The sequence below is a fragment of the Pholis gunnellus genome, assembly GCF_910591455.1.
Source record: "Pholis gunnellus genome assembly, chromosome: 22".
Taxonomy (NCBI): Eukaryota; Metazoa; Chordata; class Actinopteri; order Perciformes; family Pholidae; genus Pholis; species Pholis gunnellus.
In genome coordinates this window covers 3120618-3408975 of record NC_136549.1, presented here as the reverse complement: position 1 = coordinate 3408975, position 288358 = coordinate 3120618, and the positions used below count along the sequence as shown (strand labels likewise).

The window sequence follows — 288358 nt, the reverse complement described above, 5'->3', positions numbered from 1 at the left end:
TGGGCCAGCGTGACTTTTGTCAAACAGAAAGCTAGCTAGCAGATTTTAGTGTTTAGTAAGAGTTCAGGTTGAAACATATAAGAGAAGTTATGACATTTTTAGCGTTTTGCTTGGTGTAGATTCTTTTTTTTGTAAAGCCTTTCTCGAGGAGGACTGCGGTGCCAGTGCCCCAAAGAGGATCTCAGCCTTGCTGCGTCAACTTTACGCACTGGCATGTTTGATAAATGTGACTGGTTCTTGTGAGTTGGTTCTTGTCATTGTGTTAATTACATTAATTTTACGATATGCATTGCCCGTTAATGACGAAGCATCCCGTCATGCTTATATTCATGTATCTGCACTCTGCAGTTAGTATATTTGTAGGTGTTGAGCTTCATGTAACATTTTATTTCACTTGTCAAATGTTGCAGTGTTATGTGAATATGAGGTGTTTACATGAAACAAACAATAACACGTAGCTGTGGTGGTTCAGCTGTAGTAAGACGGAACAGAAGGCCCAGGTAGAAAATGCACGGCCCGCCACTGCTGTACACCAACAGCTGCACCTCCAGTCACCAGTCCGTCAAGCTCCTGAAGTTTGCGGATGACACCACCCTCATTGGACTCATCTCTGGTGGAGATGAGTCCGCCTACAGGTGGGAGACTGACCATCTGGTGACGTGATGCAGTCTGAACAACCTAGAGCTCAACGATCCAAAGACAGTGGAGATGGTTGTGGATTTCCGGAAGAACGTAGCCTCACCAGCCCCCATCCCCCTGTGTGACTCCGACGCTGTGAAGTCCTTCCGCTTCCTGGGTTCCACCATAACCCAGGACCTGAAGTAGGAGCTGCCGTCCCTCCAGGACTTGTTCGCTTCAAGGACCCTGAAGCGAGCAAGAAAGATTGTAGCCGACCCCTCTCAGCCTGGACATAAACTGTTCGTGCACCTTCCATCTGACAGGAGGCTGAGGTCCATCAGGACCAAGACCTCACGCCACATGAACAGTTTCTTCCTGTCTTCAGTCGGGCTCATCAACAAAGCCCGGGACCCCCACTGACTCTGTCATCCACAGGACAAATTCCTACCGGTCACTCCCCTGCACATCCCTTCTAGGTTTCTTATTAAAATACACTCAACACTTTTACATTACACTTACATCTCACTTATTTATAGTCCTGTTATCTGTTCGTTTGTGCACGTCATTTTATATTTTACTGTACATTTTACTGTTTCTACTTCTTGCACTGTGTTGATTGTTGTTGTTTGTTGGATGCTATGCATTTCCCGTCATGTCAAAGCTCTGTCGGAGGTCTATGGAAGCTTTCTGCAGAAGTATAAACCCTCACAAATCCCTGTCATAGGTAGTTGGCGACTGAATGACTGACTTTACAGCATCTCCACATAAAACATGTTCACTGTTAAATTTTGATTACAAATGATGATTTGAGCCTGTAAAACCCAAAGCCCACCACATGTCTGCTACACTAAATCCTACTGGCTGTCTTTGCATCTGCTTTGAACAAAGCAGATATCTTATAAACTTGTGTAAAGTCATACTTGGACCAAGAAATAATGACTAGAAATGCCCTACATATTAACTTACCTCGTGTAAAATTCATTAATATCAATATTTACTGAACAACTTGCTAAATATTTTATCTTGTATCCATCAAAAAGGACTATGATGAGCATGTCATGAAGATATTTGTCTTCACGACAAATATCTCTGTGAAAGTGCAGCCCGTGAAGGCCCCGCCCCCACCGATGTGTCAGTCATCACTGAGGGATATGAAGTTGTGTTTCTACTCGCAGGAGCATGCACAGAGGCGTTAATGCTCAATGCGCTGTCAGTATTCTCCCAAACAGCAGAGGGTGTACAAACAAAATGTACAGTGAAGAAGCAATAGACGAGTGTAGCCGACAAAAAAGCGACAAGTGAAAGGTTAGCAGTTGACGTGTATTATGACAGATGGTGCGTTAATGAGGAAGACAAATGATTTGCCGCTTGAACTCGACGGGGAGATTTGTGATCGAGTTAATAGTGTATCAGTGAATATTTGTGACACTCACGTCTGAAAAAGCTCTGGTCACACGTGCAGCCCACGCATAGCAACAAGCGCCTCTCCAATGATGTTTCAACAAAATACTTTTAGCAGCTCCGATTAATTAAGGTGCAGTTTTGTGTCACATGTGAGAGCAATTATAAACTGTTGCTTAATCCTTACAACACTGTAGGGATACATAATGAAGCTGCTGTTTAAAAGCATCCGTTTCATGTTTTGGAGTAGATTTTGATTGCAAGGTGTTAATGAAATGTTATATTAATATTACAGAAGTATTTTTCAAATGAAGGCAAATAGAACCTGAAAAGCCAAGCATTTTAAATGCTTTTGTAATTAGATATGAATGTGGTCTACTGTGGAATAGCTTTTAAGAAGAAACAAGCCTTCAATAGAGATTACTTGAGAAGATCCTGCATCAAATTAACAAAAAATTATTGTGTGGAAACTGTTGACTAGCCTTGTAAGGACATGTCCCTGGATGAGCAAATCAAAGGTGGACAATGAACTTTTTGAAGAACAGCTACTGTGGATCTTTCTTTGACAGATTTAGTTTTGTCAGTAAGCAGAGAATAATGGAGCTGCAGAGCTGGTTTTCTGACCTGATCTTAGCCATCTGAGAGTAGATGTGGCATACAGGCCTGTGAACTGCAGTAGACTGGGACTGTGTTCGCTGCATACATACTGTATGCTGCTCCAGTTTCTAGCTTGGCTGTATAGTTTCTGTCCCACAGGACAGCAACACTCCTCCTTTCTCTCCCTGGAATGTTTGAAGACAATGGCTGCCTCTTCCTTAAAGGTTTGCAGCAAGACTCTCAAACACAAACCAGGCACGAGCAGAAAACAAACCTCAATGACAAAAAGGCAAAGTTACATTTTCTAGCACAGCTTAAACATTCTTTCCAGCATCGCATTCCAGCTACTTTCTGCATATTGAGAGCATGAGTTGCATGACTTGAGTCACTTGGTGAGTACCAAGTAAGTTGCATTATAATATTAATATTAGCAATAATAACAATGGTACAGTAAATAAACAAACACTATAACGATGAATAATATTATACTAATATAACTAAGAAATAATAAACAAAACCAAACAGACACAAAAAGAATTTGTCAGCTTACATATAACAAGAAGGCTCTAAATACATAAAGAAATAATTATAAATACATGAATTAATTAACGAACATATCAACTAGTTAGTAAAATGTAATGTCAATAGTATGTCGTGTTGTGTAGTAGTGTAATAGATTTGTTTTCTCTTCTGATAAAAAAAACTGGAAAAATGGAACTAAAGGAATAGTGATTACAATAAGAACAGTAATATTAATCATAACATTAGAGAAAATAGTATTAATAGTTTTAACAATGATGATTAAAAAGACATATTGATAGCTGAGCTGGTGAACATAGCAACAACAAGAAGGCAATAAATAAAGAAATAATAGCTAAATTAGTAGTAACAAAAGGAGCAATAGTAGAGGTGAGCAGTAGTGTGATACTATTATAGTTTTGATGGGATAGATTGATCCGTTTGAATGGCCTAACGGTCTGTTTTAGATAACTTGTTTAATCTGGGTGGGTTAAAATAGGGGGTGACCATTTTAATCATAGCTTTTAAGGTTTTGGTAATATTTTTTAGATTTGTATTGATTAACAAAATTGGACGATAACTTGAAGGGTGGGTTGGGTCTTTGTTCAGTAGGAGTGAAATAGCGGCTCTATTCATGTATGTAGGGATTGTGGCGGTTATTTCTTAGGTAACTGCCAGATATCCGTCCGGTTCAGGGTTCTTCCGGGTGATCGGTGCATCTAAGCAGTCAGTCGGTTCTTTGGATAGTGTGGGTAGGTCCTAGTTATTTAGGAAGGATTCTATTTTGGCTGGAGTAGGTTAATAACTGGAGGAGTATCGGCTGTATTTACTGGCGTGGATCTCTTATCTCTGAGCTGTAAAGTAGATTGAAAACTGTTAAACAATATTTGTGAGTTGTAACTGAAGACAGAGTCCGTCCCAATACCAACCCAGGTGTAACCCACACTTGATGCACACTTATTCTAAAATGCCAATCCCCCAAATCTATTTAAAAGTGTTTTTGACATATGTCACTCGTGCGTCTCTCACGCAACAGATGCACTTTTATTTAATTCATCAATCCAAACTGACTCGGTGAGATACACGTCTGACGGGTACCCCAGGGTTTCTATCCTTCAAGCCTCGTTTTGTTGCGTTTAGTGAAGCCTAATCTGCATTTGACAGCTGTTTAAATCACACAAATACACTTCTGTATATGTGTTTTGAACGTATTGTTGTGGCAGAATGAAGTGGAGACGCAGTAGTTGGAGTTTGCAACCCAGCAGGAAATGTTTAATGCACACAAGGCAATTCACAACAAATCTGATGTCTTAGTTCTTACGTCTTACTCTGACAGTCTAAATTCAGCCCCTTATGTCATTTTCCACCAATCAAATCCTGTCGATTGAACCACAAACAAAGCACATCTGGTCTTCTCATTATGTCACACTCTCTTGTCCTTGTCTGGGTTAAGATAACATTTTGGCAGGACAAATGATGCTTCTGTTACAGTGACCACAGGATTGCATCTCTTATGATGTAGTTCTGCTGGCTTCATCAGACCGTGACCTTGACAATTGTGTAAAGCAGCTGGGTTGAGAGTCAGCACCTCCAAGTCTAAAGACATGTTACTCTGCTGGCAAGCGAAGGAGTTCAAGCATTCTGGGAATAATGGCAATAATGTGGACATTGTACCAGACTCATGGTGAAGAGGGCGCTGTGCTGGAAGGCGAATCTTTCAATTTACCAGTTGATCTACGTTTCACATATGATCATGGGCTTTGGTGAATGACCAAAAGAATCAGACTATGGATACAAGCAGGCAGAATGAGTTTCTTTCACAAGATGAGAAGCTCAGAGATCCAGAGGAAGCTCGGAGTAAAACCGCTGCTCCTTCACATTTAAAGAAATATGTTGACGGTGGTTTGGGCATTTGATTGTATGCACGAGGGGTGTAACGTTTCACAAAATTCTCGGTTCGGTTCAATACGACACAGTGGTGCTACGGTTTGGTACGTATCAAAAAAGCATAAATGCCTAATCCCCGCTGGCGAGACTCTCAAGGACATGGCTCTTCATCTCCATTCAGCAGTGAGGTAATGTGTCGTACAGTCAGCTAGCCTTGTGTAGTCCGTGACGTCCGGCCGTCTGTTGTCAGAGCAGCAGCGGGTGCTTCGGACATTTGATTCTCTGTTTCGGCTTTTGTTTTCTTTTACAAAGGAGGAATTATGGTCTGGAGAAATGGGCTCGTGAATGAGTAGTGTCACGGGGCTCAATAACATTAAGCATCTTCATACAGCCTGCGTGTTCCACTCCAGATTAGGGTCTCATAGCCGCAGCTATAAATAGACCAATCGATGTGGCGATTGCTTTAGCCCTGTTAGAATCAGTAGGGAATAGCTGCCTAAATGCTGCGGGGATGGTTTGTAGCGTTTGTGCTGCTGTTAGCTAGTTTAGCATAGCATGCCTCTCCAGAGTAGAATGTTTTTCTTCTGTGGTGGGAGTGTCAGACAGCACGTTGCCTGTTACGTTGGGTGGTTTACCTTGTTAAGCGCAGTGGCTCCACTGAGAGAACATTATATTTCCCACAGTTTAAGCTTCTGCATTTTCCAAATGCAATAGTATTATTCAAACGAATTGTTCGGATTGTAATGCGTACCAAACCAAAAGCCTCATACCGAACGGTTCAATACAAATACGTGTATTGTTACACACCTAGTATGCACCCTGGAGACCTTCCATTAGGCACATCAAACTGGGAAGAGACCCCAGGTCTGACCCAGAACACAATGGAGGGTTTACACATGCAATGTGGCCTGGAAATATCTTAGAGTCCAACAGCAAGAACTGGAAGATGTGGCTGGGAAGAGAGACATCTGGACTATAGTGCTGTGCCTGCTGCCGGTTCCACCAGCACCAAGATTGGTGGCAGAAAATGGATAGTTTTATGAATGTTTTTTATAATCATGCAGTACGATAGCATCAGATTGAAATCCTTTTTGATGCTGAGAAAAAGAAGGCTTCGAAGAAATAACTCGTTAGTTTTCTCCTAAGATATTAGCTTTTGTAAAATCATTACACTTGGAATGGAGACTTCAGAAGACTGACTGCTTGCTCTTGGCAATTGTCTATGTGTGTGTGTTTCAGTATAGTGATACAAGATATTCTTCTAAATTGATCACTAATATAGAGGAAACAATGCCTTGGTAATCTTCAGCACAAGCAGGCGGTCTGTGTTGAATGTCATAATCGCAGCAAGCTGACTTTGATTTCATGGCCCATTAAGTGCTGAATGTGCACATGGCGCTGTTTGGACAGCCGCCACAGCACAGTGGGCGATAAGGCTTGGCTTTGCTTCCTGCCACATGGCAAAGCAACAGGGTACAATTAGAGGGAAGACATTCAAATCCAGCCTGTGATACATCACTTTTTTTTGTGATCGAGGAGGTGGGCCAAATCATCCCACATCACCTGTGTGTGTGCGGCAACATATATACAAATGGTTGCATGCTGTTTTATGTGCACTTTCATCGTCAACTGGTCATATTAGCAAAGGCTTCTCATCAGCAAATTTAGATTTTAGGAGAATTTGCACTCCCCTGTGGTTATAACCCAATGAGGGAATGCAGTCAACCTCTTGTCTCTGACTGTCTTCTATAGCTCCATCCTCATACACAAAGTGTGAACATTTTTTAAAAGAATGGGGAAGAAGTTTAGCGTGAAAGGTGAAAAATGTTGACTGTTGAAGTGTTGCATGTGGATTATTAGCCAGGAGGGCGTGATGAACAGAATGAGAGGAGAGCCACTTGCTGGCTTTACTAACTGATTTCTCTTAGAGAGGTAATTTCCCATTGCTTTCTGTGCCAGGGGGCCTTTCGAGCCCAATCCCTCCACTTTCTGGTGCAAACTTATACTCACACACATTGTGGCTCTGCAGTGCATCATTGGAAGTATTGGAAACTTTTAATTTAATTTAGTCAGTTTCTGATTTAATGTAGAAGTTACATCTACTTCAGAATTAAATTAAAAAGTTACATCATTGAAGGATAAAACATCTCTATCTATTATCTGCCAATTCCATGGATGATTTTAACAGAATGGCATTTTTTTAACAGGAAAATAGAGAAAAAGTTAGAGCTCTAAAATATCAGGATTATGTGCTGCTTCATAAGTCTCAAAAAATGTGTCCCTTATAAAGGTTCAATAGCCAACCAATGGTATGTTAGCATTAAAAACTTGTTAAAACGGAATAAGTGACAAAATTGGGAGAAATATCTTGAGTGGCTGCTACGCATTCAGATATAAAAGTTACTGTGTGGATATACAGGAAGTGGGCACAAGATTATGAAAACTTTTTAATATCATGTAGTCATGAATTTATGCAGTATTTTTCTTGTCTGTAGAAGCAATTTTAGCCATTATATTGTATTCTTCCAAAACCCTTATGTCTTGAAAAAATGTGTAACATTCTTGCTGGTATTTCAGACCACTTTTGTGGGCTGAAATTGCTTGAAAACCGTTGTGTTTGATTCCATTGTACCAAAGTGTTTTTTTAAGTTACATTTGTGATTTCCTGTGACGTTTTCTTCTGTACATATTGTAGTTACTGAACATACGAACATACTTATTTTAACCATGTTTTTGGTGTAACAGCATCACTTGTGAGCTAATGAAACTTGGAATTAACTAAACCAAACTGGTAAGTGAAACTTTTAACAATGTATTAACAACGAAATGTATCTAGTGAAGGGGCGTGTCTTTCGGTTGCTTTGTAAAACAAACAGCACTTCTTCACTATGTTCTCACTTGCTGTAGACCCAGACCCAGCTCCTGACCTGAGGCCGTTCGGCAGACAGCCATGCCAGGTGAAATCAAGACGTAAGGTTCTTTATGTGAGAATAACTAATTTAAATTTAGGTTTTAACCAGGATGGTCTTCATAACCAAGGTTCTTGCTAAGTGTGTATTGGTAATGTCCTGCTAAACCAGGGGGGGTCGCCATAAGTCATGTTAGAATCTGACCCGTCCCCACAGTCCATTAGGATGTCAGGTCTTCAAATCTAAAGACTCTTTTACTAGAATTGAATTCTGAATAGTGAGATTTTTCCCTATATCATAAGGACCTTTTTAATAGTTATTATCTCTCTCTCTGACAAAAGGAAAGGTGGGTCCCCATATACCAGGGTTTGAACTAGTACAGGAAAAAAGGTTCTGATAAACCACCCGTGCCCGTATAGGTGTGTGTGTGCGTGTGTCTGTAGGAGATGGTTTTGATGATTGGTTTACCAGGTGCTCCCTTTAGTCAGCTACATAAGACAAACATGACAAAATACAAAAACAGTAGTGCAATCCCGTAGCGCATTTTTTAAAATCCTGCCCCTGAATTGTCCAATTGACCGTAAAAGCCATAACTAAAAATAAAAAATAAATAAATCACAAAACAAAACTGATGGAACAGAGTTAAGAAAATCAGTACAGGGTCATGATTCGAGGAGGAATTTTTAAGAAAGGACGGACAAAGTTTGTATGTATTCTTATAGTATGTGTTCAGATTTTTTTTGTATGATTTGTAAGTTAAGGATCTTCAAATGTGAAAATGATGATTATTGAGATACGATGTGAATTGATAGAGGCAATGTAACAGTACAAACTATGGCTAAAGTGCTGACAGAGCTAATGGTATTTACCACCATTAGGTAGAACAGGAGGGTGGGGGCTTCATTTCCACGACGTCGCTGTCAGTCAGTGTGTTTGTTCAATGGAAAGCTGGAAGAACAAGTTGATGTTATGGGATGGTGTAGAAGGCAGACCCAAACTCACACTCACACAGCAGGTTGAATCCAGCAAAGGATTTTATTTCTCATATGCAGGATTATACAGATACACAAGCAAAACAACGGCACCGTGTCCAGAGGACCATATCCTCTCCTTCACTTCCCCGGAGTTGGGAGGGAAACTCCACCAAACTCTCACCTGGAAACGGTCCTGACAGGAACAGTCAAGGCCGCGGATACGGCAGGCAATCGGCGCCGGGACCCTCCAAGGGTCAGGAAGGCACGGCTGTGTGGATACCTGAGGTCCGAAACTGGATCACTAGGACGTCGACTGGTGTACTCCGTGGTACTACGCAGGACGGCCTCTTCGCACAGGTGATTCCCGGGGATCGACTCTAAGCGGCAGGAATGCTGAGGACAGCCAGAAAGTAAGGACAGATCTTCACTGAAACAAAATTCAGACTTACGTGGCCTGGAACCAGACTGGTAACCGGACGGACTGACAATGCGCTGGAGGAAAGCCGGGGTATTTAAGCCAGCCGGAGACAATCACCAGAATGCACCACAGCTGAGCCTAAGGAGTGGTAGTGGGCAGAACTCGGGGGTGGAAACTGCAGGCTGACACAAAAACAAAACACAAGCACATGGCCCTCAATAACAAACCAGACAGGGGAAAAACAGAGGAGCAGACAGGAATCCTAGCAGTACCCCCCCTCAACGGGAGCCTCTTGGCGAACCGCCCGGTTTGCCGGGGTTCTGTCGTGGTAATCACGTACGAGATCCGGATCAAAGATCCGGGATCATGGTACCCAGCACCGCTCCTCTGGTCCATACCCCTCCCAGTCAACCAGGTATTGAAACCCCCTACTTCGTCGGCAGACATCCAGGAGGCGATTGACCGTGTAGATGGGGCCCCCCTCGATAAGTTGGGGGGGGGGGGGGGGGTTCTGGCGGAGGGTTTAGGGAGCTGGAGACTACGGGCTTGAGGAGGGAGACATGAAATACCAGATGAATCCTCATGGAACGAGGTAACTGTAGTTTGACCATGACCGGGTTGATGGTGGAGATGATGGGGAACGGACCGATATATCTGGGGGAAAGCTTCCTAGACTTGGTGCGTAGGGGGATGTCCTTGGTCGAGAGCCAAACCGGTTGTCTGGTACGGTAGACAGGAGCTGGAACACGATGCCGATCCACCACTCTCTTATTCTGCTCTGCCGTGCAAAGCAAAGCAACCCGAGTCTCTCTCCACACCCGCCTACAACGACGGGCATTGCTCTGGACTGATGAAACTGTAACTTCGACCTCCTGGCTAGGGAACAGGGGAGGCTAATAGCCCAAGGAGACCTCAAATGGGGATAGTCCGGTGGCAGTAGACGTGTGGGAATTGTGGGTGTACTTGTCCCACGGGAGGTGACGGCTCCATGAGGAAGGATTGGTGGCGGTCACACACCTGAGGATGGCCTTGAGCTCCTGGTTCAGCCTCTCTGTTTGGCCATTAGTTTGTGGATGGAATCCTGAGGAGAGGCTGGCCGTGGCGCCGAGGGTGTGACAGAATGCCTTCCATAACTGGGATGAGAACTGTGAGCCACGGTCCAAAACTATGTCCGCAGGGATGTCATGAAGCCTAACGACATGTTGGATTAGTAAATCGGCGGTCTCACGGGCTGATGGAAGCTTGTGCAGGGGAATGAAGTGAGCCGCCTTCGAGAACCGGTCTACCACAGTCAGAATGACGGTGTTGCTGACTGATGGGGAGGAACCAGTGACAAAATCCACTGCGATATGGGACCACAGACGTTGGGGAACAGGGAGTGGTCGTAGTAACCCCATGGGGGGTCGGTGCGAGGCCTTGTTGCAGGCGCACGTAGTGCAGTCCAGCACATATGTACGGGTGTCTTCTTCGAGAGACGGCCACCAAAAGGAGCGGCGAAGCCAGTTTATAGTCTGTTGGAGAGGCTAGGACCGGTGTCAGGTCGGCTGGGGGGAATTGTTTGACATCAGACCGCAGATCTGAGGCAGCAGGAGTGACAGGCCGACCTCCAGCTGGTGATTCTACCCCCAGCCCAATTGATTTCCCACCTTCTGCACTAATATCCCAAATCCATTGTCATTGTGTTGCTCTATATGCTCATATATATATTTATATTGTACATAGTATTTAAATGTTAAATGTGTATGCTTAGTTTCTCTGTTCTACTTGTTGTATTTAATGTCCTTGTTTTTATATTTCTCTTGTTTATTGTATATATTTCATGTGTGTGTATGTACAATGAGAGTAATGTGTAATCGGAGTCAAATTCCATGTATGCGCACAAGCATCTGAAAGTCATTACTATTTGTACAGTAATACTGCACCTACAAGACTAAAGACAGCTACAGGACTGTATGAATACATGTGGTGCTGATGCATGCACACACAGTTTACCCATGAATGAACAATTAGTCTGGATCTTGTGGAGTTGTGTGGCTACTGTACATATCCCTTTACTTAACATATCTGCCTTTTTGATCTTTCACTGAGAATTTAAAATCGTAAGTAAATACTGCACTGCACAGTAAAGTATGCATGACAGATGATTTCATTCGTCATGTATTTCTAAACTTGTCTTCTCATGATCATAGTAGTAGTGTTTTTTTATTCAGCCATCACACACAATTCAATAAATATAGCCTACATACAATATGACTGAAAAGGCATAGGCAGAAGCCTAATGCTTATATATGCCTATTCTATATTCATATTAATTAAGCTACACCTATTAAATAAGAACATGTCAAATTCTGCTTTGGTGATCATCTATATTTTGCAGATATAATTAGATGTTCTCTGCCTGTCCCAGTATGCTGACACTCACATTAAAATTAGCAGATATGAGTTATTACATTGTACTGCAGCTACAGCTCAATGAGAAATCCCTGTAATATCTGTGTTATATTACCGTAGGGTCAATAGCGTACCTGTGAGTTGTTGGGTGGGGCTCATTGGGTAGAGCAGTCCTTTAACCACAAGGCTGGTTGTCTGATCCTTGTCTCCTATTGACTATGGTGAAGTGTCCTTGAGTGAGACACTGAATCCCAAGTTCCCAGCAACCGATTCCAATTTCCCAAAAGTCTGATCTTCCGATTCTGATTTTTGACGAACTGGATTTTCTCCCTAAGAACTATAATTGTCAGCAAGGCTCCAGACTTCCTCAGAGCACTGTTTCCTGTGACTACTCCCTGTCACTAACCCCCTCAGCTGCAGTTATCCTCATTCAGACTATTTTGACAGACGACACTTTTAAAGCCATGAACAAAAACAACTCCTACATCAGCCCAGTTATGGTCATATTGGCTCCTGATGCAATTTTTTTTATTTACAACTCCAATTTTGTTAACTCTCAGCCTGACTACCATCCACCCTCCATCCTCATTTCAACACTTAACATTCAAACTCTCCAGTCCTAAAGCTCTACTCCATCTCACCAGCCATCCTACTGTGATTTCAGCATCCACATCAAATCTACAGACTGTAAAATAGCCTCAGCATTTCTGGAAATGCTTAAATGCTTCAACTTCACTCAACACATCACCTTCCCCGCCCATAACCGTGGTCACACACTTAACCTGGTCTGTTCACCATCAAGCACCTCTCCGACCTCACCAACTCCAAAGACTCAGCCATCATCATCACATTGACATCCGACTCGCCTCAGTCACACCTATCCTCAAAAAGCCTGGCCTTGAACCTGACATCCCAAACAACTACAGAACCATCTCCAATCTCCCTTTTCTGTCTAAAATACTGGAACGCATTGTCACCTACCAACTCAAAACCCACCTGAACTCCAACCAACTCTTTGAACCTTTTCAATCCGGATTCGGATCCCTTTACAGCACAGAAACCACTGATCACCAAAAACCTCCTCTCCTCGGATGACCAACATCCTAATCCTACTTGACCTCAGTGGAGCCTTTGTAACCATCAACCTCTCTGTCTTCAGTCCTCCCCCCATATCACTGGCACAGCCTCTCCTGGTTCAAATCATACCTCTCCGACCACCACCAGTTCATTAGTATCAATAAATTCAAGTCTGACACAGCCCCAGTCTCTCAAGGTGTCCCCCAAGGTTCGGTACTCGGTCGTCTCCTCTTCATCCTCTACCTGCTCCCCCTTGGCGACATCATACGCCACCATGGTCTCCATTTCTACTGCTATGCTGACGACACCCAGCTCTACATCTCCACCAAATCCATGACCCCCACCACCCACTCCACCCTCACAAACTCTCTCACAGATATAAAGAATTGAATGCAAGCTCACTTTCCCAAACTGCCATATCCAAATACTGCCATAATTTCTCTCTCTACATCGAAGCCTCCACTGATCAAACTCTTTCGAGCCTCACTGCAAACTCCTTATTTCATCTAAAAAACATTGCCCATCTACGCTCCTCCCTCTTTTCCTCAGCTGCTGAATCCCTCATTTAAAATCACACATAATAACTTATAACCACGACCAATAGTGAAAGACCTATTTACAATAAAACCATCCATGAAATGACAACATTTTACAGACTTATCTCATCAAGACTCCACCATAACCGTCCCAAACCCAGACCGGGACTTTCTTTTTTGTTTGGTTTCGGTCTATTTGGATTTGTGTTTACTTTGTTTTTTCTGGAGGCTACACCTTGTTTGTAAATGCATAAATGGAATTAAAATAAAGAAGAAAGGAAGAACCACAGTTATTTTACGTAACAAAAATACTTATTTTCAGCCAAAACTATGATCGTACCTCAATCCTAACTAAGTGGTGTTGTTGCATACATGTAACCATAGTTTTGTTGCACACGTAAACTTAAAATCAGAGTAAACCTACTTGCGAAGTTTATTTTGAAAAGAGACTATGACTGTAACAAGCAGAAACTGTATGCTAGAGAGTTTACCTAGCGCGTGTAACCTTCCTCCTTTGTGTTCTCTAACAAAGTCTCCTATGAGGTTAGAACAGAGCTGCATGAGTCCCAGGGAAACATCAAGAGAGTGGTTGCGGGTGTGCCCCCCCTTCCTCATTTGCTGTGTTCTTCTCCTCTCTTCCACAGAGACGTTCTACACCTGACAGCGGACAGGAAATTAAAATTGTGCCTGGGAAAAAGATTGGATATCCAGTAGACACAAAGCTGAGGAGATAAAGAGTGAGAGAGGCAGAGGGCGCTAACGGCATGCAGGGAAAAGAGACAGAAATATGTTACGGAGCAGAAATACACCCCAGCTCAGTCGGCCCCGTAGAAAATATGATTCTCCTCCACAGTCTGTCAAAGAAACAGGGAGGTTATGGTCTCTCTAATCTTCCACCTCATGAGTGTTGGCTACTGGCCACAGATCAGTCAGGAAGTAGCTGCAACAAAATACAATCTATGACTTAATTATTCCCCTTGCAGCCATATGTGGTTAAATCATGGATGTGTATTGGCAATGTGTCATGTGGTAAAAACAAACTTACATACAACAGACCATAAAGAGAGATGCACAAAACCAATCAATATGTGAGTAATGCAAGTACTATTGAAAGTAAATTGGCTGATAAAGAAGATTTGTTTCCAAATCTGGTGTCATTTACTGTAAAAAATAGACTCAATGATTTTATTGTCATGACGACACAATCTGTTTCATTGTTGTACATCTCAGCAGTTCCTCACTTCCACCAGGCTCGTTCATTTCTTGAGAGCTATGCAGATCTGTAATTCACCACCTGTTCACCGGCCTCTCATGCTCGCATCAAGCCACACCTGGCCCCCTTATCACTTTAAGGTACGAGGTTACTTTATTTGTCTGAACTGTGAGTTGCAACTTGTAGCTCTTTCGTGCTAAACACACAGAATATATATTCAAATATTTAGAATTAAAGAAAATAAAGTATAACACTATAAAACTGTAACTTACAAATCCTTTTGGTTTAGAGTGGGAATGAGGATAGTGCAAAATGTAGTGTGGTATGGTAACAGAAAGAACAGAGAATGAGCACACAAGCTGTTCTGAAGTCTGCTGGTATGGCAGGTGATACTTCTGTATCTTTTGCCTGACAGCGGCAGGGTAAACAGTCTGTGGCTGGGTAGGTTTTGTCTTTTAATATTTGTTGGGCTCTGTACAGGCACCTCACCGATATCACTGATGCTCAGTAGATAATGTTGATGCTCCACTGCATATTCCTGTCCACAAACACAAATTCTCTTTGCTTTCCAGCCACTTGTACATGAACCCAAACCTAAACCTGGGGGGACGCAAGGGCTACACCTAGAAGCCTCAACAGCATCCAACAGTTGTTCTTTATTTCATAAGCATTCTTTATTAAAAGAACCAACCACTCAAAGCAAGAGAGAAAAAAAGATCAGACAAGGAACTTACGGACAGTGTCCCAATGGTCCTCCAGGTCCTTATCACAGTCGTTTAAAATACAGGCTGCCCATTCCATGATTAGCAGGTCCATGTATTCCTCAAGCCTCAAATCCCTAGAGAAGCAGGCTGGTTTACTCTATCTTTTAATAAATAATTAACACAATATTCAGAGCCGGTCAACAGTGACTCCAACATTATGGTCTAGTTTTTGGCCCAGCAGGCATGCTATAGGACAAGGGTCACTCATAGGCGGACCACGGTCCGGGTCCAGACCCAGACGCTATTGTACCCGGACCTGGAGCTAAAACCGATAGGTGATTGAGAATTATTACAATTTGTCGGAGCGCTTCTATTATAACTAGCGCAGCTTTTCCAGCCTTTACGGTACTCTTTCAGTGGTCCAGGAAACACACCGACCCATGACATGTGTTATAAATCACATCACGTGATGCTACTCAGCCAATCAAATGTGTGTATTCAGATGAGCTTCCCGACTTGAGTGAGATTTTCACACATGGGGGGGAGAGACCGAATAGTCAGAGAATAACGTGAGTCAGAAGTTATTTCACAAGATGGTCTCCAAAAAGAGAAAAGTGGTGAGAAAGATCACAGAGACCAGAGAGAGACCAGAGAGACCAGAGAGACCAGAGAGACCAGAGTCTTTAACAAGAATGTACAGACTTAAATATTCATTCTTCTCACGTGCAGTTAAAACCAGTGTGTCTCACATGTTCAGAGACCGTGACGATTATTAAAAGTCAATATGAAGCGTCACTACGAGACAAAGAACAACTCTTTTTATCAAACGTACCATCTCACATCTGAATAAATCACAGATCATAAACAACCTAAGAGCCCAATATGATCAGAATACTGACACATGAGTTCACTGAACAACAATGATGTTACCAGAGAGAATAGAGCAGAAACAAGTGGTTTAATAACATAAAGTCCTGAACACTAACTCCTCTTGTTAGACGATGAAGAATATAATATCGTGGCTTTTTTGGGGGACATCACTTCACACCTGAGTGAAGTGAATGTAAAGCTGCAGGGCAAAGACTAAAATGAAGTACTTTATTTTTAAGAGTTTTTCAAAAGCTTTCTGTAATGTTTTTTTTAATTTTTAAATCCAGCCCTTACTGTAATTGAAATGAGAGAACATTTATTTATTCAGGTGAATATGTGTAAAATAAACAAGAATACTCACTGTTGTTTGAAGCATTGTTGGATGTGGCTTTATAGATGTATTTTTTATTTCTTTATGCAAGATTATTGTAGATGTGCGACTGTAATTATTACTTTGGCATTTATTTTCCTCTCATTGATAATCTAATGTACTGAAACACACAACAAACAGAGGAACATTAACAAAATACAAATTACATTTTCGCACATTTCTTTTTAGACTTAACTTTCCATGTAACCAACGTGTCCACGGTATACATGTTCTTAGTTTTAGACTTTCGTGTAGCTAAAAGTGGTCTTACGTGGCCGCACTCTTCCATCAGAGCATCTCTTGGTCTTAATATGCTTTTTTGTCTCCATCCATGTTCTTGTTGTTCCCCTGGTTATTCTCATCCAGCTGCTTCTGATTCTCAAATGGGTTCAGCTGATAGTTGTGTATAATATACACAGCCATAACTACATAGTCCACATTTTCTGGCTTCATGGTGATTCTTATGTACAGCACCCTCCATCTCACAGCCAGAATCATGAATGCACACTCTCCAACTATTCTTGCCCAGAACAGTCAATTGAAGTAACTGAAGATCTTCCAACGATGTCTCTCCAGATTAAAATGGTTTTATGTGTTCGTAATGCATGTTTGTTGAAGACTGCAAGAGGATGAAGCAGTTACGGGACAGGAAAAGAGCCCTTGTTAACCTTTTGCTCCGAAGGCTACGATGGTGTTTCAGGTACCGATTGGTACCAAATAGACAGATGATAGTTTTTGCAAACAGGACAAATGAATGAGACAGGGCAACTTCACTCCTGTTTGTTTAGCCTCGCTCAGCAGAATGAGGAAAACAACGGCATCACGATGTTATGGTCGTAAATCACTCTCCTGTGGTAAAACCTGCCTAAAACAAAGTAAAGGGCACCCAGCCCCCTGCTGGCTACAGGCTTTACAGGCTGGGATTTACATAACATACATAGTGGAGGCACATCAGTCATTTATACAGCTAGAATGTACAAGTGTGCACACTGTAAAATGTTGGTTTCACATGAAAAGAAAAATACATTAACATACATGTGACAACACATTGGTGGGCGTCACAATGGCAGTGAAGAATGTCGTTCCACCCAATAAATCATAGAAGAAGAGAATATGGTGGGTTTCATCACGTTGTGTTCTCTTCTGACACTTTGGAGGTCTGAAGACACACTGGGGACACCAGCAATGAAAACGTGCATTTCTTCGTAATATGAGACATTTAAAATATTGCAAATACTTAAAGCACCTCCAACAGATAATGTGTTACAGAAATTAATTCACAAGTCTTATTTAAAATCATGTAACTTACAAAAATCCATTTCAAATAGCAAAACGTGTAATAATGTTTCCAATCGTGTACAGCATTAATCTCAGTTAATCACATAAGACACATTTGTAATTCAAACAGAGCTGTAGAATTATTTTTGGAGAAAAAGGTATCTTGACTTTGAATTATATATCTCTTAAGAGTACAAACAACTCACAAGAAGATACTGTTATTTAGCAACACTTTAACATCATAGAAAAAATTATTTAATTGGTAAAAAAACATAAATACACTAGATGTATTATAATTTGTTTTCCCATAATCTTATTTTCTCATTGCACAGCTCCTGTCTTCCTCTGTTGCTCTGCTTCCAGCACAACTTGTTTTAAGGAGAGCTTTTATTCAATCAGATTCATCCCCTATGTCTCTATGTAAGGAGAGAGACCCGATGCCCTCTAGGTAGCCTTTGCAGTTTAAGTAAATGGAGACGATATTGTTGATTGTCATAGTCTTCAACCAATCAGATCTTTAGTTTGACATGTTGGGCGTATTCTTTGACGTGCCAGTGGCAACGAGGTAGCCTGCTAAGTACGTCTGCATTAACGTGCTCCGGGATTGGTCAGAGGGCCAGCGTGACTTTTGTCAAACAGAAAGCTAGCTAGCAGATCTTAGTGTTTAGTAAGAGTTCAGGTTAAAACATATGTTAAAACACATTTGGGGTGACTGTGGCTGAATGGAGAGCAGGGCTGTCTTTCAATCAGAGGTTTGATGGTTCAAACCCCGGCTCTGGCACGTTGCATGTCAATGTGTCCTTGAGCAAGACACTTAACCCCAAAAATTGCTCCCTTACGGTATCATAGCATCTGAATGTAAGTCGCTTTGGATAAAAGCGTATGCTAAATGACTATGATGTAAGAGAAGTTATGACATTTTTAGCGTTTTGCTTGGTGTAGATTGTTTTTTTTACCTAGCTGTGTTTTTTTAACACTCAATGGCTGAAGGAGGAGAAACAGATTTCTGGAGAAGGACATTTCCAGAAAAACTGGACATCGTATCAAAGGGTCGGTCAACTCCACAGCTAGCAGCCCTGACCCAGCCAGGAAAAGGATTTGTACGAACGGTATTTCTGGCTGACAGTGGCGGAGAAGCGTTGCACATTTTATGGCTATGAATGCGTTTTATTTGCAACTGAGCTCTTGGTGTTTGGAGCTGTTTGGAGCTACGCTACGCTAACCAAGGCTTCTACAAGACAGGACACGCACAAGCTACGTGCTTTTGAAAACTTTTGGTGAGACCTGAGTGGATCTACAACTCAACAAACACGTTCGCAGGAGAACCTCTGGCTGGAACTGAACCGCACCGATCTTCTGTACAACCGCGTCATTGAACTCTTTGTTAACAAAGAAAGGAGGATGGACTTTGTCTTTAAGTGAACAGCAGCTGTGGTAAGTGAACTGCTTTAGCGTTTCTACTGTGTTCATTTGTCCATCGTGTCGTTTTTATGAATAATATGAATGGCTCATGATCTAGTGCTGCAGTGTTGAATTGATTTGTTGCTTTGTTGTCATATAAATATTAGTGCTGGGCAAGTTATTATCGCAATAACGCATTTATTAATTATATTCCCCGAAAGATACAAATTGCACTTTTAAGATACATTCTCTAAATGCTAAATACAAACCTGCCTCTTAGTAAGCTGTGGAGGTGAGCATGTGGGGGAGGGGGGCTCACTCCTCGCTTGACCTGGAAATTGTTCCAGTCTGTCATCATGAGGGCTGTTCCAATGTATTTTCCTGAATGAGTCAGAAAGCACACGAAATGGAAAATAAGTTAAGAATAACAAATGAAAGCCTTTAGTCTTATGAAGACTGAGATTGACTGCCAGAACTAGCTCTCAGGCTTTGCTCTATTAGGAGGAAAATCAAAGGCGAAAAATGTAATTTTTACCTAAACTATCTGTTTTAAACATGCATCAGAGGTCAAAGGTTCAACTTATCTGATCATGTCACTCAGAAAGAAAGCAAATAACCATATTTTTGTCAAACTATTTTGTTGTTATGACCATTTTTACAACCATATCAGATGTACAGTGAGGGTGTAATATAGCATTGCAGGCTGCACTGCTGGAAAGACACCTCGTGAATTGGAGATTTTAACACCTTGAAAGATGCTCCTGCCCAAAAGTGGGCCTCTCTGTAAGGCTCACAGCTCGTCAGTCAGTCTAAACCTCTAATATTGCAGATATCCTCTCAGATACCTTCCTGTGTTTACAAGCTGTGGGGATTCTACAGTCACAGTTTGCACAGTTGCCAGAAAGACTACAGCAGTGCCAACATTATGTTTATTGACACCCGGGCTATGGGTAGTTGCTTTCTCCAGTTACTTGAAGAAACAGTAAATTGTGTACATACTGAATATGTGTGCAAACAGGCAAGGATATGAAAAGGGTACAAAGAAGATATGCTCTATAGTCTACACTGTTTATGAGCAGGTGGCAATTCGGTGTCTGGTATATACAGTAGAGACAGACAGACAAAGACATAACCAAAATAAAACATAATTAAAATATTTAAACTATTTAGAATTACATTTTTGTTGTGATGGCGCTCTATTTGAATTCAATAGTAATGAATAGATCTTTCATGCTGTGTGAAGAACATTTACCATGTGTTACATATTTGGCCACTCCTTCAACATGTCAGCTTTTGTAGCTTTGGATGTCCATATCTCCGAGGACCTCTCTTGGACACTCAACAGTTCCACCTTGGTCAAGAAGGCAGTCTCCTCTTCTTCCTGAGACAATTGAAGAAAGTATATCTGTCTTCTCAGATTCTGGTGTACTAGTGCACCGTTGAGAGCATCCTTATGCTCCCCAATATACAGTCTCTGGCAAACAAAATGGATGAGCTGCAACTGCAGGTCTAACGGGCGCTACGTCCTCAGGGCGGATAGAGCTGCAGATTGCACAAAACCAGAGGTGAGGTGACTTTGTATTTGTGTTAACAAAGCTTGGTTTTAAAACATATAATCAACGCTATAATCCAGAGTCACTGCTCTGCTAACCAGTTACAAATGATGTGCTAGGATTCTGATCATATTGGGCTCTTAGATCGTTTATTTTCTGTGCATTCATTTCAGATGTGAGTGGGTGCGTTTGCTCAAAAGATTTATTCTTTGTCTCCCAGTAGCGCTTTACACTACCGCTTTTAATAATCGACACGTTCTCTGAACATGTGAGACATCCTGGTTTTAAACTGCTGTGTTAAGAGAAAATATATAAGAGTCTGTCCATTCTTGGTAAAAGGCTCTGTTTAAGCTGTCCACATTCCTCTTTTTGGAGAACGGCATGTGGAATAACTTCTCTGACTCACGTAATTCTTCCGTGTGTGTATAAATGCAACTGTAGTTACGATGCAAATTGGAATACAAATATTTGATTGGCTGAGCAGCATCACTTGACATGATAAGAACGCCTGTAATTGGTCGGTGTGTTTCCTGGAGCGCTTAACGAGTGCCGTAAAGGCTAGAAAAGCTGCGCCGGTTAAAATAGAAGCATTCTGTCAAAATGTAATGATTCTCAATTATCTATCGGTTTTAGGTCCAGGGTCCAGATACAACGCTGTCTGGGTCCGGACCCAGACCACGGTCCACCTATTAGTAACCCACGTTCTAAACCTTTGGGGGTATCCTGACAGGCTGCATCACCACCTGGTAATGTGGTTTTGCCGGCCTTTAAGCCTCTACAGAGGGCGGAGCTGCCATCATTGAAGGACCTCTTCACCCAGTTGTGTAGGAAGAAAGCCAACAGGATTAAAAGAGACTCCAATCACCCCAGCCACAAACTGTTCTGTCTGCTGTCGTCCAGTGGACAGTACCTCAGCATCCAGTCCAGCATCACCAGGCTCAGGGACGGCTTCCTCATGAAGGCCATCAGGACACTGAACTGTTGGAGCTAACAGTCAGCGCTCGACTCACAGCGGGAAGAGTGGAGAAGAAATGGCACAGCTTACAGATCAAAAAAGCACGTCATGCTTTAAAGATGGAAGAGTAAGAAGTCAACCTGCTGGAGGTTATGATTAATAATATGAAATGCATTTCGCTTCATCATAATTGCTGTAGCCGTTATGTTTTATATTACAAACCTCACTAACATTAGGCTACTTTATATTACAGGGAGGCTCCAAAACGAACTAGAACGTTAAACAGCTGTTTTACTATCGGTGAAAACTTTCAAGTCCCAGTGGAGAGAGAAAGAACGGCCGACAGAGTGAACAATGCACGCTCTATACTATATAATAAACTGTATCAGAAAGTAGTGTGTGAGTAAAAAAAACGTTACGTTTTTCAATTAGGGTTGCACAATACCAAGTAAAAGTACCTACATTTGAATACTTGCCGATACGGAGTACCGATACAAGTACTTAATAATACCTTTCGAACAGCTGTAACAATAACTTTGTTGCTGACATTTTAACATTCAAAATGATGTTTCCTGGTACAAACAGCATAATTCTTTGCAGTAGGGATGTTAATATATTAGCTGTTTAACAGTGCAATCAGTTCAACAGTTATAAGAAATATCAAAATAATAAAACTGAGCACAACTCAGAGGAGCAATTTTTCACATAAAGGAGAATAGCGCTAGTACATATATACATATATACTAGTACATATTCTAATCCCACACCTTTCCTTTGGGGAATTGGAACTAGACAAGATGTTTTCCACATTGCTGGAATTTTTGATGAAGACAGCTACACGGAAAATATTGAATGCAAGACTGAGCACAGCTGGTCAGCGGACCTTCAGGGTACGTGGATGGACACCATCAGGGCCTGCTGCCTTGTTAGCCTTAAGGCGCTTTAACTGCTGGGCTACAGTCCTCAGGACTACTCAGTGCAAGAGAAGAGAGGATGCTCCTGTGAGATTCAGAAAAATCCAATTCATCAAACCTTGCAAATAACTGATTTACCTAATTTATATTTATCCCAGCAACAAGGAAGCTGAATACTGGTCCCATAGCCAGTAATAGATTTCATGCCATTCCAGAAGCCCCTTGTGTTACTATGGGACATCCGTCCTTCAACCCTTTCCTCATATTTATGCTTAACCTGTTTAATTTGTGCTTTCATTTCTTTTTGAGCAGTGTTACTCATATCTTTGTCAGCGCTGAAGAATGCAGTTTTCATCCTATTGAAAGCAGAATTTAACCTCTCTTGTCAGCCAAAGTTTATTATGAAGGGAAGTTGTTATTTGTTTACCGGGAATGATAGACTGGACACAGTCATTATTATAAAAGCTCCCTTTGTCAGAGATACTGTTGAGATCATTTCCATCCTCTAAAAACACAGTCCATTATGTGCGATCGAAACACCCTCTTAACATTTCACTAGCGTCCTCCAACCACACACGAACGTAATCAGCTGTTCCCAAATCAAAGAAGAATGACTGGATGTCAAATAATTAAAAGTATGGTCCAACTGTCCAAGAGGGGGAAGCATCTTTGAAATAAAATTGTCCTTAATTTATACATAAAAAAACATCCATAGTTTTCTCACCCCTCGTAGGACATGACACCATTTGGTTAAAAGAGAGTAGGGTGGCAGAGAGAGAGCGGTAATTCAAATCCTCATTTATAGCCAACGTGTCTGCACAGGAGGGTTGTAAGTCAAGGGTGACTCTGGATATTCTCTCTGTCAAGTCAGTAGTATTCCAGTCAGAACAGCAATTACACCCTGACTTCAGCCCCAGACAGTACAGGCTAAACCTTGTCAGCTCCTTGAAATGTCGCTGCATCCACGCTTTCTTCTTGCTTCCATGGCGCTACCTATTCTTTGACTCTTTGTTCTGGCCTCCCCTAAGTATCTCTGCATTTTCTCTCTTTCACCCGGGTTGGATTGATGTTGCCAGCGAGACTCTTGCTTTCATCCAGGCCGTCTGAGGCTTCTTCCGCCCAGCTCAAAGCCTGACACGAAGCTCTCTCTCCTGCAGGAGTGGTAGACAGCGCCTGGGGAAATGCCGTCATGCAGAGAGAGAAGGTTTAAAGGTCCCGAGTACTGTTTAATGCGGATCATTAGGTGTGAATGTTGAGAACTCTAGAGACTCTAGAGATTATAAGTATGTTTGAGTGATAAGTAGCATAGGTGGGATTTACCAACCTACCAAAAATAGCCTTGCAACCGTTCCCTAAAGAAATAGTTTGTTTGCGTCTTGCAATAAATATTGATATGTTGTTGATCACTTTGTGTTTTGTCTATTTGCCTTTTCTGTTGAGAAGATAACTGAGACTTTTGTGGGTTTTGAGGCACTGCTGGCCTTTCAATGTCATTAATAAATGCTTTGTAAAGCATAGATAGTCCTCACTTTAGAGGAGGTCACACAAAATACTTAATAAACGACTAGTAACTACCTGAATTAATCATGAATTGCAGTATTAATATGCATTTATAAAGCATATATTATCATAGTCCCTAACCACCTAATGCACCTAGTGCATATATAAATCTAATCTAACCTAATGCACCTAGTGCATATATAAATCATCATATATATATAAATGCATGAATAAGGTTCATCTAAATAAGTTCCTAATCATTTACTTACACTTAATAAATGATGTTATTAATCATCTACAACTCCTTAATAATTGGTTTGTAATATATATAGTACTTCATTTACAAATGGGGAATCCATCATTTATAATGAAACTCATAATAGACGAGCTTATTAATGAAGAACAAAACATTTATAACTGTTGTTATGAATTGCATACTAATGAGTGTTATTGTAGGAACAATGGTTTATAAATATTTAAGTGTTTACTCATACTTAATGCTTCATAGCGTGTAGTTATTATAAAGTGTTACCCAATTTATTTTGAGCTAATAAAAGTTAAATAGTCATTAGCAGAACGCGGTGGGTTCCAAGAATGCGTTCTGCATCTTTTGCTCTCCATGCGAACTGTTTAGCTGCATGCAACAAAAGCCTGCACGTCTTATCTCGTTGCCTGCAGAATCTGCATTCATTAATCTCTGTTTACAGAGATTAGTGAACCATGCAAACATGCTAATAATTCCAATGCTAACATGCTGCTGTTTAGCAGATATTTGTACCATCTTAGAATAGCTTGTTCACATGCTAACATTGGCTAATTAGCAAATGTATGTGCACAAAGCTTTAGACACTTGTCATGAAGTGTACTGAATTCAGGGGATATCTATCTTTTTCTCTGATAACGCTATAAACTACCGGCATACAATTGACTACTAGTTGGACAGTAATTACCTGAACACTTCAAAGAAGTTACTAGCAGCTATGCATGATATCACCTTATCATATCACGAGCTCACTTATGCTGGCGCAGAAAAAACAACAACACTCGTCACTCACTGCCTGAGCCGTACATCTTGCCTGACTGGTACTGCATGTGTGGCATGCATGGAAATCAGTTGGATGTCGCAGCGTCACATTTCTAGTTGAACATGGATTTATGTCAAGATCCCGTTTTTGGTGATTTGGTGATTTTGTTAGATGTTTAATAAACAAAGTCTTGGCTTTTAGAATATTTAACTCCTATTGCCAATTTCCGACAATAAATACCTTTTTGAAGCGTGTAAAGGCATGATGACAAGCTGACTCTGAACCTGTCAACCACTCTCTGATCCTACGCAGCCACACCCCCTCCCTCCACTACATCTCCTCAGAATGATGAAAGGTAAAGAAGGCCGTGGGACTGTGGCTTTCAGAATATCAAACTCTTATCGCCAAATTCAGATGATGAATAAAACGTTGAAGTTTGCAAAGGCATGATGACATGGCATTACAATAGGCTTGTTGTGTTGTGTGTTTCCTCCCCCATGCACTGTATACACATAAGAAACAAACTCAATTTCATCTTCTCAACTTTCCTCACAGTGATTGGAGAAGAAAATAACGGTAGTCATCTACATACTGGCTTAGAGACGAGTTCTAAACGTTTCTAACCTGAGGGATGAATGAGATGACCAGTGGTAAGTATCGTTAGGCTTAAGGGTTCTTAGTGGGGCTGTTAACTCAAGACTTAACCAACATCCTGCTATTTTCTCATGTTCCCCCTTCCCATCCTCCCCCATCCTCCTCCCCCTTCTTCCTGTCTTCTTCTGGATTACAAGCCTCCTCAGCAGTGAGTAATAAATGTGTTGCTGCTGTGTTTCATCTCGACTGTCTTTCTGCTCTTTGTATTCCCAGCCCCAGCCCCAGCCCCAGCAATCATCACGACGGGAGGAAGGAAGCGATGGAAGGAGGCGAGGATGGCAGCAGTGGGGTTTGCTGATTTTGAGGGAGGAAGCAAAGGCAATATATACTGTAATTCAAATTGTATTGTGTAAATGTAGATTGATGTCATTGTGCATGCTTTGACACATGGTTTGTCATTTATACTGCTGAGAGGAATAAACTATATTGACTGTATTCATCATTATAAAATGTGTCACCAACTGCTACTGCATGTTTCTTTATGTGTTTTTAATAGATTGTAGTCAACAAAAGAGCTTTTAGGCTGGATCCATAAGCTTATAAGCTTTGGCTGTACTTGTCTGCACAGGGATCAATTCATTGTTGCTTTGGTGTCTTCAATGTCGTTATTGATAGAAACACAAAACAACAACCTTACTCTGCTGTCAAAGATGCCTTAAGGAAAAGGAAATGGAGAGAAAGAAAGAAGACTTAGAAATGAGGGATGGCGAGTTGAGTCATTGCATAACCTAAGGACAGGCTGACATGGATATTTGATCTGTATGGATTCTGAAACAACAGATGCAGAACATAATTTGAGGGCAGCATTTGAGACATGTAAGATCTACTACAGAGGAAGTGAGAGTGAAAGGATTCCATACAGAAGGGAAACATTGGATACTTAAAAGGAAACTTGAATGTGTTGTGGATTATTTGAACATTTTGAATATTAACTATTGAGGTGCAACTTCACCCAATACTGCTGTTAAAAAAGACAAAATTCTGGTTTGAGTCAAGTTCAAATGAGAGGGTCTCATTGTCACGACTGACACATAAAAAGAACAGCGATCTACCCTTGACATGATCCTATAGTATTAAAATAACATGATCCATAGTTTTAAAATGACATTATCGTATAGTATTAAAATAACATGATCCTATAGTATTAAAATAACATGATCCTATAGTATTAAAATAACATGATCCTATAGTATTAAAATAACATGATCCTATAGTATTAAAATGACATGATCCTATAGCATTAAAATGACATGATCCTATAGTATTAAAATAACATGATCCATAGTTTTAAAATGACATTATCGTATAGTATTAAAATAACATGATCCTATAGTATTAAAATAACATGATCCTATAGTATTAAAATGACATGATCCTATAGTATTAAAATAACATGATCCTATAGTATTAAAATAACATGATCCTATAGCATTAAAATGACATGACCCTATAGTATTAAAATGACATGATCCTATAGTATTAAAATGACATGATCCTATAGTATTAAAATGACATGATCCTATAGTATTAAAATAACATGATCCTATAGTATTAAAATAACATGATCCTATAGTATTAAAATAACATGATCCTATAGTATTAAAATAACATGATCCTATAGTATTAAAGCATTGGTTCAGATTGTTTCAAGCCACAGTGGAGGGACATGTTCTGGCAGTCGCATGCACATGTAGGGTTTGTTGTAGTCTTTCACAGATTGAGGTCTGTGGATTTTGTCCCCTATTTCTCACAATTTAGTCGCAGAAGGAATAAATCACATTGCGGTCAGAATCAAGTGGAGGAATGGTAACAGTGACCAATGACTCTTTACATGTGACGTGTTTGTATGTGTGTGTTTTACTTATGGTCTCAGCTAAATTCTCCTTCATGTCATTTGTATTTGAAATTGATTTAAACTTCTGAACGCCTGTGCGGAGTAGAGCGTCTCATGCTAGAGAAGTGCTGTGCATCCAGCAACAAGTGCGTCAAGTGAGCTACTTTTATACTAAAGACTGTCTCTCATCCCGACCGCTTCACACTTGCAAATGCCCCAGTGTGTGCCGTAGGTCACGTTCTGAAGGAGCCAACAGAACTGTATTTAAGTCCCAAAGGACCTGCAATGGTAAAGAGCTGGTCCACTGTTCCTCAACCAGGATGGAATCATTGCTCTTCCTGGATCTGAGGTCAACAGTTGGTAGGAGCTTCTTTTCCAGCACCCTGGAATATACTTTACCAGGGAGGCTGAGCAGTGTGATGCCCTGGCAATTGGAGCTCACTCTTGGGTCCTCCATTTTTAAAATGGGAACCACTACCCTGCCTCTCCACAGGCACTGTCTCTGAACACAACGAGGCCCTAAAGAGGCTTGTCAGCCAAGACAGCCCAACAATCTCATCTCTCAGTTTGCCGGGGGTGTATGAGAGATAAATCTACAAGAGATGAGTCCAATGATGGTGGTGTCTGTGATCCACCTGAAGGTGGATATGGGCACATGCAATTAATGAAACATTTTTAAAACGTTTTATGAATCTGCTCTTTTGTTTTACAAAATATGTGTGAATAATAATACAATTATTTAACTAAAGCAAGTTTAGTTTTTAAGTACGTTTTTTGAGCATTATCTAGATTATTTATAATGGTCCAAATGATGTTAAATTGTACAGAAAAAACTTGGGGGAGGGTCCCCCAAACCCAATTTCTGCAGGTATATTTTATTCACTGTATAAATTCAGAAAGTAGGCTAAAAGTGATTGCTGATATCGGCCAATACACATGGTAACATGTGACTTGTGGAGTACTGGCACTTATTTCTTTCCACTGGTATTAACCAAAGTACCCACATTTTTGAACTTCCGCAAATAGAAAAAAACCCAACATGCAGCACTCGCGCCTCGTCACACTACTGGCGTTCATAGCATAGTCAATATGATGCGCTCCCATTGCAAACAATGAAGGAAATGCGCTGGCTTCAGGACAAAAACACTTTGGTGGACACAGGGCCCTAGAGGAGAAAGGGTCACTTCACACGGATAACAAAACACATATTTACTTGTTTACTTCTATTGTACAGCCATGCATGTATCCGTGTGCAGCCTCTACACACGTACATTAGAGGGAAATGAAAACTAGTTTGTGGTACTAACATCATAGAAAAAATACATTTAAGGAAATTACAACATCTCTTCCAGAAACTCCGTCTCTGTAACGTATACCCCATACTTCACTGTCAGCAGTTTTCACAGGGACTATTTTTTTTCTGTTCACAGATTCACACTTCCATTGTGTTGGGATGGCAGCATTACTTTTGGGCTGGATTCAAATCAGAATGTATATCATCTGTTGTCCCACATTTATGTACACAGCACAGAGTGAGATTTAGCCTCTGCATTTAATCCATCCTAGAATTAGGAACAGTGGGCAGCTGCTATACAGCGACCAGGGAGCAGTTACGTGCCAAGTCATTACTATTTTGTTCGAGAGTGGTGTCAGAATGAAAATCTGAACATTTTAGCCAAATGGCCAGCAAGCTAACGCTAGCTAGCCATAAATCTACAGAGGGAGAGAGGGGCATTGTGTCTGTCTGTAGCATTGAGTAAATAAATGATGGACTGGGTTGGCAATGTAAATACAGGCCATCTTTCATCCCTCGTGGAATTTTTTTTTCATGGTCAAGGCCCTCCCTTTTGTTGATTGAATATCAACTCTGCGCCCTGATCCCAGGCTAGATTAACATAATATAATATTTTATTATTCCTATAATTTGATACCCCAGCAGATTGTAACAGCATGTGGGCACTAGCAAGCAATGTGACCTCAATCTACCCATATCTACCCATAGTACCTAAAGTTCTTTTCTGTGTTATTTGTAGCCTATAGGATCACTCCTTGATATATTATAGGATGTCTATAGCCTGGATTCAACACCAGAGAGACAGCTCAGGTAAATGGACTGTACTTGTATAGCGCTTTTCTAATCTTCTGACCATTTAAAGCACTTTAACACTACATGTCATCACCCATTCATACACTAATGGCAGGAGCTACCATGCAAGGTGCCACCAGAACTATCTAACATTTATGCCACATTCACACACTGTAGGCTCAGCTACAGGAGCAATTTGGGTTTAAGTCTTGCCCAAGGACACATGGACATGGACTAGTGGAGCCGGGGATCAAATCGCCGATCCTCTGATTGAAGGGCGACCCTGCTCTACCACTGAGCCACAGTCGACCCGGTGTGTGTGAGTTATAATGTCAGGTTGTACGGGCAGTGTCCCAGTCAGGATGCTTGTACATTGTAAGGGCCTGAGGGGCAGGGTAGTTGCTGGAATCTACATTCCAGCCAGAAGGCTCCACCCACTCCTTCAGGAGAGCATTGAGATCAGGTGTGGGAAGAGACACACCTGATCCTGATCTCCTCATCAGGAAGGTGAACAAAGGTCAAGGAGGGGAACTGAGCAGGGAGAACATGCGACGAGAGGAGAAGAATGGCTTCTCCTCTTAATGAAGAAGATTAAGCCAGTAAGTCGGCTAGCGGCCCGGCTGATATACTTTAGTTTGTGTAGTTGATTGATAGAGCTCTGGACTCTACGTTTTCTGTTGTTTTGTGTTTGTTGAAGTTTGTTTAATTAAAAACCTGCAGAACTGACTCATTTCTGTGTCCTCCGTACCGTCCTGTTACAACATATTATGCAGGAGGATGAAGAGACACAGTGAGTCTACAGTTTATACAGTGAGTAAAAGATACTCAGGATATTGGGTTTGGGGTCCTCTAAGACAATTTGAAGCATTTTGACCTATAACTATGCAATTTGTTATTGTTTTTGGACCCTTATTATTACTATAGATAACATCCCAAAAGCAAAACTTGCTTTTGTTAAATACTTATTTTATTATTAACAAATTTCACTGCCTTCGTCATTTAATTCTTCCGGAAATGTTTGCGTTGTAAAATCATATTCTGTAAATCAGAAGAGAAGATTCACACATTTTTGGAATAATATTTTATTAATAGATAACAAATAGATTACAGCACCCTTGTTCGCAAATGTTGGCTAGTCATTTTGTTTGCTCTGTAAGCAATTATTCTCTGCTATTGTAGATAACAAACCAGATGTTCACAAGCACCAGCATAGGGCGCGCATGAGTAGATGTGCTGTTTTGACTGTTGAAACAGTCTGAAGTTACACACAAAAATAGGACAAAGCAGGATGGACAAATGAGGCCCCAGATCCGTAAACCAGAGTACATGTTCAGTTGATTTCTTCCATCATTATAGTAAAATGTCTTGTGGCTCACAATGATGTGTGTTTGAAATTCCTGCTGCACACCAGCCCCGCAGGCATAAAAGACACAAGAGCTGATACCAGACGATCGCTTAAGAGTGAAAGAGATGGAGAGAGACAGAGTGGAGGTGATTAAACATCAGATGAGAAAAGGACATGCCCATGATGCTTCTGTTTGAAAAGTGTCTGACGGGGAATTGCAATGAGTTAGGATGTTATTGCAGGAACCAGGAGAGAGGACCACTAACACACACACACACACACACACACACACACACACACACACACACACACACACACACACACACACACACACACACACACACACACACACACACACACACACACACACACACACACACACACAACCATTCACCAAAGTCATATCAAAGTATGTAGTTTGTGCAAAACGCTATTAATTAGGACATACACTGGGTTTGTTCTGGTGTCATTTCATTTCAACAGCACTGACTTGGCGTAGACCTTTGACCTTTAGCAGGTTTCCACCGTAGAGACAAGTACAAGCATGTTGTACTCAGTGTTTGCTGCTTCTCTTTCTACTTCTTTAGAATGGAGAGGGGGCACAAGCGGATGTTCCTGACATGGCACTGGTACGGAGAGGTAAGCGTGTTTAGAGCTTACAGCAAACAAATACTGCTGCTGAAGCAAGATTTTTCTCCGAGCTGACATTTCTTGATTATGCATACACATTGTCACCAACAGCAGTGCAGGGGAAATGTTTAAATACAGTAATACAGTAGTCACTGCTTTGGATTAAACCAGTGGTTGTTAATCATTCTGGTATGCCATAACTAGAAACACAGCAATATTTAGTTTGTTCTATTTTCTGACTTTTCTATTCACTGGTAAAGCTTTAGTCCTCAAACTCACTCACGTGACAAAATGTGAACGTTACTAAAAAGCTGTTTGTAATGACCGAGGAGGGTCTAGTGGCGGTGGACAAAATAAAGCTTCTGCAGTTGTCCTGTAGCTTTACAGCCGGCTTGAATAAAATGTTGCTTATTGTGATTTGGTAAACTCTTGGCAGGAATTCATTGTATTGAAGAGGTCTTCAATGAAATGTGATAGAATCTGAAATGTAAGACCCCTAGGGGTCCGCGGAGGTACTTCAGGGGGGTCGTGACAGTTTTGGTTGATTAGATCATTTTTAATATTTTTTTTCATAAAATGTAAATGTCTTTAAATACACATTAACCTCTTCCACTCTCTCCCCCCCCCCCCCCCTCCTATTTTGGAGCAAAAACGCTTGAAATTACATACCCAAATTAAAATGGCTGTAGCTTCTGAACCACTCTGACTATATGCATCAATGAGGTCTTGCCAGAAAGAAAACCCCCTAAAGTTTTTTTGTGAAAGTGTCAGAAAACCTGTAAGTCATACAGAAACAGAGAAGTGGGCCTTTGAAGATTTTTGTCTGCCTAAAATAAAAAAGTATCTTTCAGTATGAATGCATCTGTAAAGGACAGTATAGGGCTGTAACTACACTATCAGTGAACACCTGCCTCAAATTTGAAGAAGATAGGACAAAGTATGACCATTCTACAGTGTTTCTTTCATGAAAAGATCCAGGCGGAACTCTAAAGGACATTTGGAGACTCCAAATGGACACATGGTAACCAAATGATATTCTGACATACTAAAGGTGTTTTTTCCTTTACATTTTGATATATTTCATCAATTGGAGCTAAAATACTCACTTTACAATTTCCAACTTTTCAATTGATTTTTGGTATTACCACAAACATGTGCATAACTGTGTAACAACCACTAAGAACAATGCAAAATATAACTTTGACTCCAAGTGGAGCAGATTTATTGAGAACAAATATAAACAACTTTTTATCACAATTAATCGCATGATTTTCTGCGATTAATCGTGGTTAATTGTATTGTTATGGCAAAGTTCAATAATTAATTCTAAAGTTGAAATTTTTGAAAACTTTTATTTTAAAAGTACTGCTATATGAACAAAAGTGCAATAACATTTGGTTTGCAAACACTTTAACCAGACACGTGCTGCTAAATAACCAGATTAGCCCGCTAGCTTAGTTAGCTAACGTGACCTAGCATAAAGCAGCTCTCCATTGAGAGTAAAATATGCGATGAGCGAACCTGTTGCTTCACAACTTTTAGACAGAACTACTTCTGTTAAATGCAAGAAATTATACCGTGCAAAAGCCTTGTGAAAGTTCCCGTTCATTTTAATATAAGCTAATTTACCACTCTCATGCTCAGGTAGCTAGTCTTAAGTGCTGAAACGCTGCATTTCAATGACATCATATCGGCTCAGTGTACATAAATAAACCGTAATGTAGTAACTACTTACCTTTTTATTAACACCAGTCTTATTGCCATTTAAAGAGACCAAAACTATGAAGGCAAATCACTGTCAAAATCCGAGAGCGCAAATGAGATCCATGCAGGCGCGTATTTTACTTTGACGAGCACTTTTATATCAGTCCGCCAGCAAAAGTCCGTCTCGCGCGAGCAAAATTCACTCTCGCGCGAGCAAAAGTCACTCGAGAAGTTTAAACCTGTTCGCTCGCGAAACTTTATTCTGCCCGCTCGCTTGCAGTTTTTCTTTTCGACAGTAAGTGGGCGGACCCAGTCTCCCCTGTATCGCTACATCTGATTGGTTACAATGCTCGTCTTTGGATAAACCGGATATCACTGACACAGACGTCAGGGGGAGATTTTCAGATTGCACTACAGGTCAGGGGCAAATAATGTACATTTTACTGCACGGATACTTTTACTTTCTGCACTTAAAGTACATTTTGCTGATAATAACATACTTGACGAAGGTTTTGAATGCAGGTATTTTACTCGTAGTGGATTATTGTTTCATCAGTATGGTATTAGTACGTTTACTGCAGTGAGGATCTGAATACTTTTTCATCCACTAACTACTTATCAGTGATTTAACAGTTAATATACAAACAGTGGTCCCTAATCTTGGCTCCAGATCTTTGAGCAGGTCCAAATTGTTGCTCATATTATATACAACTACATTATATCTCTTCTGTAAACACAACAGTATAATTAAATATGATCGCATCATGTTTTAATTAAGATCAAAGAGTGTCTTTGAGCTGTCTGTCACAGTTTGACTATCAAACACACATTGTCTGTAATAGAATGATGGAGTGAATTCAAAGCAAATGTAGTGGAGTAGTGTTTAGTGGCGGATTGATAACCACCTCTTACAGACCTGGCGTCTGTGTCAGTGACAGAGATGGGCAAAAATACATCAAAATGTATTTTGATACAAAATACAAAATACCCCCAAATAAATGTATTACAACAAAATACAAAATACAAAATCCTGGTGCCAGAAAATGTAACACAATACATGTATTTTGAATTTAAAATATAGGAAATACTTTTTTCTGGATTTTCTGTTTTCTCACAATTTGCTATAGCAGAGCATTCAGGTTTGGGCTATAATGTACACAAAGCTCTGGTGAACCCCACAAAAAGGAAGAACAGTCACGGAATGTCAGTGTAACTAAGCAAAGCTATTACAAGACAACAACTTGATTGATTATGTATATATATATTTTTATTAATGGGACTTAACAGCCCATAAACTTTGGCGTTGTATCAACAAGAAAATATTCATCACATATGACATACAAGCTCCCAATCTCCCTCTTCCTATACAGATATATACTGTAATACAAAATACAATGTCGGCAATGCCTACCCTGTGAACATTGGTTCTTTAAAGAAAGCTGATCTTATACTCGAGGGACTTAAGTCATCCATGCACAAAGATTTCACAATTAGCATCATTTATGTTACACATTCACTGACTGTAAATGGACAGACATACAGGACTGCATCTGCTGCCACTAAAAACACAGTATCATGGGAAGCACTTTATTTGGTCAGATAAATCATGTTCTACCCCAGGAGGAGAAGTTACTCTTTCTTATTAGAGTGAGATTTGAGCATTTCTATGATTCTAGATTTTTAAATAAAAACAGAGTCTCTGTTGCTATCGGGTGCATGACAACGGACGCGCATACGTCAGTAAATGTCATAGAAACGTCAACACCACGGCGGTATAGCGAGCGGAGCGGAGCCTTGAGCCTTGACTCGACGGCGGAGCGGAGCCTTGACTCGACGGCGGAGCGGAGCCTTGACTCGACGGCGGAGCGGAGCCCTGAGCCTTGACGGCGAAGCCTTGTGCCTTGACGCTGGAGCCTTGCCTTCATGGCGTGTAGACGGCGAAGCCAGATCCTTGACGGCGGAGCCTTGAGCCCCGACGCCGGAGCCTTGCCTTCATGGCTCCGCCGAGCCTGTCGCTCGGCGGAGCAGCTCCACCACTCCGACAGGTTCCGCCGAGTCAGGCTCGGCGGAGCGGCACCGCCGATCCGACAGTATCCGCCGAACGTCCGACAGGCTCCGCCGAGCGACAGGCTCGGCGGAGCGGCTCTGCCGATCCGACAGGTTCCGCCGAGCGTTAGCCTCGGCGGAGCAGCACCGCCGATCCGACAGTCTCCTGAAACTGACGCTATAAAAGGTCAGCGGACCTCAGATTGTCACTTTGCATCTGAACTTGGAGACTCGGCGGAGCGGAGCTTGTCGGCTCGGCATTTCACAGCATAATTTACAATAATGTAAACATTTCAACATTAAAATAGATGAGCATACTTTACTATACACGTGTAAACTATTTTAAAACACATGTAAAGTGTAGAATGCTCATCTATAATGCTGAATGTACAATGCTGAATACTTGTTCATTTTCTAACATATTGTTACATGTTATGTTGAACTGTATTACATTGTGAATACAATTCCTTTTAACTTTAAGTTGTTATTGTTGGTTTTATTATGGTCCATCCACCTGTATTTTCAGTCATTCTTTTTACATCAGTTAGAATTAGAACAAAGGTTTAAAAATAACTTAATTACAACCTGCTAACATAACTAACTACACTATTACATTTCAGAGCTATTCACATAACTGTTTTAAAACAACCGACTCCAGATTTGATACATTATAAAGGAAAATGTTGTTTACTGGTGGTGCATTGTAAATGTTATTTAATCTTGATCATTTTAAATGAACCAAACTAAATCCTGAAGAAAACACAAACTGACCCCTTCACCCATATATTACATACATATACATACGTACATATACATATACGTACATATACATACGTACATATACTTCATTTATTAGAAGATTATAATAATTAACATATCTATACATATCCACCCCAATAACAATTGACCAATGTGTTCAGGCTAAAACAATTACAACCCTAAATTAATCTCTGAATATCACTTTAAAATTTTAAAGGTGCACTTGAGAGCAACTCATATTTGTGGGATGATAATTTTCAAACATTTTTAAATATAGGAATCAAACATGCATTATAATATTTCCATGGATTCAGTGATTCAACTCTGATCTGACCTGCAAAGCATATTTTGGATGCTGTAAAATACATGTGATGTGCTTTGTATTCATATTTGCGGTGATGTAAACTAATATCTGGGGAAATGTATATATGGGGAAGAATGTGACCCATACAGGATGTAGTCACATTGTTGTTCACTTATTTATTTCATTTTGACTTGGGAGAGAGTTCTTCGAGATCGCCAAGATCCGTTATCACATCATGATGACTTCCTGTACGAGTGCTATCGATTCTGCCGACACGGAATCATTTATTTACAAGACCTTCTCGAGCCATACATTGAACACCACACGCCGCATATGAAGGCAAATCACTGTCAAAATCCGAGAGTGCGAATGAGATCCATGCGCGCGCGAAAATCAAACAGCCGCGAGCGCATTTTACTTTAACGAGCACTTTTATATCACTCCGCGAGCAAAAGTCCGTCTCGCGCGAATTATACCGTGCAAAAGCCTTGTGAAAGTTCCCGTTCATTTTAATATGAGCTAATTTACCACTCTCATGCTCAGGTAGCTAGTCTTAAGTGCTGAAACGCTGCATTTCAATGACATCATATCGGCTCAGTGTACATAAATAAACCGTAATGTAGTAACTACTTACCTTTTTATTAACACCAGTCTTATTGCCATTTAAAGAGACCAAAACTATGAAGGCAAATCACTGTCAAAATCCGAGAGCGCAAATGAGATCCATGCAGGCGCGTATTTTACTTTGACGAGCGCTTTTACATCAGTCCGCCAGCAAAAGTCCGTCTCGCGCGAGCAAAATTCACTCTCGCGCGAGCAAAAGTCGCTCGAGAAGTTTAAACCTGTTCGCTCGCGAAACTTTATTCTGCCCGCTCGTTTGCAGTTTTTCTTTTCGACAGTAAGTGGGCGGACCCAGTCTCCCCTGTATCGCTACATCTGATTGGTTACAATGCTCGTCTTTGGATAAACCGGATATCACTGACACAGACGTCAGGGGGAGATTTTCAGATTGCACTACAGGTCAGGGGCAAATAATGTACATTTTACTGCACGGATACTTTTACTTTCTGCACTTAAAGTACATTTTGCTGATAATAACATACTTGACGAAGGTTTTGAATGCAGGTATTTTACTCGTAGTGGATTATTGTTTCATCAGTATGGTATTAGTACGTTTACTGCAGTGAGGATCTGAATACTTTTTCATCCACTAACTACTTATCAGTGATTTAACAGTTAATATACAAACAGTGGTCCCTAATCTTGGCTCCAGATCTTTGAGCAGGTCCAAATTGTTGCTCATATTATATACAACTACATTATATCTCTTCTGTAAACACAACAGTATAATTAAATATGATCGCATCATGTTTTAATTAAGATCAAAGAGTGTCTTTGAGCTGTCTGTCACAGTTTGACTATCAAACACACATTGTCTGTAATAGAATGATGGAGTGAATTCAAAGCAAATGTAGTGGAGTAGTGTTTAGTGGCGGATTGATAACCACCTCTTACAGACCTGGCGTCTGTGTCAGTGACAGAGATGGGCAAAAATACATCAAAATGTATTTTGATACAAAATACAAAATACCCCCAAATAAATGTATTACAACAAAATACAAAATACAAAATCCTGGTGCCAGAAAATGTAACACAATACATGTATTTTGAATTTAAAATATAGGAAATACTTTTTTCTGGATTTTCTGTTTTCTCACAATTTGCTATAGCAGAGCATTCAGGTTTGGGCTATAATGTACACAAAGCTCTGGTGAACCCCACAAAAAGGAAGAACAGTCACGGAATGTCAGTGTAACTAAGCAAAGCTATTACAAGACAACAACTTGATTGATTATGTATATATATATTTTTATTAATGGGACTTAACAGCCCATAAACTTTGGCGTTGTATCAACAAGAAAATATTCATCACATATGACATACAAGCTCCCAATCTCCCTCTTCCTATACAGATATATACTGTAATACAAAATACAATGTCGGCAATGCCTACCCTGTGAACATTGGTTCTTTAAAGAAAGCTGATCTTATACTCGAGGGACTTAAGTCATCCATGCACAAAGATTTCACAATTAGCATCATTTATGTTACACATTCACTGACTGTAAATGGACAGACATACAGGACTGCATCTGCTGCCACTAAAAACACAGTATCATGGGAAGCACTTTATTTGGTCAGATAAATCATGTTCTACCCCAGGAGGAGAAGTTACTCTTTCTTATTAGAGTGAGATTTGAGCATTTCTATGATTCTAGATTTTTAAATAAAAACAGAGTCTCTGTTGCTATCGGGTGCATGACAACGGACGCGCATACGTCAGTAAATGTCATAGAAACGTCAACACCACGGCGGTATAGCGAGCGGAGCGGAGCCTTGAGCCTTGACTCGACGGCGGAGCGGAGCCTTGACTCGACGGCGGAGCGGAGCCCTGAGCCTTGACGGCGAAGCCTTGTGCCTTGACGCTGGAGCCTTGCCTTCATGGCGTGTAGACGGCGAAGCCAGATCCTTGACGGCGGAGCCTTGAGCCCCGACGCCGGAGCCTTGCCTTCATGGCTCCGCCGAGCCTGTCGCTCGGCGGAGCAGCTCCACCACTCCGACAGGTTCCGCCGAGTCAGGCTCGGCGGAGCGGCACCGCCGATCCGACAGTATCCGCCGAACGTCCGACAGGCTCCGCCGAGCGACAGGCTCGGCGGAGCGGCTCTGCCGATCCGACAGGTTCCGCCGAGCGTTAGCCTCGGCGGAGCAGCACCGCCGATCCGACAGTCTCCTGAAACTGTCGGCTCGGTGGAGCTTGTCGGCATTGGCGGAGCCTGTCGGCATCGGAGGAGACTGTCGGCATCGGCGGAGTTTGTCGGATTCGGCGGAGTTTGTTGGCATTGGCGGAGGTTGTCTGCTCGGTGCAGCCTGTGCTGGCGGAGCTTGTGGCTCGGCGGAGCTTGGCGGCTTTTCGCGTGCCTGTCGGCCCTAGACGGCGGAGCGGAGCCCGTCGAGTCTGTCTGCACTTGAAGGCGGGCCGAAGCGGGGCAGGGCGGGGCGGGACGGGGCGGGGCGGAGCTTGTCGGCAGTTGACGGCAGGAGCGGAGCGGAGCCTGGCAGTTGACGGCGGAACGGAGCGGAGCGGAGCCTGTCGGCAGTTGACGGCGGGGCGGAGCGGGGCGGAGCGGAGCCTGTCGGCAGTTGGCGGCGGAGCGGTGCGGAGCGGGGCGGCGCGGAGCGGAGCGGGGCGGAGCCTGTCGGCAGTTGACGGCAGGAGCGGAGCGGAGCCTGGCAGTTGACGGCGGAGCGTAGCAGAGCCGAGCCTGTCGGCAGTTGACGGCGGAGCGGAGCCTTGACTTGACGGCGAATGGTTTACACATTTGCTGTGCTTAAATTAACACATGAGTGCCTCAGTAAATGTCATGGAAACGACACCACCACGACGCTATAAAAGGTCAGCGGACCTCAGATTGTCACTTTGCATCTGAACTTGGAGACTCGGCGGAGCGGAGCTTGTCGGCTCGGCATTTCACAGCATAATTTACAATAATGTAAACATTTCAACATTAAAATAGATGAGCATACTTTACTATACACGTGTAAACTATTTTAAAACACATGTAAAGTGTAGAATGCTCATCTATAATGCTGAATGTACAATGCTGAATACTTGTTCATTTTCTAACATATTGTTACATGTTATGTTGAACTGTATTACATTGTGAATACAATTCCTTTTAACTTTAAGTTGTTATTGTTGGTTTTATTATGGTCCATCCACCTGTATTTTCAGTCATTCTTTTTACATCAGTTAGAATTAGAACAAAGGTTTAAAAATAACTTAATTACAACCTGCTAACATAACTAACTACACTATTACATTTCAGAGCTATTCACATAACTGTTTTAAAACAACCGACTCCAGATTTGATACATTATAAAGGAAAATGTTGTTTACTGGTGGTGCATTGTAAATGTTATTTAATCTTGATCATTTTAAATGAACCAAACTAAATCCTGAAGAAAACACAAACTGACCCCTTCACCCATATATTACATACATATACATACGTACATATACATATACGTACATATACATACGTACATATACTTCATTTATTAGAAGATTATAATAAATTAACATATCTATACATATCCACCCCAATAACAATTGACCAATGTGTTCAGGCTAAAACAATTACAACCCTAAATTAATCTCTGAATATCACTTTAAAATTTTAAAGGTGCACTTGAGAGCAACTCATATTTGTGGGATGATAATTTTCAAACATTTTTAAATATAGGAATCAAACATGCATTATAATATTTCCATGGATTCAGTGATTCAACTCTGATCTGACCTGCAAAGCATATTTTGGATGCTGTAAAATACATGTGATGTGCTTTGTATTCATATTTGCGGTGATGTAAACTAATATCTGGGGAAATGTATATATGGGGAAGAATGTGACCCATACAGGATGTAGTCACATTGTTGTTCACTTATTTATTTCATTTTGACTTGGGAGAGAGTTCTTCGAGATCGCCAAGATCCGTTATCACATCATGATGACTTCCTGTACGAGTGCTATCGATTCTGCCGACACGGAATCATTTATTTACAAGACCTTCTCGAGCCATACATTGAACACCACACGCCGCATATGAAGGCAAATCACTGTCAAAATCCGAGAGTGCGAATGAGATCCATGCGCGCGCGAAAATCAAAGAGCCGCGAGCGTATTTTACTTTGACGAGCACTTTTATATCACTCCGCGAGCAAAAGTCCGTCTCGCGGGTGAGGGGTGTGAATGTGGGTTTTTCAAACCTGCAGTAAAAATGATGTTGAAGGGGATGAAGGGGTTGTTAAAGCAGGATGTTTTGTCAACCCATGATAAAATGACATGGTTGTGGTGTGGTCCATGCAAGTGAAAGTACTAACTAAATGGAGGGGTGACACTGGTGCAAGGTGGACTTGGGGTTCAAGGCACTAATCACGTCAAAGGTCAAACAAAAGTCTAGCTGGAGACATTTCTCTTCCCTCATTTCCTGTCATCTCACGAATAAAGGCATACAATTACCCAAAAACTACTTTAAAAAAAAGAGGAAAGTCATTGCAGTTGACATAGTTTTTATAGCTCTTTTGAGCTACTTGAATAATTAACATGATGAAAGGAACTCATTGCTCGAGGAATAGAATAGAAAAAAACGAGCTAACTAATCAGAGTTGACTATGGAAAGGTTGACACTTGTAAGGACACACAATGGTAACACCACCTCAGCCAATGGCTGCTTGATTAGAGGAAAAATCAATCTAAAAACCTGATGGTATAATTTAGATCTGGTGCTGGATGACCTCAAGAACTGTAATGTCCATGGCTAAATCCTGGAATACAGCTCCATTCAAACATGACTCTGACAGGATTGCATTTCACTGGAATTGCAAAAGTTACCTCGATTAAATGATTGATTGATTAAATAAGTCATGTGCTCTAGTTTTTGAGTGATATTCTAATGTTGGTATTGTTTAATATACATGTTAGAATTGATATCAGGATTACAGTAAGTCGGCTAGTAACAGCTAACCTGTTAGCCTTAGCTAGCTTGGTAGCTTCAAGCTAGTTTGGCGTGTTTCAGCAACTAGGCTTCATTCAGCGTGCCTCAGATTCCTCCATCGCACCACCTCTTTGCCCATTTTTGAATTAGCCGGGAGTTAGGATGTATTGCCACTACCAAGATGACAACGGCCGAAGTCGCCAACTTTAAGCTTCATTTTGGCTCTTCAGAAACCTCCATGTTTTATAAAGTCTATGCATAACACAGCCTTTTACAGTACATTTCACCAGTCAACCACACACACACACACACAAACACACAAATACCCCTAGACCCTGAACATAACTGCTACCAGTCGGATCCTAATCCTTACCCTAACCTTAAGCCAAGTCTTCACCCTAAAATACGAGGATTTACATTATGGGAACGAAGCATTTTTAGGAAGACAAATCCCCACATTGTGCCAGAGATTTATGTCCCCACAAGATAGATAAAACACATCTACACGTCCACACACACACACACACACACACACACACCTATTCACCTGCACTTCTTGCTGTTGTCAATGGTTTAGAGTTGTATGTTGCCTTGTATTCTCCTCTCCATACGATCACGGATGAACTGCCCTGCATTCAACCTCTTTTCTCTTCTGCTCGCCACTGTTTCCTTGTAGGTTCCCAGTGTTCAGAATGTAGTGAAATGCAGTAATGTGCTTACGCTTGCACACTCTGGCTCTGCCCGCCGTGCTACCAGCTGTGATTGAGACATCAGTACATGAGTGCAGACACCGGGCATGTTCTCCTCAGAAATGATTTCTCTATGGAAAAAAAAATACGATTCCAGGCCGCATCAAACCCTCAGCAACGCATCAAAGGTTTGCAACCACTGCTGGCGTGTGTGAGATAAAAGTGAGAAGTTACATCACTTACATGAATAGACGCACTCATCCTGACCCTTAAACCTACTGAATGAAATAGATGCTGCTGTTGTCTGCCACTTTGAAAGCTGAATGAATAGGACAGGTGTATGATTTTTGTTTGCATGTATGTGTGAGACACAAAGAGAAGGATGCCACATATTTCTTCCACAACATGAAGAAAAAGTGTGTGTGTCTGTGTGTGTGAGAGACAGCAGCTAATAACACTGTATTCTTGTCTTAGCAGCGGAGGCAAAGAGGCTGATGCATTTCTGTCTGTTCTTTTCAAAGTCGCTTGTTTTGGGCTCATTAGCTTAAAAAAACTAATCCCAGTGGAGCGGGGGGAGGTTTCCATAACAAAGCAAACATTCTATAATAAAAGGTATAATGAACTGACGAGCCAAATTCCCTCATCGCACTCATTAAAAATATCATAGGCGACGTGTGAGCACAGACAATTCAGCATCAGAGCGGTTGAAAGAGGCTTAGATTCTGCCTCCGTTGTATATAACAAAATATATTGAAAAATGTAGACGCCAAATTACAAGTTGTGTTCATCAAAAGAAAGATCAGAAACATTCATTACTGAAGGTTGATGGAGAGCTCAAAGACCTGTGAATATTATATATCAGATTTGACAGGTGGTCAGAAACACAAGTCCAAAGTGATGCTCACATTGCTCTGTGGCTGCTGGATGTGTTCATCGGCACATCTTAGTCATAAGCACTTGCTAAATGGTATATCAGCACCAGTACATAAAGCTGCTCAGATAAAAGGTTTTGTCTTATGTGCTGTGTCTTATGCTGCCATAAAGTGACCATATCATTATTTACTTCCAATTATTGTTGGAGTTTTTGGTTTGTAATGGAACTGGGTATTGACTGCCTCAAGGAAATACCCATATACGTACTCCACTGTAAAGTCAGACACTGACAGAGGCCCTCACTGTCTGAGTGTTGAGGGTTGAGCTTGCACTCGTCACAGCCCTATATTTGCGGGATGAGCATAAATGCTACTAATGTGTTGAGATCCAAACCACAATTTGAGGCGGTTTGATTCGTCTCAGTTGGGACTGAGCAGAATCCATACTGCAACAGCAGAGCTTTATGGAGGACAATGTAGGATAAAGACAGTCCATGGACAGACGCTGGAATAAATTGTCCACTAGCATTTTCACTTTGACTCAGCTTTCCATTTCTGCTGCTCTCCCCACGTGATGTATACCAGCCTTCAGCGTCACAGAGTTTTGCTGGGGTAACCGAGGAATTCTGCACCACGACTTGAGAGCACAATTGTTTTGAGGGCAATACTCCCTCCTTGTTAGAAAGCGGCGTCACCTGTTTAGCTACATATTACTGATACCTACATTTAGTGCTGGGCGGTGTGACCAAAAGTTTTTATCACAGTGTTTCTTTTTTCCTTGTCTGTGTTTTTATATAGGTTTATAGTGGCTTACTCTACTGTCAGGAGTACATATAATATTAAAACATGTTAATGTCATCATGAATAAAGGCTTTGATTACTATGGGGTGTGCTCGTTTGTTCGTATAATGTTGGGATAGCAGTTTGGCTGAAGTGTTGTCTCCCCGGTCAGACGTACCTTGAATCCAGTGTTTTAATCGTTGCTCTGAGTCTTTCTCGACTGTCTGTAGTGGGACCATGTCCTTGCAGAGCTGGATCGTTATTGCGTTCGTAATGTCGCTCCACCGCTTGCTTTTCTTGTCGTATGCAGCGCTTCGAGCAAATGCCTCTTCAAGCGATGTGTGACCCTTCGGCTTCACTGTGTCACTAGCGTTAACGTTACTGGTTGACGACCGTAATCACACTCTTGGTATTCAAACATGTTTTCTGCTGAGGTGATGGAGTAAGTTACTTGTGTTACAACCAGCGGCAACAACAACAGTGGCTCGACAAACTTTGCAATATAAAGTCTTTTGGACGTCGGACTTTTTAAAATCAAAACACTTCCAATCAGCAGACACAGCTCCTCTCTTGGGCACAGACTCTATCAGTGCATCTCCGGTCTGTCTTTGTTCATCCTGCATCGCTCTGTTCTGTTCTTTAATGTAACGTTACTGTAGCGACGGAGCCTCTCTCCGCTGTTAGCAGACTTTTGTGCTACCGGGCTAGCTAGTGAGCTGTACCCAGCATGCCGTTCAGTGGTGAAATTTTATAAATGTACAATTATTAGTGTTACAAATTGTTTATGTGTCATAAACTGTTGTGTTGTGGTGTTTTGCCCTGTTAAAGAGTGTTAGTTGTGGGTTATTAATTGTTGTTATAGAGTTATAACCATGATTAGGGTCCCTCTCAATACTAGATCAGTGGTTCTCAACCTTTTTTCAGCGATGTACCCCCTGTGAAATATTTTTTGAGCCAAGTACCCCCTAACCAGCGCAAAGCATTTTTGGTTGAAAAAAAGATCATCAGTGTCTGATTTACTGTCAACACTGAAGATTGCATTGTTTAGTTCAGGGGTCGGCAATCTTTACTATCCAAATAGCCATTTTGCCCTATTTTTCACCAAATAAAATGTGTCTGGAGCTGCAGAAGCCATTTGGTATCACAGCTTATAAAGTTTTGTATATAGTTATATATACAAAAACTATAGTTTGTTGTATTTGTGAAATTATAGAACAAGAATAAAGACAATTCTTGACATTTTATTGCTACCTGTTTTGGATTTATCTATTGATAGTGTAGCCGAGGGATAATGTTGCACCAATACTTTATAATAATAATAATACGATAATAAACACGGGGCTCCGTAATCTGCGCCAAGACGGCAGCAACTTTATTCACTTCTCCCACACTCCAGAACCTCTTTTTTCTCTTTCTGTCTCATCCTCCACAATAAAAGCACCAAACACAGACACAGGAACACTGCTTCCTAGAGAGCTCTGAACGTGCTCAACATAATAGCTTACAATAGTTTACCGAGGGCGGAGGTCTGCAAATCATATATGATTAGCAGACTAATGTATTTGCACAAAGCACACCGTGACGACATGTCACTCGCGTGCTGTATAGACACACACACACACACACACACCTCGTTCATTGTGTTCATATCTTGTTAATTTTTGTAAATGTCTGTTTTTTAACACTATAAGTAAACCTAACTAAAGTTTACTTTCAATACAAATTCTTATGACTCATTTGGCTTGATTTTGAGTGAGCGGGTCAATATGACCCTGAACAGCAGAGGTGTCTCATCTCCATTTATCTACATCACCCCATGAAAAAAATAAAATTTCAAAATATAAAAATAATTTAGAGAAAAATACATGTTATGGTAGACAAAAGCAATTTACATCTAGGTTTTTCCAATGTACCTAAAAATAGTTTGAACATGGATTTTTCATTAAAACGAGTGAGTTACCCTCATTGAACTATGATCTATGGAGGGGTGAATTACTTCATTCCACTAAATACTGATTGAATTGTTAGTAAGGGTGTTGGTGATGAGGTACAAACTATATTTATTAGGATTTTTTGGTTTCTGACAACTTTTGGATGATTAAACATGCACCGGGTCATATTGACCCGCGAACATCATGGCTGTACCTAAAAAACGAACATAACAGGAGGGTTAAGGAATGTATTGAGATGGGGAGAATGTTGCTGGGAGCGGGGGATGGACGAAGGTGGCTGTGAGCAGAGGTGTCTTTAGTTTAACATTCTTAGACGTGCCAGAGCGGCTTGCAGGCCTACAACTACGTCAGCATTAGCAGCAGCAGCGCTGCATGAGCTTCAGCGTGTGATTGGTCAGTGGGCGAGCACGTGACTATAGTGAAACGAAATTTGCAGCAATGTCTTAGTCAGAGTAGTGAGAGTTCAAATTGAGTTGAAATTGAAAGATATGGTTGAAATGATGATATTTTTTGCATTTTGCTTGGTGTAGATTTTCACTTTTTTTACCTAGCTTTGTTTTTTAACACTCAATGGCTGAAGTTGGAAGAGAAACGGATTTGTGAGTTGGGATTTAACCGTGGGATTAAACTCTTTGTCAACAAAGAAAAGAGGATGTGATCAGCATTTGGTAAGTCAACTGGTTCATTTTTTTACATCTAATATCTGAAAGGCCTAGCCTCCCATAACACTTGCGGCGCCTCAGCTGTTTTTGTTCCGGTTCAGAAAACATTATATTTCCTACAATTTAAGCTTCTGCATTTTCCAAATGCACTAGTATTATTCAAATGTATTGTTCGGTTTGTAAGCTTTGTACCGAACGGTTTAATACGAATACGTAACATTATATAGTTACAGCCCAAGAAACGAATAATAACCCTAGCTGTGGCACCATCATGTGGTTATAAGGTGGTATTTCAGCAGTGAAGGCCCAGGTATAAAATGCACGGCCCGCCACTGGGTTTAGGATAATGAAATTGAATAGCCTACTGAATATAAAATTCCGAATATGAACTTACACTTATATTTTATTGAATATTTATTAAATAAAAAATGTTCAAGGATTTTTGAATGGATGCTAATTTTAAATCTATTAAAAGAAAATCTCACATACCCCCTGGAGTGCCTTCACCTACCCCCATTTGAGAACCACTGCCCTAGACAACTAGCTCCGACCATAGCCTTCTTAACGACGAATAATATATTCTGCTGCTTGTTGAAGAGTGACAGCAGTTGTTTCGGCGATGCACCAGTATGATGGTGTGTGAAAAATTGATAATTGTTTACATGTTAGCTATTTAATTAGGTTAAAAGAGCTCAATGTGGTCTTATGTATTATGAACTATATACAGTCCCTAATCACACTCCCCAAATGCACAGTCCTCCAGTGCATTATTCTACTTGGAATAAAGGCCCTCCTGTCTCAGGTATGTCTGGAGTAGGGAAGACTGGACCTCTGGTTCTTCCCTGGGGATATCAGATGACATAGTAGGGGTGGGGGAAAATATCGATACAGCATAGTATCGCAATATTTTGCGTGGCGATATTATATCGATACACGGAAGCTAAGTATCGATCTTTTATTATATAAACTATAAACAGTGTGTGAGCGAAACACTTCACATGCAGGAATCCCACTAACTGAACGGCAGCGCCCACGTTAGAACCATTGTCGGTTACAGCCACCAGGTTTTTGTCGGCAATCCCCCATTCTTGTGCTGCATTTTTTGTACATGTTGCATTGTTAATACCTGTAATAGCACAGCTGTCCTCACACGTTTGCATTCAGTTAAGTTGGACTATGTAGACTGTAATACAAACATAAAAATACAACATTTATGACAGTGTTGATCAGTCTGTCTGCTTGACAATCCTATTTTGCTGCAATAAAAATGATAAGACGTGAGACTGGGGGTCAGGAGGACAGAACTCGAGAGACTATGTGTATTGTTACACCCCTATAGCTGTGGCATCATAATGATGTTATTAGGAGGTGGTTCAACTGTAGTCGGGCACCACTGAAGGCCCAGGTATAAAACACACGGCCCGCCACTGATATATACTATATATTTTCAAACACACACACACAAGTTTAGGAGGGTGGGGGAGGGGCCAACTGAGGAGAGAACCCCAAAGAAGAAACCGAAGGGTGTCTACTCAGTTCGGGATCTCTGCTCAGAAGATTCTGAATTTTTTGTTTTGTTTTGTCATATGAATAAACGACAAACTTACCAAGCTCATCAAGCTTCTGAACCTGCCATCTCAGCCTAGTACATCCATGAATTATGTCTATTTTTGAAAATTCTTTGTTTAAAGTGCAAAGCCAACCTTCACTGTCAATGCATAAAGACGTTTGGTCTGTATGTTGTGAAGTGTGCAGTGTTAAACTTGGTATGCAAAGAAACATGTTCATTTTGCCCTAAAAAAACGTCATTGACCTTAATTTGGGGTTTTGCACAATCTCCCAATATCAACATCCTTGTCTCCATGTTTTGGCCACGTAGCGATTGGTACATGCTGTTTTATGCAATTACCAGTACATCACTTCACAATTACCTATAGTGCAACACTATATCACAGCTTGGTTGTTGCTACAGTTAATGAATTACTTAGTTAATTAGAGTTAGGAGGCAATAGACAACAAGGATTGATGGTATCTTTTTACTATATCCTGAACGTCTACACCTTTGAAACAATTTAGTTTTGCCACTGGAATCACCCATAACCAGAGTTGACATTTTTGATGGAAATACTGTCTTGGGGTTAGGAGTAGATCCAATAACAGCGAATTAAGAAGAATAACTCAGTCAATCAGTGTAACAGCCAACTACAGTATACCAGGAAGTGGACACTGGTTGTGATGACCACTTTCCTAGCAAGACCTACCGCCAAAGGTGGCAGTGGATGTGTGTGTTACCACATCGGTTGGAGAGTGAGTGTAGCCTTCTGCTGGCTTTGTTGACTACAGGCTATAGTGGAAAATATCCCCGCCCAAGCAATTTGTACGGATTAATGGTTTTTGTTCTCCCTTTTTTCAGCCACTCTGTCCAGTCAGCCTGATGGGAGATTTATTTTCTATTTCTCTCTTGCTTTGGATATAAGAGAAAAAGAAGTAGGGATGAATAGTAATAAGAAACAGTAAAATAAATCAGGAGAGTATAGTCTAAGAAAGAAAGAGACAAGACAACCATTAGTATTTATATGCAGCACCAAAGAAAAGCCACGTAAGAATGAGAGAGAAAGAAAGATTGAATTGTCAAAAAAGGTCAAATCAACAAGCAGATTGAGGTTAAACTTGGGGACGTAAGCAGGCTTTGCATCTTGGACCAGAGCAGTACTGAGAGAGAAATAAGCCTGACCTTTAATGTCTATGCAAATGCATTGGAAAAGAACAAGTTGTGTCTCAGTAAATTGTCTCCCTGACTACTGCAAGAAAGAAAAGCCTCCGCTGACTTCTGCCAAAGCAGAACAAAAGGCCCTCTGCAAGCAAAAAACACCTCAAACCTTTTTGGATAATAAAGACTGAAGAGTTAGACATTTCTGTGTAAGGTCAAATTTGATTCTTTCAAACAGATGAATTGGAAAAGAATGTTTTCTACGGCCTTTTTCTAAATGTTGACAGTTAAATGTATTCATCAAAGATGGTGCCAGAGCCCCCCTTTATCTTCCCCTTAAATAAACTTCTAAACTTCCTGCGCTTACATATACAGTCTCTTGAAGTTTGATCCTCAAAGGCACAAAACAGTCAGTCTTCCTATTAAAAGCACATTTCAACTAAAGAACAATTTCCTTGAGTGTGTTTTCTGGAGGAACTTTTGCGGTGTGAACAGAAAAAATAGTTATTTCCCAGATCAAATGAGCAGACAGTGCAACTAATGGGAAATGTTAAAAGAAGGTTATCTTGCAGTGGAGAGAACCAGAGTGGAGATATGCCCCAGGAGCAAGCATGACCATTTTATTCAGTGTCCTACGACCAGTTCAGAGTGTTATGAGTGAGGACTGAGCAGAGGATGACCTGCGGCCCAGGGATTCTAGTGTTGAAGTCGGTGGAGCTGCAGTAGTAAGTGTGCCACTTCTTAAAGAATGAGGGGAACAGTGTTCTGGGGGACAGAAATCACAGACAGAAATCACGCAGCTTGGAGGAAAACCAGGATCTCGTCAAGAACTTATAACTATATATATATATATATATATATATATATATATATATATATATATATATATATATAGTTTTATATATAGTTATAGTTTTTTATATATAGTTTTATTTGTATTGTTTACAACTTACAGAACACTTCTAAATGGAAGGTTTATTTCTTATTTTATTGTTGGTCATTGGTGCTTATAAATATATTCATAATGTTTATTTTTCACTACTTGTGCATATAACAGGCCAGTCTATTCTTTACCTGTATCTGTTCAGCCAAGCATGATATGTGTTTCTGATCACAAAGCACTTTTACGCTACCTATCCTACGCCGGGTATAGGATACAGCAAACCTACAGCGACCCCCCCCCCCCCCGTCTACATCAATGGAGCTGAGGTGGAACAGGTTAGCAGCTTTAAGGTCCTGGGAATCAGCATCACTAACAACTTGACATGATCCTCACACATCTCCATCCTGGTGAAGAAAGCTCACAAACAGCTGTATTTCTTAAGGAGGCAAAAACCACGTGCCACGTTCTTGTTAACTTTTACAGAGGAGCAATAGAAAGCATCCTGAGTGCAAACATTACAAACTGGGATGTGCACTGTCCAGGACAGGAAGAACATTTCTGAATACATTGTCCAACACTGAACAGACATTATTCCTTTAAATAAAGTATCACAGCCACTAGAGAAAGGCCTTGTAATAGTCACAGATAGCCTTAGTCTCAGTGAACTGAATTACACGTTATCTGACCGCTAGCACCTGAGGTAATCCCACCTAGCCAGAGCTAACCCTTTGATGCATTAGCACTCCACATCACTCAGCCCTATTAGCTTCAGTACGTGCAGCCTTACATGATCACAACCTCAGCTTATGAAAATCATTTAGGCATGCCACACCTCCACACGAACCTCCTGACTCCAAAGGATTTCAGTCAGCTAAATGTCTCAAACTGCATCTTCACTTTTCAGCATGAATTTGAGCATCCGTCAAGTTTGATCTGAAAAGAAAATGGATCCATGGAGTCACACAGGAACACGGTTGCAGAATTCTTGAGCAGGTTGTAAAATGTAAAGTGTTAATGGGGCCCTGTCTGCCTAATCAATCCGTCCCTCAGCATCCTCTGCAGAGTGAGAAGACTGCAGGCAGCACAAAGACTCTTCATTTAATGGAAAATAATATTCCCTTTTATCTTTTTGGCAACCAAGGACTTGAGGGTTTGTTTTGAGCCGTGTTTTGTGTTGTAGGAGCATGTGTGACTTTACTCAAATAGAGTGCACCTCATCTCAGAGTGAAGCTTCAAAATGAGACGTAATAGATTTGATGGAATGGATTAGATTTGAAACACACTAAACCCTCACCACAGTTGAGTCTAGGGTAGTACTACTACCCTGAGCCTTCCACTCAGCACCTGTTGTATTCATACTAGTTTGTTTCTGTACGTTTGCTCTGGTTTATGCTCTTAGATGCTTGTTTAAAAAAGGAGATGCACTGTTGAATACACTTATTGTAAGTCGCTTTGGATGAAAGCGTTTGCTCAATGACTGTAATGTAATGTAATGTAATCATTACATTACATTGCATTGTAATGTAATGTCTATGCTGCAGTGTTAAAACATTTAGTGCAGACCTAAACAACATCCTAACATATTCATTAAGACTTTATTACCTAACATAAATGAACAACTGTCACCAGATTTTGGTCCAAATAGTGCTAACCCCTGATTGGTCAAACTACCTGTCCACAATCCAGACCACGGTTCATACAGGACATGAACTAGTCAACTTCTGGTTCCCAAACCAAGTCCCTAAAGACCAGATAATATGTAATATAGATAATATCTATTTGAAGTGATCTTAAAGGTGCTGAAGTTACAAAACACATTTATAATCTCTCTTTCTGTGCATGCTTAACCTTCACGTTAATCTAAAGGAAACGTCTCACCGACAGCTTGTTTCACGTTGAAAGTGATAGATTGCTGTCAGGACTTTCACATGTTAAATTGCGACCAGATTAACATAAAGGGGTGCATGTCTAAAAGTGACAGATGTTTCTGCTCATATTTTCTTTTTGCCATTTAAACCTGTTTCTTCACCAGCAAAGCTACCCGTGTGTTCTACTTCTCCAGCTTCCTGTAGAAGGAGGCTGTTAGAGTTCCTAGGGGATGCTGTATGCACCTTTATTCATGTAGTAGTGTTGAAATAGCTCAAACAAGAGTATTATGTCTATTGAAGGGATAAGATCCATACATTCTATATTCTTCAACAAATCCCATGTGAGTCAAACCAACAATGAATATATCGTGTGTGTATCTAATCCTAATCGTATTTATCTGTGCCATAGAGCTCCACTGTTGTCCAATCAACCATCAATGAGCCACACTGTTGTTCTGGGTGATATGTTCCATCATTACATGAACACACACACACACACACAGTCCTGCTGCCACAAGTACTCACTATAGCAACACATTTGGATTAATCCGCTTCTGAAAATAGTCCTCAACAAATGCATTTTCCCATCTGTCTGAGATCACAGTGACCTGGAGTCTCATTTCTACCAGTCGCATACAACAATGTACTAAATCCCGTATCACGTGATTCTTAGGATACTGGGCTGTGTTATTGTTAGTCATTTCATGGGAATCGTTGACATTATGAAATGATCCTTTAGTAGAAGGTGGTCATTGGTAGGTTTGCTGTCTTTTTATCTCAAGATAACTATTTGCTATTACTATTATTTAAAAACAATAAATAATGTTTTTGTTGTTGTCGTGTGGGTTTTGTTTGTGAGTGAGAGTTAGATGGAGTGTATCATTCAAAGGAAACAGCTCTGTTAGGTTTCGGCAACAAAACTACTTAGGTAGGTTTAGGAAAAGATCAGGAAATACTTTTTTAGGTTTAGGTAAAGATGATTCGTTTAAAAAAAAATACAGAAATACCGTTACTGAAGAATGCAAGTTACGTGATAAATAAATCAACATTGACTTCCTGGAATGAACAGCTGTCTCCTGGCTGAGAGATTGCTGTTTGTGGGACCCATCCACCTGTATGTGCTTTTGCGGTCTTTATACTTTCTTGTCCATGATTACATGGATAACATACAAAACCATTTTCTGTGATGTCTATGACACACAGGGCATTATTTTCCTTAGGTATGACTACAAATGCTGGATGAGACCAGCCTGAAGTAAGTGAGTAAAAAAGACCAAAACCAACTAGTTGTCTCTCAGTACTGTATGACTTTCCTTCTCTGTTTCTGTCTGTGCTCTCAGCTCCAAGTCCTTTGGATCCTACTGAAGATGTAAATAATTACAAATGCATTTTTTAAAAAGGCTCAGTCATTTCCTAAAGCAGCTGATCATTGTAGTTTATATCAAACTTTTGGGGATAACAAGAGCTCCACTCTATGGCACAGGGAAATAACACATATTAAGCTAACTTGACATTGAGTTATTATTAGAACCCCGTAACAAAGAGAGGGGTATGCTCGTCATGTTTGTCCTCGACAACAACCTCACACCTGACTTGCACTCATCTGTCAAACACACACACATTTAGTGTAATTGTCATTTTTCTCATTCATTTCCATTGAAGGCCCATGGTGATGCCTTCCCTGCCTGTGCTCTGGCCCGACACAATTCCCACCCGTCCCTCGGCACCTGTTACGGCCCGCACTCTGTCTGCCTCTGGACCAAAAAATGTAGATAACAGAACCTTCACTTGTACTGTTTGTGATACAGCAGGAAGGTACTGACATGCTCCCCATTATTTATGACTCCAGATCTGAAATTGAAGGACCCACTGTAAACCCATTAAAGCAGCATGCTTCTCTAGAGGAAAGGTTTTCTCTCTTCCCATTACCACTACTACTAGATTTAAGTGACAGAGCCCTCTAGTGGCTGTAGTGGTTATGACAAAAGCAAAGGAGGAAGTCAGGTGATGGTATTAAAGCGCAGACAGTCCAATCAATGGAGGTAATGGCGTCCCAAACACCTCATCCAAATCATGATTGAGGTGACTGCTGGCCCTCACAAGCGTACCACCGCTACATCCGCTCAGATCTCAAAGATCTTCGATCTGCTCAATCCCATCTCAAGTAATTGGGGTTTTAAGGGTTCGTCGTGCACGGGCGCCACGGCGGATCATCCGACGAAGCTCCTCACAACTCATCCAAGTCACGTACAATCCTCGCTATCATTCATGTCTCACAAATAAATAGTTTGACGCATTCTGTTGATGGTGTGGTACTTGCTAGTGAACTGAGCTTTAAATTCAATTAATTGAGGGTGAAATGATGTCAATAAAAACAATATATATATATTATATTTCTCATCTTTAAAAAACAGAAAATTGTTTGCAACGACTTTATCTGTGGTTATTAAAAACACTTGTTTCAGCTCTACTCTGTTTCTGTTAACATCATTGTTGGGCAGTGAATTCATGTATTAGGATTCTGATCATATTGGGCTCTCATGTATATTTTCATTTTGGATGTGAGTGGGTGCGTTTGCTTAAAAGATTTGTGCTTTGTCTCATAGTGGCCCTTAACCTCGCTGCTTTGAATAATTGCTACGGTCTCTGGACATATGAGACACTGGTTTCAAACTGCCGTGGGAGGACTAAACATTTAATAGTCCGTCCATTATTGGTTAAAGGCTCTGGAATTTCAAGCTGTCCACATTCCTTTTTTTGGGGAACGCATGTGAAATAACTTTTCTTACTCATGTAATTCTCCTGTTGGGTCTCTCTCCCCATCTCTTTTCTGTGTGTATATTTAACTGGAGTTGCGATGCTAATCGTAATACACATATTTGATTGGTTGAGTAGCATCACGTGATATCATGTACAACGCATGTAATAGTTGGTGTGTTTCACGGAGCGCTTAACGAGTGCCGTAAAGGCTAGAAAAGCTGCGCCGGTTAAAAAAGAAGCGCTCTGTCAAAATTAAATAATTCTCAATTATCTATCGGTTTTAGGTCCAGGGTCCAGATACAATGGCGTCTGGGTCCGGACCTCGGTCCGCCTATAGTGACCTTTGTCATAGAGTATAAATGGCTCCATTCATGCTCAGAAATCATACGTGTCTACGGAGGCTCGCGTTACGACGCAAGCACAGATTAAACAAGCTTTACTCTCCCTCTTGGCCATCTCAATTTCGCCAGACTCGTCATCCCTTAGGGACACTCTTTCTTCTCCTGCTCGCTGGACCTAGCAATTCTGATAAATATAACTGGTGGTGGTGTCATTTTCACATGGTTTCTTGCATTATTGGCATATCATTTCATTTGACTCATACATGCAACATGTTCCTTATATTAGCAGCCACTTCTCACATTCTCTTGTTCAAGGGGCTATTCTCTCATCACAGTATAATAATACCATTGCACTCCATTCTGTTGAATTGACTTACACTATTCTTCAGTCTAACGTGACCATGTTCTCCATTTGCTGGTCTGACAGACCAGTTCTCAATCTCCCGGTCTAACGTGACCGTTTTCTCATTTCCTGGTGTATGTGACCTGATCTAAAATTGACCACTGTCTTATTTCTCTGGTCCAACGTGACCATTTTCCATTTCCCAAGAACAAAAAAGAAGGTCTCAGTTGACCCGGCCAAGATTGACCCAATTTCTAACTTGACCCCAACTATCCTGTGCTGCGGTCAACACGTGAACCCTGACTGTTCTGTTCTGCGGTCTATTGAGACCCCCATATCCTGTTCTGCAGTCCATCGAGACCCTACTCTATCCTTTGCTATGGTTAATTTGACCCTTCTTAACATCAACTCATACTCATACAAGCTCATCCTAACAAGTTCTACCCTTAAACTTTCTCTCATAGCTAATTTTCTATTTTGCTTAGGAATTCTCTGCGACAGTAGGTAAGGTATGTATTTTATTTATTCATATAAAGCAAATCTCTTTTCTTTATCTGACCTCAGCATCACTACACCTCTATTACCCTACTTCAGGATGGAGTCCAATCACCAAAGACTTCAAATTTTATTCATGCATAATAAATTATTGTTGAATTCTAAAGAAGTCTCTCCTGATTGAAATGTTGCTTCTTCTTGTGATTTCTTCTCATTGACAGGTCTAAAGTCTAGTCGAGCAGGCACAAGTACTGATATGCAAATGGTGATTAAGGGTCGTTTATAGCTAACTGTGTGAGTGAAAATCGAAAAACAGACCTATGCTTCCACAGGGAAAAGAATGTATGTACTTATTCATTTTAAGGCGTGAATCTACACAGGATGTTATGTGTCTGGGGCCAGCTTCTTGGATCTTGTGATGAGATGTTTTTTGTCACTCTGCTATATCTAATGTACTGATTGACAATATGCACTCAGCAACAGAAGTTTGGCTTTAAACTTGCAATAGCTGATATTTTGGGCCAGCTGGGGGAAGCAGAAACAGGTTGTGAACAAAACATATATGATGAACTTATTAGCAAACAGCTGCTATTTGTTTTTGGTCTCTACCAAATCCTGATAAGATATCTCAGCTTTAGCAGTTGGTAATTTCATACATTGTTAATATAGAAATATAAATTATAGCTGATTGAAGGAAGCACACCTTTATTTAAAAATGTCTTGTAAAATCGTTGCTCAACAGACAAAGGATTGTTTTCTGTTAATGCATGCGAAGGTTACCTTAATAAATACATATTTCACAGACTGAAGTGTGCAGCCGCTTCTCTTAAATTGCAGTTGTCGAAGATATTTCTAAAATTCCAGTTGATTTGGGAATGAAAGAATATATTTGCTGAACATATTAATACTGAAGGAAGAATAAACATTTTTGTCTTTGCTCTTTAAATGAATAAAGTTCTCCAGCAATTTGAAGATGAATCTGAGCTATAGCTCAGGATCACGTTTACTGTTGAGATGGATACCAGGACGTCCCACTGAGGGTCATATTGATCATTACACTGACACGGACACAAACACAAACAGCAGTGCACAATTGCAGGGAGAACAATAGAACAATACACACAAAAAGTTCAGCACACAAGCTGGTGTCTCTGGGTGATCAGCTGGTAGCAGTTATCGCTTCCCACAGAGCCACAGCGTTAATCACACATATGGATCGCTCTTTATCAAACACACACAAAGCCACCATACTCTACTTCAAAAAAGGCACCTATCCATTTTGACATGTCAGTTATGATGTCAGCGTCCTACTGTCTCCTGGATATTCAGAAGTGTCCTGGAAAGCTTATTATTTAGTTGATATGAGAACTTGAAATTCATTGTTGTCAGAGCAGCAAAATAGGTCCCTGTGTCCTTCTCTGAAGGTCAATTGGATGACAGAATCTTCAGCACGTGGGTGCATTTACAACTGCATTTTATTGTTCTGTTACAGCCTGATCGCTAAGGACTCATGAAGCCAAGGAGGTCAGAAAAGTTATTGTTACTCATAAAACTATATGTAGTTATGGAAAAAATGAAAGAAGTGAGTTAGAGGTCATTCACAAAGCCGAGGTTATTATTCCTGAAACTATTACAGCCGAGAGCAAAGAAGCCCTTAAATTATCACAGATAATGTGCTGTAGTGAACTGAATTACCTTTTGAAAATAACATGACCCGACAACCTCCAGAAAAACCAATCCCACCCAGTCAGATCAGGTGTGCAACACTTCATCAGTTCACCTCCACCTGGACCTATGGTGGAAATGTCTTCATTCGTGGAAAACATCAAATTCTGGCGTCAGGTGACATTTCAAAGTATATACACATAATGCTGTAAGGCTCTCGGGCATTCTGTATTGGTTTCACATATTTATTCTCCTATAGATCAACTTGTCTTATGTAACACGTCGGCATGGTTTTCTCTTCTCTCCTCTTTTGTGTCTTTTGTTTGGAGAAGCAACCTCTTCTACTAACCTTTTGAATTGTCAAATATAGCCAACTAGAATTTCAGCTCAGTATTTCATCATTGCTGTCTCACCATCACATTCCTCACAGAGCACAGAGGAGAAGAAAGCTCTGTCTGCGACTGATACTGAGCTGAGTCAGCTGTGAAGCAGCTGATGAAATCATCATCATTGGTTGTAGAACTCACCCAAAAACTCAAATAGCATTAAAGAATGGCTCAACAGAGTGTCAATAGTTTTCAATATTATCTTCAAATAATGTGCATATATCACCAAGTAGGATTTTAGTTTTCATATATTACATAATTCGTTTTTGTGCTAAATTGCTGCAGTGAACGCAACTGTGCTGTCAGGCTGTGCTGTCAGTCACCTCACCACCACAGAACGCTGTCTTAGTGATAGCTGTCAGTTTCAAGTCATTCAGATGCAGAGAGACAGTCAGCTGTTTAGGAGATTAATATCGAGGTTCGGACCTCAGTGACCTCATAGCTGGCTACGATGATCACACCAGAAGAGAAGAACTATTCTGCTCCTCTCTCTTAAAGTCACGATGTGAAGAATTTGATATGATTATAGCATCCTATAAAGTTTCTGTGAAGAAATTTAAACAGGTTATGACAGGCATGTCCAAAGTCCGGCCCGCGGGCCAATCACGGCCCGAGGTCAGGTTTTATACGGCCCGCGCCTTGTGTCTTAAAATGCATTATTTATGGCCCGCCAGCACAGTCAAAACGGAATGAATAAATCATACAAATTCAACATGCAATTCCTCTTTTCACCTCATGGTGGCAGCACCACTCTGTAACTGTCTGTCTTTTTTTAATTGTCTCTGACCCTTCAACTGTCATGGCTACGGCAAGTAAAATAAGGAAAGTCGATACCGAGGGCCGCTGCTTTCATATTTTTTCACCGAAAACCGAAACAACTGTGTCTGCCTAGTTTGTCATGAGACTGTTGCCTTGTTTAAGTGATATAATGTAAAGAGACACTACGAGACAAAACATGCTAAAACTTCAACAAGCTATCAGAGAGCGACCGTGCTCGAAAAGTGAAGCAACTCCAAGATAACTTGGCCACACAGCACCTTTTTCGCGGGCCCACGAGTCAAATGCATACCTGCAAACTTGTCGCTTTTCAGCGAAATTAGCCGTTTTGAATGAAAATATATCATCCACGTGATCCGTAGATGTTTTCTCTTTAGGGGGGGGGGGTCATCTGGCCAGCCAGCGTTTCTCAGATTGGATTGAGACGAGGAAAAAAGGTGATGACGTGATCTTCGCAATAAAACATCTTTGATGTGTCGAGTCTTGGCCAATCAGCGTTAAGATGTCTACACCGTCTTTCCCTCCGTTACAGTTCAGACTTGCTCGGTTAAGGATAACGTCCACTGCATGCGGAACTTTGTTTGTTAACATTCGTCATTATCGCGATTTAGGAGGAAAAAAAACGTAACGCGGTGAAACATGCCCGGTTCAGTTCACGCGGTCACTCGTTAACGTTAAACCGGAACACCGGAGGATCTGCTGGCAGGTTGTTTTTTTTAACTCAAAGTAGAATGAGGATGATTTCGTGGTGACAATAACTTTTAAGACCACGATGATGAGGCCCAGATACTGATGAAATGATGAGGTCAAAGAGCTTCAGGGAGAGGACGCTGTTTGTGTAGCGCAGCTTGATGCAGGGCTGAGATGTGAAGGAGCTGGGCCTGGATAAAGGTGGAGGTCTACTCTAAACAGACGTGAGTACAGCTTCCTGCTGTCGCAGTGTTTTCGAAATATTGATAAGGCAGGGTATGCTAAATGCTGCCTCTGCTCCAAGGAGATGAACTACAGTAACAAGGGCTCACGTGCCCTCTCATCACACTCCCAAACACTGTTCACTGTGATGACCACAGCCAGGGTACTTCCGGTCCCAACAGGGCCCTGAAGTAATGATAGAGAGGGTTAAGGTGCCTGTATCTTCATTTCAGCAGGTTGCTAATGCAGAGGTGTGTATAGATCACAGCTATTACTTTACTCTTCATTCTAATTTAAATAATTGAACTGGATTGAATGCATATTAATTGCAAATAGAAGATAGGCCACAATTCTAACAGCTTTACAGTAACAGTGGAAGTTAATACAGTAACGGGGTTCAATGAAAACTAATCACTTTATTTGTACAGGCGATGGTTCTCGCTACTCTTGCTATCTTTGTTTTTAAATGACAAACTTTTGAAAATGAGACCTCGTTCTCAATGGATTTTGTCTACATAAAAGGTTAATAATAATATTGATTGTAAAAAACTATCCAGCTGTTCAACCAGAGCTGAAATACTGATTAATAACTGAATAATAAATTAGTTTTTTGCTTAAAGTAAATGTCTTATCACTTAATTTTCTTCTCAGAGTACACCAGAATGCTACATTTTAAAGATCATATTTAAAATAAAATGATCCCTGCTGTGTCATTGAAAATATAATTATTAAATAATAGTGTATGTATAGGCAACTTGTATTGTTTAAAATAATGTCAGTAGGGACTGTTGGCCCTTGGGCATCTTCACATTATCAAATCTGGCCCTCTTTGAAAAACGTTTGGACACCCCTGGGTTATGAAACAGTCTCAATTTAACACTGATGCCTCATTATGACCTAGATAAGTGAACAAGGCCATGAGCGAGAACATTGGTTATTTCTATATAGTTATTCTTAATACTTGTCATCTGTGCCAACGAGTCAGAGCCTGTAACAACCAGATGAAAACATGCAGGTTCACCAGAAACTCCTTCAGCTCAGACTCCAGCAGGGCTTCCAGAAGAGACCGGTCCACTGTGAACAGACCCAGATCCGGCTTCACTGCATCCTTCAACATGCAGTTGGAGCTCCGCAGGAGCTGAGAACTCTGCACCCAGCAACAGCGGCTCCTCCTTAGGCCAGGAGCAGAGCTTCACCTCGCTGCTCAGCTGGGAGCCGACACCGACACCACGCTGCTGGAGGCCCAGGCCGGATAGCTGGGCCCACTGGAGGGAAGGGAGGCATGGGAGAACCAAGACAGTGAGGGGCGGACTGTCAGATCGCATTTGTCCACAGGACCTCCAAAATTCAACACAAAATGAAAGTAACTTATAGTAAGGTAGAATTCTTTTTTTTGTAAGATAATAAACAGTCCTGGTTTATATGTTTCCCTTTCAGCACAGGCAGGAACCCTTTTAGTAACCTTATCTGCATTTCCACTGCAGGAACTTCTATTTGAACCCAGGAACGTTTCCTTTGTTTTCACTGCAATCATTTTTCTGGGAACCCGGTCCGTTCTTTCAGAACAAACTTTTTGTGAACCCAGGAGCCTTTTTAGAAGTCAAGTGACATTTTTAAAGTGACTTACCATCACATACACTTTTCTAGAAACTCAGGAAGATTGTCTGTATTTCTGACAAAGGAAGCTGGGTCTAAAGTTTCTGTCAAGTCAAACAGGTTTTTCTTTTATGTAAATAGAAGAAATATAAAGAACTGAAAAAGATTTAACCTCTTGAACCCTAAATGTAAGTAAAGCAGTTTGTAAAGTAATTAATACTGACAATCGGGAAAGAAACAGGGCGGAACCAATCTGACTAGAAGTCTAGATAAGCAGACACGCAGTGACACACCGTGTCGCAATAAATACGGTCCGGAATCGGACAAACACCGCACCAAAAGAGATCGCATAGTGTTGAGATCTGCGATATGACTGCGCATGACTAACGAGTCTAAAAGTCCGGAGAGGCAGCTGGTAAGTATGGAAGCCCATTTCTAGATTTTTTTTAATTTTAGCCAAGTGGGGACTTGCATGTGTGTGAGTGTTTAAGTCCATGCGCAGCACTTATCCTACAGGCTGGGGCAGGGATTTTAACGATCCCATTCACACACGTCGTTTAAACACTCCTCCATTGTGTGAATGGCTTGCAGCCCCAAGCCTGTCTTTCAGACTGTGGAGGGGCTAACAGGCCACTTAGTGAAGACATCAGTCTCTTGAAACATGTTTGTTTTAGAAAAATGGTAACAAAATAATCAACTTTAGTGGATACCTTAAGTTTTATTTTTGGCACTGTATTAATTTAAATGGCTACCAAGAAGGCAGGAGAGCAACGTGTATTTTAGAATCTAAAAGAATGGAAGAAAATACAAAAACAACCAGGGTTAAATTAAGAATATAATACTTAAGTACCTAAATACTTAATAAGATTCTTTCTTTTCAGTTTTAGTTCACTAAAAACTGATTTGTCATCAGCCTTTCCAAAATACTTGCCTGACCGGTTTGCACAAGCACTGGATGTAAATCAACTTTTCAATATACTAGTGTGCTCAGTCTACACTTGGATTCACTTTACAGTAAAAAGGTCCACACTTGTACTGTAAGGAATGACAGAGGTCCACCGTTGGTTGGTAAATAATGACACAAGTTCCCTCTTGGATAGCATGGAGTGATATTAAAACTCCACGTATGAAAAGAAATAAGCTAAATTAATAGTACTTGTGAAACAAATTATCTAAACTAAATAATTCTATATTATTCTTTAAACATGTTGTGTTTTTGAAAAATATACATAAAGGCACAGCTGTAGTGGATGGCGTAACCATTTTCAATCTCAACACTATTAAAATGAAGTGTTACCCAGAAGGCAAGGAAGTAATGAGAACTTCAAAATCTAAAAAAAAAAAAAAACAGGATGAAATTAAGAATAAAATGGTCACATTTGGATCCTTTCTTTTCAATTTTTATTATGAGACTTTTCCCTTGGACAGTTTTTACAAGCACTGGATTTCAAACAATTTTACAATGCATCTCTGTCCTCAAGCTTTATTTATTGAAATTATTGTTGTTGATTCATAGTACAGGATGAAAAAGGTCAACACTTGTATTGTATGGAATGACAAGAGGTCCACAAAAAAAAATCTATATTGTATGTCAAAAACATTAAAGGTAAAGTATGTCGAAGAAAGTCACAAAGTCATTGTATAGTATGCTGAAAAATTATCAAAGTATAGTGTGTCGAAAAGGTCGTAAAACGTCACAGTATAGTTTGACGGATATAGTCACACTGCCACTGTCACAATAATATGTCATAGTTTAGTATACCATAAAGAAATCGCCCCAAAAATATCAGATACAATAAAAAAAAAGACATAAAGGTCTATGGTACCAAAGTGAGAAAATAAAAGTTACAACTGACTGCATTTGATAAAGGTTCCAAAAAATAGAAACACACACGGCTAATTTCACCCTTTTACAGGAAGCAGTCTCACAGGCAATATACATGTTAGCCCCATCGAAGCGTGTTGTCTCCACTTTTGTTTAGAGCTCTGCTGTATGTTAACATGTATTGGCGAAACAACCGTGTTCTTTTGACATTTACTTATTCTGAAAACCACTCTGTCCATATTCCCCACCTCTTAACTCCACAAGGAAGTAAAGAACGGTCATCAATGGCAGAAAGTGTGTGAACTGAATCACTTCTCTGTGCCCGCTTCACGCTCAGTGGGAAATATTGCATCTCATCATCGTGGTTAGCAAGACCAAACACTTTAGAAACACATTTCTCAAATCAAACACTATAGAAATGATCCCTGAAAATATAGTCTTAACAATCTTATGGCTGAAAACAGTAAGTCATTCACAGGACAATAATTCCCTCTGAGGGTTCCTCTCTGCCATCAACAAGCTCCTCCTCGTCCTGCATCTCATCCAGTCATGTGTGTTTATGTAAATTACACAATATTTCACAGCTAATCTCTGCATGACTCTGACAGCACAGCGGTGATACAAAGAGATATCAGGTACAATAAAAAAAAAAAGACATAAAGGTCTATGGTAACAAAGTGAGAAAATAAAAGTTACAACTGACTGCATTTGATAAAGGTTCCAAAAAATAGAAACACACAAGGCTAATTTCACCCTTTAACAGGAAGCATTCTCACAGGCCATATAAATGTTGATCCCATTCGAAGCATGCCAACTTTCAGAAAGCACAGCGGTGATACGAAGAGATCACAGTTCCGTTTTTCTCATACTGCACGCTCACTAAGATAGCAAGCCTGTAGTTTAAGTACTTCAGAGATCCTACAGCCTCGTCCTCCTTTACTGGGACCCCAAAAAGAGGAATTTTAGAAAGCTTTCAATTAAAAATGAATATTTGTACTAAGATGAGAGTCCACAATACCTTTTACATTTTAAACATTAAGCAGAACATCCTTTGTCGCAAAATATTATGGACCAAGTCAAAGAAAAGCCATATTACAGTATGTCTAAAAAGTTTAAGTATTGTATATTGAAAAAAGTCATATAAAGTATGTCCAAAAAGTTTTTGCCAAATCCATGCAGCATAGCTAAATTACAGCTAGCTGGCTAACCTTAGCTTGCTTGCTCGCTAACATTGTAGCTAGCAAAATATGAATTACTTCACAAGCTAAAAAAGTCATAGTTTAGCTTTAGCATGTCGAATAAAGTAATAAATAAGTCACAGTATAGCATATTGAATAAAGTCATAGTAGGCCTATATTATGTCAAAAAAAGTCATAGTAGTAAAATGTAAATTGGGTAATCTTTTCTTCCAATCAGAGCGGTGAAACGTGCCACGCAAACAAAAAATAATTAATAGAAAGACTTATTATTATTATTTGTCTTAATAACTATTAACCACCAAATACTTCAGTTCAAAACAGTTTTAAGGTCTTAAATCCATCAACTGACTAATTCCCAAACTCAGGAGCAGGTGAGATTGGATGTTGCTATAGTTACCATCAAGTACACGGGATGCAATATATTAGCATTTGAATATGAATTTGCAAACATAGACAGCTTATTAACTTAAAAGGAGAATTTGTTGAGTTACTTGCAACAGCTTAAACTTTTGTTCTGACTTGTGACTCTGCAAAGCAATAGACACATTTTATTTGTAATATACAGGGTTATTTCATTACTGCTAACGGGTCATAATGTGTGGAGTTTTGTGAAAACTGTGCCATGGAAAACATAGTGAACGCTGGACTAGCAAATAGTGAATCCCTAAAAGAAGACATTATCTGCCCTTGAGAATAGAATAGAATGCTGGATGGAACATGCACTGTTCTGTGACTCGAATAAATTAGAATGTTGACGTGTCATCTTATGTATGAAGCCAGGTGCTTGTGCAAATTAAACTCAGTATCTTCCAAAACATTACAGAGGACAGCCGGACAGCTCTGAGGCTCTGAGGCTCTGAGGTAGGCCGTGGGAAAACAACTGCTCATAATTTATAGTACAGTTTTATTTTATTTGACTGTGGTCAGGCTTCCTGGGGGGGCTCCCTGTTGACGTGAAGGTCTATCATCCGGTAGCTGGCTTCTCGGAGCCATGCTGACGGTGAGTGTTTGAACTGGGGGGAAGACTCAGTCGCGCTCTTGAGTCCTGCCAGTGTTAGCTCGCTGTGTGGGGCAAGCCGCAGGCTGCCGTCAGCAGAGTGTAAAGATGGTCGGCCAGTTTTCAGTGCTACCTGGGGGCAGGAAGTCTTTGTGCCAGTCTGCCTCAGAGCTCACTTCAAGCTTCCCGTGGGTCTGATGTAGGATGCTGTGGTAAGATACTTGCACCAAACTCCTGTCGTGTAAACCAGTAGCATATCTGACCTGTAACTTTGGATTCAGAATAGACTTTGAGTGCTACCACTTTTTGTTATTTGGCTCAGGATGTTTGGTGCAACCATACTGATTTTAGGATTACCAAATCCCTCCTTGAATATCAAATTGTTCACATTGATTATTTACTTAGTAGAATAAAAAAGAGCTTAGCTTACAGGACAGAAAGGGAAATGTAGACATCTTTATTTAAAAAATATAATGAAATTAAATGTATTATAGTCGTCATTATATACATATGAAATTCAAGCTCTGCATTTAACCAATCCCTAGCATATTGGGAGCAGTGGGCTGGGTTTAGTGTCTTGCTCAGGTATACTTCGGCACAGGACATGTAGCAGCCAAGGATGAAACCGCCGGCCTTGCGGTTACTGGACGACCCTCTCTACCCAATGAGCCACGGTATTTATAATCACACAGTTGTAGAAATGTTGTATAGTATGGAAAAAAAACAACTCCACACAGGACAGCTGGACAGCTCTGAGGTAGGCCGCAGCATATTTTCAGAACTGCCCCCCAGGTAGTAGCTGGCTTCTCGGAGCCATGCTGACGGTGAGTGTTTGAACTGGGGGGAAGACTCAGTCGCGCTCTTGAGTCCTGCCAGTGATAGGTCACTGTGTGGCTTAGCTCACTGTTAGGGGGCAAGCCGCAGGCTGCCGTCAGCAGAGTGTAAAGATGGTCGGCCAGTTTTCAGTGCTACCTGGGGGCAGGAAGTCTTTGTGCCAGTCTGCCTCAGAGCTCACTTCAAGCTTCCCGTGGGACTGATGTAGGATGCTGTGGTAAGATACTTGCACCAAACTCCTGTCGTGTAAAACAGTAACATATCTGACCTGTAACTTTGGATTCAGAATAGACTTTGAGTGCTACCACTTTTTGTTATTTGGCTCAGGATGTTTGGTGCCACCATACTGATTTTAGGATTACCAAATCCCTCCTTGAATATCAAATTGTTCACATTGATTATTTACTTAGTAGAATAAAAAAGAGCTTAGCTTACAGGACAGAAAGGGAAATGTAGACATCTTTATTTAAAAAATATAATGAAATTAAATGTATTATAGTCGTCAATATATACATATGAAATTCAAGCTCTGCATTTAACCAATCCCTAGCATATTGGGAGCAGTGGGCTGGGTTTAGTGTCTTGCTCAGATATACTTCAGCACAGGACATGTAGCAGCCAAGGATAAAACCGCCGGCCTTGCGGTTACTGGACGACCCTCTCTACCCAATGAGCCACGGTATTTATAATCACACAGTTGTAGAAATGTTGTATAGTATGGAAAAAAAATAACTCCATAGAGGACAGCTGGACAGCTCTGAGGTAGGCCGCAGCATATTTTCAGAACTGCCCCCAGGTTGTAGCTGGCTTCTCGGAGCCATGCTGACGGTGAGTGTTTGAACTGGGGGGAAGACTCAGTCGCGCTCTTGAGTCCTGCCAGTGATAGGTCACTGTGTGGCTTAGCTCACTGTTAGGGGGCAAGCCGCAGGCTGCCGTCAGCAGAGTGTAAAGATGGTCGGCCAGTTTTCAGTGCTACCTGGGGGCAGGAAGTCTTTGTGCCAGTCTGCCTCAGAGCTCACTTCAAGCTTCCCGTGGGTCTGATGTAGGATGCTGTGGTAAGATACTTGCACCAAACTCCTGTCGTGTAAACCAGTAGCATATCTGACCTGTAACTTTGGATTCAGAATAGACTTTGAGTGCTACCACTTTTTGTTATTTGGCTCAGGATGTTTGGTGCCACCATACTGATTTTAGGATTACCAAATCCCTCCTTGAATATCAAATTGTTCACATTGATTATTTACTTAGTAGAATAAAAAAGAGCTTAGCTTACAGGACAGAAAGGGAAATGTAGACATCTTTATTTAAAAAATATAATGAAATTAAATGTATTATAGTCGTCATTATATACATATGAAATTCAAGCTCTGCATTTAACCAATCCCTAGCATATTGGGAGCAGTGGGCTGGGTTTAGTGTCTTGCTCAGGTATACTTCGGCACAGGACATGTAGCAGCCAAGGATGAAACCGCCGGCCTTGCGGTTACTGGACGACCCTCTCTACCCAATGAGCCACGGTATTTATAATCACACAGTTGTAGAAATGTTGTATAGTATGGAAAAAAAACAACTCCACACAGGACAGCTGGACAGCTCTGAGGTAGGCCGCAGCATATTTTCAGAACTGCCCCCCAGGTAGTAGCTGGCTTCTCGGAGCCATGCTGACGGTGAGTGTTTGAACTGGGGGGAAGACTCAGTCGCGCTCTTGAGTCCTGCCAGTGATAGGTCACTGTGTGGCTTACTTCGCTGCGTGGGGCAAGCCGCAGGCTGCCGTCAGCAGAGTGTAAAGATGGTCGGCCAGTTTTCAGTGCTACCTGGCGGCAGGAAGTCTTTGTGCCAGTCTGCCTCAGAGCTCACTTCAAGCTTCCCGTGGGTCTGATGTAGGATGCTGTGGTAAGATACTTGCACCAAACTCCTGTCGTGTAAACCAGTAGCATATCTGACCTGTAACTTTGGATTCAGAATAGACTTTGACTGCTACCACTTTTTGTTATTTGGCTCAGGATGTTTGGTGCCACCATACTGATTTTAGGATTACCAAATCCCTCCTTGAATATCAAATTGTTCACATTGATTATTAACTTAGTAGAATAAAAAAGAGCTTAGCTTACAGGAGAGAACGGGAAATGTAGACATCTTTATTTAAAAAATATAGTGAAATTAAATGTATTATAGTCGTCATTATATACATATGAAATTCAAGCTCTGCATTTAACCAATCCCGAGCATATTGGGAGCAGTGGGCTGGGTTTAGTGTCTTGCTCAGGTATACTTCGGCACAGGACATGTAGCAGCCAAGGATGAAACCGCCGCCCTTGCGGTTATCGGACGACCCCCTCTACCCAATGAGCCACGGTATTTATAATCACACAGTTGTAGAAATGTTTTATAGTATGGGAAAAAAACAACTCCACAGAGGACAGCTGGATAGCTCTGAGGTAGGCCGCAGCATATTTTCAGAACTGCCCTCCAGGTAGTAGCTGGCTTCTCGGAGCCATGCTGACGGTGAGTGTTTGAACTGTGGGGAAGACTCTTGAGTCCTGCCAGTGATAGGTCGCTGTGTGGCTTACTTCGCTGCGTGGGGCAAGCCGCAGGCTGCCGTCAGCAGAGTGTAAAGATGGTCGGCCAGTTTTCAGTGCTACCTGGGGGCAGGAAGTCTTTGTGCCAGTCTGCCTCAGAGCTCACTTCAAGCTTCCCGTGGGTCTGATGTAGGATGCTGTGGTAAGATACTTGCACCAAACTCCTGTCGTGTAAACCAGTAGCATATCTGACCTGTAACTTTGGATTCAGAATAGACTTTGACTGCTACCACTTTTTGTTATTTGGCTCAGGATGCCTTGATTTTTGTACAATTACACTTGTTTTAACTTATATTCAGGAGGTTTTCATGTCACATAAACATGAGCAGCCTCCCCTCTCCAACCCAAACACATTAACCAATGTACCTGTAGTGTTACCTCAACAATTATGGATATAATAGAATAAAAATAAATACAATGAAATAAATGAAAGGAAATAAAGGAAAAAAGAGAGTTCTGTCATCGCCTGTATTAATAGAGAGCTGGCCAACCAGATTTTAACTTGAGTTTTGTTCAAAAGGCAAATTATTATTTCACTTTTGTTATGACTGCGAGTCATAATATAGGATTTTATATGCTGTGTGCCTCCCTGCCTGAGGTTGGGGCTGTGTAGTGTGACAGTTTTCTGTGTGTCCTGTAGGTGACCGGTGATTGGACGGGGGACTCATGAGGCGGGACATAAGAAGGCACCTGTGGAGGCCGGCCGTCTCTCTCTCTTCTCTCCGACTCCCAAACGGACCGTGCTGCATCGGATAGAGATCGGGGCGACCGCCCTAGTACATTCTATAAACAGTCCCTGTAGTGGTAGGGGTGAGCCGCTCTTTTGTTTACTCTGTTTTCTCCTGTTTTGGGTAGGGAGTTAGGGAAGCTGCCTGTCTTTTCTTTTGTTCAGTTTGGGTAGGTTAGATAGTTGATTAACGAAGCTTGTTTTGTTTATTATTTTGGGCCAGGCTCACCCTGACGTATGACCAATGGCGTCACTAATAAATATCATGGACTGAACATTGGGATAACTGGTCGTTCTTGGGAGTGGGAGAGAGAGAGGAAGTCCTTATACTGTGTTGCGTCCAGGTTCCCCTAGACCGGGCGTAACACTTTTCACAATAAAATGAACGAATGTGAAAAGCAAATTCCTTCTTTAAGCTGAAAAGGACAATTTGTCCGAAGAAGAATGTAATAGATTTCTTTTTTTCTGCATTGTAACATAAATGTACATTATTTTTGCTCTTGAGAAACATTTTAAGAACTCCAATATGTTGATACTCTTTGAAAAAAACCTGCTTTTTGTGTGCTGCCAACCTAAAGTCCTCACGTGAAGTCATTCGATCAGAGGAAACGCTTCGTCAGGCTTCACGTGACGAGTATGTTGTTTGAAATTCTGCCTCAAGTTAGTGTGAGTGAGTGAGTGTGAGTGTGTGTGTGTGTGTGTGTGTGTGTCTGTGTGTGTGTGTTTTCTTTTCTTTTTTCTTTCTTGAGTTAACGATCGACATCTATTAGTTGGAGTTAGTTTCAGTTTACTTGCCTGTTTGTGAACATCAGACTGGGATGTATTCTTCTCTTTGCCCTTTCCATTCCCTCTCTGACATATTCTTAAACTTGTCTGATCCCTTACACTGTGCTCTTTGACTTTTCTTTCTACATTTTTGTTTTAGCAAAAGCAAAAAGTACTACCAATAAAGTCTCCCAATCATAAAAAAGTGCAATTCCCGTTTACTTGAAGTAATCAGTTAGAGAAAGGAAGTAAAAAGATGAAGAAATAAAGAGGAGCTGGTGCTTTAAACTACATGTAACATTCACCTATTCACACACATTTATACAGAGGCTGCTAATCTAAAGACACATTCTATACACAATGTGTAGACACATATACATTCACACAGAAGAGAGGAGTCGGAGATGGGACTGCTAATGTTCTGATTTGTGGACGACCCGCTCTACCTCACATCTGAGCCACGGCTGCCCCCTTATTTGAACTTTGCCATCATTTCAGAATGACCAAAGGCTAAAGATATGGAGTGTCAGGGAGATTCAGGGTCCCTGAATCAGGGAGCAGAGGGATCTCTGATCAGCGCCATTCAGACTGGGCGGTGGAGCTGCAGCTATAAGGACACTTGGCACGGTTGTCAGGCAAAACCTTGTTACAATGCTCTTTTATTTGAATGGGAAATCTTCTGGCTACTTTAACATTGTTCTCAGGTGGTATCTAAGACTGGATCATTACATTTAACTAAAACTTTTGAGTTCATGATTTTATTTGGACACATGAGAAGATTCGGAATGGAATCGGAAATGTAAAGACATGTTTTCTGTGTGAGTTTATGACTCAACCCATTGTGCATTATTTATAATAAAGGACAAAAAACGGTTAAACTTGTGATCTGACTTCTCTGGTGATTTCAGCTAAACTGATCAAAGTAAACATCCAGTCAAAAGTATTCTTGTTTTACTCTATTTATTTATTTCAAAGTATATCAGCATTTAAAGAGCAGGTACTCGCTTCATGGTGGTGCATTTAGGGGTTCACTGAAATCAAATAACTGATAACTTGATAGAATGTTCTCCAACCTATACAACAAAAGAGCTCATTTGTAATTGCCTTTGAACATTTTCAATAACAAGAGGTAAAGGAATACAATTTGAAATTGTTCAGGGGAGAGACTGGTCTGGGTCCCCACAGCTACTGGAGGTAAGTGGGGGTGGTGAGCTGCTCCTAAAAGAGGAGAAATGTGACTGTCAGTAATTCTAAAATTGTTATTTACATGAAGTGAATTGTTATCAGGCTTGCTAACGGTAGCCATTGATAGGCCTACATTCTGGAACCTCATAGTTTAGTTTTTAGTTGGAGAGAGTGTAAGTGTGCAGCTCAGATCGGGACTTCTGGAGAGCCATGTGCCGTCACTGAGGCTAAGCTAACTGTCTGCTTGTTAAACCGCACTGTCTACTGTAGAGCTATATGTGTTAAATGCATTTGCTGTTGAGTAATTAGTTAAGTAACGTTACTTTTTTCAATCAGTAATGTGTAATGAGTGCCCACTTACAGTTTTTTTTTTACTTCTCCAGCACTGATTATTATTCAAGAAAACTAATGTTGATCGTTGGAAGGAGACGTTGGTTGGACATATTGTGTAGCTTCACCCCACCCTTCTTTCTGAGAGTCTTTGCAGCACAACTCACAAAGTCACACTGCCTTTCAGAGAGGCACAAATACAAGACTTCCCGTCGTAAATCTTATCACTATGTCTGCCATTTATCAGCTTACAGTGTTGGGCCGCCAGGGCCAGCAAAGCCTTCTCTGCTGGCCAAAACAGAATCACAAAGTTATAGCTATTTTATAATTTAATAATTTTTCTGAAATACATTTAATTTTTTCTTATATGTATTATAATTTATACAAATATTTTTCCCATTATCTTATTATCTCATTGCACAGCTACTGTGTTCCTCAGTTGCTCTGCTTCGAGTGCAGCTTGTTTTAAGTAGAGCTTTTATCCAATCAGATTTCACTAGAAGAGAGGCCCGAGGCCTGTAGACTCACCAGTGAATCCATGTGCAGTTTAAGTGAATGGGGACGATATTGTTGATTGTCATAGTCTTCAACCAATCAGATCTTTAGTTTAACATTTTTTGACACGCCAGAGCGGTTTGCAGGCCTACAACTACTCAGCATTACTGCAGCTCAGAATCCATTTGCAGCTCTGCCACAAGGTGCAGAGTGTGCTGTGATTGGTCAGTGGGCAAGCACGTGACTAAAGTGAAACTTATGCTTGCTAGCAGAATTTAGGTTGTAGCAGTCAAGTGGAACGATATGGAAGAAATTATGGCAAATTATGTTTTTTTTTTACCTAGCTTTGTTTTTTTAACATCAAATGGCGGAAGGAGGAGAAACGGATTTAGTGGCGGAGTTTCTGGGAACGCTTTTCTCAAGAAGGACATTTCCGTACAAACTGGACAGTAAGAAATGACCCCACAGCTAGCAGCCCTGACCCAGCCAGGAAAAGGATTTGTATGCAGCGTCGGAGAAGCATTGCACATGTTATGGCTGTGAATGTGTTTCATTTTAACTGAGCGTCGGTACTTTTGGAGAGACTCCAGTGGATCTACAACTCAACGACCACGTTTGCAGGGAAACAGTTCCACAACCGCGGCCCGCCCTTCGCCGGTCCACGGCCGAAGACGACCACCGAACGCCGGCAGAAGACGGACAACCGACCGGCAGCGGAAGACAACCGAACAACAGTCGAAGACGACGACCCAACGGCGGCGGAAGACGGACAACCGACCGACGGCGGAAGACCGACGACGACCGGCGAAATACAACTGGGGAGGCTCGACTGTCATCACTGGCTCCATGAATCGAGAAGGACTTCTTACTGGAACTAAAACGATGTACTGGGATACAACTCTTTGTCAACAAAGAAAGGAGGATGAACAGCATTTGGTAAGTGAAGTTTGTTTGTTTACCTCTACAGTTACTACTGTTAATTTGTCTATCGTGGCGTTTTTATGAATAATATTTGAACGTGTCGTGCTCTTGTGTGGTGGAATGCGTGGATCTGCTGCAGGTCTGCTGGATTGATTTGTTGCTTTGTTGTTATATGAATATATGCGACTGCTCTTGTGAGTTTGTCATTGTGTTAATTACATTAATTTGGACTCTATTGTCCGGTAATGACGCAGCGTCCCGTCATGCTCGTATTCATGTATCTGCACTCTGCATTTCGTGTTTTGTTGGTGTTGAGCTTCATGTAACATTTTATTTCATTTGTCAAATGTTGCAATGTGAATATGCGGCTTTTACACGAAACAAATAATAACCCGTAGCTGTGACGTCATAATGAGGTTATTAGAAGTGTAGAACAGCACTGAAGGCCCAGGTATAAAATCCACGGCCCGCCACTGTCATCTTATGAGGCTGACATGGAATACAGGTTAGCCAGTTGCCTATTAAACATCCAGCAGACATGGAGTAATAAAAGCACTCATTTTGAGTAGTGTCAACAAATCAAAGCAATGAACTGAAAGATGCTAAAAAGCTCCATTGACCTATAAAGGAAGGAGGTGGGTAATAGTTATATATATTTAGGTTCATTTTATTTTCAGTCACACACATTGTTAGGATAAAAAAATAAATTGTGCAGCTTTATTAATAAGATTCTTGGTCGTTGGTCTTCCCCTACCTCTCTTACATCCGCTCCAATCTGAATGACACCAGAAAAGATATGCCCACCGGCATCCGACTTCGGGATCTTTTTGGGGACTTTTTTGGGGGGGACCACCTGAGCTTCCAAAGAGACGGCCCCCACTCTAAAGTCTTCATTCCCCCAGTTCCTGCCAGCCATCAGGACACCAACAGTCCCCCATCGCTTGCCCAACCTTCGTTCCACAACCTTCTCTACCCTCATTGTTTCTTCTCCCCTACACTCTTACATCCCTTCTACCCCTACTCTACATCCCCCTACCCCTTCATCCCTCTACCTCGACCCCTTCATCCCTCTACCTCGACCCTTTCCGCTTCCTAAATCTAACAATCATTCCATCACGCAATAAACCTCTCAAAACTCATATTGTTATTGCCGTGGTCCTTGTTAGTGAAAGCAAAAATAGCTTACAAGATCACTTTGAACAACAGCCATGAGGTGCCAATTGCTCTAGCCTCATAAGGTTATGGAATCACAGACGCCTATACTGTTACTCATATACATAAATGTACTGAACCTAGAAGGTATATTATATTAGGCCTGTCTGTGCATGTGCGTCCGTGTGTGTGTGTGTGTGTGTGGGTGGGTGGATGGGTGGTTGAAGGTGTGTTTATGTGCGTGTTTGAGGCAAAGAGAGACAGGCAGAGGGAGAGGACGGTAAGTGGCAATGCACTACAACATAATTTATATCTCTCTAGCTGCACACAAACATATCAGTACACAAACACACACCATGTTTTCCAAAAACACACAAATCACTCTGACATCCATATGGTAAATGGACTGTACCTTTCTAGTCTTCTGACCACTCAAAGCGCTTTAACACTACATGTCATCATTCACCAATTCACACCCATTCATACACTGATAACAGGGGCTACCATGCAAGGTGCCACCTGCCCACCAGGACTATGTAATTATGTCGGCACAGCTACGGGACCAATTTGGGGTTAAGTGTCTTGCCCAAGGACACATTGACATGGACTAGCGGAGCCTGGGATCGAACCACCAGATCCACAGTCGCTCAACACAAATACATCATTTTAGTTTAATACATTTGCTAGAGAGTTCCATAATACCGCTACAATGCCCCTATTTGACATAGCACATATTTGCCCAATACATGAGAAAATAGCTCAATATGGTGGAAAATAGTAAAAACTACAATTTTTAAGCCTTGGCTCCAGATTGAAAGCCTGATATAATAGAATGTATGAATTTATACTGTGATGGCTGTGGGATCAAAAATGATGGTTTTAATGGATTTCAATGGGGACATTTTTGTCAGAGCTGAGAGTCTATATTTTGGCTCCAAGGTTTATTATTGACTTATTGTAGAAACTGAGGTTGAACTTCAAAAATACTGAAAAGAACTCACAACCATACCAGATTGAATGACATATGCATTAACACAGAAAAAAATAGGGTTAACAAAGGTTAACATATGCAAGAAAATCTTCATTGATTGAATAGTGTGAAGTAATATAATGATGATAATAATAATTAATGGGATGCTAATACAGTAATATCCTAAGCTGCTGCTATTGCACTTAAGTGACAGAAGACAGAGGAAGGTAGTGAGTAGAGTAGCACTTCCAATGAGCCTCAAAGAGGAAGAGAATCTGCTATGCGATGGGAATCACTCTTCACACAAACACACTCACCTACACACATTCTGTACAGCAAGTGATTTTGCAAATGAAATGTCACAGGTGCGTCAATCATCCTCTGAATACAGTTTGAGTGGGAGCTGGTGAGAACCTGTGAGCTGCAGGGCAGGTACCTGAGCAAGTCGTGGGCAACCAGAATGAAGTAGAGTTTTTTCTTAAGATGGAGGAAAAGAGAAGAGACTGGCTGACATTATGATGGATAGACAGATCAACTTGAATGAGAGAAGGGTGAAATGTAGAGGATGTAGTAAGTGGTGAGAATGCAGTAAGATGAAGAAAATGTAGCAGAAAATGTATTTTGGGGACAATCCTAAAGCCTTGCATATCTGTCCAGAGTAGATTATCAATATGAACACATCACACCAGTCCTGGTCACTTCTTACCAGTTACCATTAGTTTATTTTAGAATTTACTTGAAAGGTATTTGATTCTGTATTGTCTTTGTTATTGATAAATAAAAGCTTGTGTGTGTGACTCAGTATTTTCTGACTTCTCTAAAGCTCTCAGCTCCAAGTCCAAGTGGTTCCTACTAAAGACATGAATCCTAAAACACAAATATGTAGTTTAGTTTTTAAAAGAGCTCAGTAATTTCCCTACAATAGCTGGGGTGTCATTTATAAATCCATAGAAATGTAGAAATGCCTGAAACTAAGAATCGTGAAGCAGTTTAGCCAATTGCTGATTAAAGATATGAATGTATAACATACAATTACATTACATTACAGTCATTTAGCAGACGTTTTTATCCAAAGCGACTTACAATTCAGATTCTATTACATTTCTACACCGTAGGCACAGCTACGGGAACAATTTTTGGGGTTAAGTGTCTTGCTCAAGGACCTATCGACATGCAACTAGCGGAGCCGGGGATCGAACTGCCGCTGATTGAAAGACGGCCCTGCTATCCACTTAGCCACAGTCGGCAATTAAGCCAATCAGCGTCCTCAAAAACGGCAGGGGAACCAGTTGGAAAGACCCGGCAAGTCCAAACGTATAGTGAGGGTGAACTGGGAACGTCTGGCAGAGGACCCTGTCCGGGAGGTCTTTAACTCCCACCTCCGGAAGAACTTCTCACACATCCCTGAGGGAGGTTGGGGACATGGAATCCGAATGGACCATGTTCAAAGCCTCTATTGTGGACGCGGCCGCTCAGAGCTGTGGCCGGAAGGACATCGGTGCCTGTCGTGGCGGCAACCCAAGAACCTGGTGGTGGACACCGGAGGTGATGGAAGCCATCAAGCTGAAGAAGGAGGCCTTCAGGGCCTGGCTGGCCCAGGGGTCTCCTGAAGCAGCTGAGAGGTACCAGCAGGCCAGAAGGGCTGCAGCTGCGGTGGTCGCGGATGCTAAAACTCGGGCATGGAAGGAGTTAAGGGAGGCCATGGAGAAGGACTTTCGGTTGGCCTCAAGGAGCCAGCGCCTGAAGACCTGGGGGGCTCACCCATATCCCTGGCAGAGGTCGCTAAGGTAGTCAAAAAGCTCCTTGGTGGCAAGGCGCCGGGGGTGGATGAGATCCGCCCTGAGATGCTGAATGCGCTGGACACTGTTGGGCTGTCTTGGCTGACACACCTCTTCAGTGTCGCATGGGGGTCAGGATCAGTGCCCATGGACTGGCAGACAGGGGTGGTGGTTCCCATTTTCAAAAAGGGGGACTGGAGAGTGTGCTCGAATTATCGGGGTATCACACTACTCAGCCTCCCGGGGAAAGCTTATGCCAGGGTGCTGGAAAGGAGGCTCCGACCGTTTGTCAAACCTCGGATTCAAGAGGAGCAGTGCGGATTCTGTGCTGTTCTGATGTGAGGGTTCTGGGACAGAGGATGTCATATGTGTACAGATTGTAAAACCCTCTGAGGCAAAGTTGTGATTTGGGACTTTAGATAAATTGAATTGAATTTTAAGAGGCTTTCAGCGTATTGTGTAATGTTATTTACCAAGCTGCTGTCTTTGAAGACAGAAACCTGCTGAGATGGTTGTTGAGGAAAGGAAATGGGGAAATCACCAGGGAAATTATTTATATGAGGAGTTTCACTGTGAAGCCAGATATCCATTATTTGAAATCTGTGACACGTTTTCTAACGAATTGACTGCCAGCTTGAGGGAAAAACTCACTTCTGAATACATTTCCAGGAACTCTCTCTTTGAAAAACATTAACTGGGTGAAGAGTTTCCCTCCAACTCCTCTAAACTGCTTATCTTGTTCAGGTCTCAGGGCTCCATCCCCTCCCAGAATGCATTGGGCAAGAGGCTGACAGGCTCTATAACATCAACCCTGTCTCTAACAAAATACTAATAATTTGCTCACACTCACATTCACACTTGCAGGCACAGTGACTAATTAACCCGCATATCTTTGGCCTGTCCACCTCATGGAGATTTGGAATGAAGCTGCAACTAAATATCAGACAGACATCACTTGTTCCGTACAGTTAGTATATGTTTTACATATGTGTGTGCTCTTTGTGCTTAATTTAAAAGCTATGAGATGTGTTCAAGATTTGTAAGTGAAGGTTGTAAACATTCAAAGCAGTCAGTATGGTGCTTCGATCAACCCCTGACCTCCAGAGCATCTCAGCTGCTGAGAAATGCATCTTGACCAAAGTTATTGTTGTTACACTTTTCGCCATCAGTGGCTCTCCAGGCTCTGACCAAGCTGTGGTTAATAGCTGTGAGCCCAGTCAATACATTACACACTAATGCTGTTTGTCCCTCTTTGACCTCCACAGCCTGAATGAGGGTCTAACAAGCCCGTCTGCACTGACATGCTCTCTAATCGGCTAAGAACCTGCATTTAACACAGGGGCTTAGTAACGAGATGGCTTTATGCAGGGCTCCTGGGGGGCACACACACACACACACAAATCTCTTGTTCTGTCTGGGACTCTTTGTCAGGATACCTGTCTGACCCGTTGTGTGTTAACCTCTGTTTCCCTGATCTCCTCTCCTCATGTGTCTGTCATTCCCCTGTTTGTTATTGTGTGCCATGTGCTCGGTGTTTGTTTTGTCGGCCTCGTCAGACACCTCCCATGGCCACACCCCTGATTGGTGCACAGCTGCGGACAATCCAGCTCGTTACCACCTGCAGTTGGACACACTGGATCCTGATCCCACTGAGCACCGCCTGGCAGTATATCAACCCTGGTCCTGCAGGCCTGGGTTGTCAGTCTGCCTGCCCTCCGGTGTCGATCCACGGGAATCACACCGTCGATCTGCCTGCTCTCCGGTGTCGGACCATGGGTACCACACAGCCATACCTGTCATCTGTCCAGTAGAAAATAAATCTGTTTGTACCGGATTCTGTGTCCCGTGGTTGCTATTGGCTCCTGATCCTGAACTCCCGTGACACTCTTACTTGCATAAAAACACACTGTTAAATTATTGAATACAGACTTTTTGATTTGTAAGGCTATTTAATGGTCATATTAATACAGTGTATCAATTCTTCCTGGACAGCTTTTCAAAGCAAAAGCTCAAATAGAGTTATTACCATCATAAACCAGAATGATACCATGTTGGACTCATAGGGACTACACTATTCAATGTCTTATTGTACTATCATTCTTTGAGTGAACTACAGTCCTGTTTTATTGTATCATTCAGTTGTTACTGAATGTAGCAGGTGTGATCATTTGGATTAATAAGTAACTGGGTACCTTATCGTGAAATGTAAGTTTTTCTATCCACCCTTTATATTTTCAACTTGCAAATAAAAACAGTGGAAACTCTTTGAAATAAAAGTTGAAATATGTCAAAGGGGCTGAGGTTGGAAAGTGGATGTATCAATAAAAACATACTTAATAATTAAATCATGACGTACATGAAGCATGTGACTTAAACATCAGTCAGGCTCCCACTGAAGCGACTAAACCATCTGTGTGGAGTGATGAGGAGACTGTGACCTTCCTCACATTAATACATGAAACAAACAGGTCATATTTCCATCATGTTCCCCACATGGGTTTCCATTGTTTGAGCTTTGACTGGAGCTCTTTTTTTTGTTTTTAATGTGGAAATATTGGCAGAAGCAGAATACAGTAAACATGTACTTTGACTAATATATCCATTGTCTTTCAGCTTTTTGTTAACATATACAAACAAACAACAAACCCCCCCCCCCCCCCCCCCCCCCCACACACACACACACACACACACACACACACACACACACACACACACACACACACACTGTACATCTGTATGTAGACACGCCTGCATCACTCTACAAAGTAAATATACAATCATCACATCACACAAGCACAATATGCCCAAAAATCAAATGACAACAGGATTGGCCTGCAGGAAGAAAGCCCAAATTATTATTTGTCCAACAGAAAGAGAGTAAAATGTATAAATTAAATACAAATAAATTTAAAAAACAGTTATGTCTATTGTGCGCCTCATGATTTAGGGTCTAGACCAAGAAATACTGCTAGGGGGTATCAGGTGTGTCATAAACGCCATGATGTTTTATGTCTTTTTCTTATTGTAGAGTGTTGTCTATCTGTGACACCAAATATAGCTGATGCTGCATTGGGTTGGAGATCAATATTAAGAGCCTCAGAGAGTGTTGTAAAGATCACGGACCAATAAGATGCCAGAGCAGGGCATGACCACAACATGTGAGTTAAGTTGGCAGCGGTATTACGACATCTGTTACAACTAGCATCTGAATCAGGGTACATTTTAGCTCATCTTGCTTTTGAGAAATGAGCTCGATGCAGAACTTTGAATTGTATTATGCTGAGTTTTGCACAAGAGGAACTGACATTCACTCTTTGCAAAGCACCGTTCCACATGTCTTCTTCTATGTCACCTCCTAGCTCACCTTCCCAGTCCGCCCTTATCTTCTCCAGGGTTACGTTTTTAATTAAGAGAGGCTATACAGTCATGTATTCTTGAAATGAGCCTTTTTGAGTCGAATGGGAATTCTAGCATATCATCCAAGCCTGCCACTGAAGAGATGTTTTGGAAAGTTAGGGTCATGGCACTTAAGGAAGTGGCAGATTGTGAGACTCTTCTTCTGCTGTGCTTTAGTGATTCCTGACTGGAGAAATAACTGTTCACTCTATGTGCCCAACTTCTAACATTTATGTAACAGTCATGGATGGGATTTAATATTAAGTAACATTTGCCAGTACACCAGAAATGTGTTTAAATTTGCACTACATTTGGATGGAGACTTGACAATAACAGTAAAGGAGAATAATAGCAGATCCTGACTGAAGGTAAAGTGTTAATGGATGGATTAGTACTTATGTTTAAGTTAGAATGTTTCGTCTTGAAGTTTCAAATTGGAGCAATTAAATTATTTTCTTGAATTATAGCTCAATTTAAACTACATCAAGTCAGATAAATGTGTTTTACAAAAAAATAATTGAGTGAAATAAACACAGTGTTAACTAAATTTCAGCATTCAGTAGTGATTAAATGAGGTACTCAGCAGCTCATCCTTTTGGCCTTTCTTTGCTTCCATAGTGGGAGGCTGAGGACTGTGAGTGTGAGCAGGATGGAGGTGACAGGCTGTGAAACATTTACAGTATTTGGTCCGGACTTTGAGGGGGAGGCCATTTGACCTGTGTGTGTGTGTGTGTGTGTGTGTGTGTGTGTGTGTGTGTGTGTGTGTGTGTGTGTGTTCGTGTGAGCTATTCCTGACTCAACAACGTGTGTGCTTTTTTGTTAAGCATCATTAGGAAGATAGGGGGGGGGGGGGGATTTCCAGCCAGCTGAGCTTTAAGTGTGAACTCCCATGCGACTGATCCATATTTCATTACTGAACATTAGCACAGTCATGAGCTCCCATTAGAGCTTTGCTGCAGAAAAGTGGGATCTGAGGATTAAACCGGCGGTTCTTTTGAAGGATTTTGCTGATTGGCTGCTGAGAAGGGGTTTTGCAATTAGTCAGCTCTGACTGAAGATATGCTAAGTAGGAATACTGTTGAATTGAACAAGAACTGTGCTACAATTTCTTCATTAAGAAGAGCATAATATTGTGATCCCTTTTAAAGAGACACATCAGTACATGACTATACAGAGCTGTGAGAAATCAAATGAAGGACCTGAATAAATGTGATGCTTCTAATAATACAGTTAAACTCAGTGACATGTTTGAACAGGAGCAGGTGATTTTGATCACAAAGGCTCACTCAGTGGCGGGCCGTGCATTTTATACCTGGGCCGTCTGTGCTGTCCTACACTTGAGCCATCTCCTAATAAGCTCATTATGACGCCACAGCTACAGTTATTATTTGTTTCTAGGGGTGTAACAATACACATATTCATATTAAACCGTTTGGTACGAGGCTTACTAACCGAACAATACGTTTGAATAATACAGAAGCTTAAATTGTGGGAAATATAATGTTTTCGGTGGACTGCGCTCACGTAGGAGACAACGGGCTGTGTGACCTTTTGAACCCGGAACAATAACAAAAAACAGCTGAGGCCCCGCACTTGTCTTCAGGGAGGCTAAGCTAAACGAGTTTAGCTGGGAAACAACAGCAGCACACAATCTACGAACTCTACCAACAGCGTTTAGCTGTTCCTACTGATTCAAACAGGGCTAAACCAATCGCCACACAATCCCCATTTCTCCAGACCATAATTCTTGCTTTGTAAAAGAAAACAGCCCAAACAGAGAATCAAATGTCCAGACCCTAACCCTGCGATGACGGGATGCTTCGTCATTAACGGACAATGCATATAGTCAGATGCAATGTAATTAACGACAAGAGCAAACTCACAAGAACCAGTCACATATATTCATATGACAACAGAGCAACAAATCAATTCAGCAACACTGCAGCACTAGAGCATGGGCCATTCATATTATTCATAAAAACAACACCATAGACAAATGAACACAGTAGTAACGCTACTGCAGATGTAAAAACAAAAGCAGTTGACTTACCAAAGCTGCTGTTCACTTAAAGACAAAGTCCATCCTCCTTGCTTTGTTAACAAAGTCAGTAACAAATCCGTTTATCCTCCTCCTTCAGCCATTGAGTGTTAAAAAAACACAACTAGGTAAAAAAAAAAAAAAAGAATCTACACCAAGCAAAACACTAAAAATGTCATAACTTCTCTTACATATGTTTCAACCTGAACTCTTACTAAACACTAAGATCTGCTAGCTAGCTTTCTGTTTGACAAAAGTCACGCTGGCCCTCTGACCAATCACGGCGCACGTTAATGCAGACGTACTTAGCAGGCTACTACCACTGGCACGTCAAAGAATACGCCCAACATGTCAAACGAAAGATCTGATTGGTTGAAGACTATGACAATCAACAATATCGTCCCCATTCACTTAACTTAACAGCAAAGGCTCTCTATTGGGCATTGGGCCTCTCTCCTTACAGAGAGACATAGGGGCTGAATCTGATTGGATAAAAGCTATCCTTAAAACAAGCTGTGCTGGAAGCAGAGCAACTGAGGAAGACAGGAGCTGTGCAATGAGAAAATAAGATTATGGGGGAAAAAATTATTAAATTATAAAATAGCTATAACTTTGTGATTCTGTTTAGGCCAGCAGAGAAGGCTTAGCTGGCCCTAACGGCTCACCACTGATGTTTGATGAGTATGATAATGGCCTGATCATATGCTGTGGCCCTCTCAGTTACAGAGCTCATCCCAACTGAACACCTTTGGGACATTTTGGGGTGACACCTTCCGCATCTGCATAGCTGCAAGTGTCCGCAATTTTTCATCTGCCCATGTCTGCCAAGTTCCATACTCCTACACAAATACTCAATATGTACTATAGTCCAGTCCAGGAATTGACCCAAAGTGCTTACTAGGAGAGGTTGATGGTTTAGGATCTACTTCAACACAGGTATTTACAATTAAAGACAAAAGAGGTGCAGAAAAGTAAATAATACACAATTCAATAGCGCAAAAAATATAACAGAAAAGTAGGGATGAAACACCAACAGCATATTACAAACCAGTAAGAGGATGTTAGAAACTAGTTAAGAGGAGACTAGACAAAAGCAATGGAGCCTCCTTAGACTGAACTAACAGCAAGTGACAAAAGATGGGTCTTCATATTTGGTTTAAAATGGTCAATCAGGGAACAAGGCCCAATATGGGAAGGGTGTGAGAGACTGAGAGGGGTTGTTGTGAGGAGGACCTAGGTGACGTGGGTGTAGTATATGGACTTAGCAGGTCAGCAATGTATTGTGAAGCCAATCCATTTTAGGCCTTAAAAACAAATCCATTTAAAATCCATTCTGTATTTCACTGGTAACCCATTTAGAGCTGGAGAGCTCGATGGACAGAGCTGTGTGTGTATCTGCTGTCTGTATATCCGAGCACTCATATACTGAAAGTAGAATGAGTTCTGTTCTGATGATATTGGGTGTCTAGATTGTACGGCTGTCCCTTTTTGAAACAAATCAAGTCCAAAATGAGTTTGAATTGAATTTAAAGGAAACACCTAATCATAACTAAGATGTAGAATTGGTATTGTTCTGTTCATTTGCTGTGTTTCTCAGTTGAGTGACAACCTTAATGTCAGAGCAAGGCTTTTGCTCTTTTGCACTTTGTTCCTAGATTCACCTGCTTTTGTGAAGACGTCTCCTTGCAGCCCAGAATAGATGACAGCATGTTATATCTGTGTGGGTTGTTTGTGCTCACTGTATTGGTGAGCAGAAAAAAGAAATTTATCATATTAAAAAATGAATAAAATAATACAAAACAGTAAGAAAGACAGAACAAAAGCATGAGACAAGGGAACAGGGAAATGCCTGGAAATCCAGGTATGAGAGTTGGTGTGTATGATTGTAGTGATGGTTGTTTCTGTAAGTTAGTATTTGTCCCAAACAATACAATTATTATTATTTGGTATTGATGGTAAGATGAGAAAGCGCTTGTTAAAGCAAAGCAAAGGGGATATGATAATGAAGAGATTTATAATATATGGACAGCTGCTAATGGACCCTGAACCAACAATATTGTGAGTGAGTGCTGAGCCAAACGTGATCGGACTTGTCAGATGGGTTATTTGGGTAATACATGCATTTATCTGGTTCTATGTATGGATAAAAGCTCTACTTAAAACAAGCTGCACTGGAAGCAGAGCAACTGAGGAACACAGTAGCTGTGCAATGGGAAAATAAGATAATGGGAACAATATTATAATACATAGTGTATTTATGAAAAATTATTAAATTATAAAATAGCTATAACTTTGTGATTCTGTCTAGGCCAGCAGAGAAGGCCTTGTTGGCCCTGACGGCCAACCACTGCACTTAATTAATAGAACAAAATAAGACAGATATGGAAGGAGTCAGTGGGCATGTATGGATGAATGGCAGGACTCCGTCTCCCCCTCCACCCTGAAGCATTGTGCTGATCAGCTGTCTCCGGTGTTTACAGACATCTTCAACACCTCCCTGGAGACATGTCACATACCAGCCTGCTTTAAGGCCTCCACCATCATCCCTGTCCCCAAAAAACCAAGGATCACAGGACTTAATGACTACATGCCTGTCACCCTGAACTCTGTGGTCATGAAGTCTTTTGAGCGCCTAGTCCTGTCCCACTCAGCTCTGCCTTTAACACCATCATCCCGTCTCTGCTGCATGACAAGCTCTCTCAGCTGCACGTGCCCGACCCCCCCTGCAAGTGGATCACAGACTTCCTGTCTGACAGGAAGTAGCACGTGAAGCTGGGAAAACACGTCTCAGCCTCCCGGACCATCAGCACCGGTTCCCCCCAAGGCTGCGTTCTTTCTCCTCTGCTCTTCTCCCTGTACACCAACAGCTGCACCTCCAGTCACCAGTCCATCAAGCTCCTGAATTTCGCAGATGACACCACCCTCATTGGACTCATCTCTGGTGAGGATGAGTCCGCCTACAGGTGGGAGACTGACCATCTGGTGACCTGGTGCAGTCAACCTAGAGCTCAATGCTCCAAAGACAGTGGAGATGGTTGTGGATTTTAGGAAGAACGTAGCCCTACCAGCCCCCATCCCCCTGTGTGACTCCCCCTGTCGACGCTGTGGAGTCCTTCCGCTTCCTGGGCTCCATCATAACCCAGGACCTCAAGTGGGAGCTGAACATCAGCTCGATCACCAAGAAGGTTCAGCAGAGGATGTACTTCCTGAGTTTGCTAAAGAAATTCAACCTCTCAAAGACAATGATGGTGCACTTCTACACAGCCATCATTGAGTCCATCCTCTGCTCCGCCATCACGGTCTCGTACGCTGCAGCCACTGCCAAGGACAAGGGCAGGCTGCAGCGCATCATTCGCTCTGCTGAGAGGGTGATTGGCTGCAATCTGCCGTCCCTCCAGGGCTTCTTCACTTCAAGGACCCTGAAGCGAGCAAGAAAGATTGTAGCCGACCCCTCTCAGCCTGGACATAAACTGTTCGAGTCCCTTCCATCTGGCAGGAGGCTGCGGTCCATCAGGACCAAGACCTCACGCCACATGAACAGTTTCTTCCCATCGACAGTCGGGCTCATCAACAAAGCCCGGGACCCCCCACTGACTCGGTCGTCCCCAGGACAAATTCCTACCGGTCACTCCCCTGCACATCCCTTCTCTGTTTCTTCATTTAAACACACTTGACCTTTTACATTACACTTCATCATACTTGTTTAAAGTACTGTTATTGTGCACTTTATTTTACATTCTTTTATATTCTGTAAATTGTAATGTTTCTACTTGCACTGTTGATTGTTTAATGTTATGCACCACCCGCCATGACAAATTCCTTGTATGTGCAACATACCTTGGCAATAAACGGTTTCTGATTCTGATTCTTATTCTGATTCTGATGAGAGCATGTAAACCTCAACTACACTGCAAAGATGTGAAGGTCATGGGGAGATGTAGAGAGCTTAGTCTGTTTGTGCATTTTGTAACTCCCACCCAGCAACCAGAACCCAGACCTGGACCACGACTGCTGGGTTCTCAAGAAGAAGCCAGCAGAGCATATATATATATATATATATATATATATATATATATATATATATATATATATATATATATATATATATATATATATATATAAATATATACTGTATATACAGTGTATATATATAAGGAGAAGCCATGAGCAGCACGGGATAAACACACACACACACACACACACACACACGTATATATGTATATATATATATATACATATATATACACGTGTTAGGGCACGTTTATTATATAGTCACACACAACCATAAAACCGTCTGACAAAAAAAATGAGCCCACTGCCTGCCCTCACGTGGCAGAAAATCATTACTTGTGTCTTTATCCTCGAAGCGCGCTCCCATCTCTTGTAAGAGCGCGCAAGGGATTGTGCGTGCGCGCGCTTGGCACGGCACCGCGCACTCCAGCCCTGTGTGTAGTAACCCTGAGCAGTAGAGCTCTCAGCTAGACATGGCGGCGGATCCTAAGCCGGACTGGCTCTCCTGCCTCCCCTCTTCTTGGAGTTATGGGGTGACTCGGGATGGACGCATATTCTTCATCAAGTAAATATGACGCGGACACATGGATTTATGGATGCGCACTGCTTATGTCTCCGACGCATTTTTCCTGTTTGTCTTTTTTGGGTTCTCTGTTCACATTTTCCCCCGTTTTCTTCCACCAACAGCGAAGAAGCAAAGAGCACAACCTGGCTGCATCCTGTTACTGGAGAGGCTGTAATCACGGGGCACAGAAAGACTCCAGGTAAACGATCAGAGAATGTGTTGTTCACAAAACACGCGCACACGCGCGGCACCTGGGAAAGGGTGTCCACGCGTCACGGTGGAGAAAAAGGGGCGACAAGTTGCGGAGAGAGCCGCGGAAGACGATGAGGGGAGATTTGTTCTCTCTGCAGCAGAGCAACAGCCTCCTCTGCTCCGCTCCCTCTCTGCTCTCCTCTGGCGGACCATTACGCACGGGCCCCCCCCCCCCCCCCTTCCCCCCCACCTCCTGCTCGCTCCACCTGGACACTTTGCGACACACTTTTTAAAAGTTCCGTCACGTAGGCGTGAGCCGATTACGGAGCCGATTCCCTGCAGTGGCGTTTGACATATTTCCCAGTGAACGGCGCTCGGCTGCAGACACAGTGTTTGTGAACACGTACAGACACCGAGGCTGCTTCAACAACAGCGCAGTGTGTCTGTTCACAGCCGATATTCCAACATATAAGACACAGAGGGCTGACGGGTGGGGAGGCATCGTCACAGCAGTGTGTTCAAGCAGCTGGAGGCTGAGCAGTGCACGTATTGACTGAAGGATTGAGGAGCTACAGTATCTGCTCTGGTTATTGGGGAGGGGGCGCAGATGACGTTAAGGGCACAATCCAAACGAGCTATTTGTAGTCCAGACACTGCATTGCTGTGTGTGTGTGTGTGTGTGTGTGTGTGTGTGTGTGTGTGTGTGTGTGTGTGTGTGTATAATCAGCTTCATGTCTGCACAGCTGCTTATGTTTCTGTGTCTTGTGTTTTCTCATTCCCTCCCCTGTCCTCACAGATTTACCAACAGGATGGGAGGAAGGATACACATTCGAGGGAGCTCGCTGCTTCATCAAGTGAGTTGGAATGAGTGGTGATGGAAGAGAGAGAGAGAGAGAGAGAGAGAGAGAGAGAGAGAGAGAGAGAGAGAGGCAGTCTGAGTGTCCGTCTCAGGCGGTGAGGGGCTGCTTTGTTTGGTCGGCAGGCACAGAGATTTCCCTCAGCTCTCATCAACGCCCACCTCTCTGCTGCTCTGCCCTGCTGGAGGAATTCATTAATATCTCTGTTTGCTCGTTTTGTAACACACACATACACACGTATAAACACACACACACACACACAATGTGAATGGATAGCTCCATATACTTGACTTTTTCTCCCTGCTGTTGAGGCTTACTGCTTCAATCAGTCGTGCTCTTGCCCTTCACCTCTCTCTCTCTCTCTCTCTCCCCCTCCCCCCTCTCTTAGTCTCTCTCTCCTCGTCCTAACACACACACACACACACATACATTCCAGTAGAGGGATCTGCTCAGGAACAAGTCCTCGCTGTCAGTGGGACACAAGTTTGACAAGCGAGTGTGAGTCAGACGTTACTCTGCTGTGCTGAACAGGCTCTACTTGTTGGGGTTCTGCACGTGTGTGTGTGTGTGTGTGTGTGTGTGTGTGTGTGTGTGTGTGTGTTTAACCTCTCCAGTGCTATTAGCAACTCCAGTTCCATGTGCACATTTGGGTACATGTATATTTTGTGGACCTGTTAGACAACAAAAATGCCCTGCAGCTCCCAGCCTCTCTCTCTCTCTCTCTCTCTCTCTCTCTCTCTCTCTCTCTCTCTCTCTCTCTCTCTCTCTCTCTCTCTCTCTCTCTCTCTCTCTCTCTCTCTCTCTCTCTCTGAGCTTTCATTTGTTCTACCTACTTTCCCATCTTTTCCTGCTGTTACTCGTGCATTCTGAGGCCATTTTGAGAGCAGCAGCTGACACATACGGTGAGCTAATATAGCTGCTCTATAAATAGCGCAGAACCGCTGCTCATTGGTATGTATGAATGCATGCAGAATGTGCACATGCACACTCAGTGTGTATGCATGCACAGGGACATGTAAATATACAAGAACAGTTCCACGTGTTCAAACACAGACAGCCACCTGAATGAGAGGCTGACAGTGGACAGTGGACAGCTGTGAATGCAGCCAGGACACATTGAGGACACGCTGGGATCAGAACAGGGCCCGTTCAGAGGCAGTTAGGGAGGCATGACTTTGTCTACAGCAGTGGGGAATGACATGGCAGGATTAACAATTTCAGAGGGCCATGGGCAAATGTCAGCACTGACCCCCCCACAACCTTTGGCCCGAAGTTCTCATTAACTGCCGTGCAAACAGCAGTCATCGGCCTAGACAGCTTCATGATAGAGCCTGATAGACATGATGGTGGTCTGATTGAACATAACTTTGTTGAGGAGAATGTACCATGTGGGAACAAAGTAACGTAAAATAAAAGCAATATTAGTTTTCACACAGGGCCACATAGTTGCACAATAATGCAGGAATAATCATCTTAGTTAGTGTTTTACTTAACTGGTGCTAATTCCCTCATCAAGTTTGCAATCAATGAAATTACCAAAACTTATTTAACATGCAGTGAACCTGCTGCTTCAGACCTGAGCCCACTGAACCCAAACTGTAGTAGTGATTGTATGTTTTCCAGGATAATGCAACACATCAGCTCTCTTTTCACATTGGTCCAAGCCCGAAGCTTTATGCAACAACACAACCCCAATCTGGACTGGACCTGTGCTCCACAAGCAGACGCTGCTTGTTTTTATAGGGTTACAATCCAAAATACATGTCTGGCAGCTCTGGTGTCGAGTGAATGTAAATTATGCTTCTCTGACCAAATTGATGGACCATCTCATCAATGTTCCAGAAAACTACCACAAGCCTCCTCTCTAGTCGTTTGGTGGAACACAAATATGTTCTTATTCTCTGAACACAGTCGAACTACATGACTTGTGATTGGGGGGGGGGAGTGGTCAGAATTTGTCATTCGTGACACATTTTAGTAACAGAGTCTGCATTTAGTGACAGTGAGGAAAGACATTGTTAGAGGACATTAGGTGTGATCGGACAGCCACTGGTGTTCCTCTGGGATTGTCTGACTCACACTGCAGGCTAAGGATGCATGCTACCACATTCTCAGTCTTGAATACAATGAGCAGCATTTGACTGTGAACAATTGGTCCCAGTCTCATATTCCCTGACCAACATTGCATCATCATCACTTCTTCAAATCCTTCAAATTCCTCCCAAATTCCTGCTCAGTCACTTTTCTACCAGCCCATTATTGTAATCCTGGCTCTTCTACATCCAGGACACTGCTGCCCTCTGAATGGCCGTTGACAGGCGGTCACTCCCCAGGCTAAACCCTTCAGGGTGGGGGTCAAACTTCTCCTGTCTTTGTCTGATCTTCAAGCGTCCATTCCTCTTAACATGAGTTGCTGACATGTTGGTTTGCTGTTATTTACTTGCTGGAGTAAACTGAATCAGATGATGAAATGTCATCACTTGGCAACACTTTAGACTAAGCATTTGGTTTGGAACCACACTGATTCAACATTGACGCAATCCTGAGTTCAGAGCGTGCAAAGCTCCAGTGGAATATGAGGAAGAGACACTGCTGGCCTTTGGTTTCTGCTTTGTGAGCATCTTTAGCCCAAACCACTGCTGTTTCAGGGAGAACTGAAACATGGAGGATTTGGACATATTTTCAGTTGAGTGGTTGCACGTTTCTCAGTGTTTAAGGCTGCTGCCATGTCTTCCTAAGGCCTTTCAAAACATCTTTCTGTGATTACCAAAACCTGAAAGTCCTACTAAGGTGTGACGCTCTGTACGGCTAGTAATTGCTCCTGCACTCCCCCAAAGTATGTCAAAGACGTTTTGGCTTGGTATGAAACATGGCAGCTTCTCATTTGTCATTTTAGAATATTGCTCACTTTCACTTAGGTGAACAAGGCCCAGCATGTCTCAATGAAATGAAAACCTGTTTACAGCACAAAGGAACTACTGTAACCCATTTGTGCTTTACTGCTCAATGCTGCATTGCACAAAAGAGTGGCATTCATAGTGAGACACATGTCAATCAATGGATACACCCTCCTAAATGTAGCCTTTTTAAGGCTTGATGTCTTATTCATGGAACAACAGCTACCAGCCTTTTGGCTCGTTAGCTCTATTTAGAGGCTTGTAGCACAGTCACTACCTGGGCAGTACCGAATGTCCTTTTTTTCTTCTTTTTACATCCAAAGCTTCTATTTAGGTTTTCCAATAAAGCTTTGACATCATCCCTCTAAAAAATGATAAATCATCAACAGCAATATCCTCAATTTTCCAGAAGTAATCGATGAAGTGTTTTTTAGTCAATTCAATGTTCTTTAATGAATAGAACTCATCAGTGCGTGCGTAAACAGGCCTTAATGCTGTCAAAACTGTTGATTGTGTAAAAGAACAAAAGCTCAAATTCATGGCTCTTCATGCTCTTCAGGTCAATGAGCTGGTGGCGGCTATCAGCTTCTATTTGGTGACACTGTAGCAACTTGACTTTCGGTGATGCAGATTGGACTCTGATAAGAAGTACTGAAGGATTGCACATGGGGGTTTTCTCTTTGATTTCCATGTAGTCCGATTATTGTGGAACATCTATGAGCTATTAGAGGAACTGCAACTTCCACATTGTTTTCACCACTCAGCTGTTGTGGTTGCTTCTTGTGCTGTTAACATCAAATTCTACAAAATATGGAAATGATGAACATGTGACTCTCACTTCCACTTTGTTTGATCTAAAACAGTAGATCCAAAGAGCTACTGTTGTGTCGTATTAGTAGTATAATGTACTGTAGCTTTGGGTTGTTGTATGCTACTGTTGCTCAAATGGAAGAAGAAAACGTTGGATTGGTTTGATATGTCACCTCAGAAGGACTTAGTACAAAGGTTTGTCAAAGAGTGATCTCAAAAGTTCTACTTGTGTAGATCAGGTGTCAGCTCGGTTCTATCTACAACCCCTGACATGTGCTATGCTGCAGCTGTTGTTGCAGTAGCATGGAGACGCTGGAGAGCACTAAGGGATGTTATGGATGTGTAGTGTTGGATACAATACAGTAAATATTGGTAATGTCAGGCTGGATAAAAACATGGCTGACACCAGTCAGTGAGCTTTAGAATGTGTTCTGTTTCTCCATTCATTCGTTTGTCCTTTATTTGGTCTCCAGTCCGTCTAAAGTCTACCAGAGCTGTTGGATTCTCTGTCTGTCTCTGCATTACAGTCCCAGAGGGGCTACCAGTAGGACCACACATTTTCACACATTTCAGAGTACATATTGCTTCCATGAATGCACATAATAATTCATTATCATGGCAGTTTGTATGATATCACTATAAATCTTATTTTCTGTATTATATCTCGTGACATCACTGCGACTACGTTTGTGTCACATGGCTTTGAAATCAGAAGATGCATAACAATCCCTGGATTAAGACTCCCAAAACCTGATCCCATCCTGCCTCATGTAGACCTGGAAGAGTCTACATTCTGTGAGTTTTGGGAGCTTTAAATCCAGTGTTTTATATTCTCCATTTTCTTTCTCAAAGTCGGTTTTAAGTTTAGCCTTGACTTCTACTCAGCCTGTCTGTCACTGTCCTCTGTGGCTCGGAGTTCTGTCAAGTCTGAGGAAATGACTGAAGTGACATCACCTGAGTATCATCTTGGGAAGAGAAGCTACACATGTGTAACCAGTAACCTGCAGTTTGACAGATTTAAGGTCTTTTCAGACAGAACTCATCTTGAGACTAATTTTGGGAATAAATCGCACAATTTAAAATCTTTGATCCCATTCATCTCTACGAGCTTATCCACACCATATCTGAAACTTTCATATTTTGCAGTGCATTGTTTTTTTATTCTGCAGCTGCTTTTATTTTGCAAATTTTAGTTGATAATAAAAACAAGCCAAACAATAAAATAAGGACTTTTGCTCACACAATCAATAGATTTTCCCAGACATCAATGTCATAAATATTTTTTTATTATACCGTCACACAACAATATGGATATTGATCTTGCAAAATGGTGTCCTCTTTGACAAACAAAACAAAGAAAATAAAGACAACATCTGGGATATTTGAACTTGCTTGTGATGATGAGGATCCCTCCAGTGTGTAGAGTGGAGTGTGGGTTTATTGGTAACAACAACTTATTAATTGATGATCGTGTGACCTTGCTACATTTTTGGTGGGATGCACAGAACGTGAATATTCAAGTCGGCCTTGGTGTAAAAGTTTTGAATGCAAACAATTTGCAGCAAATATTGTGCATTTTCTGTTATTGTTGTTTTCATCCCCGGTGTGAAAAGGCTTTAAGGCAGGGCCGAGTATCACTCTACCATCATGTGCAATGGATGGTCGAGATGGGGAAGATTGCCATGTTCAAGACTTTGATGCATTTTCATGAGATCATTGTATGACTTCACAGTTTGTTGTGTGAGGAAAAGGCTGAGTCTCCCCGTCCTAATTACAACTTGGATGTTGAGGTGAAGCTCCCAGGTTCTGACATTGTCCCTAGTTCATGTGAGAAAAAAGCTTGTGTGTGTGTGTAGAGGCCCTCTCTCCTCTCAAGTCTCAAATCCCAGGAAAAATCTTTGTGCTGCTTCTCTTTTGACTTCTCTCTCTGTGTTTCTCTCTCTCTCTGTCTCTCTCTCTCTGTGTTTCTCTCTCTGTCTCTGTCTCTCTCTCTCTGTCTCTGTCTCTCTCTCTCTGTCTCTGTCTCTCTGTCTCTCTCTCTCTGTCTCTGTCTCTCTCTCTGTCTCTGTCTCTCTGTCTCTCTCTCTCTCCCCTGGCTGGAGCTGTTTGATGTTTGCTCCCTGCTTCACTGAGCACTCCCTAAAGCCTTTACCAGCTCCTCACGTGTGTGTGTGTGTGTGTGTGTATATGTGGGCACTGTAGCACTATAACAATCTACCCTCTCAATCTGAATGTTTGTGTGTTTCATGCCTGACCTCGCCTCTGAATTTGTGAGCCTGGCAGGTACTGTGTCTGTGTGTGTGTGTGTGTGTGTGTGTGTGTGTGTGTGTGTGTGTGTGTGTGTGTGTGTGTGTGTGTGTGTGTGTGTGTGTGTGTGTGTGTGTGTGTGTGTGCTCACTGATCCATAACACAGATCCATTTTGACTTCTGACTTTTCTTGACGATTGACATCCTCAAAATATGCGGGGTCTCGTTAGGAACCAATGATTAGTAGCGTGGATGCAGGCGACTGTGGGCACAGCTGATGGAGGTTAGTGAGGGTGAAAGATACTCGGAGAAAGGACGACCACATAGAGACACATTCAGTAGCCACAGGCAGCCATAGACACAGCTGACAAGCGTTTCACTGCAAACATGAATGATGGCAAGACGAGGGATTTTATTCTATAGGGAACCTGTAACTTCATATTTTGTTGTTGGCTGGTATGTCAGTCCATAAGTCTATGTATTAAAGGCTCACTATAAAAACAATGGCACTGGTCTTTACGTGAACACTAACTACTAAATGTTTGTTTGTGTCTTTGCTTACTTTTATTATTTAGCTCCATAAAGCTCTGAAGTTCTGACCCTGACCATGATGTTTCTCTAAATCTCCCCTGAAGATGTAACTCTTTAGATGTTGATTTATATCCGTCCTTTTCCGCGACAGGACCTTTAGGACCTTTATGACCTTTATGACATGAAAGCTGAAGCTTCCCATAACGTGTAGCTCGTAAAAACAGCTTCTAGGTTCTGCTTTGTTTTCCACATCAGAACATCTGATAAAAACTTGCTGACAGACGACCTAACCCAAACATAACAATTTGAGTTTAGCAATTTGTGTGTTACGTTCTAGACACAACCTTGATTTTAACCAAAAGGGCGGGGCCATTCTTCTTGATTGATGTTCCTTATGTTTTAAAATCCAAGCATTCAAATTTTGGATGAAGCACTTGTGTTTTGGTGTCGAAACACAATTTTTCCAAACCCTTCTAAAGACCTTTTCCCACGAGATGAGAGTGTTTCTGCGTGATGACATTAGTGCTGGGCGCTATACCGGTTCAACCAGTATACCGGTTTTAATTTCCCGTATGATATGAATTTTTCGCACACCGTCATAGCTGAAACAACTGCTGTCGCTCTTCAACAAGCAGCAGAATATATTGTTCACCGCTGAGTGTGCGGCGGTCGGAGCTAGTTGTCTAGAGTGTATTGAGAGGGACCCTAGTCATGGTTATAACTCTATAACAACAATTAATAACCCACAACTAACGCTCTTTAACAGGGCAAAACACCACAACACAACAGTTTGTGACACATAAACAATTTGTAACACTAATAATTGTACATTTATAAAATGTCACCACCGAACTGCATGCTGGGTACAGCTCACTAGCTAGCCCGCTAGCACAACAGTCTAACAGCTGGGAGAGTCTCCGTCGCTACAGTAACGTTATATTAAAGAACAGAACAGAGCGATGCAGGATGAACAAAGACAGACCGGAGATGCACCGATAGAGTCTGTGCCCAAGAGAGGAGCTGTGCCTGCTGATTGGAAGTGTTTTGGTTTTAAAAAATCCGACGTTTTGCGAGTTTGTCGAGCCACTGCTGTTGTTGCCGCTGGTGGTAACACTAGTAACTTACTCCATCACCTCAGCAGAAAACATGTTTGAATACCAAGAGTGTGATTACGGTCGTCAACCAGTAACGTTAACGCTAGTGACACAGTGAAGCCGAAGGGTCACACATTGCTTGAAGAGGCATTTGCTCGAAGCGCTGCATACGACAAGAAAAGCAAGCGGTGGAGCGACATTACGAACGCAATAACGATCCAGCTCTGCAAGGACATGGTCCCACTACAGACAGTCGAGAAAGACTCAGAGCAACGATTAAAACACTGGATTCAAGGTACGTCTGACTGGGGAGACAGTACTTCAGCCACACTGCTATCCCAACATTATACGAACAAACAAGCAAACCCCATAGTAATCAAAGCCTTTATTCATGATGACATTAACATGTTTTAATATTCTATGTACTCCTGACAGTAGAGTAAGCCACTATAAACCTATAAAAACACAGTCACAGAGAACGAATACCGCGATATACTGTGAAACCGCCAGAATCTTAAAAAATACCGTGATACACATCGTTGGTCATACCGCCCAGCACTAGATGACATTACTATGTGGGAGATCCTTTGTAGAAGGACTTATTAGGGCTGTCAAAATGTACACTGAATATTGGTTCTTGATAAACATTTGGGTTGAACTAGGGGTGGAGAGTTGATGGTATGAATTTGCCCTTCAGTATGAATTTTGACTTTCCAGGGCTGACCGGTAGATCCTAGAGATGCTCCGGTCGACCGGCTGACGGGCCGGTTTTCAGCTGATCGGTCATGACCGGTGACCGGCTGATCATCCTCATATTTCCCATTCTGCCGGTCACATCTTGTTTTACGTCGACACACCGCGGCACAGACACTAATGTCACGGCCTCACACACACGTGTCAGTGAGGGAAGAAAAACGAAAGTTCACAAGTTGTAAGTCCAGAGTAAGCTGTGGAGGAACAACCTTAAAAACACCGAACTTAATCAAACACTGAGTATATTGTAATTCATTCCCATCATCTGATCTCACCAGAAAAATGTCTGTCTAACATCTTAGCATTTTAAACATATCTACTTGAACCAATATTTAACTTAGAAGTTTGTTTTCAACTCTAGTGGTGTTCCCAAAGTTACCAAAAGTTACCTTACACATACACATACACATCCTGTATGTCAGACTGAAGAACGGAAAACAAAATGCATAAAGTGAAGTTCTTTCTCTTTGATGCATCTTGGATTTGAATATATCCCTCTGTTAGCATCATATAGCAGGTTGGAGTAGAAGAGACATAATGAGCGGTCATAGCTCCACCCTGGCTGGGTGACTGCCATGCAGCTGACCTTAGACCTCTGCAGTGAGACAGTCAACAAACAGGGCCTGGCTTGTGGAGTTCTCATTTTGCCTGAAGCATGTGGAGATGAAAGAGGAGGTGAGGTTTCAAAGCCTGGACGGCTGCAGAACACTCTGCTAACACACAGACAGATGAATAAAAAATGACCAGAAAAGGACGGAGGAATGAAATGAGAGAAAATCAGAAAGTAACCTGGAGCTGACACTGAGAGGAGAGGTAGTGGTCATGTGAGGCCACTGTGTGTGTGTGTGTGTGTGTGTGTGTGTGTGTGTTGGCTTAGCTTCCCAGCTGCTCTGTGCTTTGGGAACACCACAAAATAAACAGTTAGAGTAACATGAACGTAGCCTTGTTGAGTCCCGCCCACAAGAAAACACAACTCACTGCTTCCACAGCTGATTGTGACTCACTGTGTAAAACCTAATGGAGCTCAAGAAGTGAGATTCTCCTGGTGTGTGTTGGTGTGTGTGCAGCGTTCTGAGGAATATGTGAAAGCACCTTTCTTCTCTTTTGAATATAAAAGTGCAAATTAAAGACTGAAAAACACTTTAGTTAAAACCCAACGTAAAAAAGGATCTTAGGATGTGTTAGAATCAGTATGGGATCATTCAACAGAAAAGAATGTAACTGTAAGTACACCGGGTGTGGAGTTAGGAAGAGGAACCTCTGAGGTCCTCTTCATCTCTGCAGCAGGACACATTCCTGTGTTGATCAGAGCTGCTGCTGGAAACTCTGTGGATCTGTCGCCTTGAGCGACAGCTGTCACCTGCTAGTAAAAGATCTAATAGAAATAGAATAGGAACTTGTTTTAGGGTACGGGCAGTGGAAATATGTTGGTATGGTTCGTGTTCACTGGAGCTGGAATAGGAGGGACAATGAGAGGCATTACTGTCATAGAACGTTGACGACAATGTCTACGCTTATGGTGTCTAACATGTTGGACCTGTATCCAATCATAATCAACCATTGTAATGCCTAATTCAAATGACACTAAATTAATCTCTTTTCTAGAGAACAAAGTTGTTCATAAATCTAGCCTCTTCACTTTGCTCTCAAAGTTCACCATGTTGATCCATTTATCTTCAAAATACATACACCTTTAAAAGCTACTCGTGTGTGTGTGTGTGTGTGTGTGTGTGTGTGTGTGTGCGTGTGTGTGTGTGTGTGTGTGTGTGTGTGTGTGTGTGTGTGTGTGCACCTCAAACAGTGGAGTGCACTTGCACAACTGTGTCTGTGCTCAGAAGTGTGACAGGTGTAAACCAGTGATGGATGAGCCCAGCAGCATGCATGAGCTCAGAACAGACACACTGAGACTAATGGATGTGTGCGGTACTGCATGCTCTCCTAGCTGGCAGTTTGTTTCTATTCTAAAATAGAATGTGGGACAGGATGTAGAGCTGAGGACAGTTGCTGTATCTTTCTGTCCCTATAGAAGGTGCCCAACACAACAGTACCTTTAACAAGTGTCCATGTTGCTGCAGGGGAACAAATCCATCAGTTCCTTCAGATGGTAACTTGACTCCCTAACTGATTCACTGATTCTGCATCTGCATGGCCCCTATTTCATCCCCCATTTATGCAGAAACTGATTTTGTTAGACATAGATGAGTGAAACGGTAACATTACACACACTGAGATGCTTGAAGTTTGCCAACCGTCGGTTATTTGACCATACGGTGTCAGCCATTCATTCATATATCTGTCATATTAGATCATTGTGAGCAGGACTGTTTTACAGTTATGCTGGATTTACATATCATTTTTTTCAGGTATTTAGTTCACTGGATGAATCACACACATTCCCATCAGGTTATTCTATGGACTGTCCAGAAAATCTACCATATTTTGATACATAATATATTGCTATTGCAACATAAAACTGTGATTTATCCATATTGTCCATAAATAGTATAGTATAGTATTGTCTTGTAGGAAAGAGCTGTGAGTGAAGGGAAGGTTTGTGTTGATGTCCGAGTGAAGGAGAGAAGGTCTCAGTTAGTGTGTAATGCAGTGAAAAAACGAGTCCACATGAGTCCGGCGACTGTGGATCAGAGGATCGACGGTTCGATCCCCGGCTCCACTACACCAAGTCAATGTGTCCTTGGGCAAGACACTTCATCCCAAGTTGCTCCCGTAGTCTGTTGCTACGGTGTGTGGATGTTAGTCCTGAGGAGCAGGTGGCCCCTTGATGGTAGGTATGAATGGATGTGAATGGGTGAATGACATGTAGTGTTAAAGCGCTCTGAGTGGTTGGAAGAGATAAAGTACAGACCATTTACCATTTAAATGTGACCAAAGCAAAAAAGTGACCCAACTGCTTGTTGTTCTAGGTAAACTGTTCGATGCGCTCACGGCAATATTAAGTTTCATGAGCTGCGGAGAGAGCACGTGTTCTCCTTTTGCCTCTCAGCTTACAGAGGCTGCTCTGATTCATACCTGTATTCACAAGGCATATATGTGTGTGTATATATATATATATATATATATATACTGTGTATATACATCCATCTCTCCATCCAGGGTTACTTGTAGTTTTGTGTGTGTGTGTGTGTGTGTGTGTCTTTATATAACAAAAGATGGATCAGAGGCCCCACTAAAGGGAAGTAGGAGCACAAATAGTCCAATTAATCTTATCGAAGCTTGAGCTCTGATTCCACTGGACGGTGTGTGTGTGTGTGTGTGTGTGTGTGTGTGTGTGTGTGTGTGTGTGTGTGTGTGTGTGTGTGTGTGTGTGTGTGTGTGTGTGTGTGTGTGTGTGTGTGTGTGTGTGTGTGTGTGTGTGTGTGTGTGTGTGTGCGAGCGAGCTTATATCTACAAGCCAGTGGTCAGAGCATTAACTCCGAGGTGAACAGATCATACAATGCAGAGAGAGACAGGAGGAGATGAAATGAAGAAGCAGAGGATGAGAAAGGAGAAGAAAAGGACATTTCACTCTGCAGGTGTTTCCACCTTAACAAGCTATGCTGATAGCACGGGGACAGCAAGGACAGGTGTGTGTGTCTGTGTGTGTGTGTGTGTGTGTGTGTGTGTGTGCTCTTTCCACAGTTCTGACTAGCTCTGCAGTATCATGGGTGCAGTGGGGGGTTTTGGGACGAGTTCCTAAGTGGGTCGTTGGCTGGGTGGGGCAGATTACTCGTGAATAGTTTCCTGTACAGTCTAAACACACACAGGCAGCTGGTGACTCGGAGCATCGACCCTCAGTTATTTCACACTAGTTGAATTTCTTATGTTCAATGACGAATGAAGCAGTAAAACATTGTCTGTCATCTGAACTGTTGCCGTCTGCTGTAGAGCCCGAGGACACAGTGAACCCGGGGTGATTGTAATGTCGTGATACTTTAGCAGGAGTTGTATCAGTAGCTGCAGAACCCAGTGAAACACAAACAGTGTAAGACTACAGATGTTATCAGGGCCCGAGCACCGACGTAGTCAGAGCAACGGACCTATTGTTCTTCTAAAGTCTACTATTATTATTATTATTATTCTCGTCTTTCTGCTCAAAAACCAGGTGCTTGGGATACCGTCTAGCTCGTGCACGCAGTGTCTGATGGTCACAGAAATGCATGGCAACGTCAACCAGAGTCCTGCCAGTACAAAGGTGCGAGGGCCCGATCAATGCTGCTTGCAGTTATGATTTGGTTTGTTATTAGAAATAAAACCATCCAGTCTCTCAGCAGACATACTGTCATCCTGTCATCAAGCTGAATGGGGGACAGGATGTAGAGCTGAGGACAGTTGCTCTCTTTCTGTCCCTATAGGCTAGAAAGAATAAATGATGAATAAAATGTGGACACAACACAGAATAGAATCTCCACTGGACACCGTGAATGCATTCAGACAAACCAGGAAACACAGTTTGTTATACATTCTCTCTGTCGGGACAGACGATAAGATTCACCATCTGAACAAAAGTCCCACGAAGAAAGGACGGTTACAGGAGGGACGTCTGAATATGCTGGAACGCTGCCAGCTCAGTGCTGAACACTGACTCAGAGTTTCGGAAAAATCTCAAAGTGAAAGTGACTCTGGAGGAGGAGGGGGTCAAATAATTGTCATCACTAATCATGGCATCTTATTTCCTTGAGAGGGACCTCTCGTGTCCGGTCTGCCTTGACCTCTTCAGAGATCACACAGCCACAGCTTCTGTTACAGCCACAGCCACACCTCACTGCAGAGCTGGTGGGCTGAGACAGACGGCTTCACCAGCATTGAGAAGAGGAAGAGAACTCTGAGGAGAAGACGGATAGTCAGAGCTCATTCCTGCAGAACTGTAATGCTGCAGTGGAAAGAGTCCAGCAGCCTCCACCCATAGATGATCCGGCATCAGGGCCAAGATGAAGAAGATTCCTGTGACACTGCTCATCCTCTCTGTACGTCTTCCTGCTGGCCGTATCCAGCTCTCTTGGAACATCCACGGTTGATGTCGTCGTGGGTTAACGTGCTGGAGGAGTCTGCAGATGACGAGCAGACCTCAGGACAGAGAACAGGACTCCAATGGGATGAGAGGAGCTGGAGTGTGTTGACGTCAATGATGTTGGTGCTCAAACACAGTCAAAGTTGATGGATGTTTTCCTCATGTTGAATATTTGTATCCGTGTTATCTGCCCAGAGAATTGTTTTGTTGCTGTTGTTTACATTCCTTATGATGCAAATTCAAATCCAGATCTTCAGGAATGTCCTACTGATGTAGTTTTGTTTGTCGTGTTTTTCTTGTGTAGAGCTATAACTGCATGTTGTAGTCCATCACTCTGATGCATAGTGACAATAATGTATCTTTGAATCCTTGAATTAAGAGATTACATAAGAACAATGCGGGGTTTTCACATCCGTCAGATGTCGAGCTAGGCTGAAAAATGAGCCAGTCCAGTACATCGACCAATATTAGCTTATTGCAGATAAAACATATATGTTGTATATGTTGGCTGATAAAAATAAATGTCAAACTAGCTGAGGTCATTTAGAACAGCGTCTCTATTACAGAGAGTAAGACGTTCTGGTCAATATGTGTCTCGGTCACGGGTCTGTTTTATTTGTATTTGCGTAAAAAAAAGTCAGACTGCAGATGAACACGCTGCTTACACAGAAATGCATCTGTGATAATGATATTTAAATGTTAAAGTGATCATCTTTTGAAGATTCATGTGTCTTCAAGTGGACTCATTTTCCCTCTCTGTGTTGACAGACGAATAAATACGTCAGTAACAAGAACTAAGGTGTTGTGTATTTCCTGGAGGGAGTGATCGTAGCGTTACTACTGTGTTCATTTGTCTATTTAATATTCTTCCCTCTGATGTGAATAATATTTGAATGGCCCGTGCTCCTCAGTGTGTGGTGGAATACATGTTTTAGCGCCGCAGTTTTGTTAATGCATTGTCGGTTAATGACGCAGCATCCCGTGCGTTATCTGCACTCTGCAGTTAGTGTATTTATAGATGTTGAGCTTCATTTTTACACGAAACAAATAATAACCGTAGCTGTGGCGTCATAATGAGGTTAGGTGGTAGCAGTGAAGGCCCAGGTATAAAATGCATGGCCGCCACTGATATGCGTATACGCCATTTTGAAAAAACTGGAGGACAGATTTTCTCTGCAGCATCAGTGTCAAGTTGAGAAAATAACCATAACTGAAACATTTTCTTCTCAGATGATTTTGTTATACAAGCACTAACGTTGTGTGAACATATCTGTTGATTAGTTTGTCTGTGTTTCTGACAGCAGGATATTTTAAAAAGTGTATTACCAAAGCTGGACTGATTGGCCTTGAGTCAAAGAAAAGTCAATTTGATTTTGGTGGTGATCCAGATCTGGGAGTTCCACCTTTAAACACGTATTGATCGGCGCCATAACTGTGAAACTAATGGAGATGGAGGCTTGATTCTAATTCCCAAGGGGATATTTACAAAGTCGTGAAATCAATTCAACTTCAAATTGAAGCTGTAGGAATGATGCATTCAGGTGGAACAGTCATTTGGAGAATAGTTGAGTGTTGGCAGAGGTTTTCAGAGGTTTTCAGAGGTTTTCAGAGGTTTTCAGAGGTTTTCAGAGGTTTTCAGAGGATGGCCTTCTTTGTTTTCTGTGGATATCTCATTTCAAAATGAAGCTCTTGAAAATGCCAGGTAGTTGTTTTTAGCTCGTTCTTTGTGTGGGTGACTCTCACGCTGTCTCTGCTGACTGTCTGACACCCAATCATACTTCTGACCTCTCTCCATCGAGCGAGTCACAGAGCCCCGATGGGCTGACTCCATCTAGCCTGATGCTCTCTGAGAATCCCCTTCTGTATGTCGGTGCTCTGGCTCAGTTGACCGGAGGCGTTCACATGTGCGCATGTAGGCCGCCGGCACTCGCAGGGATTTGACTGCTGAGTGAATCAACACTGTGATGCTTCTAAACCACATTTAACATGCTTGTAAATGTTTGATTTGTTTTAATCCTTCAGGTACAAAAAGTATGCAAGCATGTAACCAATGCTGCACAATGTCAGGAGTGAGGCACTGTTAAACCGCCATGCAAACCAGAAACCATGGCTCATTTCCTCTTTCTGTCCGTTGTTTTTAAATTCCTTTTTTACATAATTATTCCATAACCTGAACCAATCAGTTATCATTTTAACCAGAACCAGGTTTGTGTTTGTGTCTAACCAGCAGACCGTGGTCCCTGATGTGGATAGATTGAGTTGAGCCTGTGTCTGCTGCTCAGTGAAGGAGGCTCTGTAGAGTTTGATCAAGTCACGCTCTCTGTCCGTCTGTCCTCTCACAGCTTAGCACTACAGGCTGTTACTGAGTGAAAGGTCTCTAGCACTCATTGAAAAATGCAAAGTCATGAACATGGCATTAAATGTTCCGATTTGTAATCCTAATTCTTCCAGTTTTATACCGTGTTTGATTCAGAGTTATTACAAGGCTGCTTCTCTTTCTTCTCAGCTTCCCAAGCATTGGGTGGATATGTAGAAGCCTGCAGCGGTGAAAGTATCCAGTATTTAGCTGGAACAAAGCAGAATGTGAAGGAAACATTACCTTGTGACCTCTCACATTGAGGGGTTGTGATGCTTGACTGGGAACCATTGTTTTAGACAACATTTAAGATCTGAGAATATTCCCCTGTTAAATATAAATGGAGTTTGTAGATATATATTACATCACTCAGCACTGCATAGGTCACAGAATTCTACTCACTGAAGTCTTTATATATGGATATGCTGTCCCTCCGTAGAGATAACCAGCATGAGGAAAAGCAACCGCTCACCAAGAGAACTCATTCTTGTACAGCACTTCTTTGCTTATTGAAATGTAAACTGGATCATACAGAGTTTTCACTAATATAAGATAGATAATACTGAGGAAAATATGACCTGTTGTAAGTCGCTTTGGATAAAAGCATCAGCTAAATGACTGTAATGTAATGTAACTAGCTATACACTTATAACCACTGAAAACATTTCAATCAGAATACAATCTTGTATTTCCTCATCATTGAATTGTATGCAAGTAAACACTATAAATGAGAATAATCAAGTAAGAAGACAACATTTACAATGGTTGATGGTTTACACTGACTTAGGGATGGTTGAAATTATAATTCTTAGAAAAACAGAATCAGAACAAACGTTGAATCCACAGGTCACAGTTGGATAATAAATGTCACTAGAAGGGTTTCCGTGATGCTGGAGTTAGCTTGAGACAGCGTGCTCTGCTCTATTGCAGACCCGACCATTTTAAACTGGAGCTCTTCCAGTGTGTTAGAGTATGTACAGAGATGCTTTGGTTAAGAAACCAACCAATCAATCGAGACCTCTGCAGAGGTTCTTTATGAAAAGCACAATAATTAGTCCTCGTTCTGTTTTTCATCTTTTGTCCGTCCTGATCAGCAGGAAAACACCAGACAGACAGACGGCTTGATCTCGTGTTAAAGAGAGCTCATTCATGTGGTCGTGCTGGCTGTTAATGAATAGACCTTCAGCAGACAGAAAGGATCTATTTAGAATCCCTCAATCAGTGATGATGGAGAGAGAGAGGCATCCTGAGTGTAGCGTCATTTTTCTGATTAGTTTTTTCTCAGCTGACTGATAAGACGTCTTTGTGGGAAATGTATTTTTGACTCGTTGCAGACTCTTCTGCAGAATGTGATACATGTAGAAGTCTATTGGTATTTCAGTAATACAAAGAATTCATTTTCTGTTAATACTCTTTGAACACTTAAACCTTCCCTTTAAAGTTCCCAAAGTTTAAAATCATCACATTTTAAGCTGAAGTTTGACAAAATAATCTTAAATCAATATCCACTTCCTCGGTTTTGGTTCTGTTGTATCTCACAGTCTTCATGAGTGGGTATAGTTTGTCATTTATTATCTTCTAAGTGTAAAAAGGGTTCGAACTCAGACGGTTGGTTTGAGTGTTCTTGTTATTATTCCATCCATCCGTTTCTTTCGCTTATCTGGGGCCCAGGTCGGGGGGGCAGCAGGCTACACTGGCCCCTCTCGACGCAAAGGAGCAGCAACTTTACTCCAAGATCCCCCAGATGTCTGAGCTCCTCACCAGTTGCCTGGGAACAGAGGTGCCCTTAAGCAAGGCACCGAACCCACAAACTGCTCCCAGGGAGCTGTATAGTAGCTGCCCACTGCTCCTCATACTGCATTGGGTTAAATGCAGAGACTACATTTCACTGTGTGTTGTGTGTCCAAATGTGTGACACTGAAAGTTTGACATTTTTTACATTGTCTCTCAGGCTGAGCCTACAAAGGAAACATATTTTTTTCACTTGAATCTATGATCTTGCTGCTCCCCAAAGCTCATGACCATCGGTGAGGGTCAGCACGTACATGTTCTGGCTCAGCTCCCTCTTCTCCACAATGGTCCGGTACAACCACTCCATGTTCCCTCTTGGGTTCTGTCATACATAACAACACATGTCAACTTTTATTATAAAGTACCATCATTCTATTTTTTGTATATTGTAACATTTGTTTTCTATCTCTGCTTCCAGTTCACTTTTGCTACGCTGCAGTTTATTTCCAGGCCTTGCACTGAACCAACGCCAGGCTGTGGCTTAGCCGCCTGTTTGCACTTTACAGTCTACTGGAGGGCTGCTGGTGCATGACGCAGTACGCGCACGTGGAATCAGACGTAATCATATTTAAATTGAATAGATTTGCCCCGTTCCAGCTATTAGTCAGTATCAACCCGATATCAGAACCGGATCAGCGCGTCCCTCGTTAAGAGTGCACCAGTGATGGCACTTCCATAATGCTGGGGGTCTTGCAAAAATGATGGTGAATTGTTCTATTCCCTAATATGGATTTAGCTCCAAAACCCTTCCCATAATGTAACCCAATAGTGTCTCTTCACTAAACCCTCCCTCCTTCTTGTAAAGGCCCTGCTGTTCTCCAGACACATGCCACACAACACGTTCTACAACATGATGTACTGATCTGTGCAGTGCCTCATTGATTATTTATGATACTATAGATGTTTTAAGTAGTAGATGACTTATTACCTACCTGATTTACTTGTGTGTGAATGTGTGTTCATGATGTATGACTCCTCCTCAGGAAGTGAGGTCATAGGGGCCACAGGAAACACACTCATCTGTTTCCTGTGCAGAATCTTCACACCTCCCTCCCCCAGCTGTGCTGCTTTTCAACCCTGGTGTGTGTATGTCCATTCAGATCAGGATTCACTCACACAAACACACTAAATATGTGTGTGTGTGTGTGTGTGCAGCCTTCAGCCGTGGGTGGTTTGTCTTCACCAAACGTCCTCTAACACGAGGTCCAGGTTCAACATGTCTCTGAGCCCAGAAGCTGAATAAACACAATGACTCACTGCACTAGCACCCTAATATAACCAGTACATAAATAATGTATGCGCGTGGTCTGAAATATGTTCCCTCAAATGGCCGAACAGATCAGAAGTGTTGGCATGGCAACCTATTGGGTTGGAGAGTTAACAGTGTGATGTGAATGCATCGTCGAGCAGTCACAATCCCAACACTGGCCAAGTCTTTCCACTGAGACTGGTGTCACTGAATGTGTCAAATGTGCAACAAGTCTGATCACGCTGCTGTCCCGCCCTCTGCTCGACTCCCAGTCTGCAGGAGGAAAGAGAGAGAACGGTGTCCTGGCTCCCACTGCTCCACTAGACTGGATCTGAGTCAGTCAGTGAGCCCTGAGGACGCCTGAGTGAGTCACCTGTAGCAGCTGGCTGGTGTCCAGACCGCAATCACTTCTGTCTTAGATAACTGGGGACCAGTCCTCCGCCCGAGTGGTACCCCAGGTATCCAACCTCCTGCCCCCCAACTGCACACTTCTTTGGGTTGGCCATGAGCCCCGCCCCCCTCAAGGACTCGAGTACCCCCACCACCTGCAGCCCATGCTGGTCTCACAGTATCTGTACACATTCGGATAATTAGACGGTGCATTTATCAGTTAAAGAAGAAACTCTGGATGAACTCTGATGCATTCACAGACATGTGTCACCAGCCCTCATTGTCTGAACTAGACAGTGTTTTTGTATGATTTATATATGCTTGTCAAACATATATTTTATTTTTTATCTTCAGCAATTTCACGTAAGCATTCTTTCCATAATGACCTGTGAGAACATTGAGTAGCAAAGCTAGAAGAGTTATTGGTGGCTCTGGAAGTTAAAGTCTTGTTTATTCTACTCAGTAAAGGTGACTGACAGGAAACTCTCCTGGTGACATAATATGATCAACTGTTCAAAATATCTGGTTCAAATATGGTCAATATGGTAAAAAATCTAAAGCTGAGTGCATAAAAGCTTAACATCAAGAGTCCCAAGGTGCATTTCAATAGAAATCGTCCAATCACAGAGCCTACAATGTGGCTCTATTAATAGAAACCTGATAAAACACTTACCTCAGTTCCCTTTAGCTCTGCAGCATCTTGCACCAGTAGCAAACATAGCTTTGAGTGGACTGTGGGAGATTTAGTAGGGCTGCAACGACCAATCAATTACAATCATTTTAGAAATAGTTGGCAAATTCCATCATTGATTAGTTATGTTATGACGTCTCCTAAGGTGGCCGTGAGCCAGCTAAGGCCTCGCCTTGTGTAGCTCACGTGATAAATTACCGGACATGAAGCGGCCTCCTACCATACAGCGGAGAAGAGTGCAGAAGATTACAGACTGACAGAAATACCCTCCGCCTGGTTTGCTGCTCTGTGAGGGATCAATGTACTCTGATGAAACTATTAAAAGCTAGCCCACCTACATTTATCCATCACAAACAGAGAGAAGACACAAGCAAGTTATTTCTGTCCGTCATGTTTGTCTTTAAATGGACATGTCGTGCACACATCTGCTGGACACAGATGTGTGCACTTTTAGCTGACGGTCAGCTGCAATGAGCTCAGAGAGGCAGAAGCAGTTCAACGTCATCGTTCTGGAGCTTTAGGAATATTTCCTGCCATTCGTCAGCCGGTCTGAAGTGAATCCTTCATTTCTTCCTGTGGATGAACTGTACTATAAAATAAAAGTGTAAACGATACTCAGTTTGTAAAAGTCCTGCATTCAAATAGAAAGCACAAAAGTATTAGCATCAACATGTACTTGAAGTACTAAAAGTAACGGTACTCACTATGCAGAATGGACCATTTGAGAATAATATATATTTTATTATGTTCATCACATCAATGTTGCAGGTGGCACTTATTTGAATGACTTTACATCATTTATTAGTTGATTGTATTTTATATTAATAATATGAAGTTAAAAGAACAATATTTGGCTCTGAGATGGAGTGCAGTAGAAAATAGAAATACTCAAGTACAATTTGAGTTCTACTTTACTTAAGTACAGTACTTGAGTAGATGTATTTAGACACATGGCTGCATGTCTTTTTATTTCATTTACTTTATTGTAGTAAAAGAGCACTGTAGAAGAAGTTTAGTTTTTTTAATAAAACACTGAAAAATAATACAATATAGCTGATTAATAGTATTTAATAATAATCATTATTACAAGTAAGTTACAGCATGAAGTAAAGTGCACACCTTCCTATGGGCCTGTGGTCGATGACATGATGCCCATGAGCCTCCCATCACACCACACGGATGGGACAATAAGTTCAATGAATTAAGACAGATGTTGGTAGAATATGATAATGATGATGTCTGTTAGCAGCCTGCAGTGTGTTGCAGCGGGCGGCTATGCTCTCACACTGAGGCTGATTGGTCGCAGGACAAGTGGGTTTGAGGCAGAGTGTGATTAATGCCCGCTGGCTGGACAGAAAGGTGGACTTTTCTGCTGCGTTGGCTGAGGCTGTGCTTCCTCTGCCATCTGCTCGTGCTCTCCCCAGCTTCCTCACCCAGATAGATGGAGGGAGTGAAATAAAGGAATAAAACGCGGTGCTGCTGCAGCTGGCTTTGTGTCAGGGGGACGAGATGGAGTGTATGCCCAGGAGCAGAGAGGTTTGGACGGTCACCGCTAATCACAGGAGCTCTCAGCGTGGACAAAGAGCCACTACACTACACAGTCACAATAGTTTTTACAATATACAGTACATATATTATCAATTTAGTCATTTTGAGAAAGATATAAAGCCATAAAGCCGTGCTGCTACTGTACTGTTGTGACCAGGAAGTTGTACTTTTATGAGTATGAGTAACTGAGTATTTGAAGTATGATTTTATTCAATAGAATTGTAATAAGGTTGTATGTTTACTTAACAAAAATGTATTTTATGAGAATAAAGGTTAAAAAGTCAAATGTTGTATACATATCTTTATTATTATTTCTACTCATAACCAACATTGATTCTTTGAGTTGAGCAGCAGTGGGCTAGCAGGCTAATCCCCTTGTGCCTTGGAGATGACTCTCTGCCCCTTCTTCTCTCTGCCAGGCTCATCTCCCATCACACTGCAGGCAGGATGAATAGGTAGTCTAGTACTGAGGCGGCCCAGGATTACAATGATGGAGGGGATCTGAGTGCTTCTGTACCAAGCTTATGAAATGATCTCAATCCACACTGGCAGCTGCCAGGCCTCACTACGCTAATGTTCTCAATCTGGGTTTGGAGAGCTCAGCTCTTTATTGTGTGTATGCACATGTTTGTGTGTGTGCAAAACAAACAAATGGATAACATGAATAGGATTTTCGAGGTGAGCCCACTGCTCTGGAGTCAATGGTGGCTTATGTTTGGTTTATGATTATGAATTTAAAAGCAGGAGATGGCAGCACAAAACGGCTTGTGAGAACACAACGTTGGCTGTTTGTGTGTGTGACGGTTTAGAAATTCAGCAGTTAAACTGAGCAGCTTCACTGTCACAAAAGTAAAGTTCTTCCAGTTTGACTCTCTGGAAACGAGCACACACACACACACACACACACACACACACACACACCCGATAAGTGGATGATGTGGAGCACTGTGCTCCCCTGCCACAGACTAAAGCCATAAATCGGATGACGTTAGCGGAGCAGTGTTGGCCCGCTGTAGATTCAGGTCTAACTAAGTGGACGTGGGCAAGAACACAAATCCCTCCACTGCTGCCCAGTCACTGATTATGTTCTGTCTGCTTTATCGGGCAGACGGCCGCTGACATACAGCGACCAGGAGGAGTGAAGGAGTACTGTGAGGGTGTGAATTACATGAATCATGTTTAATCCTGATGAGAGCTTGTTTTCAGAAGGCAGCGGGAAAATACAGCAGACTAACTGTTCCACTGGTGCTACAAACTTTCTGAGTTGGTCGCACCTTTTTTTGGTACAGAATGTATCAATCAGTGGAAAGTAACTAAGTACATTTACCCAAGTTCTGTACTTTAGCATTTCTGCTCTGCGTGTACAAACACAGGGTGTGATCTCCCTCCACGCTCACATCTCCTCCACACTCGCTCGTCAGGTTGACTGCAGGCGGAGATGGAATAGAGCGTGGCTGATGTTTCCGTGCATGAATGATCATCATGCACTCACGTGGAGTTGTCACTCGCACACTCAAAAAGTCACACAATTAGTGTTGAGAATGAGAAAGGAGAGCTTGATAAAGTCCTGCCTACTCGCTCACCTACAGAGAAGATGGACAGCAGCAACGGGTTCCTCCAGGTATTCCCTCCAACAGCTGCTCACTCACACAGGAGGAGAGTGTGTGAAGTGTGTTCATGGTCATGAAGGAACATGAATGAATGAATGAAATGTATTTATACGGCGCTTTTCACAGACTAAACAGTCACAAAGTGCTTAACAGAGCAGAAATTTAAAGCATAAAAAACACAATGTGGCCATAGGGCCAATAATTTACATGTACACATAAAAACAAAAGGAAATTAAAACATTTTTAAAAGCAGGTCTAGGACATGTGTGTTACCCAAACGCCAGTCTAAAAAGGTGCGTTTTGAGCAGGTTTTTAAAAGTGTTTACAGAATCTGCAAGGCGTAGAGTTGCAGGCAGAGTATTCCATAGCCAGGTGCTTCTGCTGTAAACGCTCGGTCACCACGGGTTTTAAAGCATGTATGTGGAACAGACAGGAGACCTGAGAGTGCGGGCGGGTGAATAGGGGTGAAGAAGATCGGCTACGTATGTTGGAGTCTGACCGTGTAGTGCTCTGTAAGTGATGGTGAGAATTTTGAAGTGTATCCTGAATGCTACGGGGAACCAGTGGAGAGATCGGAGTACGGGGGTGATGTGAGACCATCGATTTGTCCTGGTGAGCAATCTGGCGGCAGCGTTTTGGATTACCTGCAAGCGGTTAAGAGCAGCTACACTGAGTGATGCGAAAAGTGAGTTACAGTAGTCGATGCGTGACGAGATGAATGTGTGTATGATCATCTTTAGTTCTGGTGTTGATACAACAGATCTTAGTTTACTGATATTTCTGACGTGGAAGAAACATGATCTGGACAGCTGATTAACATGGAGGTCAAACGACATGGATCGATCAAAGAAAATCCCTAGATTGCGCAGGTTGCAATGGGCAGCAGAGGAGAGTGGACCAATACTCTTCCTGATCATAGGGACAAACTCTTCCGGTGCAATAACTAGGACCTCCGTTTTATTGTTGTTAAGTTGTAAGCAGTTTTCTGCCGTCCAGTCTTTGATAGCATTGACACAGTCCAGGAGCCTAGTTAATGTGAAGGCCTCGCTGGGTTTAAATGACAGATGTAGTTAGATATCATCTGCATATAAATGATAGGACACATTATGATTTTTTATAATAGGTCCCAAAGGTAATAAATAAAGCGAAAATAACAGAGGCCCCAGAACCGAGCCCTGCGGTACACCACAAGACAGTGGAGAGGTGACAGACAGAGACAATAAAAGTTCTGTCAGTAAGGTAAGATGTAAACCAGTCAAACGCTATGCCAGATATGCCATCCCAATCACGTAGCCTCTTAATCAGGATGTTATGGTCTACAGTGTCGAATGCAGAACTGAGATGTAGAAGTACTAGCACAGAGCAGTCACCTGCATCAGAACACATACGAATGTCATTTGAAACCCTCAGGAGAGCGGTTTCAGTAGAGTGTTGTTTACGAAACCCAGACTGGAATTTGTCGTACATGTTGTGCCTCTCCAGTGCAGCAGTGAGTTGGTTGGCCACCACTTTCTCTAAAATTTTGGACAGGAAAGGTAGTTTTGATATGGGCCTGTGGTTCATCGGCAATGCCGGATCTAAGTTTTTTTTTTTTAATATAGGCTGGATAGTGGCATGTTTGAAATAGGAGGGGACAATTCCTGTAGACAATGAGGAGTTGACTATAGATGTTACTGCAGGACCAATAATTAGCAGAACTTTGTTAAATAGAGAGGATGGTAAAACATCCAGGAGGCATGATGATGGTTTTGTTTTGTTAATTAAGCCCATCAGGTCTTGACGGCTGATAGGCTGGAAAGAGTCCAGAACAGTAGGAGATTGGGAGGAGCTACATGTAGATGAACAGATCCCAGGCTGAATGTCAGACCTAATAGCTATTACTTTATCAATGAAAAAGGTAAGGAACTTGTTACAATCATCAGCAGAACAGCATGGTAATATAGTGACAGACTGTGAAACAATACTCTTAATTGTGTCAAACAAAATCTTTGGATTTCTCTTTGAGGAGATTAAGTTGGCGAAATATGCAGTCCTAGCTTCCTTTACTCCAGCATTAAAACATGTCACCCACCTCATTGATGGAGTCCTATAGCAGACAGCCAGGCAACAAATGGCCACAGCATGTAAAGCATGATGGGAGCTGTAGTCTTGTTCCTCAGTGTGGATGTTGTTGACACAGGCTGGAACGCTGATAGTCCATCTGAACGGTCACCTCCACCGCTGCATAGGTTAGTGGTTATTTACTATTGTGTAATGATATTCAGCTGCATTCAGGTGTTTTGTGTTTGCTCTTCATGTAACATTCATGTTAAACAAGTGGCTGGTCATCCTGCAGTCTAAACACGCAACACACCAGCGGGCAGAGCTGCCTGCCGTTCAAATATTGAGGAGCTGCCATGAGGTAGATTAGCACGCACACACACACACACACACACACACACACACACACACACACACACACACACACACACACACACAGACACAGACACAGACACAGTGAAGTGTGCTCCAAATTAAAAGACGGTGAGGTCATTCAGACGAGGTAAAGTCATCATTTAGAACAGGGGTATTCAATTAAGTATCCAAAAGTTCCAGATTGAGAAAATCTCCTCGTGCAAAGGTCTGGAACATCTAACTTGCATTATTTAGTGCCATATGTATATATATATATTATTAAATTATAAAATAGCTATAACCACTGATCCGTGTTGGGCCGTCAGGGCCAGCAAAGCCTTCTCTGCTGGCCTAAACAGAATCACGAAGTTATAGCTATTTTATAATTTAATAATATATATATATATATATATATATATATATATATATATATATCCGTCATGCGGGTATTCGTGTATCTGCTCTCATAGTGTATTTGTAGGTGTTGAGCTTAATTTTTACGAGTGCAGAACCAGGTATAAAATGCACAGCCGGCCACTGATATATATATATATATGTAAATATATATTAGCAGGAGTAACGTCTGTGTAGTCAACAACTGTCAAATCAAATAAAGAAAGTACACATCAATTATATTTTAACAATAACTATTATTATTATTTATTATTCTCAGTTTTCACATTTAAAACCTCTTGCACCGGGGGGGGGGGGGTGCGAAGAGTACACACATGTAGTACAAATCACATCTGAGAACGAATGAAATTATATTTTAAAATATTAAAAAAATTCTGATAAAATGGACCATGTAACCTATTTTAATCACTCAAAAACATATATATAGACAAAGTACTTCAAGATAATACAAGTACTACCATAATTTCACCTATTTCTTGCCAGGAGAAGGCGAGCAATGTTCACCGTTATCGATCCCAGCCGCGATCTACGGCTCTTTCACACACACACAAAAAAACTGTGTCTCTAACCAGCTTCTATGACGAATGAGTAATAATTTCAGTTTTGGCCAATGGGTTTGACCCATGGGGGCGGATCACAGTTTTCTATTATTTTATTGGCTTAAAATTCTGTAAACAACTCAAAGAACGTATCACTACACTGCCCAGACTCTTCCAGATTCAAATCTGTGAGAATTGCGCAAATCGGCCAATCATAGGCTTTGGTGAGGTTCAATTGGATCCCTGCTGAACGAGTGCCGTAAAGGCTGGAAAAGCTGTGCAGGTTAAAATAGAAGTGCTCCACCAAAATGTATAATTCTCAATTACCCATCAGTTATTCGTCCGGGTCCGGATAGGACAGCGTCTGGGTCCGGATCCGCCTATTGGTGACCCCTGCTCTAGAGTTTGGGTATGACATTTTCGAGCAGAGGTCTCAAAATAGGCTTAGGTTTACTGGATGGATTATAAATAATAGATACATAAATGTTCTTCTCATTTCAAGTAAATAATGTCTGGATTAAAGAATAACTGACATAACAGAAAGCTTTTGAAAAACGTGCATCTTAAAATAAAGTAATTCATTTTAGAAAAGTTATTTCACTGATTTGTCCTGCAGCTTTAAATTCAGTTCATTCAGTGAAGTGATGTCAATAAAAAAAGCCACAATATTATATTTTTCTCATCTTCTAAAAACAAGGTTATTAAATCACTTGTTTCAGCTCTATTCTCTCAGTTAACTCTGGAGAGTGAATTCATGTGTTAGGATTCTGATCATATTGAGCTCTTAGGTTTCAGATGTGAGTGAGTACGTTTGCTCTAGATAATAAGATGTCTTTTTTTTATTATCATATACAGGACTGTCTCAGAAAATTAGAATATTGTGATAATCCCCATACGAGTGTTTTTCAAGGCTCAGGAAACCCTTGCAGGTGTTTCGAGTTAATTAGACGATTCAAGTGATTAGTTGAATACCCTACTAGTATACTTTTTCATGATATTCTAATATTTAGAGATAGGATATTTGAGTTTTCTTAAGCTGTAAGCCATAATCAGCAATATTAAAAGAATAAAAGGCTTGCAATATTTCAGTTGATTTGTAATGAATCCAGAATGCATGACATTTTTGTTTTTTTAATTGCATTACACAAAATAAAGAACTTTATCACAATATTCTAATTTTCTGAGACAGTCCTGTACATATACACGAAATTTGACCTCTGCATTTAACCCATCCCTAGCTTATAGGGAACACAGTTAGGGGTTCAGTGTCTTGCTCAGGGACACTTCGACACATGACACGTCCCAGCCAAGGATCGAACTGTCGACCTTGCGGTCAACCCTCTTAACCCAGTGTGCCACGGCCGCCCCTCTAAATGAGTTGGAAGTTGGAAGAATTCACCTAAACGAGTTTGTCCATTCTTGGTCAAAGACTCTGAAGTCTCTGACCACTTTTCTTGGAAAAATCGTCTTGTGAAATTGTTTTAGTGACCAACGTAACCGTAATCTTCTTTCTCTTTCTTCGTCTCTCCCTCCTGTGTCACGGTGTGTATACATCTCAGGAAACTTGTCAGAATACTCATATTTGATTGGCTGAGCTGCATCACATGATGTGATTTACAGCTCATTGGTCGGCGTGTTTCCTGCGCTGCTGAACAAGAGCCGTAAATACTGGAAAAGCTGCGCGGGTTAAAATAGAAGCGCTCCATCAAAATTTAGTAATTCTCAATTATCTATGGGTTTTAGGTCCTGGGTCCGGATAAAACGGCATCCGGATCCGGACCACGGTCCGCCAATTAGTGACCCCTGCTTCAGAAGGCAGAGCTGGTACTCCAGTACAGAGATGCCTGTCATGTTTCTTGCTATAATACTCACTATTGCACGTGTAAGACTAATGCATTCATAATCTTTGACAGAGCATCTCACATTCTGTCATATCTCGTCTCTGCACAGACACTTCCTGGCTGATTTACAATGGAGAGAGGGCTTCTCTGCTCTTCCCCCACCGCTGGGAATAAATGACTTCTGTCACCTTGTGTAAATTATTTTTAACAAGGACAACCGTAGCGATAAAGTGCAAGGACCTGCAGGTTCTGTACTACACAGTCAGTGTCAGTGAAAGGCATGTTTCTGATCTACAGAAGGCCAGAGACAATGATCGCGATATAAACATCTGATCAAGACAAAATAATCAATGAGAAATATTGACCCCCGGTCTGGCCTTGATTCCTCCTCTATATTATAATTTGCTAAACAACAATTATACAATCATCGCTTAGCAACGGTAACGAGGCATGGCAGGTCTGTCAAGCTTTGGATTTCTGCACATGAAGAAGAGGTGAGCATGGGCTGTAGTACATTTAGCATGGCTAACTATCTAACTACCTTGTTACAGTAGTAACAGTAGCAGCAGTAGTAAAGCCTTATTCCCAAAGCCAAGGAGCAACTATTATAGTAGAGCTAACCAGCTATCCTGCTAGACGACCTCCGTGTCTTCTAGGTCCTTCTATCCCTCCTTCTCTGATCTTTCCTGCTTGATAAAGAAAAAATGTCAGAAGGAAATTAGGGCGTTTCTTTTTCTCACAGTAAAAGTCTTCATGTCAACAAGCTGGACCCAGTGCAGTGGTTCTGTAGCAGCTCTGTTTCTGTTTTGGAGTCCATGGGGGAAACTCAGTGCTCCAACCAGGGGAACAGTCTGTGTACTAAATTAAATTAGTTTAACAGTGCATTATTAGGCACAAACCTTTGTTATGATGCAAGCTTGAAACCAACGTCACCATATTTTAGCCACACTAGCAGATATGTCCATATCTCAACAACTGCATTGTGTAGCTTACCATGTAGTTCAGATCTCCATGGTGCTATCGACCCGGCCTCATCCAATAGGGCCATGAGCAGGTTGAGGTTTGGGCTCTTCAGTGAAATTTACAACTTTAGGATTGATTGCATTGACTTTGTTGATCTACTGATTCTTCATTGCTGACCAAAAACCTGTAAATAAGTTCAAAGCGCCACTGTGCCTAAACACAGCAACACTAGCACGGCTGTTGGCTCTTAGGGCCCTAAACGATCCAAAGCACATGGTCTGCATTACTCGAGTGCATTTAGTGTCCAACGGCCATCATCTGGGTGGAAGAGTAAGGCATAAGGGTCAAAGGTGTTATATTTAATCTCCTAATGTATCATAGGTGTGTTTTGAGTGTGTCCCATTCCCTGCAGACTATTTATAGTCAGATTTGTGAAGTTTGTTATATCTTTTCTCAATATAGTTTGACTTTTAGACTTAACAACTCTCTGGAGTTATTGGAAATGTTCGGATCACACGAGTTGGAAACAATGCTTTACAGCCACAACTGGAATTTAATTCTACAAAGAGTATAGTACTAATTATACTGACACTGTGTACCAATGCCGGGTTTAAATACCACAAGTAAATATGCAGAAAGAGCTGTGCAGTATGTGACCGTCCATTTGGAATTTTCAACATTATGAATGACTGTCTCATATTGATGAGTTTCATTTTGCGTTAACTGCTTAGGAGGACACTGTTAGTCACTGTCCATGTACAGGGGGGGGTGCTGAATTATTGTTGCAAAGGAGCTTTTATGCCCCCCCCCCCATTTGTTTTCAGACCCCATGGTGTCACTTTATGAATGTACGGCGTAGCCCAGCTCGCACATCATGACGCTCCACTACGGTCGTGGTTAACGTTGACAATTCAACACAGAACAACAGAACCACAGTTGGCTTAGCTTTAGGAACAACATTATGGTTGGGCTTAAAACAAGTACATACATTCAATAAGTAACCTAACATGAGTCTAAGGCATCACAAACATCACAAACATAAATTGCAAATGACACTCTGGGACACAAGCTTTGATCTCCTGGTTGAAGGTCCTGTTTGTTTGAGCATCCACCTCCTCTCCCACACATCATGTGTTGTCTTTGGCCTGTAGACTACATCAATACACCTGCAGAGCATTTCCTCTGAGCGTCTGATAAAGACGCGGATGGGTTTACATTGTAGTTGAGTGAAAGCCTGGTGCGTCTCAGACAGACAGCGAGGGGCAGGACAAAGTGTTGGTATCTGACGCCCTGTGAATGACAACGGGCTTCCATAACTAATATCATTTTTGGGCTGCAGAAGCTCACATTAATACTTCAATATAAATCCTTCAGCAGTATGTGTATTCGTCCACAACGTAATATTTCGGTACACAACTTTATTTTATTCAGTATGCCGCATTAACCCATTCATTACTTTCCAATGAGCCAATCATTTGTCTATTGGACAAACTTGAATGGTAAAATTGATTTAAAATATATCTTTGCATGTCTGTACTTTAATATCTTGTTATTTAGCTGGCATATACACTGATGCCGATATATCTGCAGTGCTAACATTGTCTGTTGAATTGATCAGGCTCTAGCGTGGAAAGTACGTTTTTCATCTCTACAACTGCATGCCCATGGGTCCTGTGTGTGTGTGTGTGTGTGTGTGTGTAAATTATGAAAATGAACTTCCCCCCGGGGTTCATAAAGTAACTCAACTATGCTAGTCGAGTTATCCCATGGATGTAAAGCTTAAAGGGCGAACACTGATTCCGAGCTGGAATCCTCTGATGTCATTTTTTGGGTAATATCATGGTTTCCTAGTAAGTTCCAGCACTGTGTGTGTGTGCACTAACAGGACCAACAGGACCGTGTGCTATTGTTCTTCAATCTGAGTGTGTCAGGCAACATGTGCATTAATGTATGGAAGGAGAATAAGCACAGTAAAGCTGTTGTAACACATATAGTAGAGAAAGGATGAAAGTGGCGTGAAACCTGTCAGTATTTCTGCAAAGAAGATCTGCAGTTCAGCCCACGCTTGGCAGGAAATCTGAATGCAGTGCTGGCCTATTGTTTGTATTCAATATGCTGACACACACACACACACACACACTTGAGGATGAGCAGGAACATCCACAGTTCAGGAACAAATCCATGCACAGTCTATATTAACATGACTATAGCTCTGTCAACAGGATTTGACAGAGCTATACAGTGAGAACACTGTGTGTGTGTGTGTGTGTGTGTGGGAGTGTGTGTTTTAAAAAATCGCACTCTTCTCACCATAAATAACTGTAATAAAGCATCCGAAAAAATCCGACCCCAAAAGGGATATATTTATATCTGATATGCTTTGGTCACATTGTGAAACCTCGCTCACCAGTCAAAAACTCAAAATGTCAATGTTGTACTGCATTTGCATGACGCAGTGAATAATAATAACTAAAGCCCAGCTCACACCAAAGATTCACAACAAGACAAGTTGAAACTTTTAATTAGCCAGTCTGCAATGAAACCTGTCAGTCTACACCAGAGGTATTCAATCACAATTCCAAAAGGTCCAGATTGAGAAGGTCCGTAACATTACAATAATATCTAACTTACGCTATTGAGTGCCATATATATATATATATATATATTCATTCATTCAAGAAGCCTAGTAGCAGTAGTAACGTCTGTGTGTAGTCAACAACTGTCAAATAAAATAAAGAAAGTACAAATCAATTATATTTTAACAATTATTATTCTCAGTTTTCAAATGTAACTGGATGGATAATAAATAATACATAGGAATACATAAATAAATGTTCTTCTCATTTTAAGTAAAATAAAGGCTGGATTAATTAAAGAATAATTTACATAACAGAAAGCTTTTGAAAAATGTGTGGTCTCTGTGGTCTCTCTGGTCTCTGTGGTCTCTCTGGACTCTGTGGTCTCTGTGGTCTCTCTGGTCTCTGTGGTCTCTGTGGTCTCTGTGGTCTCTCTGGTCTCTGTGGTCTCTCTGGTCTCTGTGGTCTCTCTGGTCTCTGTGGTCTCTGTGGTCTCTCTGGTCTCTGTGGTCTCTGTGGTCTCTCTGGTCTCTCTGGTCTCTGTGGTCTCTGTGGTCTCTCTGGTCTCTGTGGTCTCTGTGGTCTCTCTGGTCTCTGTGGTCTCTCTGGTCTCTGTGGTCTCTCTGGTCTCTGTGGTCTCTGTGGTCTCTGTGGTCTCTCTGGACTCTGTGGTCTCTGTGGTCTCTCTGGTCTCTGTGGTCTCTCTGGACTCTGTGGTCTCTGTGGTCTCTCTGGTCTCTGTGGTCTCTCTGGACTCTGTGGTCTCTGTGGTCTCTCTGGTCTCTGTGGTCTCTGTGGTCTCTGTGGTCTCTCTGGTCTCTGTGGTCTCTCTGGTCTCTGTGGTCTCTCTGGTCTCTGTGGTCTCTGTGGTCTCTCTGGTCTCTGTGGTCTCTGTGGTCTCTCTGGTCTCTCTGGTCTCTGTGGTCTCTGTGGTCTCTCTGGTCTCTGTGGTCTCTGTGGTCTCTGTGGTCTCTGTGGTCTCTCTGGTCTCTGTGGTCTCTCTGGTCTCTGTGGTCTCTCTGGTCTCTCTGGTCTCTGTGGTCTCTCTGGTCTCTCTGGTCTCTGTGGTCTCTCTGGTCTCTGTGGTCTCTCTGGTCTCTGTGGTCTCTGTGGTCTCTGTGGTCTCTCTGGACTCTGTGGTCTCTGTGGTCTCTCTGGTCTCTCTGAACACTTTAACTCTTTTTGGAGAACGTCATGTGAAATAACTTCTGACTCAATAATTATTCTCCTGCTCTTCGTTCTCTCTCCTCGTCTCTCCCCCGTGTGTTACGGTGTGTCTACATCTCACTCGAGTCAGGAAACTTGTCAGAATACTCATATTTGATTGGCTGAGCAGCATCACGTGATGTGATTTACAACATATTGGTCGGTGTGTTTCCTGCGCCGCTGAACAAGTGCTGGAAAAGCTGCTCCGGTTAAAATAGAAGTGCTCAGTCAAAATCTGTTTTAGGTCCTGGGTCCGGATACAACGGCATCTGGGTCCGGATCCGGACCGCGGTCCGCCTATTAGTGACCCCTGGTCTCCACCAACAAGACTAAACTGGACCGTGTACTGAAAGACTGGTCTGACAGTCAAATGAAAGCCCGATGAGAGAAAGGACATGATGGAAGAAGACCCACACGTTCCTGCTAAACAATGGCTCTGTTCCATTAAGTGTAGTAAGCTATTCCAGTGAGCCAGCACGCACAATACCAGGACATCCCCTCAGTGGAATGCAGCCATTATTAGTGTATAACTACATGTCTGCTGTGAATAGCTACCAAACATTCACAAGGCTAGATCGCTAATTATCTAGTCAGTTGTAACACGTTAAATAGCTTAAAAGGCTCCATTAGCTGCTACAAGCAGAACACAACTGTTAGGGATCAATGATTAGAGTTGCATTGTGGGTAACGTAGGCGGCAGGTTTTGACAAGGAAGAAGAATGTGTGAAATAGAAAAGATCTCTGGTTCTGCTGCAGCGATTTTGATCCTTTTTTATTCCATCAAGAGTCTGACATGTTATATTAGTGCAATGCTAAATCTTTTAACAATACATTTAAGATTCACTATGACTGAGCGTCTTGACTTTAGTGTAGCTCCTTTATAGCGTGATGTGGGCTCAGCATTGGTTGAGGCAGTGACCTCTGCACTGCTGCACAGATGATGCTGCTGAAGGTTCACAGGTTTGCATTGGAGCAGGTAAACATGGTGATGACTGTGTCTGCTTTATTCTCCTCTGTATCCATCTTATCTGTGGTCTTGAATGGACTGTCGGGTCTGTACGGTCATGGACTGTGTGAAATCCTCAAAGTAAATAATACTAATAATACAAATGAAATAATGGATCGATCTGTGGTCCAAGTGTGTTTGTACTGGTGTCATGGAAGCTAGTTCCATTCATTCTTGTCTTGTTCTTTGGTGTGTTTTCTCCAGACGTGGATGAGAGATTTGTGGAATATAAGAAGTATGTGCAATAAATGAATAGCACAAGTTAAAAGATGAAGCAGAGCATCTGTAATCAGAGGATGAGGAACAGGAAGAGAAGAAAAGGAGTTAAAGCAGTGGAGCGATGTCTCCAGCTCAGCTGAGAGTGTTCCTCTCTGTCAGCTTAGTGTCAACGCCCTCTCTCCCTCTATCTCCGACTCCTCATCTCTCTGTTGTAATCTGTCCCGTATCCTCCTCCTCCTCCTGTCTCTTTTATGTTCCATTGCTACTTATACATCTTCCTCTCAGGCTGGACTGCGTGGGTGTCTAAATATTGTGAAAAGGGACCCTTTACTGATGACTTTACATAAGAGAGTAAATCTGCCAGTAGGCAGCGGAACAATGGAATGAAGAGAGAATCTAAGCATTGTTCAGAGTCAAAATGAACCACCTGTACTAATGACTTTATGTAAGATGCTAAATCTATGAGTGGGCAGCGACACAATAGTGATGCAGAGGAGACGAGAAGGTTAGGAACAGTCCAACATTTAAGGAGGTTAAAATGTGGAGAGGTGAAGGGTTGGTGATCTGAGAAGAGGGTGAGGAAGTTATGGACCGCTGTCAGCGTAAACCGCTTGTACACACACATTCATGCTCTTGAATTAGTGCTTGTTACTCTAATAGAAGTAACTGTAATGTTCCTATCATCAAATATTAAGGTCATGTTGAGCAATATATTATTCAAAGTATACCCTTGGTCTGGAGGAGGATGGACGTGGAAGTGTTGCATTGATTGACAGTCAGAGCACAAACCAGAAGAGTTGTACAGATAGAGGAAGTGGTCAAAATAAAGAGAGCTAACAGGAAGTTAGCGTGACACTGGTTGTGGTTGTGTGGAGGGAGCCTTCATCAGGGTCCTCCTGGGTTGAAAGTTAAAAGTTAGAATGGTAAACCTGACTTATTCACCAGACAAGAAGGGTCTAATGAAAGATGCTATCCAGTTGCATTATGGGAAGTGTAGGATTGGATCTTGAACCATAATAGGGACTAAAAGTCATCTTTGACTCTGTTTTACCAAAGTTGACTCAACCTTTTGAAAAGGTTCTCACAAATCCCCTATTTTTATGGAATGGTGTAATCCATGTTTTACATATGAAATCATTCAAACACAGGAACACAAATGAATTAGAATTCTAGAGAGTTTTACTTTCCTGTGTAGACTCTAGGAATTACAAGAGAAGAGCAGAAGCTCTGAGGGAAGAGATGGGGATAGAGGAGTAAAGGAGAAGACGATGAGTACTTTTGAGTCTGACATTTTTGAGGAGGACATAAGAGGACAGGAGACACAAGTGAGAGGATGAAGGACATAGATGGAAGGCAAAGATTGTGAAGCGGGGAGAGAGGAGGAGATGTGCAGAGATGTCTTCACCAGGAGAGGAAGGGAGGAGAGAGGAGAACATGTAGAAGAGGAGAGAGCAGAAGTAGGAGTCTGAAAAAGTGTTGGATGGAGATCATGAGAGAAATAAAGAGAGGGGAGAAGGAGAGGGGAGCTTAGACGAGAGGAGAAGGGAAGGATGAGAGAAGAGTGGATGGTTGTCTGTCCGTAGCAGCAGCAGCCTCTGGCTCTGCTCATGACTCGTCTCTCAGCCAGAGCTGTGCTGAGGAGTTGGTACGTGCTTGTATTCCTAGTTGACTGTTAACAGTATATAAAGATCATGTCTCCGTTGGATTTCTGGTCTACCAAGCATCCTCTGTAGTTCACACAGAGCCAGAGCTAACATACCTCTCATTTCTTCAATGAACAACTTGAAGTGAGTAGCATTTGGGAGCATCTAGTGCTGTTGCAGATAACAACCAACTGAATTCTCCTCCACTCACTCCTCACTCTCCAAAACCCTGGTAAAGCCATTGGCCTTGCTCAGAGGCACATCCATACCATAATAACAGTTATTTAGGTACCACGACTTTACACTCTGCTGTTTGACAAGTTTATTGAAGAACTAGGGCGGCCTTCAGGTGACGTTAAAACATGAAAGCTTCTCTCTAGAATCACAGTTTGGTTTGTCCGTCGTAGGCTGCTGTAGAAACATGCTGGACTCTGTGAAGAGCACCAGAGGTCTCATCTCTAAAACAGAGCGTAGGATCCACACTAAATGTCTGCGTACGTTCAAAGCAGGAAACGCCAAAACATATTCAGATCTATAAAGCCTTCCTGCAGTGAGACATTTCCTTTTATAAATCCCAAATCAATAAATGTGAGCAGCTGGTTGAGCTTCACGTGCCGCCCTCTACACGCCATATATGGTCAAAGCACAGCACCTTATGATGGTTGATGCATAAACATGAGTTGCTGATCAGCGGCTCTTTACGGGGAATCACGGAGACTACCGAGAGGAAGAACACTCGTTCACTCCCACTTCTTCCCTCTACACAGTCCTGATGGTGCCAGAGTATCTAGTGTACAACATAACACATCACGAGTCACCGTAGTATTTATGTGTTCACAGCAATCAGACTGATCGCTTCCACAATGATGATGACAGTCGGTGGTATCCACCAGCCTGGATATCGTAAAGAAAAGGAAGTTTGATAGGTGAACACAATATATTTATGTATGTATGTTTTCTGATGGCATTATGATTCGGACTGATAATGAGGAGACGGAGTGATCGTACGAGAGCTGTCACTGGCTTTACTTCCTCACTTTGCTGATTTACACAATGGTAGTGAGCAGGTGATGAAGATGAAGGTGAGGTGAGTGACATCACCATGGTGGCTCCTCTGCTCCAGTGAGCTCTGATACTGATCAGAGAGCTGCAGTATGCTGCATCTGTCACTATGGAATAAACCATGAATGAAAGAATGAAGTGTTCACTACAGTGATTTCATTCACAAACTATCCAACATCGTACTTGGTGATATCTGCACAGTGTTAGAAGCTTGTTGAAAGTAATGAGGCTCTTTAGCGCTAGTTGACGTTATCTTACGAATGATGATCATTTCATCAGCTGCTCCACAGCTGACTACGAGTGTCTCCAAAATGTTCGTACACGTATTCAGAGTTTCCGTAGAGGTGAGCACATTCTCCTGTCAAGTTAGTTTTTATAGGTCACGAGGTTTGCGTGGCGTCCGCCTCTTCCGGGTGACCCTGGTCCCTACATTGATATGACGGGCTCATTCTAAGCTAACGAAAGCAAAACGATTCATTATACACTAATGACAACATAGATATTCATATTATATCTCCATTTCTGCCAGTGAATCTCAGAAAATGCTACACATTGTTCCTTTAAAGAGCAATCAATGCCTCAACCCTCTTAACAGCATGAAGAGGATGTAACTGATCGCTTCAGAGCATTAATCAGAAAAGTCCCACAGCGTGTCATAGCGCTGTATTAATCATTGCTCGTAGCACACACTTATAAATGAGCTGGGACGAGCTGATCAGAAAGTTGTTTCTGAACAGTTGACACGTATGAAAATAACGTGTTTCTAACAGGTTTTATTAGCCTTGAGGGTGTCGTATTTATCTTTGTGCCCTTGACTTGACATCTTTCACATTCTCCTGCAAACTCACCACTCTACTGTATTGCTCATTCATAGCAATATAGGAATGTTAAAAGCACAACTCACTAATAAACAATATACTGAACAGTTTTGGTTCATAGGTTTTCTGTCAATAGGCCTTTCATTCTACAAAGAAACTGTAGCCTTGTAGTACTTTCTGTTCGGGTCTTTATTGTCATGTGTAATACTCTAGTTGTCAGTTTTACTGCCGATCAATATTCTGGTCCAACGTGTAATACAATATTCCGGTTAACTGTTTGTTACCGTCGTATCAGTTTTGTGGGCCTGTAGTTGTTTTACTGTTGGATGTCTGAATGATGATTTCACTGCGTTATCTGTTCAGTATTTCTGTCAAACAGTAGCTAACAGATTCTCTGTCTGTTCTCTTTCCACGACCATCTGCTGTGCGACTACATCTCACCTCAACAGGGAAGATCTTTACTTTTTTCACTGTAATGGGTTTCTGCCCAGGTGCTCAGATCTGAGGCATGCTGGGATGGAAATTGTGGGTTTGTTTGTGGTAGTGCTGCTGCTTTTGTTTTGGTAGTTAACAGTCTGTAGCAGTATGCTGTGAAGCTTCCTGCTTCATGTTTGTGTTCAGAGATGAGCCGGACTAACTGGACTGTGTTGGTCCAATACTTTCATCCAGGACTATAGGTCATGAAGAATATTTTATTGTGATTTTCATTTGAAATAATCATTTGAAATATCATGGTCAGTTACTGTTTATTAAGTTGATGCCTTTATTTTGAAGTAATTTATTTTCTTGAAGAAGGAAACGTTTTGTGGCAGATTGATACATTTGTGTGACAGACTGCTTGTTACCCATTTTTATCATTTTCTCCATATTGCCTCTGGCCCTCTACATAATGCTGCTTTATATCATCGCTCTAATGTTCTTCCACCGCCGGTGGTCATTTCCCACAATTCCTCTGGATAATCCTCAAAGTAGAGCAAAGAATGTCAACTCATTCAAAAAGAGTTTTTTGGAATATAGAATTCCCTCTAACTCAGCATTGTCAAAATAATTCAACATGTGATGATTGCATAATTCAAAGGTTTTGCTAGTATTCTATTCATGATTAAAAGAATGTATATTTTAATTGCTGTGACTTTACTGGACAGTGAAGGGAAGAACCAATGACTATACGGCTCTTCATCTATAATGACATGGTATGAATACTGATAAACTGATAAACATTCTTAAATACATTCAACATAAATACTTTCAAATTATTATAAATGAGTCATCCTTTAAATCTCAAATACTACGATATCACAAATTGGGTTTCATTTCCTCGGGTTGGTTGTGATAACGTTGTCCTCACTGAGGTTGCCACAGCAGTCGGCTGGCACAGCTAGCTCTGAATCGATTCAAATGATTCATCTGATTGCTAGTGTTGACTGAAGATAATGTAAGTGGAAAACACATCACTACAGAAAACACGAGCATGATGTCAGGCTGACCAAGTCAAAGAAAGAGGAAATGACAAGTCCGTCTTCTTAACAGGTTACAGAATGGTAATAACCCGAAGGACCAGAGTAATAACCCAAAGGACCAGAGTAATAACCCGAAGGACCAGAGTAATAACCCGAAGGACCAGAGTAATAACCCAAAGGAGCAGAGTAATAACCCCAAATGATCCGTATTGGTTAAATAGTCATTAGGTTCCTTCTGTATGTGAGCAAACAAACTCTGACAGCTTTGTTTACACTGGAATATGAAATCATGACGGGCAGCATCCATGTCCAGCTGTTGAAGAATGTTAACATGCGTCTCACAAATGATGTAGTCCTGTCTCTGTAGCTCCGTCATTCAGAGAGGACATCCTCTGGATCAACAGCAGAGTTGATGTAGCTGCTAATTAGCTAATCTCTTTTTATTTCACTCTCACTCTGCCTCCCAGAGGGAGAAGTAGAGCATAACTATATTTAGGGCTGTTTAAGACGAGAGGAGTGGCCTGACGGAGGCTAGCCGCAGGGAACTGTTTAGCATGCACACAAAATGAATGAACTGTGGAATAGACTGCAGTGGGAGTGGAGAGACATCTGGCCTGATCAATTAATGAGTGTAATTATTCAGTGATAAACGATGCGGAGTTATTGCCTCTTATCTCCTCTCTGGCCTGTTATGTTGTAAACCGTACCAATGTGTAACAAACTGCACTCACCTAAGGAATGAAATGTGAAGTTTGAGCTGATTATTATGAAGCTAAATGAGTGAATGTATTTATTCTGGCATTGTGTATTCTAAGCCTTCCTAATGTGTGTTAACTGAAGCTTGAATCAGTGTTTGCTAACCAGTTCTAAACTAACACATGTGGAAGAGTTTTACTCTCCAAAAGAAATATTGAGCATCTGGAAAAAAGGTAACACACGCTCTTATTGTGGTGACACAAAAGAGACACCTGACCACTATAAGAAGCACAAGTCCTCGGGTGACACCAATAACATTCATACTGAAATGATTTATGTGGCTTTTGCAGCAGGATGAAGGTCAAAACATCTCAATTATTATGGCCATATTGCCAACAAATTCTGATGCTGTTGGTGGCCACCATGGGGCCAAAATATCTTCATGCACCCAATACATTTCAATCCACACACACACCTGTGACCCTGAATAGGATAAGTGTTTGTTCATGTTACCTCCAGTAGTTATGTAGCACAACACTGGAAACTTTACACGTTCTTCATCTTTGCTCGGCTTCTCGAAGGCTGCTGGGAAATGTATGAACTGGTTATGCTCTTAGATGCTTGTTTAACAAAGGAGATGCACTTATGTCTTCTGGTGACTAGTAGTTCTCTTGAATACCATTGTTGAATACACTTATTGTAAGTCGCTTTGGATAAAAGTGTCTGCTAAATGACTGTAATGTAATGTAATGTAATGTAATGTAATGTAATGTAGTACTGCAGCTGAGCTACTCTCTGTTACTGATGAGTTTACTCCCAGTCTGAGAGACGTGTGTGATGCAATCCACAGTTTCTTTTACGCTCTGTATATAAATGTTCTGATATCAGTCTGCCTGATAGATTGTGGGGAGCTGTGTGGAGCTGGTGTGGGTGGACGGGCACTTCTGCACAGCTTACATCTTGAGTGTGGTTTGATGAGGGGTTGGTCCCATAGAGTCCTCACAGCTCCTGTGCACTGCAGAATGTAAACAGTGTGTAAACCAAGCAGACAGCAACCAGTTCCTCTTCTAGCATTTCTTCCTGTGTTTGGCTGTCAGACATGCTTCTGTTGGCCACTGCACTTAAACATACAAAGATGTTGCATTGGTGAAGCAGCTGTGATGCCTTCCCACACACTCTCAAGTCATGTAAGGTTAGTATGGTGGTGAACAATTACAAACAGGATGACAGCTGTGCTAAGTGTGATGGAGAAATGAACCGCATCATTCAACCAGGGATGTTTTACTGGTGACCATAAACACTCCCACAATACATTGTAGAAATGTATTTACAGTTCAACCTCAACCTCAATATTTCCATTTGCAAAATCCAAATGATTACTGTATAATACAAATTAAATAGAATGTATAATATACTGAAAAATACAGTAAAAAGCCAACTTAAGCAGAAAGCTCCTCTCTCTCTCTCTCTACCTTGTTCAGCCTAACGAGGTAGTAATCAGCTGGAGGAGTGAGTATGTCCACACCATGAAAACCAGGATGAAAGAGTTAACGTTGTTCTATACAACATGTTAGTGACACAGACATATTTAACCCAATTTGTCAGAACAAACCGCTAAATGTGCTCTTGTTAAATACTTTACCAAACAGTTATTTAGTGTAAAGCTGCCTAAATCAGATGTGATTATATTGAATCTGAGATTAACTAAACATGTGATGCCATCATTCCTGATACTGTAAATGACTCTTCTGACATTCGGACTGCTCCACAGTCCTATCGTGCAGTTAGAGCACTCTAGCACTAGTTTAGTTTCAAAGTTAAAGTTCTTTCCTGGACTCTTTATTGTGTCAGGCCTGTGTAGACGTTGTGATAACCTCTGATTTGTGCAACACTGAAATGTAGTTGCTGCTTCGTTGCTTTGAAGACACAGACTTCAGTGGATCAAACTGCACTCTGTAAAGCCTCCTTTAGAAGCCTGTTTGGCTCAAACAGCCTCACTTACACACGGTGGGAAAAAGGCTTCAAGAACAAGGCTGTTGGACTGACAGCTGAGTGTTTGCTGGATGTTGACACCTGCATTTCACTGACTGACTGGATAGAGTGGGATTTTGAGTTGTAATTGATTAACAGGCTTTTCAGTTCTTCCATTCCTGTCAAACCTCCCCCTGTGTCTGTGCCTGGTTTTCCCTGCCTGTAGTCTCTTTCACTCGCCTCACTGCTCCCTGTGTGTATATGCAGTCCATTAAAGCTGACATGTCTCCACAGACTCCCAGCCTTACATGGAGAGAGAGCGAGCTATGAGAGCCAGGCAGACAGGTAGAAAGCAGCAACACACTTGACCTCTGGCAGCTGCAGCAGGTTGCTGTTGTAGCATGCAGCTCCCAAAAGGTCTTAAATGTGTGAACTGCTAGAAAAAAAGGATTAATGCTTAGCCAGCCATCCCTGGATTAATAAAGATCAAAACTAAAACCAAGAGCATAAGACTTAGAGTTCTTAACGATGCTGATGGCATGTAAATACGGAGCGCTGCTGCCATAGCAGTTCCTTATCAAAGTCTGAATCAACCATTAAGCCTTCAACATTGGCTGGAAGATGTTTGGTGGGAAAACCCTCTGCTGCACAGGAAGTGATGTGTTTTTCTGTCCCATGGCAGTTGAGTTAGTTCCCCTGAGATGAGGAGGAAACTTCAGTTTGAGTTAGTTAACCTGAGATGAGAGAAACTTCAGTTTGAGTTAGTTAACCTGAGATGAGGGAAACTTCAGTTTGAGTTAGTTAACCTGAGATGAGGGAAACTTCAGTTTGAGTTAGTTAACCCTGCTTTCTGAAACAGGGTGCTGGTCTTTCTTTAGTTCTCTGTGTGTAGAGAACAGCAGCTATAAGAATCACTGAGCTTTGTTCCTGCACTGTTTTAGATGCTTTAAAGCTCGTGAGAGCCACTCTGGTCTCAGTGCCTGCAGGATTTGACCGGTCCAACTTTAAACAGCCCATCGGCCTTTTCTGGCTGTCAACTGATGTTTTACTGCTGACTAATTAGTGATCATTACAGAGCAGAGCAGCTACACAGGCCTGGAGCCTGGAGTGTGTCTGACAGAAGCACTTCTATTGATCTGAGCCTGGACGGGTTTCAGAGTGTGTGTTCGTGTTGGATGGCTTTCTAAAGAGAATGCATTCATTTCCAACAGGCTATGATGCAGGTAGTTACAGATATTATTTATGCATGTACGTGTGTGTGAATTCATGATGTTGGCAGTAACCAACAGACGGTAACAGACGTGAAGTTTTGGCCACAAGTCGTACAGTTCACACTCAGTGTGTGCGTGTGTGCGTGTGTGCGTGTGCGCGTGCGTGTGTGTGTGTGTGTGTGTGTGTTGCATTGTTTTTTGGTTTGTTTAAAGCAAATACAAGTTTTGTGAATCTATATCCATCTGAGCAAGTGCACTCATAAACTGATACCAAGGCTTTATTTGACAGGTCCATTTGTTATGCTGGCATGACACAGAGCAGGTCAACTGAACATGCAGAAGTGTCTCAGTTTTATTTGAATTACTATGAAATCACAAAGTTCTTTCAAGGTAACTTAGGAGTAAATTAGGATGTTGGGGACGTGGAAGCATTGCCATTTTTTCTTTTAAATTTAAATTAGGACACTTGGCAGAAACAACAACATTAATGATTCATTATTTGTTGTTTTAGTTTGTTAGTCTCTTGTCTTCTCTGTATTATAAATATTTCGCATTTGAAAATGTAATATTTTGGACTGAATAGGCAATACAAAGACTTCACCTTGGTCTGAACAATCCTGATGGGCATTTTTAATATTTCTATAAAATAAATGGACAAATTATGGACATATTTCAAGTTTCAGCCGTCTTTGTATTCATTCGTTGGTCTATGATAGAAGATACATGTTGTCTTAATTGCTGCAATATTATGGAGTCATTTTATTTTGTGAGCCTAGCAGTCTACAAAGAGTTAAAACTGCCTTTGTGATCACTGAGAGGATAAACCCGGAGATATTCTATATTTCTCTTACAGTAAAGAAATCCCAAACCAACAGTGAAGTATTGTGTGTGTGTGTGTGTGTGTGTGTGTGTGTGTGTGTCAAAGCCTGTTGTCTCTTCTTCCTCTGTCCATAGAACTCCATTAAAAACACATCAGTGAGCCTCAATGTTGCTCTGGTGACATGTCCTTCATCACCATCAACACACACACTGCACTTTGTTTGGACTCAACCGTCCTGCTGCCACTAATGCCTCCGTTTAAGGAACGTTTGATAAAAACTACAGTGACCAGCTGTTATGAGAAATGACTGAGATTTTTAAAAATGAAACTAAATTTGTGAGGTGTGTTAAAAGCTTGACATCTTGGAGCTGAGAGCCACAAGCTGATGAGAGAAGTTTTGGTCTTTTCCTGGAGTGAGTGTAATGCTGACAATGTGCCCTGCAGTCTAGTGTGTATCTAGTTTTAGGTGATCATGATCCTTCAACACACAGAGATGAAAGGAAGTTGTAGTTGCGTTACATAATTGATACTCTCAGAATAAATTGCAGTATTTAGAGATTACGTTTGGATTTTGGTATATTTGATTTCCACTGGCTGTATCTGTAATGCTGACAGATGTCAGTAAAGCCCCTCCCTCCTCTTTAGGAAACGTCAGCTAATGTCTCATAAGAGCTGCAGCAGATGTCGGAGCTGAACGCTCGGCATGCACAGGGTGGTTGACTTTGGAGAGTGTGCTAGTTTTCCACCCCAGCCTCTCGTCACGCCGTCTCACATGACGTTGCTGTTTTCTCATTGTGAGCTTGTTCTGGTGGGTGTTGTACTGTAAATGGTTAGAGGCGCAGGTGAGACATGGGCGAGTGAAAAGGGGACTCAGCTACTGTGCTGTACAGAACATGCAAGTTCAAGAGGACAGTGTCGTTAACCGACAATTCCATTTTTTTTACCAATTAATGCTATCAATCAAACATTTCAAAGAAATATTATTATGGAGGTTTTCCGGGCACGTCCAACTGGGAGGAGACCCCGGGGAAGACCCAGAACACGCTGGAGGGATTCTATCTCCCAGCTGGCCTGGGAACGCCTCGGGATCCCCCAGTATGAGCTGGAACATGTTGCGGGCGAGAGGGAAGTCTGGGTCAGCCTGCTGGGCCTGCTGCCACCGCGACCCGACCCCGGATAAGCGGAGGAAAATGGATGGATGGATTATTGTTATTTATTTTTTTAAAAGCTGAACAAAACTCAGAGGAGCTGCTTGTCACTTAAAGCAGAACATCTGGCCCATCTTAAAGGTCAGTTCACCTTAAGGTCACCTGAGCCAGAGTTACTCTTCACTTTAATCAGCAGATGAGGGCGGGTTGCCAGGTTGGTACTTGGTTACCTTTGTCCAAATTCTAATCATGTACAAGGGGGTGGAGCCTAAGACTAAATGAAACACTTAAAATATAGTTCAATTTAGAATTTAGTTTGTGATGCTCACAACACTGAATCACTACATATAAAGAGGCCATTTGATACTCTTTTTATTCAGGTGCATATTTGTATTTGTGTTTCTACGAGAACATGTTTACATGCTGAAATGGTCAGGAACACGTTTTCTCTCTCATACTGTCTGTGCCGGAATACCTGTGTCTGAAACGCTCCGTTTTAGTGTCTGTGTCTTTAAGCCCCTTCATGGGCCCAGTCGGCTCCGATTGGTCAGCATTTGTGTGACTACTCCGGCGTATCTACACCAAGCTCACAGGAAGAGTGTCGGTCTCTAAAGTAAGTTTTGCATAGTGGCCAAATGGTAGAATTACAACGTGATGCCATGGGGCCCATAGACTTACATTGGGAAAGAGACGTCTGTGACTCAATTGATACTTTTTGTTTGAGGTACATCAATTTACAAACACTCTATTATCCCTTATTTAGATGCACTAATAGCTGATTCCTTACGTTCCTTCCTTCGTTAATGTGAATAATAAGGCTGGACCGTGGGCTGGGAGGCGGAGTTAAAGAAAAGGCTCTCCTCCACCGTCTCCCTTTACACTGTCTGCTATCCATTAAAGGTGAAAATGCCACAAAATACCCGTAAAAAGCTTTGGACCTGCTATAGGGCTCTCTAAACATCAATAACTCATCATCAGTTTTCCAGTATGTCATTGTACAGAGATCAACACTGGATAACTCATTTAATTGCAAAGCTTTACAAAGCCAGCCTTATTGCAAAAAGACCTTACTGCAACCTTGTAAAACTGTAATAGAAAAAGTGAGAATAGTGATTGAAAAGAAGGGCAGGCAGCGTGTGTCCACACTGAGCCGGTTCAATCTGTAAATGCCTCTTTTATAGCAACGAGAGAGAGAGAGAGTTGTGAAACTATCTTTGTATTATTCTCTCTGCTTTTGCATTTTTACTTTCATACCAAACGAGATTTCATGTTAATACCTATTGTGACCTGTTGCCTGGAAAGTCCTTCATCCATAGTAGCCTACTTTCTGAAGGAAACGTGTTTTATTTAATATGATATTTTTCATTCTTTCTTTTTTTACAGTGAGTGACAATGCAGCATTTACGTTTTCGATCAACCAATCAGATTCCTGTGTTCAGGTCCACATGAGGTGTTTTTGAGATTTGGGGGATGTGTAGAAATGCATCTTTGGAGATCATAAGATCACCTTACCTTCTTAGTTATATTTCTGATGCTGTGAGCAGCACAAACTCAGTTCTACCCTCCACTCAGAATCTCAGATGTAAATGTTCCAAAACCTGGACTCATGAATCCCTGTTACAAAGTAGCTTTGTGGTATTGTGTGTGTGTGTGTGTGTGTGTGTGCGTGTGTGTGTGTGTGTGTGTGTGCGTGTGTGTCCACACTAACAAACACAGCAGCAGCTCCCAGCACTCATGTGCTCTCACATCTCAACAGCATCCCTGGAGAGAGACACACACACACACACACACACACACACACACACACACACACACACACACACACACACACACACAGGAGAATGAGAAAGAATCGGTTTCTGGATGATCTCTCCTAGAAAGCGTCATCTGATGTTTGTGTGTGTGTGTGTGTGTGTGTGTGTGTGTGTGTGTGTGTGTGTGTGTGTGTGTGTGTGTGCAGGCAAATGATCTATGTACCTGAATTTTCTTCTGTTGTGGTTTTGTGTTTGGAAAAGAAGTCACGCTCTCTGCTCGTACCCACCCATTTCCTCAAACACACACAGACACACACCCGCACATACACACACACACATACACACGCACGCACACAGTAGGTGTGTCAGACCTCTGGCTTAAATTCAAGGGGATAATTACAGGAAAGAGCTTTTTGGCTCTGAATGCAATGTGATTGCAGTGCCTCTTCCTCTACTGGAAGTCAAGAGAGCCTATTGAGTGTGTGTGTGCGCGTGTGTGCTTGCGCGCATGTGTTGCCATGGAAATGTGGGAGGAAGGGGTGTCAGAGTGAGTGTTGAAGATAAAACTGAGTAAACTTATTCAGACTGGCACTCACACTAAATTACAGATCATCCAACATTTGAGAATGTCTCACTACACAAGCTGCACCATGGTACTCTCACTAAAGGCCAATAAAAGGCTAATGATATTCTGAGGTAATAACATCATTTGAAGCTGTACAGCTGTCAGTCTTGCAAAGCATTATGATGTTGTTCTCTATACAACTACAGAATAAGACAATTAGTTGAGTTATTGTGGCATTGATCCAATGTAAGGTTTGCTCTTTTTCTCAGTGACTGTTGATGAGTCACTGCTCAACAGTCACTGGTCAACAGTCACTGATCAACAGTCACTGATCAACAGTCACTGGTCAACAGTGTAAGTATAAGGCAGTATAATCATTTTTCAATGTTGAGTGTGAGTTTCAGAGAAGTGAAACAATTTAACCAGTACATAATAATATATGCAACCTTGGGGGTGATGATGTCATCAGTATGACAGGAACGCCTGTTGGGTAGATTCAATAATAAAGATGTGAACAATCACTGGTTCGGGACCTGAAGGTCTAGAGGGAAGAAACGTCTCCTCGTCCTCTCTGTTTTGGCCTTCAGGCAGCAGAAGAGTCTGAGAGGGACTTGTTCCAGTGTGGTTAAGGAGTGAGAACTAATCTAAATCACCATGTCATACAATGCAAGGCCTCATCGCTAAAAGAAGATGGATATCTCAGTCTGACGGTCTGCAGCTACAGTCATGCTTTTAAAGTATTGCATTACAAAAAGAAGTGAGGACAAAGTGCTTCATCTGCTCTGAAGTGTAATGAATAGTAGAAAAGGTAAATTACAGAACCAATCATTAACCACACTGGTCTTTCTCAGTGGGCAGTCTTGGCACAGTCCAGTCTCCATGCAGAATTGACACTGAAGTGAGTCACATACGATACCAAAAAGCAAATTCCATCAACCCGTTCATCATTGGAGTGAACTAATATGATCTCTCCAGCATTTACAGGCGACATATTTCAGCTAAATCAATTCATTTCAGTAGCATTATTGTGTTCAGTACCTCAGCAAAGAAACAACGAGTTCTGCTGAACATGTGGATTTGTGCAGTGGATCAATAACAAAACTCTTGACAGTGCTGACCTTTGAGGGATGGAGAGCAAGACAATGTAAAAGGAGAGACCCTCTTGGGAATGCTACAGCCTGTAAGAAGAGGTGCATGTGTCAGACGGGTGTTAAACAAGGCTCATTGTGGACACAGTGATTGTCATTCAGTTTGGAGCACATGCTGTCAAGCAATGTGGAAGAGTTTTAACCAACACTAAGAGTCATCACTATGAAAATAAGACTTTTATCCAAGTATGTCATTTTGAGGATTTTTGATGAAGACAGAAATAATATCCATATTGTCATGTACGAGTCTGACCTGCTCCATGTTTCACACTGTTCAGCATGCTAAACGTAGCAGCTAACAGATTGTCTTCCTGTCTTTTCTCTCCATGTCCATCTGCTGTACGACTGCATCTCACCTCCTCACCAGGTAAGACATTCACTCTCCATGAATCTGCTGTGTTTTCTAGCAGGAGCTGGTTGTCTTGTATTGTTGGACTTTGATATACTCAGACCTGGTGCATGCTGGGGGAGAAATAGTGGCTCTGTTTGTTGCAGAGCTGCTGTTTGGATTTTGTGTTTTAAAGTCAAGTCACATTCATGTAAGAGTGTGAAGCAGTATGCTGGAGCTTCTCCTAATGACGCTGTGTGTTTGATGTTTGTGGTCTCTAAGATAAGGATATGAAACAAACAATCTCACTTCGAGATCCAGTCGTTGCACCGGTGAGAAAATACATGGACTTGAATGTTTTAACCAGCACTGACGGATGCTTTCAGCGGTTAAAATATTGCTTGTCAGGTGACTCTTGTGTGTGTGTGTGTTTATGTTGTTCATCGACCCCTCAGTGTGAGAAGACACAGTGAATTATTTGGTCTTGAAAGGATAAAATTGTGTTCTTCTGTTTTTCACTGGTGTTTAGCCTTTTTCCCCACGCTGAGAGACTTCAGCAGGAAGATTTTATTTCATTATTTCATGTGCGTGAGAGAGAGGAACAGGAACAGTGAATGTCACATGCCCTCCCTTTCTAATAATAATTTAGAATTATACCCTCCTTCCATGATACAGGTCACCTAAGGTTCAATGGTTGGCTGGGGTGGAATGTGAATATAGCAGCACACACAAGTGAAGGAAGACAAACATGGCCTCCTTGTACAGGAAGTTTGTTGTTTTGTTTAGGCCAGCTCTCCTTTAGAGGACAGACAAGGAAACAAAATAGCTCAATTATCTCTGACCACATGCCCTTGCTACATGCTAGCCGTGTAGCCTTGTTGACGGGTGTTTGTATTTAATGTAAGCTGACAACAGTGGACGATGACACCAGCACAAAGTACGTTTGTTACTCACGGTTTATGGATGAACGTAGATAAAGTTTGCCTTCAACTGTACTGGATGAAATGTAAGGCTCCATAACCACCACTGATACTGTAGCTATTCTCTGAATGAATGTTGTTGTAGTTCTTGTGCCTCAGCTGTAAAGTCCTCCGAGGTCCACAATTTGTCATTAATTGTCATTAATGACAAATTGTCATTAAATTTGCTGTAGTATTATATTCTTGATCCACTGAAATGACCCCTCCCCGACCTTTCATCTAGTGATATCATCAGGTGAAACCGTCCCAATGATCAGCACTGTGATCCGTGACAATATATCTTAAAAACTAATGGTTGCTTTTCTACGAAACTCACTGTTCCATTGATGCTCTGTGGTGAGGAGTGTGGACAATCAGACAGAGTTCATAGTAGATCCTTCCAGAAACCTCCCTTCGGAGCTACTCCGGGTCGTTCCAACTAGGGAGAGATCCTCAAGTAGACCCTGGAAGAATGATCTATTCCATTTGGCTTGGGACTGTCTTGGGAGAGGGCTTTGCAGGCTACCTTGCCCAGCCTACTGCCACTCCAACCTGGGAGAAGGGGGGATTCCACACAGTGTGGATAGCTTTACAACCAAACATCACAGCCTGATTAAGTCCACTGGAACACCCATGGGTGGCTCCCAGGACAAGTCACCCACTGCCCAAGGAACTGAACTGCTATCAGATTACCATATTCATATCCTGGTTTAAGCCTCTGCTGCTGGGAACAATCCTGATTTGGGATCAGGCTGCAGAGACTACTTCATCCCACGATCTGACATCTGTGGAGGTCACAGATGTGTTTCCTGTTCCCACACCCTGTCTCTGCCACTGACTAGCTCTCTAATACTGACTTGTGATAAAGTATTAGCCCTACGGTTGGTTCCCTTTCAATTGAAAGCTTGACATTTTTTTATTTGAGCTGACAATATCTGACACTTGTGGCACTATTGGCAGTGATAAAGTTGTGTTCTCATATTGTGTGACTGGCAACAAAACAAATGATGTTTCAGTAACTCCTCTCTCACTAAGCAAATGCTGATCTGTCCTGGAGATCACAGTTTTGTTCTGTTTCCTACCAACAGTCAACGTTGTTTCTTTTAACCATGACAACGAAGGTTGTCGCAATAGTTGTATTTAACCCAAAGCATGATCTCTCCTGAAGTTGTTTCTGTGCTTAAACCCAACAAAACCTTAATCATAATGGTGGCAGAACAGGAAATTGTCATATGAATCCAACAAGTCCTACAAATGAACCGACTAAATGCGTTGTGTGTCCATATCCCCTATCCCATATTTATGATGTGACAACACATTGTTTGGTTTGGTTTGGTTTGGTTTAAGGAAAGATCATTGCTTCAGTTAAAGTAAATACTTTACCTCTATCATCTTAAGAATCATAAACGGGTCTATTGCCAAGTAGGAATTTGCCACGGCGTTTGGTGCATAACATGAACATAGTAGAGATGAAATTCAAGAAATATGTATAAAATATCAGTTTTAAAAATAAAGAGCTGAACAGTTTTGTGCAGGAATGGTCAAAATATATACAGTAGTTCACACTACACAGTATCGACAATATGTGCAAATATATACAGCGATGATCGTCCAAAAGATGTGCAGATGAGTGCAAGATGGCACCGCACCAGTGACTGCCTGTTGCAGCAGCTACCTGTGTGTTTTCATTTGTAGTCTTTTTTTCACTTTTCTTCTCTTCTTTTGTTCTTTTTCATTCACGTTTGGTTTAAATTACGGTCAGACAACGGACCGTAACTTTTTTCTCAACTTTTCTTATGGCTTTTCTGTTACTTTTCTTCCTGTTTGTAACGGAGAGCCACACACAATGACTGAGGCCATTGTCTATTCCCGCGATCAGCTGATTGCGCTGAGCAAACCGCGGCTTTTGCCCGGCGCCAGGCCTGAGATCCCGGCAGAACTGCGGAGAAGGGCTCGGGGCTGCAGGTCGGGCGCTAAGCAGAGGGCTATGGCGAGGAAGTACAAACCTTCGGTACTGGCGATTATAACGGGGAACGTGAGGTCTTTGGCGAATAACACGGAGGAGCTCGGCGCGATGGTAAAGACTGAGAGGGACTTCCGTGAGTGTAGCGTCATGTATGTGTGAAGAAACACTTCTGTAGGCCGGATATTGAACTGTTAGCCGTGGGGATGCGTCCATATCGAGGGAGTTCTTTTCCGCCATTGTTGTGGCTGTGTACGTCCCTCCATCAGCTGACGCTGAGACAGCAGTGGACACCATCCACTCCACTGTGTCTGGACTGCAGCGTCAACATCCTGGTGCATTTTTGGCAATTGCTGGAGACTTTAACCACACCACTCTTGATAAAGCCCTGCCGACCTTTCACCAGTATGTTGACTGCCCCACAAGGAACAATAAAACTCTGGACCTTCTGTATGCTAATGAAAATTATGCATACAGTGCATACAGTGCCACTGCCCTTGACAGGTCTGATCACAACCTGATCCTGTTGACACCCAGGTATGTTCCTCTGGTACAGAGGCTGCCTGTGACCACCAGGACTGTGAGGAGGTGGTCTCAGGAGGCTAATGATGCCCTGCAGGACTGCTTTGAGTCTACAGATTGGGATGTGCTGTGTGGACCACATTGGGAGGACCTCAACAACATGATGGACTGTATCACTGAAGACATCAAATTCAGTGAACAAACCGTCATACCATCCCGGACTGTGCGCTGCTTTCCCAACAATAAGCATTGGATCACCAGTGACCTGAAAGCTCTTCTTAATAAGAAGAAAGCAGCTTTCAGGTCTAGGGACAGGGAGGAGCTAAGGAGAGTCCAGCGCGACCTGAAGGTGAAGATCAGGGAGTGCAAGGACTCCTACAGGAGGAAGCTGGAGGCCAAACTCCAGCAGAACAACGTGAGGGAGGTGTGGACTGGAATGAAGCAGATAACTGGATTCAAGGTTGGAGGAAGACAACCAGGGGGCTCCCTGGAGAGGGCAAATGAGCTAAACCCCCCCCCCCCCTCTCTGTGACGACTGGCCAGGTGAGAAGATAGCTGGAGAGACTCCATCAAGGCAAAGCTGAAGGACCTGATGGCATCAGCCCCAGGGTCCTGAAGACCTGCGCCACCCAGCTGTCGGAGGTCCTGCAACACCTCTTTAACCTGAGCCTGAATCAGGAAGAAGTCCCGGTGCTGTGGAAGACGTCGTGCCTGGTTCCTGTACCAAAAATAGACGACCCCATCTAGCCTCAATGACTACTGACCAGTTGCCCTCACATCTCATGTGATGAAGGTGCTGGAGAGGCTGGTCTTGGCCCACCTCTGACCGCAGGTAAAATCTTCACTGGACCCTCTGCAGTTTGCATACCAGCCTCATGTGGGAGTGGACAATGCCATCATCTACCGAGGCAGCAGAGCAAAGTGGTCGAGCGGGGGTGTAGGGCTTGACCATGGCCTGGAGATAGGAAGGAGCTGTTCCTTTCACTGCCCTCTAGGCTAGCACCAGAGTCTTAAACTGGATGCGAGCTCTTGCAGGGAGCCAGTGTAGAGCACGGCGAAGGGAAGTTGTGTGGGAGAACTTGGGGCAATTGAACACCAGACGAGCTGCAGCTTTCTGGACAAGCTCCAGCGGTCTGATGGCCGACGCCGGAGTTCCGGCAAGTAGAGAGTTGCAGTAGTCCAGGCGGGAGATGACAAGAGCCTGGATGAGCACCTGCTCCGTCTCATCAGTGAGGAAGGGGCGAATCCTCCTGATGTTGTAGAGCAGGAATCTGCAGGAGCGTGTAACCGATGAGATGTTTGCTGAGAACGACAGTTGGTCATCCAGGGTCACACCCAGGTTCCTCGCAGTCCGAGTTGGTGTCACCACGGTATCGTCAATGGTGATAGACAGGTCTCGGTGCGGGTTAGAGGTAGTGCAGGGGCCACAATCTTACCTGCCTGCCACAGAGTCCTGGAGGTGTACAGTTCCTGGAGGGATGGCAGCCAATCACCTTCTCAGCAGAGTAAATGATACCCTTCTTTCCGCCCTTGTCCTTGGCAATAGCAGAAAGGTACCAGATAGTGATGGAGAAGGAGAGGATGGACTCAATGGTGGCTGTGTAGAAGTGCACCATCATTATCATTGGCAGGTTGAACATCTTCAGCTACCACAGGAAGTACATCCTCTGCTGAGCTTTTTTTGGTGAAATAACTGATCTGCTGCTCCCACTTGAGTTCCGATGTTGTTGGTGACGATGTTACCCAGGAAGCTGAAGGACTCCACAGTGTCGACTGGGGAGTCACAAGGTGATGAAGGCGGGTGAAGCTGCGTTCTTCCTAAAACCCACAACCGTCTCCACTGTCTTTAAAGAGTAGAGCTCCAAGTTGTTCGGTCCACACCAGGTAACCAGAAGGTCTATCTCTCACCTGTAGGCGGACTCATCCCCACTAGAGATGAGTTTAATATGGGGGGTTTCGACTGCGGTCTTCAGACTTGACGGAATAGTGACTGTCATTCTCAATGAATTATTTTTATGAATGTATTTAGTAATGGTTTTGGAAGACACTGTACCTACCAATAGGGGTACCAGCTATTAAAACACCCATAGCAATGTTTTTGAACTACAAGAAACAATGTATTTTATCGTGTAGTTTGAAGGACTTCTCACCCATTGAAAAATGAGCAAATTGTTCTCCTCACAAAAGGACTAGATCTTTGTTATTTTAAGAAAAAAATACTTTTATTGGACTTTAATTTGATTTGATGTTTTTGGCCTTCTTGTGTCAACATAGTGTCATGAGCGTGAAGATCTGCTCAAAATTTGCTTTTGCCACCGTGTAGGAATCTGTTTTGCTTACCAAGAACATAACCGCACACTTTTGAACTATTTAGCTACAACTTATGAGGATATTGGTTTCTGTGAGATATATTTGAGAAGTCGGAGATGCAGTACATTGTGTTTGGACTGGGGGTAAAGGGAGCAAAGACAACCTGATAGTGATGTTTGGTCTGTTTGTCAGCCTTGAACTCACATATTCTCCACACACACACTGTCCTTGAGGATAAGCTTGGTTTCTATTCCTGCTGAAGGCCATGTGCTGTGAATACTCTCACTGTTTTAAGACTGCACCAGATCTCAGAGACGAGGATGGAAAAGTCAAGAAGGCAAAACAGCAAACATCAGCTGTCTCTTCATGGCAGATCAGAGTTTGAGAAGATAAACTCCTCTCCGGTGTTGTTAATGGAGGACTGAGGCTGAGCCGGTCTGTCTGCTTTTCTCTTACTTAGCATAGATGGCCTGACCACAGGGTTCTTGCAGATATTACTTTATCAGCAGAAAAAATAAACATATGAAACATCATTATTGACTTTTCCATCTGTGGCTGGTTGGGTTAGTATCGTCTCTCCCGAGGAACGGCTCGTCTTCCATTCCAAAACATTTCTGGAAGCTTCTAGATATTCTCCTCCAAACACACAGTGCTCCACATGACCCAGCATGTACTGCACTGTGTGTGTGTGTGTGTCATCTGGGAGTGTCCTCACATTAACTCAATGATGTCAGCCTCACAGAGAAAGACCTTTTCTGTGTCACGATATTTGTATTTATCTTCTTCTCCATCTGGGCGGCTGCAGGTCAGCGGTGTAACAGGAGAACTATGTTCTGTTTGTCCTTTGGTTTCCAACCTCAAGAGGAACCACTCAGAGATGGGATTATGATACAGAGAGCGAAGGACATGAGGAAAGAAGGAGTGTGATGAAAAAAGAAAAACTAAATATTAAAAAGAGAACCTGTTGATCATAGAAAATGAGACTCGGGATGTAAACTGAAAGAAATGACAAAAGACAGAATAGGGAGGACAAAAGAAAGGGAGGAGAAAATAGAAGGTGGACCAAATGATTGCTTGAGATGAGCATCAGTCTTGTCTCAAACAAAGAAAAGGATGACAAGGAAGTAAGAAAATATACTGGTTAAAAGTGAGATTTAGTAAGCAGCTTAACTCTTCCACAAGAGCTTTAGAGAGGAGGCTGTACCGAGCGCTCTGCAGAGCTGGCAGCTCTCTGCTCATTTACAAAGAATTACTGAGGAGTTTGAAGCTTCTTCTCCTCTGCTAACCAAGGAGCTGTGCACACACACACACACACACACACACTTTGGAATGAATTACTCTCTCTCTCTCAGGCAATAACTGGACGTTATAGAATTTCCCACTTCAGTAAATGTACTTGACTGAGATTACAGAAGTACAACTTGTTAGACTTAGTTACTTGAACGCATAACTTTATTAAATAACAGTATCATCTACAGCACAAAAAGTAACACAGTGCTTTTAAAACGACATGTTGGCTTCAAAGTTGTGGTAGGCAGTCCATTCATGATCAGAAGTGGGGAAAAAGAACTCAACTATGTTCACTGTTTCTAAGGTCAAATATGAACTGTGAAATAGATAAATTCATCATTTGAGGGGAGATTTAAACAAAGGTAAAGCTGGCCTGATCCTCACTGGCAGGTCATTCCTAGAGGGACTGGACTGCAAAGGTCTGGTCTCCCCTGGATTTGAGCCTTTATTGGGGAACCACCAACGGATACCTACTGAAGAATCTCAGCCTCTCAAGCTCATATGAGGTAAGCAGACCATAAACAGGCAGGAGCCAACCCCATACTTCCCTTAAATGTGATAATTCAAATAATTCTTAAACGTTACACAAATAACATCCAGGCAACCAATCACAATACTTAAGTTGTATTTAAATGCATTTTCTTAATAGTACTTCTGAGTAGTTGAGATGAAGCTGTGACAGGTTGCACTGAAGGGAACAGGAATATATAAAGTTACACTTTTCAGACATGTTGAACATGATGGACTGTCTTGTCTTATAGGGATTCTCTTCAAACCAGCATTAGCACTTTTTTTTGTTCTTTTGGAATATATTTTTTTAATTGTATTATACTATATTTATCCCGGAAGGGGGAATTGGTCTCTGCATTTGACCCATCCCTGTATATAGGGAGCAGTGGGCTGGCCATGACAGGCGCCCGGGGAGCAGTTATGGGTTCAGCGTCTTGCTCAGGGACACGTAGCAGCCAAGGATCGGACCACCGACCCTCTCTACCCAGTGAGCCACGGTATATGCACGTCCTAAGAGCAGGATCTATGATTTTGACTTGACTGAAACACTCAGGTCCAGCAGGGACAGTGACCTGCATCAACCTTTCTATGTCTTTCCTGCCACTATATTTGTCGGTGCAATACTTCATTCACTGTCGGCCTGTTCGTCAGCAACAGATCAGCTATTCCACCGCAGTCTGAAGGAGGAGAATGATGATCTGGTGTGGAAGTGAGGCGTGGCTCAAACACTGACTGCTCTGAGAGTTTGTACTTGAGCAAGCACAACGGCTCTCTCACACACACACACACACACACACACACACACACAGATGTTGGTCGCAGGCCAGCCAGTCGAGCCAATTCCCCAACAGCACAATACACACATGCAGTGGAGTCACTGCCTGGCCAGCAGAGACAGTAGAAAGTGCTGCGTCATGTCAGAGAGAATCAGGAAGGTAGAGCTGGTTGTCTGTCACCTTTGACCCCTGGTCTGTAGGGGTGTTGGATGAGTGGGGTTACAGATACTGTCATTTGTAAATGGACTTACAGTTATATAGCACCTACTCTCCTGACCAATCAAAGCAAGCAACATTCACCCATTCACACACACACTGATACACTGATAGCAGAGGCTGCCACCTGCTCATCAGTATCTAAAGTAATAGAACTACTTTCATGCACACACACACACCGATGGCACAGCCTTCGGGAGCAATTTGGGGTTCAGTATCTTGTAATTAGACGACCTGCTCTCGCTCTGAGCCACAGCCGCCCAATCCACGGGTGCATTTAGGAGAATCTGAGTTTGTCTTGTAGTAATGGCTAAATGGACATTATAGACATCCTATTTATTAAACAAATTCTTCCACTGGCATGAACTGAAGGCAACTATATTTTCATATGTATTGATTGACAGTCAAGGCTCTGGGTGCAATACTGGGAGCCAAGCAATAAGCCCTGAACATCCACGCCGTAAATGACCACTGCAGTATATATGAATGGGCAATACAACTTTCAGCACCTTTAAGGATGCAAGATGAGCGCTTTCACTCTGACCATTCGGGGGACTCACAGAAACCCAGACTGAGCTGAGAGCTTTTGTACTTTGTGACCCAGACTAATAAGACTGAGCCAGTGACAAGTTATGTTTTCACTGTATGCTAGAATACACTGTGGAGAACATTGCATTTTGTTGAGTTGTGTGTTTCTTGTGTTTGGCTTGTGGTACTACTGGCTTGTGTGTATCCAAGGATCTGGTACCTGTTTCAGTTCCTCTGTATGCTTTTCCTGTCTGTAAACTTAAAACTATATTTTGTTCGACTACGAGTCTGACTGGCTTAACCGCTAGCAACCGCTACAACACTATTTACAGTACAGGCATCATAAAAGTATGGCCTATGGCCTACTAGTACTACTAGACTGCACAGATGGAACTAATAAAGTGGACAGTGTGTATATAAAGTAACATTCACAGAAAGTGGTCCACTGGTCCTGTTCATTAGTAGCTTACCAGGTACCAGGATCCCAAACTGTGGACCTGCTGGGCATTTAGCACAATAAAAGAAATACTTTAAAAGTAAAAGTTACCATTGAATCTTGGAATCTTTCAGAAAACTGATGACAAAGGTTCTTGATTTTAAGGAATATGAGTGCATTCAAGATCACCTCTAGTTGGACCGTACTGTTGGAGAATGGAGAATAGATCATGTAGATGTAAATGCATCACTCATATTTGCTGAATAGGCTTGAGATTTCCTTAGTGAATTTCAGCATACTGTATAAGTCCTTACGTACAAATAATAAAGGATTTGAAAAAGATTGACCCTATTTGCAACATGAAGGTACAGATAAAGGGCCTCGGTGAAGTGGACTCTAGAAACAGCTTGGATGCAGGGTCTGTGTGCGAGTGTGGTGGGACGGCTGCCACAGATGCTGTTTGTACCTTTAATAGATTGGATTGACTGCAGGAGCCTGTGGAGTGCGAGCAGGGCTCTTTTCATCTTTGGAGGCCCACTCATAAGAGACTCCTTTGAGTCCCAGTTGTCCATCATACTGTATGTTTAAAAGGTCTTGAAAACAGAATTTAAAAATTCTGAAGACATGTGAATTTGGGAATCTGAGCCAACTCTACTATCCATCCCATATGACATGATGTTATATGTTCCATTGGTCCCTAGTATGGGTCAAGATCCAAAAATAATCCTGCATTTGATTTGTGGTGGTCTAGGGTTTTAAGTCGCTGTCCATGAGCCAAGAAGTGGCCAGCTCCAGCCAAGCCAGGGACCTTTGTTTCATGTCACTCTCTAACTCTGTTCCTGTCCTGACAAAGCTCCTCCAGAGATCCAGAAGAGTGGTAATACTAACATTGAGCAGTACTCTGACCTTCAAGTCCCTCTTTTACATGAAATATCACAACTCATACAGTAGACTCAGTTATTATGAAACTTGGCTGGGTTTACTGACATTACCACACTTGGCGGTGTGAATGAAACGTTGACTTGCTGAGTTGAGGAGAAACACGTAATGAACGGTTTGGTCCTGGTTTTCCATTAGGTCCCTGCATTGTAATTCTCAAGTCAGTAAGCTTCATATCTTCACTTTCTTCAGTAAATTACCGAACCGTTCCTGCCTGCCTGGATTATCTGCTTTTGGGTCTCTTCCTTGACATATTGGTTTGGGTCTTTGTGAGGCTAGACGGTCTACTTTGGCCTTCAGGTCCTCAGAAGGACACATCTGTCTGGCTGTGCCCTTTAAATGACATCGTCCCTGGGATGGGAGAGAGTTTATTTATCAATCTGTCCAGGGTGCAGCTTGTCTGCTAGAAAGTCTCCATGTCCCTAGTGATCTATTTTCACGATGATTCAATTCATAGATTTATGCTCGAGTGAGGCTGGAAACTGATAGTAGACCTTCAAAAAGTGCCAGTGGTGAAAGCACTCCATTGATTGAGAAGCTTTTATTATTGATAGTAACACGTTCCAAAGCCTTTAGACTTATTACTCCATTTGAGTCAATGTATACCACTCACTTTCTATTTTTACAAATAAAAGCCGACATCATGCACCCACTCACCTCCTCACTTTGAAATGTCCCTATTCTGTAAAACTCTGCGCCGTCTCAAGGTACGATTACCCTGAGACGCTGTGCTCATGATGTTACAGAGCAAACGCACCAAAACGCTTTGCAGCTCAGTGCAATCTGCCTTCTTCTGTGGAGTGAGTGGGCAGACAATACTTGTTCATTTATTTAAATAATAACCTCACTTTTCATTCATTTCTTTTCTCATGTATTTCCCAAAATAACCTTTTAAGGGAGCTTTATTAATTTATTTTCAGTGGAAGTCTGGGCGTGTCACCTCTTATAAATACAAGCATCACCACCAACTCTCTGAAGACGCTAAACGGTTCAGTGTCACTGTGTGTGGCTATCACAACTGATCTTTGTCAATTGGACTGTTATGGACTGCAGTTAGTGCATTTTACCCTTTGTGCTGCTTTGAGAATAAAACATATTTTATTTGTCTTATTTGTGCAGGTTTAGTGGCCAAAAAAGCTGCTTCGTACTTTTGTGATTTCAACCCTGAGTGTTTCTGCACAGTTTAGAAAAATGAGGTCATGATGCTCAACACAATGGACCTTTCACCACAGGGTTAGAACGGGAGGCAGTGATGAATGCTAGGCATGTCTCAAACACAAACTACTTACTATCTGAATGCCTTAAGGTGAGAGTCTCTTACCTTCCAACTTCTTTATGCAAAGATCATAAGAGCAAGACTAATACTGTCACAACCACAACGTAATGAACCAGTTTGCTTTTGGATTAGCCAATCGATAGACCACCAGTCGAAACCGGACGCTCGTCATTCAGATCAGTCTCATATATCAGATTTTAGTTTTTTAAATAGGAAGATCAGATTGTCCATTAATCGTCCTCTACTGCCTCTGTCCACATTTTATAGTACCCTTCAGCCAGGCACTGAACCACAAATTGTTCCTGATGTCCAAGCCATTTACCACTTTACCATGTATTTCCCAAACTATAGTCTCACACAGGTATCGGTGTTATCTGTACCAAAACGGATATTGGCAACAAACAGACATTCTGGTTTGTTTTCTCTGCTCATTGTTGGAGTCTTGAGTCTGTCATGACAAATCCTTCTTGGCCTGTCAAAATTCAGGATTGCTGTTACCTTCAATAACTAGTAGCCAAAAGGTTAATCCAAAAACGTTGATATCATCACCCCAAGTCAGTGACAGGAGGTCTGACAGCTCCACCCCAAGCCTGGAACCATGGAGTGATGTCTTACTCTGAGGTGTGACAGACATTGTCCTCTGTGCTCTCTGTCTGCTGTGGCTGGAATAAATCCACTTGTCATCACTAACAAACCAGCCAGTGTGGCATTTCACTTACCGCTTTGTTTGTCTTTGTCCTCTCTCTGTCTCCTCTTTGGTCGTCTCACTGAACACTCAAAGCACTTTAACACTACATGTCATCATTCACTCATTCACACCCATTCACATCTATTCATACACTGATGGCACAGCAATTGATGACACAATTTGGTGTCGTGCCCTAAGGACACATCAACATTGACTAACGGAGCAGGGATCGAACCCCCGATCCTCTGATTGAAGGACTACTGAGCCACAGTCGCCCTCACAAGATGCAGCTACTAGTAAAATAGATAGCAGAAGGTGTGAAACACGAGGCTAATGTCGGACTCATACCCACAGTCTACATCCAGTGAGGCAGACTAGTAGAATGGAAACTAGCTGGCATTTTCTCTCTACAGTTGAATGAAACTCCAGCTTCTGTCTCCCTCTCCATCCTCTGTCCCACACATGTTTGATTCACAACTTGATGAAATTCTCAGTTTCCCTCCAGCGGAGGAATGAATATATCAGCGCTGCGACGCTTGCCAACTCCAAAGGCTTTTAACGCTACACAGAGGGAATCTCTTCCACTTCATCCACACTGAGTCGTGAAATATTGAACCGCTTGTCAAGAACATGAACCTGCTCTTTCTTTGGGGCGTCATCCTCTGTGTGATGGAGTAATCGCTGTAATAATACCGCTGTCTGGCTGTGTTAACAAAGGAGACTGAAGGAAACTAGTCCTAAATAGTAATACTTTATTTTCACATCTGCAATTGTCATCATAAATAATTAACTGTTCATTCGTATTACAAACTATATTTTTCTGCATCGTTACATTGAATTGAACTACATTTAAGTTTCTTGACATTAGTTGAGGAGATGATGTTGGTTCCTGCAGGGCCTGTGCAGGACGTGAGATAGTAGCGGTGACAGATGAGAAGCCTTTCACTTCATATATCATTTACAACCTTCATTTCTCCTCAGAGGGAATCCAAAAGGACACGCTGCTGTCAGTATGTGCAGAAAAGACAGAGTGACGAGTTTTCTAAAAAGTACTCAAAACTCAATCTGTGGATATACAAATACATCTGTCAAGGCAGAAATACTGTATGGACAGGCAGTAGTTTGTTTGTTCGTCTCGTCGTTGTCTATACTGCATGTGGTACACGTGCACTTTTGAAAGTACATGGCTTATGGTTCTAAAACAAAGTATTTATTTGCCCACGTCTTGAGATATCTGTCTCTTAGATTTCTGCCTCCATCACAATAAGATGGAGGTGAATGGAAGCTCTCTGAGGTTGTATTAGGCTCAGTGATGCTTTGTGCTAAACGCTAATGCCAGCATGCTAACAGCAGCATGCTAACAGCAGCATGCTTACCGGCTGATGTTCAGCAGATAGCATTTGACCATGTTTACATCTTACTTTAGTGTGTTAGAGTGCTAGCTGAGGCTGCTGGGAATGTCATCACCAAAGTCATTATGACTCATCCCCTGAATGTCTGTACAAAAATCCATTGCAATTTATCAAACTGTCATTAAGATGTTTTATTCTAAACCAGAAAATGTCAACCTGCCGTCGGAGCGAGAAAAAGTCAGTTATAAAGCTACATTGTTTGGGGACAACTGTTGGAAATTGAAATTCCATCCAATAGTTGATATTTCAGTCTGAACCAAAGTGGTGAGCCGACCAACCCACATTGCTTTCCATAGAGCCCGAGCTGCTCTAGCTATCGGCTGATATTCATGTTTGATGTTTAAGTTACACAACATGACCTGCAGTGGTCACATAGTGGACCAGGCCCAGTCTGACATTGAGAGTAGTTTATGTATGTGCTTATTGTTTTACTCTGGATTTCATTGCTGCTGTCTTGATGCAACAGAAGTCTTATGGCATTGTATTGGTGACTCATATCTGAGTGCATGATGGGACATTTTGCATGCACACAGGTCACACAAAGACTAATTTCATAGTGTGTTACAATGTGCTATCTCGATGTAGGTCATTTCATATCACAATAATGATACACTGTATATCATGATATAGCATGTTATTCAATACATATAATGGCTCTATGAAATAACCACAGTAAGGCCTATTTGTATGTATGAAACACTTGAGTCCTTTTCCTTCTACTGAGAACCTAAGAGCAAATTGATCCGTTTTGTTTGAGACATTTTAGTTAGTATGAACTTGTTATTATCAATTTAGACAACATCATTGTTTATCACGATATTCTGATGTGTGATTCCATCACAATGGGATTTAATTAAAGACATATTGAGTTATAGCCCAGTCCGTAGCGAGCACTACCAGGATTATCTGTCATGATCATTTCTATTAAAAATATTTATTTTGTCTTTTTTTAGAATGTCCCATCACACTCAGAATTGTGTCATAAATATAATTCCATAAGTCTCCATAAAGTGGCCTCCAGATATGGATTCAAATCTGTGTATGACATACCTGGCTCAGAGCCAGCACTCATGGCCTCGGACTGAGCCTGAGATCCTTCAAAGCGATGAGAGAGGAATCACATGGAGTCTGGATGGAGCTCACTCACTCAGGACAGACAGCGTTGTGCTCTTTCATTTGATTTCAGTGTCAATACACAGAAATATAATGTGTGGCATCTCCGTCAGGTGATGGATACGCTTCTCTCTTGCTGTGCTTTTTGAGATTTCGAGCAGGAATAGTTTTACATGCCGCAGAGCGCTGTGGCTTTTAGGTTCTTAGCCAGTGACATAATGATGGTGTCGATGCCCAGATAACGATTACAGACAGGCAGCAGTGAGGGGAGCAGAGGTCCCCACAGTCTGCTGTCCATTACTGTGCACTGAATAACCTCTCTTGGTATGGTGTCAGAAGAACACCAAGTCCTCATTACAGTCCGGTGAGGGTGGGAATCGGACATTAGCAGGACAAATTGGACCACAAAATAATTCAGCAAATGGAGCCATTTTCTGCAGCAGATTCATTGTGTGGAGGACATTAATCAGAGCTTTTGCCGTCTGTCCTGTTTGCCCTTGTTCTCACTAAAGACTAGTGTAGAGGATCATATGACCAGACACTGAGAGCAACGGGAGAGCTTTCAGCCAGCGTCCCATTCGTCCACACGGACTTCATTTTCACCTGAAGTCATCTATACTCATATTCTCAGAAGTACTTTATTTTTAAAGCTGACCCGAATGCTGCTTAACTCTTCGACTGTTGCCATGATAATCAACGTCCAAATCAAAAATCCTAAATAGCACATGTATCCCACATTATCCACAGTGTTATTTCTATAGAGAGGGCTGTCTGTTCTGTGTAGCTGTGTGTGTGTGTGTGTCGGTAGGTGCTGTCCCAGGAATGCAGCGGAGGAGATCAATAGACAAACAAAGCCAGGTCTATGTATTTATCTATTCATTTGATTATAATAATAATACATTTAATTTGAATAGCACTTTAAAAAGGTACTCAAAGTCACTTTACATGTTAAAAACAGAAACAATAGAAGCAATAACAATATAAACAAGGCAGAGAGAAAGAAAAACACACATAACTAGCATCACAGGTTAAAAGCTGATTTATCTGAGTTTTAAGTGCAGTTTTGAAAGTGGTGAGTGACGGAGAATGTCTCTGAGTTCCAGAGGGACTGTCCCCCCAGGTCCACTGCTTGGACAGAGTAGGGTGGTAAGGAGGTCTAAAGGTATGAAGGGGTTCAGGGTTGTGAAGGGCTTTGTATGTGATGAGGAGAATCTTGAACTGGATTCTTTGCTGTATGGGGAGCAAGTGGAGGTTCTGAAGGACTGGGGTGATGTGGTCTCTGGTGGAGTGGGAGAGCAGACGGGCAGCTGAGTTCTGGATGTCTTGTAGTTTGTTGATGATGTTGGTGGATGAGCCGTAGAGGAAACATACGGTGTCGTCCTATGTATTTGGTTTGGTTTATTAACTGGATCCCCATTAGCTGACAACTTAGCTTCCTGGGGTCCACAAAAAGGACAAAACGTAATACATACAAAACATGACGTGAAACAAATAGTACAATCAAAATAACAAAAAATAAAATAAAATCAAAAAATAGTACAATCAGATAAATAGTGCAGTCAAAGACTGGGATTTATATTGTCATAACCGACCATATACACACAGTGCATCCATCATCTATACAAAGAAGGATCAGGAGACTACAAAAGCAGTGGAAAACATCAAGTGGTTAGTGGCCTGAGGTGAACCTTTCATTGTTTTTTAAATGACAGATTATTACCTGTTTGAGTTATATGAGGAGGTAGTAAGTTCCAAGCAGTAATTGCACGAACAATAACTGCGTTTGAGGAGGTTTGTTCTTGGGGTTGGAGGTATGAAGTGACCTGAGCGAGCATTCTGTTACATGTGTATTCTAACTGATTGAAGAAACATTCAGGTGTCTGATTAAATACTACGTTTCTGAAAAACATGAGAAGACTATAGTGGAGTTTCATTTCCACTGAGAACCATGACAGGTGAGAGTGCATGTCTGCTGTATCAGTTCTTGTTGAACACTGGAGTATTAATCTGGCAGCTCGGTTTTGAACCAGTTGTAGTTTATTGATGTCCTTCTTAGCTGCTGCTGAGCATATGAGTGGACAGTATAGCAGGTGACAAAAGACCAAGGACTGTAACACCTGACAAACAATAGAGAGTTAAATAAGCAAAGCACTCTCTCCTCACAGCTATGCCCCGTCCCATTTTAGTGACAATGCCGTCAATGTGCTCAGACCACGACAACTGTCCGTCCAACACTACACGCAGTAGTTTGGTCTTCTGGACATGTTCTATTGCCCAACCTGACATTGACAGGTGAAGCTGTGTGTCACCATTAAGCATATTCCTTGAGCCAAACACAATACTTTGTTTTAGAAATGTTCAGGGCTAGTTTGTTCACTTTCACCCAATCAGACGCTCTCTGGATCCTGATTCAGAATGGTTGCAAGTTCCTGTGTGTGTGTGTGTGTGTGTGTGTGTGTGTGTGTGTGTGTGCGTGTGTGTGCGTGTGTGCGTGTGTGCGTGCGTGCGTGTGTGTGTGTGCGTGTGTGCGTGTGTGCGTGAGTGCGTGCATTATATGTGAGAGAGGCTGATACAGTGAGCCGGCCTGTACGTTTCGTGATCAGAATCAGAATCAGAACCGTTTATTGCCAAGGAAGTTTGCACCAACAAGGAATTTGACGTGGCGGGTGGTGCGTAACATTTAACAATAAACAAAACATTAAAACAATCAACAACAGTCAACACAGTGCAAGTTTTTGAAATTTACAATAAAATATAATATATAAAATAAAGTGCGCAACAAAACAGATACAGGACTGTAAGACAAGTGAGTGTAAGTGAAATGTTAAAAGTGTCGGGTGTGTTTAAATAGATGTGAAGTTTAAATAGATGTGCAGAGGAGTGGCCAGAAGGAATTGTCCTGGGGATGACAGAGTCAGTGGGGGACCCGGGCTCTGTTAATGAGCCCGACTGCAGATGGGAAGAAGCTGTTGATGTGGCGTGAGGTCTTGGTCCTGATGGACCTCAGCCTCCTGCCAGATGGAAGGGGCATGAACAGTTTGTGTCCAGGGTGAGAGGGGTCGGCTACAATCTTCCTAGCTTGCTTCAGGGTCCTTGAAGCGAACAAGACCTGGAGGGACGGCAGATTGCAGCCAATCACCCTCTCAGCAGAGCGGGTGGCCTACAGGATAGCCTACAGTTAGCAATCCCTCTGCCTCTCTAATCTCTACGCTTTATTATTTCCTAATATGAAGCAGCTGTTGATTATTGTTTGGTTGATTTTACTTAAAGATACTAAGACATGGCATCTTTACCTCCTTTATATGATGTCAATCGTGATGAATCAGGTTGTTGCAGAGCCTTGAGCTGCTCTCTCGCACTGCAATTGTTTTTTTCGTTGCTTGAAATACAGATGACTTTAATATTAGACAAACTATAGCTAAATGTACAGTACGTTATCAAGCAATACATGACAATAGGAGCAGGCTTAAGATTACTTTTGAGAGATTTCATTTAATGTTTAATGTTTAATTTGCCTCACAGTTAATCTTACGATCAATAAGTTGTGAATTGACTGAATGTGCATGGAACATAATGTAATTGTGTGTAGTATAACTTGAGAGGCTGCTGTGTGGAAACAAAGGGCTGTCGTAGAGATGAGAGTGTATTGAGCTGTCTGAACACAGAGCAGTATAGAAGTGGTTCCAACTGGAATCTGTTGAAGTTGACTCAGTGGTCCGAATGGTGCAGAATGTATTACAGATTCCTCACAGGCACAGTTACATTTATTTCTCTGTCGATGTGTGATGAAATTCATTAACTTACACATTCCTTCATAAATGGGGTTCGGTCCTCCGTGAATATGAAGTGAATCCAGATGAAGTGCATTGACCGTATATCTGAGGCTGCAGGAGCTCAGTGCTACACTCAACAGCTTTGATGTGTCATGTTGAATTTCACCCACACTTGGCTCTCCTGTATCCGTGACCAAACGTTAACCCGACGGTCATGACATAGCTCTGTTGAGAGTGGAGAGCATAACAGTTTGGTTCTGCTCCGAAGTAAGACCACAATGTGATGCACTGTTACCTCTTGCCTTGAGGGTTCTGGTGCAGCTTCAGTGTGTGACTCTGAGTCAGAGGAAAAGGAGCAGAAGACTGTTGAACGCTGCAGATCCTACTAACAGCTGTCCTGAGCCACAGCGTCACTCGTGCTTTAATGACTACAGACCAACAGTGTTTTGGTGGGTAACAGTGATGTTTTCATCCAGCGCCCAGCGCCATATTGAAGGGCGGTCCACGAACAACGCTGGTTAATTCACTGTCTCCAACCTCTGACCACCTGTCTCACCTGAGCTTTAAAGATCTGGAATGATAGCTGAGGGAGGTACATGTATGTGATAGTGTCCCTGTTCAGCTTCTTATATCTTATATATATTTATAAAAACAGCTTAGCTCACCTGTAGCAACATCGTCGCCCTACAGTACATTGGTAATAAAAAAGAGCAGAAATATAACAAGCAGCTTCCAACGTCGTCATTTGCTAATTTGCCAAATATTTGGGTACACTACACGTGTGTGAAGTAAACCTTAAAGCAGCAGCATCTTATTAATGTCATTTTATTTATTTATGGTGACTTGGAAGCAGCAGAACAAGCTGTAAACACGACACTGACGTAGTATCTCCTAATTAATTTGATGAGGGGAACTTGTTAGCAGATAGTTGGTGAATGTATTCACACATCCAGCAGACACAAAGCAACAAAACAGAGTAGGAAGTGCCTTTGCACCTCTTTCACATTAGCATTAGGGACCGTTGAACACAAGCTTCCAATTGACGCAGACACCAGAGAAACAGTCTTTTTTATTCCACATATGACCCACAATGCAGCCTGACCAGCCTCAGCTGGGTCCGAGGTTTAGGTGTGTTATCCTCGTAGCTGCTCACGTAGCCTGCAGCAGACATGCGCAGCGGGCTGCAGAGCTCTTCTTTCCAGCTCCTCCTCATCGTGATGCCGCTACAGCGGTGACTGTCTGTCCGTCCACCCGGACTCAAGAATGAACTGATTCCATTTTGGTGGTCAAAAGATGATAATCTCACAAAAAACGTATTTGGGCATAACTCAAGAATGTATATGCTAATTATGGCAATTTCACAAAAATGTCTAGTAGGCTAAAATGATGAAGTGGTGACATCTTGGACAGACATGGATGAGAATGTTATGTTATGATTGTGTAACTAATATTCACTAACTTTCTATTACACCTTCTGTTCATCACATGTGTCTACAGTCATAATTCAAACACAATCACTGCAGATCCAACAACACTGGTCTCTTTATCTTCTTTTTAGTGTTTGATCCTCCACTGACCTTTTATAGTTGATATCCATAACCCATAAATCTTTGATCAGACTTTCTAACGTAGAATAAGCTCGGCAGTCAGATGAACCCTCATGCTATGAGGATGGAGGGTTGTGTGTTTCCTGCTATCACAAGCAAGTTTAGTGTGAGGTTTGGCTTTCTTAAGGGTTCTTCATTTTGCAGCTCTGTGTGTGTGTGTGTGTGTGTGTGTGTGTGTGTGTGTGTGTGTTTCTGTGTATTCACACTGGTTTCCCCCATGTGTGTTTCATCATGGAAACTCTTAATACTTCCAACTAAATACACGCCCACATTCCCACATCCAACCACGCACGCATGCACGCGCGCACACACACACACACACACACACACACACACACACACACCCCCACACACACACACAAAGTAATCAGTCCCACTTTATGTTGTTTTGTGTGTTGTCGTTTTTTTTCCTTTCTTCTTTCCTTCCTAGCTTCCTTTCCTTCCCTCTCCTAGCCTTCTTTTCTCTCCACCGGTCAGCTCTGTTCATGCATGAGATCAGACATCCTCAGCGTACAGCTCTCCTCTGTTAAAACTTCACTTATTGGGGCCTGCACGCTCTCACACACACATCTGCAGCCTTTGGAAGAGGACGTACTGTATGGGTTGCCTGACCCCATACCCTCCAGTAGCAACGAGAGAAAAAGTTTGCCTAATGATCCGACTTTTTGCTCAGACTGCAGTTTTAGAAAAATAAGATTCACTGAGAGCTGACACCCTTTGGCTGCTGTAAACCCTCCTCCCTCCTCTCCTCCCTCCTCTCCTCCCTCCCTCCTCCCTCCTCTCCTCCTTTCATTAGCTTTTCCTACAGAGTAAATATGCAATCCTTAACCAACAACCCAAGCATTTTCACGTCACATGTCTCTACTTTGTGCGTTTCATGTATTTTAGTCCCACACACACAGACATACAGACATGTCTCCTGAGGCTGTTATTAACTGTGTACTGTGAGAGTGGAAGACCACACACTGGCAGACAAGGCTCTCCACCTGTTTATACTGTGTTAAACTGGTAGGAGTTCTCTATATGATATTCAGAGCGTTAATATAGCAGCAAACATCTCTAGTCCATGTGAAGGTGTAGAGGAGAAATGTGTATCTGAGCAGAGAATGAAGTGTGTCCCCTCTCTTTGTGCACATTCACCCTTTAGTGCATGTTAGTGCATCAGACACGTTGTTTAAATACCATCTCAGGGACCTACATGCGTCAGCCTTGTGTTTTTCATTCCATGTAACTATATACTTCTACTCCACTACATCTCCACTACATCTCATAAGTACTTCTTACTTTACCACATTTATTTGAGAATATTTGTTACAAGTTACTTTGCAAATTCAGATTCTTAATACAAAATATCAAACCATTAATAAGCTAATGATGTATTATTAACAGCTTCTTTCCGCTGGCTGATGAACAATGAATCAGTCAAACTGCACGATTACCACCATTCTGCACTAATATGCCGAATCCATTGTCATTGTTCTTTATGTTCTTTATGCTCATATATATTCTTCAATATATATTTATACTGTACATAGTAGTTCCATGTTTATGCTTAGTTTCTCTGTTCTACTTCCTTGTCTTTAATGTCCTTGTTTTTACATTTCTCTTGTTATTTGTATATTCTGTGTGTGTACGATGAGAGCAACTTTTACTTTTACGGAGGACTTTTACTTGGAACTTTTACAGCGTATGTTCACACTGGTGTTTAGGGCTGTACCAGAATCAGAATTCTGTGATTCAAACTGGCTTTGGCTCTTCAATACGACGATTCCTTCCATGTTTTCTTCATAGAGTGTCTGGCAACCTAAAAATGTTCAGTGATCCTTTCAACCATATTAACATAATAAAATACTTTACACTTCTCAACATGTGGGGTCAGTGCAGTCTGCCGGGGGAATTCAACTCAACGGTTCAGGGACGGCTGCTGATTGTGGGAGGATCCCCTCGTTACGTCTCTCCAAGGCGCTTGCCCCTGCCAGGCGCATTTCCTCTGTGGTTGTGCACCGCGACCGGCTCTAGGTCGGCTTAGAAAGGCCTGGATTGGGGGTGGCCCATGGCTCGGGCCATGAGGTTTACAGCACCCCTCCTTGGACCTCTGCGCTTCCCAGGGCCTTGAGTGTTAGCTGTGCCCTCTGCCCTTGCAGGGAGGAACGGGGACCGGGTCTTCAATGTGGGTAACCCACCTGACCCTGTCTCATTAACTTTGCTGTTTCATCACCATTCACATCTATACAACCAATGTGTTTATGATTATTTACTAGAGCTACTGATGGATGATTTGACGCATTGATTTTCAGGTTGGAGCCCAACTGATATAACTTCAATACCTCAAATATAAGATTTGACTACTTCTTTCACCACTGAACTTGGCAGTTCAGTGTGACTGTGTTCTATGAAACAATTTCATGTTATATATACAGTATATTGGTTATATAGATATGAAATATGGCAAAAGTCACACTCACAAAGCATGGTAAACGAGACGGGGTCTGTGTTTCAAGCGTAGCGCCCAACCTCTAGTTCCCCTCAGGTTAGCACTGTTAGCTCTGTCAGAACCATTGCAGTTGTTAGCACTGTTAGCTCTGTCAGCACCATTACAGTTGTTAGCACTGTTAGCTCTGTCAGAACCATTGCAGTTGTTAGCGCTGTTAGCTCTGTCAGCACCATTGCAGTTGTTAGCACTGTTAGCTCTGTCAGCACCATTACAGTTGTTAGCACTGTTAGCTCTGTCAGAACCATTGCAGTTGTTAGCGCTGTTAGCTCCGTCAGCACCATTACAGTTGTTAGCAATGTTAGCTCTGTCAGCACCATTGCAGTTGTTAGCACTGTTAGCTGCAAGCGGCTAGCTCGGCAGTCACCACATTGAGAGCCGTGTGGAGGCAATAGATATGCTCTGAATTTCAAATAAAGCACCTTAAAATGTCAACTATATGGTACTAAGAAGCCATTTTAAAAACTAATTGGAATAGGTTATATTAACAAAAAGTCGAAGACAAGGAACAAAGCTAAGCAGGCTGGTAAGCAGCCAGAGCAATTACAGTCCATGGAAGCTCATATCATTGTACATTCGTACACAGAATGTAGAAGAGTAATGTGAGGCTGGTAAGAGGTTCATTTCCCAGGTTGTATTACTGAGGTTCTGGATAAAATCTCCTGCCAAGCCCAGCAGATGAGCTATTTACTGCACCTACTTTAAACTTTTCTGGTGAAGTGAATAAGTAAAGCTCTGTCTTCCCTCAGCATTAACTGTCTAGGTGCCTCGGGTAAAGTTTCAACAGTAGGTAACACTAAATTCACTGTTTTGAGTGCAGCAGTGGGATGAAACTGCACTTTCTTTGAATATGTTGAAGTTTGTAAGCTTTAACACTTCTTCCTCCTCTTTGGTACTGTATCCAGCCCTTTTGCAGCCTTGTCAGTAGTCAGTAATTCTTTATTGCCCATTTAGATCAACTGGTCAACTGCTAGAATCCCCCTCACTTGCTTTCAGCAATGCATTTGCACCTGCATGATGGGTTCCTGTATTCTTTTTCAGCGTTGGTTGGGTTGGTTAAAATAAAAGCTACAGGTCTATGAAATCAAATGCAATTGACCATTGAGCAAATGTGTCAGTATAGTGAAGGTTTTTGAAGACAAACTAACAGAATAACCATCTGCAACAGCACTTCTGCTACATTCATTTCAACCTGAGAGGTGAGAAAGCACAGAGACTCTGGTGAAGAAGCAAAGTCAGTAATGAGCATTAATGGTATCGGTAATATAAAATAGTAATTTGAGTGATAATAAAAATGATATTAGCAGTGAGAGTCAGCAGGGCCATGGTGGGAGAAAGGACCAGGGTCCAGGTATAACCACGATCCATGAACCTGTGAGGTGAGAAAGCACAAAGACTCTGGGGAAGAAGCAAAGTTAGTAATGAGCATTAATGGGACATCAATTCATACAGAAGGAGATGAAGAAGAGGAGAGAGAAGCTCAGTGTATCCTAGGAAGTCCCCCAGCAGTCTAGGCCTTTAGCAGCATATCTAGGGGCTGGTCCAAGGCAAACCTGAGCCAGCCCTAACTATAAACCTGAACCAGCCCTAACTATAAACCTGAACCAGCCCTAACTATAAACCTGAGCCAGCCCTAACTATAAACCTGAACCAGCCCTAACTATAAACCTGAACCAGCCCTAACTATAAACCTGAGCCAGCCCTAACTATAAACCTGAGCCAGTCCTAACTATAAACCTGAACCAGCCCTAACTATAAACCTGAGCCAGCCCTAACTATAAACCTGAACCAGCCCTAACTATAAACCTGAACCAGCCCTAACTATAAACCTGAGCCAGTCCTAACTATAAACCTGAGCCAGCCCTAACTATAAACCTGAGCCAGCCCTAACTATAAACCTGAGCCAGCCCTAACTATAAACCTGAGCCAGCCCTAACTATAAACCTGAACCAGCCCTAACTATAAACCTGAGCCAGTCCTAACTATAAACCTGAGCCAGCCCTAACTATAAACCTGAACCAGCCCTAACTATAAACCTGAGCCAGCCCTAACTATAAACCTGAGCCAGCCCTAACTATAAACCTGAACCAGCCCTAACTATAAACCTGAACCAGCCCTAACTATTAAGAGTGATCGAAGAGTCTTAAGCCTACTCTTAAATTTGCTGAGTGTGTCTACCCCCCGGACTGAAACAGGAAGCTGGTTCCACAAAAGAGGAGCTTGATAACTGAAGGCTCTGGCTCCCATCCTACTTTTTAAGACTCTAGGAACCACAAGTAACCCTGAATTTATGGAGCGCAGCTCTCTAATGGGGAAATAGGGTGCAATGAGCTCTTTAAGATATGATGGTGCTTGACCAATTCGGGCTTTGTAGGTAAGCAGAAGGGTTTTAAACTCTATTCTATTTACAGGGAGCCAGTGCAGAGAAGCTAATACAGCAGTAATATGATCTTTTATCTGAGAGTTAAAAGACAAATCCTGATCAAAGGTAAATCTGAGATTCTTTACGGTGCTCCTGGATCCCAGCGCAATGCCATGTAGAGAAACTATATCATCAGATAACTGATGTTGGAGGTGTTCTGGGCCTATAGAATAACTTCAGTTTTGTCTGAGTTTAACATCAGGAAGTTGCAGGTCATCCAGGTTTTTATGTCCTTAAGACATGCTTGAAGTTTAGTGAGCTGGTTGGTTTCATCTCGTTTGATCGATAGATATAATTGAGTATCATCTGCATAACAATGAAAGTTTATAGTAGGGCTGCAACAACGAATCAATAAAATTGATAAAAATCGATTATTAAAAGAGCAGCTGTGCACTAGTCAGGGTGTGGCCATGGGAGGTGTCTGGAGGCAGAGTAAAATCCCAGACCACATGGCACACAATAACAAACAGGGGAATGACAGAACACATGAGGAGAGGAGATCAGGGGAAACAGGGATCCTGACAATATAAGGTGAAGGTTCACCTTATATATATATGGTGAACCAATAAACATAGTAATTAGAGTCAAATGAATAACATTTGAATAACAGTTCTGGTAGTTACCAATATCATTAGTGTCAACACAAATAATTTGAATAAAGTTTGTGATTCTCAAAGTTGATCTAAATCACTAGATGTGAATTAGTAGGTTTTAGCTTGCATGTGTTCAGCCCGTGAAGATGTCTACTCTAAGTAGAAAACAGTGGTGAGAGGTTTAGGCTGTCTAAACTTCCACCAGAAGGCAGAAACCTCTCTGATTCTTCAAGCTGAAGCAGAGACGTCCTCCCTCTCTCTAATCTCTGTGTTTCTGCCTCTGTCTCACTCTCCCTTCCTCCCAGCAGCTTGTCCTCCTCCTCCCCATCCTGATCGCAGCCATCGGGGGAGGCTGGGGTGGAGCGGCAGGCTGCTGTGGTTGCTGCCGGCTCCGGGTGCGTTGGTGCAGCTTGTCTGAGCGGGCTTTGATGCCGCCGTTCTTCCTGAACGCAGCCAAGAGTATTAGGCTCTTTTCCACTCTCGTCTTCTTTTAATTACGGCCCATAATGAAGGCTGCACGCTCGGCTGCTACACATCACACAGGAGGAGGAGGAGGAGATCCAACCCTCCGTCTTCTCCTCCCATCTCACCCGTCTTGCCCTCCACCAGCCTCCTCTCTGTGATGTTGATCCCTCTCTTTGGCCTGTACACTCCCACTGTCTTCCATCTTTCTGTTTGCTTTTTCTTTTATCTTGCTTTGTGCTTACTTTGTTGTGCAGTCTTAACCCCAGTCTGTAAAGCAGTGTTTCATGTTGCGCCTGTAATCACACCCAACAGTAATGTCATAGAGTCCTGAAATACACCTGCACATCACTGCAGCAAGGTGGCATGTAAAACCACTGGAGGTCAGCAAAGATGTTCAGGGAGTCTACCTATTAGCAGCCCTAAAGCTTCTTAACAAAGTGTATTAACACACAGATCTGGGTACTTTTACAGGGATTTACATGTTAGAACAACTAGTGAGTGAATGAGTGTCAACCTCTCAGTGATGACAAGGATCCATGAGGTCACTGGCTGAGCCCTTGCTAATGCACACCTGCAGCACATCCTTTATTAGTGGCTGACATGGCCCACCGCCCTCTGCTATCACCAGCAAAATCCCAATCTCATTCCAGCTAGTTGACAAAAGATGGCTACCCAACAGTATAGGTCAGGCATATGACAGCATTAAAGAGGTCAGGGAGCATTCGAGGTGATCTGTCTGAATATTTCCATGAATCACCGGTCGTCCTCAGGAGCAGCTTTCTTCCCCTCAGTGAGAGTAAAACTGCTCTCTACGCTGAATTAATGTCACAATGGGCCATGAATCAGCTCTACGTGACTCTTATTATTCTAAACCTGGACATCCTTACATTTATTTGAAGTCAATATCACAGTCATTAATCACTATCTGTCCCTCTGCTTCTCTTCAGATCAGACTTGTAGATTAGAGTTGTCCATTAACAGTGAAAATGACATGAAGAAGTGAGTTGATACGTAACATGCTTCAGTTCTCAGCCAGACGTGCAGAGTGGTTCAGTAGTGTCATCTTCTTCTCAAGGGAAACACACGTGAGATGATCAGCTGTTGATGTGGTTAGTGTGTTGTTTAGTGAGAAATAGGAGCTTGAGTAACAGATGAATGTATTCAAAGAATGCAACTTCTTTATCTTTCATCATGATGATTGTGAGGTAAACAGTAGAGACACAGTGTTTGTGTTACAAAGTGTTTGCACATGTCTGCCTGGCCGCTGCAGGGCTACAGTCAGTGGGAAAGTCTAGTTTCGCATTAAGACTGTTCTTTTTCTTCATCATAAGTGTAGCTGTGTTGGTGCTGTCGCCTTGTTCTTCATACATCTTACTGACCTTCTTCTCTTTCCTGTACTCAGAGGCATTGTCCTTTGTAGGACTGGTGTCCACTACTCACTGCTTTGAGGACTTTCTCTGTGTGCATGATTCCTTGAGTGGTTTACCAACTTGTAAAAGTGTGGCTCAGGTGGTAGAGCGTGTCGGGGGTCAAAATTGAACAGCAGAGGTTGAGATATTCTGACTTAAGATTGATGGGGAACATTTCTTAGTGCTTTACTACATTTCCCACAATGCAACAGTTAATCTTCCACTGCCCGGTAAATCAGTTGTTGGCCATGTGGTTCTCCTTCTCCTGACACTGAACAGCTTCACAGTCATCAACATGTGTCTTGTTGCTGCTCTTTCTCCGTCTGACTCGCTCTCCTCTGCTCTGTTCCTCCTCACCCCGAGCTTTGCTGCCGGCGCTCCTCCTGTTGTTTAAAGCACTCCACCTCAAGCTGTTTTTGAAGTTCTGAAACTATATTTAAATTATTATCTGAACAAGTGCTGAACGCCTGAATTAGTGTTTCCCAAACTGTACTCCAGAGACCGTAGGAGAACCCTGAGGGGTTCCAAATGCTCGCCTGATGATGAGAGGATTCATGAATTTAATGTTCAGCCTATTTCATTCACACATAAGTAAAGAATGATTCACCATCTTCCCCTGATGTAATCCTGGTTCTGATGGACCTGGGAGGACTATGATTCTATTTTCAGGGTCAGATGTTCATGGACATATTTGAGAAGTCTTAAAATAACAGGTTGTTAGCACTCTGTATAGATGGGGAGTGGTCTTGTTAGTTTGTGGCCATAAGAGGGGGACAGAGCTCTACTGCTCCTCAGTGGGAGTGCTGCTGGAAGGGCTGAGGTTCAGATTCACAGTACAGTAGACCTGGCAGTATCCCAGAGCGTCTTACTAGAACATAGTGGGACAACATTGATCTACTGGCTGCTTTACTTCTGCATCTCACACCGGCTCACTCATGGGACAAGGACGTATTAGACAAATACCTGATTTAGTACTATCCTCCAGCAGGCTCGGTCCAAACACAGCATATTGACACTGAGCTTTCAGGATTGGACTTAAAGGTCCTTGTGATGAACTCGTTCCAGCTTCAGCTTGAAAATCACTAAACATCTATCAGAGATCCACCAACTGCTCGCCAAGCGTTGTCTGTTGAGCGGCTGTGTAGGTGCACATGTACATCTCTTGATGTAGACAGTTGAGACAGACAGAGCTCTATCCGGCTGACTGATATCAGCATGGATGAGCTGCTGAATACTAAGCTGGGCTTTCATGACTCAGCATTTCTCATCAGTATATACTCAGAATGCTAAAATGAAGGAATGAAAAAATGGTCATCATGCTTAATGGTATCTTCAATTCAATGTTGTGTTCAGCATGCTAAAGGTAGCAGCTAACAGATTGTCTTCCTGTCTTTTCTCTCCATGTACGACTGCATCTCACCTCCTCACCAGGTAAGACATTCACTCTCCATGTATCTGTGTTTTCTAGCAGGAGCTGGTTGTCTTGTGTTGTTGGACTATGAAATACTCAGACCTGGTGCATGCTGGGGGAGAAATAGTGGCTCTGTTTGTTGCAGAGCTGCTGTTTGGATTTTAAAGTGAGGTCACGTGTGTGTGTGTGTGTGTGTGTGTGTGTGTGTGTGTGTGTGTGTGTGTGTGTGTGTGTGTGTGTGTGTGTGTGTGTGTGTGTGTTTGAAGCTCGTGGCCTCGGCCTGTAACTAAAGGGATGTTCTTCCTACTTTATTTATTGCATTAGTGACATCATCCATCTCTGTCGGTCCAAGCCTTCTGAATGTCACGCTGCATCTCTACTGTCACATCTCAAGGATCCCCGTCACTTATTTAAATAAATAAGAGCTGTGTACACTGTCTTGGACAGATCGTGTGAGTGTGTGTGTTTGATGTTTTTGGATTGTGATGGGAGGATGGAGGCATGAGGAGATGGATGAGCGAGTGGATGAGCCCTGGCAGTTTGTCTTTTCTTCACACTCCCTCCATCACTGGAACAAATAGCATTCTCTTTTTTCTGTCTCTGTTTCTCTTCACTGCTTCCTCTGTGTGTGTGTGTGTGTGTGTGTGTGTGTGTGTGTGTGTGTGTGTGTGTGTGTTTGTGTGTGTGTGTGTGTGTGTGTGTGTGTGCGTGTGTGTGTGTGTGTGTGTGTGTGTGTGTGTGTGTGCGTGTGTGTGCGCTCGCTTGGGGCATGTGTGTACGTGTGTGTACGGATATAGTATGTGTGGAGATGGGTAACCATGACAACAAGAGCCTGAAGTAGGAGTGCTTGTGGCAGGCACAGCACAGTGCCCTCTCTGTTTCCTCCTCGTTCTCTCCACAGACTCACACACACACACACCTCTCTGAACAGGTTGTTTCCTTTTAGAATCCTCTGCAGTTCTGCCTGTAAACTGTCCATCAGTCACTGAGTCGGTCCACCGCCATGCCAGCACCAACCGCTAGCCTTCCTCTTCATAGTCTGATTTATCTCAAAAAGTAACTTAACACCAGACTGAGAAGCAGTGACCTCCCTCCCAACAGTGACGTCCCAGTGCACTGACACACTGCAGGACACCTCTACATCACTGCAGCAAGGAGACACCTTAATCCACCAGCTGGTGTTCACTTATTCTTTAGTGTCAGGAGAAGATAATTACAGCAAATCATACCAGTGTGAAAACGTGGTGCAGGAACACAGCTGTTGGCGCAATGAGGCCCAGTGAGTTTCCTCCTAAACAGAGTCTGTGTCCACTCCACACAATACACTAATGAGACCCCAAACGGGATTTTAATGCATATCAGCTACATTAACATCTTCATCGTATCCCAGCTGCTGAGAGCCCACAAAATATTTGATACATTTCCATACAGATGTATTAAAATGGAAATTGGTGCTTGGTGTGATGCAGCTTTGCACTCCTAAAACAAAAAATAGATTAAACTCGATGCAGTAGAACCAGAAACATAATCACTAAGTAAAACAATTGTGGACGTACCACACCAAATGTTTTTGAGGTTTGAACTTGGATTAATTAATCGTACATGGGCAGCTTCTTCATCTTCTTCCTATTTAAAGACACATTCATGTACAGTTCTTCCTTCAGCACCTCTTCTCCTCGCAGCTTCCTGTGCTGCATTAAATCACTATGGTGTGTGCAGTCATGGCAGCCAGTGACGCCTGCAGCTGTATGGGCGTCATGGGGGCATTTTTTTTCTGAACATGTCATCAGTTGCGGAGTTTGAGCATCCCTCAGCCTCTACCAGAAACCAGCTACAAACTGACCCAGTTTGGCAATGGAAGTGTGTGTGTGTGTGTGTGTGTGTGTGAGAGGATGTGTGTGTGTGTGACAGAGAGAGAGGGATAGAGCTACAAGTAGAGCAGACCAACAGTAGTCCTTCACGTCCTGGATAAACACAAGCAGAGAGCTGTAGAGCCAGACAGCTGCAGCAGGTGTGAACATCTCTCTCCTCTCTGTCCGGTGTTCCCAGCATGCCCCGTGGTCATGGTAAGCTCCGGTTGTATCCTGACTTAATGTGCTTGTTTAGTTCACTGCTTACTATTCATCCACAGTACTCCAGCTGTTGGACACAGTGTGCTGTGCACCGCAGGCTGAGCTGGAGATATCTGCTGCTTTCATCTTTGTGGATCTGCTGTCGGAAGCTTTCATGCTGTGATTGACATTATTGTCATGGCCGTGTATTGACATCCAACATGCAGCTTATCTGCTTATAACTCCAACACCTTGCATACAGCTGCCTGAAACAGGAAACTAGACGGCTTTCTGGAACACGACATTGGAATAGCATGAAGAATGAATGAAGGATGCCAGTTGAGTTAACTTCTACTGAGTAGTTGAAGGAACTGTTGTCATGGTGGAACAGTAACGTAGTATATGTCAAGCTCTGTGGTATTTACAGTGAAGCACATAGCTTGTGACGGACTATACCCCTCTACATGTACAGTATGAGCAGACATGCATGCTGGGTGTTATACTGAACTGCTACTTATTTGGAATGTGTCACCTGACATGAGACTTGTCGCTGACATCTCTTGGTGTCATGTACCAGAAAGCTGTAGCTGTTTGGATGCTGACTTCTGCAGGATCTTTACATCTAGATGTGACTTTTTCTGACTGTTGAATTGATTCGTGGCCAAACCTACAAGTGTGTGCAGTATAACCATGTTTAGCTTAGCAGACCAACACTTCAATGATTGTTGCAAAACCTGCAATAACTCAACGCGGCTGACACAACATTGACCTATCCTCACTTGTTAGCAGCTACAGAGCAACATCATGGGAGTCTTTGTGTTTGTGTCAGTCCAGCATCGTCTCTCATTTAGCTCTGTTTTTGGTCTCCACCACCTCATGGAGGACACGTCTTGTCTCTTTAGCTGCTAGATGCTCCACTATGTTCACCAGCTAGTCTCTGTCTGTCTGTCTGCTGCTAAGCAGCTAGTGAACGTTAGCTTCATCAGAGGTTCTTCACTGGAAACATCCACCTGCTGCCTAAAGCGGAGGGGAGCTGCACAATCTCTCTTCTCTTAAGGTTCACCACTACCAGAGACACCTTCCACTTTATCACATTGTTTTTACATCATCATTTAACGTATTGTTATAAAGATGATTCCATATATGTTAGCTAGTTCAGCTGTTAGCGTCCATGGTGTCTAATGAGTTACGTACATTCACATTATTTGCTTCTGAGCATTTGGCAGAGACAGCAGGCAGACATTGGTGATGTTAACACTTGAAAGCTTAAATATAGACGTACATTTTGTACAGGCCTTACAATGTTGGCTCTTTTTAGGAGGATTATAATGAACATAATAGAAGCAACCTCAATATACAAACAGCTGAACATTGGATGAATCCTACTCTGAAGAAACATCATCGTGGCAGATACACAGTGAGAAATACGCGTCCGTAGAATCGGACCAGCGGGCCGACAGTTATCCAGTGGACTGTGGCATGAGACACAGTGAAGCACTGCAGGCAGTATGTCACTGTTCATCCTGCAGCTACACAACCTCTGGAACAAGGGAACCTGTAAACAGTCAAATCATTTCACTGCCCCGCCGGCAGAATATTTCATGTTTTAAGAATACTTCAAGACACGATTGCAGCAGTAAATATGATTATGATGATGGCTGTAGCAGGAATTAGAAACATGTTTATTGCAAAGTAGGGTTTTGCATACAATAAATTTGCATTGGAATAGAAAGCAAGAAAATGACAATGAAAGATATACAAAGAAATATGTGAAATATCGATTTATTTTATTTATTTTTGAATGAAGAGAGCTGCACCGTGTTTAAAACCAGAGGATGGAATATGCAGAATAGGGTCCAAAAGGTTGGTGGTTTGAAAATGTAGCGCAAAGCAGAGAAGAGCAGGAACTTCTTCTTGGTAAATAAAGCCGTGATGAACACAGATCCAAACTGACCCACTGCCTGAGAGGTTTCATCTCAGGAAGGTAATGATGTCATACATCAAGCTGACACTCTTAGTTAAGTATGTATGAGCTTCATAGATGTAAGCTCCCCGTCTACGTTTCTACATTACTGACAATCATCTGCACCATGATCTCAGCTGCAGTCTGCATGAGAAGCCATCATGTGGCTGCACAGACTTTATTATTGAGTGGCTGGCCGGCACAGCCGAAGCACATCATATTAGTCCAGTCAAATACTGATGTTTGATGGTCTGTCAAAGATTTTAATCACACAATCTTCAATGTGCTTTTAATGTTACTGATGCACTATAATAACTGCTTGAAGACAATGTGTCACAAAAGTCCTGCATTTGTCTCAATGCAACATTTTAGCACAAGTAAGCTACTGTTTGACTCGGACATTTTGAAGGTAATTTTAGAGTACAAGGACAACAGGGAACGAGTCAAACACACTGCTGACCAAAATAATACAAGAACATGTCCAGCTAACATTAGCATGTAGCTAATACTCTGCTATCAGTATTCTAAGGTGCAGTGAAATCAACAGAATCTCAATCTCAACATGTACACGCCAACAGCGGATGAGTGAGCACACACACACACACACACACCTACACACACACACACACACACACAGAGACAGAGACAGAGTGTTTGAAGGGGGGAAGCAGAGAGCATGAATCCACTATATGTCTGTCTGTCCTTCTGTCTGTCCTCTCTCTCTGTCTGTCTGTTCTTTTCTCTCTCTCTCTGTCTGTCTTTCTGTCCTTCTCTCTGTCTGTCTCTCTCTCTGTCTGTGTCTCTGTCTGTCTGTTCTTTTCTCTCTCTCTCTGTCTGTCCTTCTGTCCTTCTCTCTGTCTGTCTTTCTGTCCTTCTGTCTGTCTGTGTCTCTGTCTGTCTGTTCTTTTCTCTCTCTCTCTGTCTGTCCTTCTGTCCTTCTCTCTGTCTGTCTCTCTGTCTGTCTGTTCTTTTCTCTCTCTCTCTGTCTGTCCTTCTGTCCTTCTCTCTGTCTGTCTGTCTGTCCTTCTCTCTGTCTGTCTCTCTGTCTGTCTGTTCTTTTCTCTCTCTCTCTGTCTGTCCTTCTGTCCTTCTCTCTGTCTGTCTGTCTGCCTCCCACCACACACTGGTGCTGAAAGCTCGTTCAGCTGAGAGCGGAGCTGCTGTTGGCACATTTACCTTTGTGACAGGGATAGAGGGAATCTCCATGCTTCCTCCTGCATCATGTTCACCTCTCCCTCTCACTGCTTATCTGTCTAGCTTTCTCCAATTTTAGTTTTCATTGCTGCACTCCTCAGCTCGCCTCGATGCCATCAGCTTCACCTTCAGTCGACACTGTGAAATATCCTCTCCTCCTGCTCGTCTGCTCAGCCAGGAAGAAAGGCTTTAGATCAAGTGTTTGGTCACACACACACACACACACACACACACACACACACTATGTCACACATGTATGCTCATATGTAGTTGAGTCAGTTAGATTGCATGCAATGCATTATCAGTCATGTCACCATTTACACTCTATCATCTATGGGATATCAAAAAAGCCCACCAAGAAGCATTACAGATGTATTATATAATGTATGCTCAAAGCACTTCAGGAGGTTTGAGGTGCATTCTAGACAGATGCTGAAGAGGTCAAACTCCATGTGGCTCTCAAGTGTAACTCAAGTCAGTATGCAGTCAGTGAAGGCTATAAGACCCCTGTAAGTACAGGACATGAGGTGACCTGTGACATTAAAGCAAAGTCTGGGGATATCCTATGTTTTTATAGTCAACAAATCAGACCAACAGTGAATGAAATTACTGAGCCTTCTCCACATATTAAACTAGATATCTGTGAGTTTTTTTTAAGATTTACATCTTCAGTTAGAACCAATGAGCCTGGAGCTGAGAGCCACGGGCAGAGAGAACACATGGGTGGTTTGGGTCATTTATGGGATTGAAATACATATAAATACAATATACACTTGTCCTCTGTGTAAGCTCCGCCACTCAACTTGTTGACATACAATCCAATATCTGGTGAACAATGAGGGGCGTGTCGGCCGTTAAAAGACTTCCTGGAAGGCTGTTCTCGTGCGTCCTCCCTCCTCGCTCCTCGCTCCTCGCTCCTCCCTCCTCGCTCCTCTGATATAAATAAGAGCTTTGGGACGGCCGTCAATATGGCGGCGCAGAATAACTTCCGGTTCAAGCGAGGAGTGAGGAAAGGACAAATAAGAGACTTGGGATGTTCTGTGTGTATGCGACTTAAACCTTGAACCTTAAACCTAACCACAGCCTGTGCAGAGCAGCTCAGTGTGGGAGGAGCTTCCCTCCGGCTGCCTGGATGAGGAGTTCAGGTTCTCCCGTACGACAGACACTCCGGTACTGGGTGGGTCTGAGTCAGGCTCTATAATGTTGACCCGATACACTCAATGACAAGTCAAGTCTGTTTTATTTATAGCCCAATACCAAAAATGACACATTTGTCTCAAGGGGCTTTACAATGTGTACACGGTTAGGATGAGGACACATTTCCCCAAAACACCTATTTAACAGGGAGTAAAGGAAGAAACCGCAGAAAGAGTAACTGAGCACGGATCCCTCTCCCACGATGGACAGACAGGCAATAGATGTTGTGTATACAGAATAAGATGATACATATATCATATGTGAAACAAATAGATCCAAGAGGATGTCAAGCAACTTCCAGGTGTTAGCTAGAGCCGGAGGAGGAGGACAGGCTATGTAAACACACACAAAATATTCTCAAGCACATTATTCACACAGATAACAGATACAAGAGGCGGGGCTCAATCTCCTGGAGGACAAACCTCCATGTGTAAAACACTGGTTCCTCTTTAATGAATTACAGAATGAAACAGAATGACTCACAACCTGAAACCTTGTCAGGACCCATTGGATTCAGGTCAAGTAACAGCAGCATTGTATCCATACATATTTAAACAGGGCCCCATCTGAGGATCACACACTCACAAGTATACAAGCATTTAATAGAGCGCCACAATAAGTGCCATTATCATGTTACGTGCTGCTCTATTCTGCCAGGAAATCCACACAAAACCAATGCTGTCATCCATCTAATAGCTGCCATTACCTCTATTGTCACCATGAAGAACAGCACCTCAATCTCTCCTTTACTTTGTGATTGAGGTCAGCACACACTCACTGCTCATTGTGGATGTAATCATTGATTATCTCATCCGTCTCTCCTCTCCTCCGCTGGTTTGTCCCTGCAACTTAAGCCTCAGTTAGACAGAGGTTTAATGAAGATGTCCAGCCAATATGATGACGTCATTAGCAGTGAATTGGCTCAGGAAAGTAGAGAAAGTCTTCATGCTGGTGCACAGCTGAATGCAGGCTAAAGAGAGAGAAGGCTGGAGTCTGTATAGAACACATCGACGTCACTCTTGATCTTTTTATTTGTTACTGTCATAGATTTCAGGTCCTTGCTCCAAATGAAATGCTGATTAACGGTTTAATGTGAGCAGAGAGCTGCTGTCATCAAACAGCTGATTTGGAGTAACTGATGGTTACAGATTACAGTAATAAGACCCAGCTGCTGTCAGTAGTTTTACTTTTGAATTTGTCAGCTTAACAAATATGGCTCCAGTTCCTGTACAAATCCTTTGTACCTGTTGTAGATGACATCAACATTTTACCAAGAGCATCTATGTGGTTTGGATGTTGTGTTGAGCCACTGCTTTTGGATCATCTCAGCAGATTTCAGTGTTGCTTCAGATAGATGATCCATCACTGAATATTGACTTTTATGTCAAAGTGGCATCAACCTTATAAAATGTAGCTGAAGGCAAACATACACGATGGTGTGTTCAAAGACACTTCAACATCTGAATTGATTAGAGTCAGGTGCTGAACAGAAGCTAGAAACAAGCAAAGTGAAATAATGACATTATCATTATAAGGATAGTGCGACGTTTTCCACTTACCTGTGTCCAGGTACTGCTGTACTTCTTCTGCTGTTTTAACCTGTAGAATTTCCGTCGTTTGTGTTGCTAGACAACATCTACACATTTATTTAAGGATTGGAGGGTCGATATGCTCGTAACGTAACATAACGTAACGTATAACCTGTCAAAGCTTCATGTGTTGAAGCTGCATTCTCTCTAATGACCACCAGGGGGCGACTCCTCTGGTTGTATAGAAGTCTATGAGAAAATGACTCTACTTCTCTCTTGATTTATTACCTCAGTAAACATTGTAAACATGGGTCTATGGTCTCAATCTCTAGTTTCAAGTCTTCTTCAATACAGCATGATGTTCATTTAGTAAATGATGGTCCATTTAGAGTCAAACAGACCATAAAGCAGGGGATGCTTTAGGGCGGGGCTACACAGTGATTGACAGATTGCTACCACTACCAGAGCCATATGCAGCGTCTCTATGTTGCTCCTCCACAGTCCAAATATGGTCACTCCCGTTCACTGGTTGCAAAAAGCCAACATGGTAACGACCAAATTGCTGAACTTGAGGCTTCATAGCGGTTTTCTACAATCCAATGTGTGACTTCACGATGACTACGTCCACTTGTTATATACAGTTCATGCATATGCAATATATGACATATGACATGACATGACAAAATGTAACATAGAACATGACATAAGCCCCCGGATAGCCTCACAATGGGAGGTGACTGTCCCTTAGTTTCCTGAAAGCACCACTAAGCACAGCTTCAAGTTCTTGCTCATAGTTACATGAAAAACAAAAGCACCAACTATTTATAGCCAATAGACCACACCATGTAAACGCATACAGATAGAGAAAGCTTTCAACCTACATTATCCTACTGGAGGATGTGAGACCGGCTGTGAAAGGCAGCAGGATCATAGACAAGCGTTGTCATCTGGCCTGACGTGTGTGTGTGTGTGTGTGTGTGTGTGTGTGTGTGTGTTTCTCAGAGCTGTGACCTTACATATTGGTGATTTTGATCATGCATGCCTGTGTGTGTGTGTGTGTGGCTCAGAGGTAGGTGAAGCACTAAGATGCTATGTCAGGCCAGAGGACACAGACCTCCTCTCTATTCTGCCATTTCTAACCATGTGTCACTTTGCATTACTGAGCTACAGCATGGCGGCCATGTCCCTGTGTGTCCTTGTGTGTGTTTTGTGCTCCCATTCAAAGGGCAGTTAGCTGAGTGCCCACTTGTGACTGGCTGCATCATGTGACAGGGACGAGGTGAAAAACAGCATCAACGCTGAGCTCTTCACTCATGTAGAAATGACTTTCCGTTCCCGCGGGAGGGATGTACAATGCTTCACGAATACCAGTTAGAGTGCTCCACTTTTTATTCAAGCCACAGCACACTCGCTTGGTTAGCTACGTCATCAGTGCACATGCCTTAATGTTGAGGACAGAGTATCAGTTGTGCCAGGATGCTGCTGTATAAAGTCACACATTTGAGCCTTTTTGTCAGTTACATGTCTTCGGGTCTGGAAGAGACTGCTTTCTTCTTACTTGGAAAGGATGTTTGATTTGTTCTCTCTCTACCGATATAAGAGCTTCCTAAGTAGATGAAAGAGTACTTGAATGATTCCTACTGATTAGTTCCACGACACTCAGCTACATGGTGACACATAAAAGAAAAAACCTGAAAACAAGAGCAGATGCTGACTTTAAAGTGAAAGAGGAACTCTCTTTGATTGGGCTGTCAGTAAAGTAATGCAAAGTAAATGCAGAATACTGATACCAGAATATACTCAAAGAGTACAAAAGACAAACATTTGAATGATTAGCTCTCCATCTCTGATAATTCTACAAATGAAGTTGGGACCTGAGACTGTTTTTAGTTTGAGCCTCTCTTCATGTATGATGAGAGCAGAAGGTGGATCTGTGAGTGTGTTTGTAGTTTGTCAGCTCCTCATGTTCATTTCATACATTGGATACATGTGCATACACAGAGTTTTTAGTGTAAAATATACAAAAATGTATTTGTTTCATCAGTTTCATAAACTTTATGTTTGCATAAATCTGTTGCATGTGCCTCTGACTTCCACTCCCACAGCGAGACCTCAATGGATGTAGACATGACCTTCACCACCAGTTTATACATCAATACTTTTGCAGGTGCATCTTCCATTATTGGGTATGTGGTGTGCTGCGATGGCTCTGCACAAATGTACGCAGTACACCTAGTTGAGTCGGGCTGCACCGAAAGTTGTAAGTAGTTGAATTTTGTGCAGAACTGCAGTGAGCTTCATGGGCAACCAACTGAATGGACAAAAAAAACATATTTGTGAATCTCCAGACCTGTACATTTATAAACTTCCATCATATTGAAAAGAGAGACATCCAGGAGGATCCTGACCAGATACCCGAACCACTCCGAATGTCTGAGCTCCTCACCCTTTGTCGAGGGCTGAGCCCAGAAACTCTACGAAGGAAGCCCATTTCAGCCGCTTGTATCCACGATCTCATTCTTTCGGTGAGCTTTGCCTTCCGGCTCAGGTCCACAACACCCGTAGCACTGCTGACACCGCACCGGACCGCCCATCCATCTCTCCCTCTATTTTACCCTCACTGGTGAACATTGAAACTGTGCTATGCATGGAGGTGAGCCCAACTATATCTAGTTGGTACTGCTCCCCTTCCCGAACCAGCTCTGGTTCCTTCCCCGCCTTTGAGCTAGTCTGCGATGTCAGGGGTCGGCACACCTAGCTCACATTGCACCTGACTCTGATGCCCATCCCTGCGTATGTGTGGGTGTAAATGTGTAGTCCTGATGGGCAGCTGGCCCCTGTCATCAGAGTATGAATGGGTGTGAATGGGTGAATGATGACATGAAGTGTTAAAGCGCTTTGAGTGGTCAGAAGACTAGAAAAGAGAAATACAGGTGCAAGTCTACTTACCATTTAACAAACGTTCAGGGAAATTAGCTAACAACTTAAAAGAATGATGATGTATTATCTACGTCACACTGTTTGCATTTTGACTCTGAAAACCTGAGCCTGTAAATATGCACATTACTAATCTGTAAAGCAAAAAAATGTAGTTCATTAGATTTTCGCAACATTTTGACACTAATTACTGCAAACCGACACTGGTTTTAACTTGTTTTTCTAGTTTCCTTATAAAAAGTGGAGCAGTGGGGTGGCCTGGTGCTAAAATGCCCAGAAGCATTCACACACTATATTTGTGGGGTGTATAGCAGCAAAAACAACAGTGTGTTAAGTGCTATAATGTCCCAGATAGCTGAGAGTAGTTAGCACCACTCTGCTTTATAGAAATAAAGACTTCCATTTATAGTGAGGGCTGGCGTTTTAGCAGTGGCGGGCCGTGGATTTTATACCTGGGCCTTCAGTGCTGCTCTCCACTTCTAATAACCTCATTATGACGTCACAGCTACGGGTTATTATTTGTTTCGTGTAAAAGCCGCATATTCACATAACACTGCAACATTTGACAAATGAAATAAAATGTGCAGATACATGAATACGAGCACATATTATACGCTGCGTCATTAACGGACAATATAGTCCAAATCAATGTAACACAATGACAAACTCACAAGAGCAGTCGCATATATTCATATGACAACAAAGCAACAAATCAATCCAGCAGACCTGCAGCGGATCCACGCATTCCACCACACGAGCACGAGCCATTCAAATACTATTCATAAAAACGCCACGATAGACAAATGAACAGTAGAGGTAAACAAACGAAGTTCACTTACCAAATGCTGTCTATGCTGACAAAGAGTTTAATCCCAGTACATCAGTTCCAGTAAGAAGTCCAACCGGATCCGCCGCCGGTCGGTTGTCCGTGGTCCGCCGCTGTTCGGTCGTCGTTTTCGACCGACATTCGGTTGTCTTCCGCTGCCGGTCGCTTGTCCGTCTTCCGCGGCCGGTCGGTGGGCCGTTTTCCGCCGCAGTTCGGTGGTCGCCTTCGACCGCGTTCGGTGGTCGTCTTCGGCCGTGGACCGGCGAAGGGCGGGCCGCGGTTGTGAGTTGTAGATCCACTGGAGTCTCTCCAAAAGTACCGACGCTCAGTTAAAATGAAACACATTCCCAGCCATAACATGTGCAACGCTTCTGACGCTGCATACAAATCCTTTTCCTGGCTGGTCAGGGCTGCTAGCTGTGGGGTCATTTCTTACTGTCCAGTTTGTTCAGAAATGTCCTTCTTGAGAAAAGCGTTCCCAGTAACTCCGCCACTAAATCCGTTTCTCCTCCTTCCGCCATTTCATATTAAAAAAACAAAGCTAGGTAAAATGTCTATCAAATATTTCCACTTGAACTCTGTCTGAACCAAAGCTCTGCTAGCAATCATGTTTCGCGGGCACATAGTCACGTGCCCGCCCACTGACCAATCACAGCACACTCTGCACCTTGCTGGCAGAGAGGCATCTGGACTCTGAGCTGACGTAACTTGGCCTGCAAACCGCTCTGGTGCGGCCATGAATCCCAAACGAAAGATCTGATTGGTTGAATCAACAATATCGTCCCCATTCAATTTAAACTGCACATGCCAGCACTGGTGAGTCTGCAGGCTGGGGCCTCTCTTCTTACTAGAGACACAGAGGTGAAATCTGATTGGATAAAAGCTCTACTTAAAACAAGCTGCACTGGAAGCAGAGCAACTGAGGAGCACAGTAGCTGTGCAATGAGAAAATAAGATAATGGGAAAAATATTTTTATAAATTATAATACATATAAGAAAAAATTAAATGTATTTAAGAAAAAATATTAAATTATAAAATAGCTATAACTTTGTGATTCTGTTTAGGCCAGCAGAGAAGGCTTTGCAGGCCCTGACGGCCCGCCACTGCGTTTTAGACATTTAGCTTTTTTCAAGTATTGTTTTAATGTCTTAATTTGCAGCCTGTAGAGCTTGTAGAGGTGGGAAGTGTGTGGAATTCCTCAGCGGACTCAAACGTGTCATGGGCTGATGGGTTTATGGCTCACATCCTCCCTCTCTGGGTAAAAGGCGAGTTTAAAAATACTGCTGCCTCGGCTCCGACGCAAACCTCCCAGGATGCTACTGGAGAGCAGAGCTGGATATGTGGGGCATGCTGGGAAACACACACACACAAACATGCAAATAAACACAGAAATCCAAAGAGAATAGGAGGAGAAAACAGCAAGAGAGGAGGGAGGAGATGAAGAAAAGCTCATTTTAAAGTATAAAAGGGAGTAAAATGAAAAAAGTGTTTTCTTTGGGGCATGTGCAACAAATACAAAAGAGTTTGATGTAACAATTACAACAACTGGGGCTCTGCCCTCTGCAATGAGGAAGAGGAGAAGAGAGAAGATGGTCGACAATCACAGAGAGATTCTCTCCAGTAGAAGATACTGAACATCATCAGCCTGTTAATGATCTCTTTTGCTATTACATCAATAGCAGAACGGACCAAGTCTTGTATTAGAGACTTCTATTACTAATTTCCCCTGTTCCCTGCTTAAAGGGGTAGTTTGGGTGTTTTGAAGTGTGGTTGTATGATGTAGTGCTGGGCGGTATGACCAACGATATGTATCACGGTATTTTTTAAGATTCTGGCGGTTTCACGGTATATCAAGGTCTTATTCGTTCTCCGTGACTGTGTTTTTATAGGTTTATAGTGGCTTACTCTACTGTCAGGAGTACATAGAATAGTAAAACATGTTAATGTCATCATGAATAAAGGCTTTGCTTAGTACAGGGTTTGCTTGTTTGTTCGTATAATGTTGGGATAGCAGTTTGGCTGAAATACTGTCTCCCCAGTCAGACATACCTTGAATCCAGTGTTTTAATCGTTGCTCTGAGTCTTTCTGACTGTCTGTAGCGGGACCATGTCCTTGCAGAGCTGGATCGTTATTGCGTTCGTAACGTCGCTCCACCGCTTGCTTTTCTTGTCGTATGCAGCGCTTCGAGCAAATGCCTCTTCAAGCAATGTGTGACCCTTTAGCTTCACTGTGTCACTAGCGTTAACGTTACTGGTTGACGACCTCGAATCCGACGGCACAGCTCCTCTCTTGGGCACAGACTCTATCGGTGCATCTCCGGTCTGCCTTTGTTCATCCTGCATCGCTCTGTTCTGTTCTTTAATGTAACGTTACTGTAGCGACGGAGACTCTCCCAGCTGTTAGACTGTTGTGCTACCGGGCTAGCTAGTGAGCTGTACCCAGCATGCAGTTCTGCGGTGAAATTTTATAAATGTACAATTATTAGTGTTTAATAATTGTTTATGTGTCACAAACTGTTGTGTCGTGGTGTTTTGCCCTGTTAAAGAGTGTTAGTTGTGGGTTATTAATTGTTGTTATAACCATGACTAGGGTCCCTCTCAATACACTTAAGACAAGTAGCTCCGACCGTAGCGCACCCAGCGTTGAACAATATATTATGCTACCTGTTGAAGAGTGACAGCAGTTGTTTCGGCTATGCACCGGTATGACGGTGTGTGAAAAATATATATCATACGGGAAATTAAAACCGGTATAGCGGTTGAACCGGTATAGCGCCCAGCACTAGTATGATGTTCTTCTCCATGGTCAGTGTAATATCTACAGTAGTACAGACAGAATTAGCTGCACAGGAGCAAAGCATATACTGCTGTTAGATTGGGGCAGCAGCAGAACCTATTTTACTCACCTAAAAGAAAGGCCTACCTTAAAAATCAAGTCTTTTGTTTGCACACATGACTTTTACATGTGGACTTTACTCTGTGAAACCAAACAACGTTTGCTCTGTTTGTACCTGTTGTAAATAGAGTCCAACATATCCTGCCCTTTCCTGGTCGGCTTTTAATGTGAAAATCTGCAGAAAGTATTGAGTGACGGTAGTTTAACACTGATTGTTAGAAACAGCAAAGTAGACTCAATGTAATTTAGCTTATGAGCTTTTGTATCTCAGGTAATTGTCCTGGTCTTCATTAGCAACTATACTTGTGGCTCAGTGGTAGAGCGAGTCGTCCTTCAATCAGAGGATCGGCGGCTCAATCCCCAGCTCCACTAGTCCATGTCCATGTGTCCTTGGGCAAGACACTTAACCAGGTATGAATGTTAGATCGTCCTGATGGCAGGTGGCACCTTGCATGGTAGCCCTGTCATCAGTGTGTGAATGGGTGAATGATGACATGTAGTGTTGAAGAGCTTTGAGTGGTCAGAAGACTAGAAAAGAGAAATACAAGTACAGTCCATTTGTTTCTGCAATTATGTTGTGGTAGTGCAGTGGCTGCGTGTTGATAACGGGCTGAATGTTTGGCCTGTGATGTTGCTGCTTGCAGCTTTCTAGAGAACCGCTCACACACACAACTTCACACTGAGCTTGCTTGGGTCCTCAGCTAGACACCTGACATCACACAGTTGATTCACACAAAATTCATCACGCTTGGTCAGACACCTCAGTGTCACTTTCTAAGGCACAGGCAGCCCAGCGTGTGTCAAACTGTGACACAAATTCAAACAAAAACACAAAAGTCCTGGTTTAAGTTTAGGAAAATCATCACGGTCGGGCTTTAAATAAGTTTGTGACATAAGTCAAACAAAAAGGTGAAAAGTACTTCTTCTGGGATGTTTACCTGACAGAGAAACGTTAGTGGTTACGTCACAGATTCAGATTCGACCAATTTGCTTTGCACAGTTGCACACACACAGTTAGCTGGTAAAATCATACTGAAGAGTTCATTTAAAGCAGTATGCAGTACATACTGACTGGTATGTAGTATGCAGCAGGCCTACGTTAGGATGCTATTTTCGAACACAGCCGAGGGACTCTCAGACACAGGCGGCCGGGCCGAGAAGCTATTTTGCCGGCGGCAACATTATAAGTGTTATAAATGAGTGAGGCACTGTTCCTGTAGCTAGCCAAGTAAAGACAGGTCTGTAATGTTGTCTCAAAGGATTCTGGGTCCTCAAGTGTCAGTGCTGCTAGACCTGTTTTTATGACATGAAATCAAATGCAATGAAACTTGGACATCATGACTCAAGAACTACCTGGTGAGGTCAGATAAGAATTACACAGACTGATGAACAGATGCATCTTCAGACTTGCAGGAAAGTAATCGTTTCCCTCCTCTTCTCTCTTCCTCAATGGAGCTGCCAAACTGCTGCTGTCAGGCCAGCTCACATCATCCCCAGGAAAGCATCAGAATGCAGTCGTGAATCCTTTTGTACACACAAGCAGATTATTCCCTGTTGCCAAGCAACAGAAAGGAAGTGTCAGAGGTTGTTGATTTGTTCACACAGCTGTGAAGATGTGTGTAGCTACAGTGAAGTCATTGGCTGCTAATTAGCCATCAGCAGTTACCAACACACACGGTGTGTGACAGAACAAGCTCTCTGACCAGCATGAATTCATCATTAAAGGGACAAAGATGACCAATATGGCACAGGTGATCAACTTACTCCAGCACGCGCAAAACCAAATGACTGTGGGGTTCATGTGTGTGTCCGTGAGTGTCTGTCCACGGCTCATCTCTCATTCTGCTGCAGCAAACTGCATCATATTGGGGTTGCCCAGTTACGGCTGCATGCTCAAGGACCTCTCCAATGCAGGGCGGCAGTGACTCACACTTTCTCAGAAAACCTTTTATTACCTGTTTTATAATGAACGCCTGCTGACTCCTCACTCACACTCTTAACCTACCGGTAGGGGCCGCTAGTGAAAACACAGCTGAGTGCATCTCCGAGCCCCAGCAGCTACTCTGAGACCAGAGACTCCGGCCACGTCCACACTACTCCGTTTCCATTTTAAACGCATACGTTCACACTGAGCGTCCACACTACGCCGGAGTTTTCCAGCACTGAAAACGGAGGAGTTTGAAAACTCCGGGTTGTGTTTTCGTCTGGACGGTCGGGAACGGATACGTTTAGAAACGATGACGCCCACACCCGAGTTCACTACTTGATTGGTTCTTAGCAGTCATGACGTGTCCTTCCCTGGTTCTTCACATCCCTTTCACGTGACCCGTACCCGGAAGCTCACAAACAACAACAGCCTTGATTACCGATCGACTACCAGGTTAATTCAACATGGACAACTGATTACAGGTGTTGCTGACCTTGTTGTCTTTACTAGCAGCTGTTGTTCAGTGAAAGTCTGCATTATTACGGAGGAAACAGCTGTTATTGGAGCGACTAGTGAGCGGCGTGACCAGCGGCGTTATCAGCGCTACGGAGCGGACATCTGAAGTCACGGTTAGAGGCTTTAGGGAGGGTGATGGACACACAACGGAGGACTTTCCTGTCCTTATTAATGCTTATTTTGTTCTGCACAACTATTGTGAAGTCCGCAGATAATATGTAAAGGAACAAAACAGTAATTGCTCTCCAGTAGACAGAGACTTCAGACACCAGCAGAGCGACGAGTGAGAACAGACAATTAAACAATAAAACCGAGGAAACGAGTGAGAGATATGTGTTGACCACGTTTATGGATCATAATCTAGTAAACCTTTATGTTCATAATCTAGTAAACCTTTATGTGTAAGAGTTAATATCAAAGTACATTTGATGTGAGAGAGAGAGAGAGAGAGAGAGACCTGCAGCGTTGTAACTAAGTCTGAAAAATCAAACTTCAAAAACTTCATCGAGGAAGATTTTAGAGAAGATCTTAAGTATCAAACACGACCTTTCATTATTAAAGACTACTTTATTACTCCGTCGTATTTTTTTAACGAAGCAGCCAATCTACTTCCTGTTTACACGGCGCCCACATGCCCAGTGTACGTGAAGAGTCTGAAACGCCGTGTGGACGGAGATCCCGTTTTAAAACCAAACGTGTTAGTGTGGCTGTGGCCTCAGTGGAGGAAAACAGTTTGCACTCTTTTATTGTTTGTACAGTGTGTTTGGCAACCAGCTAACAGAACTACCAGCAGACACTCCGATATATGGACCGATAACACAGCTCTCCAGAGCAATTAAGGCTTTAACATCTCGTCCAAGGACACTTTGACATGTGGACCCGAGGTGGATGATCCGTTCTAGCTCCTGAGCCACAGTCGCCTCATCAAGTGACGAGATAATACTGTAATTCAGGTGAAATCATTTTTGACCACAAATAAAAATTAAAGTTAAATTGTGAAAGTAATATGCAGCAATATGCTGTTATTCAGGCTAAACCGAGGCCAAAACACTGAACAAAAGAATATTATCTCCCTACGCTACAGAGAACCAGACAATGGCAACACTTACTCATTATCTTGTACCTACACAACACCACGTATCACATCGTCACCTGTCCAACACTGAACAGTACAGTCATTCAGAGCAATCATTTATCTGCACTCTGGTTTACTCTGGCATCAATACTGCATTTATTTATACTGTACATTAATATGATTATTTATTTATATTATTCATGCATTTTTACAGTATACATCATTTATATAGTTCTTATTTTTCTGAGTGGGAAGGCTGTAAAGGCCGGATTAGAATACCTATCGGTTGACTCTCAGAGATCCTTACAGCAACAAGTACAAAGTACACGAAACAAAGGAGAAATAAAAACTAGGCTCAGGTTAGAACACATCCCTCTTACTAATCCTAAACCCTTTAAATGTTTGACAATTAGATACAGGAAGAAAGCTTTTTTGTTTTCTTTCCCTTTCTCTTGACAATTCAAATGCTTGGGAAGCAGCGACCAGCTCCTGAGTCTGTGGTAGGACTCTGTGTACACAGCAACAGCAAACTCCAGCCAAGAGGCAGGGAGAGGCCTTCTTTCTCCATGGTGCTCCACTTCATATGAGGCTCACTGACATCTTTGGAGAAGTAGCAGATTGGGTGATCAACGCTCTGCTCGTCCTCCTGCAGCATCACTGCACCGGCACTGCTGGCACTGGCATCCGCCTGCAGCTGGAAGGGTTGGCATGCAGGGGACAGACAGACGTTTAGTGGCATCAGTGAAGCGGGTGAGGGAAGCATCTGTGGAACTTAACACTAGCTGGGACTGGATGCATGAGGCAACCAACCTTTCTGCTTGACTCATAATCTGTAGCAGACATTTCCTGTGAATGATTAGTGGTACTAAGTGTAGCTGTCATTTTAATGCAGGTATCGCCTCTGCCCTGCACAGAGACCGTGACCCTTAGAAACAGTACCTTATACCCTAATGGATAGGTAGAACATCAGAGGTTACAAAGCGCTCCCCTCCATACCCTACAAGTCACCAGTCATGTTTCTTCTTCTGACTTTTCTCAATATATTCACTGACGTGCTTCACCTGAGACAGAAGATGTGTCTGATTGATTTATGGAGAGAGTTTTTCTGTTCTGTACAGTTTACTCCTCACCTCTCTACTCCTGTTGGATCGGCCCAGCAGGAGTAGAGAGTTACTATCAGGGCTGCAAGTAACTTTGAAATACTGTTGATGGCTTGATAATGTACCGACAAACAAGCCCATGAGGCGACTGTGGCTCAGTGGTAGAGCAGGGTCGTCCTTCAATCATTACATTACATTACAGTCATTTAGCAGACTTACAATTCACATTTCTACACCGTAGGCACAGCTACGGGAGCAATTTTTGGGTTAAGTGTCTTGCCCAAGGACACATCGACATGCGACTAGCGGAGCCGGAGCCGGGGATCGAACTGATTGAAGGACGGCCCTGCTCTCCACTTAGCCACCGTCGCTCCCAATCAGAGGATCGCAGTCCCTGGCTCCGCTAGTCCGTGTCCATGAGTCCACGGGCAAGACATTTCACCCCACGCTGCTCCTGTAGCTGCGTCTACGGTGTGTGAATGTTGTATGAATGTTAGTTCGTCCTGATGGCAGGTGGCACCTTGCATGGTAGCCCTGTCATCAGAAGTCTAGAAAAGAGAAATACAGGTACAGTCCATTTACCATTGAAATGTACCAGTTTATCATGACAGAGATAAAGCTGTTTATAACCAACCGTTTCTTTCGTGATGGAAGGCCCACTCCACAAAACATGCACAGGTGGTCTAAACACAGCACATGCTATTGTTTTAATATCACATGTGAGACAAGCACATTTTTTCATTTTATTGAAATTAATTGTCCCATGATTCTCAAGAAAAAAATCTGATTTTAAAAGGAACATCTAAAAAAAGAGAAATAAGAATATATGGCCTGATTGTAAAATGAACAGGCACAGAGGCCCTCTGCTTCTGACCTCAAAAGTGGCTCTTTTGTAGACATTTGTTGTTTTTAAATGTGCTCTATAAATAAACTCTGTGGTTAATGCTAATTAGTAAATGTTAGCATGCTCATGTGAGCATTAGCTCAAGGCGCTGCAGTGCTTGTCGTACAGCTGAACAGCCACGAGATGCTGTTAGTCCTGTTGTTACGATAGACTGGAGGAGACACTTTGTTAACATTCAAAGGAACAGAACAGAAGATGCGCTCTTTATGCTCATCGGAGGTCACTCCTCCATTATGTGGCTCAGAGCTAGAGCGGGTCATCCACTAAGTTCAGCGTTTCGATTCCCGGCTCTTCTAGTGCATATTTCTAAGTGTCTTTGGGCCGAGTTGCTCCTGAAGGCGGTGCCATCAGATCCTGATGTGCAGGTGGCACCTTGCATGGCATCTTCTGTCATCAGTGTGTGACTGGGTGTGAATGGGTGAATGATGACAGTGTTAAAGAGGACTAGTCTCATCATACCACTTGTTCAAACGGTCTTACCTGTCTTACCTTACAGCAGGGTGAGTCACTGTGCTTTCAGACTGAACATGTGTCACATGTAACAGCTGGACTGTTTGTGCAGTCCGTGTTGATTTGCCACCATGTATCATTGTACATCAGCTGTTGCTTGCGGTCGACTGTGCAGTGAAGCTGCTAGGTATATGTCAGCGTCTCTGACCCATTCAAATCCAGAAGTATCCTATTTATGTGAACTCACTATTCATGCACTGATAATCACAATCAGTATTTGGTATTTGGGGTTGACGGATTAAATGCCTTTGCTGCAACATATTTGTCATTTTATTTTATGTTTAGATCACATCATTTCGGACTCAACTCGTATTATATCACATTTGATTTGTGTAACGTTTTGTGAGTAAAACGTTTTCAGAGGAGGGATTTTCTGTTTACATTTTAAAATACATTTTCAACATACATGAATATAACCATAATAACCATATAACATCACCAGACTCACTATATTGAAAACATATTTAACTTATGAGCAACTCTTTTACTTTAGTCTTTTTTCTGTTTTTGTTTCTTTACATACACATTGCATCTGTTCAGAAGTAACAGACTATTTACTGGGGGGGGGTCGATTCACTCATTTATTAATTAAAGTTCTCATCACATTTTACAGTCTGTATTTAAACTCTGCTGTGATTATTATTTTCTTTAACATGGTTTTCCCCACATTATAAAGTAAAGACAAACTACAAAAAGGGCTAAAGGCACATCTATTCTTTCTACCATTGTTAAGACATGCTGGATCTTCACCACCAATATTCAGGATATGTCAACATGTGTCAGGAAGGTGGTTCATGGTGTCATTTCAATCTCAGACTTTAGGGAAATGCACAGCCATGTCCTCCTTTAGCAGAGGGATCGAGTGACTCTGCACTGATGTAAGTCAGGTCAGACATGTTAGGGGACATGAATAGAAGAAAAACACAGTTTGGATTAAAGCGGATCTTTAAGACTTTATCTGTTTACGGGGATATTCTGCTTTTCTTATCTTTGAAGATATCACCATGTATTTTTCAGGATTTTATAACTGATTAATAAAAATAACTGAACGTATTAATTCATGTAAAATAATTAGATGACTGTAACACCGGCTGTGCTGCTTGCTTCTGATTCCATCCTTGAAAAAGGCAGCTCTTTAAACAATGTTATCCACTACATTTTAATTTGTAATATATTTGATGTGACATTTGGCCAAAATACATTTTAGAAGAGGTTTTTAAGAGGTGGCAATTGAGCTCACCATTTTCACTTTGCCATTTAATGGCACCTTTAGCGGACTTTGCAAGAGCTCTTCCTCGGAAAATATGGAGAGTGAAAAATAAAAGCTCTCCTTTTGGGATGCAGCTGTACAGTAAGTGTGTTTGTGTCCGTGGATGTGAGAATTGTCCTGTACCATATCTGCCCCCACACACAAACACCCATGTCCTCCCTGCTCTTCATGTACATTCAAACAGCTAATGTGTTTTCACTCCCGATGTCCCCTTTACCTCCCACTGCTGAACGGTGGCTCTGGCCTTTTTGTCTTAATGCACCACATGTGCTCCATCAACTGTAGCACTGATACCTAAGTGCATAGCAGTCTTTTAAAGGCCCATACTCATTACATTAGACCAAGCCTGAGCCCCCAAGTGCAACTTTCATTGATGGAACAGCTTCTCAAATGGAGAGAGAAAAACACACCATTACTTGTCCCAAACACCAGACTATTTTGGTCGCCGAACACTGCACTGTATATCTCTCCAACACTCTTTGTGTTTACCTGCTCTCATTTTCTAACTGCATCAGTGGATTGGTGACACTTTTACAAGCCTGGGTGGTCTGCATGATGAAGCCAGAATGTTTTAGAAACACCAGATCTTTTCAGAAGTTGACTTCCCATGGCACCCGAGAGGCTATTCTCACACTTTCTGCATTTCAGATGTAAAGGATAAGGAAAAAGAGGGCAAAACCAACAACAACTTACAGCAGCCACCCCAAAGTATTCTCATATTAAACCATATATCATAGGAATAGGCATCTCTTATTTCTCTCTGTTTACCCTCTACTCAGTGACCAAAACAGATACGTTTCAATTAGCATAAATGTATCCAAACATGACAAGCAGCTTTTTATCATCAATGTGCTATAACTTTGCTTGGCTTGCCCTTGAAGATATTTACCATTTGGAAGGTGCAGAGGAAGTTGTTTTACAGGGAGGGTTTTCTCAAGGGTCTTCATTTGCATAGTAAACCCTAACCTCTTGATGACGCATAATATTATAGTGTAAGCATTGCAAATAACACCACAAATACTAAATAAATGGATTTTTATTTTCCAGCTTCTAAATGAGAGCAGCTTGAATGTTTAAGCATTCAAGTTCATTCTTGACCAAACAATCCCAACTCAAGGCCCTCCTACTAACTTTAACCATATTACATGGTTTTCATTGGCAGATAAACTTAAACTTCATTACAATTGTCATATACAATCAAGTACTTACATACATTTTTGATTTCAGGAGCCAAAGATCAAACTGCCAATGTTTTCGTTAAAGGATAACCCGCTCTACACACTGACCCACTTCACTATGTGGGCTCCATCTGCTGATGAAGACTCTGTGATAGGGTAGAAAGCTCCGGGAAAGACACTGAATCTTTGAGTTGGGCTTGTCAAAGTATTTAAAGTGTTTGAGGTTCTCATAACACCTGTTGGATCCTGGAGTTAAACCTCGATACAGGACTATGAAATAAACCAGCTCTCCGTTTAAGGGTCCGAATCACCAATCCCGTTGGGTTTTTACCCACCTGACGAGATACCCGGTGGGGGAAACTCACCTGGCTTTCTCACTGCCGTCCTTGCTCACGTCTACCCTCCTTCCTCTGGCAACTGCACACGTTAATGGCAGCTTTCCTCTAATGGATCTAGGCTCTTGGTAAGGTGCTAGGATAGGTTTTGATAGCTAGGAATAGGATCTGAGGGTCTGTTTAGTGGACTAAGAACTAGAATAACGTACGTGCTTTCACGTCACAGTCAAAAGTCCAGAAAAGTCTCCAACAACACCAGAACAAGTTGCTAGATTTGTCGCTAGTAGCTTTTGACAAAAACAAAGTCGCCAAGATTTAGCGAGAAAGTTGCCAAGTTGGCAACACTGGCACCGACTAAATGTGTCCACAGAGCAACATTGGACGAAACAATGGTTCCTATCACATATTAAACCAAACAAAAATCCATCTTCATAAAAACAAGTTGTACAAATAATAATATATAAACAAGCATATTAAAGCTACTGCAGATGTACAAACAAACGCATTTAACTTACCAGAGCTGCTGTTCACTATTTAAAGACAAAGTCCATCCTCCTTTCTTTGTTAATAAAGAGTTTAATCTCACGGTTGTTCAGTACATCTGTGCGTTTTAGTTCCAGTAAGAAGTCCTTCTCGATTCATGGACGCCAGTGAAGACAGTTGAGCCTCCCCAGTTGTATTTCTTGAATACGTTTTAATGCGTTTGAGGCTGAAAATGTCCGCTCAGAGGCAGCAGATATTGGGATTGTCACCGCCCAACATGTCAGGCTAGCCCACTGACCAATCACATATGGCTAGGCCAGCTAGCAGCTCTGGCACGTCAAAGAATACGCCCAACATGTCAAACTAAATATCTGATTGGTTGAACACTATGACAATCGACAATATCGACCCCATTCACTTAAACTGCACATGGATTCACTGGTGAGTGCAGGCCTGGGGCCTCTCTTCTTACCTAGAGACACAGAGGTGAAATCTGATTGGATAAAAGCTCTACTTAAAACAAGCTGCACTGGAAGCAGAGCAACTGAGGAACACAGTAGCTGTGCAATGAGAAAATAAGATAATGGGGAAAACATTTTTATAAATTATAATGCATGTAGTGTATTTATGAAAAATTCTTAAATTATAAAATAGCTATAACTTTGTGATTCTGTTTAGGCCAGCAGAGAAGGCCTTGCTGGCCCTGACGGTCCGCCACTGCTTTTACTTAGGGTAGCTCTTCTGGGATCTCATCTCTACTTGACATACTTCCACTACAGACAAATTCAAAATCATTCTATTGCTGACTCCAAGTCAGTAATGAATGGACATGACACTCGTTTTACTATTTAAATACTTCATTTTACTGTCAAAGAAAAAGGAAGTATTTGTTTGGCTTATTTGGCTTCAGATTTAAATAAATATCTTATGCCTACAAAGAACATTTCTCAAAAATAACTACAGAGCATTAAAGGCAAGAGTATGCTTGAAGCTAACTAGTTAGTATGACCAAGAGGATCCGACAGTGTGTGAACATTTTACATCATGTAATGATTTTAAACAGAAATAGGGCATTGATACTTTAATTGAGTAATCCAGAACAATGTGTTGAAAATAGTACGATTATATTGTTGAATGTGTTAAATGAAAGCAGTCCTCAATTATGTGACAACAAAGCTTAACCATGTCATGTGATATGCTACTTCAGTAAACTTAACGAGACAAATATTACTGAGACTGCTACAGAAAATTGCAAATGAGCATTTAATATCCAGGGATTCACATTATACACACCGCTGACTATCTGTGGACCAATTTGGCCACAATTTAGCCCACTAACCATACACATCCAGCCATGCTCGCTGTCCACCAGGTGCTGGTTTTAGATGGAGCTGAAAGTTTGAGACTGGAACAATGTCTCTTTCATTTTGCCTCAGAGCATGGTGTTGCACTCAGTCTTCCTAAAGAAAAATGAAATAGTTGTGTGAAGAATGAAAAAATAGCTTGAACTGTCTGTGACCTCCATGCTACATCTCAGCACCAAATATCGAGCTTTTCGGTTTTCTTGCATTAGTCCTCAGAACCAGTATCACTTCGAGGAGCTTGTATTTTGGTAGTATAGCAACTGAAACTATAATACAAAGAGAGAACAACTTTCAAGTGCAGAAAAATGCCTAAAAGGATTTACCCCAAATGAATAAGGAGTAGCTCTTTACCCATCAGGCCTATACTTATAACAATGATATACTTTGGCGGTTTTTGGCCATGTTTATTTTTTACTTGTTGACTGTTACCTGGGAGTATTACTTTAAAACACTGTTCACATGTATTTATTTATTTCCATTTCCAAAACATGGAATAGGATTTAATGCAATTAATATTGAGTCTGATGAAAGTAAGCTTGACATGGCCTGCTTGGGTCCCAAACTGGAGTCTAGAATTGCTCCCCAAATAAATGCTGCTTATAGCAAGTCAGCAGAATGAGATGATATAACTGTTCTCAGAAGGGATCGCTTTGATCACAGTCAAAGTATTCTCTGAATTTTACTCCCTTTGAAACTCTATCAGACTGTAAAACACTCCAACAAACGCCACTTCAAATAATGGTAATGTTCAGCCTTCAGTCTCTGTGATCAAACATTTGTGTAGAGGCAGTGGGTTACCTCTTTTCCTTGTTGAAATGTTTCAGCTCGGAGCAAACAGTATACATCTTTAATGATAGATACATTCTTTGAATTTTAAAAGCTTCACACCTACGACATTTGTTCTAGAAATAGCTAAGTGACAGACAAATAGTGCAGCATAAAGACGCTTGCTTTAGCTGGAAGAATCCAACGGCTCTAAGATGTAGACCTTCATTTCACAGCTGAAAAGGATTTTCTGCTGCAGAAACAACTGAAGGCACTTATGCCGGACAGAAATCGGGAGAAATGGTATCAAAGCATATTCATCGCCCAGAAAAGTGTGTCTCTCCTGCTGGAAACTTTGAGAAGATGTTTGAGAGAAGAAAGGCACCCTGAAAGCTTCAGAGCTGGTTTCCCGCTTCAACAGTCAACAGAAGCTGTACAGCACAAAACAGACAAATCTTTACACCTGAGCTGCTTTAATCTCCCATAATCCTCTTTGTATGTAAATGAAGTTTAATGATACACATAGAGGGCGGGATAACTTAACTCTAGGCTGCTTGTAATTAGTTTGCATGGACTCAAACACAAATCCTGTTTCTGGCAGAAAGGTACAACATGCTCTTCTATTTAACAGAATCAACTTTGTCACGGTACGGAGCCAAGGCGCTCGCTAGCTGTCCCCCCTGATCAGAGTGCAGCCAAACACTCGTGGATGTATTGTGAAGACTTTAGTGACCCTTTGTTACAATCCCACTGTCAGGTCCATATGACCCTTTAAACACATTTATCTTTGACAAGGTAATGTATCCTGAGAGTACTGGTCACATTCCCGTTTTCTGATCTGCCTGTTCCAATGGTTAACCTGTAATAGCATGTTTTGTTTTTTGGTTAGTTTTTGGTTTGTTTCTGGTTATGTGGGGGCAAACAGAAAAACGTAGTGGACTACAAGGTACCCAACAAGTTGCAAAACTCTCACGAGATTAGGTATTGACCACTAATAGTTAAGGTTAAGCATTGAACATTAATAGTTAAGGTTAAGTATTGACCACTAATAGTTAAGGTTAAGCATTGAACATTAATAGTTAAGGTTAGGCATTGAACATTAATAGTTAAGGTTAGGCATTGACCACTAATAGTTAAGGTTAGGCATTGACCACTAATAGTTAAGGTTAAGCATTGACCACTAATAGTTAAGGTTAGGCATTGACCACTAATAGTTAAGGTTAGGCATTGAACATTAATAGTTAAGGTTAGGCATTGACCACTAATAGTTAAGGTTAGGCATTGAACATTAATAGTTAAGGTTAGGCATTGACCACTAATAGTTAAGGTTAGGCATTGAACATTAATAGTTAAGGTTAAGCATTGAACATTAATAGTTAAGGTTAGGCATTGACCACTAATAGTTAAGGTTAAGCATTGACCACTAATAGTTAAGGTTAGGCATTGAACATTAATAGTTAAGGTTAGGCATTGAACATTAATAGTTAAGGTTAGGCATTGACCACTAATAGTTAAGGTTAGGCATTGACCACTAATAGTTAAGGTTAGGCATTGACCACTAATAGTTAAGGTTAAGCATTGACCACTAATAGTTAAGGTTAGGCATTGAACACTAATAGTTAAGGTTAGGCATTGACCACTAATAGTTAAGGTTAAGCATTGAACATTAATAGTTAAGGTTAAGCATTGACCACTAATAGTTAAGGTTAGGCATTGACCACTAATAGTTAAGGTTAGGCATTGAACATTAATAGTTAAGGTTAAGCATTGACCACTAATAGTTAAGGTTAGGCATCCACCACTAATAGTTAAGGTTAAGCATTGAACATTAATAGTTAAGGTTAGGCATTGACCACTAATAGTTAAGGTTAGGCATCGACCACTAATAGTTAAGGTTAAGCATTGAACATTAATAGTTAAGGTTAAGCATTGAACATTAATAGTTAAGGTTAAGCATTGAACATTAATAGTTAAGGTTAGGCATTGACCACTAATAGTTAAGGTTAGGCATTGACCACTAATAGTTAAGGTTAGGCATTGAACACTAATAGTTAAGGTTAAGCATTGACCACTAATAGTTAAGGTTAGGCATTGACCACTAATAGTTAAGGTTAAGCATTGAACATTAATAGTTAAGGTTAAGCATTGACCACTAATAGTTGAGGTTAGGCATTGACCACTAATAGTTAAGGTTAAGTATTGACCACTGATAGTTAAGGTTAGGCATTGAACATTAAGAGTTAAGGTTAGGCATTTAACATTAATAGTTAAGGTTAAGTATTGACCACTAATAGTTAAGTTTAAGCATTGAACATTAATAGTAAAGATAGGTATTGACCACTAATAGTTAAGGTTAGGCATTGACCACTAATAGTTAAGGTTAAGTATTGAACTCTAATAGTTACGGTTAAGCATTGACCTTGATGCCATCATTTGCTGAGATCCAGTTTGCTCAGCAATACAGTTCACTCTCAACTCAAAACAACAGCATGTCTGTAATGAGGCTACTAACTGAATGATTCACATTACATTTACATGATGGAGCAGGCTCCCTAATCCAAGAACACATACCTCATTTTCATTCTTATTTGGAGCCAATATACAATACAACGTTTTTTTTTTTATATTTCATTTTGTAATACCATGACGTAATACCGTCACTGCAAAACAAATAGAAATACTGTGATATACATTTGAGATCATATCACCCATCCCTAACACAGTGTCTGCCTTCTCTTATCCCACCGGAGTCCTGCACTCTGTCCTTCAGTATGCCCAACAAGTGCGGCTTGATGCTGGACTTCATGGTTGAGCCAGGTCTCTGTAGAGATATGGGCACAGCAGCCACCAATGTTGCAGGGTTTGCCTGAAGTCTATTTCATCCATCTTTTTTTCCTGCGACTGGACATTAGCCTGAAGCATTCTGGGTAGTGGAATAGCTTCAGGTCCTTTGTGGGTTAGCTTTGCTCTCCAGTGCCATCATCAGGCACAAACTGCTACTTATATTCAGATTCTAGCACACATTTGTGCTTTTACTATATTCCTCATGTACCGTTAGTGACAGAGACCAAAGTGTCCTGCATCATCAAATACATCACCATATGTACTCAAAGTATACAGTATATGAAGTGTTCCTGTGTTGTGTGTGCTATAACTCTGTTTGTCATTGGCTCTGTTGTTAATGTTAGCTAGCAGGTTTTGCGGTGAAGCAATGCAACAGCAGCTGAATTAGATATGTAGATAAATTGACAAACCCTGTGTGTTGCCCATGAGGGCAGTGGCAGTGCAGCAGTGCACAGAACTCAGAATCCTCTTTCTGACAGCTGACAGGACATGCTTAGTCCTGCTGCCTTCACCGGGCAGCCTTGTGGGGTTTTCTTGCAGGAATCCACTCCACGTTGACACATCTGTCTGATAACACCAGCACAATGGTGGTGCAGGCAGAGCAGGAGAGAGAAAGAGAGGGAGGAAGGGAGGGCTGCTTAGCAGCACTCGCACAAGCAGAGCTGCCTTCACCCGGAGCAAAGCCCATGGAAGAGACAGCCGTGCGCCTCCTGCTCCTCCTGCTCTGCCTGCCTCCTTAACTCCTGCTACAATTCCTCTGGTGAGTCAACAAGCTGTGGACTGTAACGCGGTTGTGTTTTGTTACGATATGTGCAGTGTGCATATTCTCCTGGAACGCAGAGGCTGTGAGATTTGTACAGTAAGGCATATGCTGAGGTTATTTATTGGCAGTGTAGGTTGTGATGCAAGATTCACACATGCTGTTGCCAAGGCTTTCTTTCAAAATAAGAGCAAAATGAAATGAGCTGCTTCCCCGTGGCTCTGAGCTGTTTGTGTGCTGTTTCAGCTGGCTGATTCAGAGGTGCCATTTCCTCAGCAGCTCCTGTCATCACTGCTCACTGGATGCTTGTGTTTATGAAGAAGCAGTCAATGAGGAACCAAATCAGATCCAGATGCTTGGTTGTCTCGGAGCATTGCCTCGTTTATCAGTTGTAATTAATGATGAATTTGAGGTTTCACTCATTTCATTCATATATGGAGGCAAAATATGCAACATCACATTTCTTGGTGGAGAACATTACAAGACAGTCTCTCATTCTATTTTCTTTCTGTTAGTTGCAGAAAATCTATTATCTATGTATCAGGGATAATAGTCACAATGTATGTTCTATTTAAAAGAGGTGGAGAATTTATTTCCATTAACTATTGAGCTTGGGTTTGTCTATTAGACATTTTGAATTACTATATTATTAAATATCTATTAGCAGGTAGAAAATAACCAAGTCTCTATATGTTCTATATATTAGGAGAAGGAAATCAAAATGTCTTTCTTTTATCTCTTAGTTACCTTTAGTTATGTTGTATCAGTAGTTAAAAAAAAATCACAATATCCATTTATTTTGTATTAATTAGTCTGTGTCTGTTAAACAAAATGTGTCTGTTGTCTATTAGATAGGCAGTTGTGATTTTCCACCACTGAATGATAGGAGAAGAGACGTACCTACCTTCATATACACATACCTGGTTACCTATTCAGAGCCAAGACTTTGCTGCCGTCTCCAGCTGGCAGTTGAAGTGCTGCAGCAGCAGCTTGATGTTGACAGTCACATCAGACAGCTCGGCTGATGGTGAGAAAAGCGTCTCCATCACAGTGACCTAATCATGTTCTGTTTCTGTTGTGTCTCTATGAAGCTGCCTCTGAAGACAGTGGAGTGGTAAACAAGGTGATGGGAACTGACTCGGGCACAAGTCTTGACATGAAGAGGAAATTCTGAATGGAGCATGACCAACAGCAAACTACTTATTTTTGATCTCTCTTTGAAACCAGACATCAATGCAAATTGAGTGGAAAGTGGAAAGAATTTGCACTGTGGCTTAATTTAGCGATGCAGTGCAGTTAGTTCCCATCCCGCCGGTTTGTCTGACCTGTTTGTGTCACTGCTTGTTTGTGCATCTAAGTCCACACCGCACTGCCCTTTATGTGCAAGCTAAAGCATGAAGTAGATAATGTATAGATCCTCACATCTCATGAGTGCCTTTTGTCTTCACGGCTCTTGTCCTTACTCCCAAGAGGAATCGATATATCACTGTCAACTTAAGTGTAACTGCTACAAACAAATGAGACCATGGGCAATATAACTGGCAGACCTTGTTTTTGTTACGTTCTATCAGTAATGACCTAATTGTGCTCACCAAGGTCATTTCTAACATCTGGGAACATGGCGACATTCCTGAAAAGAACTTACCTGGAAGGTAAAACAATGACCCAAACCGTCCGTTTTATTGCTGCGTTTGTGTTGTATCTCACACACCATCAGAATAGCTGTGCACTTCCTCTGCAGTGAGAGATTAGCACCATTTCAGGTAGATAAACTGGATAAACTGATGGTTTGTTCGCTCTTGTTTCTTTCTGCGTTAGATGTGTTCCCAGATCTCAGTATGACTCAGCATGACTACAATGTGTGATAATACCTGAAATCATGTAGGCTTTAGAGTGTTCATCAACGCTGGTGTTGTTTTCACCTCGTGAGTCTGTGTGAGGCATCAAGGTAACGTGGTCCTGGAGACACCTGCTGTATGGGAACTACCACAGAGGAGGTTTAGAGTACTTCTACAGGTTTATTTGTCCGTCTGTCTGTCTGTCTGTGCAAGAATTCTGAAGGCAAAGTGTGAAGATGGGTGTGGTACCAGCAAGGACGTAACACACACACTTTATACTTCTTTATACTACTATACTAGTTTTCTGTTTATTTTATTGTATTTATTTGTATATTTTTCAGGCGCAATGCACACCAATCAACAGTCAAACTGTAAGGGAGCCAGAGAGGCTAGTTTTCATCTGCTGTCCCCGGCCAGATGTTTGAAGGCAACCTAAAATTACAAAATTTCAAATTAAAATGGAATTAAAATTCATAGATAAACAGACAGTAACGTATAGACAAAACCAATACACATATAAGCAAAAGAAAAGTGTACGACACTAGAGCTGCGCAGACATAAACAAACCCACCTCCAGTACAATCACACATATAACACTGAGACACATAACAGACTCATCAAAATGGAAAATAGCAACACTGAACAAGACAAATATACATAGCACATATAGGCGAAACAAGCAGGCAGGACAGATAGCACATCAATGCTTGCACACCTGATTGGCAACAAGCCAACATTAAGGCTGTGTTTGAATGTTTTGTACGTGTTTTGTGTGCGTATGTGTGGTGGCAGAACATTCCACGAGTGAGCTGCCTTCACAGAGAATGTAGATTTGCTAAATGAGCTTGACCGATGTGAAATGACACAATCACCTCTTGAAGCAGATCTAGTGAGTCTGCTGCTTTGAGTGCTTTGTCTAATAAAATCACGAAGCGGAGGCGGGGCCATACCATGTAACATTTTAAAAACCAGACACGCATCAGTGAATTTAATGAGGTTCTAAACTGAATAATAAAGGTCCTAAAATAGAACCCTGGGGTACTCCCACATTAGATCTCAGAGTAGATGATGAAACATCACCCACTCTGACACACTGGGTTCTTCCTTCAAGATAGGATTTCAGCAGGGCAAGAGACTCAAAAGTCTAAAATGTTAAAATGTATAGAAGTTAAAATGTGACAGTTTATTAATCAGGACATTGTGATTAACCGTATCAAAAGCCTTCTTGAGGTCAAGAACGTTGCTACTACACTCCCTTTATCCATTTTAAGCTTCACATTATCTAGTTATTTCACCAGAGAATGAATGAATCCATTCTATTGACAGATACTGACGTTCAATCAATTAATCATTGAGTCACTAGTCAATAGTGTGATTGCAATTAAGCCCGTTAGAGTCACACAATCTCTGGCATCTTGTGCCAACAGCTGTCTTTTCTGTTCAGGTGAAAGATAAAAACAGATAGCCTTCCATATTTACAACGCTTCCCCTATTTTTTTATGTAACACACTGAATACTGAATTGGAGTCCTGGAAGCCGTTATAATCTAGTGATTGTTTTGCATCTTTTTTTCAGGGTATTTGCTAAATGCATGTGTTTCTTTTGAACATGTCAGTATTTTAGCATTTCACATACACTATGATTAATATCAAAACAATGATCAATAAATTCACAGTATAATTGGTAGTTGCAACCTTAGAAAAATGCATTAGAGGCTAGTAGAGGTTGCCAGTTCCATTTTTCTTTTTTTTACTTTCACCAATGTCTCAAAAAAGAATAAATATATGTAAAAATATTGCATGTTGCCCCTTTAATACTTCATAAATGTGAATAACATTAATGTATGTGTGATTATGTGATATGAGCAGGTTTAGGTGCTTTGTACAGAATGTATGACTTCAAACAGCGGCTGAGTGCTCATGTGCAACCCATCACATGCTAGCAGTAATGGATAGTTAATGGCAGGTCTTGAGGCTTTGTTTAGCAATGCCCTCAATGGAAGTTATTCGTCAGCCAATCACTTAAAGTCTGAACATGTAAAATGAGTGGGTTTTGTCTGGCTAAAGGCCAGAAGGAGGATGATATCACTGGCCTCTTTATGCACTGAGAGGCTGTGGGCGTCAAGGCTAACTGCAGCTGACAGTGACGATGATGATGATGATGATGATGATAGGTGGAGAGGAAATATGGAGGAGAGGATAAAAGGACAGAAGGAGAGAGATGGCCTCTATTCCTCCCAGATTTCCATCTCTCCAGTATTTCTTTGGGTTGTCTCTTTGGTGGAATCCTCACCTGGCTGACCTTCATCACAATCACAACCATCTGTCGCAGTTACCAATAGCAACATGGGAGCTAATGCAGGACTGTGATAGCAATATGAGTGCTGTGCTTTGTGTGGCACAGGGAATATAGTGGGAGCAAATGCAGAACACTCAAAAGCATGAGAAATGTTATATATTCATCTGGTTTCATTCTATATTCATCTTCCTTTTGCACAATATAAGTCCTAGCGCACCAGTTCAGAAACAAGAGTTGTACCGGCAGCTGCAATTTGGAAAAACATAGAGAGAGGCAAAGAGCGGCTCCTGCATGTATAGAAGCGCATACACACTCTCATAGGTTACTCTGCACTCCAAGTGGAGCTCTGCTCACTCAAATCCACAAGACTTTTGGAAACCAAGGGAGGCATTTGCCCTTTTTTGATTGGTCACTTGTAACGCAGCCCTACCCACACGGACTGCTGTATGTCACGTCCACCATATTGGAAAGGTAGTAAACAAATACAATGTGTATTGAGCAGACACAAAATTGACTGTTGCTCTCTTGATTTAATGAAAAATGATATCGGTTACTTATTTGATTTAAATTCAGTTCAGTTAATCAGGCGGATCTTACCTCTCGCATATGGCAGTGCGACGTACAGCAGTTGAAAGCGACCAATGTTTAGAGGGCAAGAGCCTCCCTTTTCCTGAGCTAATACCTCTGTGTGTGAAATAATAGAATTTCCTAATGGCAATATGACATTAATCACCAAACATCCCATTAAATGTGGGATTTAATGGTTTCAGTTAAATGCTGTTCCTGCTATGATCAAAATGTGTGCCTTCAATAAGCACTAATCGCATCAGGAAGTTATTATTGCTGATTTAGCATAAAATGGCCTGTTTGGAAATCCAGCTGAGAAGAAGCAACATTAGCATCCATTCGCTGTCGTGTTTGTGTCCACCTGACGAAAGTCCGTCTAATATTAACTTTTCTCTGGCTCTGGTTTGGTCTCCACCAACTTCTGAGAAAATGTCTGAGTCTGAGTTGCTAAATGCTCTGACTGTCAGTTTGCTGCGCAGCAGATAGTGAACAGCGGCTTCATCAAAGCTTTTTCACTGGAAACAATTGGCTAACAGATGCTAAAGCGCTCCATTGAGCTGCAAAGACTAACTGTAAGTCTCTGTGATTTTCTCACTATGCGTGACATTTTATGTTTGATCAATTTAAGATAACAAATGTTTAATAATGTAGCATTACGCTAACTTTCAACTGCAGAGTGCTTGGCAGGTCAGAAGCTTGTAGCTAATAAATGTGTATAACTTTTGGTAATATCTTAAAGCTGTAGGCGAAAGTAAGTAAAACAGACTCAGGCTCATTAGAAAGGAGCTTCATCATTACTTTGATGAAAACATCTTTGTGTTGTTTGTACATTTGTATCAAGAACTTCTAGCATCTTATTCAGGCACCACACCGTTCAGAACACCCACAGGTAAACAGCCCTGTACTGCACAGCGTGTCTCTCAGCTAACATGATTAAGACTCTTCCTCTCGTCATATTGTGAGAGAGGAATGCTTTGTGATTAAGCAACAAAGGCGATTTGTTGTGCCGCTGGGTCTCAGTTTAAGAAAGGAGCTTTGGCTTGTTGCTGGTTGAATGTGTTGGAACGCTCGTCTGCACGGCTTTGTGTGAGTGGAACTGAGTGGAACAGCACATTAACTCGACCAGCCGTGTTGGTATCTGAGGTAGAGCTGCTTAGAGTAGTCTAGCAGGAGTTTCTACATGATGAAATATGAGCAGAGATGGAAAGGTAAATCAGCCTCCACAGTAAACTATCGTCATTATCCTCTGAGATTTGTCAGTCCAAGATCAACTTCCATTAGCTTAAGCTGCACTCCATTAGGCTCAGTTTGTCAGTTTCAGCTCTACCTTGTCTGCTTTAGCTATTGTTGGCCAGAGACAGCTGTCTGTTTGTCAGACTCATCTATCAGGGTTCACGTTTTTGGATTCAGCTGACCTTTGTTAGACTCATCTGTACTTTGTTAGACTCATCTGTACTTTGTTAGACTCAGTAGACACAGCTTAACTTTGTAAGACTCGGCTGTACTCTGTCAGCTCAGCCTGAACTATCATTTGCTACCCTCAGCTGTAACTTGCACTTTACAAGGCATATGCTGCCCAGTGACATTCATCATCACTTATGTCACATCCTGCCATCAGTTATCAGCTGAGATTAACATATTGCATGACACATTTAGATATTGTGATACGTGTGGTTTACTGTGGCTCAGTGGGTAGAGTGGCTCCTATACTGTCCGCATGTTGAAGTATCTTTGAGCGAAACACTGTACCCGTAAGATGCTCCTCGGGTGCTTTATAGCAGCTCACTGCTCCTAAAAGTGCTTAGGATGGGTTACATGCAGAGGTCAAATCTATCATATGTACCTGTTGTTTGTGATGATTCTTATCAAGCTTGTTTAGTGATACTTACTGTAGTTAATTGGGGCTTCACCCTTGAGACCAGATGACACCGGACATGGTGCAGCCAGCCATTGGGAAGAAGTAACCTGCTAGGGGTTCTGGGGGCATGCCCATCTCAAGAACCGTTCAACTGATCTTCTTCATACATGGCGGGTGTATTGCTGGGGACCAAAGGATGTGTCGATTTGGACAGGTTCAATATTAATGAACTTTGAACAAGCAAGCCACAGCACTCTGTGCAGCAGCGGGGGCGGGGTTCACTGAGTGCAGCGTGTCGTCCGAAGCGGTCCTTTGCTTATTGACTAAACTCTTCTTCACTTACCTGGAGTCAACGTGCGATGAGCAGTTCTCGACAACTGTGCCAGCAGCACTTAAACGGACTGAGCAATTTATTTTTAGTGCGGAAGTACTTTTTACGGCTGCGTCACTGCAGAGCAGTAGCGAAGCAAAGTCAGTGACAACTGCTCACTTCTGTAACGTAATGTGATGCATATGGTGTTGAAAGATTGCATTGTTCAAAACTATTTTCATTTTCAGTTTAGGTTAAGGATATTTAAGTAAAATTCAACCTACAAATTGCTCTTTTGGTATTAGTATTAGCATTTAGCCTTTGATTGATTGTCTCTCCCCCCCATAGAAGAGATGTTCAAACATTAGTGATTAGGGAGGGTGAGGAGGAGGAAGCAGAGAGAAGCAGGGAGGTAAAAGGTCAGAAGGGATGGAGAGAAGCAGCTGGACGAATGTCAGACAGACAGGGGCCTCATTGAGACAGTTAAGGAGAAAATGAGAAGGAAAAGGTCGGGCAGGGGGCAGCGAGAACAAAGAAAGAAGCAGATATGAAGAGAAAACCAAGAAGGAAATTGCAGGAGGAAGAAAGGAAAGGGTGGGGGCAGGGCTGTCAGTGCTGGTGGCCTTTCTGAAAGGTTAGTGGCCTGGCCAGAGGGAGAGACGGTGAATGGCAGCTACTCTACAGGGAGGAGAGGAGAGCTGTGGTCAGGCTACAGGGCGCTCACACACACACACACACACACACACACACACACTCACACACACACACACACACACACACAAAGGTATATCTGACAACAAGGCAGCTTTTTCACATGGCACTTAAAGCAAAGCACGTTCGTCTACACTGACGGCTAATGACATTAAACATTAGCTGACATTTAACATGGACAGAATTAGCTGATTATTGTTCTATTGTTTAAAGATGGTGCCTTTGTGTGTGTGTGTGTGTGTGTGTGTGTGTGTGTGTGTGTGTGTGTGTGTGTGTGTGTGTGTGTGTGTGTGTGCGCGCCGACATGTTCTAATGTCTGTGTTTGTCTTCCACCATGATACCTGGTGCTTCGTAGGTGTACACAATGTGTGCAAAGAGATTGTTTATTCAGGTGTCAGCTCTGTGGCAGTTAGCTCCTGTGTGCAGATGTTAATCATGTCAAATGTTTTGTGCGTGTGTGTTCTGTCTGGGTAAGAGGAGCAATGTAGCTGTCATTTTCTGTACAGCAGAGCAAACTTTAGAGTTTCAAATTCAATTTGTAAGTAGACAGACTCCCTCTTGTTTGATGGGTTCTAAATGGTTGACTAGAACGTGTGGCTTTCAATGTGACTGTAGACAGAAACATGCAGGACCACAGAGTTCTTTTCTGCTCATATTTCATTTTTACACCGCATCTTTGTCTGCTGGCACCATATAATAGCTTTGACATTTGCACTTCCATTGGTTGTAATAAAATGGGCTATCTGGGCATTTTGGCATATTCTGTTGTTCACTTCACTCTAATTCTCTTCTGATAAGGACGGCAGCTTAAAAGCCATGAATACAGTATGTGAGGAGGATTGGAAAAACCTTACAGTGGGAGGAAAGGTAGACAGACAAATGGAGACAGATTAAGCAACCCTATCCCTACATAATATGTTTATATCCGACTAATTTGCTTTGCTTAATGTGTTAATGTAAGGATTACAGATACTTGAACCCAAAAGCACAACTCGGAGACAAGAAATACAAGTTAGTTTTTTACTTGTGTTCAGGCAGGTTCAAAACCAGGAGGTCAGTCCAACAGGCAAACAAATCCAGTAAGGGGCAGGCAAAAATCCAAGGTCAAAAACAGGCAGACAAGGTCGGAACAGGCAGAACAAGAACAATATAAAGATACGCTGGAGAACTTGGCCCTAACACACAAGACAATCTGGCAGGGAACAAGTGCAAGTGAGGAGACCTAAATAGAGAGGGCTAATGAGGGAATGGGCTGCAGGTGAGATGGGTGTGGAGGACCAGGTGAGGGGATTTTCTGTGATCAGAAGATGCATCCCATCACATTTTTTAGCCCTTAACACAGTATTTCAGTCTTAACCATAGTTTGTTTGCCATATTGGCACGGTTGTGGTCGGTCTCGCCATCCTGCGGAAGCGCAGCACCTTTACAGCTCCTGCATTCGGTCAAGAAACATTGTTCTTGAGGGGTTCTTCCCTCCCTCGGCCAGAATGAGGCAGAAGTAGTGTCTCACCTACTCTGCCCAGTGCATGCTTTCTCTTAGTTAGTTGTACGCTCACTAAACATAAGAAGGACACAGCAGCTGTTCGTTCATTACAGAGGGCACTCGCAAGGCATGGCTCAGTCAAAACTGTGTTTGTCTCACTAACTGTGTGACGCCATCACACAATCCTATAATGCAGCAGGAATGGAGCTTCTGCAAGGTGTCTGGGCACACTTCATGAGAGCTTTATCCTCACCCATGGCCCTCCTCAGGGGGATGACAATTGCAGACATCTACGCAGCGGTGTCCTGGGCTTCTCTGTGCCCTTTCATCCATTTCTATCTGGGAGTCCTCACTGACTCATTCAGTCTTTAATGTGCTAGACGGCAGATGAAGTGTTGATCTAGTGCTTTTACGCTAAAAAAGCTCCGATCTTCACGGATTAGCTGGCTACACTATGGTACATAATTAGCATCCCACGCTTCTGAAGCTGCACTGCTGTGTGAAGAGAGTGTAACATCACTTGCCTCCTTTTTCTCCACATAGGGCTGACATGGTGTTAACCAACCTGCCTTATGTTGTATGGCGTTTACGGTTTGCCAACTGGTGTATGTTTGGCTTCACACTGGGACAGTTCGCCCATAACCCAATAGCGAAGGCTCTTAAAGGTGAAGCCTATATGTTACAGAACGTTAGTTACGTATTGCAACTCCTGATTCTATGAGTCTAGGCGTAGCCCTCTAAGCTGTGGGCCACTCTGGCACCAGCTGAAGAAATTCTGGTTTTAATTGTGAGCAGAACTGTCCTGAGTGTGGATGTTAAGGGGCCCCTGCAGGGCACAAAGGTGCAAGAAACGTCATGACTGTGCATACCCACAAGGATGAACCCAATAGGGACAGCTCTTAAAGGGCTACGCCTTACCTCATAGAACAATACACTTTTCTAACGTCTACTTTTTATGTGCTTGAAACCAGGAGGCTGCTTTCAATTGGCACTCTTGTCTTTGTTCTCTTTGTTTATTCTGTTTATTTGCTGATTTATCTGTCTTGGCCTCACCTCCTGCCTCTCGTTTTCTCTCTTGCCTCACTGTGTCTCTTCATTGTCTCCTTCCCATTTTATGACCCTCACAAACCTGATGCCCTTTGCCTCTAAAACAGCCTCATTTCTACCAACCAAGAAGGACTTTGTCCTCTTGCTGAGAGGAATTGTTGACTGCTGCAGAGGCTTGACCTGTGCATTGAAGGAATACTTATATACATACATAACCTGTAGCTTGCTGCTACAAGCCATTCAAGTGCCTGGTTTGCCTTCCTGGCATCATCCTTAAGGTGGACATGGTCCCGAACACGGTTGCTTGCTCACTTTTTAAATAACGGATTATTGTAGCTTTCCTGCTAAAGTTGCCTTCTAATCTAATTTGCAGACATGAAGACACATTTTGTCCTGAACCTTAGCTTCTTGAACGATCGACCAAACAAACATTCACCCGGAAAAGGTGCACTATTAGCGTCAGTTAGATAGCCGATTAGCTGCTCAGCTGCAGTACATTAAACAGCAAGTAAACTGGACTGCAAATGTTAGATGCTGGTGTGATGCTTACTCGTCAATATTGCCAACGACACGTCTGCCCATGACATGTAGGCTACAGGGGAACTTTGTCTACTGTGTGTCTCTTGCTGTAACATCTGGCAGCCTTCCAGCTGCTCAAACACAGACAGGGACAGGCTCCCATCCAGCAGAGACAAGCAGCATTTCTGATTAGACCTTTTATTTCTTTTGATGAAAAAATATTAACAAAATATATTCAAAACGTTGATATCATTTTGACCACAACAAATGTGGTTTCAGTTGGACTTTGACCTTTTCATGAATAAGTGGGCTGCTTTGTGTTGGGTTGAGGAAAAGTCACGCAAAGGACATTTTGAAGGGATCAATAATTCAATTCTATTAAACTAAACTAATAAAGCAAGGAATCCCTGTCTGCCTGTGTGTCAGCATGCCTGTGGGTCTGTCCTTGGCATATCTCAAGAACCGTTCATCCATCTACTTCACACTGGATGGCTGTGTTGTGTTGGAATTTACCTCCACTAAGTGTACCTCTCCGATGTTTGAAGCCGAGAGTAACTCTGACCTGGTGTGTTTCTCACGGACAGATTGAGTAATTTCTCTGTGTTGCTTCTGCAGTAGAAGCACACAGTAAGTAGTATACAGCTGAGTTGTATATATTGTAAGCGCTTTGGGGTCTTTTCTCATTTATTTCAGGGTATAATGAGTTACAAAAGTAAGAACAATCAATTATTTTCATATCTAGACATCATAATGAATCCATAACTGTTACGGGTCCTTGTAGTTGTCTGCCTTCCCAAACAGTAGAGTCTACCTCTGGTGATGACAGCTGTAGGCTTATTTCACTGATGTTTCTGACCGAGAGCAGCCGTGACTTGGGCATGTGACTCTACTGTGTCATGGCAGGTGTGTTGCTGAGGACTCAAGGAAACTCAGTGTTGAGTGTCAAGTTGTTTGTAACACCACAGGCCACCCATTGGTCCGTTCTGAACAGACATGTATTAAACTAGCACTGCACTAGTCTATGTGAAGACAAACCAACCGACAACCTCAGTTAATGAGAAATAAAGCCAACAAGGAAGTGCCAGGAACAGTTCATCAAATGGCCACTTGGCTGGCTCCAAAAGTGAATAAATCTCCATAGACCTCCATGTTAAAATGTCCAACTCTGCAGCAGAAATACACAAGTTAACAGCCTGGTACAAAACAAGCTTTGGTCTCTCGCTAATATCCCCTTTTTCAATCTGTATACAGGTCACTTGTTTGAATTACACCAGCCAGGCTTAAAGTTCGGCATAAGTGAGGGTGTGGCTCCTCTTCTGTGTCTTTTGTTTGGGGACCTCTTTAAATGTGCATGTGGTCACATCAATGATACATTCATTCATTTGAATTCATCCATAAACTCCAACACTAATGTGTGTTTCAGCTAGATTCATGCCCTTGTTAAAAACTTTCTGCACATTAAAAACACATCCCAACATGTGTCTCCTCCGAGGAACTGAAAATATAGTCGTAATATTACGAGAAGAATAAAGTCATAATTGAATGACAATGAAGTCAGAATATTTCAATAAAAGTCCCAGCTGCCCTAGAGTCAGCTGTGCATCACTTTACCCCGTTGGGTCTCTGGATGAGACAAAGTTTAGAGAACAGCCATGCCCTGCTCACCATTGTGTGGCTTATTGTCCACACAAACGTTAACTTCACAACCTACTTCACAGAGCTACTAACTAACCAACTGTTGGCTGCAGGAACCCACGGACTGACAGAAACACTAAACATGCACAGAAGACAAAGCAACATATTCATTATGACTTCGTTCTCCAAATCTCAGATCATTATTATTTATTTCACACAGTGGTTGACAGCCTTTTGGTTTATCTTATTCTCTCCATAATGTTCAGCTTCGCCGTCTTCACTCCAGGAATCCTCCTGCAGCAGCCGCAGCATTGCTTCTTTACTTTCTGTGTTATGGCAGTTTGCAACCATTGCTTTTGATGTTGCATAGTGCCACCTACTTTACTGGAGGCAGTGTTGTGTCTGTGAGTCGCGTTGTAGCAGTTCCTCTAAATAAAAGTCCTCTGCTGCTTTCATGTATTTATTAGGGGGAAAGCTATGGTGTTCTTGATCATGCCGGCTGGCCTTTCCAGCCCACTGGACTGGCTCTCATCCAGAAGCAGGGGACTGAAGTAACAGAGCTATCCCAGCTACGGTGTTACCCGGCTGGCTAGATTAGACCCAGGAGGAGCTCCCTACCCCTCCCTCTGTGGCTCCCTCTGGCTATTGCACATCTGGCATCCCTTGATGTAGGTATAAAAACGGTGCACACGCTCAGCCTCCATCTGCTGCCAACACATGCTGACCCCCCAGAGAGCCCTCTGAGTTTAACTAAGGACTCTCACTCAGGTGTCAGAAGTGATGGTAAAGAATGGCCGACTTACCTTTTTGTTTGGATGATATGAGTATTTATGAGATACATTTTTGAAGAATCAAACTAGTGTTCTATTAATAGACATTTTGGCTGAAGGTGGAAGGCTTAAACTTTGGTTAGATTTGTTTTGTGCTTGCTGGCTAATGGTGAATAATGCCTGTGACTACACACACACACACACTTACACGGCAGGTGATCTATACCATCCCATACTGATTATTTAAAGTGTCGGTTTAGGCTAATTACCAGAACATGTTGTACCTCCAGTGGTGTCACTCCACCCAGTGAAGATGATTGACAGCAAAGTCTACTATTCATCCAAAATAACTCGGACATTGTTTCAGGAAAGACATTTTCTATTGGATTTTTAAATGTAATTTAAAAAACTGTGGCGATTACAAACAGAAACACCTAAAGCTTTTGTTTTTGGATGGATGCAGAATAAAGACTATCTAACAATACAACTATCTGCATGGCTGCAGTGGACACGATCAGCGCTGGGAGGGGTTCTGCATATTATATTTCAGTTATTTAAAAGAAATCAAGATCTTTCTTCACATTATGCATTCAAATGTGTTTCCGTTGATTGTAGCTTTGTGATATCAGCACTTATTTTTACTTTTACACAAGTCTGTTATACGCATTTCATTTCATCGTGCGTTCATTTTATTTTGATGTCTTGTTGTGAATGCAGGTCTGACAGATAACAAGATTAGATTGAGAACCAATAGATTCATTCAGTCTGCTCCCTGTGATGATGGTTGATAGAGCAGACACATTATGTCTTGGCTGCAACATTTTAGGTCAATGTCATTTAAAATTGCAGTTCTGACAAGAGAAATGTCATCAGATACACTTTGATTTGCATAATTCCATCACAAATTGTTATCTTTTATTTGAAGCAATCCCTTGGTGACAGAATTCCCTTCTTTCAGGAAACACGTCTAAGTGTTCCTACGTGCATACGCATTTATGTATGTGGACTCCTCACACATTCAAAGATCTATAGAGCCTCCGTGTGTGTGCGTGTGTGAGTGCGTGTGTGTGGCGTGCGTGCGTGCATGCGTTTGTGAGTGTGTGTGTGTGTGTGTGTGTGTTTGTGAGTGTGTGTGTGTGTGTGTGTTTGTGAGTGTGTGTGTGTGTGTGTGATCTTGAGAGTGCTAGTTCTCTCTCATTAGTGACAGTGAAGGTTTTCTGAATGATTCCATTGCGATCGGGGGATGAACTGCTTTAAGATTAGGATTAGTTTAGGCGCTCTTTGAATATGTGTGTTCCAAACTTTCCTCCTAACTTCATTCTCATTGTCATGGTATTGTCAGGGTCTCCTGTTTTGTGAGAGGAAGGTGAAGGAGTCAGCAGCATATGACTGAGAGAAACAGCCGAGGAAGAAGACGAAGGGATAATGCAAGAAAGAGTTGGAAAAAAAGGAGACGTAAAGGTGCAATAGGAGGACGTCAACAAGCAAGATATAAATATAAGTGAGAAATGAATCATCAAAGAAGGGAGTGAGAAAAAGGAGTGAGATTAAGTGTAAAAGAGACAATACAGTGAAGTGAGACAGTGAAAGAGATGATAAACTAACAGGAAGAAGTACTGAGACAGAGCAAGAGACAGCAGAGTGATAAAAGAAAAGGAGGAATGGGAAATCTGGACAGTGCCAGCACTATAGTTACAGACTGAACGTATAGTGATTTACAATCAATTAGTAAACTGATCAAAACATTGTATTATTCAAATTGCACTTAAATGTTGTGTAACAAAACTCAAACAGACGAATGAAGGCATGAGAGAACATGAGAGGAGAAAGAGGAGAGGGAAATGTGTACAGGAAGTGGCACCAGAGGGAGAGAGGGAGAGAGAGAGAAGAGGGAGAGGGAGAGAGAGAGAGAGAAGAGGGAATCAGTCCACTGTTGTTCTGCTGTAGTCGCTCTCACACAACCAGTCTGCTGTCAACCCGACTGCACACAGCGTTTTGGAAGTTCATTTTGTGTCTCGTATGCTCTGATCTGTTATTTTGGAGGAACTTGTCATCTGCAATCAGCCTGAGATCCAAACAGGACATCATGCTGAAGTTTAGTGTCAGCCACTGCTCCAGGTGTGTGAGGGAGTGTGTTGGTGGTGTGATCCTGACTTTTATTATTGTTTGTTTATGATGCAGATGTGGTACTGTTTATGATGCTGATGTGGTACTGTTTATGATGCAGATGTGGTACTGTTTATGATGCAGATGTGGTACTGTTCATGATGCAGATGTGGTACTGTTTATGATGCAGATGTGGTACTGTTTATGATGCAGATGTGGTACTGTTTATGATGCAGATGTGGTACTGTTCATGATGCAGATGTGGTACTGTTTATGATGCAGATGTGGTACTGTTTATGATGCAGATGTGGTACTGTTTATGATGCAGATGTGGTACTGTTCATGATGCAGATGTGGTACTGTTTATGATGCAGATGTGGTACTGTTTATGATGCAGATGTGGTACTGTTTATGATGCAGATGTGGTACTGTTTATGATGCAGATGTGGTACTGTTTATGATGCAGATGTGGTACTGTTTATGATGCAGATGTGGTACTGTTTATGATGCAGATGTGGTACTGTTCATGATGCAGATGTGGTACTGTTTATGATGCAGATGTGGTACTGTTTATGATGCAGATGTGGTACTGTTTATGATGCAGATGTGGTACTGTTTATGATGCAGATGTGGTACTGTTCATGATGCAGATGTGGTACTGTTTATGATGCAGATGTGGTACTGTTTATGATGCAGATGTGGTACTGTTTATAATGCAGATGTGGTACTGTTTATGATGCAGATGTGGTACTGTTTATGATGCAGATGTGGTACTGTTCATGATGCAGATGTGTACTATTGTATTTTGTATGAATGATGTCCATTACACATGTTTGAACTGTCTCTGTGTTGGTGCAGGGATTGAACACTCTCTCCCTTTTTGTCTTTCTTTTCTTCAGTCACAATGAGAGAAAGGTGACCTGTAAGCACCCGGTGTCCGGCGTCCCCTCCCAAGACAACTGCATCTTTGTTGTAAATGAACAGTAAGTCTCTCTGCACGCTGACACACCCACACAGCATTGTAAGCTTCTGATTTCTGTGCTGATTTGAAAGGTCACTGAAAACACTTCTAGACGGATTCTTTGATGGAATGTGCCTGGATTCAGCTGTTCTGTGCAGCTGTGTCAGTGTGTGAACGTACTATGTGACTGTTGGACCCCAAAAATCCTACTCAGACCAGAGCCAGGTCTCAAGTCCAGACTTGTCAGTGTGTCTCGGTTTCGAGTCGGTTAAGTTACAGAGAGGACCCCAGAGTAGCATGAACATAAAGTAGCAGAGGGTTATATTGTTGTATTGGACGTCCATTTATTTGATACACAGAACTTAGTTAGTAAGACATTATCTGGATATGAACAGACAATGCATTCTGAAAAAATATGTGCAGTATCTGAACGTTTGCAGTCACATTTGTTTTCCTCGTCACCTGTTATTACCTATATTTGTTACCTATATTTTGCTGCAAATGTCGCACAACTTATTTTTATAATTGGTCACACAATCAGAACACAAGACGATTGACTGCTAACTCACTCTGTACACTTAGGTTCTCCAATGTCAATGGCATGCATTGCTCATGAGATGTAGACTTTCCCTTCTGTATCACCGTGTCCCAGCTGATTAGTGTCTGTACGATGTGAACAGGAACTGCTAGAGGCCGAAGCAGCAGAGCTTCCAATGAGACAAACGTACCAGAATGTCAAACAGGCTTCAGGATGAAACCATTGAACGAGCACATTGAAACACAAAAACAAAAAAAGGAAAAGTGACTGGAAACAATTACTGGATGAAAGCAGAATGTGTGCGTGGTGACTATGAAATGACTCTGTGCTGTGTACATCTACATTATGCTCATTTGACCATGTTAGCTGTTATTGTACAGCCCTAATGATGTTTATGCTCTTCATTTGCTCTCTTAGCCTTTAATCGCCCTTAGCTATTATTTGAGTCTTAAAACTGACATTTTTATAAGAACCTATGTAGATTTTGCCTCCTTGCAGCTATGAGACATGTATGAGAACCTTTTATAATTAAAAGATCTAAGGCAGTTGCAGTATTTAGCTGTCTGTGAAATGAAAACCCTGTTTAAAAGGATAATACTTAACTAAATGAGTAAGCTCAGTACGCGTACAGTAAAGCTTCTTCTGATGCTGCTGTAACAGTAGTGGTGGAGGACTGCATCACCTCTCGGCCATGTTTGAGCTCTGAAGGCGACTGTCCTTGTTAAATGTAATAATCAGAGGCAGTGTGTTGAGTGGCCATGCAGCTGTGAGGACATCAACATAAAGTCTACTCTGACTGGGAGCTTATCACAGTCTACAGTCTGAACAACACTCCAAGTCTTCTGTTGCTTTTTAGGGTGGAATCCATTTGCAACAGTGCTCGTGAACCCATCCATTGTTGTCTGAGCGTCCTAAAGAGACGGTGGATGAATAGAAAGCAGAGGACTGTGGTTGTATTATACGTGCAACCAACTTCGGACAATAGTTTCTGTTTGAAACCATTAAGATGCAAATATTTTAACATACACTACCGTTCAAAAGTTTGGGGTCACCCAGACAATTTTGTGTCAATTTTCAGTTTCTTCGCAATTTCTCTCATGGAATAGCTTCATTTCTAAGAACAAGAATAGACGGCGAGTTTCACATGAAAGTTCTCTTTTTCTGGCCATGTTGAGAGTATAATCCAACCCACAAATGTGATGCTCCAGATACTCCTATGTAGATATTTCATTAAAAACCAGACGTTTCCACCTAGAATAGTCATTAACCACATTAACAATGTATAGAGTGTATTTCTGATTAATTTAATGTTATCTTCATTGAAAGAAACAGTGCTTTGCTTTGAGAAATAAGGACATTTCTAAGTGACCCCAAACTTTTGAACGGTAGTGTAAATATTTTTATATCAGATTAATAATGATAATACACTTTTCTTAATGCCACAAGTCAATTCCCTTTGTTTCTTTTATTGGCATCACAGTTTCTGTAATATGACAAGATTGTGGTTTGAGTGAGGAGTGCATGCTGGGATAAACATGGCCTGAAGTCATTTGGTTTTTGTTTTTCCCAGACACCGTTCCATACCATGGGAATAAACCCGAACCCAACTCTGTGTCTATTTATAGCTTTGCTTATTTTGACATTATCAACATTGGACCCATAGATATCTGACCAACAAACCGTTCACAGTCTGGCCCATCAGGACGGTATTAATCAGATCCAGCTCTTGATTGCCAAAGATTTTGCTCATGTTTTTTAAAGAATTGTTCTCTCATGGTCGGTGAGTGTGAGGCAGTGGGGATAGGACTTGAATGCAGAATTTATGGAGAACCAAGATATGGTTTGCGTGGGGACTAAAGAGCAGCATGGACCCTCAGATGGGCGGCCTTGGGTCTGGACAGAGTCAGAGCTGAAGGCTACAGGCAGAAGGCCTGGGTGCAGTGCAGAGGTGGAGCCAGAGACCTCAGACATAGGGGAGACCTCTGTCGGGTGACCAGGAAGCCGACAGGAGGGCAGAGCTGCTCTGAGGGTCAGCCCCGAGGTCAGTGGCAAACTGCGGTTTGGACTGGACGTCGGCGGACACGGCCTACTGGGGTTCTTAGGTGAGACGCATGTAAGGTTTAGCTAGTCGTGAGGAGGTTCCTCACTGAGACACATCACCCTCAGCCCTTCCAATAGCAGGTCCAGTGGTCAGAGACTTTCTTAGTGGCATTGAGGACACAATAGCAGCACAGGTACACTGCAACTCAGTGTACCTGTGCTGCTATTGTTTTGTTTATTGGCTGGATTAGATATGCATTACATGAATGATCTGGTTTATCAAAGTCTAATAAAAAAAATCACAATCTTGAATAAGAATCATGTTTTACTGGGTTCCTCTCACAAAATGAATCAGACCATCCTTACATTTCCTCTGGCGGCAGTTCTGTTTACCACCTCATCCTGACTGCTCGTGTATTTTGTATTATGTTGGTGAGCACAGTGATATCATAATCAATAAAAAAGCCCCAATTACCCAAGTAATTACAAAGAGGAATTATACTTATAGTGTGTTGGCTGTCTTGTCTCTAAGAGAAATGGTTCCATATTTCCTTCTGGCTCCTGTTCTGGATTCAGCTGCAGACATGCTGGACTGTTTGACAGTGTTGTTGACTGTCTGACTGTGTAGACCGCCATCCAGCTGCAAATCTTTCTGTCTCTTCTTGCATCTACGTTTCTGGTTGTGTGTGTGACTCACTGAGGGTCAGCCAGTCTGTGAATGCCACCACTGATTCGACTAGCCTTCCATCTTGCTCTGTCTTCTCTGTTTTCTGTCATCTGCTCTATGTTTCCATCTTTCTGTCTGTCTCTTTGTCCTCTGTGTTCCCTGCCTCACTCTGCTGTGGGATTGCTCCCTACTCATCAACTCTGAAATGGGATTCCTTCTGCAGACGACACACACAATTCCTACAAAGAAACTATGATCTGCTTCCCAGGAGACAAACTAGAAAACAGCAGAAAGTCAGGATGATGGCGCTAAAAAGAAATTTAGGACCGGAGCCTCTGAGAAACACAAACAAAGTGCAGCAATTACACGCACCACCTCCAAAAGAGTCGACAGGATGGTATTTCAATCCGCTCTCATCTCCGAACTGTGCAGCTGAGATACCACAGACACATTTACACACACTGCTTTATTGCTAACAAGTTCAGTGGAGCTGCACACTCTATGGCAGCACTTCTCTTTCTCACACTCTCACTCTCCATCGCTTTCACACTCACCCCATTCATCTCCCTACCAATTATCTCCTCTGCCACGCTGCTCTCGTTAAGGAGTATTGAGGTGTGTGTGTGTGTGTGTGTGTGTGTGTGTGTGTGTGTGTGTGTGTGTGTGTGTGTGTGTGTGTGTGTGTGTGTATGTGAGCTGTGCATGGTTTGTATTTTTACACTTGTTGAGCAGAGTGGAGGTGAGAAAGACGCGGGTAGTGAAAGGTGTTTAACTGCGGTGACTGCTTCACCTTGTTCCGCCCCAACTGTCTGGAAGATGCCGGGTGGAAGGGAAATATCTTTGCTTTACATTTCAGTCTTAGTAACTTGCAGACATAATGAACGTTGATGACCTGCAGACCAGAGGAGGCTGCTCCTCTTCTTGTTTAAAGAAGCAAGAGGAAGATCAAAATATCAAAATCAAAGAAATCACCAAAGAAATCACCAGCCACAGCCACAGACACACAGAGTCAGCAGGGTTCACTACAGCCCATATTTGACCACAACAGTAATGAAAGACTGAATCAACAAACTGAAAGGTGTATGCTGCTGTTCTAAAACAAGTTGTTTGTCGCACTTTGGCCCAGCAGTGTCTGTGACACGCAGCTCATGGAGGCAGTAAAGCTAGAAAAGCTCAAATCAGAAAACACGGACATGATGCATATTTTCAGATACATTGTGTGTTATTGGGTAATAAACGTTCATAAATCCACTTACAAATCATTAAAGAAGAACTCCAGATGTTGCCTAAGAATCATTGCATTTTAAAGTGTTCATAATTATTTCCTAAATAGAGGTCTGACGCGTCACATGACCTGCGGTTAGTACTGTGGCTATCATGCCTGGATGCCACACAGCCAGGACTCGCCAGCTCCTGCAGCAAAGAGACAGTTCTGAGGAACAGAAGAGCTGTCACTTCATATCCTCAGCACTGTCTTTCAAAGGCACGGCACACAGTAGCTGTGTTTGATGTAATATGAAGGCGTCTTAGTGCCACATGAGCCCTCGAGCATTTTCATTCCCTTCTTCTCAAACTTTTAAATGAATATGAAAATAAATGAGCACAAGCCCTAAGCTCTCCCTCCAGGCTCCTCAGATTTAACCCGATGCACCACAAAGGTATTCAAGAGATCCTTGAGGAACTGCTAAAGAAGCTGCTGAACGTGACTGCACACGGAATGCTTATGGTTTTATATATTGTCTCTCTGGTCTCATGAAAAGATGAGTGTGTTTGAAATAAAGGGACTATTTTCTCTCAGGTGGTTTTACTGAAATCAGCATTAAACCGCAGAAAAGATCAACACGTTGAGTTTTACTTAACAATCTCAAACGCTGTCTTTTCTTCTTTTATCATTTCATTATCCGAAGGCATTCATAAATATATGAAACTGTTTGGCCTTCCCTCGGGCACCCAAAGCTAGCGCTGCCTTGACAGTTCTACTGGCCAGTGACTGAACTGTTAAAGCTCCATCAGTTCCCACACATGTGCCCTCAGCAGCACCAGCGGGTCACTGAAATGATGTTGAATCTCAAGCAAAGATGGTGAAGCTGTTGTGGAAGGTGTTTTATTTCAGTCAGCCATTGACGCATGAGAGTCAAGCAGGCTTTGTGCTGTTGATTTCTTTATGTTGGTAAAAACATTATATTAATCATATCCAAATCCCCAAACAACAAAAATAGATGAAATGCATGTTTACAGATGTTATCAGAGCATTGATGCAATGATGCACTCAGAACACACCAAACAATCAACCCAGTTGCTTGAAGTACAAACGCACAGTAAGCGAATCCTTCACCTGAAGGTTCAGTCCCAACGACCACAGAAGAGACTGTCGTCAAAGAGACGAGCAAAACGTAGCAGGAGAGCAGAGCACAAACCTTAAAGTCACGCACTCGGTGGGACACAACGGAGAGTTTCTCATCCCACCAGCATCACCGTCACACATCGTCAGTAATGCGCCATCAGGTGGTAATTTGCAATTAAAAAGAAGAAGAAGAAGCGATCAAAACAGCCGTGTTTGATTGGAGACAACTCTTCAAATAGTATGGCTTCAAATGAATAATCACATTGCCTGCTGGGAGGAACTGGTAGATTGGTGTTGTTGTGACCACTCCTCCCTTCCACCAGGGGTCAGTGTCCTGTTTGGTGCCTCCTCTGTCTTTCAGGATGATCAGCAGCTAAGACGCACCACCTGAACATGGCTGCCCCTCTTCTTTGGCTGTGACTTCCGTGGCTGACACGGCTGCTTAGTTGTTTTGATTGGTTGGTTTAATGATTTGTTCTTAAATAAATGTATATTTATTACTTCTTCCACTCTTCTTGTCTCCCTTGTGTTACAGCCTTTGAGCCGGGTTGTGACATATGGGGGCTCGTCCTAACTTGATGGACCAGGTTCAGATTTGTGGAGAGAAGTTGGCTCTGCTGGTTGTGTTTCGTTTGATGAGCAGAGACTGATTTCAGGGTCAGTAGTAGGCTCGTAGGCAGGTGCACCTCGTTTGGTGAGGAGAGGTTCAGTCTGGTGGTTTGGGAGACATGGACGAGTGTGGTGAGTCGGCTGTGTTTGGTTATTGGGAGCAGCGGTAGTGGTCAGTCTTCCTGTGGAGTGTCTGTGTCACTGAGCTGTGTTGTGCTGGTGATTTGTGTGGAACAGAGTTCGGGTGGTCCTCTATACAGTGGGATTAAATTGCTATTCTGTCCCTGTTAGGTTGAAGAGCGGATTCCCTTTGGGGGGGTTTGATAGTGTGGTGTGAAAGTGGTTGGAGCAGTTGTCTCGGGGGCACGTCCGAGGCTGCAGGTGGGCGGCCAGTTCATGGTTGCTTTACCGGGTCTGTGGGTTTTAGTGCACAAGTAGCACCTGAAGACTAGCGGGAGCTTACTTAGTTCTGGTTAGGCAGTCAGAGGGACGGGCTGCAGTGATGTTCGCTGTGTATGGGCTGTTCCTGCTGTAAGTGTGTTTGACTCACTTAATGTTTCACTTACACATCCAACAAAAAGCTATTTTAGTGGACTACCGCCAGTGACGTGACATCTCCCTTTATTCATCTCCCTTTTCTGTTCTTAATCTTATGATTGCTGTCATTGTTTATTTCATGTAGCAGCATGACTGAACTGTATTCAAATTTCAAAGTCTGTTTCTGGCATGAATTGTGGAACGCTTGTCCACCCTGACGAGCCCACAGAGGCTCTCAGCAGGTAGCGATCCCTCACTAGCCTTGATGCTTTGACTACAACTTTGCTTTTGTCAGTAACTCAAACCGAAAGTTGTTGCATGCAGAATGTGCTGTTAGCAGTGGGAAAGTTCCACATCTGGGAGAGTACACTCGTCATCTTCACTAGTCTGATGAGAAGTTCAACATGTCGTAAAAACAAGACACTGTAGTTTTAGAAAGAATCGGGAGGAGATTCAGGAGTGGCTCGGTTCACTCTAGTCAGAAGCCACAAGCTGAAACACATGGGCCTCACCCTAAAGCTGTTACTGGAGTGTTGGTCTCTTCAGACCATGTCAAGTGGAAGTCGGTGAAGTCATTTACACCTCATGACATAACTTTAGGACCTCATGTCAGAAACGGCTTTACTGTAATGTGACTGATATTGCATGATTGTCGGCTATAAATGTAGATTAACAGGTATTACAGCACCAATTGATTATATTCATATTCATTCATGAAATAGAACAATTAGATTTATTTTTAATCTGAATCATGAGTGAATCAAAATAAGAACACTTGAATTATTAAGTCAGTTATTAGTAAGTTATTAAGTTATTTCTACACATTTGAATGTTGAGATGCTCACGTCTGTCTCTCACATCCTCGCTGGGACGAGACGACGAGAGGAGGAGACGGGCGAGGGAAGTGAGGAGCCACATTAGCCAAACATCCATATCTCTGTCATAAGTGTTTCAAACCGTATTCTTGAGTTTTACAGGAGAAAGGATAACCTGGCTTTATCTTAATAATCTGCTGGAAATATCAAAAAGTTCAAACTGGCAGGAGAGATATCTGCACACTTAGATTCCCCATCTCCAATAAACAGGAAACTCCACTAACTGGATGTCATTCTCTATCATTTCTCACCATAAAGAATATCTAATATAGACCCGTTACCACTGACTGGTGGTAAACTAGCTGAACTTCAGTCTGTACTGGACACAGAGATGATACTGGTCTTCTTGTGTGACTCCGTTAGACGGCAAACAATCAAGCTGTTGACTTCAGTCAATTTAAATTGGAGGTACCTCACTAGGGCAGCAATCAAATCAACAGGTAACACACTGATCCCTCTTCTAGCTTTGTCTTCAACTCCATTCATCATCAATTCAAGGCTTCATTCCTCTTTGGCTCCTTGTTTTCCACCTCTTGCTCACACTAACTTTATTTCAGACTGCTTGATGAGCCACTATGCAACACTAATGCAGCAATGATATTCTGGATGATTAATGTGTATGCCATGGGTTGTGTCTCCAGCATACGGTGTAGTGTCGGAATAATAACCTGAGTGTAATTTAATAGGAACTAATGCTGTTTTGCCATCCAAATCAAATGAACTCCCGTCTCCTTCTGCAGAGGCTTGTATTCCTCTGAAATGATGAAATATAATCAGGTGACAGGATGAGGTAGAAGCCTCATATGTTCTCCCAGCTAAAGCTTCAAATTGTCTCATAGTGAGCTGAGACTCATTGATCCAATCCAGAAACATACAAGAAAGCGAAATCATTACTGAGAAATATGTGTACTATGAGTCATTCTTACAGCTAAAGCAATTACCCATCAGCCCAGACTCCACAGGAGTACTGCTGTCATTTAGTGTTGGAGATCTGTCTGCTCTCTATTTTCTTTGTCAAATGAATCTCATATCACATGTTGCATTTAAGATGGTGTCCTTCAGGTTTATTTAAAAGATGCTTATATTAGAAACACAGCTGTGTTCATTTGATAAGAATCCTCCCTGTTATCTGATCTGCTTGTTTAAATGAGCTACATCCTCCTTGTTTACCTGCTGCATCGCTATATTTCCATCAGTACAGGTCATGCTCAGCCCTCTCACAGAAACCCTGTGTCCATTCCCTTCACCTCTAAGATGTGTTTATGGTTGTTGAGCTAATATCTATGAAACTCAACACCCATCCATCCATCCATTTTCCTCCGCTTATCCGGGGTCGTGTCGCAGTGGCAGCAGGCCAAGCAGGCTGACCCAGACTGGGGGATCCCGAGGTGTTCCCAGGCCAGCTGGGAGATATAATCCCTCCAGCGTGTTCTGGGTCTTCCCCGGGGTCTCCTCCCAGTTGGACGTGCCCGGAAAACCTCCAATGGGAGGCGTCCAGGAGGCATCCTAATTAGATGCCCGAACCACCTCAGCTGACTCCTTTCGACGCGAAGGAGTAGCGGCTCGACTCCAAGTTCCCTCCTGATGTCTGAGCTTCTTACCCTATCTCTAAGGCTGAGCCCGGCCACCCTACGGAGGTAACTCATTTCGGCCGCTTGTACCCGCGACCTTGTCCTTTCGGTCACGACCCAGAGTTGGTGACCATAGGTGAGGGTAGGAACGTAGACCGACCAGTAAATTGAAACTCAACACTTCCTAGATTTTTACCATTGAAAGCCAAATCCAAGCCTATCATCCCTCCCATTCCTGAGAGGCTGTATACAGGAAGTGTAGGAGTGCAGGCTTTACGTTGAGAAATGACGACAGGTGAAAATAAGTCAGATGCCTCAGCAATGTTTGTCAGAAAACTTTGCCTTTGGAGATGAAACCGGTGCTGCAGGCAGCTCTGTGACCTGGAGTGTTGTGATGTGTTCCAGTGCAGAGGGTATTTTGGACATCCATGATTTGAGAATCAGTTGCTGAAGAGCATGTATGGTTTGGTTTAGTTTAGTTTTTTAGATTTCATCTGAAAACGACATACTTTTAGAATTAAAGCTATGATATGTAGTGTTTTTGTTATATTGGTTGACATCATTGCATCATGACAGCAATCAATAAATCAGATGCTCTGAACAAAGTAGCTGTGGCTGTTGCAGACTGTAACAAGCCCGTCCAATCATTTCCTTCAGCCTGAACAGATGACCTGCCTGTTTACCTGTTTACCTGTTTACCTGTTTACCTGTGTGCACACTCCCAGTGTGCTCACGGAGTCTTCTGCAAACTGCTAGCTTCACAGCTCATAACACTAGATACTGCTCTGACAATGAAGTTATTCATCAGATACAGTCCCTGCTGATGTTTTATTAGCCTTGTTTTATGAACTGGTATGCAGCACCAATACACCAGTGTGATGTTTCCACAATGAGAGATTCCTTTTGACAGAAACTAGTAGGATGACAAGACAAAACATGGATGTTTGAAATAGAGCTGAGTCGAGTAACTTCAGTCCCATTCAGAGCAAATAAACACTGGTGCGAAACTCCAACTGTGAACAAATGTATCCGACTGAAAAGCTCTTTGATCGTGCTGCTGAGGAACAGCCTCACACAGACCGCTTCCTTTAGTCACCGAGTTGAGAGAAACAGAGCAGCTTTACTGAGGGAAGCATGCAACTGAAAGATGAGATGAGACAGTGGGAAGGATTGAAAACAAAGAGAGGAAACAGATTGGCTGTGTGATCAGTGGGTGACTTCTGTAATGTGTGTTTGTTCGTCACCCTGCTTTAGATGTAGGACTCCTGTTACTGGAGGCGAATGGAGGCCTCCTCCCTCACTCACAGTCAATTGGCCAGCGTCACTGTGTCACTGGCAGAGCCGTGGAGCGGGCCTCTCAACAATGGCTGTCTGTTTTCTAAAGGCTAAATGCCTTCACTTGCAGACACTACACACACACACTGCTAAACCTTTGTTTCATAATGAATGTATTCTGGGTTTGACTTCTTAATTCAGTAAGATTGCCAAGCTGCTGTGAATAGACTGACGAGTGTTTTTGCACCCACACTTTGCGTCTCTTCAGGATTGAACCCAGCAATGTGTGAAGACACCAGAAACAGCTCAGAATGTAATCCAGAAGTACATACTGCAGGTTTCATGTTTACCCTGTGTTGAAGTCTCTAAACTACTCTAAAAGGCATAATGAACCATAACTTCAATTAATACGGCAGCGCCCTTAATACTAGTCATTTACCCATTATTAAGAGCTCCGTGTTCAATGTGACAGGTTAACTTGCCTTAAAGTGCTTTTTTCAAACTTAAGGATGGATAACTTATCCAGTGCTCTACAGTCATGCAATAAGCACTGATTGCTGGAAACCATAGCATTGATTCTTTTAACCCCTAAGAGTAAATGTATCTGCTTATCAAGTGGTCATTTCAAATTCAAATATATGTTGTTGTGTTATAACAGTCGACTCAACATTTCATTTGCAGAGTTGAGGTTTTCATGTTTGGCTTCGGGGGACTGAGAAGGCTGAAGTATAGCAACGGAGATTATCAGAGCTGTCACTGTGGAACATCGAAGATCTGCTAATGGGTTTCAAGCCAGTTAAATGCTTGGCGTGCCAATTACACTCTGCAATTTTAATCGAAGTACAGTTCTTCAGCGAGGTTGGGAAATGATAGGGATCAGTGGTCATAAACTAGTTTTATTTAAGATTGAAGCTATGCAGGGAATGATGATTACAAAAAGTCAATGAGGCAGGCAGCGTAGGGAGAGCTGGAGGCGGGAAGAAGACTCCGTTACTGAAGCGATCTGACCATGTGATCAGCAGAGTGGGACAATCACCTGGGAGTCAAACCACTCTGAGGTTCAGGAAACCTTTCTCCCAAACTAGACCATCGAGAAGATGAAGCAAGTCTCTTCTCAACCTGCGCCTAAAGTAATGAAGCAAAGTCAAGATAATGTCAACTCAAATGGCCGCTACACTGATGGTGTATACTTACTGATCGGTATGCATAAGACACAGGTACGCTGCTCACCTGAAAGACGTCGTTTTGGTATTACCCTGACTGGTAATTATTATTTTTCTTTAGAGGATCAACTCATTGATTACAGGTGTGGAGTTGGAATCTGCATCCAATTTGTATCATGACGATGTAACACGACCAGATGCTAAAGTTATGAAGATCAGGTCACCTTTTTATTTGCAGGCCAGAAATGAAGGAAAACTGCAGCAACAAGCCAAAACACAACATTGACATATTAACACTTTACCAACCTGTGACAGCATGTTAGCAGATATCTATCCATGTACACGTCCAGTGGACAAAGAACAATTCGGGCATTCATTTGGAGTCATGATTTTGGTCAAAAGAATAGATGCTGTCCTTTTGGCTCTGTTTCCTTTTGAGCTCTCTTTCGCTGTAAGATGTTGATGTTCAGCTTCCTTTCCCAACGTCGGTGTGCCTGCGTGCTGTTTGGAGCTTTTCCTCTGACAACAGCTGCTGCTGGAAACCAGGGAGAGGAGGGTGGAAGTTGTGGGCTGGAAAACACAAAATAGAAATGATGAGATAGAAGAGGCTAAAACACTCTGTGGGGACTGCAGAGTTGATGGTGATTCTTTGTGGATGTATCACTACAGACGACCCTTTTTACAGCGCACATACGTCATTTCATCCAGTGTTACTGAGGAAGAGATATTGATTACTTGAGCTTTAACTGTAACACTGGACACAGAATAGCGCCAGCAGAACATAGCAGTACACAATGTAATGCTGATAAAACTAACAAAGAAACAAGGTTGAGATGTTAAGGACCCACCCTCGTGCTTTTACTGGCCTTCTTTTCCTTTTTGCAGTGGAACTGTGTGTTTTTCTCCCGGCCTGGTGATATCTGTTGTGTACATGATGCATTGTGGTTATTGTGTCTGTCTTTGTTCATGGTGACAAACCAGTTTCTCCTTTGGGGATTGATAAAGTTCATCCGATCCTGTTGATCCTTGTAGTTGGTGGTTGTAGCCCCACTTAGCCGTCTGATAGTTCTACCTGTGCTCTGTGCATTATGATCTGAGGGTCCCAGACTGATCGCTGGACCCACCTGAACTACTCCTGAGCAGTAATATAAAAGCTAGTGTGTTGTGTGCCGTCAACAATAGCAACAACGTGGACACGCTCTTTATATTCTGCTGACCTTGGTAGTGGAAATGGGCCAATCACTGTGTGCTAGTTGTAATCAGACTCTGGGACCTTGAACTTTCTTTTTCTCACATTAGCAATTGTCCTTCTACTAAACTAGTGGCAAAAAACTTTGAGCTGTTTCAATTTGTCAGGTCAAGTTGTCCATTTAAATTGTCTGGAGGTAGAGGCATGAATCAGAGGTGACACCCAGAGAATAATAGCTGGGATTCAACTCTCCTCCCTCACATTCTCACTTTCTTTATCTCTGTTTCTGTGGCTCTCCCTCTCTGCTCTCTACCCTTCGTCTCGTTGTCATCCTCCCTCTCTTTAATGGCCTGACAGAGACAGTGTGTCATTAAGAGAGTGGAGATAGAGTCTGCTTGATGAGGTGGGGGGTTGGCTGATTGGCTAGCTGGATTCTGCCTTTGACATTAGCAGGTCTTCTCTGTCATCTCGGTAGCACACACACACACACACACATCACAGTTATTCTAACAGAATAAACTAATCAACCAAGGACACATTCACGCCTTTGTTAAAGGATCTGACTGCTGAGCTGAGTCTGGACTGATGCTCAGATATCTCAGTGTGGGTTTTGTGATGTTTTGCTCAACTTAAGTTAGATGGCTGCACATCAAATTTTAATTGTCACTTTTCAGAATATTTGTTAGAAAAAAGAGTGAGTCCATGTAACTTTGGCTGTTGAAGTCTGTTTTTTCTATGAATTGAGCAATTTGAATGTTCACACTTCCAGGTCTCACCGGTAAGTGCTTCATGGTGAAATGTCTGACGGACGTCCTCTCTCTTTGTCTCTCTATGTGGCAGGTCGGCTCCTCAGGCTTCGTCAGAGCAGAGCAGCAGCAGTGACAAGAAGGAACGTCCCATGAGCACCATGAGCGAGGCGTCAAACTACACCGGTGGCTCCGACTACAGCACCTTCCCTGGCAGCCCGGCCACCACTGTTACTACTGCCACCACCACCACCACCTCCACTTCATCCACACGGGTCAGCCTCCAGCCACACAGGCCTTACATCTTAAGCACATCTCTGTTAAGCAGTTTAATCACACCTCTAATAATAACTCCATTAGCAGACAGACTTACTGAGGATAAAGCTAAATATTTGTACACAATGTGGCCTGAATGAGGGTTGTTTTGTTGAGCCGTGCTGGAGGCTACACGAGGTAATGTCAGTCTGTAGCTCTCATACTGTACTGTGTTCTGCTGTACAGTACTGGATACACCGTACCACGCTCCTTATATACACACCGATGATGTTATTACTCTTATTAAATTAACAGAAAGTCTAACACTCCATCAACAGATGTGTGTGTGTGCAGTAAAACCACACACATAATCCAATATGATTACGTTTGCTAATGTAATCTGGTTGTCTTCCAGTCTTTGTGATAACTGACTGCTGTCTGTAGCCTAATAATAATATGAATTATTATTATTAATAATAATATACATTATAAAAACAAATAATAATACAAACAGATGGGAAATTGGTGTTAATTTTCTTATCCGCCAGAAGGCGAACAAGCGTGTTTTACCAAATGTTGTACTTGTCCTTTAAGATCGTCAGTTGCAAGTTTGATTATGCAAACGAAGCGGTTGTCCCTGATAGTTGTTACATTCATCCTGAAGCGTACTGATAATTGATGAAATGAATAAAACAGATGCACTGAAGTGATTTACACCAACAGTAAGCCTTCAGTGCAACACCCAAACAGCCCTGAAAGAGTTGTTCCCATAATGCTGTGCTGCAGGTCAACCTCAGTGGTGTCATTACCGTCAGGCTGGGGAAGCAGGAGTATGAAGCAGGCTAACAAAAGAGAGTACAACACCTCATATCTTTATGTGTTCATGAGAAGTCATTCATTAGAATCTGTGAGAAACGTACACAGAGAACGACACGCATAAGAGGTGTGTGTTTACGGTTCAACCAGCTGAGAAGAAGCTGAGAACATTTCACAGTGTAAAGTATTACGTTGTGCGTGTTTTAATGCCACACAGCTACAACATGCAGCAAGAACAAACCTGTGCTAAAGTAAACTAATCCACACACACACTAGTTTTCATTCTTTTTCTCTCAACATGACGCAATCTGTTCCATTATGCAGTGTCCTATACAAACCCTGTCTACTAGAAACTACAGCTGTATACTACCAGTCTGTAATAGCAGATGTATTCAATACAATGTAATGTTGCCTGATTTATTTTATTTTTTAATTTTTTTAATTTTTGTATTGTATTTTCCAAATTGCAAAACTCTAATTCTGAACATACCTGCAAAATGTTGACTGACAACATATCTCCTTTGTTTGCCTACACTATCATAGCAGCACCTCCAGCTAGCTTTCTGCTGAAGCTTGTTGGAGACAGACTGTGGTCTTTTTGCTCGTCCATGGTGACTTCAAGCACAAGACAGGATGTTTCATTTAACAATATAATATTAAACCAAAACCGCAATCTAACCCTTAAATTAGTGTTTTAAGTCAAATCATTTTTCTGTTACAACCCAAAATCACAAATGTGAAATGTGTTTTAGTAGCTTAAAGCTAAACCTAACCACATGCTAGCAAATACATTTCTCCTGAAAAACAAAAGTGACTCCTGGGAGACAGGGTTGACTGTGGACAAATGTAAACTTAGGAGTAAGAGTTCAAAGGTAATGATTCTGAGGAACACTGTGGAGTATACATGTTGTCAATAGATGCAGATCTGATAGTGATTCTAGAGGAAAACCAAAAATATTAAGACACTCTAATGAACTGGTTCAATGACATCATTCTATTTGTCTTTAATGTAGACTTTATGTATCTTTCTGCTATTGACTTGTATGCTGGAGTGCAGCATTTTTCAGTAGGTGGGCTATGATGTATGGGGAATGTGGAATATGGAATATGCTTTGTTTAATGAGCTGAATACATCTGCCTCTGATGTTGCTTTTTATAGCTGCTGGAAAAGCTGCTGTTTTACAATACAAGCGTCTGCACAACCAACGCACCAAACACTTGTGTTGAGATCAGAGGAGGGATGCTGATATTTTGGCTTATTTTTTCTTCCTCTATATCTCAGGATGGAAACAGATTTTCAAATACATCACATTCTGTGTGACTTGTTTATTGAAAAATGTACATTTGAACTGTAATGCAAATGTTTAGAGCTAAAAATAAGTATATATACAAATGTACACATCCATGTCTTTCTACAGCCATCTAGGTCTTTCAAAAAAATTCACAACTTTGGAAAGAGGTCAAACTCCATCAAGAGGAACCCCAACGCCCCGGTGGTCAAGAGCAACTGGCTTTACAAACAGGTACAGGAGGAAGGCCATTCAATTGAAAGATTATGGGATGTGGTTGAGTTTGTATGGGACAAAGTGGTGTGATAGAAGAGAACATGGCTTGGCACCCAATATGATTGGTGAAAGGTGCACACTGATGAACATAAAGTAGTATTCACTGCATTTGGAATTTATTCAGTTTTATTGTATGTTACTACAGTGAAAATCATTTTTAAAACTATTTTGTAAATACACTTATTTGCTTGTTATTTTCAAGATAAAGATAAGAAATATCAGTTTCTCAGGACTGTATATTAACTCCACAGCTGGAGTCAGGTTATGGTTAGCCTAGCTTAGCATAAAGACTGGAGGCAGGGGGAAACAGCTAACCTGACTCTGCCCAAAGTCCAAAACATACCCACCCACACCTCTGGTCTGTTTAATCCGTACACAAACAGAAATGAAAAAATAAAGAGAATGTGTGGTTTGAGGGGGAGTTCCATGTTGGAACAGTGCAGTATCCCAACATTCATAGAGATTTGTTTGGAGATCTGTTATTCAGTTAGGCCGTCGTTTAGCCCCCAAAGAGTTGACAACTGTTTAATCTGTCAGTATCCGTGTATTCTCATGCTGAAATATTTTTCCTAAATGGCACGACATGGGACATCCTGCACAAACTTACTATTTTTAAATAGCTAAGCTAGCATCAATAGCCACAGCATTTTCCCGGATTTAAAAAAAATGGCAGCTGACAAAAAGAACGTACACCTCGTACAATTGACAGTGCAGACATTCCTCTGTTTGGTTGCCAATGAAAGGGTTCAGCGAGTGTCGTGTTGAAGATGATACAGCAGTTTCACACATTGCTGTAATGCTGATCAGCTGAGAATCTGGCCTACATTGAGGGGTACTATCTGTAGTGTAAAGGTAAATGGAGAAAAGGACCTGGTACCATTGGTGGGTCGAGTCAAGCAGAACCATGCAGTGTAAATACAGCCTGCGTCAGGCTGAATGATGAGGTGAAACTAAATGGCAGTTGAGTTTGCCTGTTGTGTTGGGTTGGACACGTTGAATGCTGCTGCAGTCTGTGGAACCGGAGGAAACGGAATTATCCTGTTAACGCTGTGGGGCTTGACTGGACGTGAGCTAACTTAGTTTGAGGCTTAGCTTGTTCTTCGGTCCCCTTACTGCAAACAGTGAGCGCATGGTCTCCAAAAACGTAGACGCTGCAGTCATCACGGCACAAAGGAGGGTAGACTCTTCAGACCCAAACACCCTGAAAGCGATATTTGATGCTCCTGTGGTGCACTGATGGCAGCAGACCAGCACTATTTTGGGGAAACGTCGCTTTTTAGGCAATATTTTTGATTATTTCAGATAACCCTTAATTTTTTCACTCAATCTAAATAATGAATCTTCTGGTTCTAAACTGTAAAGTAGATACGATTAAATTATTTATATGATGATAAAAGTTAACTAGATAATGTGAAGTTGAAGTCACACGAACGGAAGACGTATCATTCTGTTGGAGTTATTGGGACAACGCAAACATTCAGTCTACTCGCTGTTGTGCAGTGGTGTTACAGAGTGAGGCTTCTTTTACCTCATAAACAATCTTTGGCCGAGTACAGACACCTCCTGTAGAGAACACTCAGAACCATCTCTGGTGGTTCTTTTCAGATGCTTTCCACCCTTTAAGAGTTGTAACAAGAACCCACCCGGGGAGGTCTACTGGGAACCTTTTCTTGTTCCAAGGATGTTGGAAATCCTTCCAAAAGTGTCTTATTCAGTGTTTGGTTGAACTTAGCTCCACACTTTCATGTCACTTCTGGTTGCAAAAACCAAGATCGTAACGTCGTAATGGTGACTACCAAAATGCCAAACTTGAGGCTTCAATACAGCAGTCCACAAATCCAAGGGGCAAGTCGCGGCGAGCACGTTCACTTCTTACATACAGACTATGGTAGAACCAGCCCTTCAGAAGAACCTATTGGAACGCTTTTTCCCAAGAGCTTATAAAGAAGAACCAGAGCAGCAGCACAGAGAACAAAGCACAGGCTTTCGCCCCGAGCGCCACAGTAGCAAATTTGTCACTGCGTTATGAAGAGATAAAAAAGAGTAATTTGTCTCAGAGGGGGAGATAGAAGCTGGTTAAAAGAAGCAGCCAGAGGGGGAGACAGTGAGGGTGTCAAGAGAAGGGAAGTGAGGGGAGATCAAAGAACAACTGTTGGTGTGTGTGTGTGTGTGAGAGAGAGTGAATTGTTTTCTGTAATCACTACACTATGACGGACTTACTGACAGTCTGACCTGTGACCCATGCAGGACAGCACAGGCATGAAGCTCTGGAAGAAGAGGTGGTTCGTTCTGTGCGACATGTGCCTCTTCTACTACCGCGGTGAGGACACACACACACACACATCCAAATGTATGATGCAGGCTGTTAAATCAAATCAAATCAAAAGCAAGTCCATATTTAGTTCAAGGGCAATTGAAGAAAGCTCTTTCACTATTTCATCATAGCACTCATGTCTGAAGGCAGAGCCATGCAGTTGTTAGATTGGTACCAACAGAGACCCTGAGTTCAGGTTAGGGTTAGTGCTCTCTAACATCATCTAACCAGGAAATGAGAATGTATCTTGTGGAAGAATACTGTATGCACAAGCTAATTAGAGTATTTCCATTTTGATTGCTTGAATTTGTTGGTATCCAGCCATGCTTTGAGATTGAAAGATCTCCCATAGAGATAGATGGTGGTGCTCTCATCATTGAAACATTTTGCTGAGCTCATATACCTTTAACGAGCTAGTGTAACAGGCAGAAAACATAAATGACATGTTAACTTAATGAAAAGCAGTGTAACGGGTCAAGAGTTTAAGCGTCCTTGCCAGTTAAAAGTAGTTGTCCTTGCTTTCAACCACGTTACAACACCGCTAATTTAGAACTTTTACGTTCACAAAAGCTCATCTGTTTCTCCTTCGTGTCCCCTAAACCCTTGAGAGAGTTTTTCCATCTCCATAAATTGACAAATTAGCCGCTCCCAGAGCGCAATCAGCAGGCGCTTTCATGACAAACCCAAGGGAAAATTGGATGTTTATTGGCTTAGCCAGCCAGAGACGAGAGAGAGGAGGCGTCCTCGGGAAGGACAATGACGTGCTCGGCTCTCCGATAATAACATCTTCTTTTTCCATCTTCTCCTGCCTGCTCTATCACTTAATTCTAAGTACCTTCTGTCACTCAGGCTGGGAGGTGGTTGCAGGGTTTGGTTTTGTTGCACTTAATTATTTTTGTATGAGCAGAGATGATAAACATCTACTGCAGATCTCATCTTAATTCATTCTGTTTACATGCACTCTAATAATTCCATTATTACCAGAGAGTGGCAAACACTAATGATTTCAGCTGTCATAACACTACATGAAGCAGGTTATCTCTAGGTTGTCACAATGTTTGACATCCTCTGCGGGTGGAACGAGTAAAAATAGATGAATTGTTCAAATTCAAATAAAAGTAAAAAGTAAGTAGCCCTTCTCTTTAAGCATAACAAAGAACAGAATGAAGTGCATTGACATGTCACGTCACATCATTTATAATGTGTAAGTGACTTGACTGTGGCTCAGGAAGTACAGCGGGTCGTCCATTAATCAAGGGTTGGCAGTTCGATCCCTGGCTCCACATGTCGAAGTCTCTTGAGCAAGACGCTGCTCCCAATGGGCAGGCCAGCGCCTTGCATGGCAGCTCGGTAGCTGTGTGTGTGTGTTTGTGTGTGTGTGTGTGTGTGTGTGTGTGTGTGTGTGTGTGTGTGTGTGTGTGTGTGTGTGTGTGTGTGTGTGTATATGTGTGTGTATGTGTGTGTGTGTGTGTGTGTGTGTGAATGACTGAATGACTGAATGACAGGCCAATTGAAAAGCACTTTGTCCATTAAGGTGGAAACGCGTTATATAAGTGCAGTTCATTTGCTATTTAACTTGTCATTTTTGTGCTTGAAGTGGACGTAGTGCTTCAAATACAGTTTTGTAAATGTTGAATAAACATTCAGTTGAATGTATTACATTTCCAGTTTTCTGTAAATGTAAAGCCTGTGATTATTTGCAGATTTATGTAACAGCTTACAGCCTACTGGGATGTTGCACTTTTACAAACGAGCAGGAAATGTTAGTCCTACAATTGAATTCAGACTTGATGATGAATGGAGTGCGGTCATTGGACCCGTACAGAAGCCTTCACAAAACATATCAGATGTTGGAGCAGAGACATAACTTACTTACAGTAATGAGAGTAAATGTAATTCATTCATGTAGTTTTGCACAAGAAAATAAGTTGTGTGGACACATTATTATCTTATCCATCAATACTATTACTATTATAAGGTAATTACTAAGTTATTATCTTGAAATAACTTTTTTGAACAAGATATGGATCTAAAATCTTGGGTACATAAATTATTTTGTTATGTATTCACAATATGAAATATCTGTCTTTTGAGGATCCACAGGTGGCCAAAAGCACAAAATAAGTAGTTAATCTGGTTATAATAAACCATAATTATCAAACTTTTATCTCAATGAAACTATTCACAGTTACAGCACTTTTGTCCGTAGATCAGGGACATGTTTTCATTCCTCAAACCTCAGTGAACTCGGTGATTAACCGGGAAATGTCAACCGGTCAAGAAAACACCCACTCACACTGCAGTGTAGACCGATGCATCTCTCTGCATGCCAGCTTGCTTATTCCCTCTCTTTCTTGCTCATTTTTGTGTGTGTTCTGTATCTCAATAATTCAGCAGCAGGCACAGGGCCGGAGGAGCTGCAGGGCTCACCGTGCAGCCTCGGTTAAAGCAAACAGCAGCGCTGGCTGGAGGCTCTGTAGGTTTTTACTGCAGCTGCTGCAGCAGACGTGTTTCTGCGTTGTGCTGCCTTTAGTTTGTAGCCTGTAAGCTCCCATCAAAGCAGCATCGTGCTATCGGAGCACAGAGAGGAGATAGATGCAGTCATTACCATCACAACATCAATCAGCTCACTTTGTTGTGGCTATTTCTTTTTTCAGTGGAATCAATAAATATTTACTTGGTCAGAGGAGTCCACTGTAAAACACTCATGGCTGCGTTTCACATCTTCTGTGCTTTGCAGCTGTTTGGTTTCTGAGATGTGAAAGACAACAATCAATGAGAGAACAGAAAGGTGTGTGTGTGTGTGTGTGTGTGTGTGTGTGTGTGTGTGTGTGTGTGTGTGTGTGTGTGTGTGTGTGTGTGTGTGTGTGTGTGTGTGTGTGTGTGTGGGTGTGTGTGTGTGTGTGTGTGTGTGTGTGTGTGTGTGTGTGTGTGTGATGAAAGCAGACTGAGCTTGTGGTCTTATAAGCCTCAGCAGGTGTCGTTCAGTTTTGTCTCTGTGAGTGTTTCTAACTGAACTTGTATATTTGTGTAACAAGTATTTATGTCAAATATCAGCCTTGAGGTCTTTGCACAACTGGTTCATATTTTTCGTAAGCATTTTTTCAAATTCGTCAGCCGATAAATAATCTCTCACATTGAGTCTGATGCGTTTTAATATTCCATTTGTTGCGAAAGATTTGAAATACAAGACTAAATAATACAAGACTGAAAATATTTACAGTGTAAAATGGAATTTTGGACGAAAAATACAGACTTTTGTCCGCAAAGACGTTTAGAAATCTACTCACTCAACATCTGCATATCAAGCAACCCCACATTGTCTTTGGTGTGTGAATCAAACTTGGACAATCATGACAAACTAACTTACCGAAGATGGATATTTAGGGTCATGTGTTACCAGTCCAAGCACCTATTTAATCTACAACCTCATCCTAGCCAGATCCACACTAAACTTAGTTTAGTGGAGGTCGATGTGGCTTAGAATGCAAATCCAGCTCTAATATGTAGACATATGACTATTCTTCTTTCTTCTTTGATGCAGATGAGAAAGAGGATAACATCCTGGGAAGTATCCTGCTGCCAAGCTTTCACATCTCCATGTTGTCGGTGGATGACCACATCAGCAGGAAATACGCCTTCAAGGTAAATCTCATGTGTCCAGCTGAAAGGGGCAGAGAGTCACAGACTGGATGACGCTGCTGGTCACATTTACACAAATATACTGATCATGCAGCCAGCCAATGGGAGCACATTGGTCCCTGAACTCTTTTCTTTTCAAATCTTTTTATTGATTTTGCAAATACTTTAGACAGAGAGGTAGAACAGGATATTACATTCAGTTAGTGTAACTGTGACAAACTGCCACTGAATACAGAAATTACAACGAACAAACAAAGAAACACACACTGAGGAGGTATGGCATGAAGATGGATTCAACCGGAGACAAAAGATCCCCAGAACGACAACCTCAATAACAACAATACAAAATAAAAAAATAGAAATTAAGACAAAGAAAACAAAAAATAACAACAAATATAGATAAAACACAGACGTCACTGTGACCGTGCGTTAAATGCAAAGTGTGGTTTTTGAGAGTTTTTGAGAATTTAGGAAAGGGAATAATGGTGAAATAACTTATAGATTACTGTATTTAGACATAAATAAGCTTTAGATTGAATTATGAATACACATTTTTACGCCTATGTTACTATGGTTACCATGGGTCTCCAAATGGCCATTTTTAAAAAGCGCCGAGACATATCCTCAGTTAAACATGTGTAAAATATTCATTTTCTGTGGTATTGTTATCAGATTTGAACTTGGACTAGGTAAGGCTTCATGCTGTGGTCCCATTGTGTTTTCCAGCTAATAAGTCCAGCTATAGTCATCTGCAGGCATCTGTTTGCAAAAAAATATTCAGGCGGAAATAAAAACCTTCTCCTTCAGTGTGTTCAAACTTCTATTACTCAATGCCAGCAGCACTTACAGTGATTCTGTAACTTCAGAGTGTTACCTTTCAAAATAGACCAAAACCATGCATGTACTCCAAATGGTTCAAGAACAGCTTTCAATTTACTTTGGGTATGCCTTGGAGAGGCATTTAAGGCTAATTTTACTGGAGTGGTAACAGGTTAAGCTCTATTAACCAGCTGTTTTGTGAAGGCGGGCGAACGTGTTTCCACTTGAATAGTATGAGGCATCTAGCTACAAGTGTCTAAAGGCCAGGATGCATCGTCCTGTCGACGGCAGATCAAGTATTTCAGGCGGCTGAGTTCCAAATAGTGCTGTGAGGGGTTCAGGGTCAAGTTTTATACCCAGTACTGTCCCAAGTGTATTGAAAATGTTATCCCAAGAATCTTTTACATTTGGGTACAACCAAAACATATGGGTATGGTTGGCAGGTGACTGTTTGCACCTATTGCAGCTGTCATCCATATTCGGGTAGATTTTAGCCAGACGGGCATTTGTGTAGTGTACGTGAAACAAAACCCGTGTCTCGCACAAATAGAGGAGGAGTGGGATAAGGCCAGAATGCGAGCCCAACGGTATTCAGCTATTGGTTGATTGAAGGGAAATCTTGGAAGAGGATAGTTCCATTTGGCCCACAGGGGGCCATTTCTTAGCCCATCATCCATCCAGTGACACAGCTTTTCGATGTTGCAGGCCCAGTAATATTGGATTAAATTGGGTAGCGCTAATCCGTCTGACTTTTTAGGAAGTTGTAAGATTGCTTTCTTAATGCGAGGGGGTTTATTAAGCCACAGTAAGGAGGAGATAGTCTGATCTAGTTGGCAAAAAAAAAATGTTTCATTAAGATTGGAATAAGAAATGTAGGAATTTGGGAAGAATTACCATTTTTATGAGGTTGACGCGGCCAATAAGGGACAGGGGGAGAGCGGACCAGCGGGTTCTATCGGATTTACAGTTGATTTACAACAAGAGGACGAAAGTTCTTGGCGAAGAGATCTTTAAATGACGGTGTAATGACCACCCCTAGGTATCTAAATCCTTCCACGGTCACCTTGAATGGAAAGAGAGATTGTCGTAGTGCCTTGGCTAACGCATTTATGGGGAGAAGTGCACTTTTATGAAAGTTTCATTTATAACCAGAATATTTTCCGAATTTGAGTAGAATATCTTTGACAACTGAAAGGGACGAGACAAGATTGGAGACATATAACAAGAGATCATCCGCATATAGTGACAGTGTGTGTGTGATTCCCATCCTGGAAATGCCTTTGAATCCCCCTTCCCCCCGGAGCCAGATGGCCAAAGCGAACAGAAGGGGCGAGAGGGGACAACCTTGTCTGGTCCCACAGCATAAAGCGAAAGGGCGGGATTTTACACCGTTAGTGAGAATGGAAGCAGTCAGAGCGTTATAGAGCAACTCGATCCAGGCTATGAAGTCTGAGCTAAAGCCAAATCTTCCCAAAATATAGTATAGATACTTCCATTCGACCCTGTCAAAAGCCTTCTCAGCATCTAAAGATGATATTGCCTCAGGGGTCTCCTGATTTGGGGAGCTGATTATGTTAAGCAGCCGCCTAGTGTTAAATGAGGAACTCCGTCCTGCCTTGAAGCCTGTTTGGTCTGCAGAGATCAGAGATGATAGAGCTTTCTGCAGATGTGTAGATAGAAACTTGGCTAAGATTTTCTGGTCAACAATCAGAAGGGATATGGGCCTGTAGTTGTTGTCCTTTTTCAGTAGGAGACAAAAGACAAAAGAGCTGGAGTCAGGGCGTGGTTAGCCTTGGCTTAGGATAAAGAAACAGCTCCCATGGCTTTGTCCAAAGTGTAAGAAATCTGCCTACCAACAGAACTAGGACTAGGACTTTGTGGGACATGTTGCCGACCACAACGAGAATGAAGTGTTTTTAGCTGTTCCAAATGGCCTCACATGTGAGGGTTTCCGAAGCTATTCCACCATCCAACAAACTGTATACTGGCCCACATTAAGCTGACTGATTAACATGTTTCTCATTTGTTTAATCCGTACACAAAAAAACATTTATAAAGTTTGTGGCTACGTGCTGGAACTATCTCCTAAGGAGCAGCTGTAGTTTGGATTTCTAGAGTCAGTGAAGGTTTTGGTTTTGGTCTCTGTTCAAGGAATAATGATACTAAACATGGCAACCTCAGTGTGATCGAGTCAGCACTAAGAAAAGCCCTACAATGCTTCTGTGACCCTCACTGTCATAGCAAGACTTTGGATGGTATGCCAAAAAATAGTTCCATGTATATATATACATATATACACACACACACACACACACTGTACACACACTGGAAGTTGTTAGTGTAATTCCTATTTATACAGTTTTACCTATACCAAGATACACAGAGGAGCCTTGAAGACTTTCACACTTTTGTGTTTTCACACTTGAGCTGAAACACACATGGAGAGACAGGCAGGGAGCACACACACACACACACACACACTCTCATACTGTACACAAACACACTCTTCTGCCAACAGGAATGATGTAAAGACTTCCAGCTGGTATCTCAAGGTCACCATCACACTGCTGTTTTATCTCTCCTCCTATTGATCTCACATATCTCCCCCCTCTCTCCCTACACCACCAGGCCACTCACCCCAACATGCGGACGTATTATTTCTGCACTGACACGGCCAAAGAGATGGAGTCCTGGATGAAAGTCATGACGGATACTGCCCTGGTCCACACTGAACCAGTCAGAAGGTCGGTGCTCAACACAGGGACAAAGACAGATATGATGATTGTAAAAGAAAAATATCAAAATATATATGTTGTGTGTGTTTATGTAAACAGACAGCATGAGGACTGTCTTTTATAGACAAAGGAACACCTGTCCAGGTCATGAAGCACTAATTCATCAAAATACACCGTGCTGAATGATAACAGCATCCTGTCACAGCTTTACGCGTTACACACACACACACAAACTAATTAAAACTATACCGAGGAGGGACCCTAACCCCTCTATAGATAATAATACATATTTAGTAGTTTAGATCATCTAAAAAAGTTTCAAAGTTAGAAAAAACTGCTCCTACTATTTCTCCAACCTATACACATACCAAACACAGTATATCCTACACAGTGTGTGCTTGAGCTAATGTTTTCAGAGAGTATCACAAAGGGAGATATTCAAGTTTAAAGTCTTGGGTGTGAGTATGAAGTTATTCCTGAGGGAAGGGCAAATACCCAGAGGGACACTTCAGGTATCTTTGACAGCTCTTAGAAAGCTCTACTCTTTGTCACACCCCTCTCCATCTCTCTTCTCAGACTGGACAAGTTGAAAGTGGATCAGCGAACACCTCAGGAGTTGAACAACTTACTAAACCACAGAGTCTTAACCCGGCCCGAGATCCAGAACAACGAACGCAACCGCGAGCCTGTGCGACAACACTCCTTATCGCGAGTCGACGACAAACGGCAAAAAGACCCAGAGAAACACAACGGCCAAAGGGAGCGTGAGTACTACACCTTACAGAGAGACGGGGAGAGGTACTCCCTGAAGAAAGACGGCGTGAGATACATGCTTCAGACGGATGGAGAGAGGTATCTCCTCCACAATGACGGAGAGAAGTACATGCTGCGAAAAGACGGGGAGAAATCCTTGCTGCAGACAGACGGAGAGGTGTACGCAATTCACAAGGATCTGGAGAAGTATGCTGTTCAGAGCGTAGACGGAAGGTGCAGTGTGACGCCAACAGAGGATAAATACGCTCCGACTAAAGATGGAGAGAAGTACCTGCAGAAGAAGGATGGAGAAAAATATGCACTGCAAAAAATAGGAGAAAGGCACACACTCCAGAAATACGTTCCCCAGAAAGAGGTGAAGAGACAGCTGTCATTGAAGGAGACGGAGAGGTACGGCATAATGAGGGAGACGGACCATAAATATGGTACCATACAAGTTGTGGACAAATACGGCACTCTGAGGGCAGTGAAGAAATACAGTACGCTCCGAGAAGGGGATAAATACGCTACTCTCAGAGATGCAGGGAAGTATGCTACGGTTCGTGGGGAGAAGTATGGCTTCCAGAGAGACCTGAGTGCAGAGAGGTCTCTGACTAAGATCAACAGCATCAAGCTGCAGCCGGCTCAGGCCGCCGCTATCGCCGCCGCAGTGTCAGCATCTCGCCAGGGCCAGGCCAACCTCAATGTCCAAATTCCTGCGCAGGTCAACGGCTCAGGGTCCATTGTGGGGGAGCAGACTGGGGAGTGCAGCCCGGGAGAGATGGACAGCAGCCTGGCTTTGGGTCCAGGAAAGTCCCCTGCTTCCGTCCAGGAGCCAGAGAGGGGCCTGTCCAGGACCAACTCCATGCAGCAGCTGGAACACTGGGTCCGCACACACAGGACAAGAGGACAGGACGATGACTCCAGGAGGTGAGACTGACTGACATGTGCATGTGTGCTTCCATAATTGTTATTCTTGGAAGCATTTGGGTATTCGTAATGTAAAATTGAGGACTTTAATGCGCTCATTCTGTCCACTTTCTCTTTTAAGGAATTTTAGAGAACTTTCCAGGTTCTGCATGTTCAAATGTTACCCCACCATTCAGACCCCAGGATCACACCTAGCCTGATGAATAGACCAGATTGTCATTTCATTCATTCAGTCTGACGTTTTGTGATTTGGGAGGGCAGCTTCTCTTATTTAGTTTTGTCCTGACCGGTCAGTGGCGAGTGACATATCTATCCTGCTGATGTCCGTGTTGACACAGAAGCTACAGTAGCTGCTGCTAGCAGCAGTCAACTTAATGTTTTTAACAAAGACCAGTGAAATGTCTTGATTTGAACTCACAGTTTCATACTAACACCATTCAAGTTTAGCCTTTAAAGCAAACAGTTGCTTATTCACACATGCATCAGTTACAGCTCCACATTAGCAGTCATTTTTCTGGCCACCTGATGAATGTCAGTCCTATATTCTCTCTCTTCTTGCTCTGTATTTGGTCTCAACCATCTGCTGATAGAAACGTCTCTTTAGCTGCTAAATGCTCCACTATGTTCAGCAACGAGTCTCTGACTGTCTGTCTGCTGTTTGCTGCTGAGCAGGTAGAGTACTCTGGCTTTTCAAAGCTCTTCTCTGAAAACAACACTAGAGCGCTAAGAGTGAGATCAAACGTAAAGTAGAGCGCTGAACAGATGAAAGACACTATAAAGCGCATACATACATGGGCAGCTGCACAGTGAGCTGGTCCTCTGTAGCTCGATCACTGCAAGCTTCTCCTGTCACGTTGTCCTTTCATACATTATCATTTCACAATAAATCATAGCAGCTTTAATTAAGAGTTGCTTTAGTTTAAAGCAGTATGCACCTCACACACGCTTGTCACCATCCTCTCACGAGTACCAATCTGAGACCAATCAGTGATCTTCATACTCCAAATGATAAAATGAATGGACACATTCATTTGCCAACATGCTTTGCCAATTGTAATTATATTATTTTGAGGATTTATGAAATTGCATCATTGCAATGTATTAACTTCATAATTATCATAATGCTTAACTTATGTCATAGATGTTACACACACTGCACTTAACAGCACACATTTCAACCGCCCTCCGTTTGTTCCTCCCCACAATTTAAGACCTGTTTTCATCTCAGCCATCCCATCTTTCTCCTGGTTTCCAGTGTATCTTCTCCGTCCTTGCTCTGACCTGGTGCGCCAGCTGCAGCTGAGAGCACTTTGTGTCATCACAGATGTGTATCTCATGTGGGAGCGCTGGCGTTTAGCCGGCTGAACCGAGCGACGCAGTGGAACAGACGAACAGAGCTCCGATGCTCCGCTCTCCTTCTGCTGCCATGAATAAGTCATGGCAATGAGACCGTAATGAGAGCAGAGCAATTTCAGTGCTGCTGAGCCACATTTGTCATCTTTATCAGCACTTGGTGCAAAGGAGGGAAATAATAGAGTAACTTTGTTGTAGAACTGATTGTTATTGTTGTTAACAGCGAGTCCTGCTTCTGCTAACAGCAGCATTATTCAAAGTGAGCACTGTAGAAGTACCAGTGATGGAGGGTTACTGTTGTGGGGTCACGGTGGCAGCGGGATGGGGTGAGGAGAGACGACCTGTCTCTCTGCATCAGTTTAGTTTGCTGTCACACCTCGGGACCCAAGAGGTCGATTGTTTGCTCATTTGTTGGAAAAGAAATAGCTGAAGTGAAAGTTCTGTCACAAAAATATATTACATTATTATGTTATGTACACTAACGCCTTTTTAGGTGGGTATTTGGAAATCCTGCGTTACATTGACACTACACCACTGAGTCTGTCCGTCGGTGGACACATTCTGTCACCGTGGAAGAAGTCGGGAAACGTTACCAATGTGTAGTAGAGATTCAAAACATGTTGCAGTTTGAAGATGGCCATGGTCTCAGCAAGCGGGGGCGAAGGGGCCATTGCCCCCCCTCTTCACAATCCTGGCCCGATGTGGTGTCGTAGCTGATCGCATTGCAAGACGGTCTTTAGTTTATAGTTTGTTTGTAACTTAGTTGTTTGTTCAGTTATTTAGTTTAGCAGTTAGTTTAGAGTGTTAAACAAAACCGAGGTCTGTTGTGTGAGAGTGTCTGCCGGTGAGGCACTGGAAATGCATGGTCCTCCCAGTGTGTGTCTGAATTACATTTTCTTTTTTCTTTCCTCGTCAGGATCCTTTAAACTTAAGTCTGTTTGTCTGACAACAATATGAAGGGTGAATTCCCCCAAAACACGTATTTAATGCAACACATCTCATGCTAGAACACAAGGTGGGTGCTGATACAGACCATGATTACCTGAACTATAATGGTTCAGATGGTCATGTCACTATAATGCTCATTTCCACAGCACTAATGCCATTCCTCTGTATACTCGTTTCAGTCACTTCATTACTTTAGAGACTGTAGAGTAGAGTTAACGGTATTCCACTGTTATGAGACCACTAGGAGCCCAGCGGTCCAAGCTGCATACAATGGAACCACAACGTACCTGCTTCGATTTGGACTGGAGATCTTTGTTGCATGCCATCAAATATTATGATAGCATGATCAACTTTTTTACAGTGTGCTTGCAGTTTTTCAGTACCATTCCACCCACTGTAAATGTCAATACAGTGGAATGAGGCCGCTGCACAGATACCAAGTGTCCAACAGAGAGAAAACAACAATCTGTGGAGTTTCTATAAAGAAGCTTTTGCATCCAAATTAGTAATTCATAATTCATGAAAATGAATTCATAATCTTGCGAACTCTGATGTGTTCCTTTGCCAAATGAAAGAAAATCTAGTCTTTCGTGTTAAGGAGAAAAAAATCAAATCAATAAGCAGCGCTAGAGCACAGAAGTGATGTATTTTCCAGTGTTGCTGTCCCCTTCAAAGACCTGAATAGGAGCAATGTTCCCCTATGGCTGATTCTCCCAACACTGACTGGGTCAAGATGTGTTTTCCTTTCAAACTGCTTCATAAAGTTTGACTACAGCGACAAGCACTGATCTTGCTTTAGGTGAAAGATTTGAAATACATGTTGTAGTTTGACATTGGCCTCCTGTCACATGTACTGCTGCTCTGTCTCCTCAGACAGAGTGTCCAGAGTACACTCTGCCGCTCTGAGAGCTCAGTGCTCTGGAACAGTTCATTCAAACAGAGCTCCAAAAGTTCCAACGTCCAGTTTGTGACAGACCCGATGCAGCTTTCATTATCGGCATCAAGCCGGGCTTCATTGTTCTCCGTCGCGTTTGGACAGAAATATGCGGCCCAAGCCCCCCTCTAGTGTACAGTCTGCATATACAGTCTGCATATACAGTCTGCATGGTCATACATCTCGGGATATCTGCCAGAAGATCCCTCATAGACATGACAAAAACCTGGACCCTCGTGGCTATGTGTATCATTTGAATTTTATGAGCACACATGTTCACAGTGAAGGTTGTGTGGTCTTAAATTGAGGCTTGCTGGTTGGATCTTCTACACCAGCGAGCATTGTTTGACTTTAAGTGGCTGTACTGTAGCAGAATTCAATAAGGAAGCGTTGTTGTCAGAAAATCTTCCCAGTCTTAAGTCTGACATTTTGCAGCTAACTTCAAATAAAAAGAAAAGCAGAAGAGAGAGTACATTTAACCCTCTTAACCATTCTAGAAACAGAAGCTGCTGTGGAGCGCCTGCGGAGCATCTTGTGGATCAGTGTCTCCTCAAAGACATTCATGTTGGTGTCCTCGGAATCAAATTGTCAGTTTCAGAACCCCCACTGTCACTGTGTGTGGAGGGACGGGGGTTTCAGGATCTGTGTACGGCACACTCTTTGAGAGTTGAGAATAATACAAGAATGTTAGCTACTGTGGCTCAGTGGTGGAGCAGGGTCGTCCTTTAATCAGAGGATTGGTGGTTCGATCCCCGGCTCTGCTAATCCATGTCGCTGTGTCCCGTAGCCATGCCTACGGTGTGTGAATGTTGTATGGGGCAGGGGCTACTACGGGTATGTGCGCGCATGCTATTGCTACAGTGTGCTTCGTTGCCAAACTGTACTGCTGCCATCCCATCTTCTGGTACAGCAGAGTTCTCACACACTGGCCAGCAGGGAGACCACGGTGCTTGTGATCCGACCAGGATTAAACACAAACATAGGGTCACAGTCTGTAACCATCCACAGGAACATATGCAAGGTGGTGTTTTGTTTAAGCACATTCAAGTTCATTGTCAGATAACAAACTAAAAATGGCGTTTCTCCCGAGCCGCAGCACACAAAGCTAAGAAGAGAAGACGGTTCAAATCAACAAAGAAGTGCACACCTAAAACCACAAGGATAAAATGATATTGCTGACGTGTGTGACTGCCTCCTGAAGCCAGACAGGCCAGATCAGCCCTGGTGGAGGAGTTCTGGGAGTTTGTCCCTGCTGAAGAAATGAGCAGAATGAAGACTGTGATGCTCTCCCCATCATGGTGATGAACGGTGAAAGGAAGCGATCGTGATGTATGTCCCTCATAGGGTCAAAGTCACAGTCCTCAAGACGTCCATTTACTGATTGGCTGCTAATAGCTGCAATGATAAGGAGCTCCTCGTTACTTCACGTTCTCAGGCCAAAGTGAAAGGGAAAGTAGAGCAGAGTTCTGCTAACAAAAGCAGTTTGATAATTAAATCCAGTCAAGCGCCCCTTACATGCCAAGGCACACACATGCAGATGATGAAGCTGGTTCCTGTTCACTACACCCTGATTAAAGATTCACGGGCTGCTGGATAACAGCGAGGCAGGTGTTGATGTGTAATGTGTGGATGCTTTCGGTCCTTGTTCTTCTACAGTAGTCTTCACTGTACGGATCAGCTAAATGGAAGAACCCACATTCTAATGTATGAGTAGGGGCTACATGGAACTGAATGAGGCTCAAATATAAAGGATTGATTGCATTGATAGAGTTGTTAGTTGCTGTAATTATTCCTCCTTTCTAGCCATAAAGTGATACATTTGTAGCATGACTCCACTGCTCAGTAGTCAGTGTCAAATCAAGTTGGTATCTTTCACAGTATGAAATTCCCCGTTTGTGTTGGCTGTTTCCCTGCTGAGCCTGTAATTCATTTCTGCACAGAACTGGGACTGTGGCTTTTGTACCCAATCTTTTACAGTGTACTTACTCTGCGAAGGAATTACTTCACAATGATTATAGTGACCCATAAGAGTATTATTGGGATCCATGAACCATGAAGACCACAAGCTAAACAGTGGCTAGCAAGATGATCAAGTGACTTAATAGAAGGTCTTTTAGCTGGAGGAGTTTGAGGTCAGCAGGCATCTGTCCTGCTGAATGTCCTTGAGTTGAGACTGATTGCGTGTCAGATTGAGGGTTAGACCTCTACAGCCTCTACACTAAAGCTTACCAGAAAAACAAGTGTCCGGTACAGATATTGAATTTTCCCTGTTATTGTGGAGGCCTTATTAATGTAGTGGAGCATTGTCCACTGTTTCCTCTTCCGTCTTCGTTACTGTTCTACACAGTCTGATAAAAGGACCAAACATGTGTTTAGCTAATTTTGGTCGATTGTGCTTCAACCATCCTTAAAGTGTAAAGCGTAAAGATGATTGTTTTTTTGACAGTGGTCTGTAACTCTATGCGGCCCAACAAGCAGCACTCCAACCGCTTGGTATGTTCTGCACCTTGACGTTGGCTTTGCTGCTCTGTGTGGTGTTTTGGTGCACAGGGGAGAAGGCACAAACGGGTGAGAGGATTCCTGGAGCAACGTCAATCTGCTGACAATCATCACATTTGCTCACAAACTGAACACTTGGAACAAATGTGCAGAAATAATGAAATGGATTTGATAAGTCAAGTCAGAGTGCAGTGTTGTGTGTTTACCTTCTTTAAATCACATGCAATGACACCAGGCTTCTACAGGGTGTCCCATCAGACGGGTCTGCATGTTTATGGAGACACAGGATTACCAGAGAGCCTAACTACTGACTGACTACTCACAACTCATCAGTTGGTCTGTTTTCCCTCCCAGTGTAACGTCCTACCAGACCTTACCCAGGAACATGCCCAGCCACCGTGCTCAGATCGTGCCTCGTTACCCGGAGGGCTATCGCACGCTGCCCCGCAACAGCATGATGAGGCCCGACAGCATCTGCAGCGTGGCGGGCTCTGTGTATGACAGGGCCCTCCGTCCCGCCTCCACCTCCACCATCACCACAGCAGAAAAGAGGAGGTCGATGAAGGACGACACCATGTGGCAGCTGTACGAGTGGCAGCAGAGGCAGGCCTTCTCCAGGCACAGTCTGGCTCAGCCAACAGGTACTGATATCACAGACAGAAAATACTACTTCCTGTCTTGCAGTACGAGCAATAACAGGGGAGTTTGGAGTTTTCAAGAGGAAATTCTCCACACTAGCCTGTAGTTCGCTCAGAAAGCTTGCTAACTCTCACCACATCCTCCTCACAACAAAGCAAATCCTGTTAAATGTCATTCGTACTTTTTATTCATATTTGATTAAGAATTTCATTCCTTGCCATTCGAGTTTGCAGTTCGTGCTAGTAATGTGGGGGCACCAGGCACCCACGGCACCAGGCGGGTAATCTGGTGCTGGAGAGAGACACTCATATAATATAAGCTGTTCATATCATATCAGGTTTGACACCAACTTAGTGTATGTATTACTAGAGACAACAATGGAATCATTGAACAAAAGGTCAACTTTTAAACACAAATTACAGTCTAACCACATCAGCACAGCCAGAGACAGACAGGGGCCGAGATGTGGTAAACAGTTAAATAACAGATCAATCTAACATTCTGACTGATTTAAGTAAATTAAGACTAATTATGGAAGTTCACCTCACTTCTTGTCCCTGCTCAGCCTGCTGTAGTTTCGTACATGTCATTAGATGGTGAACAAAAAGATACATTTGTCTAATAAAGGGTTGCAGCTCAATCCTCTTCTCGTGTCTCTAATTTTGTGTTAGAAAAGTCTTAGACATGCTTTTGCTGAAATACCCCTCAATGATATGAATTATTACGTCATTATTATTTTAAGTTGTTTCTTAAACATAAGTTTAATGACCATCACAGAAAATGTTGTAGACCAGGAAAGCATCTTACTCCACTGTGACTTTCTCTCCTCCCGGTGTTCCAGCCGTGGGTCATTATGGTACTCTGCCCAGCACAAAGACCATGGGTAACATCTCTGAACACGCCGTGGCACACTCCATCCCCACCTCGCCGTCTCACGGCTCCCTGGCTCCCTACAGCACCTTCTCCCCTCCTCGCCAGCAGGTCGCTCACAACCCCAGCAGCTCCCACTCCGAGGTGTCCTCGCCCGTCTTCAGGGGGGAGGTGACGCAGGACCACTGGCACAGGACGCACCTCACCAAGGTAGAGGGCATGGCACTGGAGGTTGACGCAAATGATATGTAAATGAGAAGATAACTTCCTCGTTAACAAGTCAAGTAAAATCAAAGATGAGAATGTGTAGTACTAGGCTACCTGCTCCTAACCGACAGGGGTCAGCATTTCCCCTTTGCACTGGGTCCATACAATCTCAATTTACAGTCATCAGTTAGCAAAACAAGTCAACTACTAACTATCAGCACGGAAAGAATGCTCAAAACTCAACCCAGCTGTTCAGAGCCGGTCAAATAACACTGGTATCTTATCATCACGTGCCGCGTCGGCTTACTTTGGCCATCTGTGTGTTTACTGCGGCACTAACCGGGCTGTACGGTCTGTCTGCACTTTGATAGTTTATTTACCACATTTAAAAAGGAACAATCCGCACCTTCATCTCGGTCGGCACTCTGCAGCTCCGAGAGAAGAACATCCGGTCGGTTTACTTTTAGTTTTGTCTCCTGGACAAAACTCCTGTTTGTTCTCTCCCGTATCAGATCAACATGTGACATGGACTAAATAGGTGTTGTGCTGTGGACCATTAAGATATTACTCATTTTGATATGAGACCACGTTGTTTTGTTTGACCCATCCTTTACCCCTCTCACACACTTTACACTACGTACATGTTCTTAGGCGAGCAGGGTCGTCCATCAATCAGAGGATCGACGGTTCGATCCCCGGCTCCACTAGTCCATGTCCATGTGTCCTTGGGCAGGACACTTAACTCCAAATTGCTCCCGTAGCTGTGCGCTATACAAGTACAGTCCATCTACCGTCCATTACGACTGCGGGAGGGTTTACAGTGGAGTTAGTTGAAAGCTCGCTGCATCTCATGCCGTAGCCATGGGGGTCCTCCAAGTGTCGAGCGGTGCTATTTGATGTCTTGGGACATAGAACGGGTTGGTCTTAAAGGATACAGAGTTGAGTTTGCATTCAGTGGATGAGTCCAATCCTCCTGTCACTGTCGAAAGCCCAAATCCAATCCTGTGAGCCTAACGACACCTCAGATAAAGTGTGTCCTGTTTGACTGAGTGTGTCCTGTTAATACACCAGGCGACACACGTTCTGTGTTCACAGCCAGAGAGAGGAGGAAGCAATGAGTTGAACTGAAATGTAGTAATCTTCCATCTCTGAGAGGATGAACGTTCTTTGGTCTGTGAGAGCGAGAATTTTTGTGAAATGGAGGGATCAGTGGCGAGCCTGGTCAGTCATTGAGTTTTGTTGATACTGTTATGTCATTTGCTTCAAGAAAGTTCCTGAAAAAATACTTCCACTGTGGCTGCATATCAACACACAGGGGGTGGGCTGATATGCAGCCACAGAGCAACAAGGAGTCATGCACCCAAACCCTTACCCCTCAGCTAGTTTGGTTCAAATTTCATTGAATTTAATTAATTCAGAATATAATTCTTTGTGAGAATAATAGGATAAGGTCAAAATGCAGGAGCAGCTCTAAGGCCCTCACCAGTTCACTTCTTTAGTACTACGTATTACCAAACTCGTTGAGCAGTGACTCTGTGTGTTTGGGTCGCTTGAACAGTTGCCCTGCTTTGTGAGGCGTTCATCCAGTGTTGTTGTCGCGGTAAAACTGAATATAGGATGAAATGGCTTTAAGACAGAGTTAGTTTAGATAGTTTAGCACTGTGCTGCCTCAATGCCATACATGTCATTTAGCCCACTGTAGCAGCACTATTCAGTTACGTTGACATCAATTGAGTCCAATCATTGTTCCGTGTTTGCTGACAAAGAGAGCAGATGTTGGCCAATAGATAAGAGGATGATGTTATGGCTGACTGCTTCCTATTGTTACCTTCTCATTTTAATAATGTTTCTCTTTTCATGCACTCGTGTTCCTCTCTGTTAGTGGATACATTCAGTTAAAGGGCATGATAATGTTTCCATTAGCTAATTAACTACAAATCCTACATTACTGACAGTCATTATGCATGTTATTATTAGTTAAATAATCTTCTTAGTTAAATCTACTCCAATCTCATCCCCCTCCCCCACAGTACGGCTATCAACCTGACCGACGATCCATCGCAGTCGGGGTCCCTCCACAGCCCATCACCCCGCAGTCTCTGCAGGGCAAGACGGTGAGTGTTGTCCTGCTCCCCCTCACACTCCATGCTGTGAGATCTACTGTCCCTGATGTCAGTAAACTCTGACAGAGTGAAGAGAATTCTGAGATTATTTTCACATAAAACTGGCACAGCTGACATTCAAACACTCACACATCCATCAAATGATGTTTTCTTCTCAGCAGCCTCTCATTGCGGGTTTTTTCTCTTCTGCAGTTTCTCAACAGAACCAATGTAATTATTGACAATGTCATTGTCTCCTAATGACAGCGCGTACACACACACACACACACACACAAAAATGGTCTTTGCTCGTAAGCAACGACAATCAAGGACCAGGACTGATATATCGGTTTGAAGCCAGCGGTGAATAATGTGATTGCCTCTGCAGTTTGATGAGACTTCCCAGTAATTTGCAGTTTAACTTTATTTCACTGTGTCCCAAGTAATGATACGATGAGTGTGTGAGACCTGTGTGGACTGTCCGTCCATACATCTTTAACTTCAAAGTGACAAGAACATTGAAAGTAGATGACAGTAGCCAGTAGCAAAGTCATGAAGTCAATGAAAGGCTGCCACATTTGCAGGAACATTTCCTCTCCAGTGGACAGATTATATTGAATTCTCTCAGATGCAGTTTATTTCCTCGCTCACTTAGCCTCATGTCAAACGTAGGAACCCGTGAGACCGTGTGCCTTCATCCTTCAAACAAAGGTTGAGATTCCAGGTGTATTATTTTCTTCAGCCTGTTTGGAGAAAAGTGAAATCCTTTCCCTTAAAGCAGCAACAACATTTTGTTTTGGTCACCAGGCAAACGTTAAGTCCATTACTCGCTCTCCTTTTAGCTTTGTTGGGTCTTCACCAACTCCTCAGGGAGCTACCTGGATCTTCAGCTGGACGCTCCTCATGAGCGTGAGGAGACTGTTGTAGAGCACGAAACAAAAGTGGAGTCACCCCTCTCACATTACACATAGTCATTTGAGCCATTGTTGATAAATGCAGCTTAAAGTCACTCATCAACATTTGTAATATCTGTCACAACTGTCACTGTGGGGGGCAAAAGGGTAACAGGGGACGGACCCAAACGCAGAGAGAAGCAGGGAGCAGAAGGATATGAATGGTGATTCTAATAAGTAAAAACCCAAACAGCCAAACGTACTTAACAGGGAACACGGCCGGGATGAAAGCAGAGCAGACGAGCCAACACAGACAGGGGAACACAGGGTTTAAATACACTGGGGAGCTGCAGGTGATTCAACACAGGTGGGAAAACACACAAAGGCAGGGAACTTCAAAATAAAACAGGAAACAAACTAAACAAAAATCACCCTCACTCATCAAATGTAATGAGAAAGGGTTAACTTGCAATGAGAATTATCCCGACTCTGCAGTTCTTCTGAGCTTTTCAGCCTCTTTTATCTTATTGTTTTAGTCTTACAGCGCTTCTTTACTGTAATCTCATTTGGTTCAGTATCACCTCAGGCAGCTGTTCTACATGCCCAGAACAATACAGCAACGTTTGAAAGAGTTGATGCTAACGTTGCTCTGTATCTGCTGTATAGTGAATAGGTAATGCTTGCTTGTTAGCCAGTTGTTTTTGTCCCCTATGGCTAAGAATGAAGTTTCGAATTGTATTAGCAACACAGATAACTGTCGTGAATATTTCAAAAGAAGCCTCACATCTGTGTCTATGTCAGTCCCAAGCCTCCTCTGAAGTTGTATCTTTTAAACTCTGCATCATACACTGGAACTGAGACACCGCCTTGCACGGATGCAAAGCCAAAGGGCTGTCTGCTGGTGCATGCTGAGGCTTCTGTTCCCACCGGTTCTATATGTCATTTGTTCTCAGGTTTCTCTCGCACAAGTGATCCTGATCTCAATGAGCTTTCCTGAATAAATAACTAATTATAAAAATAACTAATGAAACTAGATGTAAACAGAGGGAATGTGAGGCTGGGGTTGACCTGTCTGCGGTAGCATTTGAACAGAAGCAACATAGTCATCAGCGTAAAATATACTTCTGCCTCCGGATTGTAAATAATGGGTTTAAATGGTTAGAATTGTTTTTACTGGACAATTAATCATCAGAAGTAGTTCCTGTCCTCTTAAAGGTCGTCCGAGTCTCTCCATCATGTTTGATTTCAATCAGTGGACGGGTGTTGTTGATGTCGTCAGTGTGGCAGCTCTTCCTCTCTCCTCTGTGTGTTGCTCTGTGCAGCCCGAGGAGCTGACTCTGCTCCTGATCAAGCTCCGCCGGCAGCAGGCGGAGCTCAACAGCCTACGGGAACACACAGTAGCTCAGCTAATGGCCCTGGGTTTGGAGGGGCCCAACGCTAAGGTCAGCACTGAGTCTGTACACTACGTGTGGGTGCATGTACACATTGGTGCTTTCCCAACCAGGCAGTGAATTGTTATTATTATTATTCTGTGTCTCTATGTGTATTTGCAAGGGGCGGCTCTTTGCATGAGACTGTTAGTTATCTCCAAATGAAATTGCTTTCGGTGTGTTCTGAGGGATTCTGGGAGCTAAAGACTGTAAACTCGCTACGACTCAAGCTATTTCTGTTTGTGTTGGTGATTAAAGTCGAATGGTCCATCAATATGGTCCAGATGGAAAAATCGCAACAACTGCTGGATGTATCGTCAAGAGACTCAAAACCAATGTCATCAGCAGGTTGAAGTTTAAACTTCTCCAGTGAGATAGCTGGACATCTACAGGAGACATTGGCACACGATGTGGTTCCATCATCCATGTTTACCAGACGATGGACCCTGCTGATAGGATCACAAACACGTCCACATTTTCAGAAGAATTGCCATGAAATTTGGTTTGATGTTAATGTTAATGAATTGCAATACATTTGGTCCAAATGGCAGTTTGATTTATGGTTAAGAACATGTGGTACAATCTTTTGGTAAACATCTCAAAATATAACCACGACAATAATACAGAAAGATATGACAGGAACACACAAATACTGTGTGAACGTCCCTTGGGGGCATGGAGGAGCAGTACCATAGAGGTCAGGTCACCTGGCAGTGAGGAGGAGCTGGCAGGTCAAAATCATCAAGCATCGCTGTGAGCTGATCAACAACACACCTCGATGTGTCCTCAGGTCAACAGTGCAGTTAGAAGTTACCGTAGCAACAGAGCAGGGGAACTGGGATCCCTAAATGATTGGCAGTAAGGTGACCTTCAGCACCTCACACACTCACCCGTTTACTACGGGCATCACATCAGGTTAGTACAGACATCACAGGCACAGGACATGTTTGACTAGTTGCAGGATGTTGTATTTTGGGATATTTTAGAGTCAAATCAGAACACGCCAAATTCTATTTCATTGTAGAGAATTGTTGTTGCATTAATGCATGTGCAGGATGGTTGGTGTGTCTCGGGGCTTTCTTTTGCACCTGTATATGTGTGTGTTTGAGCACGTGTGTTTTGTGTCCTGTCCACACATGTCGACCTGAGGTCTGTGCGGTTGTGGGCCAGGAGAGCATGAATAGGATCAAACAACATGCAACAACATCTCCTTTCAGCGCCATGTACATCATGAGCGGGCTCTGTTTTAATCGTATTCTTTGTTGCTTCAACCTAATCAGATCTCAGATGGCTCATATTGAGTAGGTTCATTTATAATGCATGTACAGTAGGTGTGCAGTTCGTCTGCTATAGCAGCAGTGCAGCATGCTGCCATGTGTCTTGGACTGAATACTTTAAATTCAGTCAATTTCATATTTCATGTTGCAGAATATAAGCTAACTGCTGACAGCTTAACCATATGCCTTTGATACAAGCTAACCAATGTAATATATATCTCTGTACCATTTGGGATGTTATTGTTGTTGTTAAAGGCTGCATTACTGTAAAGTCATCTATTTCCTCAACGTACTGGACTGAAGTGAACAGTGACATCATATTCACATTAGTTCTGGGTTTTTATTGGCTGTAAATATCTACTGAAGGCTTCGGCCTGCCCTCCATGTCCTGGTATGAACAAAATACCATAATAGGAGAATCCAGCTGCATCTTCTCAACAGAGCCCTGTCTTAGTCTGCTGTTCTTCATTCATGGTGCTCACCCACAGCTAAAAGTCTTGCAATGCTGGAATCTTTTTTGCATCTTGTGTAACCACCTTGTGTAACCCTGCTCTCACCAGATGAACACGGATAACCGTGGTGTATCATCGATCACAGTGTTTACCCTTTCTACAATATCAGTGCATGGCAGCTATAGTATGGTTATAGTTTGGGAGAGATTGTTGTGAGGTTCGGCAACTAAAACATGTTGTTCAAGTTTATTCTTACTGAAAAATAAGTATACAATGATAGATAATTAAATATGCAGAGCTGCCTGTCATCGCATTCTTCCCTTTTTATGATCTCTTCCTTCCTGTTGGTATGTGCCATTGACTCCCTTGTTGCATCCTCTCCTGTCACGTTTCCTGCTTCCTCTCTTCCTTCCTCTGTGGCTGCAGACTGATGTTCTTTCTCATCACCTCCAAAGGAACCTTATTTACCTGGACAGCCAGGTGAGGACTTCTGAGCTTACTCCTGTCTGTCTCCGTCTCTACCAAGTCCAAGATATTAAACGTTTCCAGATCCAGAACATTTTGTGAAGCACTGGAACGTTTTCAATCCTTAGTGGAAACTAACATTTGTTGTTTAACATGGTTAACGTTGTTTCTAGAAAACGTACATGCATGTTCTACGATTTATGATCTCTGCTTCAGGCTTCTTCTTCATCTTTTGTTCTTTAACTCTTTTCCTGTTTACTCAGACTTATGGGTCAATCTCATCTCTTCTGCACAGTTTCTAAAAGCCTGTCATTTTATTATGTATTTATTTAGCTAGTCTAGGTAAGATACTGATGGTTTTCATATGCAAGCTCTTTTATTACCATTGTCAATGCATACCATGTTATGCTTTATTAAATAAGCTAACCTGCAGGAAGGTATTAGTTTCATTTGAGTTTAGTGTTCCATGAATATTATCTTGCAGACCTCAGCTCATGTTCATTTATCTTCAGAGCAGGGAAGCTATTATTGCAGATAGAGCTGCTGATTGGAGTCATCGGTGGAACCTCATGTTAGTCCAATCACAACACTGCACACTGTATTAAACATTCCTCTCAGCCTTTTATGTATGAACCCATGTGCAGCAATGCTCAATCGCTCTCATTGTTTACAAATGTCAGCCTTGTACACCCAAGACTCCAAACTGAGAGAAGTCACGGGGAGTAAATGTCCAAATGCTGTTTAAATGCAGGCTTCATAGGGAACTGTGGTGGGAGCAGAACGGTAGTGGTGTTATTTAACTCAAAGTATTTGTTATCTGCCCAAACTGTTAATGTTAGAAATAGTACAGATGTTTCCACTGGAATCTTACTAACATTGTATTAGAGCAGCTTAAACCCAGTTCACAGAGGCAAACTCTGATCATGGCAGTTTGTTTCAGCCTGTAGGTTAGAACTGGTCTCTGCACAGTTCCTGCATTATTGAAAACCACTGCTCGGCTCTCAGAAGCTCGTGGGCTTGGACGGGCTGTGTAGGAGGGAGCGGCTAGCAGTTTGGATGCTACAATGATTTGATTTTCACAAAGTACAGTTTATGTACATTAAAGGTAGTGGAACAATCCATTGACTCCAAATCAAATATTTTATCATTTTCCAAACCCTTTTCTTAAATAAATATTATCCCAACTTCCAGTCAGAGCTTTGGAAAATGCTCAATACCAATTTTGAGTATAGGTATTTGTAACAAATTGGCTAATGCTAAAACACAGGAATGGTCCTTTTAACATAGATCAGTAAGTGTTAGATAGTACCTAGAGCAGTAAACTGTCCTACAGAGCGGTGCTTCTCCTGAAGAGGGTTAGTCCCTCTCCAGCTCCTGGATATCAGACATGAATCCTTCAAGCAACACGTGCTGCTGTGTTATTACACCATTGTATCCTCTTTCTCCTTGGCGCTCCGCTAGACGAAGGAGAATGAGCCTCTAATCTTCATGATTCACACTATGATCGAGAACTCGGCACCGAGGCCGCAACTCTATCAGCAAGTAAGGTCCAAGGCAGGTTCTGGTTTGAGTCAGGGTCAAGACAGTCCATTTGTCTTTTGACCTACTCTATACCCCTGTTGACGGGTCAAAGCATGGCATTCATGGCATTCATGGAAATCACAACCTCATATTTTACATTAAACTTGAAAACACAAAATTTGAGTTTTTGAGGATGAACATCAAGAACATTTCAGTGTACTTAGACTGAAGAATTCCATATAAAGCAGATGTAGTTTTCAACTATCAAAAACGTCAGGAGGTTTGTGGTGTATTTCCCCTCAAAGGATGTCCCTGTTGTTTCTAAATGAACTCTTTCATTTGAACCTGACTGACTCACACCAGACCTTTGCCCCGGTAGCCCAGTGTCTCCACGTCTTCCCCTCCACATTCAACCTCTTGTTTCACCTCAGTCTGTTGATTAAGCAGTTGTTAACCAGAAAACATTCTTTAAAACATTCTTTCAAGCGTTTATGAAGTTGGTTGAGTACATCTCATTTCATCGCTTTCTGTTTGATGTGACCTGCAGCGAGCATGGCTTATGGTATAATGTTACATGGACACTGATTCCTCCTCTCACCGTCTGTCTCCATACAGCGCTGCTCATTGTTACATTGCTAGATGTGTTTGTTTCATTCCTTCACTTTTTCAGAAGTGTGGTGGAGAACAATGATCCTACTGTTTTTCATTATTCAAATAAATAGTTCAACATTCTCAGAAATACACATTTACTTTCTTTCCAAGAGTGAGAGTCTGGACATGGTGAGCCTAGCTTAGCATAAAGACCGAAACAGATGGAGACAGGTGACCAAAGATAATATCTTGGTTGTCCACAAAACGGAAATATAAGAATGTCATTTCTTGTGAAGAGGAAGTTACGTGTTATAAAATGTGTTATACGCAACGGTTTATTCGTATGAATGGGTGTGAATGCTTTGAGTGGTCGGAAAGACAGAAAAGCGCTATACAAGTATAGTCCATTCACCATTCACCATTCACCATTCACCACAGTGTTAGTCTCTGGAAAGGAACAATGGACTGAACCTGGCAACCCCAACAAGCCTGCAGGACGCTGCCCACAGTCACTGCACTGACTGTTGATTGTGTACGGATTAAAGAGACACTAGTGTGGAAGTAAATGGACGACAAAAGATTTGAGACACAAAATGAATTCTGAGCTCTACTCGGTCTGCTAGTCAGTCCGATGCATTCGTAAGAGCAGAATCATATGAACATGTAATCCTGATCATGGACCGGCTCCTTTCTATCAGGCTGCAACAGCTGCAACCCTCATGTGGAAGTCAGGGTCCTTTTTCAAAGATAATGTCCACACAAGCACAAAAGTCAGCTTTTGAAAATATTGCTTCTCCATAAGGACCATGTGAATATTTAGTGATTTACATATTTATGCCTATGCCTTGTCGAGTTCAGCTAAACCGTCTCCTACATGGTTCATGGGCCTCGTCTGTTGGGAGGATGCTGGCTGGTTGAGTAAAGTAGAAAGCCATGTGAAACACATGGCCAATGGCAGACTGATACCCACAGTCTACAGCCAGTGTGTCAGACTAACAGCAAGCTAACAAAGCTATGCTCCAGCCAGTAACTCCTTTAAAAATATCAAATGAATTTAAATCAAAACGGCTTAAAAATGAAATCATTTGGCAAGAAATTGACTTCAATGCTCTCAGTTGGAGTCTGTGCCAAATAGAGCACAAGCAGCTTTGGTCATTAGGAGATCTATTGCTGTTCACAAGTAGATGCACAATTCTTCTTGCATGCTTAACCCCCCCCCCCCCCCCCCCCCCCCCCAGCTTCACACTTAACACACAACCATGAGATAGCTTTTCTCATCTCACTCGTGGAAAGAAAGTGTATTCAATTCAATTCAATTTATTTGTGTAGAGCCCAAAGTCACAAATTTACCTCAGAGGGCTTCACAATCTGTACTCATGCGACATCCTCTGACCTTTGACCCTCACATCAGAACAGGAAGAACTCCCCAAAACCCCTTTAACAGGAGAAAAGAGGGAGAAACCTGAGAGAGCAACAGAGGAGGATCCTCTATCAGGATGGAGTGTGATCGATGTCATGTGTACAGAATGAACATAACAGAGTTACAACACATTCAATGCACATGACTTAAATAATTCATATAATGAGAGTAGTAAGCAGAATAATAATACTAATAATAACAGCAGCAATGAATATATAGATTTCCCACAACGTTGAACTCTGCCTTCAAAAGGTTCTTCATTGAAGCAAAGTCCTTTGTGATACTTCCTGCAGTTCATGTGAGGTGTGGATGCATGTGATGTGAAAACATTTAGCTGCAGTTTGAAACGACGCCATTCCTTTTATCAGCGCTGTGCAGATATCGGTCAGTGATGCCTCCACCGTTAAACTGTCTTCACTGCCAGAAGCATCGAGTGCAACAAACAATCATTTAAAATGTGCCCAGAGAAGTCAAATATAAAAAAGTAACCACATCTTCGGTCATGAGTTTGAACTCCTTCATGACTTCCAGGGTTCCTCAGCTGTGCATCTCAACAGAACATAATAATGCGCTAACATTCATTTGGTCAAAGCTTCCTGTCTGGCTGGGACAGGACGTGGGAGGCCCTGCTCTGGAAGCTTTATTTTGAAGGCAATGTAGATGAACTTATCTACATGTTTTATCATTGTATCATACCGTTATTATATATATAGGACAGTGTTTGCTCTGATTTTAGTGAGTAAATCAGACTGAAACTGTCACAACAGAGGAGACAAAACCGTTAGTGCACATGTCCTCCCAGTCACCAGTGGGACATTACACTTATGCGTTTGATTAATATATGAAATAGTTCGGGGCATAATTTGATCATTATTTGCGTGCATCTGTCCTCTCAGGCTCCACCTCCCTCCACCTCTCTCTACATCATAATATTGAGCCACAATATCCCTGGTAACACCTGGGTAATCAGCTTCAACAGGATTAGTGGATATCATCCCCTCACTCTCCTCCTCTGGAACGAACAGCCCAACGCATATGAAGAGTTTCTCTCTGAAGAGAACAGATAACATTCACATAAAATTCTGCTATTTTATCAGAAAGATTAGTGATAGTCATTGGTTAACACACACTTTGACAGACTGCATCCTCAATGCATTAGGGAAAACTCTGTCAAAAGCAAAAAGAGATGTCCGATCATTGTTTTCCCCAAACTGCATGAAGTAGCATGAAGTAGCTCTCAGCTCTCCTAACAGACGTGTTGTTGTCGCCCCCTGCTGTCCTCCACTCAGACCAGTCCAGACGACTTCAAAGACGGTTCCTTCCTCCAGCGCACAGAGGAGCCTGACATAGACGTGAGACCAGCCCAGCTTGCAGTGAAATAGATGATAACATTCAAAGGAAGTGTAGTTCATGTCTGTGTGTGTGTGTGTGTGTGTGTGTGTGTGTGTGTGTGTGTGTGTGTGTGTGTGTGTGTGTGTGTGTGTGTGTCAGACCAAGCTGAGCAGACTGTGTGAGCAGGACAAGGCAGTGAGGATGCAGGAGGAGAAGCTGCAGCAGCTACACAGAGAGAAGGTACAGCCATCAGCGTGTGCATTAATTGTTGTGTCTTTGTGTAGACTTGTGTGTACAATAAATATTTGTGTGTGTGTGTGTTGTGTGGCAGCACACTCTTGAGACGGCCCTGCTGTCTGCCAGTCAGGAGCTGAGTGAACAGAGCGGCTCTAATGCTGCAGCCTCACAGAGCCTGGTCCAGCAGAGAGACGTGCTGCAGAACGGCCTACTCAGCACCTGCAGAGAGCTGTCCAGAGTCACCACTGTGAGCGCACACAACACACAACACACACACAACACACACATCACACACAACACACACACAACACACACACATCACACACACAACACACACACAACACACACACAACACACAACACACACACATCACACACAACACACCCAGCAGTGCAGGACAGGGGGAGGAGCTTTGTCCAACACTGGCAGTTTAACACATTTCTTGATCTTAAAATGTGTTTTTTGAATACAACTGCAACTCAAGAAACAGCTGGACTCGTATTTATCAAGCTCCTCAGAGTGGGATATCAGTCCTATGTGGTCCTAGTTTCAAGTCTACCAGTAGGTCTTTGGAGCTTCCAGGAGATGGGGTTCAACGAGCTAATAGAAAGATGCCATTTTGGCAAAAGTAGATCCTTTTTGTGACCATGTGCAGGATGCAAAATCCAGCATGTTTTTTTGTGCAGGTAACAGTCCTGATTTTGTCACAATGTCAGTAGCAATAGATCAAACTTTGATTGCTCTAATGCTTACATTAGTCTACACGATATCAGTGTGATTATAGCTGATATGGTGATATGTTTGCACCTTCAAAGCAAACTCTTTTATTTGTATTGTTCATTTCATTCCAAAGAAGATACAATGTGCAGAAAGTGTAACCAGAGGGTCAAAGACCTCAGGTAAGTACACAGAGCTTCTTACTCTGGTTATATTTAAAGTATACGTTACATTTTGTAAACACACAGCATTTGAATTATAGCCACATTTTGGCCACTCCTCCTCAGCTCAACGAGCGAGCGACGGAAAGAGAGAGAGCGGCGATGGTCGAGCGAGCTATAGAGGGAATGAAGAGAGGGGGCTGCATTAGTGACCGCAAAGCAGCGAATCTGAGAAATGAAAGTTTAACTTCTGTTTGTTTCACGTTCCGAAGCGCTAATGAACACACCCACACAACAAAGGTGTGAATCCGGCTCTGCTGGTGTGTGTACCTCTGTATCAGCAGACACACAGCTACTCTGCACACGGCAGAGAGGAGGAGCAGAGGACAACACAGCGGTGAAACAACCCGTCCGGAACACGGACACTTTGTATCTGACAGAACTAAAGAGGGACTTGTGCCTCGGTATCAGATGCAGAGGGGTGTGACGAATGGACCTGAACGAGCTGCTCACCCTGCACTCTATTATTGGCTTGGGGTCACAGCCTCACGTGGGCCGCAAGCGCTCTTTGCTGACACCCTGAAACGTCCCGAACACGGCCACATAAGACGAAGAGAGAAAAGCCAGGCAGAGGGCAGGGTCTCTGTAGATACAGACACCACCACACACTACTAGTGATTAGAGGGAAGACGTTTTTTATCAGTCTGCGCATTGTTTCTTAGAAAATTCCTGCCTTTTCTTTACCTTTGAGACGATGAAGGCACTTTTTGTCCTGTTGGTGATGCCCTGATTTTCTGACCCGTGTGGTGCTTACTCCAGGGAGAGAGATGCTTAATGAGTACATACCTCTTGCCTCAGTGTTTGAGCACCAATAACTTTTTATTTAAAATATCAAGATAAGTGGGATAAATGGAAAGTATGGAGCCAGGTACAAGAATTCCTTTTGCCAAGTAGATGTTTAGGCACACACACACACACACACACACAGTCTAATGACCCTCCTGTTGGCTGGTGTCCTGGTTCCAGGAGTTGGAGCGTTCCTGGAGGGAGTACGACAAGATGGGGGCAGATGTCACTCTGGCCAAGTCCAACCTGCTGGAGCAGCTGGAGGCCCTGGGCAGCCCACAGGTAACACATACACACACTCACACACACACCTTCAGGGGGTGATCAAGGTTTTAACAGTATTTATATCTATGTGTGTATGTGTGTCCTCAGACAGAACCTCCTAGCCAGCGGCACATCCAGATCCAGAAGGAGCTGTGGAGGATCCAGGACGTGATGGAGGCTCTGGACAAAAATAAGCCACAGCGGAGCACAGACAGCAGTGAGAGTCCCCAGGAACACCTAAAGGAGCAGTGTGTTGGATTTAGTGGTATCTAGTTGTGAGGTTGCTCACCCCTCCCTTTGCTAGCGTGTAGAGAACCATGGTGGTCTTCAGGTAACGTAACACCGTGAAGGTCTCCCTAGAGTCGCTGTTTGGTTGGTCAGTTCTGGGCTGCTGTAGAAACATGGCAGTTCAAAGTAGCGGACCTCGTGTAAATGGCTCATTCTAAGTTAACGAAAACGCAACAATTAGTTTCAGTTGATTATGCACGAATGAAAACATTGTTATGAATATTACCTTCCATTTCTGGCAATAAATCCCCCCAAATCCTACACACTGTTCCTTTAAGTCACATCCTCAGATTCATTTCATATTTATCTGATGATTTGCATTAAATAAGCACGTGACTACAAATGCTTTCTCAGGTGTTTTTATCGTAGAAAATATTCAAGTTCTTTTCTCCATATCCCCATATTCAGCAGGTTTACCTGGTTCCAAACCGCTCTCCAGTCTACAGAAGAATGAGGTGAGGCAGCGCCCAGCACTCACAGCACAGCACACGCTCAGCTTTCATGTGTTTACTCATTCTGTCATCTTGGTAGGGTTAGCAACCAACAGCATAAAGCCGGCTATCTGAGGCTAACAGTCTGTTTGCTCAAGGGTTAGCAAGAAGCACATGGCCAGTAGTCAGTTAAATACTAGTTGTGTGTTATTTAACACGGTTTACAAGATTAGATGAGATTTAACTTACGGGTCAACATGCAGTTCAGCCTCTAACCTGTTTCGATTGATTTCCATCTGACCAGGCAGCCGCTGGTTCACTTTAATTCAGTAAGATATGACGTAGCTAATCTATCAAAGTGACCTTTTTGCCAAATACAGGCAGTTGGTAATGCAGCAAATTTCATTTTTATTCTAATAAACAAACAAATTGATGATTACCTTTGTATGGTGCCCATCGTTGCCCATTACCTATTGAGCTCAGGTAATAGCTCTGTGCTGTGCTTTGCAGAAGCCAACTCTGCAGACATGTTCAGGCTGAACACAAAGCCAATTCTTGTCTTGGCCGCTGGTCTTTCTGTTTGTGTTTGGTACCGACATGCAGACATTACTCTCTGCAGCTCTACGAAGCATCTTTCAGATCATTGTTTTGGTTTTACAGCTCACAACTTTACTGTTTTAGTTGCAGCAGCAGCAGCTGTTCTGATCCCAACTCATCAGCATAAGTACAGTCCAGTAAGAGCCTATGATGTCCTTAGATGAGACCAGCTGTGTTAACTGTCAACAGGCAGTGACGCTGCTGCCACTCAGTTCTCTCAAGGAGGGCGACAGCGTGCCCCCCCGCCCGCCCCTCCCCCAGTACTACGACTCATCAGAGCACCCCCCTCACGTGCCCCCCCACCACTCGCACCCCGGCGGCCGCCTGCCCCCCCACATGCACCGCCCCGAGGACCGCAAGGCCGGCGCCAGGAACGGAGTGCACAGCGTAAGAGCCACTGAGAACCTCCATCACCTCCCATGTCTGCTCCCTCCGTCCACATCTTTGCTTCACTGTGACCGAAGATGCTGGACAACCATTTTTACATCCATGTGTATCATCTTCACCCGTCCAATCCACCCTAAAGGCTGACCTGATGTACACTGAGGAGACTCATTCTGGATACATGCAATTCATTTCAGTGTTGTTTTGCTTTTTACCCCTTCAATCCATGCTCCATTCAGCCGTCACTGTCATGATCAGACCCATTCTGGTCCCTACATGGATTTATTTGTGGAATTCCATTCTTATGAGGCTGATGTTTTATTGTGTTGGTGTACTCTGGTGTTTTGAGTGTGTCTTGCCTTCTACTTTGAGCGTGCTCATTGAAAAATATTCCTGTACTATTGCAATGGCACTTATTGGTGCTATAAAGAACCATCCATCCATTATCTGTAACCACCTATGCTATTTAGGTTCACAGAGTATAACGACGCAATGTAATAAATGCTGAAATACAACTTTTCCATGTAGAACTGTAGAACCATGTAGAACTAACTGTCAAAATAATATAAACTTTTCAGGAAGTCTTTCCTATAAAATGACAATAGTTATAAAATGTTAAAGATTTTTCTTGTTAAGTTACAGTTCTAGTTCTAGTTAAGTTAAGTTTGGTAAAAAGACTATCTCATAAAGACATTTCTCTTGAAATGGCAAGATGTCTTTCTCTTACAGCGGTGCTAATCCCTCATAAACTCTCGTTGTTTTCTCTTGGCTGAGAAGATTCTTCAGCCTCAACAGCTCATGAAGCACTTTCTCTGATTCTGAAAAGTTGACATTTGGTCGATACAAGGTTTTCACCCATCAACAGCAATAAGAAATAAGAATAATGCGCCCGCAGGATTATAGCCACACTGACTAAAGCAGTGATGATCGGCCCCTCGCACCTTCCCGCCTGTCAGGTTCACCGGCGGGCAGACTGGACCATGTTGGACCCTGGACAACTTCCTGTTTCATGGGGAATTGCACAAAATGGCTGCCATTCCACGATAAGATCGTTCCATGAAAACTCAAGAGTTTGTTAACTTTGCATTGTGAAGGTCTGTGGATTGTCCTGAAGTAGATCTAATGAATTCTGTAAGAGGACTTCTTTAAAGTGCAGCGCCTGTAAAAAGCAAAAAAAGGCCTAAAATTGCACATGAAATGAAATGGCTGACTTCCTGTTGGGTATATTTTACTTCCAAGCGACTTTTTGTACATCTCCACATGTTACATACACATTCCATACAGCCACGGGAAAGTAAATGGTGTGGCTTCAACTCTGACAAATGCTACAGGTGCTATTGAGCCAAGCGTCACAGCTCAAGAGCCAAACAGATGTATTTTCACCACATGTGAGGCATGTGCACAATTTCATGAGTTTTCAAGCATCCCAAGCACCCAAAGATACACTCAAAGACTACAAATAAAAAGCTTACTAATAATCTATTCAATTTCAATAAGGCGTCACCGAACGGTAGCTGGCCGATGCTCTAATGACCCACATCAACAGTGTGAACGAGCTTCTAACAGGCTCATATAGATAAAGTATGGCAACCAAAGAACCACTGACAACCCCTGCTTTTAGTCCACAAGTGTGTGTGTGTGTGTGTGTGTGTGTGTGTGTGTGTGTGTGTGTGTGTGTGTGTGTGTGTGTGTGTGTGTGTGTGTGTGTGTGTGTGTGTGTGTGTGTGTGTGTGTGTGTGTGTGTGCGCGCCCGACTGCTCAGTGTGTATTCTGACCCTGAGCAATCTCTCCCTCACAGCAAGCTCCAGACTACCGGCTGTATAAGAGCGAGCCGGAGCTGACCACGGTGAAGGAGGAAGTAGACGAGGTCAACAGTGAGGACAAGACAGACAGCTCTGCTGAGAGTAAGGACACTCCAGCCTCTAAAGGTAGCTCTAGACTCTAGATGTTTATGCTGCTGATAGTCAGTACAACGGCCCGACCTCGAGTGGAATATGTTGTTATGCTCCACAACATCCGTATTGGTTTGTTTATCTAATCATCTATTTTATTCCACCAACACAAATAGTTCCGCAACTGGAATGTTCTCCACTTACCTTTTAAGGAGCTTTCAGGCTCATTATGAATCACAATTCACCACATGGTCCCTGTCTGTCTATGTAAAGATGTCCCAGAAGGTTTCTGTATGCCAGTGGCTCTCATGCTGTGGGGTATGGAACGTGTCCCTGCCTCTTTGCACCTCCTGGGTAACATCTGTGACAGCTTTCTTATTCTCAGGACACAAAGCTGTCTGTCGCTGCTGTTACTTAGGTACCCAGGCTCCTTCCCATCGCCACAGATCAGCTCACGGTTAATGTTACCGGGTATTCTAATGCCTGTAAAGCTGAGCAGGGGTGTAACGTGAAGGCAGTGGAATGCATTGGGTCGCGTAGCCAGGAGAGAGTTCTATCCTTAATAACTCGTTGACTGTGTTTCATATATGTACGCCCAGTGGTGCCTGTGTGTGCTTCATAACCAGTAACTAGTGTGCACTGAGGCCCTTTAGCTACCGTACGCCACTGAAGGAGAGTGATACATGTAGTTAAAAGTCCTAGTTGTTGTACTGTTGGTATAGTTACAGCACTTATGGAATGCCGCTTCAAGTGTAAGTATTTGGTCAGAACTAACTGTTTAGAGTAACATGACGTTCACTGTTCAAACACTGGAGCTAAAGCTCAGGGCCAACATCTTCTCTGGTCTCCAGCCCAGTGATGAGATGGACATCACTGTGGTATCAGAAACTAAAATCTATGCATGGTTAAAAAGCCCAGGAGACTTCAAACAGCATCTTTAAAGATCAAACGTGACTCACACAGAGGAAGTCTCCTTCTCCTTGCTGGCTCTTTTCTGATGAAAAAGCTTGATTTACAGAGAAAATCAACAACAAACACAGTTTTACACTTTTTTTGCTTGAAATCAATAAATGATTGTTGATTGCTGCTCCCTCGGGTAACTTGGACCCAGACAAGCATTGGAAAAACAGACTTATTACGTGTTTTGCTCGTCCATGTTTCCTGAACCTCTGGAGGTTTCTTAACACAAGTCCATCATCCAAAGTCAAAACGGCAACAGTTATGGGAACAAGACCCAGGCTGAACAATACTGGAATTTAAAAGTACTGCAGTCACAGCTGTTGCATGGTGGGATTCTGAACATCTCAAACGTCTCATTGACTGATTATTAAACATTGAAGACATGCCATTTTAATTCTGTTAGAGAGCAGACACTAGATGGATTTCTCTAAGCTTATCAGTGGAAACACGTTTCACATTATTATTTTATTATTTTTATTTTATAGATGTATGTGTTGTGTATATGTATGCATATTATAATAACACGTTTGGTATCTTTTGTGAAAATGAACATGAGCCATTAGCCCGACCGCAGTGTGTGTTTGCTAATGTGGAAGTGTTCCCTGCCATCTCTCCAACAGTGCCCCTCTACCCAGTGGGCATCATTCCTCCCAGGACCAAATCTCCCATGAGTCCCCCAGAGTCCTCCACCATTCTGTCCTACGTCACCCTGAGGAAGACCAAGAAGCCTGAATCCAGATCTGTAGGTTTTGTCCTCAGCATCAACAGAGAAAATCTTTAGATACAAGTTTTATATCGTTGTAGAGAATGTTTGTGTGGGAGAACATTCCTTTGAGTCACAGCTCTTTAGATTTGTAATGTGCACTACCAAGAAGGAAATACACATCTGCATTTATAATGACATGTGGCTCTATCGGAGTCCGACAGTGTGCTTACAGAAGAGCTTCCCTTTAGCTTCATTCCTTTCTTCACATCGCAGTGCATCTCTCTGTTCTGGGTTGTTCTAGCAGTGAAACATATTGTCTTCTTTATCTTGTTTTTTTCAGTGCAACATACAAAAACTTGTCTCTGTATTCCTCAATATATCACTCCAATCCCAGTGGTTGAGGTTGAGGTTTTTTCTCCAGTTGATCTGGTGGTGCTGCAGCTGTTGGAATCTTAAATATCTCCAGTAATGAACACATTAACTAACAACATGCCGTATTCAACCATAGACACAGATGAAACCATAAGGCTGAAAACAATAAATACAAAAGGGAAGAGAAGACATGATCATTTATTGACAGCAGCCGAATACTAATCAAAGAATCTGCAATTAAAATGAATTAGTGAATGCAGTATTTCTGTTCAAAAGATAAACTCAAAGTAACAGAGCGGTGATTATGTTAATTATCACTGTACTGATGCATCTGTGGAAAACCTACTTTATGCTGAATTCTACCACCTCAAACATCTTTAACCAGCATTTATTAAGACCCTTACCGTTCACCACACCTGCAACTTTGCATTCTCTGCATAGACTTTATAGTAATGTGCTGTCGTGTAAAATGTGCTGGAGTCCATCTTAAATACAGATGAAGTACTATCAGATGTAGCCATGCCTCGGGCCTACGCTCAACCACAATACACTGCACGGCCATACCACTGAGAGGAGGCCGACGACTACGAACCAGACAAACAAAGACCACACACGTTGCCATGCTTATGCAGTCAGGAGTCATTCTCTGCGCAGAAAAAGAAAGTAACACTGAGTCTTGTCCTGTACAGGACCGACCCAGAAGTGCAGTGGATCAGACAGGGTTTGGGGAGAGAGAGATGGGTAGAGCGAGGATGAGTGTGGAGGAGCAGTTGGAGAGGATGAGGAGAAACCAGCAGGCCTCCTCGCTCCGAGAGAAGAAGAGAGAAACCCCATCCCGCTCACCATCCTTCAGCAAAGACAACCCTTTGATTATCCAGCAGGTGATGTCACACACACACACACACACACACACACACACACACACACACACACACACACACACACACACACACATATATACACGTAACCTTAACTAGACTGTTTCAGCTCTGGTGCTTACCTTATCCTTTCTGTCAAATATTTCTGTGTGTGTGTGTGTGTGTGTGTGTGTGTGTGTGTGTGTGTGTGTGTGTGTGTGTGTGTGTGTGCAGAGCCGGGTCCAGGCAGAGGGGGCCTGTGCAGACCCTGTGGAGCTGGAGGCAGCTCTGCAGCAGCTGAAGGTGGCTCACATGGAGCAGAGCAGGACGGCTGCTGAGGCTGGAGGGACTCACACAGAACGTGCACCTCAGGTTCATAGGATCTTTGTTTTCACTAGCTGTAAACTTCACGCTGTCCTGGCAACCAGTACCAAAAACAAATGCAAATGTAGCGGTGCACAGAATGACGTCACACAGGCTCAATCTGGTGCTACACATTTCATGAAAATGTTCTGCAAGATACTAAAACATGCGTTTAGGTATACAGTCGCTCCACAGCGCTTTCTGCTTCCATCCTGTACACAGAGATTCTCATCCTGTGGCTCTAGTCACAGACACGGCTCATGTTGCAACACTGACACCTACTGGCGATCCACTGGATCTACTGCCTACAAACGTAGCTGCTGATAAATAACGCTGTACCCTAGATTTGAACTACAATGAACACATCCTGCTCATAAACACATCGGAAACATAATAAACTCACTTAACTTACACTACACCCTAGAACTGATTGTACTAACTGAACTACATGACTTATTGTGCCACGAAAAATACTAAACCAAACAAAAGAGCATTTTAACTTGTATTAAGTGCAAACTTTGGCTTTTTCATCATTGTTACAATAGGGATTAGATAAAGGGTTGGTTTTATAATGACGAATAAGGTGCACATTTCTCATAATGACTGTCCAAACAGATCATGACAAGATTTTGTTTCAATCTCCAGGAGGTGCAGAGAGTGGAGGAGGTGAAACATGAGTGTGAGGAGGTGCAGCGGGACAGGGACGTGACCCTGCCGAGTGTGAAGGAGCCACAGGCTGAGGCCACCAGCAGAGACAATGAGGTACTGAAGACAAGGCCTGCACAGCCAGGCTGCACCTATGGGCAGTCACTTCCTGTTACAGCTTCTATTCATTTTTACTTTTGCTTTCCCTTGAAAGTTAAAAATGAAATTCATTGACAAGCTGTTAAAGGATAAGTCTGGTGTTATTCTTTATCTTTATTTATTATCAATAAATCCATTGAAAAGACCAAAGTCTGCTGGAGTGAACAAAGCTCTTTCAGTGATTGCACTGCAAAAAATATCTTTTATGATAAGCGTAGTGTAATGTTAAAGTAAGTGGTTTGGGATTCAACATGTTAATGACTTCTAGGGGTTACTACTGCTGCTATGGGAATCAAGTGGAATGTGTTCAATGTCATTGTTCTGGCAGTAAAGTAGGTTTGTCTGTCTCTAGAACCTAACGACAAAATAAGTGAGAAGAATATGATTTAAGGGCAGCATCCAACAGATAATATGACAGCTCATAAACATTCCAAACAGATACTAGGCATATTAATCATTTGAAATGAATACATATAGGAGATACGTGCACATGGGCTGTGTCCCCAGTGCAGTCTGCTGGAGGCTGCAGGGGCACCCAGCTTCACCATACACAGCTCTCTTTGCTAGAAGTCAGCCAGGTCTGCCACACAGCCGATTATCTGCTATTGTGGATGTATCTTCTCTAAATGTAATCTGGGACATGTGGAAACAGCCAGGTTGGCTTTAAGGGCTTTATCTCCAGGATTGATAGCTGCGTCTGGGCTACTCTCCAGTGGGATGCAACCCTGGATCTTCATTCAATTCAACTCAAACACTGTATTTGTAAATTCCTGTGGCAGGCATTCTAGAAACAAACATACTGGTGGCAGCCCAGTAGGTGTAGAGGTTAGTCCCAGGGGAATAGGAGGAGGGGCCCGGGAGCAGACTGGAGTTCAGTAGGTGAAAAGACTCAAGTTTCCTTGTTGCAGGGCGGCACACACGCCTGCCAGAGGGCTGGTGTAGGACATGGGGGGTGTCTTGTAGGATGTAGAGGGCTTTTTCGGAGAGGGTGGCCTATGGTTTTGGAGCAGGCGGTCACTATACTCTAGAGCAGGGGTGTCAAACATACGGCCCGCGGGCCGGATCCGGCCCGCCACGTCATTTTATGTGGCCCGCGAATCCGCCAGCAAAAAAAAAAAATGTAAAAGTCGGACAATTTACAAATATCCGTTGTATCGCGCACGGCGGAGCTCCTCCCCGATCCGCACGCGCCGCGCACACCTCCACCAGCGTATGTGGCAGCAGCAGCAGCAGCAGCCCCCCTCCCCGCCGACGAAGAAGTAGCAGCAGCACCCCCCCCCGACAACCGGCCCTTTGGGGGCAACCATGATGCTGATGTGGCCCCAGAGCGACAATGAGTTTGACACCCCTGCTCTAGAGGCCCTTCTTGGTTGTGATGGTGATAGCGTTGAACCGACAGATGAATGACAAAGTCATTGTGCTTTCCCTAAGGCAGTTGCACAATGTAGTGAGGATATTCCTGCATATCCCAAAGAAGTTTAGCTTCCTCAGGAAATACCGATGCTGTTGGTGCTTCTTGATGATCACCTCTGTGTTAGCTTCATGTCATTATCAATGACAGTGCCCAGATATTTGTACTAGTCTACAGCTTCCACTGGCTCCCCATGAGTTAGGGCTGCAATCCTCACCACGCCATGCTCGGTGAAGTCCACAAACATCTCCTTGGTCTTGGTGACATTCAGCTGTCACACCATTCCACAAACTCACCATGGACAGGCCAGTGATGGTGGGCAGAGCCCGAGAGCAAGGAAATGAGAACAATCTCTATTCAGGATGAAAATCAGGGGTGAGAGGACACAGCCCTGGGGGGAGCCAGTGGGTGTGTGCCTTCTGTTGACCAGCACCCTTCATGTTCTTAGGGTCAGGAAGTAAGCAGGATTCTATAATTACAGCGGCCCAAACACTGAACGGGTTTGTGGGCACACCAACAGAAAAAGACTTCTCTGATCTAAATATGTTAACGATGCTTGGAGAGCAAAAGTTAGATAACAGTGATTCTCAAACCATGTCAGTGGGCATTAGTATAAATGATCTGTCCAGAGCTTCTTCATGATAATCAGGTTAAATGTTACAATGAATGCTTCACACTACAATCTAAAGTTACAGAAGAGCTTAAAATGAAAACAGTGTCAAATTAAAGTGTTCAAGTAAAAGCAAATGACACTACTGTTCTGTTAACTTTCATGTAAGTCCAAATACAATCAGGACACTGCAGGGAGTTGAACCCCATCCCAGTAAACTGACAATCTGTTATCTTACTAACACTGAAGCGCATTCACACACATTCATTTTCGTAATGATCTTAACAGGCTTACATTTATGATTGTACACTCAAAACATTTGAGGCTTGAGACTTGCCAACATGATCTTGTTACGCTGCTGGTCGACGCAGGAAATATCATCTAACTCGTGCACGCAGTGTATGATGGTCACAGAAATGCACGGCCGCATCAACTACAGTCCTGCCAGAACCCTCGACGTGCGGGAAGTTGCGAGGGCCCGATCAATGCTGCTTGCAGCTTTAATTTATTTTTGTGTTTCAAGTTAAAAAAAATAGCATGTCATGACAGCATGTCAAATAGCATGTCATGACAGCATCTGTTATTTCTTGCTGAAATAAAAGATACACATCAGTAGACAATTCTTACTGTTTCAAAGGGGAGTTCAGTTTGCTTTGAGTAATTCCTGGTACCAATCCTACTCTCTGTATGTGATTCCCAGCACATTGCAGCCATGCAAAGCATGCCAAACTCTCCACTTTCTAATTCAAACGTGTTTGTGTGTTTCAGCTGTGTGAAAGCCAGAGGGTGGTGATTCTGGACCTGGGCACAGAGCCTCAGCATGTGGCGATTGTAAACCTTCAGCTTTTTGAGGATGAAGAAAGCAGAGAGCAAGATCTGACCAGCTCGCCGACAAACACCACCACTGAAAACAGGTGTGTGTGCGTGTGTGTGTGTGTGCGTGTGTGTGTGTGTGTGTGTGTGTGTGTGTGTGTGTATGCGTGCGTGCGTGCGTGCATGTGCGTGTGCGTGTGTGTGTGTGTGCTCTAAGATCCCTTCAAATCTCATGAAGCTATTACGTCCCAAAAGTCTCACGACCCTCATCCATTATTGAGGTCACCATAGGTATAGATGGGTAGGGCTGTACCAGTTTGTTTGTTCTTGCAGCACCGTCATGGTCCTCTGAACGCAGCCGCATGCGGAACACATAGTATGATGTTAGCAAGTTGATTGATTGGCGTCAGTGTAGACATCAAGTGTCATCCACCCCTATGGGGGAAAGTATCGCGCTGTCACATAAGGACTGTTGTGAAACAAACAAACAGATCCAGAGTGAATATTCACTGTCAGTGGGGTAAAAGGCTGGTAGCAGTTACCACTGATGGATAGATATCTTGAGTGGGAGGCACTCAGTACAGTCATACTGTACAGCAGCATCACACTGTGTTCTCCAACTAAATCTCAGCCAAGCCTGGATCAAACAGTTGGCTATTAACAGGTTGGTTATTTACAGACATGATACCTGGTGATTCAATCAAATATGTAGAGATATCCAGATATCCAGATGAGCAATATCAAGCCACTGTGTTGGGTCATTGATCCATGTGAATGAGGGAAGACAAAAAGCTGACCGATCAACCTTCATTTATATAGGTACCCAAATGCACAGGTTAATGCTAATATATCCTAATATTAGACATGTCTATAAAACAAACATGTCAAAATTCTAATCCAAACATATTGACATCTATGCTATCTTATGTTTTCTATAACCCAAAGTGACTGTGCACATCCCTGCAGAGTGTGACCTATTCTGCTTCTGCTGATTGTAGCTTCCAGACTCCTGAGCCCGAAACGCCGAGTCCAGAGCCAAGGGACGAGGAACCAGACGTGACGCAACAAACCACCAGAGAGGAGAAGCTGGAGAAGAGATTGGATTCTTCCAACCAGCTGACAGCAGACGAAAAGAAACCCAACAACAACAACATGTTGGCTTGTAAGTGAAACCTACCTCCATCACATGTGACCTTCCAAGTTTTATTTAGTGTGATGTCTACCTGAGCAGACACCTGTGTAAATGGACTGTACTTGTAAAGCGTCTCTAGTCATCCGACCACTCAAAGCTCTTTAACACTACATGTCATCATTCAGCCATTCACACCCATTCATACACTGATGACAGGGCTACCATGCAAGGTGCCACCTGCCCACCAGGACTATGTTATTTTTCACAAGCATTGATACACAGATGGCACAGCCTTTGGGAGCAGTTTGGGGTTAAGTGTCTTGCCCAAAGACACATGGACACGGACTAGAGGAGTCGCCGATCTTCTGATTGAGGGACGAACCACTCCACAGCCGCCCAGTGTGTGTTGTTATATGAGCTTCTTTTTGCTTGCTTTGTTGACATAGCCGGGATGCAGTGCATGCTTTTAGTTCCTGGTTCCCTCTCAGGTAAACACTGTTAGTGCTGTTAGCACCATTAGCTAGCTACGGGCCGCCATGTTGAGCGCCATTGAGAGGCAATTGAAATCTCGAATTCTGCACCTTTAAAGACGCTCTGACATTATAGCATATGGTCTAACAAAATACATTACAGGGCCGCAAAGATTTAGGTGATAGTGATCATATGTTCCACAATATTTCTGGGATAGTGACATGAAGAAGAGTTATCATCCTGTGGGGTTTTCTGTTTAATTTGTCTGTTCAGGCATTTGTCTGTTTAATTTGTCAAATACAGTATAATTAATAGAAAATATATTTTCTACAAAAATAATATATTTAAATAACCATAACCCTAACCATGTGTGCCATAAAAAACAATCATTTTGATCAAAACACCTACGCAACACTACCAAACTGTTTTCCATTGGACATTACAGTTGTTTATTGGTGTGCCCACATATTACAAAAAGTATTTCTTTATAATTTGTAAGAAATATGCTCAAGTCATATTCTAGTTCATTGTTTTAGAATAGCGGGCCTCAGGTTGGCCACCCAAGATGTGTACCATAATGTAGGGAGTTCTTTATTTACAGTGAAAACATTGGTCAGTTAAATTAATATATTGTTAAATTCTTTGAAAATTGTATAGAGTTTGGCCGGTGGCCGGTCTAAATCTAGATTGGTGTGCTTCTGCTTAAAACATCAGTATTTCTAAATCCTGCACCTGATAGTCTTTGATAATATTGATACTAATATATTTAGACTCCTTAGATCTGGCTGAAAATAAATCATTTTCAACTTCTTGACTGAGTGAGTTAAGGCCCAAACTGACTACAAGATGAGTCTGCAGCAATAAACCACAGACAGACTGAGAGCCACTAGGCCAGACATGTCTAGGCCCTAACCTGACACCTCATTCTATGTGGCCCGCCAATCCGCCAGCAACATTCTTTTATAATTATTTTAAAAATAATAATTAAAAGTTTGACTTGAAAATAAAAATATCCCCTTGAGTGAAATGATGAGATGGAAAGTTGAAATGATGAAATAGCATGTTGTCTGTGTGCCGACATTAAAACTGTCACAACAGGTGGACCGGAGAGGCAACAGCCCATAAAGAGGTTTTCCAACAAGTGATTGAGTTGAAAAAGATCGTCAAATAATCCCAAAATGTCCACGAAGAGAAAAATTGATGCAGAGGGAAGAAAATGTAATGAAAGTGAATACATGTTTGTGCTTCAAGGAGAGAAAGCGGTCTGTCTTCTGTGTTATGAGGCGTGTCGGTGATGAAGGAATACAATTCACGTCGGCATTTTGACACCAAACACGGAGTAAATTTAGCCTCCAAGAAAAACATCAAATTGTCCAAGAATTAAAATGCAGACTGCAATCGCAGCAGAATACATTTACAAAAGCTACAGCCCAGTGCATGCTAAAGGTGTGTGAGCAGGTGAGCTCCGACCAGATACAGACTTTTACAAATGTCAGTTTGTGAAGAAACACCATCGCAGGCCGAGTTCAGGAACTATCAGGCAATCTGACAACACAGCTAGCTAAGAGACGAGCAGGTACTGGTCTTCTTCATGAGCTGTTGATGAACGCACAGACAGCACGGAGACGTCATCTCTCAGTGTTCATCACAGGCTGAAGCAGACCTGACCGTCAGTGAGGAGCTCTTGGATGTAGCTTCCATGCACAGGACGACGGCGGGGCGGAACATTAGTGACAAAAATAGCTTTGAACAAAGTTAATGTAATAACTTGTGTTTGATATTTGTCTTTGCTATTTTCTTTAAAAGTTTGATCTTTGATAGAGTAATGTGGGTTTCTTAAACCTAAATTAAAAGGATTTAAGTTATAACAACAGAAATGTGCTTAAGTATAATTTACATTTATATAACTGCATGTACAATATTTTTACACTTGAATAAACAATAATCAAATGCAGAGACAGTTATTTACCAATATGTTAGGAGTAGTTACATTTACACAGTCTTACAGTTACAACCGGCCCTTTGAGGGCGACCGTGATGCTGATGTGGCCCAGACTGAAGAGGAGTTTGAGACCCCTGCACGACACTGTGGAATCACAAGCATCTATAAAATCATAAACCTTTCTCTTACTTTTGGCACTGCTGAAGTCACATGAGAAAGCTTTGAGGCGTTTATTCACACACATGGTACAACAATGACTTCACCACATGACTCCCATAGACTACCTTCACTCCACCTGATCCCAAATGAGTCCTACTTAAGGCTCTACAGTTGTGGAGTGTGGCCCTGCTCGTCGCAGTTTGTGTTGTGTGCAGATTGAAATCCAAAATAAAAAGCTCTACTGTGTCTGAAAACAAGTCTACAAAGTTCCTCAGCCAAACAGACAGCATCCTCCAGTGGGTCAACAATGGAACTGCAACTCAGACAGACATTCAGTGTTTATATTGTATGAAACACTGAGTTCCTTTATAACCTCATACCTCGGCTTTGAAACCAGCATCAAAATGTATCTACTTTCCAAGTGTATGGATTGTGATCTTTATGTATTTTTATTCTCTGCTTCTATCACTGTTTTGATTTTGCACCAATAAAAAAGAGAAAAGAAAAATGATCGCTTTCTTTTCCTCCCTGCAGCACAGACATTCACCCTGGTGAGCAGTGACACGTGAGCGACGCTGGCCTCGACATCCACACTGGTGTCCTGTAAAGCCCAAATGTAGCCCGCCTGCACAGAGCATGCTCCACGGCTTCCTGCCTTTACAACAGGACTACTTTGATACTACTGTTACATGCCCACAAGGAGACTGAGACTGAGAGGACGACAGCCCAGCTAACTGACTCCACACTGATGGCCACTTCCAGACAGAGAGAAAGGCAAATGAACTGTATCTTTAGCACATGTTAGATCTGTCCATACTGACATGTCCCTGACCAAAACACCAATTCTATGGAGTCAGATTGTCCTCGAAACATGTCTGCATAAAGATAAGATTGTGAAATGGTGAAGGCATACAAATTTTACAAATGAACTCTGTTTTCAATTAAATATTCATGAGCAACTCAAGAAATGTTCGTTATAGTCTTGATACTTTTTCTGGATTCCAAATCAGTCTCCAGCTGTGCATTGACAGGCAGCCGCACCAGGTCCAGCATTGAAACGGAACCAAGGAAGATTTGACAAACTCAAGTGGCAACTGATTTCTTAAAACTACTTGACCTGTAAGATAGTCATCCCCGTCAGCAAAATGGGTCGTAGTTTGAGGACCAGGACTGTTTCTTATCAGAAAAGCTAAACTTCTTTTAAAAAGCTATCTAATTTCTCCTGTAGAGGGGCCAATGAGACTGAGAGCTACTGGAAGGGTAGGGAGTGAGACGGAGGGCTACTTTTTAACATCCAAGGTTAAGGGTTTGAAAATGAATTTGTATCACAGTTGTCACATTTTTCCAGCAAGGCCTTTTTTCCCAGCTAAAAACGCCATCCGCTCTTCTGAAAATGCCCAGCTGCCCAGCTCAGCTGAGAGCTTCGGTTGCATCTGGTGGAAGTAAAACTGTTAGCACAAGGTAGAGCACTTGCTCTGGATGAAGGGAAGGCTGACAGGCGTGTGGGAGAGAAGACAGACCCACTGGTCTGTGTGTTCATGAGAGAAGCACTAGTATAGTATAGATATATAATGTTGAGTACCAAAGAGCTGAAGTTGGAAGGAGCCCAGTTCACAAAAATCAGAAAAAGACTTTTATGGTATTCGCCCCGCATTCCCTCCACTGTGATTGGATGGTTTGGTCACGTGACAGGGACAAGCACAGCATTTTACCCGAAGGTGAAAAGTGTTCAGCTCTCATTGGGAAGAGAGAAAGAAAGACTAGACGCTCGTCCCGTCACACTGAAACAATTTGTGTATTAAAATCAGCACGTTAGCAGGATAGTGGCTTCAGTCCTCCTTCAGTGTTGCACAGGATGCACTCAGGCACAGCTTTGAGTGTAAGTCATCTGCATTTTAGCAGCACTCAGAGCCCAACACACAATCACTACAGTTATCTTATCTTATGGACTACCGGAAAACATCTGAACACCAGTCGCAACATGATTAATTGTACAGATGGAGATAACACTTTCAAAAGGTCTCTCCTTCCAGTCATTCATGGTTTGTTGTTAAGCGTCAAAGCGCTTTATATGAAGAATGAGAGAAAATAACTTATAATATAGAGAGTCCAGTGTCAGAAAGAACTGTAGGAACATTTACCACTGCAGCCTATTTGATTTACCAGTGAAGTTGTGAACTGCAGGCCACAATATCAACTCCTTAGCATGTTGTTCAAATGTTTTCTTTATTCTTTTTTTCCATTTATCCAGTCAGGCTGAATAATAAGTAACAAAGAGGGTGAACACTTAGTCCTATTTGTTGGTTGTCAGTCCCACGGACCCTGGTTAGTTGTTAGTTTTCTATTTTTCTTTCTTTCCCTTTTTGTGTTGTTGTTGATTGGCTATACTTTTACTGCTATAAATATACAAAATCAAACCATTTCACAATCGTGACTGTATGTACGACTTATTTTGGGAGTAATATAACTCCATAGACATGTGTTGCCAACCATACACTCACACATCCATACACAGAACATTTGATACCTTACTAATTATTAAAGTCATCTTAACATAATCACTCTTACAGTATATTCTACTGATCTGGAGGAGGGGATATTTGCTGTTACTGAAGTCTCACCTCAGATGGGCTAAGCACCAAATCTCAACACACATGCAGTGCTTTACTTCAACCCCAAAGTGACCACAGATGCGCTTGGATTTCAACCTGCTCTGATTCTGATTTTTTCTGTTCATTTGAGACTGGAGGCTCCCTTATCGTTATATTTTCATTTTGCACATGCAACATAACATCCGTCATTGGATATACACATATAAATATATAAAAAGTACATATATGAACATAAAGCAGATTTTACTTTTTCAACAAGGTGCCACTTCATGCTGCTGATTCTTTTGGACAGAAATAAGTATTTTGCAGAAGTTGTGATTATTCATGTTGAGAAGACAACATTCAGTATGTGAATGTGTTGGGTTTACAGTCTGCTCTTTCAGTTTTGTCTCCTATTGTTTTTCTCTTTAGTTTACATTAGAAGATATCCACAGGACATGACACAGATTAGATATCTGTCATAGGTGGTGAAGAATTGGAGAATAGCACATGTACCAAGCAATAAGTCGGACTATGGAGCTCCATGACATCAATTCAATTTAAAATAGATGTATAAAATGTAAAAAAAATTAACAATAAAACAAGATAGCATAATTTATGTACACACTGAAAAGAAGAAGAGTGAATATTATAACTAACTATAAGCTGTATTAATATTATTAGGGTTAATATGCAAAAAGTTCATAGCCCATCTGTTTTATATCATGTGAAATAAATGTTGATGTTCTTAAAATGTGTTTTTTTTGTTTACATTTTTTCTGCAAGTCAAATCATATTTAGCTTTTCAGGTCTAATTCTCTGATCTTTCTTTCTGTACAATGACCTGCTTGAACTACATGACATGTCCTCCCCAAGCTTTTTGGCTTGTGACTCCTTGTTCTCACATCACAGGTCTAAGTTTCATTGAAAGAAGTGAAGGTATCCAGTACTTTACAAGAGAAAAAAGAGAAGAAATGTAAGAAATAACATCATATAAAATACAAAGAAATATACTTATTCATTTAGGAACAATATACAACATTGAATGTATTTGTTGTGAAAAGTAAGTGACCCTCTAGGATTATCAATACATTGGAGTCAGGTGTTTCAATCAATTGGAGCTCATTAGTCCCCATTAAATGAATAAAACCTGGGGCTTTACTATCAATGTCTGGTCAACACCATACAAGTGTGTGGAAGTGTGCCATGCATCAAAAGTTGTTGATGGTCACCAGGTTGGACATGCTACAAAACCATATCTAAAGAGTTAGGCCTCCACCAATACAACACAAATGGAGAAAATTCCACTCTCAGTCCAGGAGGTAACATCTAAGGAACATCTGGCCTTTCTTGCATGGGCTATTGTCAATCTTCATGAGTCCACCATCAAACAAACACTCAACAGGAAGTGCTGTGTATGGCAGGATATCAAGGAGAAAGCCACTGCTCTCCACGAAGAACATTGCTGCCCATCTACAGTTTGCTTAGGGCCACGTGGATGAAAAATAATGTTCTCTGTGCAAAATAGATCTTTTTGGTTTAAATGACAAGCATCATGTTTGGCGAAAACCAAACACTGCATTCCATCACGAGAACTTCATGCCAACTGTGAAGCACGGTGTTGAGAGTATCATTGTTTGGGGCTATACCTTGGGACGAAGGCAGCTTCCAATCATTGACGGAACTATAAATTCTGTAGTGTTCCGGGTAACTCGGTAAACTGTTGTTATTTGCCTAACTCAGCAGGTGGATTTTGAGTTCTTTTTCACTCTCTGACACCGTGTATAATGAAGTTGCTATGTTCTGCGACAAACTGCAGATGTTTAGCTCAGTGAGTAGACACTTGCGGAGCAGCTTACCAGCAAAAGTTTGTGCAGAAAACAGCAAATAAAAGGATTTTTTTCTCAAACAGAAACAGACTCATGACACATGACTCAGGACATACATCTCAAGAGGACTGAGATTCTTTCTCAATCGATGCGCAGATTGAGAAAGAACCGCTAGCCTCTTACCTGCAGGGTGTGCACTTCACACTACTGACAGACCATTAACTTCTGATCCCTGTTGAGCACCTGAGGTTTGGATGATCTGCCCCCCAGAGTTCTTCGGTTCCGTCTGAGACTATTAAAATGAAACTATGGCACTGTCCATGTCCCAGGTAAACATCTCATCATCGAAGACACATTGTCCAGAGCTCCACTGAGCAACACTCCGTCCTCAGAAGACCTACCACTGGAGCAAGGCGAGTTTGTAGAAGCTGTTGTGTCTTTACTACCAGCTACAGAGCCACGGTTGGTTGAAATCAAACAGGCACAACAAACCTATGGAAGATGTAAAATAGTGGTACGCTACTGTTTAACGGAACGGCCAGAGAAACCAGGTGTTGTACCTTACTGGCAGGTCACAGCAGAGCTGTATCTTGTAGGAGACCTCATGAAATAGAAGAGTATTATTGTACCTCAGCTACTCAGAGGGGAGATAACGATAAAACTCCACAAAGGTCATCAAGGGATCTCCAAATGCTGAGCCAGAGCCCTATGAACCTGTATAAGAGAGACAGTAGACAAATGTGAAATATGCCAGAAACAGAACACAGTACAAAGAGCTACTACTCCAGACCAAAAGGTGGGGGTGGACTTGTTTGAGTAATCAAAAAAGACGTACCTGCTTATTTTAGAGGCAGCAGTAGCTCAGTCCATGAGGACTTGACTTGGGAACTTTGGCTGTAGTTGCAGTCTTTTCGCAAACCAGAGCGGAAGACGTCTCCCCTCTGGACAGTTGTGTCTTGGATAACCAGGTAATTGACACAAGAAACAGTCTTTTCTCTCCATAGTGTGTAAGGGCAGAGTCAGAGCTTTCCTTTCGTATGGCATGTCCTTTAAACACACATTTTTTGGAAGTCTGTACGTGGGTTTTTTATTGGCTTAAGCATAACCTCAACCCTGAAGCAATACCCTTTCTAGCATTCCAATCAACCTCTCCAGAGCTGAGGTGTCTTGACTCACAGCTTGTTTCTGTTCGGGTATGTTCAAAACTAAAGTAGCATTAGGGCCAACCTCAACTTTATTCATGTTAATTCTGCTATTCCTCGCAGAGGAAGACCTGAGTCCCTTCTCTAGATGGTATTAATCTAACACTTCCTGAACTTCCAGAGCCGACTATTTATCAATCATCTTGGACCTTAAGGTAAGAGCTAAATCTCTACTGTGGCACTGTCTGAAGAACATACATGTGACTTCAATACTGGGGTTGTCATACACTTTACCCTACACTTTAAGACAACTTAAACTTAGACTGAATATGTTCAATCTAAGCCAATATTCATATGGATCCTCATGTTATTTAGGCAAGGTGGGACCAAAGTCAGCTCCTAGCACAGAGGAGCATTGGCTACAGTTGAAATGTTTGCGCAGGACGTCAGACCTCAATTTCATCGTTTCTTATTCCAAACGTCATAGCATCCTTTGCTCTGCCTCTCCAGTGGATGATCATTTCCTCAGCTTGACTTTCCAGCTGAACAACACTTTTTCTGATGTAATTCAGAAAGATAGTGTAACGGACTGAGTGACATGTAATGTTATGTAACCTGTTATGTTATAAGTGTTATTGTGTTTACAGGAAGAAGTTGTTCTACATAAGATTGGTGATTGCGTTTACTGAGGTCAGTGAAGGTCTCATGCCCTGTGAAGCTGCAAAACCTGTCAATCATCCCAGCTACCTATGGGGGTGGGTGGCACACATGAGCGTACCTGGATTGGCAGAGAGAGAGTGAGCTGGGATGTTGTGTTTGTGCTGCTAGCCTGTTGAGAGTTAGTCTATGACCGGGAGCAGATTGTTAAGCATGTTGAGAATGTTTGTCTGTCTGTATTTCTTTATGTCTGTGTGTTTGTCCGTCTGTCTGTTTGTCTGTCTCTCTTCATGTCTGTCTGTCTGTCTCTCTCACTCTGTCTGTCTATCTGTCTGTCTGTCTGTCTGTCCGTCTGTCTCTCTCTCTCTCTCTCTGTCTCTCCGTCTCTCTCTCTCTCTCTGTCTAGCTGTCTGTCTGTCTCTTTCTCTCTCTCCCAAATCAGTCTCTAAAATAAAAATGGCTTTGATAAAGTGAAGCAGGACAAAGTTACAGAGGTTTTAGTACATATTATTTACTAAACTATGACATTTCAACTAGTATCATTTTATGGCATACCATACCATTTTTTGACTTTACATTGTTTTTTATGGCTTACTATGACATTTTTATAATATCTGTGACAACTCCTCCCTTCCACTCGGGCTGACACGGCTGCTGTTTTGTATTGTTTGTCTCACACATACTGACATTAATGACTCTCCATGGTTGTTTTGCTTAGTTTATGTATTCTGTGCGAGCTATTTATTTGATTCATAAGTAGTATTGTTTAATTATTCTAGATGTTTGCTTTTTGGGTTAGATTTATTTTTGACTCACAGGTTCGTGTGGATCCTGGTTATACCTGGACCCCGGTCTTGCCTCCTGTCGTGGTTCTGTCATATGCATTGAATGTGTTCTAACGCTGTAATGTTGTTCATTCTGTACACATTACATCTATTGCACTTCTGTCCATCCTGGGAGAGGGATCCCTCCTCTGTTGCTCTCTAAGGTCTCTTCCTCTTTTGTCCCGTTAAAGGGTTTTTTGGGGGAGTTCTTCCTGTTCCGATGTGAGCGTCCTGGGACAGAGGATGTCACATGTGTACAGATTGTAAAGCCCTCTGAGGCTAATTTGTGATTTTGGGCTGTACAAAAATAATTGAATAAATTGAATTGACAGTGTATGTTTCTGATTGATCATATCACAAACTTATAATTCCAATAAGTGAACTGATAAGATATGACATAAACATCTTTATCAAGGACACAATTACTTGCTCCAGTAGCATTACGGGCTATGTTGCTGTAGTATCTCTCAGTTCACAGCTGTGGTTCAGGAGGTAAAGCAGGTCCACTTCAATACAGGCTCCTCGTGTCCATATGTCAAGGTGTCCTTGAGCAAGACACTGAACCTCAAATGTTACAAATGCTACAATACGATCAAGATGGCGCCGCAGATGGCAGCCTCGGTGCTGCTCTCTCTCTTTATTTGTTTGTCTCTCTCTCTCTCTCTCTGATCACATTAAGCAGGGAGGAACTTTTAAACTTCCATCAATCCACTGGTCAAACTTTAGCAGATCCGCTTCACTGAAACCTGGCTACATCTGCCGGGCTTCCAACTCCTCCTCCGAACAGCTCTGTCGGGGGAAACGAGGGGTGCTTCTACATTAACGAAGGTTGGTGTACAGATATCACAGTGTTAAAGGAAGCATGCAGCCCTCACTTACTTTTCAAAGACTGCAAACCAATTTATTCACCGCGATGCATATCGCTCAGTCCCCCGTGCAGGGGGGACTCTCTGACCATTGTCTGGTCCATCTTCTCCAGACCTACAGGCAGAAATACAGACTGTGAGGAGATGGACCAACGAGGCAAAGCTGGAGCTACAGTCCTGCTTTCTCTGCACTGATTGGAGAGTTTTTAAGGTTGCTGCTACAGACCTGGATGAGCTCGCTGACACTGTGACATCATACATCAGTTTTTGTGGACATGTGCGTGCCGACTAAAACCTTCTGCACATATAACAACAATAAACCTGGTTTACTGCAAGACTCAGGCAGCTTCGTCGGGCCAAGGAGGAGGCCTACAGAAGTGGGGACAGGATCCTGTACAACCAGACCAGGAACACACTGACGAGGTAGATCAGGGTAGCAAAGAGGAGCTACACTGAAAAGCTGGAAAAATAGTTTTCAGTCAACGACCCCTCGTCAGAGTGGAGAGGCCTGCAAGTACTCACTAACTACAGAAGACCATCAGCCAGTTGGTGATTCTCCTCAGTTGGGCACTGAGGAGAATCACCAACTGGCTGACGACCTGAATGTTTTCTACTGCAGGTTTGATAAGCCCACTTCAACACCCTCCAACTGCTCTGACATCAGACAACCACCTACACTCCCTGCCTCCTTCTCACCTCTCCCATCGACCCCCCACCAGCACTGGAAATCCTCCATCATAGGATAAAATGACTACAGGCCCGTCGCCCTGACGTCTGTGGTCATGAAATCCTTTGAGAAACTGGTGTTGACCCATCTGAAGAACATCACAGGACCCCTGCTGGACCCCTGCAGTTTGCCTACTGTGCAAATAGGTCGGTGGATGATGGAGTCAACATGGGACTGCACTACATACTGCAACACCTCGACTCCCCAGGGACATATGCAAGGGTTCAGTTTGTGGACTTCAGCTCAGCCTTCAACACCATCATCCCGGAAATACTCAAACCCAAACTCTCCCAGCTCACTGTGCCAGCCTCCACCTGTCAGTGGATCACTAACTTCCTGACAGACAGGACGCGGTGAGGCTGGGAAAAATCACAGCCAGCACTGGCTGTGGGACTCTGGACAGTTATATGTACTGAGTGAGTGAGTGAGACAGGTAGACAGTTAGATGGAGTGAGGTGTTATTGAACCATCAACATTTTTAAAATAGACCTTGTAGTTACAGAATTGTAGTCTCTTTAGTATGGGTTACAATTTTCAAGAAGAGGCCTAAAAAAAAGGCTTAGGAGCTACGGTTATGGGGGTTTTGAGGATTTTTTTGAGAGGTTTTTCGTAGTTTCATCTACATTTAAAGCCTGCAGGCACACAGGTGTTTCTAATCAGCAATGTCGATAAACACATAGACTCACAGACACACGTGCACACACACCTCTCCCTCTATCTCTGTGTGTGTGTCTCTCTCATTCAGTCATTCAGGTCTTGGATACTTTCAGAGGACACCCCCCCACACACATTTATTCTAAAGCTACTAATACTTCTACTACCTATAATACTTCTACTACAACTACAGCATGAAATGCATTTTCTAGTTAAGCTTTTTGCACATTTTTTTTTAATGGGTTTCTATGGAGAATATTTTCAAATCCTCTTAAACTTTTTCAACTTTCAAATCCTTCTACTTCCTCGTACTTTCAGCTACAGACACCATTTCAACTTTAAAATGTTGAGCAGCAGGGTTAGTCGGTCATTTGTACTGAGTGAGTGAGTGAAATATAACTGTCGCATATGTGATGAGTGAGACAGGCAGACAGTCATTTGTACTGATCGAGTGAATGAGACAGGCAGAGAGACAATTAGATGGAGTGAGTGAGTGAGACAGGCAGACAGACGGTCATTTGTACTGAGTTAGTGAGACAGGCTGTCTGTCTGTCTCTGATTCTATCTCTCTGTCTCACTCACTCAGTACATAAAACTGTCTGTTTTGACAAAAACGAGTAAATAGATTCTATGAAATGACTTCTCATCTTGTGAGTAAAGATCCTGGAAGACGTTCAAATCAGGGAGTACAAAGTATAAAATAAATACACACAATTATACATCATATTTGTTGTCGTTTTCATGGTAACGTGATATGTTGCAGCAAAGTGCTGTCCCATTCCTATTTACATCATCTCAAGCCCTCACAGCCTCTCACACTCAACCACTTACCAGGTGACGTCAGTAGGTCCTTGAGGGTTCAGGGTTTGAGGGTTTACCAACAACTATGATGCTGATGTGTATATATATATATATATTTAGCATTTTTAATGTAGGTAGATCATTTTGACTTGGTCATTTTAAAAGTAGCTCGCAAACCGAAAAGGTGTGGGCACCCCTGGTCTAGGTGTTGTCAGTGTTCTGTTTATAAGCGCAGGATCGATTTCTACCGGCGGAATGCGTTCGTCTTATTTATGAATTATTTGCGTCTGTACGTTTTGAAATTAAGATTGTGACATCGACATTAAATAACCCAGAATATGATTATTGTTTCTCTTAAATGGTAAAACTCATCAAACCCGACACTCAGGAATGAACAGCCTCACGTGACTGAATGAAATTATTATACATTATGTAAAAAGCTCTCTCTGACTTTAATTGTTTCCATAATAAAAGTTAAAAACTAAATATCAGATCATGAAAAGACAAATCATTCTAATAAATGAAGAAAGTTGTTTGTGGTCCTTTTGTTGAATTCAGACAGTGAATCAGAAAACTAATCGAATATAAACTAGAGTTTAATCTGATCTGTCTTCACTCTGGTGTTAAACTCAGTCAGTCAGTCCGATCAGCTGCAGCGTCCAATCACATAACGGATGAACAATGAGGGGGCGTGTCGACCGTTACAACACTTCCTGGAAGGCTGTTCTCGTGGTGCTTGGCATGTAGCCTACCCCATGCACAGACGCGATGAAACTGGGGTACATGCCATGTCTCTTAATTGTCATTTCCTCGCTCCTCGATCCTCGCTCGAACCGGAAGTTGTTCTGCGCTGCCATATTGACGGCCGTCCCAAAGCTCTTATTTAGCGAGGAGGAGCGAGGATCGAAGAGGGAGGAGGGATCTCCGAGGAGCCATGAGCGAGGACGCACGAGAACAGCCTTCCGGGAAGTGTTTTAACAATCGACACGCCCCCTCATTATTCATCAGTTATGTGATTGGACGCTGCAGCCAATCGGACTGACTGACTGACTGGAGTTTCATACCGTGAAGAAAGATCATAGAGCTTTATATTTGAATAGTTTTCTGATTCACCAGCTGGTTTAGATATATGTTCATTGTAGACTGAACAACAGAAGACAACAGAAGAAACCCACACAACAAGGATGAAACATGAATCACTATTTATGTTGCATTCAAAGTCTATGGGAAAAACGTTGTGATAAAAAAAACGTCCTGGTAGAAATTACTCCTCCCTTCAGCTTTCATATTCATATTCATAATCAATGGCTATATTCTTTGTGCTTGATTCTTTATTTTAATGTTTTGTCCTTTTATGTGCAAATATAAAGTGAAATGCTTGTGGAAGGAAATCTTAAAAATGAATTTGATTGCATTCGATCTTGTATCTGTTAATTAAACAGTAGTTTTTTACTCTGCAGTACTCACCTGATAATAGCTATATAGGTAGTTAGTAAAACATTTATATATAACACTTTTCACAGATAGAATTCACAAAGTGCTTTACAAGGGCATTATACTAGAAGAAAGAAATCAATAAAATAAAATGTGTTGTCACTCAGCCTTACACGGAGTTTGCTGATTATGCTTATTTCAGTACTTGGAGTTGAAAAACTGTACAGGATCATCAAGCCTTTGTTTGGACTCAGATGCTCAGATATGCATGTAAAGAAGGTTGAGGATGGATGGCCTCAGCATTTCCAAAATGTTGGCTACAGCTCTGGACAGAGAGGAAATTTGACCTCCGCTCTATTTGGCAAACACTATTCCATAGACACATCTTTCTTCTGGATTTGCATCACATGTTGCAAATGTTTTTAAGGAATTAAAAATTATGTAAATAGCAAATTAATCAGTTCAATATTTTATTTTGTAACATAAACTCTCAAATCAAAATGGCACTACAAACCTATTTGCAGAATTTTAGGTCTGTCTGTGATTTCCTTGCCGTTAATTAGGCTCTAAACTAGTGAATCCTGAAGTGAGAGGTCCCGGGCACTCAATCCATGAAAAGTTTTCAGATTCCTTAATCCTTAATACTATTCCTTTCTCAATAGGTCAATGAATAATATTTAATTTAAAAAAGTAATAGTCTGGTTCATAGATTATATCCAAATCTAAGAAATCTATAACTCTTAGAATCATCAAGACACATGTCTAATATATTTCCAACACGTTTCTCACGTGTTATTCTTTCTCATACGACTATATAAATGTAAAGGGGTGAGGGATGCTCCAGTATATTCTCTATCTAATCATCATTATCAGAAGCAGCCAAACTCAACAGAATAGTACTCTATATTCCCAAGTCACCTGAAGGCAGCAGAGGATAATTTACTGTAAACACAGCAGGTACTTTCCGTAGAAAGCAGGAAGTTTTCAGTTATCGACACGAGCGGCAGTGACGCACTCTCATTTTGTTTCCGCTCAGGTGTGGTTTGAAACTCTACCTTACATGTTTCTTTCATAGCAGGGTCGTGGATTGACAGCTTTCTTCCTTCACTATGATTCTTCTTCGACGAGTTTTGGTGGTAATCTGTGTGTTGCTGTCGTCCGCGTTGCCGGTTTTATCATGGCCTCTTCTCAACTGCTCCCGACAGGTAACGTTCAGCTGGCACCGCCTGACACAGGAAACACACATATTTTAGCTTTCAATCATTCACAAAGATATACGTCTACTTTTCAGTCCCAGAAAACTCTACAATGTTTTTTCCAACAGAACAAATACTTGTTTTATATTTTAGGCTAACGCCGTGATGTGATGTAGAGCAGCGGTCCCCAACCACCGGACCGCGGACCGGTGTTACGTCCCTACTGGTTTTCAAACCTACTGGGAAAAGTTTTTAATTCATAAACACAGGAAAATAAACCATTTAGATCAGAATTAGAAAATGGATCACCAGATTTTTTGTGCCTCGACACAAGTGGCCATTTGTCCTATTATACATCCGAAAACAAACATAAATCAAAAGGCCAATCCTAAATCAAAGGGCCACTGTTGCACTATGGGTTTATGGTTTACACAGGCAAAATAATGCATTGTCCATACAGGATTATGTGTTTCTCATTATTTAACAAAACAAAACAAGTAAACAAACGAAAGAACAAGGGAACTCCTATCGCAGCATCTTCTGCTCTGGTAAAAGACCAGAGGCCCACTCCGGTGCATGCTGGTCCTTTACCTGCCTACTCACAGGTGTCCACAGTGTTATAAACCAATTCATAAACAAACGAACAAACCAAAAAAACAAGTACACTTAAACAACAACAAAAATAATTAAACTAAACAAATGACTGTCAAAAGATAAAGCTATCTTAATACATCAAAAAATCTAACCTCAATAAGCAAACATCGAGAATAATTTA

General features: G+C 42.4%; 2 protein-coding genes across 3 annotated transcripts in view; both read left to right on the top strand.

Annotated features, from left to right (window-relative positions):
- Nucleotides 1–87354: 87354 nt before the first annotated feature.
- On the top strand, nt 87355–275830 carry LOC306714049 (pleckstrin homology domain-containing family A member 5-like). Of its 2 annotated transcripts, XM_079183967.1 has the most exons (28): nt 87355–87486; nt 87609–87685; nt 88475–88532; nt 212068–212151; nt 225778–225958; nt 228173–228277; nt 230567–230639; nt 234178–234278; nt 237723–237838; nt 238406–239512; nt 245601–245887; nt 246727–246965; nt 248993–249076; nt 251280–251399; nt 258403–258465; nt 258605–258685; nt 258777–258929; nt 260587–260688; nt 260779–260887; nt 261367–261413; nt 264169–264298; nt 265843–265964; nt 266990–267181; nt 267392–267529; nt 268166–268282; nt 271114–271259; nt 272157–272320; nt 275397–275830. In XM_079183967.1, the coding sequence occupies exons 1-28, from the start codon at nt 87395–87397 to the stop codon at nt 275429–275431; spliced, it is 4323 nt and encodes a 1440-aa protein (XP_079040093.1). In that variant the 5' UTR covers nt 87355–87394; the 3' UTR covers nt 275432–275830. The 2 variants fall into 2 exon arrangements, with proteins under 2 accessions (XP_079040093.1, XP_079040094.1); XM_079183968.1 differs by lacking the exon at nt 251280–251399.
- An 11555-nt stretch (nt 275831–287385) lies between these two features.
- il17ra1a (interleukin 17 receptor A1a) overlaps nt 287386–288358 on the top strand; it is a 17997-nt gene continuing 17024 nt past the window's right edge. Inside the window, exon 1 of the mRNA XM_079183569.1 lies at nt 287386–287592. Within this exon, the coding sequence (XP_079039695.1) occupies nt 287497–287592 (96 nt within the window). The 5' untranslated portion in view covers nt 287386–287496. The remainder of the gene's footprint in view (nt 287593–288358) is intronic.

Excerpts from the sequence above, each read along its gene's own strand:
- LOC306714049 (XM_079183967.1), top strand. The coding sequence starts at position 87,395 with ATGGCGGCGGATCCTAAGCCGGACTGGCTCTCCTGCCTCCCCTCTTCT. Across the intron at positions 258,686-258,776 it reads AGCAGCTACACAGAGAGAAG|CACACTCTTGAGACGGCCCT; the intron begins GTACAGCCATCA and ends GTTGTGTGGCAG. Across the intron at positions 271,260-272,156 it reads AACACCACCACTGAAAACAG|CTTCCAGACTCCTGAGCCCG; the intron begins GTGTGTGTGCGT and ends TGCTGATTGTAG.